Source organism: Archocentrus centrarchus, chromosome 18, assembly GCF_007364275.1.
Source record: "Archocentrus centrarchus isolate MPI-CPG fArcCen1 chromosome 18, fArcCen1, whole genome shotgun sequence".
Lineage (NCBI taxonomy): Eukaryota > Metazoa > Chordata > Actinopteri > Cichliformes > Cichlidae > Archocentrus > Archocentrus centrarchus.
Window position 1 is genome coordinate 20638178 of NC_044363.1, and position 269670 is coordinate 20907847.

At 41.6% G+C, this 269670-nt stretch overlaps 8 protein-coding genes across 12 annotated transcripts; 5 read left to right on the forward strand and 3 right to left on the reverse strand.

The window, feature by feature from the left end:
• The first annotated feature begins 2286 nt into the window (after positions 1-2286).
• On the forward strand, positions 2287-6293 carry LOC115797565 (low density lipoprotein receptor adapter protein 1). Its single transcript, XM_030754164.1, has 3 exons — positions 2287-2509; positions 4130-4846; positions 5124-6293. Exons 1-3 carry the CDS (start codon positions 2494-2496, stop codon positions 5207-5209), a joined length of 819 nt encoding a protein of 272 aa, XP_030610024.1. The 5' UTR covers positions 2287-2493; the 3' UTR covers positions 5210-6293.
• A 798-nt stretch (positions 6294-7091) lies between these two features.
• LOC115797507 (uncharacterized) lies at positions 7092-10243 on the reverse strand. The gene is made up of 8 exons (XM_030754092.1): positions 10051-10243; positions 9639-9710; positions 9490-9561; positions 9107-9300; positions 8729-8792; positions 8450-8615; positions 7978-8175; positions 7092-7805 (listed from the first exon to the last, which is right to left on the reverse strand). Exons 1-8 carry the CDS (start codon positions 10063-10065, stop codon positions 7690-7692), a joined length of 897 nt encoding a protein of 298 aa, XP_030609952.1. The 5' UTR covers positions 10066-10243; the 3' UTR covers positions 7092-7689.
• Positions 10244-11103: 860 nt separating this feature from the next.
• man2b2 (mannosidase, alpha, class 2B, member 2) lies at positions 11104-18614 on the reverse strand. The gene is given in 20 exon segments (XM_030753688.1): positions 11104-11414; positions 11523-11640; positions 11739-11851; positions 11952-12098; positions 12324-12516; positions 12598-12708; positions 12788-13031; positions 13176-13367; positions 13474-13727; positions 14262-14398; positions 14656-14827; positions 15039-15229; positions 15355-15553; positions 15799-15911; positions 15914-15975; positions 16082-16197; positions 16284-16456; positions 16546-16651; positions 18135-18281; positions 18376-18614. Coding segments are annotated over 20 exon segments (3024 nt in total). The 5' UTR covers positions 18511-18614; the 3' UTR covers positions 11104-11313.
• Positions 18615-18624: 10 nt separating this feature from the next.
• smim20 (small integral membrane protein 20) lies at positions 18625-21911 on the forward strand. The gene is made up of 3 exons (XM_030753689.1): positions 18625-18840; positions 19641-19697; positions 21435-21911. Exons 1-3 carry the CDS (start codon positions 18732-18734, stop codon positions 21476-21478), a joined length of 210 nt encoding a protein of 69 aa, XP_030609549.1. The 5' UTR covers positions 18625-18731; the 3' UTR covers positions 21479-21911.
• Positions 21912-62722: 40811 nt separating this feature from the next.
• On the forward strand, positions 62723-116580 carry rbpjb (recombination signal binding protein for immunoglobulin kappa J region b). Its single transcript, XM_030754024.1, has 11 exons — positions 62723-62987; positions 92528-92566; positions 100292-100387; positions 105371-105536; positions 105794-105968; positions 109582-109719; positions 110005-110117; positions 112550-112690; positions 112950-113105; positions 113230-113333; positions 114804-116580. The coding sequence occupies exons 1-11, from the start codon at positions 62779-62781 to the stop codon at positions 115126-115128; spliced, it is 1662 nt and encodes a 553-aa protein (XP_030609884.1). The 5' UTR covers positions 62723-62778; the 3' UTR covers positions 115129-116580.
• Positions 116581-121102: 4522 nt separating this feature from the next.
• Positions 121103-129675, reverse strand: cckar (cholecystokinin A receptor). The gene is made up of 5 exons (XM_030753766.1): positions 129549-129675; positions 128770-129021; positions 123804-124065; positions 123226-123353; positions 121103-123048 (listed from the first exon to the last, which is right to left on the reverse strand). The coding sequence occupies exons 1-5, from the start codon at positions 129673-129675 to the stop codon at positions 122447-122449; spliced, it is 1371 nt and encodes a 456-aa protein (XP_030609626.1). The 3' UTR covers positions 121103-122446.
• A 3444-nt stretch (positions 129676-133119) lies between these two features.
• tbc1d19 (TBC1 domain family, member 19) lies at positions 133120-158086 on the forward strand. 3 transcript variants are annotated; one of them, XM_030753706.1, is made up of 21 exons: positions 133120-133310; positions 133416-133488; positions 133590-133635; positions 138434-138509; positions 138631-138705; positions 139065-139128; positions 139945-139991; positions 140086-140196; positions 142894-142966; positions 143561-143599; positions 146315-146427; positions 149547-149621; positions 149713-149775; positions 152910-152994; positions 153381-153425; positions 154773-154805; positions 154909-155018; positions 155114-155205; positions 155867-155982; positions 156090-156160; positions 157082-158086. In XM_030753706.1, exons 1-21 carry the CDS (start codon positions 133215-133217, stop codon positions 157154-157156), a joined length of 1578 nt encoding a protein of 525 aa, XP_030609566.1. In that variant the 5' UTR covers positions 133120-133214; the 3' UTR covers positions 157157-158086. The 3 variants fall into 3 exon arrangements, with proteins under 3 accessions (XP_030609566.1, XP_030609568.1, XP_030609567.1); XM_030753708.1 differs by lacking the exon at positions 157082-158086 and adding an exon at positions 156271-156425; XM_030753707.1 differs by lacking the exon at positions 143561-143599.
• stim2b (stromal interaction molecule 2b) lies at positions 155944-218932 on the forward strand. 3 transcript variants are annotated; one of them, XM_030753704.1, is made up of 13 exons: positions 155944-155982; positions 156090-156160; positions 189161-189291; positions 201836-201947; positions 204919-205030; positions 206746-206861; positions 206995-207172; positions 210094-210271; positions 210933-211094; positions 212574-212674; positions 213589-213827; positions 213933-214122; positions 216727-218932. In XM_030753704.1, the coding sequence occupies exons 3-13, from the start codon at positions 189190-189192 to the stop codon at positions 217334-217336; spliced, it is 2100 nt and encodes a 699-aa protein (XP_030609564.1). In that variant the 5' UTR covers positions 155944-155982; positions 156090-156160; positions 189161-189189; the 3' UTR covers positions 217337-218932. The 3 variants fall into 3 exon arrangements, with proteins under 3 accessions (XP_030609564.1, XP_030609563.1, XP_030609565.1); XM_030753703.1 differs by lacking the exons at positions 155944-155982; positions 156090-156160 and adding an exon at positions 160234-161429; XM_030753705.1 differs by lacking the exons at positions 155944-155982; positions 156090-156160; positions 189161-189291 and having other exon boundaries at positions 201943-201960.
• Positions 218933-269670: the final 50738 nt, after the last annotated feature.

Here is a 269670-nt window from a genome sequence, read left to right on the forward strand (position 1 = left end):
ATGCGACTCACAGATAGCAAACTGGAATGCAGCCTTCATTGTTGACTGCTGCAGATTGGCATCAATAAATGGAATTTGATTTAGAGCACTTAGAAAAAGAGAACTGGCTACAACACACCCCTACCATGAATGGATTTAGGTTTACAGTGTAATTTTACTTCCTTAAATTTTTCTGCTTACTGAGCTTTCAACTATAGGAATGGTGCATCCCTATTTTTTATGAGACTGCATGACAAACACCACAGAGGTTTCAACCCTGTAAATATGAAGGCCACTCTTATGGAAATTCGTCCCCAGTGACCAAATAAACCTGTTCTTTGGAACAAAGCCTCTGATCTCGAGAGTTTCAGGTTCACTGGAACTGGGATGGCCTTCAGGTCTGGGTCACTTATTATCCATTTCTGTAGTTTCTTTTTTCCTTTCTCTGCAACTTGTCTGTCTTGTTGCAAGTGCAAATTCCTGAATCTCATCCCGGCTTAGCTGTGAAGAGCGTTGACTCGGACCATTCAAGGATCTTATCTAAATGGACTGCCCATTCTCCAGAGGTTGCCTTTGTTTGCCAACAATCACTTATAATTACCTCTTCAAAGTGTTGCCAATTTGCTTTAGTCACAAGGAGGAGTTGGAGTGTTTGAAATAATAGGTGCCAATTTGTTTCTGTATAACTGGGTGTGCCTGTATCAGCCAGACCCAAATCTAAAGACTATTTTGCCTTTGACTGCTGGGGATTGACATGCTCTGTGTGGTGCCCCATCCCCTTAATAGTTTAGCCTGAGTCTAGGGGTCTCTTGATGGGCCAGTATCTCCAATGCAACATGCAGCAACATGCAGCAACATGCAGCAACATGCCTTTATGCGCTCAAGGACTGCAGCTGCACCCCTGCTCATGCAACGTCTTGGATGCTGAGGCTGTTCTTGCTGCATGTGGGTGCATCTCAGACATACACCCACCCTTCCCTAACATGTACAGGGAAGGGTGGGTGCATGTCTGAGATGGTCCATTATGTCACCAGAGGCCCAAGAATAGTTTCAGTGTGTCCTGCTAAGGTACTGAGGCAAGTGTGACGTCCAGAACTTAGCTGTTGTTGGGCCAAACCCAGCCGAAACAGAGGCCCTACTGTTTCACCACGTCAGGCACACCCAGCCGCGCACACACACACACACACAAATGCACGGACACATGGAAACATTTAAAGTTTTCCTCTTCCACTGTTCAAAATGCCCCCAGAATAAACACCCGAAGCAGATCTGAACCAGTGAGGCCAATGATCCTCATTAGAGAAAGGCTGTGACGCAATGCGATGGTAATGAAAGGTAGTGGGTTTCAGATGTTTGCTCAGTGTGGTTAAATAAAGAAATGTGAAACTGCTGGAGGAGCATGGTGTCCACAGCTCTTTTAGCATGACAGTTAGCCTGCTTTTGGAGCGTTGCATTGATCAAGTCAATGACAAGAAATAAAGTAAGTCTGAATTTTCCTCTTCTTCTCTCAGTTGCTCCCTTTAGGTGATCATCTGCCTTCATCTCACTACATCCATGAATCTTCTCAGAGTTCTCCAAAATTTCAGGAATTTAAAATAGCAAGAATGGGGGGGGGGGGGGGGGGGTAGATGGATCAAGTTGTGTCAGTACATGTTTTTGTTCAGTTTCTCTCAGTCATATACTACATATTTAAACTGGTGTGAACCAGGAGCAGAGGGGAAATTATGATCAACAAACTAGTCTCCGATGAAAATAATTTAAGCCTCCAGAAACGAGTTATCACTTAATGAGAGGCACTTTCCATATTTAGCTGCTAAATGTGTAGGATTATGATGATAACTTCTCTGAAAAAAATCCAGTCAATGAATCAGGTTGCCTGGTTGAATAATGCTGGTTTTGATCTGTCAGAACTGATTCTGTGAAGCCAATCATGTTTAATATTTTCACTCAGATTCGAACTAAAGTAAAAATTAATATTACTTCTAGTTAAATATGTGCAAAACAAAAACACTTCCCTTTGTGGAACTGACAAAGAAATCACAGGGTACTTAAACGCACTGATACTACAGAGAAAATGTAAATAAGTAATAAATTAAAACAACAGTTCCAGTAAGTGAAACCACGTCCATTGTTGCCCACCCTGCCTTGACTGTAAATCCCTCTTCTCTTGTAAATCATCCCTATTGCCCTCTGCCCTCCCACCAACCATCACGCCCTCGCTGCTCGGACGCAAAAGCTCGTCCGCGTGTGACGTGATCGCGCCTGCGCCGTTTAAATACGGGCGTCCCACGGGCTCTGGTTTCATCCAAGCACAGAGCACAGAGCACAGAGGAGAGAGGCGTGCGTCAGTCAGTCTGTTCGTAAACCGCACGGAGTTCAGAAGCAGAGTAATCTTTAGAGTTGTGTTGCGGTCACTGACAGCCGCACAGTTTTGTGCAGGATAGCGGATTTCCACCTGCCCGCGATCACGGGACCCTAAACGGTTCACCTGAGGAGCGCCAGAACATCGTTTGCATGAAACTGACGCTGGGTAAGATTCACGTCTTAAGAAGTGATATGAGCTCATTTGTATGTCTGGTGGTACTCCAGGAGAAAAAAAAAAAAAAAAACCTTTCAACTGCTGAAACTATTGGCAATAGCCACTGAGGAAATCTCAGAGGGTTTTCTCACAGCGTTTAGCGGTTTTTAGCGCAGGTTTAGAGACACTTCGGGTCTGACTTGAACCCCGCTGAAAAATCTGTCATTTTTAAGGTTCTCTCGGTTTTTTTTTCGGGGAACATACACTTCACTCGATAACTTTGGGTTGTTCTCAGTTATCTTTAGATTTTGGTTGTTGTTTCTGCTTGAATGTAATGAGCGCGTAACTGAAGTAACCGGCTTTTCTGCAAAATTAGGGGAAATGCAGCATTATATACGTACCTCTTGTTTTGAATGGAAGCTTAATCTGTGAAATTTATCAATATGGTTTTAAAAAAAATCAAACACACACACACACATTCGGGGTAAATATAAACAAAATGTTCTGTCCACTTCCAGAGATTGTACATATTTGCATGAGAGGGCCTGTTGACGCGCGCTAGAAAACAGTGGGATCAGTCTATTTAAATTCCCTGATGTTCTCTGATGCACGTGAAGAGCGACCTGGATGCAAAACTTTGTCCTGTGGGTGTTAAATTTATGTTTGTAGGTGAACGCTGCTTTTTCTGTACCTGTGCATGTGTGATGATCCGCACGTGTAACTCTACTCGGTGTATGTGTGCAGGTTTTGCCTCAGCTCGGGCTGCACCTTAGGCCGAACCTGCAGCTCTTTCATAAGATGACACACCCGCATAAGCATGTCATTGTTTTGCAGGAGAAATGTTTAGGTGGAGGGGGGGACGGGGGAGGGTGCAAAGATGTTTCCTGCACAGGGGTTTGAGTAACAATGGGCACCAGCTTAGGAACAGTCGGTGGTTCTCTGTGCGACTCACTTCTGAGGAGGGAGTGAGGATGTTGAAAGAATGGCCAAGAGAGGGGAGAGGAAAAAATATAGGGAGTAACACAATAGAGAGCAGGCAGCTCTATGGATTTGGAGGATAGGGAGACAATGGGTGGCCAGATGTGGTTGCATAAGACCTAATTTAATTAAAAAAAAAAAATTAGCAAGGTCACAGAAGCCTTTAAGCCCTCCAGAAGTAGTGAAATGAAGTTTGTAATGTGTGGAGTTCAGTTTATTTACCTTCGTGTCACTTTTTTTTTTTTTTTTTTGGTTGCAGTAACATTCCTTTTGTCACACTTCCAGTTCTCAGTTCATTGTTTGTTTCTTAAGGGTACACTGACAGCAATAGTTAAGACAAACCTCTGTAAATATTTAATGGGTGCTGCCTGTCTGCAGGGACTGAATATTTCACACTGGCTGCGTCACATCTGTAACCAGTTTGGTGACCTTGCACTTTTCCACCCTGCACGCAAGTTGTGATGACTTGCTCTTTTTGTGCACCATAAGTGTATCCCAGTTATTGTTACTTAATTTCTTAGAAAGTACTCTGCCTTTCTTGTTTCATTGTTTTTGTTTTTTGGGTTTTTTTTTTTTTTTTGCCTTACCCTGATTTGGGTTAAACAGCTGTCCCTGGATCTGCTAACGTCACCGTCTTCCTCTGCCTCATTTCAGATAAAAGCAGTGGATGCAGCCACGCTCCATTTAAAGAAGGAAGGTGGAAGATTGGGAGAGGCTCTGAAGAGAACCAGCTTGCAGCTAACAGTTCCTCCAAACCCAGCCTGAAACGCATCATGTCCCTCAGCACCTTCCACCTCATGCAGACCCTGAAGAACTCTCCTGCCGAGTTGCGACGCCGCTTCCGCCGCGACCGGACGGAGTCGCTGTCCCACGGCGACCCTCTATTTAAAGTGCACTACCTGGGCACGGAGAAGATCTTCTCTCTGGATCGAGAGCAGGCCGAGGAGGCCATTTCTCACTTGCTCGAAGGTATTGCAAATGGGAAGAAGCTGAGGAAGGATCACGCCCTTGTCGTGCGTCCCAGATATGTCGAGGTCAAGGAGCTGAGCACGGGTCGGCAGCTCACTAAGACCTACCTGCAGGACATTGCGTACTGCGCCGCAGACACCAACCGACCCAACGTCTTCTTGTACATCTGCAAACATCGCGGGCAGCAGCTGCAGTGTCGGGTGTTTTGGTGCAGCCGGGCGGAACGGGCACGGGACATGACTACCTGTTTGGGTCTTTCCTTCCAGCGGGCGCTCAGCGACTGGCAGCAGGCTGGCTCGGCCACGCTGGCGTCGGGAGAGGTGAAAGGAAAACTTGCAGAGGAGTCGTCCACTTCTCCAGCCAAAGCAAAGAGCTCCACACTGCCGGCTGGTCTGGGAAAAGGTGAGAATTCATTGCCTTTTTATAAATAAAGTCGAGGCAAGAAGACTTTAGGGTTAAAGGTCAAACTACATGATGTCCTCAGCTAGCCTGTCTTGGTGTTATTTTCCCCCAACAATCACACAATGTACTGTTCTCAAGTAATGACAACCTAGAACTGTCCTACGTGGTAGTGAATAAATAGCCTCTCTAGGACTCGAGGTTGGCTTTCAGGGTTAATAATTCAGCTGCGACGGCTAAGCCAACATCCCTGACTCTCTCCTTTTCCTTTTCTTTACAGTTCACTGGAAGAAGCGAGGCTCCGTATCCCGCAGCCCCCTGAGAGTCATCACCAGGAGAGGATCTTCCTCTGACAGCTTGAACTGAGCTGTTTTTAGCAGGTCAGATGTGGGACCACATTATTAACCTGGTGACGGCCTTTGTTCAAGGGAAGAGACTGATTACAAGACATGAGAGGCCACGGTGGATGTTAATGAGAAGTGAGAAGGTCCGTATTTGGATATAAGGACTGCTCATGAGTGGATGCTGCCATAATCAGTGAGGACTTGGAGTGGGGGGAGTGGTGGCAGCAGGGTTGTCTTTGGATTTTCGCAAGAGACAGCACAAGATGCTCTTGACAGCTTCTGTTCAGCTTTCAATAAATGTATGAGGAACTGTGACTGGCTGTGAGGCCGTTTGGGGACTGGACTGGGTCATGCCCGTGTCATATTTTTTTTTTTCTTTTTTAAATATATATATATATTTTGGCTTGTTTGCAGTACTGTTAAGACGGTTAAACCGACCAAGTACCTGCTGTGGGCCAAACAATCCACGGGCAAAACTGGATAAACACCACGAGAGTCTGGATGTTGTTTTTAAAGATTTATTTATATTTAACTTGCATATGTGACAGGTCATGATGTAGTGTTATATGTTTTTTTTCCTTCAGCCTGTGCCATTGGTGAGCTTGTTTGTTTTCTGCTTTTGGATGGACAAATTTAAGATGACAGGGGCAGTGTAGGCATGTCATACCAAAGTAAGTCTGTAATATGCATAATTAGTCTGAGCACATTCTAGTCCTTTTTTTTTTTTTTTTTCTTTTTAAAACTTACTCAGGAAATTATAAGTTTTAGTGATTATATGATGTCAGCTTTCAGTGAAATGCATGACAGGCCCTGCCGCTGCATCAGAAAGGAGGAGGGTGGGGTGGGGTGGGGGGGTGGAGATGGATATTATCTATAGAATAGGGGTCTTCAAAAAAAATAAAAAATCTCTGGTTGCATACAAAAAACAGCTCCTAACTCTCCTCAGCAATAATTTGCATTTATATGGGGGAAAAGAAAAAACCCAGCAGTGAGTTGTTTGTGTCAAACACTGGGAACACTGTGTTCCTGTGAAGCCTCTGAGGAATGCCAGGACATGCACCTGCATTCCAAATGGGGGAAATTTGAGATGGGGACTTTCTTTCTCCACCCCCACCCCCCCCCCCCCCCCCCCCCCACCCCCCCCCCAAAAAAAATCTTCACCTCCATCCATGACTTTGCATATTGACCAGCCTCGTCAGTTAATGCCACAGCAGGTTTTTAATCTCTGTGCCACTTTTACACATGAAAGGTGCCCGGAGTCCATTTAAAGTGAGCGTTCCGATCACAGGTATGTGCAGTGTTTCATAACTTGATCCTGCGATGGTAATTTCTATCTTTAGGTTTACAAAATGAAAGGCCCAAGGATTAATGGTAAAGCCTGCGGCTACTGTTAACTCCTTTTGTATTTTCTGACCAAAACTAAGCTACAAATGTCTTTTCTTTTTAAACAGGGAAGGTGTTTTTTTTTTGTTTTGTTTTTTTTAAACTGATGTGCCACCAGGTAATCGGTCGATTTTTAACATTATGTACCTGACTTTCTTTTAATTACAAACGGCACAAGTCTCATCTCAGAAAAGGCGTTGATGTGCCCGCTTCAAGATGTATTTAACAAGTGTTCTGTTTCATGTCGTTGTACATATTTAAATATGTATTTTATGAAATATTAAAACGTTTTTATACAACATTTGTTTGTCTGTACTTGTTCTCATACTGATGCAAACTTGGGCCGTGATTAATCGGTCTGTTTCCATTTTTTTAAAATGCTATATTTGGCCTGAAAACCAAAGTGTGCGTGTGCGTGTGCGTGTGCGTGTGTGTGGGTGAAGAGGAAGAGATTGAAGGGTTTAGGGGTGACAGGGCAGCACATTCACAGAGGTCCTGGGATTTCTATTTATTCATTCAGATCTCAGTCATGTTACTCATTTCCCAGGGTTATTTCTCCAGTGTTTGCACATTTTTAAAGTCTGACACGTGAGCAAAGATGACGCAGCTCCAGCTGGATGGGTTACTGCCACACACAGGTGATGTCAGGAACTCTATTCACACAAGCCTGGTTTTACTATAACAAAACACAAATGATTGGAACCCTAGAGTAAGTCTTCCTGGTCATTTCAGGCTCCCTATTTTCTTGGCGTACCTACATGATTCACAGCTTGGCGCAGTCCCTCAGCTCATCCTCTATATGAAACAAGCAGCTCTTCCCTCTTTAAGCCTTCTGATTGGCTGCCCCTTGCAAATAGAAGCGCCAAGCACTTTGAGGCAAAAGCTCAGAGTGCTCACTGGGATTACTTGTCCATAAACTGGTGTCCTCTGAAACGTTGGCCATGATTGGCCAACATGAGGAACCACCACTGTAACAGCGTATGAGTAAATATAAGCATCAAAGGTTCCCTTTAGACCTATTTGCTGTTTCTTTTTTTCCCCCTACAGTAGTAAAAGGTCACCTTGGGGATTTTATCTTGATGTGGCTCACAGTGTATACAAACAATTATAATCAATTAGTCACTCCTCTGCAGAAGAGCCCTGCACTGCTGCGCTGCTGGAGCTCTCTCTAAGCCGCTGCAACTCGAGCAGGGATTCGACGTGAAGGCGCCTCAGAGGCTTCACCTCCTCCACCACTAAAAGGAGAAAAAGAAAAAAAAAAAAAAGATCATCAATGCTCTAAAATGATCATGTATTGAAGCTAAGCATGCTGGGAGAAACGCTTTAGGTTTCATGCTGTCATCAAACAACTAAACAGCACCACCTGCTGGATTAGTAAATACAAAGCAACACTGCAAAGTTTCACACCTTTATCATAGTGCAACTCATCCCGGTTGCCATAAACCACGTACATCTCCAGGAAGTTAAGGAGAGCTCCCGTGACGAGAAAGCGATCAGCGAGAGGAAGGCTTTTGATGTAACGCATGTCCAGGGCAAATGGGTTGGATGGAGAGGGAACGGTGCACAGACACACAAGCTCACTAACAACATCCCACACACGAATTGCTGACAAAAGAAAAAAGAGAAAAGTTTTCTGTTTTTATTGTCTTGCACTGTGTATATATATATATATATATATATGTGTGTGTACACATTCACTAAAGCACCAGCAGTCTTTTTCCACAACCCTAATCCACCGTAAACACCAATCTCTGCGAGGGTCAAACTGCAGCAAAGACATCTGCATCTGATTTAGCTCATGGAAAATGGTGTAATTATTGAATCAGTGCACTGAAACAATAACTTTCTCCTGTTAGGATTCCACACATTGTTTCCATACCTCGCGTCTGCCAGTCTGCAATGGACTTGAGTTTCATGGGCGTGTCTTTGACCATCGAATCTGTGCCGCCGATGTTGACCAGGCGCTCGTGATTGGAGCGTATCCACGCGTAGGGGCGTCCGTATTTGACGTAACCGGCCAATAAAAACAGAGTGCAGTTCACCTCCTGTTGGGGGACAAAGTGAAGGCTGAGTGAGCAAGTTAATAACAGAAGATGAACAGAAAAGCTTGAACTGGCTTTTGCCCCCGTCCTCCTTGCAGGCACATGTAGGTACTTACAGGTACTGCTATCTCTCTTTCACTGGGAGAAGCTGGGAGAAGATGCTCCTCAATGCAGGGCTCCCTGTGAATACAGAAAAGAGGTCAACCAGTGCGTGCAGGCAGTTATATTTATCCGTTTCACACAGACTAGGAGGGCTGTAGAGTCGGTAGGAGGTTTTTCCAAGTATTTTTACACCTAAATCCTCATAAATGCATCACTTTATCCAACAAGGAGATCAATTTTCAGCTCAGGAACATGGGAAATCGACACAGATTTCCATCACAAACACAGGCAAACGCTGCAAATTTTAAAACGCCTCAAACATCCCAAGCTCCCCTCTGAAACTAAACACATACATGTCACTATACACACATGCATAAACTCGCATCAGTTACCTGGCAGTCTGTGGTTGAGTCTTGGTATGCGACTGGGAGACTCGTGGGCCCAGAGGCTCCCCAGGCAGGGGGGAGCTGCTACGGCTGGCCAGACTGGGAGAGCTGCTGCTGGGAGAGACATCACTGCTGTTACAGCTGCTGGCGGAAGAGTAGGAGGAGGCTCTGGACACCATAAAGCCTGGGGAACGCAAACCCTACGAGGCAGAACATAAAATTTAAAAAAAAAAAAAAAGGGGGGGGGGGGGGGGTAGGCTACTTTATCAGTCATAGATGTGTCCTAGATAAAACAGTGACACTGGAGAGTCATATGAAGCTACAGCACTGTACATACATGTGTGTGTTTGACATATATAATGCCCCATCTTCTCTACAAAAAAACTCACCAGATCCTCATTAACAACTGTCAGCAGCAACTCCTCTTTCCCTCTGAGCCATGGCTGGAAGTATTTAAAACCCTGTAAAGGAAGCAACACAATTTTTCAAGAGATATTTGGATGAGCCGAGTGTGCGCGCACCGTTTGTGCGGCCAAACCTGTAAGGATCCAAGCAGAGCCAGGTCACTCAGGAAGTGATGCAGTTTCCTCTTCTGCTCCCTCTCTCTTTTCTGTTCACACATACACAAAGAGAGAGGGCGGTGGATTAAACATAAAGAGAGAAATTACTGCACCTAACGCTATGCTGGACCTCAGGGAGCATCAGCGCCCTCCCTGTCTAGTATCATAGCAACACTCGCAACGCCTCCTCATCCTGCATCCCCATCAATAATAGTGGCAAAAAAAACCTCCATTTGTAACATGAAATGACTCAAAGCACAGGGAGATACTGACAGTAAAGGGGAAAATGGCATTGCATGCAGCAAAATGGATCCGGGCTCCTCTAAAATCACACTCCTCTATCCCAAAATTCACAAATTCTGCGCTCATTATGAGACAATCGGTACTCACACTGGAGCTGCTCATCTTTGACCAAATTGCGGACAGCGTCGTCTTCCTCACAGGCGGTCATGGTGCGTTATAAACTGCTGCATGTCAACACTAAAGCCGCGTATTCTGCTGTTTATTATTATGGTGTAAAAGCATACAGGTTTTACACAAAGAGCTTTGGCTTTCATCGGGTGTTGCCTTTTCGGTTTGTCAGTAGCATCAAGTTGGGGGGAAATGAAGGAACTGAAGCCTCTAGCGGCCGTGTCGGTGTACTGCAATTAAATGCAAAAGCGCTAATGTATGGAAGACCATTTAGGTCAATATTTAAAATAAATAAATAAATAAGTATGCATATGAAGTAAATCTTGAAATTAAACAAGGAAGCAATAAAATACATTTAAATACATTCACTGGCCAGTTCATTAGGCACACCCATTCCAACTGCTTGTTAATGCAAGTATCTAATCAGCCAGTCACTCAATGCATTCAGGCATATAGACATGGCACAGATGGCCTGCTGAAGTTCAAATTAAGCATCAGAATAGGAGGAAAAAGGTGATTTAACCTTTGTTGGGCACTCACTGAAATATTTTAAATTAAAAAATTTCAACCTTAGAGTGTTATTGGAGGACACAAGACTTAATTATTTTTGTGACATTTTTCAAAATGTTTCATTTTCATGTCCTCCACAATTTTCAGAGGTCAATCCAATAGAGCACCTTTGGGATTTGGTGGAACAGGAGATTCACATCATGAATGTGCAGCTGACAAATCTGCAGCAGCTGTGTGATGCTGTCATGTAAATATGAACCAAAATCTCTGAGGAATGTTTCCAGCACCTTGCTGAATCTGTGCCGTGAAGAATTAAATCACTTCTGGAGGTAAAAAGCGGGTCCTATACTCAATGCTCAGAAAACACATTTGTTTCACATACTGTCATTCCCCTGGAAAATAATTAAACTGACCATGAAAAGCACCTTTTCTTTCCAGTCTATTCTAAAATTTGGCACACCAGTCATGCAAGCGGACTGCAGGCTTTTCACCCTGTGCAGATGAAAATGAAATAACCTTATATGATGGAAAAAAACAATCACTTTATTCTGCAAGCTTAAAGGACAAGAATTTCACACCGTATAAACATCTCTGTGCCATTTTAACAAATCAACGCATGTGCAAAAAGAGCATTAATGAACAGTGCAGCAAAGGATAAAACCTTTAAACTGTGCTTAGTGGGTTTTTGTCTAAAGCTTGGTAATCTTCACAGAAGACAAAGAACGGCTCAGCCTAAAAGTTCCTGGAGCCAAAGTGAACAAAGAAGGTCCTGATCTCTTTGGGGGAGATGGTTACAGTGAAAGCATCGTCCTGTCTCTGCTGCTGTTTGTTGTCTAAAAGAAGAGAGAAAGCAAAAAAGAGCAGGTAAAAGGATCATTTATTTTTTAAACAGATGCAGTAAATCAGTCCAGATATTCTTTTTTTCCCCCCTTTTTCCTCACTTTTATCCAAGTTATCTGCAGTTTTCCACTTCCACCTCTGCAGACTGGCGATATCCCAGGTCCCTGTGAGAGAACGCTCCTCCACACCTTTCACATCACCTACACCCTGCAGAGCGTCCTGTTAAACATCATAATAGTTAAAAACATAGAAAGAAAAAAAAAAATCAAAATTTCCTCTATTAATTTATCAATATTATGTTTTCTTTTAATCTGTACCTTTAAGTTTATTGTGACTGGCTTGGAAAGCTCGGGGTCCTCTCCCTCTTCGAAGAGATGCGCGATTCTCAGCAGGACGCGATCGTAGTCTGTCTGCGAGTGCAAATCCTTACCTGGATGGATGGCACAGAAATCAAACAGCGGAAGCCCATAAACAAATCGTTAAAACTGTTAAAAAAATAAATAAATAGCCCACTGTTTCTCACAGCTGACCTGAGTGTATGTGGTTGAGGTGAACGTCATGATTGGAGGAGTAGTTCCATCCGGGGATACTAAAGCTGAGCAGGTGGAGGCTGGGCGGCAGAACGACCGAACGCAAAGAAGAGCTACGCCTGTGCTCCTTCACATGCCAGGTCTTCTCTGGGTGAAGGAGAGTTTGAGAAGTGGTGTCAGCTACATGGAGCTGCTTTTATATGAACTTGTACTGAGGTCGCAATGAAAGCCACAGCTCAAGATGGTGACTCGCGGGGTTATACAGTATCAGGCACTACAAAATGAATGTGTTGCCTATTATAATCTGCTGCTTTGTCATGCTTTTGCCAGAGCTGATTCATCACATTTCTAAACAGCTGAAAGAGCACTTACGAGGCTGGTCTATGGGCATGACGACAGGTCTGTGCTGCAGCTGCACCGCCTCCCTTTGGTACAGCTTCGAGGTGGCACTCACGGAGCCCAGCATCATCCACAAGGTGGGCCTCACAACCGAGCTGTCATTTAGGGTCAGGTTGTACCCGAGGTTCCAGGGCAAGTTGTTCCAAAGCCGGCGATGGAGCATGACCTGGGGCAAAAAGACGAGCAGTTAAGATGTTTTCTGTGCGAGGGGAATGCCGAGTTTGTTTGCGTGGCTTCTTTTCTGCACCTCTAGTTGCCCGTTGGTTTGGCTCGACACACCGTGAGCTCTGTCGCTGACGAGCACCAATCTGCTGAGGTCATCCTCAATGTAAGCTGTGCGCACCATAGGGAAGTAGTTCTGCAAAACGAGTGTCACATACAGATTACTCTACATGTTGCACTAAAGCCTCAAGAACCCCGTTAATGAAAGGACCTACTCTCGCTAAAATGTTATTTGTGAATTTCCTGTAGGTCCTCTTCATCATCTGATAGCCATTATCATCCGAGTACAGCGTCCTGTTGTTCTTCACGGAGGTGCTGGTCCTGAGTACAACCTCTGTGTTCAGGCTGATGGGGCCCAGGGAGTAGGTCTGCTCCAGCCTGTGACATGGCAGCTTGGTCCCAAAGCATTCTGGGACACGGGTGGTGATTGAGTAGGCGTAGTCTTTATCGCTTTCTTCTCTAGGACATTGAAAGATGTCAAAATGTGAGTATGTTGAACACAGCTAGTGGTGATTTTATCACTAAGAGAACAGTGAGATGACTTTCATAACAACTCCCATAACCTGAATAAATAAAAAGAAAATCCTGGTCACTTTTGGTTACCTGTAGAAGTACTGCCTGATCTCAGTGACAATCTTCCCTGGGATGATCTCCATTTCTACAGCCTCGTAGGCCCGCACGGCTGAACCATTAGCGCTGAAGATGTAGTTATCAGAGATGGGTCCCACTTTTATGTCTCCATTGGCATCATATTCCCAGAAATCCTGCGTGATCATTACTCTTCTTTTCTCCTCACTGCCAAGGATGAAACAAGTTGCAGAGACATATGAAAATAACTTCAGTTCATTATCGTATGACAGCTCAACAAAAGGAATTCCCAGATGGAGGCTTAAATCCTTACAGATAGGTGATGCTGTGCAGTAGATTGGTGTCCTGGTCAAACATGAGTTCGTAGCATTCGCTTAGAACAGGCAGGAGCCGCCTCCCTGCTTTTCCCCAGTCCTTCACGCTGCGTCTCTCGAACGAAACGCCCTTAGCTTGGTAAGCCCTGGCTTTCTCAGAGAACCTAATCGAGTATTTCCTGTACTGAAGGCCTCCAAGCTCCACCACAATGAAAAGGTCGTAGGTCGCATTGGAGTGTGCTGACGTCTGGATCTGTAACAGAGAGGAAGAATTTAGTAAAGCTTATATCATACAGATTGTTTGTGGCATGCAACACAAGCTAATTTACACAAGGCAGGATGAGGATTACATACAAATGCAAATAAACTGCTACTTCAGTAAACAGGAATCACTTGGCTCTTAGACTCTTAGCTGGTCCGATCAATCCAAAAAAGACTTAATGGCTAACGGTGCCGACTTTAGCTCTGCAGATGCTTTTACACTTGCCAATAAACTGTGTTTTGGCATTGTTCACTAACCATATATGGTACTATGCAAAAGTCTTGAGCCACCTCTCATTTCCTTACATTTTTCTTCCAAGCAGACAAACTCTCTTGTAATTTTTTTAAAGTGAAATTGAGTAAAAGTTCTCCAGGATTTCTGAAGGTTTTTCTTTGGACACTGGCTGCTTTTTCCACTCATTTTCATTTGGACCTGACCATTTTCAGAGGGATATTTTTTTTTTGGTTGTTAAGCCACTTAACCCTGACATATGAAGCATGCAAACATAAAAGGGCACAACACTACCTGTGCGGGGACGGGCTGTCCATCATCATCAAATACAGCTGCGCTCGGGAGCGTGACGGTTACGTTGACGATCGTGGTGATGTTCCACGCTAAAGGGTTAAAAATGATGACATGCTGCTCCAATGCCTGATGAACATCTGCTAGGGAGGGAAGTGATGAGTAGGTTAGTTAAAAGGAAAGCTTCTCACTGGTGCTAGTGTCAGCATTTAATGCAAGTGCAAGAATTGCTTTATACGAGGAAACGCACTCATCCACTTCCTTCTTGGCATGTGAAGCTGTGCACATCTGAACATGCTCTTATTAGTTCATTTAATAAATACACAAACAGACAGAAAAATAATAATCTGTGCTTTAAGTGGTACCACTGCAGCATTATTAGGATGACAATTGAAACCTTTTGCGGGGTAGCGTCCGCCGAGGATGTCGAGACCGTCGGCGTTATGGGGCAGCAGAAAGAGCGCAGCGAGAAGCTCCTCCGCTCCCATCATGGCCTGCAAGAGATGCTGCAGGTACATGTCAGCCACTTTGGGAGACTCAGTGCCAGTGATGCCATCATGGTGCTGCACCTAAAATACAAAACCAATAACATACTGATTATGATTTACTCATGAAATAAAAATACAACAGATTTAATTGAATTACAAAGAAGTCTTTAATGTGATGTTTCTTTCTTTGGGATGTTTTGCCTTCTATTCTCTATATATGTAAAAACTGGACCTTGAACGTTAAGCCGCATGCATCATTTCACTACTTTTCAGTAATCTCTCAACCAGCTACCTCAGAGACAGCCCAGCGCAGAGCTCTGAGTTTGTCCATGGCCCAGTCTTTAGCCACAGGTCCATCTGGGAAGCTGATTCGGTACAGAGTGAAGAGGGTCTCTGCAGCATACAGCTGGGAGCTGGCCTGTCGTGCCACTCCTTTCAGGACGTTTCTGGAGGCGTAAAACCCCGTCCATGCCTGGTAAGGCTCTAGGAAGTGTAACACATTTGCAGTTGCAAATTGCATGACACACTGTTTCCCTTTTCAAAAATATAGAACGCTCCATATGAAGAGCTCATCTTCATTTTTTCGTGTTAGGACATCAGCTTCTTACCAGTTGAATATGGCAGAAAGTCTTCGCTCCCACGGACCTCCCAGACAAGATTTGATTGGTAGATGGCCTGGAAGTACTCACTCAGAGTAGCGTACTGGACTGTTACCCCAAACTCTTTGCTGTTCTGGTTGATGTATTTCATTAGAGGGTCCATGTTGTTGAACTGCACTGATGAGTTGTAGAACTGTTTGTCACAGCCCTGAGACACAAGGATCACACACGTGAGTAGGCTGTTCCACAACCCCCCCACCCCACCCTCCAGGTACATTTGCCATAGACTGTATATAAAAGATGGACACAGCCACTGTAAACTCCCACTCAGAAACTTGTTTTGAAGACACAGCCACCGTGTTCCAGCATCAAGTGGTCACTACATTTTTGAGTCGCCAATGTTGCCACTTGGATTTGATACAACATGAAAGGTTTACAGTTCTCTTGACTTACCCATGGCCAAAGCACATGATTAGTCTTAAACCATGCTGCTCTCTGCTTGATGTTCTCCACCATGGTCTTGGCGTAGGCATGGACTGTGTCCTTGGTCACAGGTAGGCTCATGTTGGGTAAACTCCATCTTTAGGGGGGTCTGGGAACAAGGCAACTCCATTCCAATAGAAACCAGAACTGAGACATAAGACCATCAACAAAAAAAAGTGTTATTGACGACATACTGTATTAGTGATGAACATGAATGCAGCAAAAAGCAGCAGAGAAAGTAAAAATGAACTACCGGTTGGAGAATGGCAGGTGGGATGGAGCGCAATAGCTGTACTGGTCCATGGTGTGTGTGAAGATCTCTTGCTGTGCTTTCAAAGAGGGAGAGCCACGCCATACAAACTGCAGCTTCTGTATCAGACAATTAGATTAACTATAAATATTAAAATTAGGATCAAGAATTAAAATGATTACGTGGAGGTTTTACACTGCATTACCTTGTTTTTCTGCATGGTATCTTTAAGGTCATAGTCAATGCGAGAGATGAGATGTGCATTAAATCCAGCCAGGGCAAACAGGACAGGGGTGGTGGAGGATGCCCCAAATGGATCCACGTGCCACGAGAACTGAGGGCGCACCCCAAACGTCTCATACAGGAAGCCGTGACCCTCTGAAACAGCAGGGAGGCTCTCGATTACTACATGCAGCAAGATGTTGCTGCAACTGTTGACTGAAGGAGAAGGAAATGTGTCGCGTTACCGGTCATCTGCAAGATCTCGTCCTCCAGGTCAGTTACAGCCTCATCGTGCATCACTTGGCCTCCGATGATGAACTCGAGTCGACCTTCCTTGACAAGCTGTCGTACCTGGAGAGGCATTTGCACAAAAAGCGCAACACAGCAGTGTTAGTGTAAGAATATGCACTATATTGCCAAAAGTATTCGCTTGTCTGTCTTCACACATATAGGAACTTCAGATACATCCCATTCTTAATCCATAGGGTTCAATAAGATGTCGGCCCACCCTTTGCAGCTATAACAGCTTCAACTCTTCTGGGAAGGTTTTCCACAAAGTTTAAGAGTGTTTATGGGAATTTTTGACCATTCTTCCGGAAGCTTTGTGAGGTCACACATTGATGTTGGATGAGAAGGCCTGGCTCACAGTCTCCACTCTAATTCATCCTAGAGGTGTTTTTTCAGGTTGAGGTCAGGACTCTGTGCAGACCAGTCAAAATCTTACACGCCAAACTCACTCATCCATGTCTGGGTGGTTCGTTCAGCTGAACGGACCAACAGAACCACCCTCCCCAACCTGCAGGACATTTACACCAAGCAGTGCAGGCTGAGGGCCATGAAGATCCTAAAACAGCCCAGCCACCCCGGACACTCTCTCTTCTCCCTGCTCCCATCAGGCCGGCGTTACCGCTGCCTGAGGACTAAGACTGAAAGGTTGAAGAAGGGTTTTTACCCACAAGCCATCCGTCTGCTCAACTCTGAGCCCTAACTGGACCATTATTGCACAATGTAAATATTATAATTTAAAAGTGTGTATAGTGTATAGTATATAGAGTATAGTGTATAGTGTGAATTACTTTTTTTTTTTTTTTTTTTTTAATTTTTATTCTTCTTATTTATATGTGTGTGTATATAAGGTTGCAGGTACAAATACATTTCACTGTGCATTGTACTGTGTATAACTGTGCATGTGACAATAAACACTATCTTATCTTATCTATCTTATCTTATCTTTAAGGTCCTTGCTTTGTGCACTGGTGTGCAGTCATGTTGGAACAGGAAGGGGTCATCCCCAAACTGTTCCCACAAAGTTGGGAGCATCAAATTGTCCATTCCAGATGGAGAAGTGTGATTCGTCACTCCAGAGTCTCTAGAGTCCAGTGGTGGTGTGCTTTACACCACTGCATCCGATACTTTGCATTGTGCTTGGTGATCTAAGGCTTGGATGCAGCTGCTCAGCTATGGAAACCCATTTCATGAAGCTCTCTACACACTCTTCTTTGGCTAATCTGAAGGCCACCTGAAGTTTGGAGGCCTATAGCGATTGAATCTGTCCTTCTGTGTGGCCTCCGACTTTTGTGGCTGAGTTGATGTCATTCCCAATCGCTTCCACTCCTGAGAGCGACCCATTCTTTCACAAATGTTTGTAGAAGCAGTCTACATGCCTAGGTGCTTGGTTGATACACCTGTGGCCATGGAAGTGATTGGAACACCGGAATTCAATTATTTGGATGGTTGAGAGAAAACCTTTGGAAATATAGTGTCGCTTGAATGTGACTTCGTTTGTAGGATTACATACATACGCAGTCATGTAACCGTGACTATGCATCCTTACCTGTTTCTTGTGTGTGTCCGAGGCCACAGTGTCCCACCAGAGGCGGAAGAACTCCTGCTCCACAGCGATGAACCTGCGCTCTTTGACCTTTGACAGCTCCTCGGTCACACTGCTGTACACATTAGCTGCATAGGCGTGCATACTCTCCTGTATTCATATGTATAAATATATTTCCCAAGATCAGAGCCCAGCCTGTGTGATATATGCTTCTCAAGTTTAAAGCCGGGTTAAAGACACCCACCTGGATGGTGTACACCCAGCCAACATCCATGTGGCTGTGAGGAATCACAAATGTTTGGATCGGCTCATCTTCGCCTGTCACCCCATATGAGTAACAGCAGAAAACAAAAAACGCGGCAGCGGCTAGAAATCCCATCTTTGAATCCCATAAACGAGGAGAAAGAAGCGTTTGATATCTTCCTTATTTTTGTTGTGCTGTGGCATGTGACTCTGCCGACGGAAGCCCACACAGACCAAAACACCGTCTTGACGTCTCACGTTTTTCTTTCAAAGGGTGACCTTTTCACCGGAAGCAGTCACTGTAAACAGTATGCCCGTTTGGTGGTGAAGGCGATATCTGCCTGCACAACCGAGAAAATGTCCAAAAATACGAGAATAATGTTGGTGTTTGGGGGGTTTGTAACGGCTGTTGCCGCTGCGTGTTACCCCATATTTGTTTACCCTCTGACGCACAAAGAAGAGTACAGTAAGTAGCCTTTCTCTGCTCTCACTTTCTTACACAATTAGTTTACAATGTCCGGCCTAATGACGTTTATAATTGTCCCTAAATAAGGCTGAGTTAAATGCCAGTTTACTCCACTAATACTAAGCAGTCCGTGTAGGTTTATGTAGCATAAACAGTGTCCTTCATACTGAAATTACTTTCACTAACTCATTTCATTTAACCCCGACATTCAGTTGGAGCGCCCGTGAAAGTCAAGGTGATCATAAAAATTCATTTACGTGAATAAATCCAGCAACTATATTTACTTTTTTCACTGTTTTAAAAAAATATTTGTGCGAGCTGAGACAAAGAAAGTGTGAGACCAGGAACATTTGTAAGTCCCTCAGCCACTGCACCTACTGATCAGCGTTTATGTCACCCACTGATCGGAAGGTCGGTGGTTCGATTCCTGGCTGCTCCGGGCTACATGCCAAAGTATCCTTGGGCAACATACTGAACCCCAAGTTGCTCTCCGACGCAAGCGTTGGAGTGTGAATGTGTGTGAATGTTAGATAATAAGCACTTAGCTTAGTTACTGATGGAAGTACTTGTACGAATGGGTGTGAATGGGCAAATGTAAACGTGTTGTATAAGTGCTTTGAGTGCTCTGACAGAGTAGAAAAGCGCTTTATAAGAACTAGTCCATGCTGACTGATAGTAGAGACTGATAGTAACCAGCTGCAGTGTTTGAAAGGAAAACTTGTTTATGATAGTGTTTTTAGCTGCAGGATTTTTCACAGATTGACCAAAATTGCTCTGCTCTGCTCTTCTGTCCTTTCTAGGAGAAGTCCAAAAGGTGAACCGAGCAGGAATCAACCAGGCAGATGTACAGCCCGCGGGTAAGAATGATTTGAGCAGAGTGCTAGTTTGGTTAATAAAAAATATAGAGTATGATATGCTTACTGTATAAACAAGCTAAAGAGTTATACCACAGGATCACAGTAAATCTTAAGAATAAAGGGGATCTTTGTTGTAGTCTCTGCCATATACAAGCCACCCCTCATTTCTTTATATTTTGCTAGGAAAATGAGAAATAGGTGCAGCAATTTATTGGAACATCTGAAAACATGGAAATAGAGCATATATGGCAAGAACTGTTTTTAACAAGCTTGAAGATCAATATTTGGTGTGACCACCTTTATTCTTCAACACAGCCTGAACTGTCTGAGGCAGCTTTTTGTCATTTCTTTAGTCTTCAGGAATAGTTCTCCAGGCTTCTTGAAGCACATTCAAAGCTCTTCTTTGGATGTTGGCTGCCTTTTGTTCTGTTCTCTGTCAGGATGATACCACACTGCTTCAAAGATGTTGAGGTCCAGGCTCTGGGGATGCCAGTCCATGACTGATAGTGTTCCACTGTGTGTTTTTCTATCCAGGTGCTCTGGCAGTGTGTTTAGGATCATTGTCATGCTGAAAAAGAAATCCATTGCCAATTAGACTCTTTCCAGATGATATTACATGGTGGATCAAAATCTGATGGTACTTTTTTTGTGTTCAAATTTCCATCAATTTTGACAAGCTCTCCAGCCCCCCAAAAAATTGATGATGATTTGGACCAAAAATGTCAAATTTGGATTCATTGCTCCAGCAGACCTGTTGCCACTGGTTTTCAGTCCAGTTCTTGTGTAACTTGGCAAATCTCTGTGTTTTCCTCCATTAAGAAGACAGTCCTTCCACTGAGACCATTTCTGATGAGGTTTCAGTGAACAGTAGATTGATCAACCAAAGGGTCACATGCATCTCTCAGGTCGTGTGTCAGGATTTTTTTTCCCCCGTTTCTTAAGAAGAGGACTTTCAGATACTGTTTATCTGCCACTTTTGTTGTCCTCCACTTGTCCAGTGTCCTCAATTTTTTAAGGACACACTGCACACCATGCTGAGATATGTCAAATTTTCAAATAATAGCGCTTTGGGAATCACCTTGTTGGTTTAAAAATGCTATTTTATGGCTGTCAAACTGTGTTATCTTTGTTATTTTTCATAGATTCAAATAAAGAAATGGGAACAAAAGATATGTTTTTGTGACAGGCTGTGCTTAAAGACAATTTAAAATTGGCTCTTTGCTAAGTTGTCTGTTATATGTAGACACAACACTGGTTCATCCCTTGAGTTAGGTGCATTTTTTATGCTTTAATGATTTATGGGTCAGTGTTAGGTGGCTTAATCAAACAAACATACATTCCTCTGAAAATGATCAGGTACAAGGGCTGAAAATGAGTGAAAATGTGGCCAAAGAGAAACAGAAAGCCTGAAGAACTATTGCTCAAGACCACTTTATAAAAATTACAAGAAGGTCTGACTCCTTGGAAGCAAAATTATGAAGAAATGAAGGGTGGCTCCTGACTCATGCATAGCACTGTAAAAATAAGCCAAATATAATATTTAATATAATTGCTGCACCCTCCAAAATACACATTTATTAATAAATACATTTCAGCTTGTATGAGCCATACTCAGCTAGTATTTAAATGTAAACCCGTGAGAACAGTAATGTATATTTTTATGGCAGCTTGTTAACATGACACTGCAGATACATGCGCATGCTGACAATATGTATCCTTTACTTTGTTTGTCTGAAGGTCTGAAGATATGGTCTGATCCATTCAAGCCTGCCAGCAAATGATGACCACCGGGACCCCTTCACTGATTCCAGACACTGATGCCGGTGCAGACTCTGAGTACAGAGCGTCTTTTTGATATGTGCTTGGTGGTGTGTGTGTGTGTGTGTGTGTGTGTGTGTGTGTGTGTGTGTGTGAGTGAATGACTGTTGAGCGATAACTTACCCTTTAAATAAATTATAAAGATTTACAAAATCAAGCATTGCTTTCTTTTTAATATACTGCATTTAGAGGCAGAAAAACTAACTACACAGCTGGGATAGATATAAAACAAGGACTGTGTTGTCTGCCTGCTGGTCTTCTGTTGCCCACATGAGGGCGCACCATTCCTGTGTGTTCTTACCAAAGGCAGTGGACTGTATAATGTCTTGTTTGTGCATCTTAGATATTTTGGAAAAACCATTGTATTTCCAAAAAGCTTTGCTCTGGTATGCAGCCTGTAGGAAATTATAATAAAACGCAGTGGTTTGTTTACCCATCTCGCTCACAGGAATCCCTTTTGACATTTTATTTTGATTTAGTTGATGTGCGAGTCATTAAATTGGTTCAGCAGATGAGGGACAATGTCCAGCAATGTGTGGTATCATCTTCCAAAATGGAAACAGTAGAGACAGAGTTATTCCAGGACACATCACTCTGTATTATCATTTCCCTGTCACGCAGGCAGGGTTTAACTGTTGCTGTTTAAATGACATGTGACTGGCTGTGTTTTGCCCATAGGCTGAAAGGACACGGCACGGCTCCACGATCGTCTTGTTCAAATCCTACTTGATGTGATTCAGACTCCCTTTATGAGTCCACGGGTGCTGTAAAAGCAGAGAATTCCAAAACTACCATTTTTTTTTTTTTTTTCCCCTGTACTTTTGTGGTTTCCTGACATTGACCAGCATCCCCTTTCAGAGTTTGGTCCATCAAAGTCCTTCTGGAAGAAAGATAGATTAAGAAAGAACTAAAGCATGTGTTTATGGTCCTTCAGAGATGGTGCATATTTAAAGTTGCCCTTAATCTTTCACAGTCCTCGATGTAGCCTGTACTTTCGAGCTTTTAGGACCATTCGTGAGGCCCGCTGCCAGCAAAACTGACAGCACAGGCCAGCAACGGCCACTCTCCTTCACAACCCCCAAATCAACAAGCCCCATTGTTTATGAGAGGTTGTTATTGTTGGGCTGCATTCAGAAACAAGAGAAAACTCAAGAGCCCGGCTGTGCAGAGGCGTCCAAAGTAAAGAGAGCAAAGGAGTGAGGGGGTGGTTAAGGAAAAACGAAAAGCAGAAATTCCTCTCATTCCCCGCTGGTGTTTTCCAGATTCCTCAAGCGACAGCTCCTCGGCTGTGCGAGTGAAGTAAGCAGTCAGAGGGGAAATTGAAACGAGCGGCGAGAGGAAGAGAACCACATTCTTGAGGGGACGCGTCACCTACACACAGAATAGAAAGACACTCAATCTCTGTTTTCTTGCCTGGCAGTGTGTAACAGGTTGTGCAGCATGGCCCTCAGCTCTTCAGTCTTGCCTTTCCATGAATTGGATTTCATTTCAAACTTGCTCCTGAGGTCTCTTTTCTGTAGAGGCCCTCAAAGTCCTTACCAGGCTTTTACGGTTCCTTGTTGTGCAGTCCTCTTTATGCTACCCTTATCCCATGATAGACACACTTCTCTATAAACCTTCAACGGGGTCACAGCGCACCATAAACCAACGTGAACTCAACAATGTCGCCTCTGCAGCACTTTTACTATCCTGCTATTAACCCATCACACAAATCTCTCTCAGCTATTGAGGAGGTTTAGGGAAGTGGTGGCACATCGTCAGCCGCTCTGAGCACTTTGTTAAGCCTGACTCCGAGAGCAGCCGATAATTGGCCAAGGTTTCTAACTAATTGCCATGGGAACAAGGGTCGACAGACAGGTCACAGGGTTGCAGAAGCAGCAGCATTCGGGAAGGGGTGGAGAAGTATGTAAAATACGAGCAGCGCGAGCGCCTCACTCGTACTATGCCAAGTGTGGAAAACCAAAACAAGAACATTAGAGAGTTCTCAAAGCTGTTTGGTGACACATATGAAGACACAACTGCGGTATTTGTTTCTCTTTCAGGAAGTGTTACAGTTTGGGAGGATAGCTCCTTTTAAATGTTTGTCAGTTTATGCAGCACACGTGCAAATGAACACACTTATGGCTCAGTCACACTAGAATAAAAATAGGACAGCAACCTCCTTGCAACTAGGAAAACTAGATGGTTGCTTGGGGATTGCATTAAATTTTCTTTGCATTCTGTGACCAGTTGGTTGCCCAGGGGTTGTGCATGCAGTGCCCTCAACCTCTGGATGACCACTTTTGATTGAAAGGCGATTTCACAGGTCACCTGGCAGGAGGCAAACTGTCTCCAAACAATTGTGGTCCATCTTGGAGTGACTGCGATCACTCTCAGACAGATTGGTGAAGACGATTGCAAATAATCATCATCTAATTATAAACCAATGCCTTGTGATCAATCTGCATCAGACTGAACCAAGGAGTGCAATTCACATCTCTTTGCAATAGGGGACTTGACTCAACTGGTTGTGTTCTCGTTATAGTCCTATATAAAAACAAGTTTGCTGAGCCTCTATGCTGTTAAATTGCTGTCCTGCAGCAACTCTGTCACTGCTTGTGGAGAAAGTGTTGAATTTCTATTATCAGAAACAGATTGCATGTAATTGCCAGCTTGACTCCAATCAGTCTCAGACTGGTAGCAGACTGACTTCATCTTATTGCTGTTTTATTGCCGTTTTGATGCACCAAAGTCACTTTGAAGATGACAGCTTACTGCAAGTGGTCGCAGACCTAGTCACCATCTTCACAGCAACAATTTCAAAGTCAGCGAGATGTCCAGTTCACTGTGCATGGTCACAGTAATTTTGATTGCACCGTATTCTCCAACCCCTGGTTTACCTGGTGTGACTGTAGCATTATGCACCTGTCCACTAAAGGAAAATAAATGTTTACTACAAATCACAGTCCAGCTGCTGACATCAGAAATGATTGTAAATTATTGCTTGTTGGGATAAGAATCTACTTGACAAATTTCATGGAAAAAAATTCAGCCCATTTAGACATAACTTAAAGGTTTGATCTGAATATACTTCAAGAGGACAGTGTCACCATAATGTCCTCATTGGACTAAAGACATTCAAACTTGTTCTAGATTGATATTTACTGTGCACCACAGCATGTTTTGTCTTTTGTTGATTCTGCTCAAACGTCACAGGGAATTTGAAATCAAAGGAATTAACTGTATGGGGACAATGAATATCTACGCTTCTGAAGGACCAACCTATGTTATTGTTGTCAGGCCTAAAATTATGATTTAGAGTTCTGGATGCATGCAGCAAATATGGTCAGTTCCTCCCTCCATCCATGAATGACATCACAGTGTCTATGTCCATTATTTATTTTAGTCTAGGCGCCATATAAAACCTGTAAAGAAAACAGACTTAAGATCTGTGGAGTTTTTCCTTTATTACCCAAATCCCTCCAAACCCAATGCAGAAATGAGGCACTTTCCATATGAAGGAGTACAGGTAATGGTAGTGTACACTGCATGCAGATCACTTAAGCAGTTACTACATTTCACCAAAGATGTCGCCAAAAGTGAAAGGACAAGTCTCCCAGATTATCACTTAAAGATAAATTTAACACACACTAGTGCAAACATACACTCACAGTTGGCTTTCTCTCACAAATAAGCAGCGTCTACGTTTCATATCTCAAATACACTGCTGAGTCTCATAAACAACGTACCCAAGTGCTGTGCACATTCTTGGGTCAGCAGGCACACGGCTGTGGAAACAGATAGTAAGTCTGAAGCAACGTCTAGGAAAAAAGACACAGGCCCGGCTCACAGCAGGCCGGCAGTGCAAACTGTCCCGTGGACACCATGGGTTGTGAGCTAGTGTTACTTTTACTGTGTGTAGGAGTGAGAGAGTGTGTGTGAGAGAGTGTGTGGTGTTGTGGGTTGTGTGTGTGTGTGTGTGTATATATTTTTGCATGCATCATTCAGGAAACAAAGCAAAGAAGTTCAGCTAAGAGGAACCCAGAATCCCCCCGAGACTAAGCTGTGGTTGTGGAACTTACTGGAACTCCAAGCATCGTGTGTGTGCTTTTGTATTATGTTCTTTTTGCCCCAAGCAGGACCACAATAGATAATTATGGTTTGTTTAGGTTGCATCCCCGTTGCCCAGTCGTGAAGGCATTGCAGTTCATTGCTGTGGTGTGTCAGTTCTTAGTTAAAAGGGGTTGTGCACAGAGAGCCAATGGTAAAGCACGGATGATGCAAAGATGCACTGTCTTTGCATCATCCGTGCTTCTTGTTTTGCTGCTGTAATCTTACAGGAATGGTTATAAACAGCCTGCACGGCCGTTTGGCCACCCAGCAGCGCACGTGTGAAAACATGTTCTGTGGTTTTTTGCCACTTAAAGTCTGTTATTAGACAAACTCATTACAAACATTCATGTAGCATTTAGCAAGAGTTACATTTGTAGCACAGTAATTTTCACATTATTCAGAGTAGTCATTAGCACAATTCCTGTTTTCGACTTAAATGGCACTAAACTCATCCTGAGCTTTTTTTGTGTTACCATAATGACAAGTTTTAGCCATGTTTAAAAACAGCATCTCCAACCTGACTCCACCTTAGAATCAGCTGATTTTTGTAACGTTAGCAATGTAATGTGTTAAGTATGGGAGTGAGCTGACAGTTTCTCAGGTCTGCTACAAACTGCAACCAAATCAATTTGACATCCATTCCAAATGTTTTTTCTATGACCACTCTGAGCATCAGTATCATTTGACATAGTTTCGGTGTCAAAACCCGCACCAATTTAATGCTAATACAGCGTAACAGAAAAAAAAACTAGAATTCACTTGTGAAAACTTCAAAAAGCATTTTGGAGTAAAGCTTTAAGAGTCTTATCACCATGTGAGATAGTTGACCTGTCCAAACAAGTTATAGCATATTAAATGTCTCATTAGCTACATTATCTTTTGATCCCAGGCCGAGGTAGCTGTGATTCTTTCTGTGTGAAAATAATTTTTGGGTGGGAACTTTTTTCAGCAGATTTGACTGATTTAAATGGAATGACCCTACAAAACTTGGCTCAAAGGAGAAGTCGTCCCCGTATTAGTTCAGAATAGCTGCATGAAAGTTTGTGTAAACATTAATGCCCCCTAGAGGATTAATCCTTGTAAACCTGTGATCGATCCATCCATCCATCCATTTTCTTAACTGCTTATCCTGTTTAGGGTTGCTGAGGAATTTGCAGTCATAATATGACAGCCCTGTGAATTATACTCATTCCACTATTATACCACATGATGTTTTACATTAAGTGATAGTAGTAAAGTAGCCTGAAACAGATGAAACAGGATGGGTACACTGTGGTCATAAAGGCTATTTTAATATTGTGACTTGGTCATCAAAAATACTCTGGGAGGCTGTGGTGTTTAAATGATGCTCAGTTGGTACTAACGGGCCCAAAATATGGCAGGAAAACATTACACCACCAGCAGCAGCCTGAACTGTTGACACGAAGCGGGATGGATCCATGCTTTCATCGTGTTTGCACCAAATTCTGACCCTACCACCTGAATGTAGCAGCAGGAATCGTGACTCATCAGACCAGGCAACATTTTTCCAATCTTCTGTTTTCAGTCTGAGTGAACTGTAAGCTCCAGTTTCTTGTTCTTCTGACAGGAGTGGGACCCGGTGGGGTCGTCTGCTGCTGGAAACCATCAGCTTTAAGATTCCATGTGTTGTGAATTCAGAGATGCTCTTCTGCACATTGGTTGTAACAAGTGGTCATCTGAGTTACTGTTGCCTTCCTATCAGCTCAAGGCAGTCTGGCTATTCTCCTCCGGCCCAGAGAACTGACGTTCACTGGATATTTTCTCTTCTTCAGACCATCCTCTGTAAGCCTGAGAGATGGTTGCGTGGGAAAATCCCAGCAGATCAGCAGTTTCTGAACACTCAGACCAGCCCGTCTGGTACCAACAACGAGCCTCATTCAAAATCACTTAAATCTCCTTTCTTCCCAATTCTATGCTCAGTTTTAACTTCAGCAGGTCCCAATGAACTGACCGGTGAGTGTATCATTCTGTTTTATTGGCTAATATCCTTTGTTAAAGTGTATCTAAGTCCTGACATGTACAGTTGGCTGATGTTTTACTTGTGCTGGGAAGTGTAAAGCTGTAAAAATGACAAAACTTATTGTGGGTCTCAGAGGGTTAAAGAAACACCAGTTGAACTTAGTAATCCTCATAGTTTAATTCATTTGGGTCTTCTTTCTTCATGGTTCCTCAGGCAGCCAGTGAATGTGATTAAGCAACACCTCAGAAATGAGGTAAGTAGGAAATTCTCAAACGTGGCTCAGAGTGCCAAAAGCCGTCGCTTGGCTTCTGTTCGCATAAGGATCTGTGCAGGAAATGTTAAGCAATTAATTATAGTATAAGGTTGGAAAAAAGGAGTTAATTTCTTCTGTAACATCTTTTTTTTTCTTCAGAGGAGAGGAAAGTCTTTCTTATGGACAGACTTCATCATTGCAGACCATCTTTTCCTCTTTTGTAGCCTCGTGTTCCATTTGTCTCTGTGGAAGCAAAATGTTGAAAACCACAATTACATTTAAGTCAGTCAAATTGTCTGATTAACAGAAAACCACACACACGCACACACCGATTGAAATGTTACTGTCACCCATCCTAAACACACCATTACAGCATCGCTGTCTGAGCTCGTGTGAGGCTCGGCCGTCAATCAAGGTATATAGCAGGTTTCCGTCTTATAGTCCCAATATAATCTTCAGAATTTCTTATGCAGTAAAGCAGCGGGGCCACTGTTGACTTAGGCAAGGTTACTGACAGAGAGGGCCAGAGCTGTAAGCAATCACGCTGTTCTTCCAAACCTCTCAGAAAGGCTAGGAAAAGAGAAGAGGGAGGGTGATTTATAAGGTACCTCAATATTTGACACATTCATTTGTGAAAATAAGTCTGCAGCATATCAAAGCCATCACTTACATTTAAAAAAAAAACATGGAAAGCTCTTTTGAAACTACTTTTTTTTTACTCCGCAGGCCAGTTTTCATTCATATTTCCTGCACAGCACTTCACTCCCCCTCTGTCTGAGGGACTATAACAAAATAAACAGCTTAACCCCGAGACGGCATTTAAAAATTATATTGTGAACAATACAGAAGGTATGCCGTTTCACAGAGCCGCTTAACAGCATGTAATGCAATAAGCTCGATTAAAAATGTGTAATATTATGATCTAATATAACATACTGATTCTTGTTTTAGTTGGAGACGGCGTGCAACAGGACTGAATGACTCACAGTGCTGAAAATATTCACAATACCCTGCTTTTTTTGTTTTTTGATTCAGCTACAGGAACTGTGTCTTATTATTAGTGGTTTAAAACACAGTGCTAATTAATTCAAGGAGTCAAACTTCTCTGCACACGAGTCGCTGTCTTAAAGTGAATTAAATGGTTTAATAGATATTAAGTAACCGCAGTGGTGTGGCGGTGAGTCATATTTTGGAGTGTATTTTCCTTTTAGTGTAATGGCGTGTGGGTGAGCAGACAAGATCTGCCTCTGTGTTCCCCGTGGGTTTTCATTAGGGGCCTTGTGGATGACAACAGAATATATGACTTGGCTCCGTCCGGGAATTCTGGGAAAGTCATGGAATTTTGGACGCCTTGACGGAACACAGGCCGTCTGGTCTTGGCCGATTCCCCATGGAGACGGAGGGAGGTGGAATCCTTCTGCAGTGTGTGTTTGTGTCCTTGTGAGTATATGGTGGCCCTTAAGGAGATCCTCATGGAGCTGACCCAGAATAGTGACAGCTTTACAGCACCAGGCAGGCAGGCTCACATGTGGCTAATATCAAACAAAGAGCAGGATCGCTCTGACGCAACACGATCATCCCGATAATGATTAGAAAGGCTGGTAATCTGTATTTCTATCCAGGCAGAGGATCTACGCTATCTGTTCAATGCATTTACCTTCCTAGGGTAGGCCAAAGAATCTGCAAGCCTCTTAAAAAGAAAATCTTCAGTCTCTGAGGAATCACTCAGTCTTTTGTATTTTGGAACAACCGTGATTTAGATTTTTAACTCCTCTGGGGCGGAAGCTGACCCAAAGTGCTTTACAAGCACATTCATTTGTAATCCAGGACTCCAAGAACCCAATTACAAACACTGGACTCACATAAACGGAAGTCAGAAAATGAGAATAAAAGCATAACTAAATTCTATCAATGGTAACATGGTAATGGTAACAGTCAAAATAAAAGTGAAGTAGAAAACATTTACAGAGAGACTGATCAAACCATGAAGGACCTCAGACTTAAAACAGGTAGGTCTTACAAGTATCAGATGTGATTCAAAATCATCAGTCCATTGAGAGTGTATGTCAGCAAATAGGTTTATATAGGTTATTGTTGCAGACTTTGCCATGTGGTAACATGCGCGCTTCTGCAGCGCCTCTTTTTTCATTTGTTTCACTTCACAACTTAAAATAAACTCTGACTTTAAGTTTCACATCCGCACTTATAGAGGTTCAGACCTGAAAGTTCATCTGAGGAGTCAAACTGAAGTCACAAAAATAAGAACACATCAGTTGACTTTGACTTAACTCCTGTTCTCCTTAAAGCCCAAAGACTGGAGATTTTGTATTGCATTAATACGGCTTTCCCAGTGACTCTGTGCCTTAAGAACCAGCCAGCATTTTGGCAGGTTTGGATACCTAATTGTTGCGTATCAATCCCTTACATGAGTTATTGGTGTGATATTGTGTGTCATAATCACAATGGACAGAATCTGTGGGCTGCATCTGCGATTACTCTCTGATTGTCCTGTGGTAGCTCCTCCCGCAGCCACTGATGTCATTGGTTTCCAGCAAATTTGCGGCGTGTGCTGGCTTTTTGGCACCAGTGTTTTCCGTGGAAAGGCATTTAACAGCTTTCAGATTGACAGCGGCGCCACTTGTGTAGAAAAGAGGAAGATGAGACTCATCACGGACCTGTCTTGAATTGTGGTGACTTGATGTGAATGCATCTGTAAGGACCTGAAAGACTTGAAACCTGACTTGAGTGTTGCTGTTGCAAGAGTTGCGACTTGACTGATTTTGTCATCCAGGACTCACAATGTAAAGTCAGACAGATTATTACAAGACTTGACACTTGGCTCAGACTCTTCTTGGGTAACTTTAGCTTCAGCTTGTTTGAAATAATTCCTAAATTGAGTAAGACTTGCTCTTGGCCGTCACTACCTATCACTTGATGCGGTTCATAAGCATTGTAACACAGATATGACTTGCCTTGGACTTCGACATTGTCTCCAATGATCGGAGGCTCTACTGAAGACTGACGTCACAAAACTAGAGACTTCACTTGGACTTATATCAGATGATTTGAGACATAACTTTTAGACTTTTTAAATAAGGACTTAACTTAGAACTTGCTATTAGAAGAGACTGTCATAAAGACTCTGCATGTTATGTTTTCCTGATATTCTAGCCACCAAGGACAGGTTCATAAATTTAATTCAAGACTGTGGAAATCCTATTATTGTACCCTTTCAAATCACTTTAAAGCCTTGGAAAGGATTTACTTTCCACAACTGCTGAAGAACTTCATTATTTCCTTCATTTGTTCGCCTGTACGTGCAACGGCGGGTCAAAAATAAACCATGGTCATGTCATGTGCATAACCCTAAACCCAACCACAGGATTAAATAGCACCCATATGTCCTGATGTCAGTAGGAAATTTGCAAAAACGATTGAATTGCATGCGTAAACCTCATCCTCATATTCTGTCCAAAGGGTATACTTCTGCTATTTAATGCCATCCACAGAAGAAAGCCACCCTGACATGAAAGCAGAATCATATCCCACCTGAGCTACAAATGATCTCTCCCTTTGGGCTATGAGCTTACTTTGTGGTCTCCCATTTCCCTGCTCCCTGCTCTCTTCATCCATCCATGCCTCCGTCTGAGCTCCATTCAGAGAGAGAAGCAAACCACATGTTTCAGGGAGGAATCCTCAACGGGCAGCATCCCAGGCCAAAGTACCTCCAGTTCTCCTGCCCCCCTGGCATCACTTAGTTCTACCCTGTCATTAAAGACAAGGCTGGATGATTTGTGTTGGAACGCAGCCCTTTATTAGAGCAGGATGAGTGCAGAGAGGGGGAACAGAGGAATGATGTCATCTCAGGTCGGGGCTGGAAGTGGGTCGGGACCTGCGGCGGCAGGATTGGTGTTGTCTTTGGGCTTTATTGCAGGAAAAGATGCCGCATGTGTCTGCGTGGATGGAGATGGAATGATGTGGAATATGGTGAACAAGACTGTGTAATTTGATATGTGTGTATTTGATCTGTATCTGGACGAGTAAATGTGCGTCTTTTTTTGTATTGCGGGCATGCAAGTGGGTGCATGAAACTTGCTGTGTGCGTGTGTGTGAGTTTGCTAGTCTGTGTGTGCGAAAGCATGCGGTTGGAAAAGTATAGGCTGTTTTATGTTGCGTTCGTTCTTTGTTTCAGTGTTTCTTTAGTGGGTGGATGGTTGAATGAATCATTTGGACAGAGGCTGAAGTATCAGAAAGTGTGGTTTGGCTCAGGGGGAGAAAGGGGGAGACAAGAGAGAAGGAAAACCAACTTGTACTTGTGGCTTCTGGATTCCTAATGTGCACTACTGCACAGTGATGTGTGTCTGCCTCCCGCTACCTACTGCATGTCGTGTGGAACATATCACACAAACCACAGACAGCAAAGACTGAAACTAATTATCCAAAGCATTTCTGTGCAAGTCTAATGCTTAGCAGTGTTGGCCGGTGTTAACTTTATGAGTAACTTGTAACATTTCAAGATTTCTGATTTTAAAAAGCTATCTGTTACATTGTTGTGTTACCTACTGGGAAAAGTGACTAGTTAGAGTTTTGAATTAGCAAAAATGAATGTCACCTTTCCAGTTATCCAGCACATGTTAGTTATATTGTCCAGATTGTGTGTAGCTTACTGTGCATCTACTACAGTTCATAGCCAGCTTGTAGTATCTTTTAAATCATTTAATGTGCAAGAAGTCAGTGACAGACTTAGGCCTCAGTCACACAGGCCTAGAGACCGGTTAGCAATCACCTAGCAACCACTGGTTGTGAGGGATAAATATGCATTCTGTGACTGGTTGGAGGGTGGTTTCTGAAGGTTTCTGAAGGTTGCTGACGTGAAATCAGTCACAAATACGGTGGTGCACCAAAAATTATCTTCTGGTTACTTTGGTCGCCAACAGGTTGCTGCAGTCACCCACAGTTTGCATGGAAGATCTTGACTTAGCTGCAATTTCTTGTCAAGCCACAGTGAAAAACTGTGAAAAGTGCAACGCAAACCAGAAAGGGAGACTGCTTCAAAGTAAAAGCACCGCTTTTTGAAATATGTTGGCTGTAATGGTAAGGCACAACTTTTTGTTTGAAAGCGAATGTTCTCCATTTCTGGTTTGCTTCGCTCTTTTTCAAGTTTCACGACAGCTTAGAAAGTAAAACGGCGAGCGTTTATAGATAAGTCGGCGTCTTCCGTGTACACTGGCAATCTGCTAGTGACCAGAGCAATCACAAGGAGGTTTTTGATACAGCACCATGTTTGCCAACAATTCCCCAGTGTCAGCCTAAGACCACTCACAACTGGTTTGGGAAAAACACATTTTTCCCTCATGACCAGTGGTTGCCAGATAGTTGCTAACCAAGCCCATGTGACTGAGGGCCTCAACAGAACTGAAAGCTAGCCACTGATGTTTTTGGAGCTGTAGCTCCGGCATCAGTCTCCTTTTCAATGGGCATCACCACCAGTGTCGTGGAACTGTGATTAGCTTGTCTTCAGATTCACCTGACAAACACTTACAGGCACTTGACGTCACCTTGAATAATACAGATGTTTCCAGGCTAAAAATCTACCATCTCTGCCTTCTTTTTAGCTCAGCATGCACAAAGACACAGCCAGAGGATTGGACACCTTCTATTTCAGTTTATTTTTTGCACCAATGTCACCAAAGTATTTTCATTAATATAAAACATGAACTCTCTCTCTCTTTCTGCAAAATGTGAGTTTAACCAGTCTGTTGCAGGGCTAACATGAGTGAATTTTGTCACAATTACTTTAAAGGCATATTCAAATAAAATGCCACAGGGAATTTCATCTGTAGGGCACGCAACACTTTTAGCTCTGAAGGCTAATCGGAAGCACCACAGCTGACAAGTTAATGCTTGTCAGCCTCAACATTTCTCAACCTTTAATTGACATCAAGGGAAAATGTTTTAGAAAATAGGGGAGTAAGTCTTTGGGCTACCACAACCCTGAATATATTAGCCTGTCCACTAAAAAATGCCAAGACACATTTTATCTCTGTGGGTCTCCTCCAACCGTTTCGCACAATTTTTTAGTCTTTCTATTATCAGTTTTGAATTCACCTTTTGCCAAGCCTAGAAGGGGCAGTTTAATTTTTTTTTAAAGTAAAGGCTGTGGGCCAAAATCGCTTTTGGCTCATGCGCCAGGAAAGCGTTTCATTCAAGTGAGCGGGTGCCGTTGCAACATCCATGCACCCAACAGCTCAATCAGCCTCTTTATGTTTTGTCTGAATATGGCCGTTTACTCCCCACTGGCAGACTGTTCGTGCGATTGCAACCTATTTAATTCATGAACAATCTAATCACAAACACATTCGCCGGGCAGCCTGCTTGCTCACAATGTCTGTAGGTGCTAGTCACCGTCAGTTTACGGTTGCGTATGGCATGTCACTGCTACTCTGTGATAGTTGTGCAGATACTCCAGGAGATCAGCGCTCTGAAGCGATTGCGCTGGAATTTGAATCTGAATTGGTTTTCCTGTGGCCGGGGTCATGTGATGATATGCAAATTAGGAATTAGGAAAACATCTAAATGTTTCATTCTGCTGTATAGAATTATAGCAATATCATGCAATAAGTTGGAAAAAAAATTGTTGTAACCTATTTCCTACAGCCTGGTTGATATTATAAATTGTAAGACCGATACCAATATTGATGTTTGGTGATTTAAAACTCTAATATTCTGATATATCGACAAAAAAAAAGAAAAAAAAACTTTTTCCAGTGGTGGAAACAAGCTTTCATATACGGATAGATCAGCAAATAGCAAATATTGGTTCATGGATAAATCTGTCGGGCTCCGCTATTTATACATATTACTCTGTTATTTCTGCAACATACCACTCCTATATAACATGACATTTTCCTGCATTCTCCTATAAAACAAATTAAAGTAACATCCTATTTTCCGCAGCAGTAGCCTTATCTCTTTACCTTTAGTGTCTCTGCAGTTGTCAGCTGCTTTTGCAGGGAAACCGCGTCACTGCTGCATAAAGATGATGCATCTTTTGACTCTGAGCCATCTTCCAGAGTGAGCAATCAGATCAACCGTAAATGGAGCACAGACAATTTAACGTGAAGGCCGACTTGATGGTTCTTTTAATGGCCTGGAGATGAAACACATCCTCACTCTGTAGCACACTTTCATTGGCCAGTTTTACCGTTAGTCACAGCCAACTGTGGCTTTTGAATCAAGAACTTCACCGTCACGCATGCATTTTTTTAAGCCCTTCCACCGAGCCAGCGGTTGCATATGCGCCCCTCTCGTATTAACACATTCATTTCAAATGTAAACTGCTGAGGAAGTGGACATGCTGTGCGCTCCCAATGTTATTTCACATATTTATTGCAACTTTTTATTATCTCTGCCTCCAATAATATTTAGATGGAAGGGGACTGATAGGAGCAGAGTTCCAATAACAGAGATTAAGTGCTCTGGGGGTGATTGTGCAGTGTTTTTGAGGAGAGAGGCGTCTGCCTAAGTAAACTCAGCCCAACACTGAGGAACTGCGCTCTGGAACGTGGTGGTGTAACCGGAGCGCTGGTTTGGGAATAGCCCAAGGGGACTAGGCTCACTTTTCCGAAAGCCTCTATCTCCTGCGATATGTAGCGTGATTTGAAGAGAAGCGAGCACTGTGTGTGTGTGTGTGTGTGTGTGTGTGTGTGTGTAACAGGGGAGGTGGATGGAGGGCTTACAGAACGGCTAAGTCAGGAAAACAAGTCTCAGGAAACCTTATACTTCACTCTGGCACCAACACAGACGTTCTTTCTTTCTCTCTCTCTCTCTCTCTTTGTCTCTGTCTCACGCTTTCTTTCTGTCTCTCTGTCGGCCCACCCGTCTTGCTGAACCTCACTCTCTCGCTCCCCTCTCTGCCATTTTCTGCAGTGCAAAAAAGCAGGGTGAGAGCAACAGCAGAGCAGCAACAAATGCTTGACAGCCGGCGCTGTTAAAATCTTTGTCGTATGTCAGCTTTCTCTTTTGCTTTCTATTTTGCCTTACATCAATACAGAGTCTTCAGGAAGAAGAAAATTAAAAGTACAGTCAAAGCAAAAGCTAATTCCCAACGAAGCGTGAGGTGGGGATTATTACACAGATGGATGAGAGGTCATTCTTGTGCGTTATTCAACTTCACTTGAAGAATGCACGAGTAGTAGGGCCACGTGGTCACAAAAAAGAAGCACGGACGTCCAAAGAGCCTTGCGTTCGTGGCTGATGCTCACATTAATGTGAGATACTGTAGAAGCTAAAGCTACAGTATGCAAACACAGGAAGGGGTGGTGGGGTTAGGGGTTTTGGAGATGGGGCTGTGAGCAAAAAAAAACAAAAAACAAAACCCTACAATTTAAAAATAGACAGCCCTCATCCTGCAGCTCTCCCCTCAGTGTGCTATGACCCTCCCACCAAATGAAGACAGGCATATGCATGTACTCAATGGGCCTAAACGTAAAGCTAAAATCTATTCTGCCATGTGATTTTTCTCATTGTGACAGCTATCCAATTTACCACGCAGACCTTTCTTCTCTTTATATTACACAACCCACCTGGATTTAACTAAGCAAATAGGTAAGTGCTGGCCTGCATCAAGCAATGAAAATGCCTAAGGAGACGGCTGAAGCTACTAAAACTGGGTTAAGATACAACACATTGTTAAAAAAAAACTGGAAGGATAACGGTGAACTAAAATCTTCAAGGAAGAAATGTGAGAAAAAATCTTGGATCATTGTGATCAGACATCACTTAAATGTTTTGTGAAATCAAATCTTTCAAAAATCAACAGTAGAACTCCCAGCTGCGTTTATTACTGAAAGTCTGAGCATTTCCACACACGCACGAAGCAAAAAGAACACAAGAAGAAAAACACGTATCAGTGAGGTTAATCGCAAAAACGGCTTCAGTTTGCTAATGAGCACAAAGACTGGACTGTGGAGCGATGGAAGAAGTTCGTGTGGTCTGATGAGTCCAGTTTTATCCTGTGAGCATGTGGAGGCAGCTTTATGATCTGGTTTAGCTTCAGTTGGTCAGATTGAGGTTCAGCAGTGCCCAAGTACTGAGATCAGCTGACTATGTGAATATACTGACCAGGTTTTTCCAGTAATGGATTTTTAAAAAATTCCCTGAAAGCACGGGCATATTCCAAGATGACAACACCAGGATTCCTTGGGCTCAAACTGTGAAAGAGTGGTTCAGAGGGGGCGTGAAACATTATTTTCACACATGCATTGGCCACCACAGAGTCCAGCTCTTAACCCCACTGAGAATCTTTGGGATGTGCTGGAGAAGACTTAACGCAGCACTCTGACTCTTTCCACCATCAACACAAGATCTTGGTGAAAAATTAGTGCAAGTGTGGATGGAAATAAATGTTGTGACATCGCATCAGCATTGAAACAGTGCCACAGCAAATCTGCCTCACCCAGTCTGGTATGTGATTGGGTGAGGTACATGAGCTCTCAGACTAATTTAATTACAATATGGTTCATTTTTTTTTTCTTTTTGTGTATTGGTGTAAAAGAAATGTTGTCTACCCCAGATATAAGTTCATCACTCTTATTGTTCCCCAGAGAAATGTAAAAAAAAAAAAAAACACGTAGTTTTCATCTTTATTTTCAAGGTTGTTGTTGTTGGGTTTTTTTGGGGGGGGGGGGGAGGGGGGGGGGTGGATCTTTTACAGTCATCTGGTGAATTTATTTGTAAACATTTATGCATTTTATAACTTCAGGATTCACAGAATACTAGAATCAGGCATTTTGGAGGCATGTATCTGGTATCTGTGTCTTGACACAAAGCATGGTACGTGTGCCATTTTTTGGGTGGGGCAGAATAGGACTGCACGCTAGTTTTGTAGGGCTTTTTGGCAGTAAACTAAAACAGAGAAAAAAACACTAAAACCCAATCCTTAAAAGTACTGCAGGCTTGGTTGATTGATCAGTTTGTTATTTTTGTGCTTATCTTTTCCCAGCCCTTTGTCCTTCTCAAATTTCCTGCTTTTCTCTCTGTGTCCCTCCTATCATCGCTCTATTGGCTCAATTAAAAAATACTTTGTATGTTATCAAACCTCTAATGTAAACCACATTAGCTACCTCTCTTTTCCTCTCTCTGCCTCTCAAGCACACGTGCACACTTCTCCTTCCTGCACTCCTTTATCTTATCCCTTTTCCACTATGCTTAAAGCACTTGTCTGTGTCTGTCACCCCACCACCCCCTACCTCTCCTTCCTCTTTCCACTGCTTTTCCATTCCTTTCGCTATCTTTTCCCTCTATTCCTCCCCTTTCTCTATCTGTGCACCCCTCACTCCACCTCCCACAAGCACACCAATGTATAACCCACCTGCACCTCCCCTTTTCTTTCTTTCTGTGTTTGCTGCCATCTTTTTTCTTTACCCCAGACCTCCTTTTTTCTCTCGACACCTCATTCTCCCCGTCTTTCTGTTTACCCCATCATTATCAGCCTCTGTTTTTCCATGTCTCTCTCCGTCTCCACCTTATCAGCTTGTCCTCTCTGTGCTCTATACAGCTCTTCCCTCTGCCCCCCCCTCCCTTTTTTTTTTTATCCTTCCCTCTCCGGCTCTCTCAGTGTTTTCCTCAGTGTGTCTGCGGGGGCAGCGAGTGGTCAGGCCTGCCCGCAGGCATCAACAGCACAGGGCCACAGCCTCGAGCTTTGTGTGTGTGTGTGTGTGTCTGCGAGGCTGATTGGCACTGTGCCCGGACCCACCTCCTGTGGTGAAACTCACTCTTTTTCTTCTTTGCAGTCTGGACTGCTGCCCAGACTGACCCTCACAAACTGACGCACACATACAGACATGCAAACACTTTCACAGATAAGCTGAGTGGCACACAGATGTGGGTCCTTTATTACACACACAGATACACTCACGCATGCATCTATTGAATGCTCAGCAGGCAGAAAATCACCTAAAGAACTACAAAAACTGATGGGTCGTATTTTATAAGTAAGAAAACCTCAGTCTGACATTTTTTAACATTTTACAGTAGAAACAAGAGTACTGTGTAAACGTCTTGAGCCATTTTTATCATTTTGCTAGGAAAATAGGAAATGGGTGCAGAGATTTATTAAAACATGCAAAAATATGTGGAAATACAGTTTATAAAGCAAAAACAGAGTTTGTAAAATTCTATCAAGCTTGAAAATCAATATTTGGTGTGACACCTTTATTCTTCAACACAGGCTGAACGCTCTGAGGCACTTTCTTGTAGTTTCTTTAAGTAGCCTTCAGGAATAGTTCTCCAGGCTTCCTGAAGGACATTCAAAGCTCTTCTTTGGATGTTGGCTGCCTTTGGCTCTGTCCTCTGTCAAGATAATCTCACATCGCAACAATAAGGGTGAGGCCCAGGCTCTGGGGAGGCCAATCCATGACTGATAGTGTTCTGTTGTGTTTTTCTATCCAGATATGCTTTTACTGCACTGGCAGTGTGTTTGGGATCATTGTTATGGTGAAAAATGAATCTGTTGCCAATCAGACACTTTCCAGATGGTACTGCATGGTAGATCAAAATCATCAGTTTTGGCAAAATCTCCTACACCACTGGCTGAAATGCAGCCCCAAATCATGACAGTGTCCACCGTGTTTTACAGATGGCTGTAGACACTGACTGTTGATGATGATTTAAACAAAACTTTCAGATTTGGATTCATTGCTCCATCACACCTGTTCCCACTGATTCTCTGTCCAGTTCTTGTGTAATGTGGCATACCTCAGCCTTTTCTACCTGTTTCCCTTCCTTAAGAATGACTTCTTGACCCTTCCACTGAGACCATTTCTGATGAGACTTCAGTGAACAGTAGATGGATCAACTGAAGGGCCAGATGCATCTCTCAGCTAGTTTTTTTTTTTTTTTGTATTTGTTAAGGACACTTTCAGATACTGTTCATCTGCTGGAGATTAGTTCATCCCTTGAGTTTGGTGTTTTTTTATATGCTTGAATATGTCAGTGTTAGAAAGTAACAAAAAACAAGGATACAAAGACTAGACTGAAAATTAGTGAAAAAGCAACCAGTGTCCAAAGAAAAGATTTTAAAGGCATTCAGAAGGCCTGGAGAACTACTTCTCAAGACCAGGTACCAGAAAGTCTGGCTGCTTGGAAGCAAAATATAAATAAAGTAGGGGTAGCTCAAGACTTTTGCACAGTACTGTAAAACTGCAGCCTTTGAACAGAGATTTCCTCAAAGGTAGGAAGTGTGGCTTTCTTTATATGTTCAGACAGGGCGTGCTTCTTATGTTGTGGTTCAGCATTTCTGTTTTTAGCTGTCTTTAATGAACACTATTTCCTTAGAAACAGCCTTAGATGTGAAAGGGACATGAAATCATGACTTTAGCTCTCTGTTGGCACTGCTACACACTATACACGCATGTGGATAGATGTCTACAGATAAGCAGTGTGCCTAAAATATGTATTTGTGTGTTTGAGGGTTTTCTTAGCAGCTAATGTTTGTGTGCATGCACTATACAAGGTGCAGTCAAAAAGTTGTCAAAATCCACACCTGATTTGAATCTGGCCACAATCCCCTGCACCTGTGAATTTCTGATGCATGCGTGATCCCTGCCAGAGTCTCAGGTTGACAACTCTTCAAACTGATTTTCACTTTGGGGAAAATAACCAAGTCACTTCCAGGAGCCAAGTCCTGCCTTTTCAGTGACACACACCACTGTTTAACTTGTTTGTCATGAATGTTTAGGCAAAGGTTACAGCAGAACTCAGCATTTACAGACCCTGGTTTGGTGTTGCACAACCCAGCAATGTCACCCCCCCCAAAAAAAACCAAAAACAAAAACAAAAAAAAAAAACAATAGGTATGCTCATTAACGCTAAATAATTTGGGGTGTTTGCATTAAAGTAAGTTACTCGCTGTATTACCAAAAGTATTCACTCATCCATCCAAATCACTGATTCAGGTGGTCCAATTACTTCTATGGCCACAGGTGTATAAACCAAGCAGCTAGGCATTCAGACTACTTCTACAAACAGTTGTGAAAGAATGGGTCGCTCTCAGGATCTCAGTGAATTCCAGCGTGGTACCCTGATAGGATGCCACCTGTGCAACAAGTCCAGTCATGAAATTTCCTCACTACTAAATATTCCACAATCAACTGTTAGTGGTATTATAACAAAGTGGAAGTGATTGGGAACAACTGCAACTCGGCCACAAAGTGGTATGCCGTGTAAAATGACAGAGTGGGCTCAGTGGATGCTAAGGTACATAGTTCACAGAGGTCACCAACTTTCTGCAGAGTCAATCGCTACAGATCTCCAAATTTCATGTGTCTTTCAGATTAGCTCAGTGCATAGACAGTTTCATGGAATGGGTTTCCATGGCTGCGAGGCAGCATCCAAGCATTACATCACCAAGCTCAATGCAAAACGTCAGAGGCAGTGGTGCAAAGCAAGCCACCACTGGACTCCAGGGCAGTTGAGATGTGGTCTCTGGAATGATGAATCACGCTTCTCCATCTGGCAATCCAGTGGACAAGTCTGGATTTGGTGGTTACCAGGAGAATGATACTCGTCTGACTATATTGTGCCAAGTGTAAAGTTTGGTGGAGGAAGGATTACTCTACAGGCCTCAGTTAACATAGTAATTGATAAAGTTCATGAGAGTACAATTAGAAAAAGACTGAACAAGTATGGGTTGGTTGGAAGGAGAAAGCCTCTTCTCTCTTAAAAGAACACAGCAGCACAGCTTAGGTTTACAGAGTTGCATCTGAACAAACCACAAAACTTCTAGAACAATGTGCTTTGGACAGATAAAACCAAAGTGGAGATATTTGACCATAAAGCTCAGTTCCACATTTGGTGAAAGCCAAACACCTAATACTAACGCATCAGCACAGTGGTGGAGGGGTGATGATTTGGGCTTGTTTTGCAGCCACAGGACCTAGACACCTTGCAGTCATTGAGTCGACTGTGAATTCCTCTGTTAGCCAAATTATTCTAGAGTGAAATGTGAGGCCATCTGTCTGACAATTAAAGCTTAGCTGAAACTGGGTCATGCAACAGGACAATGATCCCAAGCACAGCAGCAAATCTACAACAGAATGACTGAAAAAGAAAAGAATCAAAGGGCTGCAAAGTCCAGACCTCACCCTGACTGAAATGCTGTGGTGGGACCAGTAGTTTGTATACTATAAAAAAATTTGTGTCTGCTATCAGCCCTCATCACGATACATTCTGTACAATTCGTGAATATTTACCCTTTACTGAAAAAAAGATTTTCTGTCAAACTTCAAACTAACTAAACTTGAACTACTGTGATGTGACACTGATGTCCTCTGTGCAAACAGGAAATTCACTAAACCGCACTACAATATCAGTGTTTCTATATTCTTCTAAATGTGTCACAGTTGATTTTTTTTTTCTTCAGCATAAAAGTTAACAGAGCAGTGCCTCCAAGCAGAAATCATACAAGGAGAAGTTTGGATTTTATCAGTCCTCTGGCACATGTTGCACAGCTGTGTCACTCTTTCCGTGTCATGGTCAGCTAGCATGTGGCTCCTGGCCTCCTCTTTCCTGTAGCTGCTCCTTGAGGCCTTTCGAGGCAGGCTCTGAAAAGTGAAAAGCAGTTCTGTTTAGTCTTGCTGTCTGTTGCGGCCTTGGTGGCATTTTCTATTTTGTCCCAATCTCTCTCTCAAAAAAAAAAAAATGGCTGCTCTCTCTTCATCGCTCCCTATTCGTTTGCATGAGTTAATACTCATTACACTTGTTTATAGATCGACAGCAAGATGGAGAGATAGACTGAGAGCTCCTGCAACTTATCCCAGATGCTTTCCCCAGCTGTAGCGAGAATAAAGGCCGGCGTCGGGCCACTAGCAACCTCGGCTGCTTGTTCCCTGACACTTGGATGCCAGTTCCTCTGTGGTTTCAGCCAATGAGCTCACCCGTCTTGAAAATAACAACAGTGACATCATCGTTTTGGCTCATCACAGCTCCCACCCAGTGAGGAGTCCAAGGTAACCCGCAGTGGAAGGAGCAAGAGACTAAAAAAGAATGGAAAGAAAAAAGAGAGGGGAAAAGAGGGGGAAATGTTTCTTTTATTTAAAGGTAATAAGGTTGGTTTTATAGGCAGAAGAAAGGGAAGGAAAAGGGAGAGGCCAGACTGAGGACAGACTACGGAGACATATAAATAGATACACATTTTTTTGATTACCTAAAATTATGTTTTGGTTCACTCCTTGTCTACTTGTATTAACATTAAATTTTTCTTGGAGTGGGTTTATTTCCACATCATCTAGACTTTTACTTGCCTGTTATTCTGTCTCTTTTTTTTATTTTTTATTGCAAGCTTATGTATACACAGCAGCTGCTGTTCATGACTATGTCTGAAGCTGATCTTCTGACCTTTTAACATTGACCTCTGCTGGAGTTCCCCCCCTTCCCCGCACACACACACACACACACACACACACACACACTTTCAGTGTTACAGCAGTAAACCTCATTCGGCCCACCTGACCCACATTTAAAAGGACATAGATCCCATGTGCACAAGAAAGGTTACATTGTGCAAATTAAAGATAAACATAGAATGGTGACTGAGGCCTAATGCTTAATTTGTGCTACCACATTTGTGTCCATTTGCGGAGATATTTGCCTGCACAGAGGAGTTTTCAACCATTACAAACATGCTCCTGTGCACTCCTCCAAAATCCCAACTGATGTGGATGTGCTCAATGTGGTTGATGCTATGTGTCACTTGAATGCTGATTGGTTGCCAAGTGGTTTGGATAGGGAAACACGTTCAGACAGTAGTTGCCGATGACACTTTTCATTGTTTTTAACACTCGCGTTCACTTCAGCTCTAGATTGTAACTTTGTCCTTTTCAGTGTCTGGTTGTTGGACCAAGAGTAGCCCACAGACCACTTGCACCATAGATTTTTGACACTGCCCCCATCTGAGAACAGACGCTCTCTTGCAGGTGGACGGGCAGTCCGAACCTGCCCACGGACTGCCAACATAGCGCTCAGGAAGAGCTTTACAGATTCAGCCTGAGGAATGAGTAGGAGACAATATCAAAGAACAGTAATAGAAAAGTCTACAGGGGGAAGGAGGTCTGAGCGAATGGATGAATCAACCAAAACATTGGACTTTGACATAAGAGACCACTGTTTGTTTCTTGTCTCAAACCAACAGTCGGTGTTCATTATGGAAACTGAACATGACCATACATTACCGTAAACCTAACGTGCTTGTTTAAATACAGGACAAAATCTTTCCCTTTCCCATGTCTTTTTTTGTGGCTAAACCAATCTGAACCATATAAAAAATATAAAAGTCTCATCTTTCAACAGCCATTTGCAATGGTTTTAGAGTTCACAAGCAAATGTTGTGGCTGGTCAGAAAACACAGTATATACACTAGTATTCGCTCGTCTCTCTTCACATGCATGTGAACTTGAGTGACATCCCATTCTTAATCCACAGGGTTTAATATGATGTTGGCCCACCCTTTGCAGCTATAACAGCTTCAACTCTTCTGGGAAAGTTTTCCACAAGGTTTAGGAGTGTGTTTATGGGAATTTTTGATCATTCTTCCAGAAGCGCATTTGTGAGGTCAGACACTGATGTTGGACAAGAAGGCCTGACTCACAGTCGCTGCTCTAATTCATCCCAAAGGTGTTCTATCAGGTTGAGGTCAGGACTCTGTGCAGGCCAGTCAAGTTCTTCCATCCATGTCTTTGGCCCTTTTTCCACCAATGGGGTTCCGGTGCCAGTATTTGAACTGTTCAGTGGTTTTCCTAACATAAACGCACTCGGCGCTCAGCCAAAAAACGGGATCAACTCGGGCCCCACAAGCTAGCTGGTCTTGAACCAAGAACGCGTGATGAAAGCAGCAGAAGGGCGTGATTCTGCCATCTCAATGTAAAGTTTTCTACAGCTATTTCACTGCATGGTGTGTATTTTTTTTTAGGTTATGTGTTTTTACACTAACAGCTACCACATGTAAAAAACACATACATCAAAACAGAGGGTCTCAGCTTGCTGGGGAAGTGTGTGCGGATATATTTGATTATTTTCTGGGCTTCACAAAGTAAGTCAAGAGGGACCATATTCGATCTTGGTAAAGCTTGAGGATTTCTCCAAGATGTCCGCCAGCGTGATTTGAATCACCAATCTTGCAGTCACAACCTCACTTCATTAACCTTGAGACGGTTAATGTCACCCTCTCCACGCAGTGATGTCATGTTCGGTGAGGGGGGTGTGAGAGGGGGCCTCAAGAGGGGGATCTGTGTGTGTGTGTGTGTTTGAACTTAGTAGTAGAGGAAAGGAGGAGGAGGGGGATCCTATTTGTTTGTTTTGCCCTCCAGACGTGTCCGAGAGCAGATTAAAGGATTTAGCTTTGGGGGGTGGCACAGGAGGGTTTTAAACTCTTCACCATCTACATGCATTGGCTGATGAACACTCACGCACCCCGAGGAGGTCAAAGAAATCAGGAAGTTTTCTTTTGTTTGAGATAAAAGCAACAGAGGCCAGAGATAGATAGCTAGATAGATGGATGGTTAGGTTAGATGAACACGGTTAGGAGGTGGTGAGAGAGAAAAGCAGACAGAACATTTGTGTTGTAGAAGTGATACAGCTTCATAGCCACCTGATTTTCTCTTGTTTAGTGCTAATCCCAACCTTAACCACCAACCAAATTAGGAACCCGAAGTTTTGTAGTTTTGCACGTTCTTGCACGCAATGGCTTTGTTGATGAATGGGAACTCCTGTGATAGCAGGTAAAAACAGTCTTCTTATTACTGCATATATTTGAATTTGACTTTAATAGTGCCTATAAACTACTTTTCAAAGGACTATAATTTGTTAAGCTCACTGTACATCCTTCTGAGAGCTGTGGTTACACATCAGAGTTGTTTAACTGTGTAAAACCAACTGATTAATTGACTAATAACTGCCACTACACATATGTTGTGGACTTTGTTTTGTCCTTACTGTAAAATGAATGCAAAGCACTTCATCACCGCCACCTCCAAGCAGCGCCAGCCTGACACGCGCACATGCAGACTGTGTATGTCATTTTGGTGGGGTTCAGAGGAAGGAGGTGTGGTTGGGAAGGCAGAGGCGGCAGCGGCGGGGGGCGCAAAGTGCAAACAAACGAATGAACGCCAAGCTCAAATTCAACCGCAGGTTGGCGAGGCTCAGCCCGGGGACTACCGTGGTGTGGTTCTTTTGTAATGTATATCAAGTTCACCAAGGGCCTTTTCATCTGACAGGCCATTGTTAAGGAAAGCTAGCCAGCGTTCCACTCCCCTCTTAACCCCACCCACCCGACACGGGAGCAGGTTGGCTTGCAATTGTTTTATGGAAATGCACGCGGGCCTGGCCGGGTGTCTGTCAGGCGAGGACGAAAGGGGTGGGGGGGATTCTGTGTCTGTGGATGTGCGTGTGTATGTGTGTGAGTAGGTGGGTGGGTTAGTGAGGGGCAGTGGGGGTGGATGTGACGCCGACCCCAGCGAATGCCCCTGACCCTGAGCAGTTGGCGAGGCAGGGTCTCTCCGCTGAGCCAGAATTAATAGCGTGTGCCATGTCACATTGTCTGAGACAGGCCTGACTAAAACTCCCTCCCCCGTCTCCCCCTCCACTCCCCACTTCCATCCTGATTTTTGCACCCCCAGCGCACACACACACACACACACACACACACACACCCTATCTTCCTTTTATATCTGCTTCACCATTTCTCTCTGCTTGTCCCCCCTTCCTTAAATTACCCCCCCCCCCCCTTTTCTCCTTCTGGGTCTTTTTACCTCCAACACATCAACTCCCCCCACCCCACCCCTATCCACAGTCTTCTCCAGCTTCCCCACAGAGTGCTTGCTCTTCCAGCAACTCGTTTGCTTGCTCATTCACTCATTCATTTATTCACGTGCACCTCATTCATCCCTCTTTTTAACAGACACTCATTCACAGGTTTGCCCACTCGCCGAGGCTTTATTGGAGGACAATTAAGGCACCTGCGTTTCCAAAGCTCCCCCACTGAATGCCTGCCACCCCATTTCCTCACCCGTCTGTTCACACTACTACTACTGTTCACTCACTCGCTTGTTCTAATATCCGGCCTCACTCGCTCGCTGATGTACAGTGTCGCTGGCTAAGCCCAATCATTCGCTGTCATTTAGTCACGCCATATAAATGCAGGGAGAGGATCACTTCTGGGCTTCCATTTACGCTAAGGCCACTGAAAGCTTTTCAATGATGCATCCCAAAGTGAATTCATCTGAAAATGTTGGTATCAAATTGCTGTGCAGATGGGAGAAGTGGTGATTTATGACTGCCATGTGATGGATTTATGAGAATCTTGATTTGCTGGTGCATCAATGAAGATTCACTTGCAGGTGTTGCATGAAGTGGCCTTCACAGGGCCAAAATGGGGATTGGCAATTTCAATATGTGAATTTGAAAACATTAGTAAAAGAATAACTCTGTCATGGTCCTGGGTCTTTGATCCAGCATTTCTAGGTTTGGACTTTTGAATTCTGGGTTTTGTATGTTCTGAGGCCAGGGGTTGGCAAACCGTGGCTCCGGTGCCACATGCGGCTCTTTCATCCTCTTGCTGCGGCTCTGTGCTGCTTGGCCCTATTTTTGTTGGTTCGTTTTTTGTTGTATTTCTAAATTGGAACATTACTGTGATCTTGAATTATTAAAATAAAATTATTTTATTATTATTTTATTATTATTTTACTATTATAATATTTTATTTTCTGTGGAAACCGGGTCCAAATGGCTCTTTGAGTGTTAAAGGTTGCCAACTCCTGTCATAATCGGTGTCAGGAGACCTATCCATGTTTATGACTGGTCATATGCTGAGCCTTGTTTTTGCCTCAAACTTGAAGATAGTCTAAAAGCTCCATTACAGGACTCGAACCCATGACCCTGAGATTAAGAGTCTCATGCTCTGCCAACTGAGCTATCTGGGCCTCAGCTATGTGCTTTTGGCAGTTGAGGTCTTAGCCCCTGCTAACCCATCGGCAGGACCGGTATCTGCAAGGAGGAACTGGATGAGCACTGCCAGAGCCCTAAAAAAAAGACCTCCAGCAGTCCGCTGGTGTGAATATCTCCAACCAAACAATCAGAAACAGACAGGCAGGTTGAGGGCCCGACATTCTCTAGTGGGCCCTGTGCTCACTGCCTGAGAACATGGAGCCCAGCTGACATTTGCCATAGAACACCAGAATTGGATCAGGATTAAATCCTTGGACCCACTGGCAGACCCTTTGCTGGTTTAGTGGCTCTTGGGTTCCCTTTTTGACGTCGGGCTTTCCACACCATACTTGGCACAGAAGTTCCACTATTCTATGCCAGCCACTTGGTCATGTATGTTCCATGTAGTTAGTGTTTAAACTACTGAGATTTGTCTGTTCTCTGAGCCATATGCAACTCTTTTATCCTTATGCTCCTCACTGCCCCAAGTGTTCTGATTACCATAAGGACCACTGTAACCTTCACCTTCCACGTCCTCTCTATCTCATCTGTCCTATTTATCGAGCTTCTTGTGTTCCTTCTTCCCGATGATGCTATCACTCGGTATTGCTACAAACTGTTAGTGACCAAAGCAATCGCAAAGGTCTTTGGCCCAGCATTGTATGCCTCTTTGCAACTAATTTCATGCTAGGAACTGTCAGTAACCACTTGCTAACCAGTCACAGAATACACATTTTTTCCTCGCAACCAGTGGTTGCTAGGTTCCCTAGAGACCAGTGGTTATAAGTGGGTCAGTGATTGGTCTCCAGGTCTGTGTGAATGGGGCTTAAGGAATCAATTTCACAATGTCTGCCAGCAACCACTCGCAACCAGCTGAGGAATACACATTTTTCGTATAACCTGAGGTTTCTATGTGGTTGCCAACTAGTCTCTAGACATGTGTGACTGAGGGCTTAGTTGGTGAAAGCAATGATGACTGCCCTGTTGTTTCCCAAGACAAGACTGAACTGATATACTTAAACTTGTTTATGTGATTTTAATGAATGAAAATCTCATAATTAGGTAAATACTTTTACTAAAAAGAAGAAAGAGAAAATGAAGAACAAACAACAAAGTACAAACTAAGAAACAAAGAGGAAAAGAAAGGAAAAGGAAATACAGATTGGAAATATAGACTGACAATCAGCATTGAGACTGGCAGGACTAGAAGCAGAAGTCTATACGAATGCAGGTGAAACTAATAAGCAAGGAGCAAAACAGTAAAAAGGAAGGAAAAAAACAGAGACAGGATACTAAAACAACAAGAAACAAGGAAAGTAACTTTCAAAATAAGCTGAGAAGCTATTTAGAGAGATTTGGAACAGACACACTGAGAAGCAGCCACATACGACATAGAGAAAAAGAAAAGAAAGGAATAAGTGCGAAATTAACAAAAGGACACAACCTAGATCCTGACAATGGTTCATCAGAAGTAAAAAATTAATCAAAGATAAAACAAGGCTTAGTCTTCTTCTTTCTTCTTCTGCTCCTTTTAGTGGTCACCACAGTGAATCATCTCCCTCCATCTCATCCTACCATCCTCCTCAGTCACACCAACCCTCTGCATAGCCTCCTTCAGTACACCTATGAACAGGGGCGGGGTGGCCATAGGGAGGTTCGGGAGGTTTCCCGAACGGCCGGTCGTTTCCAGGCCGGATCGGCCGGTGATCAGAATTTTTTTTTTTTTTTAACCCAATTAAGCACAGCAGCGCTCGCGCGGCAGTGATGGTCGGTCGCGAACGTTTCGGCTCCAAGAGCTCTTTTTTCATCAGGAGGGGCTACAAACACAACAGCCCAGCAGAGTTAATTTTGTTGATGAAATATTTTCGTCATAGTTTTCGTCAACGGCCCTTTTTTCATGACGAAAACGAGATAACTAAATAAAAACTACCTAAAAGGATAACAACGACAACGAAATTAACTGACACTTTCGTCAATGAATGAAAACGAGATGAAAATGCTTGGCAGGGACGAAATCCAATCAGAACTGATTTAATTTTGTGACAGGACGGGACAAGTTAGGAAAACATCCAATCAAACGCACAGTTGCGCAAATTTGCTCTAAACCCAAGTTGTGGCAAAAAGTGATCGTCTGCCAAAAAGTGATTGCCAGAAAATGATTGCCTGTACTTAAACAGTTGTAAATTACTTGCTGATCTATAATCTGTGGGAAATATGTCAAACATATCTCTCGTGAATGATATCAAGTCATTTTGAGAGAGAAACAGCATTTCTGTTACACGGTAGAAGCTGCAATCAGTTTTTGGCAGTGACTTTTATATAGTCTTTATTTATCAGGGTAAAAACTGTAATTTATCTTAAAAATGTCTTAATAAAGTGAAATCTGGCCAAGAGGGCAGCAGAAAACCCAACAAATATAACATTACACTCTATAAAGATATTTTAAGTGACCAAAGAGGACTGGATTTATTATAATGTATAATAATGAGTCATAAACGTACTTGAAAAACAGGTAATTTCTTAATTTTATATATAAGCCCTTCATAAATCATACTGACTGCACCCTATTCACCAATATAAGCAAAGACATTATACATAAAAGCACATAGAAACATCGGAAATCACTTTATGGCAGACGATCACTTTTTGGCACAACACCGGGAAGGACAAACTATCCTGTGATTTGTCTTTACTTCCGATAGAACTAAGTTATGTAAACAATGTCTATTCAGGGAGAAAGAGAAGAGCCGATGTATGGACACATTTGTCCTTTGATACCGTGACAAACAAAACGATGTGTAAACCACGTGGGGCGACTATCTCGGGTAAAAACACGACAAATCTTAAACGACATCTGCAAACCAGTCACCCAGATCTCCATGCAAAGGTCAGCATTTTAATGCCATGCAGGGTAAAGTGTTTTTCCCAGTTTAGCGTTTGTGTTTAGAGAAAATCTCCACACCGTGGTGGATTAGCCTTTCCTAATCTTAGTCCTGAACACTGCCCTTTACCTTTCAGAGCGTGTCCTGCTGTAAAACGCTCCTATTATCTCAGTAAGGTGGTGTTAATGATCAGGTGTGTGGGAAGCAGGTGAAACACTAATGTTAATATTAATAATATTCCATAACTTTTAATAAATGTTTAATTTTGTGTAAGTGTGTATAATGAGTAATTCAAGGGAACTGAAGAAAAAGCATTTACATTTTACACTCTTTATATTTTAGTCGACTAAATCAACTGTAGATTTAGTCCACTGTATTCTTAAGATAATTTTGTCGACTTAAACTTAGACTAAAACTAAAACTATTCAGATGACTAAATTATGACTAAAACTAAATCAAAATTTGTTGTCAAAATTAACACTGCAGCCCAGCCAGCACACCATTAGGAGAGGTGAAGGGCGAGACACCAGCTAGGGGGGGGTTGACGATCTTTTTCCCCTTTTTGCTGCTCCGTTGTACGATCAGATAAAAGGCCTCTCCAAACCAAGCTCCCGGGCTGAATTTCAACCCCAGCCCGCCCCTGCCTATGAACCTCCCCAGTGGTCTTCCTCTTTTCCACCTGCCCTACAGCTCCATCTTCAACATCCGTTGTCCGATATATCCACTCTCCCTCCTCTACACATGTCCAAATCATCTCTTCCTTGCCTCTCTAACTTTGTCTCCAAACAGTTCAACCTGAGCTGTCACTACCCCTAAACCTAAAACAAGACTTAGTCTTGTTTTAGGTTTAGACTTAGTCTTGTTTTCATTAAAAACAAAACAAAAACAAGTGTATTGAAGTCAGCATGCTAACATGCTCATCGTGAAAATTGTAATAATCTCCTTGGTTTAGCATGCAAAAAAAACCAAAAAAAAAACTCAATATATTAAACACAAAGTACAGTTGGTGTTGCTGGAATCTCAAAGGTTTTGAAGGTATTGGTCAAGGTGGTGGCAGTCCATCCAGCAGCTGTTAAAACAGAGTCAAAGCTGCTCAACTTACAGACTGACTGATTGGCACTGCCATCAGAGGAGTCGTGCCATTAGCTTGGCTAAAATCCACACCCATGTCGTGCTGTTTGTCAGAATGCGGATGTTCACTATCTAGTCTGTGGGTGTGGAACTATCACAAATATTTGCAGGGTCTCCTCTCTCTGCCTCCTCTCCTGGAGCAGCAGGGTGGCTGCCAGGAATTGGACAGAGGGTCAGAGGTATGATCCCCCCCGCCCCCTGTTCCTAAACACCAGTCCTCTTCCTGCCCCTCTGCTGCTCTCCAACCCCTGCCTCCATTCTCTCTATTGGCTCACAGACTGGGAGATGGAGGAGGGAGGGAGAAGGGAGCACGGGGTCACGGCCTCAGCGGTGCAGCCACTTGGCCGGAGACTGTGTGTGCGTTTAGATGTTCCGTGTGTGGGCGTGTGTGTGTGTGTGTGTGTGTGTGTATTTTGCACTATATCACCTCTTCCTCTTTGTGTGTCAAGGACTTTTTTTTTTTTTTGCTTAATTTTTGTGGACAAGGCAGGCGCTGCAAAATGTTTTCTGGTGTGTGAATATATTTGTATGAGTGTCCATGTGGAGACAGAGAAGGAGAGAAAGAGAGTGTGGGCGTCAAAGAGGCAAAGGTCAAGGTTTGAGAGGTTCACTTGGCTGAGGTTTGTTCCCTTCAAACCCCCACCAGCCAAATATGCTGCAGTTAACAAAGTAAAGCTGTCTATCTAAACACAATCTCCTAAACAACTGCGATGGTAGCCCAGGTTTTTTTTTTAAAGTCATGTAAATATACAATATATCACATTTTACAAGTTCACGAGTGCACGAGGAAGAGGAAACTGGGAGAAAATGTACACGGATATTAGTTTAAGGATCACTGGAGCAACTGATATTTTTCATCTTGCAGAAACAATTTATTTGAGATGTCCTCAAGAAACAAAAATGCATTTCTTTGAGGTTTGGGCAGAGCTGAGCAAAGTACTTTGTGCCCACTAATAACTGTCTATCAATCTTTTTGTCATGATATAATACTGCCTGTCACTTCCTCTTGTTGAAAAAACATTAATATTGTGTATTGTAACATTATCAGGCTGCTTCTGCTATGAGCCTTCACCACGCTTTGGCCTTAGAAGTCTTAACTGACAGGGGCGGCAGGCCAAGCTAAACGAGTTATGCTCTTAGTTTACTGAATGTGAATATATCCCAAGAGTTTTTTGCACAAATTGGAGAGCTTTACTTTTGTTGGAAGCTTCTATTGTTATGACATTTTTGACCCTGTTCCTGATTAGTCTCTTAAGGGTTTGCATTTTGGAGACGTTTTGGCTCTTTTTCTGGCAAAGAACATCACTGGCTTTCGGCCTAGCCGACCGTGATACCGAATCCGTAGGCCCAGAAGATGGTGTTTCAGCCACATCCTGACAACAAACAAAATAACTTGTGTTGAGGTTAGAGGATTTTTGCAGCATACATTCCTTACATCTTCCATAAATCATACTTTGGATCCATGCAAGGGGTCAAGAAGAGATTCATTTCAGGGCTGCATGCATCGATTCAGATTTTCCGAGGTGGAACACGACTGTCACTCACATCCAAAGAGGTTCTGCATCACAGCTGAGGCACCAAAGAGTGCCGATTGAGAGAAAAGCAAAAACAACTGTGACTGTGTTCTTTGGATGTTTATGACAAACATGATGTGTTTGTATCGCTCATACTGACGTTTGAAACAATTCATTTTGACTATTTGAGATTTCAGACTCCTGTTTTTAATTATAATTCATTCATCAGGGGTTTTCATGACTTATTACAACACAAATTAAAAAAAAAAAAGTCACATTTTTGAATTCTTGGCTGGCTTCTCTTTATTTAACAGCTTCTCTTGAGAAACAAGGATTTATGCTTAATAAAACGGCTTATGGGGGTCTCAGCTGTACTTGTTGAGGGGTTGGAAAGCAGTACACATTTACTTTCCTCAGTAACAGTCCCCTAGCTGGATTGAAAACTGGAACCAGCGACATTAAGGAAGCCTGTTTGGCTGCCCTTGTAGGTTCCTGTACTTGACTCAAGAACAGTTTCTTCGCCAGAGCAATCACCACCCTGAACTCACACACTCACCCACCGTAACTGTGCAACACCCACATCTCTGTGCAATATTATATTATTCATACTGAACAATATCTATCACTCCTATATTGTGTAAAATCCAGTATTCATTCACTAGTGCAATATTCATTCACCAAGTGCAATATTCATCATCTTCATTATTATATGTATACACGCATTTACTTTCTTACAATGTACAGATGCACCAATGTAGGTATGTATGTATATATTTTTATACATTCTATTTTTTGTATATTTTACACATTGTTTATTTTCTGTATATCTCTTGATCATATTGATTATACTAGATTATAATATTTTTATAATATTTTTATTTTCATTTTAGAGAGTTTGATTTTCTGTTACATGGCACTGAACAGGAGTGGCCCTCCAATCTCATTGTACATCCTGTATAATGACAATAAAGGCATTCTATTCTATTATAATCCCTAAAAGAGCAACTAAAATATCAGCTTAATATATTTCTTTCCAAGAATGATATGATAAAGTAAATATTAGTCTTAAGGATAGAGGTGGAAATTGGATATGCTTAGCTGAGCTTAGCATGACCAGTAGGGGAAGCAGCTAGCCTAGCCACTTTGTCCAAAGTAAACAACATAATGTAGATTTACCTTTTCCAGCTATAGTTGGGGAACATGACCTGAGTTTATAAGGAGTGGTTCTGCATTTCTGTGAATATGTTTTTCACCTTTCTTTTATTTGCTGGTGAGTAAAATTAACTTCATGCATAGGTACATGTACAAATGACTAAATGATAAATCAGCCACATTTTATGTTGAACTTAGCCTATAGTTGTGAAGAATTTAATTAGCCACTAATTAGCAGACTCAAATGCAGGACCCAAAATAAGACCACAAAGAATGAAAGTTCAAGCACTTTTATTCAACACCAGGAGAATCAGAAGCCGCAAGGGAACTCGGGCCAGGGGTAACTGCACAGGTCTCAGGACGGCAATCTGGGAGAGAAGAGATGAGTTAGTCCAGGTGAAAATTTCCAAAATGGATCACAGAGGAGGCAGAGACTATTGATCTTGAGTACATACTTGTTCCAGGAATTGTCCTGCTGGTGAGTCGAAGTGGAGAATGGAGGAGCCATCGGAGGTTGAGAGGGCAGGTGAGTGGGTGAGGTGAGTGAATGAGACAGGTAAGTTTGAAATGATAAGTTTCCAGTTTTTCCTAGAGGGGTGATGACCAGCCCTGTATGGAAGCAGGGTGTCTTTGAAGATAGAGACTCCACTCTTGCAGCCAGCAAGGGAATATTGAGAATACGGGGAGAGGAGAGGTGAGCACACACTGGGGGGAAAAGGAACTGGTCCTCTTTTACAGCAGTTGATGAGATGCAGGTGGCCTGAATGAGGAGAAGAAAGCTTCTAGACTCCACCTAAAGGGGTAGAAAATGCCTGCTCAGCCATTCCTGGGCTTGGAGAGAGGAAGAAACACACAAACCAGTGGCAAACTATGACAACAGTAGACTTACGGTCCCCATTATGTCTTATTTAGGCTGCTGCAGAACTCCATCTGCCTTATTCTCAGTAGCAATAATATGTCATTATAAAATGTGTTTCATATACAGAAAAAGCAAAATATATGTTTGGATGCCCTCAGCTGTGGGATTTGACTTTGATTAAACCCACTGGCATGTATCAATTCCAAGTGTTTCCCTCTCACATTGTCACGTTCTCCAGGGAACAGTTTTGACTTTCCATAGCATAATGCGTCCTGCATGTTTTCAGAGCTCACAGTCAGCTCTGCTTTTTTAATCAAAGTACAATACCCCGAGGCAAATGCTGATTTAAAAAGATGGCGACAAGAAACAAAGCCAAGCCAGCCCAGAGCGAGGCTCATATGACTTTTTTTTTTTTTTTTTTATGAAGAAGCTTTCCCTCTGGCAAAAACAAGAATGGAATCTGCTGTGCGCGATCCACAACAAGATGATCTGAAAAGTGCGATGGCTGCAATTGCTGATGTAACTCCTCAGGTAACGGAGAAAGAAATGCTTTTTTGGTATCTATCTGGGTTTGTTGTTACTGCTGATAACCATCACACTAATGGATTTATGGGTCCTTGTGATTGTATCATGCTCATGAAAGCCTGTAATCCAGCTCTATTACAGCAGTGCGAGAGGCTGTGTAAAAAAAAAAAAGATCCAGGCTGTGGATTGATTGCTCTTCATTATAAATTTTGAGTGTGATCAGTTATCAGACAAACAATAGATCATAAAGGCTCTCATTAAAACCATAAGCCATGGATTGTGTTTCTTAAGGCAGATGATGTGGTGTAATTTATCCATATTATGTTACTTTTTTCTCCTTTTTTTTTTTTTTCCTATGTCATATCCAAGCTGTGGGTTAAGGAAGTGTCAGAGCTGCCAGATAGCGTGCCTGTGCAGTTCTCGCCCCACATACATTTGGCAGCTTGAACTCACTGTGAACCGTTTGGAGTCCAGGAAAGGGGAAACGTCTCTTTCCTCACGCCTCTCATTCTCCTCTCTCTTTCAAAAGAGCAGGCTTGCAAAACAGGCCCTTCAGCTCCCTTGACAGTCTGCAAACTTATCACCCTGTCATTTTCTGCAAAAAGCAGTCCGGCTCTGTGATGTCTTTGGGACCCAATTGTAATGACAGTCATGTGATAAAAGTGGGAGGCTTTGAATGGAAGGGCGGGGGCGGAGGGGGAGAAGGCGCGCCCCTCTCGGACATGTCGTCCTTCCCATTTGTCAAACTGTCTGCCCTTGTCCACCCCTGGGTTTTCCCGTGAGGCCTCGGAGTGAGACAGATGGACGTAACGGACGGGCGGATAGACAGGGGAGCCCCGTTCTGCCGTGAACTCAGACTCACACGGAGCAAGAGTTGATCAGTTTGTAATTTTTATCCTTGTGATAACGTACTGTGATGTGAACAAGTGGCTCTTGTTGTTGCTTGGCTCAAAAAAAGATGAGTTTGTTTACAGCAATAAATGAACTTCTGCGGTCTGACAACTTCTGATTTCCTGTCTCCATCTCGCACCGGGTCCATCCTTCACGTCCCCATCCATCAGCTTGCATGTCTGCTCGCAAAAGTCTTACATCTGACCCAGTGTCTCTCGACCCACCTTCCTCTGTCTGTCACCGCTTTGCACTTTGCGCTTTGTGCTGTAGCGTGTTTGACTGCGTGTCAGGAAGTTTCACCACCCCGGCTGTATCGAATGACTAAGTCAAAGAGTTGCTCGTCAGGAAGCTCGAACTGCACTTCCCTAATTGGTTCACTTTCTCTCTCGCTTTGTTTGGCTCCTCAGATCTGCTGATAAAAATCATTTCCCTCTTTTATGTCTTCTTTTTTTTTTCTAATAATACGTGTTAGCAGGGCTTCAGCTTAGCAGGATAAGCTGGATGTGAAAATTGCCTGAACCAAAGAACAAAACACATTAATTTTGCAATTTCAGCTCAGTACTCAAAGGAAGAGGAATTATGAGACTGTACTGTCGATTGGTGCAACACCACCCTTCGCCTCAATCTGTCCAGGCGCAGTGCTGATGGGATGATGTACTAGTTAGTGGCGTTTCCGCAGAGGACAAGGATTTTTCTCTTGCTCTCTATCTCAATCTGTCTTTCATTCTGAGCCACGGGCTTAAGCAGTCAAGTGAGGGGATTTATAGACCTGAGGCTTACAGCTTAGTCATGATTGCCTGAATTGGCCCCAGCTCTGGTAAAATAAATGGTTTTTCACTCCTAATGAGAGAACGGGACATGGGAGGGGGATTGACACGATGAAGAAAAATTATCAAAAGTCCGAAGTGCGGAGTCGAATAGAAACGTGAAAATCACAGGAAAAGCCTCACGGAGAGCCTTAAATTGTGTTTACGAGTGACCTTTTAATCGAGCCAAGAAGAACCAAGAAAGGTCAAAGTTCAGACCTGGAAGTTTTGAAACTGCTAATGCCACTGAATATAAAAAGTGAAGTACCTCTTCTCTTTTTCTATTTGACTCCTATTTTCTCTGAAAACTGTAGTTTCTCTTTTTTTTTTCTCTTTTTTTCCCCGCTTTTTTACTGTGTTCAGCTGTAAAACATTTGAGGAAACTTTATGCTTCCCCATTCAGCTCCGAGTGTAACTGGAGGTTCTCGGCTGACTATAAAAAGAGAAGGAAAGGAAAAAATGGTTGAGGGCAGGATGAGGTCCTCGTCTCTGAGGTCTCTGCGTCTTCATAGAGCGGGCTCCAGTCCAGGCGCACTCTAAGCAACTCTTTACTCGCCCTCCTTTTTTCCCCCCTCTGTCTCTCTTTTTCTATCTGGCAGAACAGTGAAGCTCCGTAAAAAATGAATTATGCATCTGAAAGATATGAAATGGGTAGATTTATACAGTGTACACTGGGGGATATCACATCTGCTACTTTACACAGAGAATCTGTTTGGTGGTGGTGAGCACTGACACTGATAGGTTATCTGTCATGGATAGAGGTGAGCAAAAACTGTTGTTTCATGCGTTTGAATTTGTTTGATTTCTTCTTGATTCATATCATATCTGAAAGTGAGCAGAATAGTTTGATATTTCGGAAACCATTCGCTTAGTTCATTGAAAAGATATCATACTCATGCGCCTATGCTACCTCTGTAGCTGGAGCCAGCAGCCTGTTGGCTTAGTGCAGAATAAAAACTGGCTAAGGGACACACAACGAATGTAGTGAAGACTTTTGATAGGCAGTGTCACCGTGCTAGTGTCTGAGCAAAAACCTGTTTTGTAATGTCACAGTGGCCTTTGACTGACAGACTGTATATAAAAGATGGCCAACACTATTTCACTCACTGATAGGGAAGCTTCATTCTGAAGCCTCACTATTAGCATTTTTGCCATCATGTTATCTTTTTTGGAGCCAGACATGACCATATTTGAACACGAATGTGGTGCACTAGCGCTACCTAGCTTGGTCAGCAGTCTGTTTTCATAGACTGTATGAATACAAAGTACAGATACCTGCTAATTAGTAGGCAAACGTAACTAAAATAACTAAAATTAAAAAAAAAAAAAAAATCACTCAAAAAGCTCTTGGATGGTCTATTGGTAAAATTAACCACACAACAAGCTGTATTATTTGTCAGATAATTACCATACAAAAGGCTTTAAAAATCAACAGCCTTATTAGCGTTAACAAAAGCGAATGAAATAACGAAAACTGAAATTGAAAAAACATTTTCGTTAACTGAAATAAATAAAAACGATATTTAAAAGGAAAAAATGATAACTGACTCATGATCGTGTGTGTCCTTAATATTACACACATGTAGCACATAATGCTGCTATCTTGTGAACAGTTGGTTGTTGAATATAATTTCTTTTTAATGGCATAATTTGAGGTCTTATTACACAATAGTCACTCTTGAATCTTGTACCTGACAAATTAAGTATGAAAAATTAAAATTAATACTAAAACTAATGAAAACTAAACTAAAACTAAGCATTAAATCAAAAATAAAAACAAGCAAAACCACTCTGAAAATTAATTAAAACTAAGTGAATTAGAGGGAAAAAAGTTAAAATGAAATAACACTAAACTATAATGTAAAATCCAAAACTATTATAACCCTGGCAGGCAGATGTATGTAATATGTCGAGCCTTAACAAAATTTAAAAGGGTGAGTGGTTTGGTAGTTAGCACTGTTCCCTCACAGCAAGAAGCTCCTGGGCTTAAATGCACTGGCTGTTTTCGCCGTTCTCGTGTAAACGGGAGGCCGAAAATTTCATCATTGAATGGTGAGCGCAAGGGTCTGTATGGAAGTCCATGTGCCTGCCAGTCTTTTATGACTACCTGGACTGCTTCGTGGAAAATGTATGTTATGATGCACCAAGTACACATGTGCCCCAAGCGGCGGACTACAAAGAATACAAAAGTATAACAGGAATGACTACTCGGCTGTCATGTCTCCAGCTGTCTGCGTCCGTAACAGAGTAATCAATGTTTCAGCCCGGCAGTGGACCGGCACCCTATCCAGGGTGTTAGACTCCAGCCCCCTCACAGGATGGAGAACATGGATGGCGTTATTATAATAAATAAATAATCTTTATACTTTTGATAAGATAGGTTATCCCTTTATTGATCCCCAGAGGGAAAATTCAGGTGTCACAGCAGCTCAAGCATGGGGCAACATGCAGGAAAAATATTAAGATGCAACTGTATATAAAATAAAACTATGTATAATAAGTAAAAGATAATAACTGTTCTCAAAGAACAAGTACACAGTGCATTTATTAATAGTGGCTCTACAAGTAATAAACAGATGTACAAAGTGACAAGTGGATTAAAAGGTGACAAAAGCATACACAGTAGTGCAATATTTGCAAGAAAAACTGTTATGAGTTTCTTACTTTAACAGCATGTAGCCTATATGTGTACATATAATGATGCAGTAATTTTAAAGGTGTAAATTAGCTACAAAGGCCAGAAGTGTTTTCATACCGGGCTGTAAATATGTTTATTTCTACTGCTGTTTGACATTTTAACATAGGAGTCTAGAAGGATTAACTCATTCTTGGAGCCTGCCTCAAGTTGCCATTTAAGGAACTGCACTTGTTTGCAATTCCATGTCTTTATTTCAAAACAACTGGAAAAAAAAAAGAGAAAAAAGCCTCACAAGATAACAAATCCCTTTATCAGCCCCACAATGGATAAATTCTATAAAGCAGCGGCAAAGGTATAATGCAGAGCAAAAACAATTAACTATGATACAATAAAAATAAAAATAGAAAGTATAAGAATAAATTTTGATCTATACTCATATAAATTAAAAATAAGCAGCTGAGCATATTTCCCAATATGTTAACCTACTTCTATTTTAAGAAAAAGATCTAAGCTTATAGACTGGTGACCTGTCCAGGGTGTACCCCGCCTCTTGCCCTAATGCAGCTGGGATAGGCTCCAGCCCCCCTGCGACCCTAAATTGGATAAGCGGAAGAAAATAGATGGATGGATCTAAGCTTATATTTAAACTAGTTTAAAATAGGGGTGGGACTTGATTAAAAAAATAAATAAAAAATAAAATAAATAAAATAAAAAATAATAATAATTAATTAATCGAAATTAATCGCATTTTAATCACATTTAAATATTTAACATGAGAAATATTAATTTAAGTTTGGTTGATGAATGAATCAATATACATAAGGTTAAACTTCAAAATTTTGTTTATTTTCCCACCAGTCTACTACACAGACCAATGAAGGGTGGAAGTGCTCCTGTGATAAACAAACTCCTGAAATTAAAGTTAAGCATCATAACCATAATCATTCTCTCAGCTGTATTCCTTGATGTTGTCATGCTTGTTTTAACAGCTTATTTTGAATAAAAGAATTAAAATCAAATCACAAAAAGGAGAAAAAGTTCGTTCTCCGTTTAACCAGCTGCTTTTACACAGCTGTGCGTCGCACTCACGGTTGTTAGGCGACATGAGCTACGCAGAGGTGACGGCAGGCGACGCTGATATGAAGGCTAGCCGCTCATTTCCGGCCTTTGCAGTCTTCGTGGGCTGCGAAGGATCCGCGTGGGCCGGGTCCTTAGAAGGATGCGGCCCCTGAATTTTTGACATCGTGCGTCGACATAATCTGTATGCCGGGAACTCGTGCACTGAGAAACGTTCCACGGTGCAAAGTGCGATTAAAATGCGTTAAAATTTTTAATTTGTTAATTTCTCCATAATTAATTAATCGAAATTAACGCGTTAAAGTCCGACCCCTAGTTTAAAAATATCCTCTGCATTTACATGTAACAGCAAATCTACCAAATATTCCTTTTTGTGCATTTATTTTTTTTTTTTTTTTTAAATCTTCTTCATCCAGCCAACAGCCACTTTTTCCACACAAAACAGCCAGAGGCAGATCACTCACACAACATCTAACAAATGAAAGCATTGACTTGCCATCGGTGTGGTCTCAAGCCTTCGTTTCCTCTTTGAAGTTGGAAAAATTCCCAACAGAAGTCACTTGTTTGCTGAACAAAGATCCCAAACAAATTTAAATGAAGGCTGTACAGGCACAAACACACATGCGGATGGAGACCTACATGAAGGTTTATGGCTCTTAGACCCCCCTTGATAAACATGAATGGCCAGACCTTTTTGTTGTGGGGATGGTATGACACACAAACTGTTAGAAATGCACTCTGGTTGAGGGAGGTGGGAGGGCAGACTAAAACAGAAAGGCTAATAAAGCTTATGCCACATTTGCAAGCATGATCATTCTAAATAATAGCCTCCCTTGTACTTTGGGCTGAGGTTTGGTGTGGAGGGTGGTCATGGGACTCCCCAGTGTGATAGCAATGCACTAATCTTCTCTGTATGGCCCATTCACATGTGTTCACACCATTGTTTCCACATTCTAAACAGGGACTGTAATGTTACCCAAGGGAATTGTAAATTTGGGGTATATAAACCCTCCATTAATTTCTGCTCCCATTTAAGGTGAGGTTATCCTTGCAGGCTTGTCACTTCTCATGCTTGTTGTCTGTTGTGGGCTGGGGAGCATATATGAATATTTTGGCTGTAATTGCATACAGCTGTTAATGCTGAAAACTGCTCCACGTGGAGACAGTATACCTACAACAAAATGCGCGTGAGCCTGGGGAAAAACCCAGGGTTTCCTCACCACTAACGTTTTTTCTTCCCCCTATCAAACCAATCGGCGCTGTAATTTATTACCCGGTAAACACGTGGGAATAGCATTTCAGCGCCACAAGATAAACAACTGCTCGATTTCACGTATATCTCGCGATAAGGGACGCTCCCTCTGTGCTCGCCTATTGTGAGAGTTTTCCAATTCTCGCGTGAACTCGGAAGTTTCCCACGCCTGTTGTTGTGGCGTCTGCCCTTTTCGCTCGCTCACTCTCTCTCTTTTTTGTGTATGTGTGTGTATGTGTGTGTATGTGTGTGTTACCCGCCGCCTCCCCTTTTTCTCTCGGTCTTCCTCACCCACCCCCTTTCTCTCCGTTTCCCTCGTCCATACACCTCCAGTCCTGCTTCTGTTGTCTCGGCGGATTGTTGGGCTGTGGGAGAGGAAAGGATATCGCGAGTATTGGAGTTTTGGTGAGAGTTTGTGGAAGATGGCGCCTGTTGTGACAGGGTGAGTCTGAGATTCGGGGCGGTGGGGAGTGGAGTTGAAGAGAATATAAGTTATTGCTATGAAATAGCTCACTTTTAACCCACGCGTTGTAAGCCTGGGCACGGTGCATGTCTTCTGGCCACTGGTTTAGTTGCCAGAAGCCATTTTTTGGCGTCAGTGTGCTTGCGTGCGAGTGTTTTTCCCCCCTCTTTGACCAGTTACTTGCCTGAGCTGACTGTTGCTGCAGTGTTTTGTGAGCTAGCCCCTCCGCTAAAGCGATACTTCACCCCCGGTGGTCTTTTTCTCTCAGACAACGGCGAACTGTTAGCTCGGCCGGCTAACCAGCTAGACATGTTTTGGGTCTAATTTAACGCCTATGTGTAGTTTCATTTACCCACAGACGGGGCTCATACTGAACCCCCCCCAAAAGAACTGTCGTTTAATTCCCCGTCCGGTATTTGTTTTCGAAACGTGCTCAGCAGCTCCAGCTAGCCGGGCAGCACGCTTACGAATTGGGTCTCACGACTTAACGCGGTTAGCTGTCCGATAATGGACGCTAGCTAGCGGTGTTCGACTGAAACACGTTGCGGCTTTGTGGCCAAAGTGTCCTTTTACCAATAGGTTTAAAGCCTTGGCTGCATTTGTTGACACCGTGGTATAGTTTTCGCTTAACACGGCGTGCTAGCCGTCAGTATTTAAACTACCACACACACACACACACACACACACACACACACACATATATATATATATATATATATATATATATATATATATATATATATATATATATATATATATATATAAACACAGAGTGAATAGCATGTACTTTTATAACTTCAGCTCGCTCCAAGTAGTGTAGTCGTGTTGAATTTACTACATAAACAGTGACGTGGCTCCTATGAAAACCTGGTTCTCAAATGTGGAGTGCATTTAAGGACAAAATGCACAGCTAATCGCTCACGGCCATGTGATCCATATTCCTTCAATTAACCCGAGCCATCCGTCAGCGTTGTCTTATTTATGATCTTTGTATTATAACTGCGACTTTCGCTGTGCTAAAGGTCGAAAAAGAAATCTGCACTGAGAAGTCTAAACGTTAGACAGCCGTCTCCTTTTACTTCCAAGTCATAAAGCGCTTTGTGCATGAGTCAAATTTAATGTTTTTATCTAGAAAATTGTTAAATTTCTAAGATTTGTGGCTTCAATATATTTGGTGACTGTTGAGTAATTGATTGTAGATCCCACATCTGACACATCTATCATCATCCCATGCTTTTAAGAGGAAACGTGACTTGTTTCACATTTTCAAACTGTCCAGTGAACTCATAATATCAAGACTATGTGAGAATGAACCTGCTTGTTTTGTTTGTCATCACTCATTGGCAGCATGACCATATTATTCAGCATAAATAGGGTGTAGTCCGTACCCGGGGGGGGAGGGAGGGGGGGAGTGCTGTATATAAATGAGCCGATTGGCTTTTCTGTTCTGGTCAGACTTTGGAATAAACCCTGATTAAAATTATTTGGCTTCACATTAGCTAGACACAACCGTATTTTTTTTTTTTCTTCTTCTTTGCACTGTGCAGGCAGTAATCCCCACAGACTAGGCACAGTGGGTGACAGACATTTGCAGACCTTGCTGGAGGTGTGTGTGTGTGTGTGTGTGTGTGTGTGGTGTTAGGAGTGGGGGGGTTGGCTTGCTGTGCATGTTCATTTGGGGCTTTCCAGCAGAAGTGAACTGATTTTAGTTGGGGCGGGGGCAGAGGGAGGGAGCAGGCGAGAGGGCAGGCAGGTCAGGTCTGGGTGGCTGGCCACCTGTCCAAATGATATCTCCAGATTCATGTGTGTTTTTCTGTGAGTGGGGGTGAGAAGGATGGGGCGGGTGCGTGAGAGGTTTAACAGAAAATTAAAGTGCCATAAGGCCATTATTTTTTTCAAATTTTTTTTTTTTCCACTTAGTGGCATACCTTGTTCGCTGTAACGGTTGGAGGGGCATCAGTGAGCCTAAACACACCCTGTTGCCCTCGTATACTGCTTGAGTGGTTCTGGTTTTACACTGGGAGGGGCTCTGTAACCACACACTTGTTAAAGAGTGTCGTGACTCCTCTGCTGCGTTGTAGAAAGGCTGCGGATGAAAATTTTTTTCTGTACTGTATGTTTGACTTTGCTGTCTCTAAAGGCGTCTGCTGAATTGTTGGGGAGCGGGCCAAATGTGCTCTGCCACTGGAAATCGGTGTGCCAGAAAACAAGAGTTTGTGTTCTGCCTCTAGATATCATCCTCATTGTGTTTGATGCTGGATATGCAGTACTGGATATGTTAGTCACTTATTAATTTGACAGTTGGCATTACGAATCAGGCTTTTAGCGCATACTTTGTTCAGCCCTAATGATTATCAGATACATTGGAAAAGACATGATAACTCATTCACTATTTCTATATCAGATCTCAAGCAGGCCTTAAAAATGTCTGAGTTTGTAGCTTCTTTCTTTCTTGAAGAAGAGGAGCTGCTGTTAGCTTGAATTTGTGTCAGTTACAGCCTATTCAGTTACTGATAATAAAGAGGTCTTTTGAAGTTTCCAGCAACATGTTCTTTACCTTAGTTCCCATGGGTGTATTTTCTAAGATAAACATGCAGCATTAAAAACTATGAATAGTCTTTTTATGTAAATGCACATTTTGCGGCCACATATTAACTAGGCTTGTACATCGAATTACTGAGTAGGAATAAGATAGCAGAGGCTAGGGCTGCAACTGAGAGTTATTTTCATTGTTGATTAATTTACCAATTAATCATCTTTTTGTCTCTGAACAGGGTTCTTCCTGCTTGTATTTAAAACAAACAAACAAAAATAGACTGCACAGACTTCTGTTCACTCAGGTAACACAGACCTTCAGCCTTAACTATATGTGCTTACTTGCATTGTTGGTGCCCCAAAAGTTGATTTTTGAGCCAGTTAAAAAGCCCTGTATGAAGTCTAAGAATATACACAAATATGTAAGTCATGAGTTCTTTAAATGCCAAAGCAAAAATATATATATGTCTGCAAATATATAAAATTATTAGCAGAATCGGCAGCTTGATCCTGTTAAGGGCCTGGGGGTGGGGTGGGGGGGTGTTTTTGGAGGCAGGTACAAGCAGCAACCTCACTCTGTTTTTACAGTACACACAATCTTCTCCCCTGGCTTAACACATTTATATGTGGCAACCAAAACACAAATTAGCTTAAAAAAAAAAGAGGACTGGCCTTTCTATGTACATGAAAAGCAAAAACCCAAAAAATGGACATAAATGGTGGTGTTTTTTTGTAAAATTTTTGCCCCTCCCGCCCTGCCAGAGAAACTGATTGTAATGGCTGAAAGAGCAGCACTGTTCACCTGGGATGATAAAAGCATGAATCACTTATTTCAACACTGCTCTGCCTTTGCTGTGCCCCAGGGGGACGAGATTCCATTTAGCTACCCCCCCCAATCCCTTTGCCAAAAAAAAAAAAAAAGAAGAAAAAAAAGAAGTCTTTCAGGCCAAAAGCCAAGCGTTTCTATGTTGGTGTAATGATACTGAGCCTGTCTTTGAGACACAAACTTGTATTTGTTTGGATGAGCGTGTGGTTTGAGATCTAGAGCTCTGTTCATCCAGTCAAGTGTGCACGTTTGAAGGAAAGTGCAGATGTACCTAGACATTAGTGTTGATCTGTGTGTGTGTTTGTGTGTGCGTGTGTGTGTGTGTGCGTGTGCGCGTGCACGCATACACACGTACGTGCATACACTCCCCAGGGTCCTCTCCTCTTCCCTGCTTCCTTTCATAAAAGGACAGATTCAGAGAGAGCAGCAGATGTCGAAGCGCTGACCTTTATGGTGGCAAAGGCTCGGGCTAGAGTTAAAAGACATGCCGAATTACTCCCACCCCCCAAAAGCAGCAGCGGCAGCCCCAGCCCCATGTCCACCTGCGCGCACACACACAGACACACAGGCATACTCTGCTACCTTAGCTGCAGCGCTCCTGGATAGGTTAACACTGGAGAGGATACAAGCTACCTGATCTGTGTGCCACCTCCAGATCCTGCTGCCTCCGCGGCTGCCTTCTATCCAGCCAGAGCTGTGAAAATCTTCAAAGTGTGTGGCATTAGGGGCTTACGAGCCAGGGGGGAAGCTGCACAGAAGTCACAGGCCAAAGCACCAAAGCAAATGTGCCACAGCCAGACATCTTTAGGGGGATTTATTTCTTGTGCACAGTAGCCTATTGTTTTGGAAGTTCATACATATCCATTACCTCACATGATTGAAATATTCCCCGAAGCCTATACTTTCTTTGAGAGTTCAGATTCAGCTTGTTTGTTTGAGTGACGATGTGCCTCTTAAAAGCCCCACACGCCCTGCTTGACTCAGTGTCTTGATTCTCTTGTTTCCTTATTCAGGCTGTTTGTGTGCGTCTGTCTCAGGGGAACAACCACAGGAGACACCCAGGGGGATAGAAATGCACATTTTTTTGTAATTTGGCCTGGATCACCGCCAGCTCAGCACTCCTCGGTCTTGGTCCTCAGCTACCAGAATAAGTGTGTGCAAACTACCCCGCACACACACTACACACATTTCCCTTCTGCTTATTATAAATGACTCTGTGTGTTTGACCTTTTTTAACCTAGGTGGAAGGCTGGGGGGGAAAAAAAGCCCAGGGCCTGAAAACAGGGTTGGATTCCTCATACAAAACCACAACAAGTGGGGCATTTATTTACTTGTACATTAGTCTGAGCTCTTTTTTTTCTTTCTTTCTTTTTTTTTTTTTTAATTGAAATCTCTGGCTTTTCCAAAAATTCTCACTGCAAGGATGAGATGGAACATTCTGATGTAAGTCTGAAGTCATTGTGGCTTTGAAAACAGTCCTGCCATCATATTTGATAGAGGCCCAACTCTTCTTGGTGGTGGTGGTGTTGTTAGCTAAGAAGTGAAGCAGAGGCCAAGAGTTGCAAGCAAACCAATAGCCAACACGAGGCGAATGCGACAGGCATCGGTACGTACCCCTCTGCTGATTCTTGTTTTGGAGAGGCTCTTTTTCACTTCCAGGAGAGCTTCCTCAGACCCGCAGTTTGCCTTTCCCTGCCCTTATTCCTTTGCTATTTGTAGTGATTACAGGCACGCCAAGGGAACGGTGGTTTCTACTGTGTCAGCACTTTTTGCCCCTGCTGTCCATCCACATTCAGGATGTTTCATTCAGAAAACATGAGCTGATTCCCCCTGTTTAACTCCTGTTTGCATTCACTCTGATTCAGTCAGCAAACTCCTACCTACTTCCTAAGCAGGAGCAGCTGAAACAGAGAGGAAAAATATTAGACTGAAAACTATGTCTTGTGTATTTGTTTCTCTCTCCCTTTTTGTTTTTCTTCCATAAAAGGGAAAAAAAAGGCAATAGGGAAGTTATCAAATTGGCTTTTGATTCTCAGCTGTAGTTTGAGGTGCTCAGAAACATTGTTTGTCTCGGTTTTGTCAGAGCGTTCTGCCTGCTCTCAGACAGCCGCACTTATCCATTCAGAGGAAGGGTAGAAATATACACAGGATCTCCCGCGTTGGGAAAGCCCCCCCCAGTGAAGCCACCTCCCACAGCTGTAAGCAACTGCCACTATTTCTGTATTAGATAAGAAGGGAGTGTCAAGCAGCAAGTCAGCCTGTAGTAAACCTTTCACAAACAAATGTTAGCATATTCATGGGTTTATGATGCAAGGTCTGTTGATAGCTGCATAGCAGCATCTCACTCCTGTTTGTGGTGGATGATTAATCTTTGCAAATCTTTTGAATGAACAATTCAAAAGACACATCAGTTTGCTTTTGTACTGTCAGTGATGCAGTTTGTATGTATAGTTAAGCCATCAAGCTTTTTTTCTTTCTCTTTTTTTTTTTTTTTTTTTGAAGAACTATGCTCAAAACATTGTATTGCATGATTTGTAGCATGTGTTTAGCATGCGTTATGGGGCTACCTGATTATTTAATGAGATGATTAAGGGTTGCTTCTCGCAAGCTGGCAACAAAATGTAGGTTGGGTCAGGGCAAACGGATATACAAATGCTCGACTGAAATAATGTGTAATAGGGCTGCAAATGGGCATTATACATTTGATTATAAATTGAGCATTTATAAAAATTAGACATTCAAATGTGAAAATGAATAACTTTTGGGGAGGGGGTATGTCATACCCCATGCTCGAGAGACAGGGGTGAATGATAGAGCCTACTGTAATTAGTGAATATTAGTGTGTGGATATCAGCTGAGCAGCTGAAGCAAGTTATAACATTTGTGTGGTTCTTGTTTTTATAGTTCTTTGTTCTTTAATGTGTAAATAACAGTAAGCTAATTACATGCATGAGCTGGGTTAGTGGTTATAGCTTGTATCCAAAAAGCCACCTTAATAATGCAAAACTCTCCAGTGCTTAGACCCATTGGGGAGAGGAGGACAATGTGTGCATAATGGGTTTGATTTTGTGTGGGGTATTTGAACAAATCATTCAGTGTGATTTGGTTGGGAAGGGTCTGGAACATATTGTACACTCTACTGGAAATGGTCTTCGTGACTTAGGCTCGGAAGCTACCTGGTTAGGCCCGTTGTTAGCAGTGAATGTCCAATCTTCCTGCGCTGCGACATTTGCGTTCTCATATGTACATCTGTTGGATTGGTCCAGGAAAGTTTAGGGCTTTGATGCCTAATTTCAGCAACATTAAAAATATAATTTAATCATTGAAACCTCTGATTGAAGTGAACTGTTTCAAATGGCTCTTAAAGACACTCAGTATTTATAATCTGCAGTGTTTAACTCTATCCATTAGGTTGTGCTCCATTTTGACTTGTCAGTGTGTTTTTTACTGTTACACTAGCAAGCAAGTCTGACTTTTTTGTTTGTCTCCCAGCTAATCAGCTAGTATATTGGTCTCCAGGAGCATCTCTAATATTTTTCATGTTTTTGAACCCAAGTTGGCATTCAGAGATGCCACTGCTGGCATTCGCATGAGGCAAGTGATGGCAAGAGAGCGTGTAGGGAGAGTAATCAAGTGTCAGGAAAATAGCAGAGATTGGAGATCTGGGATTCCAGGAAAGGCAAACTGTTATCTACTTGTTTTTTTTTTTTTTGCACTGTCTGATTGTTTAACTGAGGCTGCTGGAGAGTTTTACTGAAGAATCTGCCTGGTGGCATTCCTGTGGCCATTGACGTCAGGAGGTTTTGGCCTTTGCTTAGAATCACAATGAAGTAATGGACATGTGTATCGTATTCTGGAACGGTATATTGATTGTGGTTTAGGAAACAATGCTTCCCCCCCTCCTTTTTTCCTGGTTCATGTTGTGGTCGATCATCTTGCGCTTGTGGCTGCATTTTGAAGTCCTCCACCATTGCCATCATAATGGAAGCACTGCTGAAGAAAGTATGTGAGGTTTCCCATGAGCTCATGGAAGGAAACAAACTTGCTTTTTTTTTTTTTTTTAATTCTTTCAAATCGACAGGTTTTAAAAAGTCAACGTTTCTCCATTTTTCACTACTGGATTTTTTTGGGAATTGGATCTCAGTGATCCCAATCTGAACACTTGCCTCTAAGTGTCAGACAAATGAGCCAGACTTTGCTTTATCATGCACCGCTCTGTACGAGTAACTAATGAATTCCACATTATTACTTTTTTAATCATAAAATCGTAAAAGAGAATAATTTTTTCCTTTGTGTGTGTGCATGGCGTAGATTCTTGTGTCACATGTTTTTAATGACAGTGCAGCCTGTTTTGGAAAGATGTTTTGAAGAGGAACAAGTAGCAGGAACAACGTCCCCTTTCCCCAACACGACAACAACAGTGAAACCAGACGGCAGACTGGAGCTGACAAAAAGTCATTGCTGAACTGCAAGCGTACACACAGGCACACTGAGCTTTCTCCATTTAGTTCAGTTTGCAGCAGATCATCTCGCAGCCTGTGAGCTAAAGGTCATTTCTCGCTCTCCCTCGCTCTCTGGTTCTGCCAGGAATTCTATTTTTTCCTCTTGTTGCAGCGCAGCAAAGTCCTTTGGGTGGTTTTTGAGGCAAGGGCAGGGCAAGAAGACAGTGGTTAGTTTGCCTGAGCTGATAAATGCCCAGAAACTGAGCTTAATTTTGGACAGCCCCAATTTAAAAGGCAGACATGTACACTGGAGAGATGCAGTCACATACATCATATTGGTTTTACATCACCAATTAGTCATTTAAATCATCTTACAAACAGGCAACTAAAGGGCGTTTGGAGTGCAATGGATTATTATTTGACAATGGGGAAAAGGGAGTGATAAGTTCTTTTAAAACAAATAATTGCCCAAGCAGTTTTGTCGTACATTAGCGTGGCTTAATTAGCTTGAGGTGTTGGCTGGATATTTACAGACAGCATCTAGCATTGTAGTTTTCCCATGGTTTTTATAAAATCAGTCAGACAGTGACTTGGGAAACTAATTTACTGATTTAATGATAATGGGGTGGAAAAAAGTTAGTCACAGGCTGACTGGCAGCCTTTTTCTGGTTGCAGCAACTCCAGTGTCAGGACAATGTTGGCACTGGAGAAAATAAGTGTCGGCTGGGTGCAGTCTTTATCATGGCATCAACAACTAATTTATAAATTGGGATTTATTCAGCAGGTTTGATAGGTAAATGCACCGTTGCTTTCAGAGATGGTAGCTGGTCATTTTGTGCTACTGTTTACATTACATGCTGTGTGTGTGTGTGTGTGTGTGTGTGTGTGTGTGTGTGTGTGTGTGTGTGTGTGTGTGTGTGTGTGTGTGTGTGTGTGTGCAGTTCTACGTCTTTTTATTCCTGTGCAAACTCCTGTAGTGCAAGTCAAGCCTGAGATGTTTTGGCAAATGTTAGTCACAAGGCCACTAGACCTGTTTTTATGGTGAGGCCATAGGGTGCGCGCTCAGGAAAACAAAATTATATAGCATTCAGTTGGCTGGATGTTATGAAATGCCTGGCTCTGTTGGGGGTTTCATATGCTTCAGGGTGAAATGCAAAATATATAAAGGTTGTTCTGTGTGATCATTGCCTGGTTAAGATAAATGAGATTGAATTTCAGTAAGGAGGCAACAGGGTGCTGTAGTTGTAAAAGCAGATCTGTGACGGCAAGCATCTGCAGAAGCCTTTAAGATCCAGCCTAGTCGATTTTGTGCTCTGAGCTTTGTGGAATACTATAAGTAATCATCCAAAATATTCATTATGCTTGAGGAGTTTTCAGTCATTTTTAAAAGGTTCAGGAGAACCAAAGGATGAATTCAAGCTTCCATCATATTCTTCAGCATATATTTTCTTGATTACTTGATTGTTTTGTTTATTGAAAAGCTGCTTTCAGCTGCCCCTTTATTCACACGGAGTTGCCACTGTGGGTAGCTTCACATATTTGATTTGTTGCAACCCCAAAGGGATTTGTGTCATCTTCTGGTCTTCAACCAGAGGCCTTTGGTGTGTTAGGCGAATGTGTAAACAACTACATTATGGAGCCACTATTGTTATGTCTCTGTAATGAGAGCAAATGTCCAGGTGTATCCATTGTTGTTTTCATGGTGTAGTCGTCAACACATTTGCCTAATGGTTGAGTTTATTTGCCCACGTGTTAACTTTAAAAATAATGGAACTCTTAAGGGTTTGAAACTATCACGCTTGAGTATAAGCTGGTCTGTTTGTACCTCCCAGCTTCAAGCAGCAATGCAGGTAAAAGTGTGACCTTTGCAGAGCAGTACTGTGTCAACACATGTTTTTTTTCTTTTTCTTTCTTTAAAAAAAAAAAAAAAAAAAAAAAGTCACAGTTCACACATGTAAAAGACTTCTCACAGCAACCAGTGTGGTTAATGTTCTTCACCAGATCAGCTACCTGCTCCCTCGCTAAAGCCTGCACATACAGTAGTGCTGCTGTGGTTGATCTCCACTCCTCAGAATACCTCCTCCCTGGGTTCCCATTCGTTCCAGCAGTGAGTCAACTCAGCGGAGAAGGAGAAGGGAGCGGGAAAGGGTGGTTCATTCAAGGTTCAAGTATCCCTTGCCTCGTCCCCTCTCTTCTCATTCCTGACAGTCTCCCCCAAGCGCATGACCCGTCTCAACCCCAAACCCCAGCCGTTCTTTGTGGTTTCGCTTGGCTATAGTCACACTTGTCGCTGCTGTGGATTTTCTGTTTATTTATTTTTTATCATGAACGTCTAATTCTGTAAGATCAGATTGTTGTTTGTCTTTGCATTTGGCCTGATTTATTTATTTATTTATCTTCCTTGTGTTGTATGTGGTATTTCCATTTCCCTCCATTCGTTTCAGTTAACCTAAAACTAAATGCTGGTGTGGTTTGATTGTGACGTGATTGGGTACTTTCTTTGCTGTGAACTTTCCCCTTTTATTTTAGCGTGTAGAGAAATGCTTTAATTCCAGCCACACAGAACTGGATAGTGAAAAATCCTGTCAAAATGATCACACTCTTATTAGGATTGTGCAAGCAGAATGCACAATGTTATCTGCTCTTGGTTTGCTTCACAATGGCAGCGACATTTTACTACCAAGCTAGATTAAGAGTTCAAAGACGTTGGTTTCTTTGAATTTCATTCACACATTAACCAGGCGTCTTAAAGCTCTGACATCTTTGCAGTACTTCACAGTTTTTGACTCGCGTTTCCTGCCCCGTCTGTCTTCCTGAATAGAGGTCACTGTTGACTTTTGGTCTTAAAATGTGCATTAAATCTCTACACTGTTGTCCCTACTTCCCTTCTTCTTCATGCAAACTGCTGTTAACAACCATAAATGGCGTACTCTTCAGTTTATCACAGCTCACGTCTCTTTTGCACGCTGTTGAAAAAGGCCCCTGCAGAGCACAGTGAGGATTATGATTTTAAGATTTTGTGTCTTAATTGGGGCACCCCCCCCCCCCCCCCCCCCCCCCTTTGGAAAGCTGTCGCATTATGTTCTCGCACATGGCTCATAGAATTGTTAATTGTTTAGCACAGAGATTTTCATTAAGGCAGCTAATATTGAGGAAGCACTGGAGATTTGTACTTATTTGGCACATATCCACAGTATTCCTGACTTCGCGCATAATACCCATAATTCATAGCGGAAGCCGGTATTTTACTTCCACTTGTGCTGTTGTTTACGGTTGCGGGCTTACACGCTTGCCGTTCATTTAAACATTTTGACACTGCAGTTTCTTTTACCTGGCGTAAATGGTACCACATCAGAGGTGGATACATTGCAAGGATGTTTTAAAAAGCAGCGAGGACAATTCTTTAACAGTGCCTCACCCGTCACTTCTCACTGACTGGGTGGATGACATGGAATTATGGCCTGAAGTCAGCTACATCGACATTATCAAATACCTTGTTTTTTCCGAAGGTGTTGATGGCGAGGAATCACATAATTATAAGAACACCAGATTACCTTCAAAGCAATAAAATCAATAAAGTAATGCTGAACAAACAAGGCAACGTTATTTTCTTTAAAGCAGCTGTAGAGCCGAGCCAGAGCATCGGCCAAGTTAAGCACTTAGCATGGGTCATGCTAAGGGAAAGTGGAGTGGTGGAGACAGCCAGCTGTTCCTGTATTGCCGATTAGGGAAATCATGTAGTGTTGCGGCAGCTATTCTGTGGAAGGTATATCACTTATCTGGATATCAGAGTGTTCAGATCACTGAAACAGAAACACTGGACTGGCTGAAGGCTGTGATTGGGGAGACACGCAGCTGTCATCTTGCTAACTGCTACGTGTTTACATGTGGAAGCCAGTGTTGATGCTTTGTGTAGGCTGTATACTGTAGTGTCACACTATAAGTAAAATATAAATAAGTAAAAAGTAAAATATAAGAGGCTGTACATTAAAGGAAAACTTAAAACATAAGTAAAAATACTGTAATAGGATGCGCAACTGGGTAATATAATTTTGGGGAAAAAGAACAAATTTACAAAATAAAATAATTTGAAAAAATGTACAAACTGATGTAGTGACAACCAACAACAGCACAAGTTGAACCCGAGCTCATGTTCCAACTAATAAAGCTGCCCGTTACAGCACAAAGTAACCGAATTTTCTCATTAATTCTGGCTCTGAGTTTGGGTGACCGGAATTATAAAACTGTACAGCGTAAGTAGCAGTCTGTCATGGCAGCCTACGTGTGCTCTTATAGGAACCAGTGGATAGCGGTCAGACTACCTGCTGAGTTTGCCAGAATCCGGCCCTGCTTCTTCAAGAGGGTCATGGCGCAGAACACAGCAATCGCACTAGCCAAATGAACTGCGCTGGGGTGTGGGGTCAAATTTGCTCTGGCACAGTATGGATTGCCAAGCATTTTTTTAAGATGCAAGCTTAAAACCGTTAACTGCATCTTGGTACCCTACTGTTCTTGTAAAAACAAGATTAAAAAAAAAGTTTAAAAGAGAAAAAAAGAATCAGTACCTGTTTCACCTTGGGCTGTCTGGGGGATATCTGTCCACTTTTGTTTCCTTGTAGGCATTCATTGTTATATGTGAAGGAGGTTTACCATGATTCAGTGCCTGTACTCTGGTATAGCCTACGTGACTTTCCCCTCATGCTGGAAGTAAGGTTTTCTCCCGTTCCCTGGTGTCCCTCTATCCATCTCTCTCTCTGTACGCAACAGTGTGTCTGCATGGAAGAAGTAGCAAGAGCTGCACCTATGCTCTGCTGTTCACCTGTATTGTGTTATGAGGGATGGATAGTGCTTTGTTGACAAAGTAACACCCACCGGGTGGTCGAATAACCTTTCATGCAGAAACCCTGCTGTTTCCTTAATGGGCCACAGCTCCAGCTCTTTCACATCTGACCTAAGATATTTAACCCTCTGCTCAGCAGCACTGTGTTTCCTATTGAATTTTTAAACTGAGGCAAATCAGTTTGGTGATGAATTTCTTGTAGATCCACTGTGACTGGTCCGGAGTGTCGGGTTCAGTTAAGGACGCATGGTTATTTGAGGATGGGGTGAAGACAGGTGGCAGGCAGTATAGAGGAGTCAAAGGAGAATTCATTAAAGATAGCATGAACATTAAGGGTTTTTTTTGTGTGTGTGTGAGTGAGTACAGGTTGGCTCTGCAGCACACACTGGAAATTTCATTATTTCGTTTTCAGGCCTTTATTATTTATATGTAAAGTAATGGAGTATGTATTTTCTGAGTATGTTCCAGCCTCTGTGCCAGATTACCCTCATAAAAACTGTACAGTTGGTGTGCAAGTAAGTGTACGTCTGGATGTCTTATTGATTGTGTGCCAGGCCAAGAGTTTAAAAAAAAAAAAAGTCTGTCCATATGGAGCATTGATGTTGGAGAGTGCGGTCAAGAAGGAGAGAGATGTAGGGAAGGAAAATGAAGGGAGGGAGGAAACGAGAGACACGACGAGAAGGCCTTTTCTTTGGCTTTTCTGCCTCTGTCATTAAGCTCTCCCATGTCAGAGACAGATGGAGCTGGTGCCTTGTGTGTAAATGTGCATGCAAGCACATGCAAGTGCAGGCTGATGTGACCCACCCAACTACACGCACACACACACACACACAAACACACACACACCACTGAGCCCTGCCCTTGATTCTGCCCCCAGCGGGGCGTCTCGGGGCAGCTACCAGACTTCTGCCATCTGCAGCAAGTCAGCCTTGAGGGTCGGACAGCTCATCAGCAGTCGGTTAACTTAGTCAGGTCTCTGATTCTTCTTGCATCTGCTCAAGCAACATAAAAGTTTTTGCTCATTTATTTTTTTGTGATTTTTGAGCACACTGTAATTTTCACTGATTTGATGAAGTGATGTTTGACTAATTTTAGTTTGGGGTTTGCCGCACCACCTCTGTCAGCATCACGTTGTGGGGCCTATTAAGGACCACCACTGAGGTGTCTATAATGTAGCTTAAGATTTAAATGCTTTGGCACAGATGACCAAACGTGTACTCAGAATCTGACTGAGCAATGCTTGAAATGCTGTTTTGCATCAGTGTGAGAATATCTACAGGGAATGGTCGATAGTGAGGGGACGTCATATGTGCTGCCTCCTGCGTACTCTACCCAGGCAGCACCCTCTGCCAAACCAGATGGAGTATTTCCAGTAAGTGAGAATGAGACTGAAGCAGAATATCTCCTGTGCTACACGTCAGGAAGCCATCCTCTGACACTCCTCTGACCAAATCTCCTGGCAATGCCTGAAGTTGCAAGTTTGAATTATCAGTGTAGTGCCTCGCCTTGACTGCCTTCACAGTAACAATTTATTTATTTTTTGCGTTGATTAAATATGTGCATGTGTGTTATAGAAGGATTAATGTTTACACTCAGTGATTGTTAGAACTGTGCAACAGTGTATGTCGGGGCTGTGACATTGGCACGCAGGCATTATTATTTTTTTTTTTTTAAAGTAGGCTGTGAGGACTAATGCAGCCGGCGGGCTTAAATTTCCACATTTCTCACTTAACTTTAGTGCCCTCCACACCTTTGTGCACATCCACTTGCTTGGTGAGACTTGTTATTTCCAGCTATTTTTCATCTCTGTCTGGTCTTGAAGTTTTTGAAAACGTGTCATACACAGGTAACGAGGAGCTCAGTTTCTCAATCGCAGTCTGCTCTTGTCTTTCAGATGGTGCTGAGTTTTGGCTGAGCTTCACTAAGTTCACTAACTTCAGGGCATGTTTGAACTCCTCAGAAGTCTTTTAATAGTCTAGCCTGGTAACTGTAGCTCATAATTTTGCTTTAGCTATTGTGTCTGGCATGTGTCAGTGCATTTGTTGGCAGGTGATAACTTATGTAGGTTTGGGAAATTGATCTTATGTTTTGGACACTCTTAATTTGGCATATCAGCCGCGTTTCAGGAGAACTGTAGAGACTGTGCTTGTTTTTAAATGTGTTTTGTTTTAAAACCCTACACCACCTCAAACCCAAGGCCAATTAAGTGCACAATTGATTATGGATTCAACTAAAATATAAGGAGAGAATTGTGATTCAGATCTACCTCAGAAGATCCTCATATGTTTTGGCCAGCTCAGACTGATATAGGTGTTTGTTTACTCCATTCAGTTGGACTGATGCTTTATTTATTTACTTTTTTAAATGTTTTTGACACCGTAGCCCTATTTATGCGTGATTTGTATTGGCACCCAGCACCTTGTGAAACATGGTGCAATCTAGGGGCTTTAATGGTTCTGTAGGTGTGTGCACAGCCTTGAAGTGTGGTACAAAATGTCTTTGGGAACCAAACTGAAAGTTAAAGAGAGAAAGCTCCACTTGTAACATTTTGGCAATACATCAAGTGTTGTTTCACCTGCAGCATGGTGGCAGGGAGTAAACGGCATAGCCATTTCATACTGTCACTATGTAGCATTTGACTGTAGCCCTTCCATGCATTAGACATTTTAAAACAAGATATAACAGGGCATTTAAATTGTGCTGGTGCCAGGCGCATTTTCTACCCACTCCATCACTCTGCGCCAAACTTTTTAATTTTCCTAAAAAAAATTTTTGCGCCGTCCGCCGTCTCCATTTCCAGCCATGTGGATGCACGTGGCAATATTTACGTTCTTTCAATCTGAGCCATTTGATTGGTTCACGACTGCTATGTGACTATTCATATCGTCTGCTGCCGTCATGGCTTCGGTCTCGGTCATAAGGTGCCTGCTACTTTGGCATGCCCCCCACTACTCCAAAACAATTTGAAAGCCCTGGATATAGTTTTTTTTTTTTTTTTTTTTTTTTTATAAATTTGGTGAAAACCTTATAGATCAGCTACTGCTAGTAATATTGTTTAGAGAACAGTTACAAGTATATAGTAACTTGCTGTATTCCAGGAACTAATATTTAAAAGCACACGAGTCTTGGAATTAAAGTGTCTTGAAAAAATAAAGAAGTGAAAGCATCTGCAAGCAGTTCAGTGAATCTGTTTATAGAACTGCTGATGTTTCTCGTCTTGCTCTTTTTTCCAGTCCAGTCCATCTTTAACTTTGTGTTTGAGCTTTTGGTTAAAAACAGAAGTTATTGTGGCCAACTTAGGACAGAGATACATTTTTTTTTTTTTTTTTCTCTATAGGGGTGTCCTTAAAAATCAGTTAAGCTTGGAGAAAGCTGAATTTATCAGTTCTTGCATCAGTGCAGACATGTTTTTCTGACAGTTGCATATTGCAAAATGATGACACCAAACTTGTGGTGCACCACAGTCACATGCATGCCTTTCTACCACTGTTTCTCCATTATGTTCAGACTTACGTGAGTGTACATTTGCACTGATGATGAGAACCTGTGTAATACTACACACTGATAATCAAAGCAATAAGAGAGTCTATAAAGAATAAAACATTTAAGTGTAATTGCTAAAGCACTTTTCCTACATAGCCTGGAGACTTGCCTGCTAGGTTTGTGTTGCATTTAATTGTGAGCGCCTTAATAATTGTTTTAAACTTATGGTATAATTGTATGCAGATTTGTGCACAACAAATGTGTAAGAAAGAGAAATATGTTTTGTGTGTGGACCTTGTTTTTAGCTTTGGTTAGATCAGGGTTCATATATTTGGTGTCACTGAGATGGCCTGTGGCTACAGAGGCCGGTGGAAGCTGTGAGGTAGAGTGTTGTTGATAATGAGGTGTACAACCACTCTGTGGAGTTGTGATATCTGCTATCAACCCTCAGGCAGGGAAACGAGGCGCCTTTTTATAGGCCTAATCCCTCATCCCATTTCTCCTCTTTCCTTCACACTACTGTTTGTGTTCTCAGTGTTTGCATATAGTGGCTGAAAAGTGTAAATGCAAGTACATATATTCAGACATGTGGTTTCATATTCACACATGGCCTCTATCAGGGTGCACTTGGCCACAAGTGTGGCAGATGTGTGAAAAACAGTTTAATTAGGTGCATATTGAAATGTGTGCTTGCAAAGTACTGGATGGCTTAGTTATAAAAAATGCTTGAAAATGCTGTAATCAGAGCACCTTTGTAATTATTGTTGCAGTCTGTAGTTGACATGAGGAGCCTTTTTTTTTTTTTTTTTCTTCTGCTTGGAAAGTGGAAAGCAGTTTGAGGGCAGACCCATCATTGTTTGGTAGTATAATCTGGATCAGGCCACATCCACACGCACCAGTGCACAAACACTCTGCCTTCTAGTTGACCCCAGAGGCTACGCCCTAACCTTTGACCTCGATCATATGAATGATGATGTCTGGCGTCTGTATGTTGTGTTTTGGTCCCCCGGGAAGCAAGTAGGTCTACAAAAGACAGATGTGTGTGCTTGTATCTGCGTATGATTCTCCCTAAAATCTAGACAAAATATGGAAGTTCTCAACTAAAGACGTCTCCCATCATTTCCACAGCATCACAAGTTGAAGTTAAAATGACGCCAAAGTGATTTGTATTGTAAATTTTTGGAGATTTTTGTGAGACAAATGTTTAATAATTTACATTTCAGTAGATTCTTATCAGCCGGTAGCTGTTGTTTTCTGATTCCTGTCAGCACAGGAGTTTTCATGATTTACATTTAACTCTAACCCCCCCAAAATCTCACTCCTAAGACAGGATCAGATAAATTGTACAGATTGGTTTATTCAGTTTACTGGGCCTTCATTAGCAGTCACATACGCGTGAGCAGCGCAGAAACCCCCATCACTGTTGATTGTTTTGTAAAAGTGCGTCAGCTACTGTAAATGCATTCATTCATATGCATTGCAAATTGCTAAGGCTTGTCTATCATCCGGCAGTGTCACCTGTACAGTCATTTTATACCTACTTGATGCTCTCTTCTTACTCATCTACTAAACTTGTGGTAAGGAAATGGAAGAAAATGTCCTATATCTGATGTTGCAGTCAGAGGTGATGCTTTCTCTGCTTATTTGACAATTTTGCTTCAGAAAACAGCAACATGGTCCGCTGTCAGTGGGCTTATTTTTTCAGTAGTGGTGGGGCTCTTTTTCTTTAGTGTCTCTGGAGATAAGGTGGCTCCTCCTCCACTAGGATACTGTGTCGTGATCATAAGGAGGTATATCTTTGTTATATTTACAGTTACTCGATCTTCTCTTTGTTGTGCTGAAAAGCTTAAAAAAAATCACATTAATCAGCTTTGGATTTGTGTTTTGTTTTGTTCTGTTCTGTTCTGTTGCTTGCTGTGCGTTTTGCAACACTTCTAATCATGTTATCTAGAAATGCTGTTCTCAGTGCTTTTCCTCACCACAGATATCGCTCTCCATCAGTATTATGTGAGAAGCTTTAGCTCTCGTATGTTTAGCGTGGTGACATACAGCTCAGTGAGATGCACCACCTTCGTCCTGTGTTGCAGTACTTCTCTGAAAGGAGCAACTTCTTCTTCTGCTGAACTTTGTCACTTCCTTCTACAGATGCATAATTAAAGGAGGTTCTGAATTGTCAGAAATGCCAACAAGCAGCAAAATATTGGCATCGCGGTTTATGTGGCCTGCAGAATATTGGTTCCTGAAGAGCATATAGCCTGAAAAATGCTTTTTTAAAAATAGAGCACATGAAATTGCTATATAGACACAGTTGCCTTTAGTATACATGCGCTTCCAAGGAGTGGAAAAGTTTGAGGAACAGAAAATGTAACTTTCCTTTCGCTTGATTTGTTGTATCAGATACATGCCTGAGCAACAGAGCAAAAAGCGTATGTGTTTTTATACTTGTGCATTCATGTATGTGTGTTTTCAGTCTAGCACACAACACTGAGGCCATGTCAGGGTGTGTATTTTGTGCCTCTTCTGAGCCTTCGGGTGTTGATGTGTTTTTTATTTATTTTTTTCCCTCAGCACTGTTTGGACTGTCAGTCACAGCTGTCAAACACATCCCCGTCTGAACGGCGGGCGGAGTTCACACTCTCTCAATCAACCCCCCGTTGTGCGCGCATGTGTTGATGTGTGTTAACGCGCTCGCGTGTTAGCATGTGGAGGTGGGTGGTCGATCCTCTATTCATAGTAACTGCCATCCCTCTCTGTCACCAATACCTCATATGTCATGTTACCTGTCAGAGAAGGATGGGAGACAACCGCCCTGTTTCCCCCACCATGCTCCACCCAGAGGTTAATTTTATTCTGGTGGAGTTACAGATGTGTACTTCAGAGTAGTGATTCATCAAGAAAATCTGATTTTTATTTATTTATTTTTGCTCTTAGGATTAATATGTTGATGGTTGCCAAACAGGGGGATGTTTAGTAATTTGTTTATTTATTTTTTTGGGAAGCTGTAACCAGTCATTACAGTGTTTGATCAATCAACCTATTGGCTCTAAATTTACATTACAGATTAATTTAGTGAAAGTAGAGCATTTTGATTTACATCAAGTAAAAAGTGCCTCAAATATTTCATTGCAAACAGGAGAGTTTAATAACTTATAACTAATAATGACTTATATGCATGCGTTACGTGGAAGAGGCCTGAGGGGAGGCTTAGCGAGGAGTTTTGCTGTGCGTCTTAGGTCATTTCTGCTGTTGGTTAGAGGTGCTGAGTTTTAATCAGCTACTACAAAAATATGGTCCGCCACCCTCTGGCTGCTCGTGTTTACCCTCTGAGAAATTAAAGTATCAGTTTCTGAATATTTGTGGCCATCTGTGTGTATTTCAGAGCAGCCAGAATGATAGAAAGAGATGCTTTTGGGAATTAGTAATATAAATAAATGATATTGGCGGTATTGGGGGAAAAAGCTTACTTTTGGATTGGAAATGCTTTGTATTTGTTTAGTCAAACATAGGCGTCTTACTCTTCTCTCACAATATTATTGTTGGCAGAACAGAGGAGCATTTGTCTTTTTTTTCCCCTTTCTTTCTCATTGCTCTTTGGGTACAATTTTATTCGAAACACTATTGAGAACAATTCGTTTGGTGAACCTAATTCAGCTACACCTTTCCAGGTGTAGCTGAATTAGGTTAGCTGACAGTCTTGGTTTGTGAAGCTGCATGAGATTGGAAATACCCAAACTTTTCCGCTGTGTTCCCTTCACCATCCCAGATTAATGCATGTTAGTTCGAGCAGACAAACAGGTGACACGACAAAACGAGTGTTACTTTAACTTTGTGCTGCTCAGAATTTCTCTAACCTTTCAACCAGTAGCTGTCTGCTGTGCTGTCAGGACCCTCATACTGTCACTCAAAAGCCGGTGAAGCCAACAGACGGAGCAAAGCAGGGTGCTTCTGTTAGTCATAGTCTGGAGAATGCAACGGAAAATAAATGCTGATATCAGGCTTGTTGTTAAAACATCCTTTTGTTACTGAGTATGTGGGGTTGTATCAAGTCGGGCCTTATCTTGAGAATAAACCACAATTGTGGTAAAGTACCCATTATCTGTACGCATAGTGGTAGGTGAAATGTGGGTATACATTAACATACATAGAGAGAGGGGATTTCTTTCTAGCAAAGTAAGAGGAAGAAGTGAGGGGAAAACCTGTCTGACTTTTTTTTTTTTTTGGGGGGTCCCACTGATGACTCCTATAAACTCCAGGATCATAAAAAGTACTACCCATTTAACTTGATTACAATAATAAATAGATTTCTTTTCTTCTAAAAATGGTGGTGTTAACTCTGTGCTACAATTTTGAAACCAGGGCTGAGGTTAATATACATCATTTTTGACTCATCTGCCTATTATTTCCACTTAAAGTGATTTATACTGCAAAAAAATCTGGTAGTCCAATGAGATGCATTGATACTGCCCTGTGTTTTCAAACAGCAGTACAAATATATTCATTTAACTCAGGGGTTCTCAAACTTTTTCCATCATGCCTCGCATCCCCTTGACGGCGAAGCGAGGTTCAGGTACAGGGGCAGTAATTTCAAATCACTGACATCATGGTGGCAGTTTATTTAAAAAAACTTATATTTTCTTGAGAGGACCCAGACTGAAATATTAGGATGCTGAATACCCTACTAACATTACTACAAGGTAAATGTTCTTCCACATGTAGTTTTTCCTGTGATTGGACATCCTTCTTCTTTTTTTTTTTTTTTTTATTTTATTTTTTTTTACCTTTTACAGCTTTGATTGCAGAGGAGAGACGAGGAAGACGTGCGGTGAATGGTGACAGGTCGGAACTCGAACCTACACTGTCCGCACCGCCAAATGGCGTATATGGTCACGTGCTCAAACTCTGAGCCACCCCGGCTCAGAGTTTGACTCAGTTCTTCTTCAGCATGTAAAACTAGACAGGAACACTTGTAGGCATATGCTGCCCCCATCAGTTATGGAAAAACTGTAACCTCAGTATACACACTGCCTACAGTACCTAAAAGAAAAACCAAGTACCATCATGTTTTCTGGAGCTGCAACTAATAATTATTTTGGTAGTCGAATAATCTGTCAATTTTTTTATCGATTAGTCGATTAGACAACGATTATTTCAATCTTACCTCACCTGTCCAAGCTTGCCCACCTGTTAATATCACCTTGTTGTCTCTTATCACAGTTAAAATCATCCATTCACTTCTGCTTATCCTGCTCTGTTTTGCACAGTCTGCATTCAACATTATTTTTGTTTTCTGTGAAATGCTCCCACACCTTTGACCTCTGTCTCCATTTTCTTTCATTTTCTCCACCCTCCTCTCTGTTCCACCATCATTATGTTCACTTTACGTTCTTCTTCATTGGTATTGTTGTTTTTGGCAGACAATGGAGGCAATACTGCCCCCATATCTTTCTGTAGTGCATTGCAGTTATAAAATCCCACAATAAGCAGAACAAAATAGATGAATGGGTTTAAAAGTACAACACTTCGATGATGAAATTCCACATCCACAAATTTTTGTAGTCGCTTCCATTACATCGATGAATCGTTGCAGCCCAGATGTTTTCACAATTTTGGTATTAAGTGCCCTCCTTACTGCCCATGTGCCCTGCCTTCCTTATCTTGGCTTTAAAAACATTCTCTTATTGCACTTATCCTCAATTGATTATTACTTAATTGCATGTTTAAATAAAACTTTATTAGAACTGCTTATAGCTCAAGTGCTACTGCTTTGGTCCATGACATAAAGGTACCATTAGTACACTTTTGTAACCCAACAGAGACATCACTCTTGCTTTCCATGCACACCTGTAAATGGACCCACTGTCTCATATCTATTCCCTGCCCTTGGCACACTAACCCATAAGTAACCATGCCAAGGTAAACTACCAGCAAGTTGGCGTAGCATTTTAATGGGCCTATCAGGTTCCTAATAGGATATGGCCAAAGTACAAAGGGCTGTTACAAGGTTTATAAACAGGCATGTAAAAGAGAAGAGGGGGAAAAAAAAGAAAAGTATTGGTGCTTGCAGCAATGGGGGTGGCAAACATTTCAGGAGGTTAAAAGTTTGCCTTTAACAAGTGTTTTAAGAGGAAAGGAGGAAGAAGCCGCATCTAGAAGCAAAGGTGACATCAAAACATGAAACAGTTGCTGAGCGATGATCTGTTTGTGGGTTTGTAGCACATTTACACTGGCTATAACAGATGAATAGGTTTTGAAAATTATCTGATGGGGCCGGGCAACTTAATCAGATTTGCTTCCAACATTTAAGAAAGCACGATGAGAGGACAACTTTTTTTCACTCTAGCTTTGAACCTCTCGGATTGTCTTGTTATGATTCACGTGCAGCCCTTTTTCTTACAGAGCTGCACTTCTGTCACTTCCTAAAAGCCAAATTTCAGGTTATTTCTGCTGGAGTAGAGATGATGAAAAACGAGTCTTGGGTCACAAAATCTGTCTAGAAATGTTAAAAGTTGGAAAAAGGTTCACTTTCAGCAGCACACGACCAAAGTGTTGGTTGGCTTTTTTGGACCTCACTCCCTACTGGACAACGGCATCTCCCTGACCACCTCTACCTCCAGCAGCTGCCAAATGATTTATATTTTAGGGCTACCAGCCTGCCAGTCAGCAGCTAACTGTTAAAACCCTCAGTGTCTTTCACCATCATTGTATTCATAGGAAACAGAAGGAGGGAGGAGGAGGAGGAGAAAAAGCAAAGCAGACAAAATTGTTACTCATCCTGGGTCACAAAGTTCAAAATAAAAAATGAGAGATTTTATCTTTAGTAGCTTCTTGTCTAGCACCCTGATATACAAATACATACATATACAAACTGGATTAAAATGCAGAAGCAAAGTTGGGCAAACCAGCTGAACAAGGGTGGGGAACACAGTTAAACTGGATCCATCCGTCCACCCTCCCTCCCTCTTCCTCTCATCCAACTCATAGTCACAGGGGGACTGGAGCCTATCCCAGCTGCCGTAGGGCGAGAGGCGGGGTACACCCTGGACAAGTCACTTGTCTGTCACATGGCTAATACACAGAGACAGACAACCATTCACACTTAGTTCACCTAAACCCACGTTAAAAAGGGATTTTGTTTGGTCTAAAAAAAATTTTTTTTTTTTTATTAAATACAAAAAGTCTGAATGAAAACCTATTAAAGGAAGGCTTAAGCGTAGTTAGAAATATCATCTCTATGCACACTGACTATTCACAATTGTTAGGGTTCAGGTTACTTTTGTGCTAATCTTCATGGTTTGAGTCACCAAACTGGTGACTGAACTTTGATGAACTTTGGCACGAAAGTAGACATTTTGCCGTAGGCAAACCTACCTGAACAACTGCAGTTGCAACAGTCAGCGTGCCTCTCTTTTGCCTTTGCAGCTCTACCTTTTGTGGTTTCCTGTGCTAGGTCTTTTCTTGTTGGTGTTTTGTGTCTCGAGTGAGTGAGGAGGTGAATGGAAATGTGGACTGTGGTTTTTCACAGAACTTGCTAAGCTAACTCTTTAACCATTGACCGCCTTCATCTCTCTGCTCTACTTTGTAGCAAAATCAGTCTTCTAAAATCAGTAAAAATCAGTTAAAATGTTTTCATTTAACCCCAGTGAAGAACCTGAGTATGGTAGATGAATTTTTATCTGAATTTTTATCTGTACATGATATATGGTATGAATTTTACAGGCTTTTACTTTCATCTAACAACAGGAAATTAAAAAAAAAATACACTAAGTGCAACCGTAGCAAATAAAGATGGTTTCCTCTCCTTTCTCCCTCCATCCTCCTCCAAATCCTTAAATTTGATCTCCTCATAGATCCCATTCTCCATCTTTAAACAGTGCACCATCCTCTTCTTGCTTGCCTCGCCTGTAATCTCCCCTACACTTTCCTTGCATTGTTTCTTCCTCGTTTGCTCCCTGCTTGCAGTGGTTTGGGTGAGGTTTGGAAGCGGGAGGAAGAGGTGGTGGTGGTGGTGGGGGGGGGGGCCGTCTGGAATCCATTAGCTTGTTGAGGCATCAGTGTTTCACTGTGGGAACCTTATTGATTGCCCTCCTTTATAATTATTCCACCTCCTTTCCCACCGTCTGTCTCTGGCACCGACCATGCTTTCAGTTTCTCTCTTTCCTCTTCATCCCTCCCTTCTGCCTCTTTCCCTTATCTTTTTTTTGTTATTTTTATTCATCGTTTTGTGGTGTCAGGACTTCAAAAACCTGAGCCCCGTGCTTGCATGCTAACCCTCCTAACCAGTTGAGAGACACATTGTGTTTACTGATGCTATCTTCAGTGTAGTGACATACTTACAAGCAGCATGCAAAGCTACCACATCCTACACAAGCATAAACTCCCAATCATCCTCTTTTTGATTAGACACACTGGGCACCTCTCTCGATGTTACTCTGGTGACTAATAGCTAGACCTGCAGACCTGAGCACTTAAACCCAACCTGTTTTGTGGTAGCTGATATGCATGTTTGAATACTTGGGAATCTATCTCACATTTTGACTTACAGTAGGTAATACTCAGTTAATTGTTTAGTCTTCTGCACATTTGGTTGCCTTTTTAGGGTTGTCAGATGTGCTGCTTTTCAGTGGTGAACTGATTCTTTTTCTTTTTCTTTTCCTTTTCTTTTTTTTTTTTTTTTTTTTTTTTTTTTTTTTTTTTTTTTTTTGGCTTACGGGGAAAAAAAAGGGATATTTTAATGAGGTGTCCTTGGTCTATGGGAAATTAGTTGCTCCCCCAGATTTGCAGATTCAGATTCTTGGGGTTAAAAATTTAAATAAAATTTCAGTCTTGAGTCAATAAATAGAAAATGGACACTGTTTTCTAGCTCTTATTTCACTGAGCTGTGCACTAAACTTGGACGCTTCCAAACCACTGGATCACAATATAACTGTAGAGCTTACCGGCCTCCATAGAGACCAGTTAATTCGGTGGTAATTAAGTCACACATTATAAAGAGTGTGTGCAGTGTTTCATTTGAGAAAATGTTCAGGGCATATTTAAAGTCTTTCGTGCAGAAGAAAACAACAAAAGTAATTTCCTGACCACCAACACCCGCTCTTGTAAAACAGAAGGTGGTCTGAATGTTGGATTCTTATTTAATCGTATTTTCTTATTTTATTTTTTTGCCACCCACTAACTCTTGATTTAGCACTCGTAATTCTGATTGTTTCACACTGCTTCACATCCAGTCCTTTATTATGATCATTTCCTGAGGCTTCACCAAGGCCTCATACACAGCATCTAAATTGTAATGGTCAGTCTTAGACAAATGCCTTTTCTTTCCTCCCTATAAGGATGCTACCTGTAGGTTAAGGTGTAACCAAGAATATTTTTCTTTTCAATACATATTCAGGTGGGATGTTTAAAATTGCTTTTACAGTACTTTGCAAAAGTCTCAAGCCACCCCTTTGTATTTTGCTTCCAATGAGCCAGACTGTCCAGTAATTTATTTATTTTTTTCTAAAAGTGATCTTGAGCAATAGTTCTCCAGGCCTTCTGGATGTCTTTCAAAGGTTTTCTTTGGACATCGGGCTGCTTTATCACTCATTTTTAGTCCAGTCCTTGTACCTCACCATTTAGTTTTTTGTGGAAACTACTTCACACTGACCTATAAATTATTAAGCATAAAAAGGCATCTCACTCAAGGAAACAGTGTTGTCTGCACATAACAAACAACTTAGCAAAGAACCAATTTTAAATAGGATCTTTAGCCACTTTATTACTTGCAGCCTGTTGGAATCCTTCATCTGCTGCTGTCTTCAGCAGATGAAGGTCAGGAGAGGGGAACTACAGTGAGTGTCTACAGCCCAAACTGTAAAACACAGTTGAGGCTCTGTCGTGGTTTGGAGCTGCATTTCAGCCAGTGGTGATCTTGTCAAAACTGATTAAAATTAGGAACACAGAAAAGTACCATCACATTTTGTCCCCCTCATGTAATACCATCTGGAAAGAGTCTGATTACCAATGGCTTCATTTTTTATCATGACAGTGATCCCAAACACACTACCAATGCAGTAAAAGCATACCTGAATAGAAAAAAACACAATGAAACACTCAGTCATGAATTGGCCTCCTCAGAGCCTGGATCTCAACATTATTGAAGCAGTGTGGGATCATCTTGACAGAGAATAAAGCAAAAGGCAGCCGACATCCAAAGAAGAGCTTTGAATGTCCTTCAAGAAGCCTGGAGAACTATTCCTGAAGACTACTTAAAGAAATGACAAGAAACCTTGCCTCAGAGAGTTCAGGCTTTTTAGTCCACCTCTTTAGCCTTTAGGTTCGTCCATTTAAATATTGCTGGTGCAGTCTTGGTGATTTACAACCCAAGAAATGTATGACTATAAGTGACTTAATAATTAACAAAATTTTGTGACTTTTGTTCTTTTCTGCTCACTATAAGGATGCCAGTAGATTTGTTTCTCTTTTAGTGCTGAGTAGACTGCTAACACCTTTTTTTTTGTTTGTTTTTCTTTTGACTGTGTTGCATGTAAAAGGTTCAAATGTGTTTCTTTACCAGCAAAAAAGAAAGAAGTTGACCATAAAACCATCGTGCTCAGCTGAGATATGTTGTAACTTTACACCCTTCGCCGTACATGTGGTTGTTTGCAGTGGTTTCCTTGTTACAGCTATTACTAAGAGTTTGGGTATGACTCAGTCACAGTATATTGATTCATCAGTTTTCCAGCAGGCTGAATTTGACTTCAAATCAGCATTCAACATTTGGGACAGTCTTTACAGTGACTGGTGGTATACGAGGCTGTCATAATCACTGAAATTAAAGATTGAATGAAGAAAGTATCATGAAGTTAAAATGTCAACATTAAACTGAGAGCAAAAATAGTTTCCTGACATGTATGATCCTGTAATCATCTTCTTTGTGGTGTTAGGGTTTAAACTTTAAACTGTTGGGAGCCTCAGAGCAGCCCTTTATTGAATGATCTCTTGGGTGGAATAACGCTCCATCATCTCAGTCCTGATTCACCTCGCAGTTTTAGTTAAACTCAGGTCTTGTGTCCAGGCGGACGTGTGCACAATCACATGTCACCTCACCTCAAAAATAATATACACTTCTCAAATGCTTCCTGTTTTCTCAGATTAGTTCTCAGCGCTGCCATTTTGAAAATTTTTATAGCATGTTGGTGCGCTTCCTCCTTCATCCACCATGCTGTCTTCTATTCACGGGCTGTGCCGTAAACACCCACGCCTGTGAAAACTCGGACTGTGCTGGTAGTTTATTTATGAAGAGACGTATGTATTTTAATTAGCGAGTTCAGCCGGCGCTAACCAGCAGTCCCCAGCCAGGTTCTCAAAGAGCCAGTTATATGGTTCTCCTGTTATTCTAGCAGAGGACCTGCTGACGAACTCCAACCACAATGTCTTAGACTGCTGCTAGCCTTGGTGGTCCCCAATCTGCAGCAGAATAGGATGTTGTAAATGGAGCAGCATAAAAACACAATCTTTTGACAAAGGATTGTGTGACTGACTCTTGCCTAATGTTCCAAAATGTTCTTACAAAACAGGTAATGATTACTCTTGCTTTTGACTTGGAAGTTATGCATTTCCTCCATGTATGGTCTGTTTGTGTTTTTTTTTTTTTTTCCCTCCTTGTTGCATTTTTGTTGCGGTTGTTTGAGTCAGTGTGTAATTGAATGATGTCTCTGTACATGAAAAATCATCTGGTTTTACTGTCAACCAAACAAGCCATTTTGGAGGTTCAGTTTGCCTAGCTCTTGTTTCACTGCAGCTCTTGGGTGACTCATTAACTAAGCATGTGTTACTTTCTTGGCTCGTTTGTACCATTTCCCTGAACCACTATGCGTGGGCCTAAAACAGGTCATTATAGCAGAGACCTTTTAACCTGAGCAGTGCCCTGTTCTGGTGAGGTTTGTTCTTTATGAAATTATGTGCATAATGTCAGTATGATACCTTCTGTGTTCAGTTGAACTGCTTTTAATAATCAAACATTTCGGTTTTGTGTTGTTGCTCACAATACTGTGTATTCACAGGATAAATTAAACTGATGAGTCTTCTTGTTGAAATTTATACCCTGGGCTACTAATTTATAAATAACAATGAAGGAATTGAATTGGTGCAGTATCTTAAATTTTAAAATGCCCAATAATTTCTATCCCAGTGCATTTGTGGGGTTGAGCAGCAGAGTTGTGTGTGGGCTGCCCCCCCCCCCCCCAGAAAAACTTCTTCTCTACCAGTGCCAAACACAAAACCGTGTTTTCACGGCAAACAAGGAGTGCCGTTTGGCACTTCCACTGTTTGAAGACAATGCCATTACATGCAGTCAAGGCCACACTGTTTTCTGTGCATGTATACGTGCACTGTTTTTGTCATGCGGTGCCTACTTTGCGTGTGTTTGTGGTTGATAACCAACCCACTCATGTTTTCTTCTCGGTGCCAAGCAGCGAATTCTGCTATTGACTCTTTCTGAGCTTCTGTTACCCCAGCTGCTGATAATCAGGCTCGTCATCATTGGAGGCAATCTCCAATGAGATTCTGCAACCGGTGGCAATCCCATATCTCCACAGTCTGCTCATAGGGGGTCTTCTTGGGTTTTGTCTGTATTATTGAAGGGTCTTTACCTTACAATTCAGTATAAAGTGCCTCGAGACAACTGTTGTTGTGACTTGGAGTGATATAAATTGAATTGAATTGAATTGCTGCTCAACCCACAAATACATTTTCCTTACAAATGGGGCTAAACAGGCTTTCCAGTGGTGTGAGATTCATTGCCAAGAAGAATTGATAAAACAAAGAAATAATCGACCAAACATAAATTTCCTTACTTTCTGTGCTGAGTTGAGTTTTCAAAATGCTGCACTTCTCCTCAGACCAAGTCCAGCTTGCCTTTAGCACAATTGGATTGGAAGCACTGCCAGGAAATTATCAAGTCAGATGTACTTGTTCAGTTTTTAAAATTGCAATTCCAGAAAGCTGATATTGTAGTATCTGTTGCATGTTTTGGTGTGGTTCTGCATGACCACACCCATGTTATTTTAAAGTACAGGTTGTAGTGCCCAGATAGTAGAGTATGTTAGATGTTCTCAGAACACCATTTAAAATCTCTCTGCTCTTGAGCCGTCCACACGACAGCATTTAGTCTGAACAAAGTTAATTTGCTTTAACCTGCCGGCTGCAGTGAAAACACAAAAACGTGTTCTCACGGCAAACAAGTTGTGTGTCGTTTGGCACATCCTCTGTTTGAACACACTACTATTACATGCTGTCAAAGCCAGGTAATGGCGTGTATACATGCACCGTTTTTGTCATGCGGTGTGTACTCTGCGTGCGCTTGTGGTTGATAACCAGCCCACTCATGTTTTCTTCTCACCTTGTGTGTTTGCAGGAAGTTCGGGGAGCGCCCTCAGCCACAACGCCTAACAAGGTGAGTGTCCACGCACTCGCGGTCGCTTTAGAGCTCATTTTGGTGTCATAGTGCTGGTAGTGTTGTGAAAATCTATTCTAGGAGCATGCCCCGCCCAAAGGTATTTGTAATTTAACTTTTTGTTTTTTGGTTTGTTTGTTTGTTTTTTAAACAACCCAGCAAAAAATAAAAAAATCCTCCTTTTCTTTTCTATGATAGATGCATGTAGCACACACACTTTCTCTCTCTCTCACTCTCTCACACACACACACAAAACAGAAACTTGAAAGCGTGCCAAAGTCTGGGCAGAAACTGGCTCTGTTTAATGTGGATCGCAGCACAATGACAGTGTTAATGTATCATTGGGGAAATTGGTTAAAAACCTCCTTGATTGACAAGCTGTCGCCATTAACTTTGACCTTTGTCGATGTCTGACGTCATCATTCATGGGAACAACCCTGACATCGCAGTGTCTCATAAATACAGTTTTTGCCCTTTGCTGTTACCTCTATGATTTCAACCCCTAATTTTAATAAGTGGTTTTATTATTTTACATTAGCCAGAAGATTCATCACGTAAAACGTGTTGGGCCAGCGAGGAGCTCATTTCTGGTTGTGATTTCCAGAAGTGGTGATGCAGAGTTAGAAATGTGTATCTAACCACTGCTGCTGCTTAACTGCAATGTTGTTGTTGAGACAACAATAACATAACATATGCAGTTTTACTGTGCAGTCTTGCACAGCTGCTTTCTGTTGACCCCTGCTTGCTGTATTACCTAATTTCTGTTCTGCTATTGATTGCTTGTTACTTAGCTCTCTGCAAACTCACCTCCTTTGGGACTGTTTTAATGTGCTTGTGTTGAAATGAACCGTATCTTTTTTTTTTTTTTTTTTTTGCAGTTGTTTGTGGAGAAACAAGCTAGAAAAGCAATAAATAACCCTTTCTGAGGCCTCGCGGTCCAAATGTGCGCGCTCTGCGCTGTACTGTTCTTACTGTGTATAGCTTTGACGAGCCGCACTGTAAGTTTTTGATTATTCTGCTCCTCTAAAGTTTGCTCCAAGTCACTTTGAGTAACATTTGGGTGAATACAGACGATTGATGGATGATGCGGTTTGCTTTTTGGTGAGTGTGTATGCATGTGCACTTGTTTGCTTGTTGGTGTTTGTCTTTGTTATTCAGAACAGCTGTGTGTGTGTGTGTGTGTGTGTGTGTGTGTGTGTGTGTGTGTGTGTGTGTGTGTGTGTGTGTGTGTGTGTGTGTGTGTGTGTGTGTGCTGCTCAGGCTCTCCGCGTGGCACTCAGCGGGGAAAATGAGGGGGTTGCATGTTGCCTGGAACAACCGAACTTGGTTTTGGAAAAAGGGGCCCAGCACCTTTTGATGTGTCCCCCTCTTTATTCATGTGCTGCCAGTCCGCTGGCTCACACTGGCCCTTCGATTCGTCTGTTGGTTTTTGATGGCCAGAAATATGACTGACAGAAAACAGTCTTTACCAAACAGCTGAAAGGCACAGCAGAGCTCATTCAGTTTATGTTAAGAGTCCTCATGTCCACAGGTTTTCTTTGGGTGCTGCTCTAAAATAGTGCAGCATCCTGCAGGAGCTTTTTATGGCAGCCACAGATCCAGGTCCTGGAGAGCCACACCGTCAGGAAGGCTACTCAGCTGGAAATGAACGCACATACAATTCTAGGGTTCAGACACGTCCACTTGCACAAATTTATACAAACATACACAACATGAGAATACAGGCTGGGATCTGCCCCTGCCAGAAGCTGGTTATCATGTGTAAAAGAGGAAAGACCTGCTTTGCAGAGTCTGAAGTTCCTGGCAAGTAATTTACTGGTCATTTGAAAAAATAAAAGGAAAAAATAATCACTTAACATGATTTGTTTGTAAAAGTAAGAAAACATCTGGAAAATGAGCACAGTCTACTGAGCAAGAATTATCATTGCCTCTGCAAATAGAGCCTCAGTGAAATAGTGATATGGGACTGTATACCAATACTTGATAAAAATCTGATATATCAACCGATATGTTTTATTTTTCTTTCAGACACACAACCAGATTTCCCTAACATTTATGTTTAGTTAGTTACTCATTTATACTCTGACTGTATCCAGATCAGCTTGTTGTTTGTGGCATTCCAAACCCACACAGTGCCCTGTGGTGATCAAACTAGGGAGGTATTTAATGTTTTTGTTCTCTGGGTGTTTTTTTGTATTATTTTTTATAATAAGGGTTTTGTGTTCGATTCACATGGGCGCTTCACGTGTATTCACAAAATCAGCTTAATGTACAGTTTAACTTTCATTATATATAAACAGAAACTTTTGGCTGCTCTCTTATTCACAAGGGGTTTGCCACAGCAGGTACCAGCACGTGTTTTGATTTAGCTGATTTTAACCACCATACCATTTTGTACTGGTCCAAAAACCCCTGATGCAATCCCCAAGGGAACTGCATCTCCTCCCTTGATCAAACTGGGGATCTTTAGTGTGATAGGTGAATGTGTAATCCACTACACTATGGAGCTATTGTATCCAAATCATAAATACATGGTTCAATTCACCTGATTTTTGTTGTTGATCCCTCTGGCTATGTGACAACTCCCCTAAATGTCACAGTGACAGCATTTAGTAGTCTGTTTACCAGGTAGTAAATTATCAGAGCTGTGATCAGTGCAAGCTGTAGCAAGATCCCGCTGTTTCCAACAATTCTCCATTTTTTTTTTTTTTTGGTGGGTGTTTTAGGGGCTTACATGGCTGTTCTGGAGGTCAGATATCAAACAGTGAGGTGGGCGTTTGTGTGAAGGCCAAATCTCCTAGCTTCTTAAAAGGAGCTTAAAGTGGCTGATGTTTTAACCCAAATCCTGACACGACAAATGTGTGTAATCTACCTTTTGTGATGCACAAGACACAAACTAATTAGTGTCTGATCATCTTAATTGAGCTATTTCTCTCTCTCTCTCTGTGTGCGTGTGTGCGTGTGTGTGTGTGTGTGTGTGCGCGGGTGTGTGTGTGTGTGTGTGTGGGTTCACAGGGGGTCTTGTGACAATGCTGCTCTGCTGTAGACGCTGTGGCAGATGTACAGGACAGATGCCTGTCTGCTCTGCTGCATCTGTAGCCTGGCTTAACCTCACCCCTCCTCTCTCTCACTCACACACACACACACATGTGCACGCACACACCCCGTAACGCCTGCTGTTAAATATACGCCTCTTTCTTCTTTTTTTTTTTTTTTTTTTTTTTTAAATTCTGTCTGGCACATTTTTGTCTCACTGCTCAAGCACATCTTTTTTTAGTTTTATATGTTCTGATTTTTCTCTTGCTCGATCTCCCCCCTGTGTTTCATTTCTGATGCTGCTTTTTTTTTACTCTGTGTGGCTGGCTGCCTTTTAGCACATTTTCTGGAAAAAATTTAACAAAAATGAAACCTGCCGCTCCGACGCTGTTCCTGGGTTACGTTTCTGTCTAAGCGTGTGTTGTCATTGCTCGTCTGTGGTTAATGGTTTTATTACATGTGGGTGTGCTTGTTTTAATTGACATGACCCTCATTTCCTGTCTTTGGAGTGTTGGTTTTCCCAGTTTTTTCTTTTTTTTTTTTTTTTTTTTTTTTTTTTTGTCCCTCAAATATAAATATACAAACTGTAATGTTTTTAATTTTTATATATATAATTTATTTATTTATTTTGTTGTTGCTCATGTATATTAATCTGCACAAAAATTTTGTACTTGTGTTGCATGCTAGCCTGACACAGGAAGTTGAGCCAACTCTGGTCACTGTCTCTCTCACTTCTCCTTCCCTCTCCTGCGCTCATGAAGAGACCGAGGCTCTGTGGCGTGTGGGCTTGTTTCACTATGTGTAATCCACGAGCGATTGCGCAGCCGTAATGTAATGTCAGGATGGATGTGTTGGATCATAGCCTCGTCTTTTATCGATAGCAAACAGTCATCGGTAAGACAGCTTTTTCAGCAACAGGAACCTCATTATTCTCCTGGTGACTCTTACATTTCAAAATGCGAATTGTCTGAAAAGATTTTGAAACCATATCCTGTTTCCATTTTCCTTTTCATTAATGCATACGTGGGCATAGGCGGTTTGGGTATAAAAGGCTGGGGTGACTGTCGAGTAAGTCATGTGTCTGGCCCCTACATGTACGACTACTTCAGCTCAGTGGATGAATGTGCTGTGTTTACCAGTGTGGGACAAAATACCTGGTTGCTTCCTCTTGTGGCAGTTATTTATATTTGTTAAATCTGTTTTATGCTTCAGTAAATTAAACACTACTTAATTTTTTTTTTTTTTTTTTATCACGCTCCTATTCCTTTGGGGGAAGTCCAAACATTTTTGGGCGGGTGGCAGGAAAAACCCTATTGACACATTACTGAAAACTGAATAATAATGGTAATACGCCATGTAACAACGCAACATGGAGAGCAAACGCATAAATGCCGCTTTTATCTGTTTTGAGGGATTTTCCCCTCACTTACACAGCTGCTGTGCAAATTACTGATGATTCGGTTGAGCAGAACCATGATTTCATGATTAGAGAGTCATCTGTCATCTTTTAAATGTTTTTAATAAGTATTCAAACCCCATATGCCAGCATATATTGGATGGGAATATTTTTGATTTCTTATGCATCATTTTATACTCGTCTCCCCCCAAATCCATAAAGACATATTTGGTATCTTTTTATAATGTTTCTGTTCCCCACTAGATTTTCATGTAAAATTCTGTGGGTTTGAACAATGCTTGGCTACACAGCACAAGTTTTGTATAGATGGACCCACTGCTTGGGGATTTTTTTTATTTTATTTATTTCTTTTTTATTTGATCGTAGGCTATTCAGTTTCATATGATTGCTGCCACATGTGGTGCATCTTTGTTATCTATTCAGCGGTTATTACGAGGAGCTCTGAAGTGAAAATCAGCGCATACACGAAGATCCGCTGTGAGTCAGAGCATAATCGTACGCCAAAGCATTTCTGTCTTGATGGAGAATGGTCTCTCCCCAACTCAGCCACAGTGGTCTGGAAGGGTTTAGTGAGCACTGAAACAGTGTCAACCACAAGCTGAGGCTGTCGCACGACACTTAACAAACACTAGCATTACATTCTGTGGTCATGCAGTAACTATGTGCCATTGTATTTTAAATATTTGATCAAACTGTTTTTTCCTTTTTATGAGTGTGACCCTGACTCTATAAGACTGGCTGATTATAAAGTTTCTTTTTTTTTTTTTTTTTTTTTTTTTTTTGTGGTGTTTTATTTCCTTTTGTCAGGGGGGTGAGAAGTGATTCCAAAGCGTTGGCAACATAAGTTTAAAAATGACTGACAAAGCACAAAGGTCTCTTACTACTGAATGTATCCTCTGAGTGGACTGTTACAGTGGTGGATGCTCATATCAAACATGGCCACAGTTTCAGATAAGGTCAGAATATGTTTTTTTGTAAGTCCAAAGCATAGGCTTCAGATAAATTTATTTTTCCCTCCTCCCCCTACTTGTGACTCTGTATGATGTCAGTGAGAGTGGATATCCCTATGATGGTCACCTCGGATGCACTGGTTTCTGTGTGCAAGGTGCAGAAAGCTCGTTTAGGAGGAGGAAGGGAGATAAAACTGCTTGATCCACACAGGGGGTGCACTCAGACCATGAATAAGATAAGCAAGGATTATCTTATTTTAACTGTGAATCATATAAAGCTTCGTGATTAGAGTTCAGGATTAAAAAAATATATATATAGAGCTGTCTATGCTTTTTGTTTGTGTTCCACTTTTCACAGTTTCACTACGACTCAAACTGTTGAGAAACTATGGGCAACCGTGACAAACGAGTAACCAAAGCACACACTGAGGTTTTTGCCAACTGGTCAGCAAATACCCCCCCCCCCCCCCCAAAAACAAACAAACAAACAAACAAACAAAACAAAAACAAAAACTCCCCCGACTCCCCCACTCTCCACTCCCAAAAACCAGTATTTGCCAGGTGGTTGCAGACGGGTCTCTGAACTTTATTCAGTTGACCCTACGTTGTCATGTCAGAAATGTTAATACAGTTAGGGATCAAACCTCAACTGGTTTCACCTGTCTTTCTAAATGATGTATTTTGATAGTTTTTATTAGTGGAAGTTGCCTCTTAAGAGAGCTTTTTTCCATTTAAATTGATCTAAAGGTTTTTTATTTAGGGTGTTTGTAAAGTAATAAGTAGAGTTTTGCAGCCAGTGTCAGAAGGTAAAGTAGCAAAAAAACATTCAGAAGTTGCTTCTTAGCGTACTGATAGTCACCCTAACCCTATGTAAATGGAATAAGAGAAATGTGATTAATACGATTGTGTGCAAAATGTGTGTGTGCTTTGTGAGTCATCCTTCCTGTGAGAGCAGCAGGTCACAGGCAGCATCAGAAGTGTGACATGTGCCCTGCAGGTCTGACATCAGCAGGCCTGGACTGCGTTTTCTCTCCATAATCAATCAGAGCTGTGAGCACAGGAGTCCCCCCTGGGGTTAGCGAGTGACTGTGTGTCTGCGTGTGACACCAGTGATGGTTTCACTCACTTCCCGGTGAAGATTTTCACTTAATCACATCTTAAATGCATCCATGCAGACAAGTCCAGGATTTTAATGAAACCACTGTTTTCCACAGTGTTTAACTAGAGACGTATGTTACCCCCCCCCCCCCCCCCCCCCCCCCCCAGCTTGATATCATTTTCCCCATGTGGTGTTTAAATGATATCAGGCTGCTTCAAATCAGTTAAATGGCCTAATCTGTGTGGAATTCAGGGATTGTACCTCTATTAGTTTCATTTATAGCTCCTGATGTTCAGTAATTTAGAAAATACAGATTTTTAATTTTGCTATGAGACTGAAATAATCAGAAAAATAATTGTCCTATCATACTTTCTCCTCCTCTTCTGCACCCTCCCCTCCCGCACTCACACCAAGGGGCCCCTTTTGCTTTTCATAACAAAGGGCCTGTCTAAGCCGAGCGTGCAGCCCAGTATAGCGTGGCAGAGTGAAAAGCCGTGGGTGTGTGTGTTTGAGTGGGAAGCCCTCTGAGCACCCCGGCGTGTCAGGTGTCACTGACATCTGTGCATGTGTGGCGATTGGGTCAAAGTATGTTGCTCTCCATGCGTATGATGTGCTTTAATTGTGCATCTAAGCCTGATCTTTCACCTCCGTGCCTCTCCAACATAAACAGTCTCCTAAATATTAAAATAAGTTTCAGGCTTGTGTCTGTGGAGAAGGTGGTGGGGGTTGTAGTTGGGAGGTTTTGGCAGAGTTGACAGAAGTAATTGGAGTGCCGACCTTGCAACATTTTGACATGATATGAGGAATCTTTGCTGGTGAGCTCAGCTGTTTTTGTTTTTTTGGCCCTGGTGTTTTCTTTCTCTCTTTTTTTTTTTTTCTTTCCCTCGGCATCTTCATCTTCCCTTCTCCCTTTTCTTCTCCCCCTCATTCCTCCCCCTTTTTTCTGTCCCCCCAAGCTGGTCGTTAGTGATTCAGCCCACCCCCACCTCAGATGGACCCGGGGAGAACACAGCTTCTTGGCTAGCAGATTGTGCAGGCTCTGTGGCTTTTCAGAGGTCATTGCGAGTGTACTGCACTGTGTTTTTTATACACCAGAGAATTGCCTCTTAAGAACTTGATGACAATCTTCAGTGAAGTTGCGCTCATATCCACCTCTTCTCAGTTTAGAAAACAGCCAGTTAATTTATCTCTCTTGTTTCTCCCCTCCTTTTCTTTCCTTGCAGAGAAGCGATGAGGAATTACCTGAAGGAGCGAGGTGACCAAACTGTCATGATCCTACATGCAAAAGTTGCACAGAAATCCTATGGCAATGAGAAAAGGTGAGTTGGATATGAAACGGCTCCATTTGATGCTAGAGCCTGCAGTCGTTTAGACGATTAGGACTTTGTGAGGGGAGACTTGTGTTTTTATTCTGTTAAATTAGTGCTCCGCCTCCTTGAACACTTCACTAAATGATCGATTTGTACAACACAATTGCTGGATAATACAACAAGTTGGTTCCTGTTTGGTTTTTGTTGTGTTGATGTGGAGCTGAGTGTGGTCTAGAGAATCTCATCAGTGTGATCACTGAATGCAAAGGCAGACCTGGCATTGTGTGCCAAATACTGCAGAACAGAAATATTTCAGTGTGTGACATAATTGTGGGCCTACAAGAAGTCATCCCTCATCTGATTCTATATTTAAGTGGTCAGCTTGCTGGTTTTGTTTGGTTTCAAACAAGAGAATATGTCCATAGCTGCTGGTTGTTGGTTAGTTGGTTTCAAAATTCCCAGTGTTTATCTTAACTTTACTGTCTGCCGACGTCTCTAAAAACCATGTCCAAAAAAATACGTTTTTAATGAATAAACTGCAGATGAACAATTCAGTTGTCTCTTCGTCCAGCTGTGAGGGTGGAGTCCCCCTGCTCAGCACAACCGGTCACGCCTGTGATTGAGATCTGGTTGGTCAGCCAGCTAAATTAGCTTCCTTAGTGATGCTGGTGGCTTTTCTGTCTTTAGATTGAGATTGTTCGACAGTTTCTCGTAAACCCAGTGAAGTTTTTATCAGATGTTTAATCATTTATGAATGTGCTGCAAGTGCACGTCTATCTAGTTGCATCACAATAATTCAAAGAACAGACCGGTTTGACATCAAGTTAACAAATTCAGAGAAAATAAGCAATGATAGATAAATGAAATCTGTTTTGCATGTTAAGTCAAGGAGTTTTAAAATTTTAGAAAACATAAAACTCTATAAAAAAAAAGTGGCAATTTTGGATAGTATGGGCTTTTAAAAAAAAAAAAGCCTGCAGCTGACCAGTGGTTTCTAGTCTTTGTTAAATTCAACATTTCCTTTCAATTAAAAACACAAAGCTTTTTATATCCCCAGGTTTGCAAACACCTGTGCCCTAGAGGCAGTCATTTGTATTAAGAACTTGGTCTTTCCCTCTAATCTTTATCCAGCCTTTATGGCAAATATATACACGCAGGTAGTGTACATTACTCAAGAGGGTCAGGCTAAAGAGTGGATGAGCAAACTCTCATTCCAACCTGCTTCTGTGCTAAGTGGTTATCTTGACCCCTCTGACCTCCGATACCTACCAGAGGTCAAAGGAAGAAACGAGAGGTGACCTTTTCCACATAAAGGCTGCAGAGAGTCAAAGAAAAGGGAGCACAAACAGAGAGCTATGAGAATAAAGGTGGGGGGGTGGGGGGGGCATCCCACAAAACCAGGAAGCATTCAAGTCTAGAGTTTCACAGGTGAGCGCACACATGACAACCTAACGCTGTCACTTTGACGCTGCAGTTTAAATGCAGGGTGAATTCTGACCATCACATGTACTTTTTTTTTTTTTTTTTGATCTCTTCCACTCTCTTAGCTCATCTTCCTCAAGCTCTTCCTGTAACTCTGCACTCACCTTTTTATCTCTCACTTTCAAGCATATTTTTGTAGCTCTTTCCTCTCCCCGCCACCCCTCAGCACGCACACGCACACACACAGACACACACACATGCACATGCACCTCATGCTCATTTTGCAACTCTCTTTAGCTCCCCATCCTCCCCTCGGTTTCTTGGCCAAGCTGCAGCGCTGCTTGCGATCTCATCAGGGCCTATCTCTTGGTAAATCGGCTGTTGTGCGCCAACTCCCAGACACCTCTGAGAGTTGGAGCGCAACAGCAGAGAGAGAGATAGGAAAAGAGCATGAGATGAATTCTTCAGATAATTTTTTTTAGCTGTCTCATCCAGTTAAAGTGACAGCGAAGAGGAACATTAAAACACTCCTATCACATATATTTAGTCGTCGGCATTGCTCTTTTGTGTGTTGCCAGTGCAGGGCGTGAAGTTTTTCGGTTAAAATCGCAACCTTTTATAAGCAACTCCCAAAGGGATTTCTTTGCCGCCATGTTCAGATATAGTGGCAGGTATGTGTTTAAAGATCCTTTGGCCTGCGAAGCCTGTGTTCATGTTCTGCGTCAGCCCTCTGATTCCTTCTTTCTGTTTTGTAACAAGAGAGCCCAGAAAACCCCCGAAAGTGGACGCACAGAGAATGTTAATGTGCTGTCTCCCTCTTTCTAGCTGCCTCTTGCTGTCTGAGCTTTTTATAGGAGGTGAAAGTAGACAAACACCCACAGAGACAGACACTGGCGTTGCGAAATGGGTCGCTTTCCAGTTCCACACTGACGCACATGAATTTATTTGAAGTGCGTGCTCGTTTCGTAATGAGTGGATTTAACTTTTTAACAAAGCTGAAGTTATGAGTTATTTAAAGGGAGTTTTTATCTTCACAGTAGAAATGGTGTTTCAAAGGAGAAGAGAACTAAAATGAGGGGCTTCTAAAATCAGGGGAAAGAGTTACTTTTCATTTAAAATGCCACATTTTATTTCTTGACAGATCATTTAAGTGCTGAGTCATTCATGGTAACATCTGCACAAAGAAGCATGATGACCTTAACATAGACGTTTTACTTTAGTTGTACGTAACACCTCATTGACCCAGGTTTTTGACTCTGGCTGTAGCTTAGTACAAGTGTGCCCTCTACTGGTTTAAATTAAGAGGTGCACATTATTCAGTTCTTACTGATCTTTCTCTCATTCCTCTTCTTCCTTTTATTTCCCCATATTTAAACTAAATTGCCTGTCCTGAAATCTTCAGATTTTCAAAAATATTATATATCTGTCAATATTTACATTTTTGGGCATTGTAATTTTTTTTTTAAGCAGGAACTATAATCATTTGTGCAGTGAAGTGCTAGAGGAGTTGTTACAGAAATGCGTTTTAAAAAAAGCCACCTCATGTCTTTATGGTTTTGCTTCCAAGGAGCCAGACTTTCTGATAATTTTTAAAGTGGTGTTGAGCAATAGTTCTCCAGGCTTTCTGAAGGTCTTTCAGAGTTTTTCTTTGGCTGCTTTTTCCACTCAATTTTAGTCCTTGTACCTGACCATATTCAGAGGAATGTTTTTTGTTTGTTAAATAACACTGACCTATGAATTATTCAAGCATAAAAAGGCACCTAATTCAAGGGATGAACCTGCGTTGTCTACACATTATAGGCAACTTGGCAAAGAACCAGTGAACAGTGTCTGAAAGTCATGTCCTTAAGAAATAGGAAAAATCCAGCAAAGACCTGACATCTCGTCCCCTTAGAATAGGTTCTGTCTGCATTCTGACCAGTTTTGAGATATTAAGCTTTAAAGTTTTTGCACTCTGTATAGCAAAAATTACACATGAAATAAGTCTTGTTCACACATGATTATGACACTATATGTGTTCTAAATCAAATGGGCAAATGTTTTTTTGAACAAGTGAAATGCAGATGGAACTTTATAATTCTAAAAACGTGTATTTTGTTTGGAATTATAAGGTTCGATCTGCAAAATGTGACAACTACTACTGATTTTCAAGGAAAGAAAAAAATAGTAAACTTACAGTAAGTTTTAAACCATAACATTATAGATGTAACAGAGTGTCCACAAGTATGCTTAAATCAAATTTAATGAATTCTGTGACATTTTTAAAAATTCTTCTTTCATGGCAAACTGTTTTTACGTACACATTTCCCTTTAAAAGAACTAAAAGAAGACTATGCTTAACAAAGTTTCATCTTTTAATGTTTCAATGCTACAACATCTATTACACAATTTTAAAATTGTACAAAAAATCAAACATTTCATTAAACTCGTGTTGGCAGACTGAGCCCTCTTTTTTTTTTTTTTTTTTTTTTTTTTTTTTCTCATCCTTTATTTTTCCCAAGTTTTCTTAACATAACTCAAAATAGAATTATATGAAAACAAACAAGTAAAAATAAAGTTTAAAATTAAAAAAAAAAAAAGTGAAATAAAATAAACATTTGAAAAAATTTAAGAGGGGTATACTTTGACATATAAATAAGCTCAAATTTCAATAAAATTTGTACAGAGAGTCAAATTCTGGATATTTTGACACAGTGATTTTTTTTTTTTTTTTTCCCTTTAGCCCAGATCTTTTTACAAGCTGCAATCTACCTGAAAAAAGTAATTCTTTTCATCCTATATATATATATATATAATATAAAATATAATATAAAATATAATATGAATGATCTGGTGCCAATCATCCAGGAATGGGACTTTTATCCTTAACCATTTCTTTGTGTTTCTTTCTTTCGGGCTGCCAAACTTAAAATACCAAATAAATATTTGGACTCTGAGTCCATGCCCACTGAGTACAAAAATCCAAATAAAAACTCAACCCACTTAAAAGGTAGATTTTATAAAGTTGGATCTTCAATCAATCACAAATAGAACCTTATAATACCAAGTTAAGGCTTGATTTTGCAGATAGAACCTATTTGTTTTGTGAATAAAATGGCCAAAGTTGTATATAATTGAAAAAAAATCTATTACATATTGTTGATAAGCGGTCAGAATAAGAATATGACAATAAGTCAATTTTGTAAAAATGTCAGAACCTTATAATTCTAAAGGGACGATCTGTCAATGATCCCAAACACACTGCTTTGCAGTAAAAGCATGCCTGGATAGGAAAACACACAATGGAACACTATCAGTCAGATAGTGTTCCCCAGAGCTTGGACCTCAACATTATTGAAGCAGTGTGGGATCATCTTGACCGAGAACCGAACAAAAGGCAGCCAACATACAAAGAAGGTAGTTCAGGAATTTTGCACAGTACTGCATTTCATTCTAAACATCTCTCAAGAGATCTCTCTCTCTCTCTCTCTCTCTCTCCAAAAACCAAAGCTACCTTCACAGGGTGTCCTTCGTGATCTCTAGAGATTTAAATGTCAGAAATTATAGCTACGTGTGTGTCACATGTTCCAGGTTCTTCTGCCCTCCTCCCTGTGTGTATCTGATGGGCAGCGGCTGGAAGAAAAAGAAGGACCAGATGGAACGAGACGGCTGCTCTGACCAGGAGTCGCAGCCTTGTGCCTTCATCGGCATCGGCAACAGCGACCAAGAAATGCAACAGCTCAACTTAGAGGGAAAGGTGCAACACCCACCCACCCACCCACACACTGTCACTCTGTCATTTACCTTTGCACAGGAACATGAAGTTACTCAGTAGAAGCTGCCATAGTGGCACATATTGCTTCTTGATGCATTGCAGTATAAATACAGGAAGTCTGTCACATGCCTTCAGTGCGTTTGAAGTTCATTTTTTTGCTGTAGCGCTGGTTAATATGAATTAACAGAAATTAATCTAATTGTTTGTCTTTGTGTTTCTTCTTCTGCCTCATCATTCAGAATTATTGCACAGCCAAAACCTTGTACATATCTGACTCCGACAAGAGAAAGCACTTCATGTTGTCTGTCAAGATGTTCTACGGCAACAGCGCAGACATCGGCGTCTTCCTCAGCAAGAGGATCAAAGTCATCTCCAAGCCCTCCAAAAAGAAGCAGTCCCTTAAAAATGCTGACTGTGAGTCATTTTGTATATGCTTAGCGGTTTGGTGTTAGCATTTACCTTTTAGTTTCACCCTTCATGTCAAATAAAGTGTTCAGCTCAGTCTGCTAGAGCTGTAAATTTAGGCTGTGACAGCAGTGTTAACACACTAGCATGCACTTAACACACCATCATGATTTACTGCCTAGCCAGCCAGAGTTTTTCATGGGTCTTGCGTTTTGGTCGGCACACTCGAGCCACAAAATCATTCAAGTTATTCGATGCAGCCGCGCTGCAGCGGGGCCGACCACAGCCAGGACATGCCGGCCTTGTACCCTGACATCTGTTTGTAAACTTGCTCTCTGTGATGCTTTCAGTACGTTTGCAGTTTATTTTATGGTTTGTTTTCAGCTGTGTCTGCGTTGCTGATGTAAACTGAAAATATTCTGCTGTTGCTGCTTCATACTCAGAGCCGTGTACCGGCTAATCAGCAGGATGCTTTTATTGTGAAGACTTGATTGCTTTTACCACGGGGTTAGCAGAGCTTCATTAGCAGGACAGGGAAACTACTTTGGCTCTGACTGCACTTGAACACATTTGACTGGTTGCATCTCTTCTAAGCCGCACATATCCTAAAAATGTGTGGATCAGCAGTAGGTGAAGACGCCTTTATTGACAGATGGGTTTAGGTGTGAGCTTTTAAAATGTTTGGTTAAAGACAGCTTTGATATAAATATACTGTATCATAAAAGAATAGAAGCAAAGACAGAACAAAGGTTAAAAACCAGGGATAAACCTTAAACAAAAAGGAGGCATATAGAAGGCAGAATTTTTGTTTTTGCAAAATTTAAAGCACCGATGGATGTCTCCCTGAATCCTGCACCACTGTCAGCAAGACCAGATTTTAGAGCATTTCTATGTGACTTTTTTTTTTTTTTTTTTTTACTTCTCCAAAAACCGCCTAGCAACAACTTCAGCAACCTTTTCCGGTGTCATGAGGGACTTCTGGAGAGTTTTGGAGAAATGTCAGTGTTGTGCCAAAAGTGATTGTCTGCGAAAGAAGTGATTTCCGGTATTGAGGAAGGGGGGGGTGCTTGGTTGTATTTAAATTGCTGTAGATTAATTTTTGGCCTAAAATCTGAAACATGTCAAACATATCTCTCATGAATGATATTACATCATTTCGAGCAAGGTAGAAGTTGCAATCACTTCTTGGCAAACTGACTTTTATATGTTCTTTATTAATGAGTGACATTAAAATGTCTTTTTTTCAGAGAGATCTGCCAAGAGGGCTGCAGTAATTGCAACAAATATAACATTACAGTTCTATAAAGAGTAGTCCAAAAGGACTGGATTGATTATAATGTAGATACAATAATGCAGAGTCATTAATAGATTTGCAAATCAAGTAATGTTTTCATTTTATATATAAGCCCTTCATAAATCCTGTGCACCACAGTCTGTTTACCAATATAAGCAAAACTCCGCTGTTGCCGTGTTTTGTGTACATAAAGCACTCGTACTGCGTCCCTTCGTACTTTATGGCATAGTCTGGACCTCGCTTCAGCACCGAGGGGGACACCCCACCCCCCCAGACCTCGATTTGTCCTTTAGCGACTTCTAGCGACTTTTGAGACAGCCAACAGCGAGTTTTCTCTCACAAAGGTTGGCATCAGTGCCAGCTGCCAATCACCAGATTACACATAAATATCCGGGCCAGCATAGATGAAAACATGCCAGGAACATGTAGAATTAATGTACATACCTTCTGAATAGAATCCATCATAATTTTCTGTGGTTTCCATTTTTGATTCGGCTTTTTGGAACAATGCTTCCACTTGTGGAATTTATCTCCGGCGGCTTTGGCTGCTTTCTACACCTGCTGCACGGCACTCACAGCTTGCTCTTGACTAATATCGTCAGTAGAGTCTTTTTGTGAATTGATGGCCTATTATCGAGAATTCAATGAGGCCTTTGAACTGATCCGCTAGACCGGAGGCCATATTGCTGCAGACCACGCAATAGTGCAGTGGTGTACAAGTGAACGAGAGTGGATGCCTCGGGCATTGGCGGTCAGGCGGCAGTGCTCAATTTACATAGTTCTGACCGACATTTTCTAACTATTTGAAAAGCGTATGCTGGGTGTTAACCCCCTCCCTTATTCGGGTTTAGTTTCGTCAGTTATGTGCTATTTGTTTCTTGAAGTCACTACAACTTTAATTTTTTTACAGCCATTTCTAGGCTTTATTTTTTTTACTCAACTAGTTGTTTATTTAATTAAATTTTATGTGATTCTAAAGCATTTTTTTTTAATTCAAACAAAATAAAGCTCCTTTTTTTTTTTTTTTTTTTTTTTTTTTGAACAATGCTGTACAGGTTATCAGAGCTACATTATGTTGCCAAAAGTATTCGGTCGTCTGCCTTCACACCCATTTGAACTTGAGTGACATCCCACTCTTAATCCACAGGGTTTAATATGATGTCAGCCCACCCTTTGCAGCTATAACAGCTTCAGCTCCTCTGGGAGGGCTTTCCACAAGGTTTTGGAGTGTGTTTATGGGAATTTTTGACCGTTCTTCCAGAATCACATTTGTGAGTTCAGACATTGATGTTGGACTAGAAGGCCTGGCTAATTCATCCCATAGGCGTTCTATCAGGTTGAGGTCAGGACTCTGTGCAGGCCAGTCAAGTTCTTAAACTTACTCATCTGTGTCTTTATGGACCTTTTGTGCACTGGTTGTGGAACAGGAAGGGGCCGTCTCCAAACTGTTCCCACAATGTTGGGAGGTTAAAATTGTCCAAAATGTCTTGGTATGCTGAAGCAGTAAGAGTTCCTTTCACTCTCACTTTTCATTCTTCACTGCTTTAGAGTCCAGTGGTGGCGTGGTTTACACCACTGCATCTGATGCTTTGCATTGCGCTTGGTGATGCAAGGCTTGGATGCAGCTGCTCGGCCATGGAAACAACCCATTCCTTGAAACTCTACACACTGTTCTAGAGTTAATCTGAAGGCCACATGAAGTTTGGAGGTCTGTAGCGAATGACTCTGTAGAAAGTTGGCGACCTCAGTATCCACTGACACCACCAGCACTACCACCACCACACCCCTCTGTGATATTTATTTATTTTTTTAAATGTGGCCTAACACTTTGTGGCTGAGTGGCTGTCGTTCCCAATCACTTACACTTTGTTATAATACCACTAACTGGACTTGTTGCACAGGTGGCGTCCTATCACAGAGCTTCTGGGAGCGACCCATTCTTTCACAAATGTTTGTAAAAGAATGTTAGTGTTCATGCCTAGGTGCTTGATTTTTTTTTTTTTTTTTTTTTTTTTTTTTTTTATAAATATATACACCTGTGGAAGTGATTACAACACCTAAATTCAATCATTTGGATGGGTGAGTGAATACTTCTGGCAATATAGTGTACTTTTAACCACCAGAGGGCAGTGTAATGAAAATGAATTGCTCAGTAACCCAGTTATGTCACATGCAGCACACCTGTGCCGCACATAGGACCTGTCCTGTCTTCTTCCACACATCTTATCATGCTGTTATCACAGCTGACCTCTAAGCACCATGTCGTTTTTGGGTCATTATGTAACCGGCTGTGTCTGTGCAATTTTTTTTTTTTGTCTCTGCTCACAGTGTGCATTGCATCAGGGACCAAGGTGGCACTGTTCAACCGACTGCGCTCCCAAACAGTCAGCACGCGGTATCTACACGTGGAGGGTGGCAACTTTCACGCCAGCTCCCAACAGTGGGGCGCTTTCTACATCCACCTGTGTGAGTCTCCATGAAGTTTTATATCTGTTACACAAGCTTACGATCATGCGGAGGTTCAGCACGAGAGAAGCGATGCAGTTTGACAGCTTGTCACCTTGTCTACGTGTCACACTCTCTCTGTTGTAAATGTAACCTCGTGCTGTGTTGTAGTAATTACACAGCTAATTTGTCACAGACAGAGAACATGATGGGTTGATTGAACATTGATTTTACTGTATATACAGTTATGTATGTGGGTGGTTGGTTACAACACTGACTGTCTGTTCTTGTGCTTCATGGTTGCAGTGGATGATGAGGAGTCAGAAGGAGAAGAGTTCACTGTGAGAGACGGTTATATCCATTACGGCCAGACAGTAAAGCTGGTTTGCTCCGTCACCGGCATGGCCCTGCCCAGACTGGTAACAATCTCACTGTTTCAGATAGGAAAAATAACACACAAAGAAACTGTAATATAGGAATGGCCCGATGAGCTTTCTCTGGTTCCAATCTGATACCGATACTTTGCCTGTGAATATCTGCTGATATTGAGTAATGACTAGGGTTTAATATTTTTCCCGAAAATGACATGAATCAAATCCCGGAAAATGACGAGCAATTTCCCGGGAATCCCGGGAAAAAGTTTATTTATTTTTTTATTTTAATTAGGCCTTCTGTAGCCTGTGTCGGCCTTAACCTATTCTGATATTGTAGAGGTAGCTTTCCAGCTATGTACTGTTATGCCCAGTTGGGGGTTACGTCGGCTTTATTAACGCAATAAAACCTACATCTCGACATTCGAGTGCTCGAGCTATGCGGTGTTGTATCGTTCCTCAACACTCCCTTAACAAATATAATTCGAATATTCCTCCATTGTACATGGAATTATACCAAGATATTTTACAACTGCTGGTGCAAAACAATACGGTTCATCTCCACAGCATTGATAAAGGCTCAGCCACGCTGTCGTGGCGACATCTGTTGCGCTATATCTCCACCAGTGGAACGCTGTAATAGTCATTGAAAAGTTAACTACCGTACTACACTATAATATGACATAACACAGGGCCTTGAGTAATGCACTACGACTTGGTCATTGCCATTCTGACAACAGCAAATTTATAACACCGTGTCTGAGGGTTAAAGTAGGTTCGCTGTGAATCGTCTTTTGAAAAACTGGCCGATCCTTATAGCCTAAAAAATATACATTTTACTCAACTCCATTTTAAAAGCGAAATATGTTAAAGCAATCTATTTCATGATAATTTCTTCACACATTAGGCCCGTATCCTAATTCATGGTTGTTAGTAAGCGGCTGCAAACGAGGAAAAGAAACACTCGAAGTTAAACAGATATTTCTTTATTGTTCAGGGCAGGCATATTTTATAGGCTATATAATGCAATATAACAATATATAATAATATAAAATTATATAATACAAAATACCTTAGGGTAAACACATTGCCTACGATTTCAACAAATTAAAGAGGAAAAAAGCACAACTGTGTAATACCTCTATTAAAACGCTTGAGATGAAGGCTGAAGCCTTAAACGGAGGCTGAACGTGCCTGAAATGAAGAGTAATGCTTTTCGCATTAAACGAACCCTTCTCTCAATATTTCCTTAAATTTAACATTCTGAAGCTTTCTTTTCTTTCTGAAAGTCAAATCGACGCGCGCGACTTTTTTCCCGGTTTCCCGGTTCCCGGGAAACGGGAAATGGTTCTGATCGCATTTCCCGGGAATCCCGGATCCCGGGATTAAACCCTAGTAATGACCCAGTACCAGTGTATCCCTCACTATGAGGAAGAGACACTTGTGCAAGACATCAGGCTCAACTTAAACAGCTTTCCAAACTTTGTAACATAAATGTAACAAGTGAGTACATCGAGTGTAAAGTAACTGAAATATCGGTATTTATTAGTTAAATAATAAATGAAAACAGTCCCAAGGATAAATACGGTGAAAAAAATAAATGTGGTAGAGTTATTCATCTTCTATACAGGGGTGTCAAGTGGTCGGAGCGCTACTTACCCGTGGGCCATTAATAATAGATAAATGAAATCACATCGCGGGCCATATAAAATTAGATCGCGTGCCAGATGTGACTCACGGGCCTGGAGTCTGACATGTGTTCTATACTAATGTAATAAAATGAGGGCCATTAGGCTGCAAACTGCTGACATTTAAAGTCGAAGTTTCTTATTTTTTCTTCCTCGCGCACAGGTGTGGAGCTGAGAGGCGACAGCTGGAGGGAAATAATTTTTAATCACATTGACAACGTGTTATGTTACCATGTATAATAAAAGTTTACCAGCAAGTGTTAGACACATGTCTTTCTAGCTTTTAAATATGTTCTCTGACTGAATATAATGAATGAAAGAGAGCGCGCGTGAGAGGAAAGCATCACCTTTTTATCTTTTCAGCAAAGTCACCTCAACACATCTTGTCTACCATGAACTTGGCAAATGTTCAACATGAAATAACTGAAAACCCTTTTTTTTTTTTTTCTGTTTTTTGTTTTTATACAAAGAGCTGTTTCTGAAAAGACTGGCCCGATGTTTACAGTGTATTACTCATGTTTTGACTGAATATCTAGTGGCATGTTTTTCTTTTCTTCTGTCTTTTCTGCTTTTCTTTCACCTTTTTTCCCTCCCTTTGTCTCCCTGCCTGTTCTGACCTTCATTTCACTCCTACTTGCTTCCAGGTCTCTGTAATTTTATTCTTTTATTTAGTTTCTTTCATGTTTTATACACTTAATTTTCTCTAACTCTCAGTGTGCTCTTTGCCTTTTCCCTAATCTTCCACTTTCCACCGTCAGTTGGCTAATCCTTTACCCTCTCCTCTCTTTTCAGATCATCCGGAAGGTGGACAAGCAGACGGCGCTGCTGGACGCCGATGACCCCGTCTCCCAGCTCCACAAGTGTGCCTTCTACCTGAAGGACACAGAACGCATGTACCTGTGCCTTTCCCAAGAAAGGATCATCCAGTTTCAAGTCAGTGTCACTCTTGCATCTCTACGTATCATTTCAGGGTCGCGGTCATGTCACCCTCAGATTAAGTCAATCATACTATTCACAGATGACTGAGGATGATTGTTGTAGCGTTCTGAACACTGCTCCAAGCAGCCTGACTTGACATTGAATTTGAGTTTCGACTCCTGCTTCTATGCTTGGCTTATTTGTCTGTGGGTTGATGTTTTCGTCGGATTGTCTCAGGTCTCACCATCTCCCTCCCCCCCACCTCCCACTATAGGCCACTCCATGCCCAAAGGAACCAAACAAGGAGATGATCAACGATGGCGCCTCCTGGACAATCATCAGCACAGATAAGGCCGAATACACTTTCTACGAGGGCATGGGCCCCGTCCACTCGCCTGTCACCCCGGTGCCTGTGGTGGAGAGCTTACAGGTACACAGAAGAGAGCTATTTTTTTTAATATCCCCCCCCCTAACAGAAACTTTCAGCTGCTCTATACCCCTGGTTTTGTCCTGCCAGTGCACTCAGGTCACCTGAGTATCTTGTTTGCCTGCAGCTAAACGGTGGCGGGGATGTCGCCATGCTGGAGCTGACAGGACAGAACTTCACTCCAAATCTGCGGGTCTGGTTCGGAGACGTTGAGGCCGAGACCATGTACAGGTAGGCCTTTGCTTTGGTTTCATTTTCAATCAATTGGGTGTGCTGTGTGTTTTTGTTTTTTTTTTTGTTTTTTTTCCTTTTTCTAACGCTCTGCTGCTTTTCATACATGCTTCAGTTTTTGAAGGAAAACAAACTGTTGTGGTTAGAATTAGTTTTTTCCACGTGTTTGTTGTCTAAGACTAATTTGAGGAGTTTTTATATTCTAGTTATTAAAAGTTTGGATAATTTTCACCTACATATTTATATTCCTTTATTTCATTAGTTTCTTTGCGTGATTCACAGCTCCTCTAATCCCTTCGGTCACCGCGCACACAGTTGTGTTCATCACTTTCTATATTTATATATTGTACTGTAATCTTCAGTTTCTGACATCTCCTGCCTAAAAAGATTATGTAGGCAAATTTTCGTGACCGAAGGGGTTATTCTACACCTGACCTTGGTGCAGCCAGTTTTCTTCTGATTGGCTGCCCCCCTGTAAACCACAGGAGGTGGGTGGGGCTTCTGTGCTCATAGCCAGAGCTGTGTGCCTGAGATTAAACTATCGGGAATATCCCAGCTCACTGATTTCATACAGAGAAATAAGAGTAGAAAAAACTGAAGCTGAGTGTTTAGTGCAGTCTTAAGGATTTCTTGTAAATACACTGTCCTCATTATTTGAACCTCGTATGAGCTCCACAACTGCAGAGCTACACATACGATGGAAAGTTTGTCCATAACACATTCACTCTAAAAGCTTTCAAGATGGTCTCAGTCTTAAGACTTCAGATGCTGTGAAACTGTCAAAAATTAACCTGATGGTTTTTATTAGTGCTAACCTGAGACTAATTCTATAATCCGCCCATCCTTGTTCATTGAGCCTGCAGTGCTTTTAACACAGTAAACCACACGTTTGCACGCTTGTAAAATCCCACTTTCTTAACTTTTCCTCTGTCATGTTGAGTTTAACCGAGCGACTGAGCTTTGTGTGTTTCGTGTGTTTCGTTGCCACCCACGAAGCATGAAGTTACTCACACACACACGCACAATCTCATGCACACACTCTATAGGAACATCAAAGTCCACAGTGAGTACCTACCTACCTCAGTGCAGGACTACAAAAGCTCTGACATGTACCCGTACACTGTGTAGATGTGTCTAAACATATACTGTGATTCCTGCACTGCTTGGGTATATGTTTAGACTTATGGGTGATAAACCTGAGGCTAGGCAGCAGGAAATTTGTCAGCTGATATATTACTGTATTGTTATTTGTAATCATCTCCAATGACACTGTGCAGCACACGGTTTTAGTCATTTTAACATACGTGGATTGTTACAAGCAGCTGCTGCAACACTACACTTTCACTATAATCAATCAAGAGGCTACACCAGTTATAATTATTTATTTTTTTTTTTTATTACAACCCTAAACTGTGCAAAGACAAAGTCTCTTTCTTACAGCATTATTCCATATATCGTGCCTCCCTGCAGGTGTGCAGAGAGCATGCTGTGCGTGGTGCCTGACATCTCCGCCTTCCGTGAGGGCTGGCGCTGGGTGCGGCAGCCCGTCCAGGTGCCCGTCACGTTGGTGAGGAACGACGGGATCATCTATTCCACCACACTGACCTTCACCTACACGCCAGAGCCCGGGCCGAGGCCACACTGCAGCGCCGCCGGGGCCATCCTGCGGGCCGGCAACTCGAGCCTGCTCAGCAACAGCAGCCAGGAGGCCGGCTCGAGCGTCTACGGCTCCAACAGCACTTCCAGCGCAGGGGTCACATCCTCTTCCTCCACCGCTGCAGCTGTGGTCTCCTAACGCACACAGGGGGGGAGGGCACTCATACAAATATGCCTTGAGAGCAAATATACCCTAAGGTATATAAAGACTATAGGAAATAAACAAAAACTGACTCACTCTAAAGTGCTGCGTTCATTTTGGATACAAAGAAGCTGCAAAGGAAAAATCCGTGGGACAAAGGAGCAGATGCAGGGGAAATCTGAAGGAGTGACATCACAACTTTGTCAGCTGATGGAAATAAACAAAGTGCTCCTTGACACGCCTTCCCCTCACCCTCCCCTCTTCGCCTGTGGTTACTTTAGGGACCTGCCTGTCCAGTTCTGGTGTTTTGGAATGAGTGAGTTCCTGCAGGCTCAGAGCACCAGCACCTTTCTACAGCTGTGAGAATGGAAACCACAACAACAATACATCCGCCACGTCCTGAAAGACGAGTATGTCTTTGCCCTTCTCCCCCCCCCCCATTATCCGCCCTGCCTCCCACTCTTTCTTTAGTAATTTTTGTTTCTTACATTCAGTTCTGAAAACCTTGGAGGGGGTCGGATGTATTGTTGTTGGAGGGAGTGCAAGGATGCAGAGGGACACATAAAACGTGACGATAACATAGTTTTTATGGACCAAGGATCTTGTATAAGCTTTAGTAAAGGTACATTTTTCTCCATACCTTTTTTGTATTAAACATATAGTACACTTTTGTTACCAAATAGTTTCTATTCTTCCTCTGAGCTTGGGCTTTGTTAACCCCCCACCCCCTTTCGAGGTCCAAAATCCCAACCTGTATGTTATTGTGACCTTACTTCAAACGCCTGCTTTTTCAGTCTTTGGATTGAGGTTTTTGTGTGTGTGTTTTTATTTTGATATATTTGCTTCTTCTTTTGGGGAAAAGTCTGAAGTCTTGGGTTGTTTATTTTACATAAGCGAAGGTTACTTTGTCTTTTTTTTTTTTTTTTTAATTGGGGACAGACCTCAGAGGGCCTATTTTTTATCATTGGTTTTTATGAAGTCTTTAAAAAGAAAAGCTTTAAGCAACGCCTCTGCCTTGCCTGCAATACTCTGTGTGTGTGCGCTGTGTCTCCTGGAAAGTATACACATCAGTACATGTCACATGGAGCCATAGCAACATCTGCAGAACACGTCATGAAACCAGTCTTCTATGAAAGCAGATCCGTTCGCCATTTTCAAACTAATGTAACGAGCGTAGACTTTGACTTCAAAGGATAGCCTTAGTACTGTATATTCTTACTGTGTACACAGGTAAGCCAGTCACATATCTAATAATATTCTCTATCTGTTGCTCTATCAGTCACTGCTAACGTATCCAGTAATGTAGTGTCTCAAAACTACACCTGGCAAAGGTGTCTTCCAGTTGTGTGCTGTAGTTCTGGTGGCATTTATCTCCAAAAAAAAAAAGGAAAGAAAGGAAAAAAAAAAAGACACTTTTCAATTTGATGTGGCCTTACTGAAAACTTCAAATAGAAGAAGAAGAAAAAAAACTTCGCCGTTTTCTTATCTGCTGTTTACTCACCTTGGGAGAACCTGTGCATAGCACAAAAGCAAGCTAACGCCTCGCTTCTTATCACAGGAGCTCTGCGGTTTCGAGCTCATCGCAGCGGCTCTTTGAACCACCTTCCCGTACAGAGCAGCCTTCTGAAGGAGCCTTCATTCCCGCTGTACCAGTACAATAACCCACTGTTTTATACTCTCATGCTGGTGCCCGGCACCTTCTCACTTTTGGTACAATGTCTCACGAGCGCTGTAAGCTCTTTTCAGCCGCCGCCTTCTTTTGTTTTTCTTGATGTTGTTTTTTTTCCTTTTTTCTTTCTCAAAAAAAGAAAAAAAAAAGTCCTGTGGTTTAATGTTTTGGCAGAACAAAAGCGTGTGTACATTGTGAACTTCACTGTCCGAGTAGTTGCACTCATACATGTTCGATGGCGACCTGTAGGAGTATAAAGGCCTTCTAAATGTGTATTACTGAAAATGTGCATTTCCAAAACATAACAGCAATATTGTACAGGTCATCTCATCTTGTTTTTTGGTTTCTTTTTGGTTCTTGGTTTGGTTTTTTTTTGGGGGGGGTAGGGGTTTGTCCGCCTGAGCACTAGTTCACCAGCCAGCAAATATATATGTGTATGTGTGCGTGTGTGTGACTTTCACGTATAGTCGCTGTCACGGTGTATTGAGTCAGACTCGCTCCGCGTCCTCTCAGAGAAAAAGGAAAAAAAAAAAAACGACTTTCATGTTTTTGTTTTTTTTCTGTCTTCCACCAGGATCTAAATATCTTATAAATGTGGATAAACATTCAAAGGCAATACTCGTGACCACAGTATTACAGTACAACTGTATACAAAGAACAATACTGTAACTTGAATGTCTGCTTAATGAAGTATTTCAGATTTCTCTTACTCAGACCATTGAAACAGGAACAAAAACGGATTTGCTTCCCCTGCTTTAATGTTTAAAAAGAGAGTGAAAACTTTAAATTATGGCCCCATTTTTGCCATTCTTGCCCACCTGTGTGTCATTAATGTTAAATGTTTTATATTGTAAATTGATATTTTTTAAATTATTGGTACAAAGTCTCCCCTTGTCTTATGTCCAAAAAAAAAAGAAAAGGAAAAAAAAAAAAATAGAAAAGTGCATTATTGGCCGTGCTGCCTGAGTTGGGCCGCTTCCCGTCTGTCCTGGAATCGTGGAGGAAGTCGAAGAAGGTGCTGCGGCGGCCGTGTAGCATCAAAAACCGAATATTTGGCGCTTCTTCACACCGTGTCGAGCTGTGGGTCGACCCCCCCCCCCCCCCCCCCCCCCCAAACCCTTTACTCTGCAGGATGGAGGTCACGAAATCTGAACTGTAGATTTTTAAACTTGAGAGCTTTTTTCTATGTCTGCTAGCTCTAAATTCAACCTCTGCATAGCATCACCCCCCCACCCCCCCCTCTCTCCGGCCTCTGCTTGGTTAAATAAAATATTTCAGTTTACACGTGGAGCTGCCGCTGTGGGCTAAACCCCCTCCACCTCCCCACTTTTGGCTACAGAGCAGCTTTGCCGCTTTGGTTCAGACTAACACAAAGGGGTGATGCATGCTTTTTGTGAAAATGTGTCGCCTTGACAATCTGAGCTGGTTTACAGTTTCTTTTTTTTTGTTTTTGTTTTGTTTTTTCCTCTTAAAACATTTGGAGTTTTAAGGGATAAGGGAGCATACAGCATCACTTGATAAGAGGGGGTCAAAAGGGGTCATTAAAAAAAAAAAAATGTTACATGCCTTCTTAAAACCACGCTGTATTAACCTGGCGATAAAGCTTTCAACGAGGAAAAAAAAAAAACACCATCTCTTTTTTTTTTTTTTTTTTTTTAACAGATTATCTTTTTCACTTTGTGTGTCTGGTCATGTTTGTTTTACACCTCCAAAAGCAGCTGTTCTTGTTTTTCTCTTTTTTTTTTTAAATAATGAGCTCTGAACAATGTATGTATCCTCTAATATGCCAAATGTCTTTTATAATGTAGTTTTCATGCACTGCTAAACAAAACAGGGCAGAGTGAGAGGCAGCTTTAAACATATTTTTTTTTTTCTTTTTTAAAAAAAAAAAAAAAAAAGGAGTGTGGAGCCCTTCTCTGTCGCACTCAGCCTTACTTCTCCTCAAGACTATTTGGCTGTTTGCACTACAGAGCGCTAACTTTTCTATTTCTCTCACATTTCATCCTCACTCACATTCATCTGTGTACATTCACTCACCCTCCTCCTTTGTTATGCTTAGCTTGCAGATCACTCTTTATTTGTCATTTCCTCCTCTTCTTCCTCACATCCCTCCACTCTCTTCCACTTCTCTCACTGTATCTGTGTATTATTCTAGTAAATGGTAAGCAGAGGTGTCATTGTGGTAGTATACTCAGTGCTCAAAGGGTTGCTGATGGTAGAAACCTGTGCCGTTTGTAACATTTAGCAATAACGTCAAAAACAAAGGGGACGGTTCTTTTTTTTTTTTTTTTTTGATAACATAACGTTAGTTTGTGTTTTGTACATATTGCAGCTCCAGATCATGCTCAAATCTGTATGTCATTAAAAGAAGAAAAAAAAAATGATTAAAAAAAAAAAACTTGCAATATTGGCATAAAAATGAGAAATAAAAAAAGTGATGTAAAATCTCACTTTGTGTTTTTAATTGTGTAAAGCTTGAGCACATTTTACACCTTTATTCCAAATAATTGATTGTAGCTGAAGAGTATAAATGAATAATCGATTTTTATGTGAAAATTTTTGCCACTTCCAGCACCTGCTGATTAACCATCTCCTGGTGACTGCGGGGTGGCGGCAGGTGGGGATTTAGGCATTTACCGAGCCCAGATAGAGCTCTTATCCCTCGTAAGAACTCCCCAGCAGATCGTCTTTACTTTAAATCCAGTTATAAAAGCTGTTAAAAGCTCCAGGTTGCTCCGCTGAAGTGTGCGCACTCAGTGTCTTTACATGGTCGGTGATTGGCAGATTTGCAGATCACAGCATTTCCCGCCAAAGCCAAACTTGGGTGTTCATTACAAAGCAGTAAAATCACTGGAATTAATTTTGCAGATTTGGCCCATTATATCACATTCAAACAAACTGGTGACAAAGCCAACTTTGCCACTGTGCATAAAAGTAAGAATTTACAGAGGAACATTAGGGTCATATTAATAGTGATAAAAAGACACACAGGAATAAGTTGCTACATCAGTGCTGCTATATTTAAAGTTATGAGAATCTGATGGATAATGCCGGGAATTCACCCTTTGAAGAAGAGTTGCAGGTGTTTAAAGTCCCAGAGAAAGATAAGGTCTCTCCAGGCGCACGCAGTGGGTCAAGGACGAGAGCAGAACCATTTGTGCCGAGAGGGATTTTGTTTTCAGGCTGCTGAGTTACGGCCGATCTGCAGCGTGGAAAGCAGACTGCAAAGTGTTTTCAAAAGCGGGTTTGCACAGCTATGTGTTTAAAATTCCTCAATATTGATATTATAGCTCATTTTGAGCCTGTTTACACTTGGTTTGAAAATGCATCTTGGGCAATCGGGTCACAAGTGGACAGCTCTATATACAAGTGTAAACAAGCACCAAGATCACTCAAATCTCTTGCCTAGGTGGTCCGGGACACATTTGGCCACATGTCTTTTGTGGTGTAAATGCTAATGTGTCCTGATGTGTGCCCAGTAAGGACATCACTGGTGCAGGATGTGGAGGTAGCACATGACCTTATCCTGCCAGTATCAGCTGCCGGAACAGCCCGTACATGCATATTGTTTGTAGAAAAAAAAACAAGTTTCTGGTGCTTTGACCTTCTAGATGAGGGGTGGGCAATTAATTTGACATGACAAGCTGGGACTGCTGTGGACGGCTGCACCAATAAGCTTATAAAGAGACCGAATTAATATTGAGTAATAAATATGTGGCCCCTCGGGAAAATTAATTTCACACCACTGATCTAGTTTAACTATTGAGTCAGTAACAAGATGTGAACTGAAGTGGTTAGCCGAAACATGCATCACTGGTGTAACAGTGTGTCTACAACAAACAAAGCTGTCTACTTGTGTTTGAGTCACTGAAACATATCACAAAACCAAATAGTTATCATCTTTCTTTGTCAACCCAGGCCTTCTGCTTCAGGCTCTGAAAAGGGGGCGCCTACTTCAATCAGACATCAAGTGATGATGAAAGAAATGGTGATAAAATCTATGCAGAGCATAGAAAACACTAAAAAAGTTTTTTTTTTTTAAAGTCAAGTGATTAATTTGGCGATTTGATCATCACAAGCATACAGAGTGTTAAAATAAATATGTTACTGCTCAGTGCACTCATACAGCTGGTTTCCCAGTCATGGGTTAAGCATGGTCCTAGACTAAAAGGAAAAAGTATTTAGTCCAGGATTAGACATAATCCCTGTACGGGAAACTGGGCCTTGGTGTTCAGCTCTGACTGCCTAATAAAGGAGACGGATCAAAGTGAAATAATTTTTATTGATTGAACAGGTATTTTTGAGCAGAAATAGCCTGCAAACAAATGATCAGTTTTATGTGTTCTAATAGCTGAAGTCTCAGTAGTGGGAAAAAAAATAAATAGCAGATTAAGATTTATACATTTCCTGCACCACTATCTGCATATGAATGTGTGCCAATTCAATGCACAGTTTGTGCTGCTGGGTTTCAGTGGTTTTAAACTCTACAGGTTACACATGTGAAACGTATTCCTTCAGCAGAGAATCTCTGTCACACTTACAGGACACAGTAAATAAACGAATCGGCAAAAACATGACACTTCCAGCCAATTTTTAATCTAAACCCTGAACACAACCAGGTTATGTGTTCAGCATAAATTACCACGGTGATGTGGTTACTTCAGGGACATCAGCTTTAGGTGAGGAGTATGAATTTTCCCACCAGCTGGGCGCGTAGTGCGAGGCGAAGGCCAGGGCTCTGGCTGAGGCTGACCAGCCACCTCTGTGAAGCTCTTTCCCTGCCTCTTTTATGCTTTAATGCTTCGAGAGCCGATTGTGTTGTCCACCTTCCAGGTCAAAAACATGTCTAGCTTAACTGTATTACAGTTCACCCGCTTATCCGCAGGATCCATTAGAAATTGACATTTATCCGATAGGCCGCTGGTGATTGGTTGAAGCAGATAACTATGTCGCAGAACGGCCAATTGGTTATAATATTTTCCTTAAGTCTGCAATTACTTGTTTTTGAAACCTTGCTATTATACAACCACAGTAATAATACAAAGAAATAGCAGAAATTAAGAATATCAGAAGTCTGAAAGCACATTTTTATATATATTACAAAAGACATTAGAAATCAATGTCTGTCTCCATTGAAGGGAATTTACAAAAAAAAGCCAGAGCAGAGCTGTTTAGTACCTCAATTGCCATTTTATAAAAGATGTTTAGATTTTTTTTCTCTGGTGCTTTAAGGTTATGTTGGCTTAAACTTTGCAATTCCCTTGGGCCAATTTCATCGAGTCCTCAGATCAGCTATGAAAAATCAGTGAAATAAGAGTTTTAGTAAGTATTGTTATTTTTCCCTTTGTTGAACCATCAAACGCATCAAAATTATAAAACTGTACCTCCCTTTGGCACTGTTTACTCTTTAAAAAGTTGCTCACCTGATGCACATGGATCAAATGAAGTGTATACAAATACTGTTTGGTCACTGCACAGTTCTTAAGCAGTATGAGGCGTGTATAAAACGAAAGCGGGTACACTGAAAACTGATTCTCTGCTTCATCATATTTGGTCGTGATGATTGGCTGTGACTTTACTGAGAGCACACCACGTCTGCTCCACAGTCACCGACTGCTGGACCCATTTCAGACAGATCAGTCTAGTTTAAGTCAGCTCACTCCAGGCTGATGCACGGATGCCGGTATAGGTGAAGCGTGTGCTGGCCCCGCTTGGAGAGGTGTGACCATTCTGCTCAGGGCTCTTTGGCCTCGCTCTCAATCTGCTCACTTCCCCTTTAGTTGTCCTGCTTCCACCTGACTTCCCCAAACTGCTGCTCCCTCCGCCGCCCCTCCCGAAGCAGGTGCAGCATGTGAAGGTGGCCAGCATACCTTGGCGGAAGCGCTTGTTCATAAAACAGTAAATGATGGGATTGACGCAGGCTGAGGTGTAGGAGAGCAGATGGATGAAGGAGATTGGCGCCCCGGTGAGACGGTAGGCCGACCGCCGGTCAAAAGCCTGCCACGCGTTGACCACGAAGATGGGAGTCCAGCACACAAAGAAGAGAAACACAATGACCAGCAGCATCCGGATCACACGTTTCTTAGCCATCAGGTTGGACGTGGAGCTGCCGCTGCTGCACACACGGCCCACCGTGGACTTACTGCTGGCGATGCAGGTATTAACTGTCAAACTCTTCTTTTTGGATGGCTGCAGGTAGCAGCCATCACTGTCACCTGGCTTGATGCTGCTGGTGCTGGATTGTCTGTCTGTAAGGGAAGATAATTACAAATAGATTTATCAGTAGCATAAAAAATAGACGTTCAAAGCCTTCATTATAATCAGTACACAGTAAGATGAGTTACATGAAGGCAGTTCCAAATAAAAGTGCTGGTTTACAGAAACCTGACTAGACTGCAGTGCCCAGCCGAACCAGAAATGCTTACCTCTGCCACACTTCCTGTTGGACACCTCAAACTTGATGCCCCGGTAGAGCTCTAGTGAGATCAGTCCATATGCTGTCATCATGACAATCCCAGGGATGAGGAAGAGCAGCAACAACAGTGATACGTACCTGGCAGGTAAAAAATTTAAATCCATGGACATCATACACCCAAAATGTCTGGTTTCTTTAATGTGCTCAGCGAATATTGGGAACAATTTTATAAATTTTTTAGTGTCTTCCTTTATCTTTTTTATGGCTTATTTGTTTATCATTCAAATTTTAAACCTGCCTGTGAAGGCATTTGATGTGACTGACTAATCACATCAGCAGCAACTGAAAAATGTGGACTTTTACTTTGAAGGGTCAGATCTGTGTCTTGCATAAAGATCCTCCCAAAAGGTTGTCTCTCACCAGCAGCGCCAAGCTGAGAAAATCAATAAAGTGCCCATCTGAAATTAGCAAAGGGCTATTTTTGCCTCCTCTCTGCCTGAGTACATCCGAGTGTGAAGATGCCTCAGCAGGACAGTTCAGAGATGATGCTCCTTAAATGCACCTTTTTTTTTTTTTTTTTCAGCTCACCAGGACTGCTGGATGATGTCGTTGGGCCACACCAGGCGGCACATGTGCCCGGTGCTGTTGTTGAGGCGGGTGAAGGGCTTGAGGGTGCTAAAAATGGGGTAGGGCAGCATCAGTATGAAGGACCCCACCCAGGTGGCTGTGATGACCTTGGCGGCGTGGGATTTTGTCTGCCATGCCCTGGAAGTGAGGGGGTTGCAAATGGCACTGTAGCGCTCCAGGGAGATGGCCACCAGGTTAAAGGTGGAGACGCTCACAGAGACACCTGCAGAGATCAGAAAATCCTAACTCTGGTACTGTCACTGCTGATGCCTGATTGGCTGAAACTTATCATTAAAGACTGCTTTTATTTTAATGTTCAACATTTCTTTTCAAACAAAATTACATGGTGACATACACTCACTGGTCACTTCATTAGGTACACCTGTTCAACTGCTCATTAACACAAATATCTAATCAGCCAGTCACATGGAGCAGCTCAATGCATTTAGGAACAGAGACATGGTTGAGATGACCTGCTGAAGTTCAAATTAAGCATCAGGTGATTTAAGTGACTTTGAGTATGGCATGGTTGTTGGTGCCAGACGGGCTGAGTCTAAGTATTTCAGAAACTGCTGATCTGCTGCTGGGATTTTCTCACACAACCATCTCTAAGGTTTACAGAGAATGATCTGAAAAAGAGAAAATATCCAGTAAGCAAAGGAGAATGGCCAGATTGCTACGATATGATAAGAAGGTGGTGTAATGATGTAGGGGATATTTTTTTGGCACACTTAACCACCACAGCCTACCTGAGTATTGTTCCTGATCATGTCCATCCCTTTATGTCCACAGTGTACCCATCTTCTGACAGCTGCTTCCAGCAGGATAACGCTCCATGTCACAAAGCTCAGTTAATCTCAAACCGGTTTCTTGAATGTGACACTGAATTCACTGCACTTAAATGGCCTCCACAGTCACCAGATCTCAATCCAATAGAGCACCTTTGGGATGTGGTTTAGCAGGAAATTCTCATCATGGATGTCCATCCATCCATCCACTCATCCTGTTCAGGGTCGTGGGGGGTTGGAGCTTATCCCAGCTGACATAGGACAAGAGGCAGGGTACACCCTGTACAGGTTCGCCAGCCACAGGACTAACTCAGAGAGACAGACACTCATTCACACTCACACTATGGACAATGTAGAGTAACCAATTAACCTAAGCCCAGTAACTGCATGTCCTTGGACTGTGGGAGTGAACCGGAGTAAACCCACGCTAACACAAGGAGAACATGAAAGGCCCTGGCCAAGGGGGAATCGAACCTTGAGGCAGCAGTGCTAACCGCCATGCCACCATCCTGCCCCATCATGGATGTGTAGCCGACAAATGTGCAGCAACTGTGTGAAGCTATCATATGAAGATGAACCAAAATCTCTGAGGAATGTTTCCAGCACCTTGCTGAATCTGTGCCACAAAGAATTAAGGCAGCTCTGAAGGATAAAACAGGTTCAACCACGTGTACCTGAAAGTGACCAGTGAGTGTATAATTTTAGCTATACTGGAGCAAAAACAATTGAAAGTGTGTGTGTGTGTGTGTATTTTACAGAATAGTTAATGGAAACTGTTGCTTTGCCACCACATTTAAAACCACATTAAGCACATTCACTCATGTCTGTACATTAAAAATAAAATTAAAACCAAAAGATCATTAGTCTAGCTTATATAAAAAGTAAAAAATAAAGAGGATTGATCAATCTTGTTCAAAGGTGGCAAAAAAACATTCTCTAAAACCTTATCGGTATTCATTAAGTCTGCAATTTAGAACACTATCCATGAAAAAACATGCCTCAAAATGGCCCATATGAAAATTTACGCTGTGAATATGCATATTAAATCCTGCCTTATCCGTCTAGCAGCTGTTTTCCTCTGCTTCTATGACCCAGTGCTTACGTGTGGGGTTAGGGAAGAGAAAAAGTCATGAGAAACATCCAAAAAAATTAAAAAAAATCCACAGTGACTTGAATACATTACCAATCCAGCAAAAATTTCACAAATTGTTGGAAAACTTGGGATTGCACTGAAAATAATGAATACTCTGTGGATGGCTCAAGCAACCTTATCTTCTCTTTGCTTATCTCTCTTCTCCTCTTTCTGTTTCACCAGGACACACAGAGGCGAGCAGACAAAAACCAGAGGAGACACATGCAGACACGGTGAAACAGAGAGCAGAGGAGAGTGGCTGCCTTAGACCTGCACTCTTTTCAATAGGACTCTGGTTAAGCTCAGTTTTGTCCAAATGAAACAAATACATGTTAATTAGGGAATGTCAAGCATTTTGACTGTCCACTCTTACTTTACTACAGAGTTGTTGTGCAGCTTTATCTTTATTAGAAAGATGCCAGTGCAGTACTAATCGTCTGTTATTAGGTGTTAATCTTCATCTTTCTGTCCTCCCACATGTACCGCAGCTCCCAGAATAACATCCTCACAACATGTCACTGAGTTTACTGTAATGTTTGTGACGGTGCAGCACATTAAATTTAACTGCTGAGCTGCAACAGAGCACATCCTGCACTGTCTGCAACCAGATCAGCCTTAAACACACTCACAATCAAAAGGAATACCAGGATCCACAAATAAACTTAAAATAGCTGCGTCATACAATCCAAGAGGAGCCGCACACAATCAGACAAATGATGCAACAATCCTGGGAGAGCTTTCTGATTTGAGCACAGAGCTGAATGAAAAATTGAAATCACATTTCCTAGCAGACCTGTAATTGGATGAAAATGAAATATTAGCAGCAGGTACAGCATCGTAACGAATGCACCTTATTATAGAGCTTGCAGCAAGAAAACGTGATTTACATCCCTGATGGGACTGGCTCATCTCCTTTGAAGCTGTCAGTATGGAAGTTTTCAAATGCCTAAATAAAGATAAATGAAACCCTGAAATGAAGTGACATACAGGACAAGCTGTAACGAGTCTTAAAAGGTGAAAGAATGATTTATGTTGGTTTTGTTGTAAGTAATGGAAATAGTTTTGATTGTGACTTTTAAATAATTTATTTTTATTAAGCATTTTAAATCTTTAAAGATTGTGGCTCCTGCTGTTGGCTTTCTATTATATCTCTCACACACACACACACACACACACACACACACACACACACACACACACACACACACACACACACACACACACACACACACACACACACACTGTTGGGTTTTCTCTGTAATTATTGTAGGGTCTTCACCTTACAATATAAAGCACCTTGAGGTGACTGTTATGATTTGGTGCTATCTAAATAAATTGAATTGAATTTTATAACATGGAAATGCTTTAAATTATTAAATTAAACAATTTGTGCCACTCCACCACAAGACAGAGTGGCCCGTCACAGGCCTGACACTTCCAGGTGTGTCTCTCTTCCTGTTGTACACCTGGAAACAGTGTTTGAGTGTACGTTTTTGGTTAGCACCTGCCTCGTTCACGACTACACAACACTCTAAAGACACTAACTATACACTCCAAACATGCTAAAATCTGTCATATCGCTTAAATTTCAAAACTCGCTATCAAAATTGTTGTCTGTCTTTTGCCACCATCGATCCCACAACTTTCACCTGTTCCTCAGCAACCAAACGCCACTGTGTGGTGCATTTTTCCACCAATAGGAAAGGGGATGCCCTGATTATTTATTTATTTAATTTTGATTGCTTACAAGCACTTTCTGTTTTTATCATTTCTTCTTGGTCCAAAAGAAAATGCATGGCATAAATTATTGATCACAACTCTGGTTTTACTTGGTCTATCAACACTATTTAAAAACTGGTACACGGTTTGAAGTCCGCACTTTGGACACGAGTTAAAAAGAAGGCTCACCAAGGCTGTCTCCTCTTAATAAGTCATCTTAAATCTACAATGTTACTTGGACCCACTGGCCCATTGACTCCAGAGGTCCAAAGATAGGGATTTCAGATTCAGGAATCATCCTCTGTAACAGAACTCAAGTCTCCATAACAGACCTCAAGTCTCCATAGCAGAGACCTAAAGTCTGCTAATGGTGCAAACAGAACTAATTTACTGGCAGCAGATGCACCGTGGTCTTCAGCTGCACAGCTGGTATATTTCGAGGCTCTGCAGTCCAGAGGGGGGGGGTCAACTTCTGATTTGATTTCACTGGTCCACTCTGACTCATCCTGGCTGTTTGGATTTTGCCTACATTTCAGATACAGTGGTTCCACAATACTAAATAAGAATGCGTGCGGTGCTGTTTATGCTTTTCATTAGAAATCATTTCTTTCTCTTCCTCCTCATTCAAAAATCCACGTGATTATGCAAAGCTGCAAGTTTCTTTTTTGCACCACATCCTGCGACGATATCCTCAAAATCCTGCAGGTACACACATGTATAACAAACTCATATTTGAGCTGTCCCAGCTGGGTTTGTTCATCATGGTATAGAGATTCATTTTTGGTTCAGCCCATTCATTTTTTTTTCTTTATTCATCTTATTTTAATATTATTGTTATTATTGTTAAAGGCTAATATTGATAGATCAGGGGGAAAAAAGCAAACTACATTATCATGTTCAACGAGTTTGAACATCTCCAAGCCAGACTGTTTTTAGCTCAAGCTCATTAAAGCTCCAGGAGGATTTGAAAATGCAGGGAAATGAACCTTGCTCTGGACATGCCCGCAGATTACTTTAATTAGCGTCTCTCTGACACATAATGATGTTACCAACACAATTCAAAACACAATCATAATTCACCATAGACCTGGGGAATTAAGTCATTTTGTGTGCCATGTTAGGAAGGCTTGAACTGGAGGCCAAATGTGCATTGGTGTGATTAGGACGCATTTTAACGCATTTTTAACTCAGTGCGTCAGCTAAAATAGTTATATAATAATAATATAATAAATGGCCTGAACCGTGGATTGATATGAAAAATCGACTTGAAAGAGCCTCGGACACGTACCCATGAAGTACATGACCAGCTTGCATATGCCAATGCCGAAGACGAAGTCCCTCATGAGGTTGGGGATGAGGGTGAAAGGGATGCAGACCAGGGAGACCATCAGGTCGCTGACGGCCAGAGAGAGCAGGAACAGGTTGGTGACGGTCCTCATGCGTCGGTTCCTGACCAGGACGGCGATGATGAGGCTGTTTCCCAGGACGCTGAGGAGGAAGATGAGGCTGTAGAGGACGATCCGCACTGTCTGGTTGATGTCTGCCAAAGTGGAACACAATACGAGGTTATGCAAATGTGAATGTCAGTTTCTACATTTATTTGAATTAATGAAGAGCCCATAAGCAAAAAATTGCTCTAATGTTTATAAAATAGTCACACAAGCACATGGTCACAATAAGACTTGGAATTTCCTCGGCATTTGTAGCCATCTTGGGTTTTTATGTATCTGCTGATGCTGCTTTGGTCTCTATTTAAGTCCATAAAGTGCATAAAGATAGTTCAGTTCACTTGACATATGCGGGCTTAGTGTGCAGTGACAGCATTATGTGTCACTACTTACATCCAGCAGACTGCATTAGCTTTGAGAAGGACCTGAGCCATATGCGTAATGCGCACTGACGCAGGAAAATTGCCCAAAGCAGTCGCTCTTACGGTACAAGCCCGAGTACAATCGATGTGTCTGGACCAAAAATGAACATCGGATTTTTGAATAAAGCGGTCTAAAATCGGACAGGATGCTCCGCGACATTTCGCTGTGATATAAAAGCAGATAAAACTCACTGTACCTTTAGGTTCTGGTGCGAGGTCCTGCTCGCTCTCGCACTCGGAAATATTTTTGATCCCAAAACTACACAAGATCTTATTCAGATCCGTTGAATTTATGAGCATGTCATGGACTGTAAACGTCTCCATTTTGCCGTTTCTCCTATAGCTTCAAGTAAAAATCAGTCACACGAACAGCAACCAGCATGCTCTTTCAAGAAAAAAAAATGCTCCAAAGGATGGGTGAGTAAAAATATTAAGTATCCATAACGTTTTTTTTGTTTTTTCTAAATGAGGCAATAGAAAGCGAAGAGAACACTAATAACAGCAGGAGTGCTCTCTACAAGTTCCCGTGCGCTCTCGGCGTGGCGCGCTGCGCTCCGGTGCTCCACGTTTCCAGCTCCTGACAGCATGTGAAGGAAGGGTCGCGTTCTTGGGAGCTCAGCCCGCCTCTAGGACCCCCCCCCCCCCCCCCCCCCCCCCCCCCTTTCTTTAAATCACCACGTGTTAAATCGTGGCACTGATAGAGAGAGAGAGAGAGAGAGAGAGAGAGAGAGAAAGAAGGGCTGAATATCTGCTGGCATCACCTACATATATTATATTCCGGATCACTTACAGGATGACTGAAACCAAATATTCAAATGTATTAAGTTGTAGTCCTGCACCTGCAGTAGGCTACCCATACCCAAGGCTCTCAGCCTGAATTCCACCATAATACTGCTATGCAAACATGCCTGCAAACGCATAGAAGCTCAGTGACTCCAGCTCGACTTGCTCTGATGGGTGGAGGGACAGGCTGTCATTATCGCCAGCTCCAATATTGAGGAGTCAGTTACAGTGAATGCTGTTTTACTCTCCACAAGAGAGCCAAGTCATAACTATAGTCTTGAATACTGTTTGATGAACTCCTTAAAAAGAAAAGAAAGGGAAAGGAAAGAAAAAGCCTCTCGGGAATAAAGCTGTTCACAGTTCACAGAAACAGTTGGTGGTGTTTGAGGTTCTGCTGTAATCTGTTATTATTTAAAGCTGCTCAGACACAAGAGGTGCGAGGCCTTTTGTGCCAAAAATAAACTCACAGCACTTGCAAAATGAGCCCCATTTAGTCTGGTTACAGCAGCCTCACCTTTAGGGCACCTGTAAGAAAACACTTACCACATAACCCAAAGAACATGACGAGCAAAGCAGATACATTTGGCCAGAGGCAGGACACTGGGAACAGCTAATAAAATGAAGAGGGGCATTTCCTCTCCTTCTATTTCACCTTAAGTAATCTTACAGAATCATGTGCCTTATTAGATTAGATTCAACTCATTGTCATTGTGCGCACAAGGCACACAACGAAATGATTGTTTCAGGTCACTGAAATTGAATTGACGGCGCTACCGTTAAGGAATGTGGTTTAGGTGTCTTGCTCAAGGACACAACGCAGCGGCGCAGGGCTTGAACCTAGAACCTTCTGGCTGCAAGGCTAGCACCTACCCACTGCACCACTGCCACTCTTCTGTCAAATGAAGGCAGTTTATTAATAGAGCGCACTTCAAAACATCACATGTAAACCAGATTTCCTCAGCCTAGAGAGATAGAGCGATATGCTCATTACATTACAAAGTGAAACACATCTTTAGTTGAAATAAAGCAGGTGTAATGGCTTTATTTAATGTTTGGCAGTTTAATATATAGAAATCATTATCAGCAAAGTATTTGGTAAGTTTAAATGTGGAGTAGAAATATAAAGAAGAACAAAGCTGCGCTTAAACGCAGTACTTGTACTTCCACGTTCAGCGTTGTGAGTCCGACTGACTTTCATTTCATTTTTTTTGTTTGAGTTTTGTGTTTAATTCAGTTTAGTTTCTGGACTGGATTTGTTTGTTTCACTTTTGTGCTCATTGTTTAAAAATGTTTAGCTTTAGTTTATTTTTTATTAGTTTTAATAATAGTGACAGTTTATATAAAATGCATGGTTTTTCTCACTGGCGAGATTTCAGAACTTCACAAAGTGCAAACACTTCACTCACAGATATGTGTGTTTAAACAAAAGCACCAGCGCCTTGAGAAAACCGACAAAGACTCAAACAGTCATTCATGTACACAAGACAGTTTATGTGCATTCCTGTTTATAGTTAAGGTTTTTTTGAGGGAGGTTTATTTTGTTCCTAAGAAAAACTGGCGACGTGTCTCAACTGGAATATTCAAAAAAGAAAACTTGGATGAGAACACAATGTCACACAATAATATTTCATTCTTTTGTGTTGTTGTTGTTTTCAGACACAGAATTAACCAGAATTAAGAAGAAATGCTCTGTTTTCCCAATTAGTTTAGTTTAAGTCAACAAGCCTATAATGACACTGGTGCCCATGTGAAACGGTGCTCCACACTAGATAAACACCATAGAGCGGTATTATGATAGCTGTGTATTGTCAATTTCACACACACACACACACACACACACAGCCAGAGTATGGCTGAATGGTCACAAAGAGAGGGAAGGTGATCTGGAGCTCCCAGAAGGCAGAACAGCAGAGATACAGGACAGCTACAGGTATCTAGTTATCCCACAGAACAAGGGGAGCCATGATAAAGATGAAGGTCAGCCACAGCCAAATACCTCCAGAAGGTAAGACAGGTGCTGAGAAGCCAGCTGAACAGTAGGAATAAGATCCAAGTCAATGTCACTGATATCAAGACATGAAAACGCCTCTCAATGCACAGAGGTCTCCACCTGAAGTCCAGCACCCTGAGACCCTGAGCAACAGAAAGAGAGAGGGGGAGGATTAGAGAGTGTCAGAGCCACAGTCCAGGATAAAACATGGAGCAGAAGATGAGCTGCTCTAAGAATACCTCAGGCAGCTGAAGACAGGTGGTGATGAGGAACAGGAAGAGGAGGAACTGCTTGGACAACCCAGACAATTCATAGGATATATCGATGACAGATGAAGTGGCTGACATCAAGAAATCCTGGCGAGAAAAGGCCGTCTTAACAGACAGCACAGATGCTCTGATCATGGCAACACCAGAATAGGCCCTAAGCACCAGATCCATCAAGACAGGAGTCTACCACAGCCAACAGGACCCAAGCTGCAGACTGTGCAAAGGTGGACCGCAGACAGTCTAACACATAATGGCACGATTTAAGATCCAAGTTGGGACCACATTACCCTGAGAGGCACACAACCAAGTAGCTGGAAGAGGGTACAGGAACATCTGTGCCACATGTGGTCTAGGAGTCCCCAAGTCCTGATGGGCAACACCACCAAAGATGGTTGAGAACAGCAGGGTTGAGGTCCTGTTGGACATCAAGTTACAGACAGAAAAGCAGCTGTAAACATAAAGGGGATGATCAGGCTGTACTTATTTTTGATAAGGCCCTATTAAAAATATAAAATAAAAAGAATAACAGCAGTAGCAGAAAAAGCTGTTATAGAATATTGTTTCTGTCACTAATTTTTAAGTTAACTTTTTTTGTGTGCCGTCGATACGTCAAATTTCGTGTTCCTACCTCAAAATCGGAACTATTTGTAAGGTCGGAACTAAAATGTGTGGTTCTTGTTTCTCATGCACACATGCAGCCCGTCCTCAGTTGCTAAGTAACCTCTGCAGGGGGCGGCTGCTGGATGCGGACAGATTAGCTGCAGCGAAGCGAGCCGCGCGTCTTCAGACGGCAAACTGACCGGACTTTGAGAAGAAGTAGGATGGACGAGGGCACCGAGCTGTCTCTGACCATCGCTCAGATCGTCCAGCGGCTCAGAGGAAGCCATCTACACTCTCAGATAGAGAGACAAGCCAAAGTGAGTGACCTAGCATGTGGCTAACGATGCGCAGCAACACCCAGGTCACATCATTTCTAACAATGTGGAGCATTTATTTCTCCCTGACCCAAGTGTTTTTTTTAGGAGTGTTTACATCAACCTGACATAAAACTGGAGTCTCTGAAAGAGGACGTCCGCAGTTTTCTCAAAACATCAGGTAGCCAAGTGCAAGAAGTCTCTCCTATTATAGGCACACAGAATGAAGCTATGCTTTTCTGTCTGTTTAGTGCTAATAACATATTTTTACATATTTTCCAGGCTGGGAAAAAAAGCTGCAGAATGCAGTGTACAGAGAGCTGCACATGTAAGTGACCTTTGATGTGAAGCTGTCCATGCATGAAGAAGCGCAGGCCATCACTTGTTTGCACACACCCAGGGTTTTCTTGCATGCATGAAATTATGACAACTAACAAAGAGGTTTTGGCCTTCCGCATCTGTTGTGCAAATAAGTGATTTCTGATGTTTCTGATGTTTTTGATGTGCAGTGTATTTGTTTATATTGGGAAATAGATTTTAGCTGACAGGATTTATGAAGGGCTTATATATAAGATGAAGAAATGACCAGTTTTTCAAGTATCTTTAGGACTGTGTTATTGTATCTACATTATCATCAGTCCAGTCCTTTTTGGCCACTTCAAATATCTGCCTTCCTGGCCAGATCGCTCTTAACAAAGACATTTTCAATGTCAGTGACAGTTTTTACCCTGATAAATAAAGAATACATCAACCTCCAATCACTTTGCCACAAAGTGATTGGAGCTTCTACCTGTGACAGGAATGGTGTTTCTTACTCAAAATGACTTGATATTATTCACAAGAGATATGATGATATATGTTTCACAGATTATGGGCCAAAAAGTCATTTAAAACCGTTTAAATACAGCAAGTCATTTTTTGGCAAATACTGGAAATCACTTTTTGGCAGGTGATCACTTTTTGGCACAACACCCCCAAAAGGAAATCACCAGGATTGTAATTAACAAAAGTTTTTTTTTTTTTTTTTTTAGTTGGGTTTAATTTGCTCAAGCATGAAATTATTTTTGTTTAGGATGTTTCGAAGTCATTCAAAGTAAATTTTATGTCATGTATGATTTAAGTATTGTGCTGTAAAAGCTCACCATCTTCACAGGAATTCTGTCCCTGTGTAATGTTCACATTTAATTTAACCATTTCTATATAAAATTTTGGCTTTTCCCACAAAGAAAAATTACCAGGATGATAAGATCATTAAAAAAAATTTTTTTGAGATGTTTCTAATTTGCTTCAGCATAAAACTGTTATTTTTTTTTAAATCAATTAGCCCAAAATAAGAGGAAAATGCATATACCGCTATTAAGTAAGCAATTTTTTTTCTTGCCCTCCGAAGACATTCTGGCCTGTCTGTAGTGGAAAATCATCCAGGCCTGTGACAGAATTAGTTTAACCATTGTTTTTAAAAGTGTGTTTCACTTCCTCAAGCTTCAAATGAATTTTAAGATGGTAAGAAACAAACTTCTGTAACGTCAGGTAACACAAACTCCATGCGGGGCAGTCATGCTTATGCGTGTACTCACTCATCAAAGGCTCACTGTGAGCCAGGAAAAGCTCTGCTTTCATAAGTTAAATAATGATAAGCTCTCAAAAAAGACACTTGGATGTATGAAAACCCTCTGGGAGGATCTCTGTGCATTTCAGCAACTGTTTAGAGGGAAACTGAATGCTTACATATGAGGCAATTTATAAACCTCCCCTCATGATTAGTTTATTCGATATTGTGGAAATTCAAATTTGTTTTGCCTCATAGTAAATTAGGGATGCACCGCCTGTTGTGCGCATCGGTTTTTGTGCTGGTTAAATGTTCAGCGGTGCTCAGAGCAGTTCTTATTCCCCGTCACAAAAGTAGGAATATATAAAAACAAACAAAATAAACAAAATTATTGGTATGCGCTGTTTCCCAAATTCTATATTTCAACGTTGGTATCTCTGATAGCAAGCAGTACGTGTGATGCACGACACTCTGTCTTCATCATCCATACACTCATCATGGGCGTGAATATCATGGTAATTTTGGGCTTTTAATGATTTCTTTGAACTGTTTTTTCCAGGGTGGAATGATTGTACAGTATATATCTTTAATGGCTTTAAAAAAAAAGAATCTGGCACACAAGTTTGAATTATTATTATTTTTTTGGGATTGTTCCTAATCCACACAGGGTCAAAATTATACTTACTGTGTCTTTTAACTTGGCAAGGCCATTGATGTCATTAGTGATCATGATTGACTACAACTGGTAGTTTCTCTTTGCAGCATGAAAGTGATTTGTTTGACAGCACTCACTGGATTGACTAATACTCAGAACAATGGGAAAGTCCAGGGAACTCTGTGAAGATCTAAGAAGGAAAATTGTAGATTTAAACAAGTTGGGAAGGTCTCTTGGAGCCATTTCTAAACAACTGCAGATTCCAGATCATCAGTTCAAAGAATTGTACGTAAGGATAAGTTATTCAAATATGTCACCACTTTGCCAAAATCTGAAAAAAAGACCCAAACTGTCACCCTCAGAGGGAGAGGGAACAACTCAGGACCCACCAAGGCTCGAGCCTGCTGTGAACTGAATACTCTTGGAGCACCACCATCACTCTCCAGTGAGTTTTACATCGACACGGACTGAGAGGGTGCGGACCAAGAAAGAAGCTTGACTGAAATTTGCAGCCGCCCGCATGGACAAGCCAAATGTTGTCTGGAGAAAAGTTTTATGGTCAGACTGAGCTATTTGTCCACAATGACTATGTATGTTTGGAGGAGTAAAGCTGAGGCTTTCAAACCTAAGAACACTGTACCAGCTGTCAAACACTGTGCTGGTAGCATCATGCTCTTGGGGCTGTTTTGCTGTCATAGGTACTGGTACACTACCTTTCCAAAGCCCCAACCCTATTGAAAATTTGTGGACTATGCTTAAAAGCCAGGTCTGTGCCAGGAAACTGACCAATTTAAATGAACCCTACCAATTCTGCCAAGATGAGTGATCAAATATCCAGCCAGAATTATGCCAGAAGCTTATTGATGGCTGCCAAAAGCATCTGGTTGAGGTGCAACTTTCTGAGGGACATTTAACCAAATATTATTGGCGGTGCATGTATATATTTGAGCCTGTATGAATAATTTTCACCCTGTGTCGATTAGACAAAATACCCCAAAAATTGAAACTTGAGCTCCCAGTTCTTGTTTTTTAAAAGCCTAACATTGCCATGATGAGCATTCATGCTCACGATGAGTGTATGTAAACCTCTGACCACAACTGTAGCTAGCATGACGTCTTGTGCTTGTTACCATATCTATTATGTAACTGCATCTTATATACCTTCTGCCAAATGTCAGTAGGTGCCATTTTAATACAGCTAGATTTCCAGTGGTTTTCTGGCCATGAAACGTGCATTAAATGACGACTGAAAATTGGTCTGCTAAGACTTCATTTTTAACCAGGAACAATTTTGGAGCTGCTAAAACCGTGATTTTTTTTTTTTTTTAATGCAGCTGCCATCTCATTTGACAGCATCACTGTATACCCGTGCTGTCATATCAGCAATATTTGCAAGTGGAATGACTTTGTGAGGCTCTTGAAGAAGAGCGTTCATGTCTATGTCAGCTGCCTGCCTGTAAACTCAGTGTGCTGCTGCCACTGCCTGAGCCAGAGTGAACACAGAGGAAGATGTGCTTGCGGGGCAATAATGGCGACTCTTATCTGTGAAGTGTAACAAAGGTTGTTAAGAATAATGCTGGAGAGAGGACCCAAACACAGAATGCTGAGGCAGGCAAAGTCAACAGCAAGTCTGTATATTGTAGAAGGAGACACGGGTGGGTGCAATTAAGGTGAGGCCAACAGTCACAAAGGAAGGAACTCAATCAGGGAGTCACAGGGAATGCAAACACAAGACATCAAGTCAAGGCAGAGAAAGACACACAAGAAGAAACATTTACTGATATGGAAAGAAACAACAGTTAATGCTACACAGGTGCAAAAACTCACTAAAACCCAACAGTACAACAAGAAAAATAAGTTGCTGCTTTGTTGGCCTTCTTTTTTGTATAGAAAAGGTTGCCAGATAAGTTGGAAACGATGAAAACTTGTGAGTGAGTGGAGGCAGTTTTACTTGCAGAAGCAGAGGGAGAATGGGGTCAGGCCTGTGAATGATGTTATGTAATTCAACATCACTACAACTATGTTGACGTTACAGATTTGTCTCCTTGTTTATATATAAATAAAAACACACAATATAATAACACAATGTAATGGAGGTTTTACATCGTCCAGCCCGATTTTAAGGTATTACAGGCCATTTTCATGTGTTTGCAGAAGTAACTGCAGTCACATACCCCCGTCCCCCCCGTCCCCGCAGCATTATTGGCTTCATATGTTTGCTTTTTTTTAAACACCTAAATTGTAGCTAAAAGAGATTATTACATGCACTTTACAGACTAACAATCCCTCTGCTGTAATCCACATTTATGCACTTTTAAAAATTTTTTTGTAGTTGAAATCTTGATTTCGCTGGAAGCCTTTTTGCTTTTTCAGTAAAAAGCTTTGAAACGTGTGCTGCACTCACTTATCTTTAAGGGCACCGTACTCTCTTTGCTCTCCTTAGGCTCAGTCTGAAACAAGGACTTAATGCTTTTGTTTTAAAGGATGACATGTAACAGTGACTAATGCCTACTTCTCCTGGCCCTATGTGCTCTTGTAGGTGTTTAGATTAGGGTGAATGTTGTTTAACGCTCTGTGCCCTTGAATCATTCAGCATGCCCTGAGCAGGCTTAGCGGGAGGAAAAAGATGCGAGAGCATTGTGCATTTGGAGATGTGTTCTGACTCATCTGATCTCTATTAGTGGGGCTGTAATGATGACTGACTGCTTGCCTTTTAAAGGCAAACCTTGATATTTTCCTTTTGTTTGACACTTTCCTTCTTTTAACTGTGTTTCTCTTCAAAATAACACGCTGTTTGTGTCGTTATTGGCTTCATTTTCTCAAAGCTGTCAGTTTTTTGTTAAAAACAGTGGCTTTTGTTGTGTGTCAGCTCTTCCATCATCTTATTGCAGTGCCCCCCCCCCCCACATTTGCTTATTCCAGCCAGCTGCCCCCGAGGCATCCTCCGACTCCCCCAGAGCATCTCAAAGAGCCACTGGCCTACATGCGCAAGGCACAGGTCAGTCTGTCTGCTTTTCTCTCCTCACTTTCTCTGCTTCCCTCTGACGCTTAGTGTTTTTCTCTGTCAAATTCACTTTTAAATCACTAAAGGTGTGTGTGTGTGTTTCTCTGTTACACAGGCCAGCTGGGAGAACCGTGTCCTCAAAAGCCTGAACAGCATGAGTACAGAGCTTGGAGTGCCTCTGGCTCGCATGGTAGCTAAAACAGTGTCAATCCCAGCCAGCTTGACAGATTTTAGTTCACGCTTTCCTGCAGCATCTTTTCTAGAGGAAAGCTCTTCCAAAATAAATAAATAAATGAAACTGTTCACATAATGCTGCATCGTTTTAACCCTGAGCTCACTGAGCTCTGGGCTGTGGCTAGGCCTGGCATGCAGCTCTTAAACTGATGATGACCAGACTGTGTTGTTTGGAGTGTGTGTATCGGTTTTACTGTTTGCTTCTGCGCTTGTATTTATGACTTATTATTTTGAATGCAGTTCTGATGTGACATTTTTAAGACGGGATGTGCGGCATTTGTTTGTTGAAATCTTCTCCTTCCGCCCGCTCCACAGAGGCCCGCAGCGGAGCAGAAGGAGCTCACCAACAAATGGAACGAGATGGGCACAGATGAACCAGGTCTGAAGACGTTACCCAGGAGATATGGCCCCTTTTATGATAGATTAGTGTTGATGCGTCCGTGCGCTGGTGTATTTATCACCAGCTTAACACATCTCAGAACCAGACCTACCACTTCCATGTTTGCTTTCTAAGCCGTGTTAATGCACCGAAGGCTTCCTTAGGCACCGGGCTCGATTCTGTAACATCTGAGTAGCGCACGGTGTGATTTTTGCAGCACACACGCTGTGATTGTGCTGCCAAGATTCCCCATATAGAACTGAGAATGTGCTATGACTGAAATTTAGTTTAGTGCCCTCTGACTATTGTCAGAGGGCTCATACCTTTTAGTGAACTAACCGCTTTGACTTCAGTGCCAGTGTGCTTACAAAGAACATGCTAATCTTGTGTCCTAACAGCGCTTTTAGTGCTCAGTGGTGTATAATAACATTTAGGATGTGCTGTCCTTCAGCTGTAAACATTTTGGATTGTGACTCCAGAAACTGTCCAGACCCCTTGGTCAGAGCTGCGATAACAAGCACCCCCCCCAAATCCAAAACCTTAATGCAGCCTTGATCTCAGGATGACACGGCATTTGAATTTACTGTCGTGCTCTGAAGACGGTGGACGGAAGTTCCACTTAAAGCTAGGCTCAGCTGCCATGCAGGTTTCCTTTGACTTGCACAGATGTGTTTTCAAGTTGAAGTTGATGAAATGAACTTCACGACTGAATGCGTCTGTTCAGAAATTGCATTTTTTTCACCCCATGTGCGTGTCTCGAGTAGCGCTATTACGTAATCTATTCTAAAGATTGTTTATGTGTTTCTGTCGCTGCAGATTTAAGTCGCTTCAGGCCTGTCTATGCACCGAAAGACTTTCTGGAGGTAAGCACATTCCTTGCTGCTCAGGTTTGTTTGTTAATGAATTTTCAGGACTGAACTTTATATTATATTATAGTTATAAGTGCTGTCTAAACAGGTCTTAATCGGTTTGCGGAACCCCAACCACGATAGCAGCGAGGACATCAGTGCCAGGAGTCACTGGGGGCTCATCCAGGTTCCCCTCAATGTCAGGGACATCCCACAGCTGGTAGGGATCTGTTTTCCTCCCTCGTTTGCTGGGATCATTCACATTTGTGTGTCATAGGGATTTGGGGAAAAAAAGTTCATGTTTATAGCTTAAGAAAAACTGCTGTGATTCAACTAAAACATAGGGGATAGCTGACATCACTCTAATTCTTATGTCTCTAGTTGCCAGTTTAAAGTCTTATTACCCGTGTTCAAACCTCTACACAGAGGTGGAGCTGAATATTACTGATATTCTACATCAGTATCACCCAGAGAGACCTCTTAGGTCAGTGGGGAATGGAGCGCTAATGGTGCACAGAGCAAACTCAGAACAAGGAGAAATAGCTGTTTGTCATTAGCAGTGCAATTCCCCTGACTTCTGAAGTAATTAAATCAAGACTAAAAACCATATTGTTCATCACCTATTTTTTAAGCTTATTAAAATTAAGTTAATAATTAGTTTAAATGTTATTTGTTATTCTTCCACTATTTTATCTATAGACTGTATATATAAAAAAAAAGCAATAAATGTAACCTGTGGGTATAAAATCTGAAGCCAGTGAAGAAGTGCTTTAACCCTGAATTGTTTTTAATGACCAGCAGGGGGCGACTCCTCTGGTTGCAAAAAGAGAGAAATTACGATTCTATAAGAAAATGGCCTTACCGCTAACTTGATTCATTACTTTAGTTAACACTTTTCTGTTAAGTTTGTGGTCTCAACCATTACTTTCAATCTTTATTTAGTACAACAGAATATTGATGCTGTAAATTTTTGTACCACTAAGAGTAAAATACATGAAAAAGCAGGGCATACTTTAGGGCATGGATATTTTGTGATAAATTGATGTTGTATGAACATGCAGGTTCCTGGGTTTCTTAGTCAGATTATCATTCTCATCAAATCTGGTTTGAAAAAACTAAGATCCTGAACTCGAGACCACAGTCCACCTTGGTATGTTATAGTGGCTATGTCCATCTTTCATATACAGTCTGTGGTTTTATAATACTGTGCTAAAGTTTTTAGCTGCCTCCAGTTTCTTTATATTTTGCTTCCAATGAGCCAGTCTTTCTTGTCATTTTTTTAAGTGGTTCTCCAGGCTTTCTGAAGGTGATTCAAAGTTTTTCTTTGGACATTGAGGGATCTTTTCAAACTTGATGGAACTATGAATGCAGAAAACTACCATCAGATTTTTGATCTACAATGCAATACCATCTGGAAAGCATCTGATCGGCAACGGGTTTATTTTTCTTCATGACAATGATCCCAAACACACTGCCAGTGCAGTAAAAACATACCTGAATAGAAAAACACACAGTGGAACACTATCAATCATGGATTGGCCTCCCCAGAGCCTGGATCTCAACATTATTGAAGCAGTGTGGGATCATGTTGACAGAGACCAGAACAAAAGGCAGCCAACATCCAAAGAAGAGCTTTGAATGTCCTTCAAGAAGCCTGGAGAACTATTCCTGAAGACTTCTTAAAGAAATGACAACAAAGCTGCCTCAGAGAGTTCAGACTGTGCTGAAAATAAAGATGGTCACACTGAATATTGACTTTCAACCTTGCTAGAATTGTACAAACTCAGTTTTTGCCTTATATGCTGTATTTCCATGTATGTTTGGACACATTTCAGTAAATCGCTGCACCAAATATATATATATATATATATATATATATATATAATATGTGTGTGTGTATATATATGTGTATATATATATATATATAATAATATGTATATATATTAAAAAAATTAATCAAATTCATTAGAAGCTTTGTAATTAATTAATCGAAATTAATCACATTTTAATATGTAACATGAGAAATATTAATTTAAGTTTAGTTGATGAATGAATCAATATACATAAGCTTAAACTTCAAAATTTAGTTTATTTTCCCACCAGTCTACTACACAGACCAATGAAGGGTGGAAGTGCTCCTGTGATAAGCAAACTCCTGAAATTAAAGTTAAGCATCATAACTGGATAGTTTTATTCAACATTAATGTCTCACTTGTTATAGTTGGAAATTAATCATTCTCTCAGCTGTATTCCTTGATGTTGAAATGTGTTATGCTTGTTTTAACAGCTTATTTTGAATTAAAGACTTAAAATTAAATCACAAAAAGGAGAAAAAGTTCGTTCTCCGTTTAACCAGCTGCTTTTCCACAGCTGTGCTTCACACTCACGGTTGCTAGGCGACATGAGCTACACAGAGATGAGGGCAGGCGACGCTGATATGAAGGCTAGCCGCTCACTTCCAGCCTTTGCAGTCTTCCTGGGCTGCGAAGGACGTGGGCCGGCTCCTTCGAAAGATGCGGCGCCTGAATTTGGACATTGTGCGTCGATATAATCTGTATGCTGGGAACTCGTGCACTGAGAAACGTTCCACGGTGCAAAGTGCGATTAAAATGTGTTAAAATTTTTAATTCGTTAATTTTCTTGTAATTAATTAATCGGAATTAACGCGTTAAAGTCCCACCCCTAATATATATATATATATATATACACACACACACACACACACACACACACACACACACACACACACACACACACACACACACACACACACACACACACACAGATAGATGTCTTAAATTTTTGTATTTATGAATAAAACCATCTTTCCTTGCTTTGAATTAACTTGCATTCTTTGAGTTGAAAGAGGAATAGATTTTAAATCTATTTTGTCTATTCTTTTGTGTTAAACTGTCAGAGGGCAGCCTACACAGAGCTGAACCTGACCAGTGGGCAAATGGGGATTGATGACCATGCACTCATCCATCCAGGTATTACTTCTTTCTTCAAAGCAGAAAAATGAGAAAATTGATATCAGATATTTAACTTGGTAGTTGCCGTGTCCTGAGGGAGATGTTGATACTATGAACATAAACTGTGTTATTCAAAGTATAACAATAACATACTGGTTGGTTGTGTAGTAGTTTCATTTTATGGTATACATATGTGAGAGTGCCATCAATCTTTTCATGTAACACTCAGAAAAAGACCTTTTGTCCTATAAAATACATGATTTGTAGGTGAGCTTGGATCTGAATAATTACAATTATCAGCAGCTTTTTAATACCAGACCTAAACACATTTCTGGTTGTGATAAAGAAAGAATACGCTGCAATAAATGTGTTTACCTAATGAACAGAAGGCTTTAGTGGTCTATAAACTCCAGAGGCCTCATATCAGTCTGTGTTCCTTGCTTGTGCCACACGGGCTGTCTGGGATTTCTCAAATATCCCCACGAAGGCCAGTTATTGACATTGTTACATTTTGGTGTTCAGGCTTTAAATAGAATCCACCATGTCTGTGTTTGTAAATGGAATAGCGAGCGCTGCTGATGGATCTGTTATCTCTTTCTCGTTCCTGTGCAGACTTGTTTGAAAACGAGTATGTTCAGATTGGGAAAAAAGGTCAGTGTTGCGTTCTTGTTTTTATCTTTTTTGTGAAAATGGTTTGTTGTGTTCTGTTTTTTCACTGAGGTATCGCACATAAATCCACATCCTTTTACTCAAGAATCATTTTGAAATGCACCATTTTTTTTTTGTTTTTTGTTTTTTTGAAGGGAAAGAAAATTATTTTCATTGAATATAACAGGAGAGTTTGCATGTTCTCCTTGTGTCTGTGTGGGATTCCTCCCACAGTCCAAAGACATGCAGTAACTGGGGTTAGGTTAATTGGTCATTCTAAATTTGCCCATAGGTGTGAATGAGAGTGTGAAAGGTTGTCTGTCTCTCTGTGTTGGCCCTGCAACAGGCTGGCGACCTGTACAGGGTGTACCCTGCCTCTCGCCCCATGACAGCTGGGATAGGCTCCAGCCCCCCTGAACAGGACAAGTGGAAGAGGATGGATGGATGGATGGATGAATATAACATGAATAAAACAACAACAAAACAAGGAAATTAGCTGCAAATGCCAGGCTGTGTCTATACATTCCTCTACATTAAGTACAAATACAAGATGTAGCACCTTGTGTCCAATCAGAGGAAACCAGGAATGTCATTACTTCATCATTATCTAAGACTTCCGAAGGATAACTTCAAAAAAGAGACAGAAACGTAAGGCTGCGGCCGCAGCCTTGATGAGCAGTCAGTCTTGTTTCTAATTTTTGTATTTAAGAGTCTTTTTCTAGAAATCTTTTTCAAAAATAATCTAATTATATCCTCTGTGACCTATTTATAAAAACCCAAAATAGGCACAGGTGTAACAAGTCAGCATTTGCGGTGCAGAGAAAGTACTGGGAAGTATTTGTGTGACTCAGTGAATGACCGCCGCCTCTAGACAGAAGCAGGAGCATTCATCATTAACAGAAATTGACGTCAGTGTCGGTCATTAACGAATGCTCCTCTTAACCCTCTTAGGTGGTGTGATTGGTGAGACGGATTCTTTAACTGTTAACTCGTTGCTCCGTGTAAACACCACCTATATTATGGGTGAAATCGGACATCAGTCGACAAGAGTCTGACAAACACAGGCTGTATTTTATTTACACAGGCGTATAGCCTCTGTCCACTATTTTACCCTTTTGTGTTGGTGCCTCAGCTGTAACTTGTGTTCCAGACAAAGTAATAAGTGCGCTCAGACAGGAAATTTAGGAGGTAAGGAGCGTGTTCGTTTATGTTATGACTGGCCAGCACCTTAAGTTAAGGGCTGTGTGTTTTTGGCTCCTGTCACAACAGAGATTTAGGGCAGAACGGGGAAGTTGAAGAGATTGTTTCCAGCATGTGCCTGAGTGATTTTCTTGGAAAGTTTTGCAATAATTATGGGAGCATCTTTGTTATGATTTTTATCGATGTTTATAATTTACATTTTTAGAGGGAAAAACAACTCTCCACACTCATTTTTTTTAAATTGACATTTTTGTACTGCTTATCATCAATAAATCAATAAATGTTGAATGTTTGAACGCCTCGTCTCTCTGAAAAGAACACGGCAGCACAGCTTAGGTTTGCAAAGTTGGATCTGAGCAAACCACAGGACTTCTGGAATGATGCCCGTTGGACAGTCAGGACCATAGTAGAGATGTTTGGCTGTAATGCACAGCACTACGTTTGGAGGAAACCAAACAGCACATCAGCACAAACACCTTGTACTAACTGTCAAGCCCCGTGGTAAACGGGTGATGATTTGGGCTTGTTTTGCAGCCACAGGACCTGGTCACCGTGTAGTTATTGAGTTGACCACAAACTCCTCTGTATACCAAAGTATTCTAGAGTCAAATGTGAAGCCATCTGTCCAAAATTGCAAGAGGGCAATGATCCCAAGCATAGCAGCAAATCTATAACAGAAAAAAGAAGAATGAAAGTGCTGCAGTTGCCCGGTCTAAGTCCAGACTTTAGCTCGATTGAAATGCTGTGGTTGGTCTTTAAGAGAGCCGTGCATAAACAAAGAGTCGGCCAAAATCCCTCCACAGCGATGTGGGAGACTGACAGAGATACACAGAAAACAATTACTTCAAATTATTACTGCTAAAAGTAAAAGTGGTTCTACAAGCTACTGAATCATGGGGTGTATATAGTTTTTCACACACTGCTTCTGTATTTTGGCTCAGTTTTTGTTAAATAAATAACAGCATGGTGTAATTTTTCATGTGTTGTTGATCAGAAGTTGTATTTAAACTATTTTAGAACCTGGTAAAGACCAGATGATTCTTTAAATTATATCCTGGTGTGTTAAACGTCAGGATATTACTCTAACTGTTATCACAAAGACTGACTGGGTGCACTGATTTGAATATTGGTCTGTTTTATTAAAGATCCAACTCCTGTGTAAAAGAAGAATATGCCACTTAAAATTCTTGCTTGGTGGATATCACTATTAGTTATTATTTCTTGTCTTCATCTGTCATTTAGTCTATCAAATGTTAAAAACGTGGAGAAAAAAAAAACTGACACATGAACAAAGCAGATTTTGTAATATTGTCTGTTTAATGGTCCCCCAAACATTTCATTTGAATAATTAATCTGGGGAAAAATCATCAGGGTTTAGAAGCAGATCTTTTTCACTTCATGAGTTAGTTAGAGAAGTCCCACATTTTTTGAAATAGACTCTTTGAGTGAAAAGAATGGCCAACAGATGTGCTGCGCACCTCTTCCATTCTCTGTTTTGTCTCCATCTCTCTTGTGCAGTGGTTATGGAGCACGATAGTGCAGCAGCACAGCAGTACAGCAGGCAGGGCTGCCCCACCGGGCTCCGGGCAGACCTGTGGGCCCTCATTCTTAATGCCACAAACCAGCCACAGGTATAGTATGCTGTACACACACACACACACACACACACACACACACACACACACACACACACACACACACACACACACACACACACACACACACACACACGTGGCTGAGTTGCACTCTGGTGGCCACCGTCAGCTGTCAGTGTTTGTTGTAAACCAGCCGTGCACACACAGCTGCACTGATTCCCAAAGGGCATGTTTACTGCAAGATGAATGTTTCAGCTGCATCCATATTCACACTTAGTGGTTTGGAAGTGTGTGTGTGTGTGTGTGTGGGGGGGGTGCTGGGCCTCAGGTGTATTCGTTTCCCTGGAGAATCACGCCTGGATTAAAGATTTTGTGTCCTTTGAGCTACACTGCGTGGTAAAAAAAAAAAAAAAACATATGACACACCAGCGGAACTCTAATTTCTACAGTACATAATGTGTGTTTTTGCTACAGTGCTATTTATCAGCTCACTGTGGCTGTTTTGCACAAATGTTGGCATAATCAGATGCTGGCGATGTAGCACAGTTAGCCCAAACAGTGTGACTGCCTGTCTGTGTGGCAGAGGCCTGTGTAAACGCTGGAATCCAGTCTTGTGTTGCAGCCAAGTTGAAAAAAACAATGCTTGTGATTAGGAGATTGATTGGTTAGGTAGAGCTATGTGGGCAAGCCTGCTGACGTCTGGAGAGTGTTAGCGTGGCTCTGGATACCACAAGGGCAAACACATTAAACAGTCACAGTTGGCCAGTGACAGACAGAATTAATGTGGCTGGTGCAAAATTGTCTGCATTGTGTATATCATGAATAAGATTTACCTTTCAGTACTTCTAATATGAAATGGTAATCTCTAGAGTCAAATGACCTTGGGTAATACTTTAATAAATGTTAAATACTCAGCTGGCCACAACCTCATTTTGAAAACATTTGGGATGCTGTGTAAATAAATGTGAAGAATAATGCTACGTGCAAAATCATTTAAAACCTATATTTAACTGAAAAAGGATACAAATTAACATTTTAGCTTATTGTTAATGTAAAAACAATGCTGATTTTGAGTTTGGTAACAGCAGCACGTTTCAATAAAGTTGGGGAAAAAAAACCCTGGAAAAAAACTGGAAAAGTTTATTACTGAAAAAAAAAAACAAAAAAAAAAAACACCCCCTGCAGATCATCTTCCCACCTAATTAGGTTTATTGGCAGCCAGCCAGTCTGTGAGAAATAAAGTTCAAGACTCAACAATTAAGTGTGAAGAATTTGGGAATTTTATTGTCTGTGTACACAAGGGACAACACCACATCCACAAATGCAAATTAAAACTCAAGCTAAGTAGAGTTATGTAGTAGCTATGTCTCCTGTGGACCCAAGTTCACTTACGGCCCTGTTTACATGACAACGTTTCCAGTGGAAACTGTGTCATTTTGAAAAGTGAGTTTACACAGAGACGTTTCAGAAACTCCACTCTGGAGCCCGTTTCCAAAAGGTATCATTTTCACGCCGTTCTTGGGTAAACGGGAGGCTAAAATGCATCAAAACGGTGCCGTTTTTATTTTGAAACAGTGTCGCGTAAACGGGGCCTAAGGTGGACTGAAGATGGTGAAGGTAAATTGGAACGCCGTAGTAGAAGTAGTGGTCCGACCAATCAAAATCCTTATTGGAAATCATGGATGGTGTGTTCTCCAGGCAAAGGGAAAATGGGCACCACCATCAGCACAGTTCAAAAAACTAACATCTGTGATGGCATGGAGGGGCATTAGTGAACATGGCATGGGTAACTTGCACGGATGTGAAGGTACCATTAATGCTGAGATAGGCACAGGCCACTTCATTAGGCACACCTCTTCAACTGCTCTGTAATGCAAGTATCTAATCAGCCAAGCACATGGCAGTACCTCAGTGCATTTAGGCGTGTAGGCATAGTCAAGACGACGTTCTGAGGTTCAAACTGAGCATCAGAATGGGGAAGAAAGGCAATTTAAGTGACTTTGAACGTGGCATGGTTGTTGGTGGCAGACTGGGTGGTCTGTTTCAGAAACTGCTGATCTACTGGGATTATCCCACAGAACCATCTCTAGGGTTTTACAGGGAATGGTCTGAAGAAGAGAAAATATCCAGTGAGCGGCATTTCTCTTGGTGAAAATGTTCTGCTGATGCCAGAGGTCAGAGGAGACTGGCCAGAAGACAACATTAACTCCACAGTCGCCAGATCTCAGTCCAGTAAGAGCACCTTTGGGATGTGCAGCTGACGAATCTGCAGCAACTGTGTGATGCTGTCGTGTCAATACGGACCAAAACCTTTGAGGAATGTTTCCAGCACCTTGTTGAATCTGTGCCATGAAGAATTATGGTAGATATTATAAAGTGTGTTGCGTCACACAGTTTGCCATTTTACACACCATCAAACCTGTTTTAACAGGGCAGTATGCTTATATAGTGGAATTTCTTTTCTTTTTTTTTTTTAATCTTTCATTTCTAAACTTTTGCCAGTCAGTGCATTCGTACACTGTATGGAGTACCGTCTGAGTTCAGATCTATTTTACTCTAAGACACTAACTTGGAAAGTGAACTGCCGTGATACCAGTGAGATATATACAAACTTGAAGTGTTTCAGCAGAACTTTTTTGAGCTCACTTTCACTGATGCTGTCCATATTACCACAGTGGTTTCGCTGTCCTCCCTCAGCTGTCAAAATGACAGAAACGTCTGTTTTTGCTCTCACATCCACAGTGCTGATCGTTCCTTATGTGTCTCAGCTGTCTCAGAGGACATTTCCATCATCCCGTCCGCCCTGTAGCTCCTTCTTTGGTTCATTTATGATGAGCTGTCTCAAACCGGAGGCGCATTTGATTTTAACCATGTGGTCGGAAACACGACACCCCTCCATGAAGCCTGCTGTCGTCACAGGCAGTGAAAATACATAGTTCATTTAGCAGGATCTGTTAAGAGAGTGATGTATGTTTTAAATAATAAATGGAAGTAAAACCTTCCCATTGCATACTATATTTATTAACAAAAAGATTTTAAAAAATGCATAAGGAGATTAACCCTAACAAACCAAACCTTATGTCAGTAGTGTGATTTATGTATTCTGGATGTTAAAGATCGCTGTCATAAAGCATGTTGGCTCTCTGCTGTTTCAGGATGCGATGTATTATGAACAGTTAAAAGCAGGAGTCATACAATATGACCTGCTGGTGGACAATCTCATCTATAAGGTAAGCTGTCACTGTGCTCATCAGTTTTCTCTAACATTATTATTTTACTTATTTTGAAATCATTTCAATTTCAAAACGTCCCGTTCGACAGGATGTGAAGCTCACCGCCAGTAATGACGACTACTACTTTGTGTTTGAAGATTTCCTCTATCAGGTGAGTTTCTCTTCTCTTGGTTTACTCACCACACCGGGAGTTTGTTTCAATAAATGGCGTGACCCCGGCTCAAATATTGATCGAGCGTTTGTTTGGAACTTGTTATCGTTCAGCATTTCAACATGGTTAAAACTTTTGTATCTATTGACATACTTCTTACTTCTATCAACAAAGAGAAAGTTATGCAAACTGCTTATCAATTTAGTACACTTATTTTGTTGTACAGTTCATTTGTTTAAATGGTTTCAGATTAAACAAAGTCACTGTTGTGTCTTCTAAATTCCTGTGAGATAAGAGCTTCTACGTCACTCGGGAACTGATTGCCCTCAATGTTTAAACTCGTGTTAACTCACTGTCACTTAATAGCAACGGTCATCTTTATCTGCCTTACTTATTCAGCCCAGATGCAGATATGACCTCTTATTAATAGCTACTCTGGCACTCACTGCTCTGTTTCCCTTTAGCGCTCAGCTGATAAATACTTCGATATACTCAGCAACCGGTTTATTCAGCGGCTGTTTGCCTGTCATGCTACTTCATGGCGAAACGATGAGCACACAGGTGTAACAATAGCAAGGCTGCGGTATTCTTGTCAATGTTGACTAATGGTAAACTCACTAGGCACTGAAAGAATCCACATATTATTCTTGAACAGCTACGCAAGCAGAAAGCAGTCATTGAAAACACACGAGTACAATTTCCCAGAAATGTTATGCCATATTATGGTTGCTTGGGGTTTGTTTAATAAAGGAGTCAAATATATTTAAAGAATAGAAATGTAGAAAAGTGGCGAGGTGTACATCTCATTGCTCCCCACTACAAAACGGCATACAGCGCAGTACAAACGTTTTGAGCCACCCTTCATTTCTTTAGATTTTGGAAACAATTTTTTAAAGTGGTCTTGAGCAACAGTTTTCCAGGCTTTCTGAAAGTCTTTCAAAGTTTTCCTTTGGACATTGGCTACTTTTTCACTTATTTCCAGTCTAGTCCTTGTACCTGACCATTTTCAGAGGACTGTTTGTTTGTTAAACCACTTAACACTTAGCTTAAAAAAGGCACCTATCTCTGTTGTGTCTACAAATAACAGACAACATGGCAAAGAAGCAAATTTAAATTGTATTTTTGTATCTAATTTGTTACTAGCAGCGCGTCGCAAAAACGCAATTTATTCCCATTTCTGTAGTTGAATCTGCAAAAAATGTCAAAGATAACACAGTTTTACGGGCACAAAATGGTATTTTTATACCGTCAAGGTGATTCCCAAAGAGATATTAGTCAAAAATGTGGTCATATCTCCCAGAGCATGGTGTGCAGTGTGTCCTTAAAAATTTTAGGAAACCGGACAAGTGAAGAAGTGTCAAGCCTAAAAGACTAGAGTGGCTGTCAAGAAGCCATTCTTAAAGAAAATTTCCAATTTCTGGTTCAAATCACTATCGGTGTGTACCGAGGTGATCCGGAGAGAGGTACAACAGTGAGTATACATCCAGTAACATCAGATTTTGATCTACCGTGCAATACCATCTGGAAAGCATCTAATTGGCATTGAGTTTATTTTTCACCATGACAATGATCCCAAACACACTGCCAATCCATTAAAAGCATACCTGGATAGAAAAACACACAATGGAACACTATCTGTCATGGATAGGCCTCCCCAGAGCCTGGAACTCCACATTATTGAAGCATTTTTAAAGAGAACAGAACAAAAGGCAGCCAACATCCAAAGAAGGGCTTTGAATGTCCTTCAAGAAGCCTGGAGATCTATTCCTGAAGACTTCTTAAAGACATGACAGGAAGCTGCCTCAGAGAGTTCAGACTGTGCTGAAGAGTAAAGGTGGTCACACCAAATATGGACGCTCAAGCTCGTTAAAATTGTACAAACTCGTTGCACCTATTTCCCATTTTCTTGACAAAATATAAAGAAGTGACATGCGGTTCAAGACTTTTGCACAGTACCCAGTGACTTTTAAGCTTGTTAGAATTGTACAAACAGCCTTATAGGTTGTATTTCCATGAATGTCTGCACACGTTTCAATAAATCGCTGCTCCAAATTTCCCATTTTCCAAGCAAAGTATACAGAAGTGAGACTTTTGCACAACTATATGTCCAGAAGAATGCACCTCTGGTCTTTTGGATAAATATATATTCAGATGTGATGTGATATCCTAAAAGTAATTAAATTAACATTTAATATAAAAATCTCATTGTGTTAAACTCAGTTTGGGTGCTTTCTTTCTTTCTTTTTTTTAAAAAATGTTTTAGTCCCAGAATTTCCACCACATCATTACTTTAACGCTCTCATGTTAGCCAAACTCTTGTTTGGGATGCAACAGGTCTGTGTTGAGCAGAATGGAGTTTAAGATACAAAAAAATGTCCCCATATGAGGACGTAGGGTCTCAGGAGGTTAAATTGAATTTGCTTATACTTCTAGACATGTTGTCAGGTCAGCGTAGCCTACTTTCTTGTGATTTTTAACGATGGATAAAATGCATTTGGATTAGATCTGGGAAATTGTCTCACATCATATCTGACATCCCATCAACTAATCTTAAAGGTCAAGTTGAAGACAACCCATGATTTGCTGTAAGTCCTCGTGTGCCATCAGTCTCGAGTTAATTGTGTGAATTGCTGGTGGTTTCATCTTTTCTGTACAGATGATTATTCCCACCCTGATGCAATTCAGCTTAAGTGGCCAGGGGAAATTAAATCTGTTCTCAGAAATATACAGAAGTTAGACTGTAATGGAAAGATTTCCCACTTATCTGGTGCTTTTGTGAAACAAGCAGCCACTTAAGGCTCAGTGACTGCCTGCTTCAGTACATCCTGAAACCCTGACTCCAGATGCGCTGCTTTAATACATTTCTTTCCCAAGAGGAATCAGGGCCACTCAAGGCCATCACCAGCACAGAGCAGATAAGAGTATTAACTGCTGTCTGTTTTATCCCCTGTTGACAGGCAGGGATACTGTTACATATTAGGAATATATCACATATACATCCCTCATGAAATTTAAGCATTGCAAACCTTAAATCCACTATCTGTTACCCTCATTTTTTAATCAGTTTGTGAAAATGTGCATGACTGTGTGTGCGTGCAGACGCAGTGTTTAACTCCAACACTGTGGTCTCCCAGGTGTTGTTGTGTTTCTCCCGGGACACGGCTGTCTTGGAGCACTTCAAATACAACAGTGCCACGCCCCCCAAGTCATACATCCATGGTGAGATTACGTGCCGAGGACAAATACACTCAGACACGCATCACATCATCGCACGAGGCCAGAGGAGTGCCTCTTCACACGTAGAACATGGGTTCACGTGGGTTTTTCCTGGCTCAAGATGGGTCTTGGGACAGGGGGTGAACACACCTGCTCAGTAAACACAATTAGTACAGATAAAGTTAAGAGTCTGTGTCATTGTATTTAACAAAAGTCTGTGTTTTCCAAAAAATTATACCCCACTGAAAAACAACTAGTTTAAAACTTTTTTTTTTTAATAATCCTGGTGATTTTCCTTTTCTGGAAAGTCAGAATCTCTTTGGTAGGCACAAAAAAATTGAAATGAGAGGTCAGCCAGATATCAACGTTATTGCTTCTCTGTCTTACAGGGAAAGCAGGAGATGAGGAGTGTGCTGTTGTTTATCCACCCAATGGTGAGCCTTAATATTGTTTTTATATGTTCTGATAGTGTTATTTCTCTGCTGAGCACTATTTCATGTAGCAGGCCAAACATTTATTAAGTGCTTAACTGAATGAATAAAAAGTGAGGAACTGAAGACAGGGATTCAAAGATGTACTTGTAGTAAAGATAACTGTGATAATTAAAAGTGAAAATTTGATGTCATGCTAAAAATGCACATATGAGTCACTGCAGCCTCAGCTTATCTACATGTTAAGTTTGTGTAAAGTTAGATGACTTTGCTAATGGGATTCACTTTCCTGTGGCTATGACTGCTGCTCTCACACACTGGGAGAGACTGCAAACCTGCCAACTTAGACCGAGTAACATACACACATGCAGTTGAGGGAATTTAATTTCAATTCAGTTTTATTTATATAACGCCAAATTACAACAAACAGCCGTCTCAAGGCGCTTTGTGTTGTGGGTAAAGACCCTACAATAATACAGAGAGGCACTGGAGAACAGATGAACTATTGAGGACTGTTGGAAATGATTGTCTGCCCCTGCTGCTGCTGGGGTTAGGTTAATTGGCTACTCTAAATTGCCCATAGGTGTGACTGAGAGCGTGAATGTCAGTGTGGATGTTGTCTGTCTCTCTGTGTTGGCCCTGCGACAGGCTGGCGACCTGTACAGGGTGTACCCTGCCTCTCGCTCTATGTCAGCTGGGATAGGCTCCAGCTGTGTCCAGTGGTCGCCAGATTGTTGCTGCCTCTTACTGTGACTGAGGCCTAGGGTGAATGTGTTAACCACTACACCATGGAGCCACTACCTGCAGTTTACTGCTGTATGTAGCTTTGTGACATGCGTGTACAAACTGAGTACTGTGTTTAGGAGTTTAGCAATGATGTGATCATGCTGATTTAGCCAAGTTTTTGTTTTTTACTGTTTGTTTTATTAGGGACTGTAGTGAAATGCAAGTACTTTTGGATGCGTAAATGTCCTTAAATACTTTGTCAGTGTTATACATTCTGGTAATGGTGTGTATTCTTATTCATATGCCGGCTGTAATCACCCTGCACCTTCCTGGCTCACATTACCCCCGTGTCTAACCTCTCAATCCATGAAAGTAAAGATTGACTGGAGGCATTTGTTTATAATATTATTGTCACTGTGAATTATTTTATCCACGTTTAATCGTAGATTATAACTCTTATATTGTGACAGCCCTAACAGAAGACAGCAGTATAGAATTTAAAATAGTTCTTCACACATTCAGACAAGTTAAAGTTTTACCTGGACTCTAAAGTAAATATCGCTTATTACACAACAGATGTTTATATGTGAGAAATGCACTGACTTGCATATCTCTTTTGAACAGGTGTGATTCCTTTTCATGGGTTTTCAATGTATGGTGAGTATGTTTGTGATAATGAGTGGCACTCTTGCTGCTTTTCTAGAAGCATCCAGACCAAGCAGGATGTGACAGGGAGTGTGTATTTGAATTTGTCCCACAGTTGCACCGTTGTGTTTCTTGTACAATGAGCCTTCTAAACTGTACAACGTATTCAGGGAAATGTACATCCGATACTTCTTCAGACTGCACTCCATCTCTTCCCATCCCTCGGTAAGATTTTGTGTTTGCTAAATGTCAACATCCGAATGTTCTCTTCTTCTGCCTTAATGTGTGTACTTGATATGGTTTCTCATGTGCTCCTGCAGGGTATACTGTCTTTGTGCCTGCAGTTCGAGCGGCTGCTTCAGACCCACCTGCCTCAGCTCTTCTACCATCTGCGAGAGATTGGGGTGCAGCCGTGAGTAGCCTGCACACTGCACACTGTGGTCTGTGTATCTCACCAGGAAGGTGTGGTACCAATGCAACTGAGTGATTAGCTTAGCCAGAGATAATGTGACAGAGGTACACATTCTGCTACTTGTATTACTTGTCTGTAATCTGCACATCTTTCCTTAAAGAACCCCCCCCCCCCCCCCAAAAAAAAAGAAACAAAACCAAACACACTAAAATGTATATGTCTATGGTTTATAAATTTCTGAGCACAGCTACAGGTGCAAAAATGCCTTTTGTTCATAAAGATAAACCTCCGGCATTTATAAGCTTTATTAAAGTGTTTCCCCTTAATCATACATTCAGTGTCAGTTCCTTTATGTAGCATCACAAGCGGCCATAAAAGATGGGGCTTCACATTTATTCACTTCGTGGTCTAGTGTTGCTATCCTTTCCCGTTTGGGTCATTCAGTTGTTTGGCTGTTCATGTGGTGTAAAGGCTTATAGCTATCAGCTGCTGCCATCTAGTGTTGAAATCTGAAATCACAGTTTTATTACAGATTCAGGGATCCTTTGAAAAACTTTGATTATTATAGTACAGAATCTTAGGTGGGGTTGCATTTTAATATGTCGGATTTGTAGAATTGTAGTCATAAAATCGCTTTACAGACACACGTTTTTGTGTCCAGGTTGCGTATAGCCTTTAAGTGGATGGTACGAGCCTTTTCTGGCTACCTTTCCACTGATCAGCTGCTTCTTCTTTGGGACCGAATCCTTGGATATGATTCACTGGAGGTAGTTGCAGGTAAACAACGATTATATGCTTGTCTCATCTTTGTTTTTCTATTGTAATCTCCTCCCTGTGTGCCTCTGATTATTTCTTCCTAACCAACTCTTGCCCTCCTCTTCCAGTTCTAGCAGCTGCCGTATTTGCCTTCCGGGCTGAGAACCTGATGGAAGTGACGTCGCTGGCTTCAGCGGAGGTACATGTGTCTGCTATATTAGACTTCTGCTTGTGTGTGTGTGTGTGTGTGTGTGTATGCATTTGAAACTTTTGACTCCTGTACCTGTCCTCCTCACATACTCCTGGAAGGCTGTAAATAGCCTCCGATGACCAGTCAGAACCCTCGCCCCCTTACCCCACCCACAAGCCCACCAACTTCTACCTCCATATCCCAGCAGCACTTGAAAGGAGACTCTGTCATTAATTCTAGTTACTGTTGGAGGTGTCCCGATGAAGGTCAGCTGCAGAATCATCCTCATGGCTTTGAATTTAGTGATGCTGATTTGTCAAATAAACTGCTAAAAGACTGATTCGTGCAGCCTGTGGTGGCTCCTGCGCTGTCACTCGTGTTGTACTGTTACTCTAAATGCAATTCTTGTGCATGTCTGTACTGTACACTCCGTCCACTCCCTGAAACCAGGAGTAGACTACAGTGACTTCCATCCTTCTACCTCCCCCCTCTTGAGGGTGAGGGTGGGCTTCAACTATAATATGATGCATGAGACCGGAACTATTTGCTTGCTCATTTACCACCTGCCCCAGCAGAGACAAGATATCATAACACACTGCTCCTTATCTTATATTTAGAACCTCAGGCCCTGCATTGAAATAGTAAACCACCTCTCTAAACATGATAGGGTCCCTAAATTTAATCTTCCACCGATTCCCAAAAGGACAGGGTGGGGAACGGTGTTCTCTTAAGCATGGATTGTCGCTTCCCAAGGATCCTGCATCATCATTATTATGTGTGTTAGATCTGTTATTATTTTTTTTCAAAACTCCAAATGTGTCTCTCGAGAAGGGGTTGGAGGTGTGTGTGTGTATGCTTTACACAGGTGAGATTAGGAATGAGGTCAGGAATCTGACTGTACTTGTGTTTTCTTTGACAAACTCACTGCAGGCTGTCCTCGCTGACCTTTCAACTCTGAAGGTCATGCCACTCATCCAGATTTTTCTATTTGCCACCGCCGTGTGAGGAACGCTGAGACGACAGCGTGGGCCGTGGTACGTGCACACCAACGGGAGGATAAAGTGCCACTTTGCTATGCCACAACCACTCTAACGTGACTAATCATCCAATTAACAAACAGTTACAGTCCACACTACATCTTGCACTTCATCCCGAGGACGAGGTCAAAGCCACCTTTAGCATGTATGCGCCGTAAAATGTAAATATGATATTATTAGATGCTATACAGTGTGTAAGCATAGATTACCAACCAGTAAAGGCTAAGCTCGCCTCCTTAAGCCATATGCTCTGCAGGGAAGAAGGCGTACACGGGCAGCAGTGGTTGGATCAGCTCATTAGGAGACGTGTTGCACGAAGCAGCGATTGTATTGCGAGCGCGAATAACAGAGATTTCTCCAAGCTTGGCTAATGAAACGTTAATTAGCGCATGCAATTTATTCTGCTCTGTGGCTCCTGCTTGTTATGACGCTATTAAACAATGCTGTTGCAGATGAATGATGAGACTGGGAAGCCCCAGTCTGCACTTGCATGTTGAAAGAAAGCCACAAAGTGAGTTACACTGTTGCTCATACACAGTAATTAGAAGCTGCCGTGTACATACACGGTTTATGGTATAAGGAAGGAAATGCAAATCACTGCACCCTTAAGAGACGTTTAGCACCTTCAGTGCCAGTATTTAATTTACATCAATCATTTTATGATCATTTTATTATTGTATTTAAATTTTAAATAATATATTTAATTACTGGATGTATTCTCTTAATGTATTCACTTGATTAATTCAGTCAAATCCAAAACCGGATTTGACTGAATTTTACTTTTACCAAATACGTTTACATCTTTGGTAAAAGTATGTTCTGCCAGTCAGTGTCGAGGTCATGTTTTTGGTGTTGCTCTGCATCCCCAAAATAACACAGTTTTCAAATAAAATCACATTTTGGTGAGCTGCTTCCTCTGTTATTCTATAAAATCATGAATCACATCAACCTCAGTGGGGCTTAGGGTTAGAGCTTTCCTGCTCATTAATAGAGCATTCCTCTGGGTTTTGTGCCGAGTTAAATATTTGGACATGCCGTACTGTCACATGGAAGCTCACCATAAGTCATTTTCAAAAGGGGGCAGAATGGGAAAGTGACCAGGAAGCAGCACCGAGGGACTCGGCCTCCCTCCTCCTACACGTAGCATCTGCTCTCTCTCTCTCTTTGGTTGTTGGCTGCTTTCCTCCCCGCTGCCCCCCCCTCCCTCCACGGGCTCGTATCGAATTATGCTGTTCTTCTCTTTCGTCTCTCGCTCTCCTGGCTTCTGCTGCATCTACCACCTGTTTACTAGGACTCCCACGGCTGGTTCTCTTATCAGTCGTTACACTTCCTTTGGCCCCCACAAGTCTTGTTTCTCCTGACAAGGATTACCTGCTGGTGTAGTTCGCTCACACAGCAGTTCCTCCTGGCTGATGTGCTGCATCGCAGGGCAGCGTGCCTCATGTCCGTCAGCACCGAGGCTGGACATCGCTAAAAGATTTCTTATTGAGAGCTGTATCAAGTACAGTGGGTTTAATAAGTGTTTGGACAGCAGCATGATTTGGCTGCACGCTCTTGTTACTGCTGATATAAAATGACTCAACATTTATGGGTTTAGATTTTTAGTCCACGGCCACTAAAGCAGCCTGCTTCATATTCCACTGTGCTGGACTGGTTAGATTACAAATACCACACAATAAAATGCTCATTTACCTGTGCCCGAAGGCTTATTAAATGTATGTAATAGTTTTTTTTACAAAACAACTTGAAATATACCCAATTTAAAAAAAAAAAAAGTATGAGTAAAATAAACCAGGAATCATGACACAAACTGAAGGAGTATGATATGCAGAAGTATGTTATTCTCAGTAGATATGAAAATGGTATATCAGAAAAAATAAGATGGAATAAATAAGAATTTTTTTTTAATGATCCATCTTTTGGAATAGATAAAGTTTTATTAGTACTTGTGTTGCACTCAATCTCAACAGGCAGGTTTTTAGGGTGAAAATACTCATGAAAATGATGATTTTTAACCAATCCAGCTGTAAACAGCTGAGGCAGTGAGGTGAGGCTTTGACTTTAACAGCATCTGTGCTTGAATGCAGTTTCTCAGCACATCTGTACCCATAGAATAATTATTGTCTAAACTATCTGGGGCTGTATTTTAACACTATGGAGCGTATATCCTGAAAATGAACCTTTACTTTTTAATCTTAAACTCATGCATGGGATTATCGAGATGCTTTCAAATGCTCTCTATGGGAAAAGCACATTAAAAAACAAATACAAGCCCAGCTTAAACCAGCTTTTATTTTGAAACGTGAGTAATTAGACTTGAGTATTTTTTTTCCCCAGTGGAGCGTTTCCAACCAATAAAAAATAAATAAATGAAATGGTCCTGTTATGTATTTACTGTACATGTTTCTGGATATGAGTGCTGTTTTTAGGCTATTTTTCATATTTTTTAAAAACCGTATTTCTAGTTGCAAGTGATAAAATGCCCAAAACTAAAAAAAAAAAAAAAATAGCAGCCACTGTCCTCCCAGTAAAGCCTGAGTTTAATGGTAACAAAGCCCGCATAATCTCTTAACGTCACTCTATTTCCCGCGCTAAGCATCTTCAAAAGAGACAAAAGGTAGCCAATCAGATTCTGCCATGTTGGGACAGGGCAACCAATGAGAGCGGTCAGCAGGGAGGCAAACTTGGATGGGGCTGGAGGACAATGAAGCGGGTATCACCCTCACCCCTCCCCGTGACGGCGACGGGAAAGACCCCAAAGTGTCGTCGGAGGGCTCCTCTGTGGCCGGAGGTGGTGAGTTTAAAGCGCAGGTACATCTGCGTGAAACTCCGGGGCGGAGCAGCCGGGAGGCGGTGCCTGCTTGAGCCCGACAAGCGCCACTGAATTTCTCTAAAAACAAAAACAAATCTGTTCGGTGGTGTCCTGCACGCGGCAGCACTCGGGGCCAAATTAAAACCCCGTAACCGCCCCCGCCCCCACCCCCAACTCCCGGCACTGCTCCTCCTCCTCCGGCTCCTGATGTCAAACCATTTTACATATCGACTTCCGCCCCGCTCGGCTTCCCTTCCCTTACTGGTCCGCATCAGCCGGCGAGCAGCTGATGTGACGGGAGGGAGATACAGTATCGCGCCGAGCCATGAAAAGCTGACTTAAAAACTTAATTTGGAAAGTAGGCGGATGTCGTTTGCGGCCGATACCGGTCGGAGAAGGACTAAGGGGACGGGAAACGGAGGAAGAAGAGGCGAATATATATTTATATAAAAATATATGTTTATTTTCTTGATGCAGTGGGATTTGCTGCTTTCGTGTGAAGAGGCGGACCTATGAGACGCTGCAAGTTCAATATGCTGAAGCTGTCCCCGGTGTTTGTGTACTATACGTGGAAGTACAGAGACTATTTTCTTCCAGCTCGCTGCTACATCTAAGGATTTAATAGAGCACTTGGTATTAACTGTAGCTCCCGGATATCCTCGGCTATCATTTTTTTAAAGTCTGGTTTTGTTTTGGATAGGGAATTCCTCCACACAGGCTGCATGTGCTTCCCTCTAATTCACCGCCTGGTCGTGTTTGGTAGCTCATATATATATATTTTTTGAATGCATAAATTTAGATATGGGGTTCTCGTTTGTCCTACCTCGCAGCAGTCACCCATCAGAAACGGCCAGTAAAGCCATTAGAGGCTATTAAAGTGATTTTTATTTTTAAAGAAGGGCTTCTTTCAGAGTAGTTGGCTCGTCGTTGACAAACAATGAACTATTATTTTGTGGGCTTTTTTCACGCTCCTGTTAGGTTTTGTGCCGGCAGACAGTGACTGGCTCCTGTTTTAGCTGTTAGCCGGTAGGTTTGCAAACAAGTCTACTGCAGGATTATTACTATTATTATTTTTAAGTTGGTGCATTTTCCAGGTGTATCTTTTTTGTCGTGACACTACATTTTCTGCTCAAAAAGACTGAATTTTTCAGTATTATTATTATTATTATATATTTTTGGCTGTGTATACCAGTCTTTTTTTTTTTTTCGGGGTACCCCCCCTCCTTCACCTGTGCTTTAAATCTCCATCTCCGCTGTCAGTCCCACGGATTACTAGATTTTCACCTAATTTCCACAATGAGTTACATCCACAGGGTAGTGAATGTATTGCTACGTGGACTCGTCATCTATGCGGTACTGGGCTTGGAGTGCACTTACTCGAATGATCTACCCAGCCAGTCGTCTGATGCTCAAAACGTAGCCACCACAGGTAAGCGCAGCTCATGTCGGATACAAGTGTCTCTCATTTATTTACGCATGTACACTGCCCCCCCCCCCCCTTCCCCTTTCATGTTCCCTTTGGGAAAGCCGAGGAATGCCCTGCGCAGTAGCCTAATGGAAAGGTGATGCATCTTATGTCGACAGCCCCCCCCCCCTCTGTTTTATTTCATTTTATTTTTTTAAACCCCCCCCCCCCCGTACATTGCTGAGGGAATGCATGACATGACAGGAATGCAGGCTGCATTCCTGTCATGTCATTAAGTCTGCCGTGATGCCACGACAGGTCCCTTCATAGCGTTATAATGCACAGCATATGATGTTGATCATTTCCAGAAGGCCACAGGTGTCTAACCCTCCCCTTCTGCCCTCCCCAGCTAAACTGCACTGTTGACATAACCTTATTAGAGGAGGATTTCCATCTATTTGCATCCAGGCAATATTTGGAGCCAGGCTTTTTGTAGGCTGCACGTGCCTGAACTGACATCATTAAATTAAGCCACGTACCCTTCTTCTCTGTTTGACAGGGTTACCTTGACGCAAGGACTGAAAGGGATGCTGAAGTTAATAAGCAGCACCTGGCAGCACCCTTTTAAGGCCTTTATAGTCAGGTTTAAAAGGATACACTCACTGGCTCGACCTTGTGCCTATGTAATGACATTGCTCTCTGTGTGTGTAGAGGTTGTACTTGAGAGTATTTTGCATGTTTACCTATATTTTAACTGACATATGCACGGGTATAGGTGCGCATGGATCTGTTAAGTAGTTATATAATTATGTTTGAGCAAATATACATTTCCAGGTTATGTAACCTACCTGACTGAATCTGAAGTTGTCTGGGACATCTGAAAATCCTCATGATGGAGAGAAAATTAGTAAACTACAGTTTAGCTCTTTAGTGGTGGTTAGTGTTGGATTACTAAGGAGGTGGATCGCTTCTTTTCTTCTTTGTGTAGTGCTTTTATTGGGGAAGCACTTGGAAACTAATGTCAACTGTGTAACTGACTGCAACCACAGACTATACTATAGTACAATATAATACTTACGCCATCTGTAATAACTGGTAAATTATAACTAGATACATTCATATAAATACGTTCATCATTATATCCATGCTAAAGTATTGGGACAGCCCTGCATATATTTGTTTATGATTGTGCACTGAGCATTGACTGTATGTTGTAAGTGTGCTGTCTGTGTTTGGAGCTCAGTTAACACAAACTAGCATTTAATAAAGGAATATTTAAACATTTTGGGTAGCATGCTTTTTCACTCTCTTGAGTGGGACCTGTTGCCAGGTAATCGCTGGAAAGTCCAATAAGTTACTGTTTGCGTCCATGAAATAGTTGGGTGCTTTTACACTCCACTTTTTTATACACTTAATTGGGGAGCTTTGAAGGTGCTGGTGGATGGATTAATGTCATCTTTGGTATCAGACTCAGTTTGTTTGTTTCTATTTCCAAGTGTCATGTTAAGCTATAAGCTAACAGTCTGTGGGCTGACAGATGAGTGGGATAACTCTTTATTTCTAGTTTCAGCAGAAAAGACTACTATCTGGTTAGGTGCACAAGCTCAAGGGTTTGGCTAAAAACAACTATGTTATACTATATCAAAGAAAAAAGTATGTTTATTAGGAAACTTCTGGAGCATGTAGATGGTTAAGGTGACCATATACAATTAGAGAAAGCAGCTACTGTTCCTGCAGCCTGGGACCCCATCACCTAGGGACTTGGTGTAACCAGGATATCCTGATCGTGGGTGATATCAGTGTCTGCTTCAAGACTCGCTGTTCTATGTGGTGTCATTTTTTACCACTGCACGTAAATAGGAAAAAATAAAAAAGAATTAAAAGCAATTATAATTTGAAATTATTAATCAACATTTTTTGTTCACGTGGACAGGTGTCCTAAGCCTACCTGCGGTTAGTCATCAGAACTTAGACAAGTGGCAACCAGAAAACTTCTGGTAGTGCAAAGGTCTTCAAATCAAATACAGATATCTGTTTATAGGAAATGGCTTTGGAAAGACTCAGTTTACCTGTTTATCCCTGTTTCCAGCATTCATGCTAAACTATGAGCTAATGGTCAGTGGTCTGGCAGAAAAGAAACAGTCTTTCATCCTAACTCATGGCAAGAAAAAACATACAGGCATTTCCAAAAATGTCCAACTATTCCTGAAACCTAGTCTGGTAACATGAACATCCAAACGCGTCAATAATGGATCTGACTAAAAAATAAACCCAGTAATATCTCTGTTGAGGTTTTGCAGTCATGTCACTGCTAACCATGTGATGGTGAGTTATCCGGCATTTTGGACACGTGACTATATAGGATCAAGTGAATAAGGTCCCAGTCGCACAGGTCAGAGACCAGTCTGCGACCATCTGGCAGCCACCGGTCATGAGGGAAAAATGTGAATCTCCTAACCGGTTGGCAAGTGGTTGCTGGAGGTTGCTGGCAGTCATAGTGAAACTGACTGCTAAAGCTTTAGTCATGCAGACCTAGAGACCATGGTTCACTTGGGAAAAGTGTATATTCCTCAACTGGTTGGAGAAAACCACCTTGCGATTGCTTTAGTCGCAAGCAGATTACTGTGGTTGCCAGTAGAAGATGAGGACATGTCTGCAAACACTCACCAGTTATTCTCTGATTGCTAATGAAACTGTGTGACACAAACCAGAAATATAGACCGTTTACATTCAAAGTAAAAGTTAGGCCTTTTGAAACTTGTTGACTGCAGTTTATGGGTTGTGTCACTTTTTTTTTTTTTTCAAGTTTTATTACCACTTGGCTAGAAGTTTATTTGCAGACAAGTTGGCATCTTCCATGTAAACTACAGGCAACTGTGGCAAATTGCTAGCAGCCAAAACAACCAAAGCAATCACAAGAAGTTTTTTGGTCTTTGCAACCAATTTCACACAGCAACCTCCAAGAACCACTTGATATAACCATGATACACATTGTTCTGTCCTGGCCAGTGGTTGTATCATGTACCATATGGTAGGTAATTCTCTGTGATGCTCCATGAAACTTCAATACAAAGAGATCCAAACAAGGTTGTACTTACTCAAGATACAGGGGTTAGGATTTCTGCCTTACGTGTCTGATCTTATTTTACCAAATAATAAACTTATGCACGCAATTTTACGACTAATATTTGATGTTTTGTCAGGCTGATAATTGAAGCTTTAAGCTCAAATCCCATTATAGTTTTTTAATTTGTAAATGTTTTGGTTATATATCACTTGCTTCTCCTGACATACCCTGACAGGCAGATTTTAAAGTGAAAAGGTGCCAGTGATCCAAATATTGCCATCAATTATTTGTGCAGTTCCAACTTTAATCACATGAAGCTTAATTTCAAATGTTAATTTTAGGTGTTTGTATTCTGACTTTTTGCACTTAGGGGTGTTTGCACAAATTCAAAATGAGCTCTGTGCTATGTTAACAGAACAGTTAGGGACTCCTATTCAAGAGACAAAAAGCCTTGTAAATGAAGGCCCATGGACTCATTTTATATCTTTATTTTATCCAGTGTATCCATGCATGTCTGTTAAAGCTGCTGGAGGATGTAATAAGCCTCGCCCCAGACAGCTGTTAAGCATTCATGACCGTTTACAAGTGTTGAGCTGCTACTGAAAATCAATCAGGGGTTTTACAGTATATTGATTAATAAGGAAAAAGCACAATGGTCCTATTCCACAACAGCATGACAGCGTAAATACAAACCTAGGGATATCAGCCCCCTCTTCCCATGAACAGAAAACTGTAATGAATGGAGAGATAGCAGTGACAGTAAACATGACCATACTGCTAGCCATTTCCCACTCAGCTCAACTCAGGGAAAACATGTTATGTAGTACAGCACCTTTTAACCTTACCAGTTGTACAGTGTGATTGATAATGCCTTTGTCATTCACACACACACACACACACACACCAACAGTGACAAAGCTACCATGCACACTGCTTGCCTGTCATTGGAAGTATCTTTGACTTCAGTGTCTTTCACAAGGATACTTTAGCATGTGGAGGGGCTGGGGATCAAACTGCTAGGTTGGTAATTACTAGGCAACCTGCTATTCTCCCTGAGCCACAGCTGTCTCACTTTCTGTTTGTGCTTTCATAAAGGCCCTCAAATGTTCTCATCTTTTTATTTTTAATGAATTTTTCATAAATCTTTATTTAAACTGTTTTAGATGCAAAACAAAACTGTATAACTTTTGAAAGAAGAAATGACAGGTTATTGCAGGCAAAACTAAAAAGCTGAAAAAAAGTGCATTGTTACTCAGTTTAATACACTGAGGGGTTATGCTGCTGTAGAGGTTTCTCGTGTGATGTTCTGTGCACATTGCTTGAGAGTTGTGTGCCATACAGGACGTGACACTGCGGTTGTTAGGTTGCTAGGGAAAATGTGTATTTCCCAACTGGTTGCAGAGTGGTTTCTGGAGGTTGCTGGCTGGCATTAGGTGAAATTGTTCACAGAGATAGTAATCGCAAAGAGATTTTTGGCAACCAGCTGGGGAATGCTCTTTTTTTTTTTTTTTCACCTCATGGCCAGTGGTTTTCAGGTGGTCACTGACTGTCTCTAGGTCTGTGTGACTGGGGCTTTATTCACTTGACCCTACATTGTCACGATGATTGTGACACATTAAAAATTGTGGACAAGTTAACCTCACATGGTTAGTGGCCATGTGTTTGCAAAACCTCAATAGTCTTGAGGTTTGAGCCTTTGACTTCTAGCTAGCTTTAAATACATTTTACTACTGGGTTAGTTACCCAACTATGGCTTTTTTATATTATTGTTACTGTAAGCTGTTTAGCGAAGTATTAAGCAATAGTATAGCCAAATAGTTTAGTTTAAGCATGTAGAATTACTATGAACTAAAAGTCTCAGGATGTACAGTATTTGTGGTAGTAAAACAATAACTGTAGTTTAGCATGTATCATTACCACACACCAAAAGTTTCTTCAAGGTTGCATGTTATCACATTAAAATATTGTTTTTAGTGCTTCTATTTCTTGCTGCACATCTAAAAACCTCAGTTTTTGCCTTTACTTGTTTTAAACACTCAGCAGTAATAAAAGAGATTCTTGCCCTTTTAATTAAGGTTAGAAATGAGGCTGCTGTTTTTGAAGCAGTTGCCGAGAGCAGTTAGTAGTCGAACTTATTGGCTTGGGTTTAACTTTTGTGGGTCTTTTGTCAGTTCCTTGGAGAATTGGGATGTTCAAAGACAAACTCAGAGGTCCACAGAGGGTAGAAATGGATTTGACAAACGAGGGGAGGGTGGTTACTTAGTGTGCATATATGATAAACTGCACACAACATTGTAAAGTGTTTAATAGCTTGTAAGCATTTGTGTACCAGCAGCCTGTTTTCATACTGAGCATCACCATTTTTGTTAAAGTATGCAACTTACGATTTTAAAATTACTAATAAACTTGGCTTTTGAGATCTTGCATCTAAGAAAATAGGAGATGAAACTGCACCTGAACAAGTAATAAAAAAATACTGGTGTTGCATCCAACCAAGGGTACACCATCTGAATTGAAGGTCATAGTGAACAATGGTTTTTGTGATGCATTTGTCTTCAAAATGAGTTAAAGTAGAACAACTTCCTGCAGTGCTTTGTTTTTGCAACAACACCTTTTCCTCATTGTTGGCCTTTTCAGCTTTGAGGAAAACCTGGTGTATTATGAATCTACCTACATCCAATATCAGCATGTTTTCCTAACACGGGCCAAATCCACATCAGGTCCAAACAATAGGAGTCATAAATCATAACTGGAAGCAAACTGGGTACAAATTTTTTTTTTTGGAAAGTCAGCAGAAGATGCAGTAAAAATGAAAGAGGTGTTTGTGAGCAGAGGCTGTAATGTTGCAGAGCATGAACGTGGTCTACCCGTGTTTTAATAGTTTTGTGTATTTAGCGTGTTGGCGTTTCAACAAACAAAGCCCTTCCCTGTGCCTGGAAGGAGACATCCAGTTTTGAAGTAATGTGCCTGCCTGGTGATTGCCGACTCTGATACAGGAATCCCATTCAGCGCAGACTTCATGCAACTTATAGATGCAGAAACTGACTGCTGGAGGTTAATTACTGACTTGGATTTATTAAAGCGATCGTGATTTGATCTCTCACACCCAAAGCCTAGCCAAGTTTGGAGAAAGTTCTCTCAGTATTACTTTGTTCATATGGCCAAATCAGAGGTGACATTGGTTATCTTAGAGCTCGGTGGCTGCATTATTAAAGAGATTTATTTGGAAAGGAGATTCAGGATTTGCCTATCATGCCAGTGCTTTTGCTCAAGCACGACAGTTTGCATTTTATAGCGCTTCCACCGCTGCTGGCTGGCCCCTGCTCTATCAAACTAACACACACGCACACTCGACGAAAGACTACCTTTCTTACACTAGTGTTGTAGCCACGGAGAGAATTGGGGTTTGCACAGAGGGTTTATAATGACAGAATGTCAGTGTTAATGTGAAGCAAGTCATAATGTTCTTCTGTAGAGTACAGCTCAACATGCAAAGCCATTTCCATTTTTTGACGAGAACAGACTGTTCTGGTGGATTCCTCGTGGGCAAGAAATTAAAGGAAAAAAAAAAAAAGCTTAAGCAGGACTCTAACAGCCCACATAGTGCACCAATACATTTCTACCAAAACGATCATTTCAAAAATTCACATTTCCATACTGTACTAATCAAAACCTTTGTGACAAAAATGGATGAAATGTAAAAGTTTATGAACTATTAACTCACTCAAGCAAATAGGTAAGAGGCTTCCACTGAAAATTACTGCAGTTATTGACATGCTTCAGCTGGCAACAGGTTATTTAACCCTAACTGTTGCAGTGAGTGGCTTCTCACTTCTTAAACAACCATGTTGGAAGACATATTCTGTGGTCATGGAAAATATGTTAACTCCATTTCAGAAGACTCAAATTACTGGCTTGCATCAAGCACAGAAAACACCTAAGGAGCATACTGAAGCTGCTAAAACTGGGCTAAGAACTATCCAACACATTATTAAAACCTGGAAGAATAGTTTTGAACCGTCATCTTCAAGGAAGAAATGCGGTTCAGTGTTCATGATTAGAGATCACTTACATGTTTCATGAAATAAAAATCCAGTAGATGGTTCACAGTTAGGCTTAAAGGTGAAACTAAGAGCCTTTCTCCACACACAGTGAAAAGAACTCCAGGGGCTGGGACTAAACAGCTGTGTAGCCTTCAGAAAACCAAATATTGGTGAGGCTAATTGGAAAAAAGAGAGCATAAGGATTGGACTCTAAAGCGATGGAAAATAGTCAAACAACAAAAACAAAACAAGTGGTGGTCTGATTAATCTAAATTTACCCTGTTCTAGACAGGTGGAGGCATCAGGGTAAGAAGAGAGGTGGATGAAGTGATGCACCCATCATGCTCAGTGCCTATCCTGTGAGCATGTGGAGACAGTGTTATGATCTGGTTTAGCTTCAGCTGGTCAGATCGAGGTTCAGCAGTGTCCAAGTAATGAGGCCAGCTAACTATCTGAATATAATGAATGACCAGGGTTTTCCATTTATGGATTTTTTAAATTCCCTGGTGGCACAGTTATATTCCAGGATGACCACACCAGGATTTATTGGGCTTAGACTGAGATAGAGTGGTTCAGGCAAAATGAATGCATAATTTTCACACGTGGATTGGCCACTACACACTTCAGATCTTAACTCTATTGAGAATTTTTGGGATGTGCTGGAGAAGACTTAACACAGCAGTCTGACTCTTTCCTTCATCAACACAAGATCTTGGTGAAAAATTAGTGCAACTGCGGACGGAAATAAATGTTGTGACATCACATCAGCTCATCAAAACAATGACACGGCAAATACACGTCAGCATCAAAGCTATGTTTGTGCCAAGTTGTTGCGTACCAAATTGCAACCAAAGTTAGCTACTAGCTCATGTTTGCATAGCACAATGTGTTTGCAAACCAGGCATGACTAAATAAGCTTTGTGCCAGTGACAAGGGCAATTTGCACATCTGTAACAGAATCATTAATGTTGACAAGATATACCAATTTTGGAGAGAATGTTCTAATAACAGCAATATGTTTGCAGCATGTTGTGCTGTTCACAGGTAGCCCAAAAAAAAAAAAAAAAAAAAAAAAATCCCTTTGGCAAAAACCAGCACGGGCCTAGCCGCAGAGAATGAGTCATCTCAATCAAAAAGCCACAATTGCATTGCTGCACTGACACCAGTTGCCTCTTTGGCTTCTCCCAAAAGTGGACAGCTGCTGCCCGTCTCAGTCAGGGGCTTTAGGGTGGTGATCCAACCTAATGAGGCCTGCCACCAAACAAACAGACCCCTTGAGTGTATTTAAAGCTTTGCTTGTGCATTCTCCACCGTGCTTCCTGTTGTGGTTGCGGCTGGTCCAGTACTGATATTGAAGAGGGATTTTAAAGTTTACCGTTTATTACTGCGCCCTGTCACTGCATTATCTCAGAAGTCTGACTTTGAGCTGAGCTCACCAGTAAGAAAAGTGGGTTTTATTTAACGATGTTCTCTAATGCGCCCGCTGTCACCAGCAAAAGTGGAGAGCAGAGACTGGATTTGACTGCAGAAACAATCAATGACCTGATTCATTGGAATGTGGGCACTGTTAAAATGCTAATTCCTTTACTACCTATTGTTTGTTTTTCCTTAGATTTCTATGTCTAACTCATTTATTAAAATTCCTCTTATTGCATGCTAATTCCCCTCCACTGCTTTTCACCTAACTTACAGATGAGGCTGAAACAAGCCCTTGTTTTACAGTCTCAGCTCTCTAATGCACACACCAATATGTTAGATAATTCATTCATAAGCAGACAACACTGGCCTCCTGTAAGCTGATTCACTCATGCAGAAAGTGCCTTGGTGGGAGATGAGATGTAGGTCACTGTACTCAGCTGTACAGTGTTTCCTGTTGCAAGTGGCCTACAGTAGCAGAACTGTCTGCCCTCTCCCATCCCAGAGGGGACTATTGTTGTCCCCCGGCACCACACTGTAAGGTGTTGATCCCCGAGCTGGCAATTCACGAGCTGCTGACTGGGTGACCCCTTGATGTCAGATGCAACAAGCAACACTACAAGCCAATAGGCAGAAAAAAGTACAAACACTGATGTGCGTAGGTAAACGCATGTAGAAAAAAAAGTTCTAGGTTCCCTTTTTATGTCTCACTTCCTGTTTTGTTTTGGTTGTCATTTATATGTAGTGAGCCTCAAACTGTAGTGAAATGGTTAATGGGTTTACAGGCAAAAGTAAAACATCTGTTTGAACCTTTTTAAAAAAATTTTTTTTTAATTGAATTGCCAGAAATTTGCTTGTTCAGACTACTGAATTTCTTTTATTGGGCTTTGGTTCAACTTTACCTTAAAAATCCTTGTTAGCTTCCCTGAAACAGAATGAAAGGCACAGTTTCACTGCTACGCATTCAAGAGTAAAAGCCCGAGAGCCTCGTTCTATTATGAGTGGGACTGTGCTGTGACAGGAAGAAGTCAGTGCTGTGCCCTTCACAGATGCCTAAAATTGTCACTGTGACCATTTTTGGGGTGGCAGTAGTTTTCTTAGTATTGCAAGTTTTTCATGCAAATTTTATATTTTGCATGAAGACTTCTTTCAGTGAAAAGCTACTTGTGGGAGTTACTTTTAGTTACTTCCCTTTTAGACCTTAAGAACAGTTTTTACCCATTAGCGGCATAGCAATAAGCCAAGATTTTAAATTTAAATCCTGGTATGTATATATATATATATATATATATATATATATATATATATATATATATATATAAAGAGATATTTTAAGTTAGATATTGGACGTCAGGAGCAGTCCCCTCTGATTTCAGGGACTTTCCCTTGGTGCAGGGCACGTCATGTGGTGGTGGTCTGGGCATGAGGGGCAATGAGCGGTGTATATTTCTTTGGCATGTTGCCCCCTCGCAAGTCTGTCTCCACCGACATTCGTGCTTTGACCTGTGCTCATAGCAAAAATAATTCACAAGTAGAAACCAAGCGTAACGGGTAGACTTAGATGCAAGTCATGATAAACAACATTCGGGTGCTTATCTGTGCACCTTTCAGCTTTCATTTCTGTTTTCTCTTGCTTTCTTTGGGAACATTATTTTACCCCAACACCTACAGGTGTATATTGTGTATATTGTGTAGGCCAAAACCGTTCTCACCTATCGATGCATGGGCTTGTCCTTTGTCGTATAGCTGGAACCTTGGCCAGATCCACACACGACCCATCTCACTGGATCTGGCTTTTTCCAGCGTGTTGCATGGATGCTCAGCTGGATTGGAAAAGAGGAAATTTAGAGGCTGGGTCAATGTCTTGAGATTGTTCTGTGCATGTTTTGCACTTTGGCAGATACATTGTCATGCTGGTAGAGGCTGCCACCGGGGAGTGCTGTGTGGGAGTGTGCTCATAGCAAAGTTACAGTGGATGAGGTGTCAAAGTAAGCTCCGAATGAATTCCAGGAGCAAAGGTTTCCCAGCAGAACTTTGCATTGTAACAAGATGATATTTGTTATAAACTTGACCTGATAGTGGCCTTTAGGTCCTGTCTGATATTAATTTAAGCAGGTCAGCCTGAAATTGCTGTCTTTAGTAGTGGCCAGTTGACTTCATATAGTGTGAAAGGGCTCCTTCATAAAAATAAATGTAGCTGAACTGCCCCCCCTCCCACAAAATGTCTTGGTTGGGCTGTGCTAAGCTGACTGCTAATCTGTCTTGGCCTTACAAACGGTAGCATGTCCGGACTAACAGGTGGCTTCTTCGGAGTCCATCTGGATTTCCTTTGATGTCGTCCAAGATGGCCCCAGTTTGTATTACACACCAAAGGGCTTGGTAACAACTAAATCACATCCATGTGGTTGCCTCTTCTGGATCTCCAGTAGCAAATGGGTCAGTGGTCAGCTACAGGTTTAGGCTTCTGTCAGTACATTATTTGTCTCTGCTTTGTGCCGCATCTGAGACTGTAGCTTTTCTTTTGTTCTAAGATGCACAGAGTTTGTAGTAGCCTTTGCAGCAGAAAAAGAAGTGGGACAAAACAATGAGTAATAAGTGGTTATGTTAGTGCAGAACAACGCGGCTAACTTGCCTAGCATGATCTCTGTAATTGCCTTTTAGCTCTCTAATTGTTGATGGCTGACATGTCTGTTCAGTTGCTGACCCTAATGCATAACTCTGGTACATAAACTACAGACAGTGTTTTGCATTTAAAGCAGTGAAATCGCCTGGACAAACCATAATACCGTGTATGCTATGTACCTTACCGGCTACAAATGTAAATTATAATTTGATATCTGTATATAGTGTTTTGATGTGTGTGTATATGTGTGTATATGTAAATGTGTGTATTGACATTGATATATATATTTATGTATATAGTGCTTATGTATATGTGTATAGTTTTTTGCTATTTTATTCTATTCTATTTTATTCTATTCTATTTTAGTTTTAGTTTAGTTATTTGTTCTTACTCATCCTTTTCATTTTTTCTCTGTACTGAGCTGCTGTAATGCGCAAATTTCCCCGTCGTGGGATCATTAAAGTTTTATCTTATCTTATCTTATCTTAAAAATCTTTTATAAATTATTCCAAAGTTTCTTTTTCTGCCTTATATACTATCCATTGTACACTGATATCATTCTTTCCCGCGCATAGTTGAGACATAGAGTTTATATTTGTGACAGACCAGTATCATTAGAACCACTTTACTGCCAGCTACAAATGTATCATGTAAGGCAACGTCGGGCTTGATGTAAACATTGCTTTCCTGTTCGCTCATGGCAGTGGCCCATGTTTATCTGATCTGTTCTGTGGAGTTTGAGGTTTTTGTGTTTTTGACCCAGTTATTTAGTATGATTTCATATTCAGAGATGGTGTGATAATAAAAGGAATACTCCTTTCTTTTCCTGGAACAAATGCGGTAATAGCTATCCAGCTACCTGGATCAGTACTGGACTCATATCCTGTATTGAATCTGTACATTCTTGTACTGGCAAGAAGTGCTAAATTGCTTTGCTGTTGTCTGCGGTGTCTCTCTTTATTTTTGGCTTCGATACTTGTATCTGTATTTAGAAATGTCATGTTGACCAAAAAAAAGGAAAGAAAGAAAGGAAAACAATCAGAGTCCCGTCAAACAGGAAGGCAGAGGACATACACAGGATGCTGGCAGAGAGCCAAACCTGATGTCTGCTGTCAGACACAGATCTTCCAACCGAGACATGGCCATGTTACAGTGGTAATCTCCCAATTTTCATAATGAAACTAAAAGGGTGTGTCATTGCTCGCCAATTGCACAAAACCTACAGGGTTAATCAAAACAAACCAGGGGCTAATGTGGCTGTAAACCTTTGAACACGATGTTCTCAGTGTTCCTTTCAGTCACATAAATGTCATGTAGAGTCTGCTTCCTCCAAGCGTGTGCAGAGGCCAAAGCTGTGGATTTTGAAGGTCATGTTATTCAGAATTGGAATAATGCTGTGGGAATGTGAGATGCATCAGGATGTAAACATCACTGAGGAAGAGTTGCACAGGATTGTTTTTATTTCCACTGCTGCATGTTACATATTCTCTTTCAAAGTTGCCACACCTTTATTGCGCTCAGACTTTCTTTACAAACAGTTACAGTATTTTGAACCTTCTTATTCTGAGTAAAAAATATTAAGATTTATTTGGTTATGACTGCAGTCAGAAGTGATTTACAGTACATTCACTGATGTAAATAAATGCTTTAATTTGAAGCTGAGCGCATAATTACGAAATAAAGCCACCAATGAATGCTTAATGTCAGAATTTACATTCTACACAATTGCTAGTATTGAAATATTTTACTCACTTGTGTACATCTAACTGAGACATGACCATGTGCCCATGAGGCAACATGGTGGAGGTGGAGGTGGAGCAAGAAGGTTCTGTAGCCTTTCTGTGTGGAGTATACATGTCCTCCCTGTGATAGGCGTGCCTGTTAGGTTAATTGGTGATTCTGAATTGGTTGTAGGTGTGAGGAGAAGGTTGCCAAGGAGTACTCTGCCTCCTGCTCTTTGACTGCTGGGAGGGGCTTCAGGCCCCGTGACCTTAAAGTTGGATAAGCAGTTAAAAAAATAAATGGATGGGTGGATGGATGTAATGACACCGTGCCTTTTTAAAAATGTTTATTAATTAAGAAGATGACTAGTATCCAGTATTTTAAATTTGCTTTAAAACCGCAGGTCATTTAGAGATTCAAATCACATCATATGTTGTCTTTTTATAGCAGCTTGGCTTCATGAAGTGTCATTTGTAGGCTGTAAGGTCTCATCTGGAAACCGCCTTTAACACCCATCTTATTTTTGCTGACACAATTGGGCAAGAGCACTTTGGATTACCGTAATTACACGGCAGTTTGTCCCCTTGGAATAATCCAAATGGTTTCTGAAAGCTGAGAAGTTGGGCTCCCCAGCCAGCATAGGGTTATTATGGTAATTTCACTCGCGATGTTGTAAGACGTCTGCGAATGGCGGGACATTTGAAGCTCACAGGCCCCAACAGGGTTAAATTTTCCAACCTGGTGTTTTTTGGTTATTTTATTCTGGCAGGTCTTAAATTCCTAATTTGTAGTTTGACATTTACCACATTTTTTTTAATGTAGAGTTCCTACATTTTCACTCTCTCTGAATCTTTGTGAGCTCAGTATCTAAATTCCTCAGTTCATTGCTCAGTTGATGAAAAGATTCTGCACGTGTTTACTTCTGTGCACAGCTAGTTCTTTCTTGGTTATTTTGCTAGATTTACGTTCTTTCTGTGATCAGGGTAGAGAACATGCTGTACCATACCTAAATAGAGTGCTTCTCCAAAGTCCACTGAGAAAGCCTAAATCTTAGTTTTCCATCCTTGAGGCCATGTCACAGATGAGGAACACTTAATCCCTACTGGGATTATCCAGGATGCATCTTCTGCACGCTTGTATGGATGACTTGGATTTTTTTTTTTTTTGATTGGTCACCTTATGTACACATGCCATGCATGCTTCATATGGGCAAGCAATCTGTTGACACTATATTGTGTCTGAATCTGTGCCAGCTAATTAGGCCTGTACTCGGCCTTTTGTCTTTTCTGTCTCTTTCTTTTCTTCCTCAGACCGGTCACATACATCACGCGTCTTGTGTTTGGGGCTGTTATTCAAACATTCCACGGAGGCCGGGGCGCAATAGTGTCTCCTTTTCTGGAAGTTTTCCTCTAGTTTTCTTCCCCCCTTTATCTGCCCTTTTCTTCTTCTTCTTCTTCTTTTTTTTTTATTAAGCTGTGGCCTAAGCAGAGGATTACTGATGCCCATTAAGGTGGTTTATGTGGGTAGGGTCATTCCCAAATATAAACGGAAATGACTGGGTTCAGAAGGTTGAAGACAAAAGGGTTCCTCATTTGTCTCACTGAATCAAATATAGAAAAGTGAAAGACTATTTTTTTTTTCCAGAAGTGCAGAATTAAAGTTGCCTAATGTACAGTGCTGTGCAGATGTTCCTCATTACTTTATATTTTGCTTCCAAGTGGCCAGACTTTCTTCTAATTTTTTTAAAGTGGTGTTGAACAGTAGAAGTGGCAGACCTAAAAAAAATTTCTACAGTTCATGAACAGTATCTGAAAGGGAAAAAAAATCCAGCAAGAACCTGACGCAGGACCTGAGAACTACATCTGGTCCTTCAGTCAATCCATCAACTGTCTCAGTTGAAGGGTGGCTGTCAGTAAGCCATTCTTCAGGAATGGAAACATGGAGAAAAGGCAGATATATACCAAATTACACAAGAACTGGACTGAAAATTGATGGCAGGAGTTTTAATGTACCAAAAACATAAACTTTATATAAAAGATGAACATGTCCACTGAGTCTAGAGTGAAGCCTGCATTATTTCTAGTGAACCAACAGGGGGCAACTCCTCTGGTTGCAAACAAGCTTGATTTTATAGAAGTCTATGAGGTACCAATGCTACTGGTCACTTGGCTGCTGGCTGCCTTGTGATTGATAAGCCTCGTGGTTTCTCAGTCAAATTCACCTCTTACTGATGTCTGAACCAAGAGGGTGATGGCCAAAACCCTCAAAATGGAGCTCAGTATACAGACTAGTATGCTCAAAACTCTCTCTGACTGCAAATGCATGTGTTGGATATTCACGCCTGCAGTTACCTGTGCTTATACACCTCCACCTATGTTATTGCACGATCTTTTGTTCCCATTGCTTCATGCATTCACCAAATTGTGACAAAGGTAATCCAGGTCAGGGTGGATCGAGGTTTAGTTCAGACATGTTAAACGCCCATAGCCGGGACAACATGTAACTTGCTGTGTCATTTTCCAAGAATGTGTCAAGCCTACATGTGTAACTCTGTCTCTGTGCAAGTGGCTCATGAATAACCTGAATCATGTTTAAAAAACACTTCCACTCCCTCCTGGGAAATTTTTTAATTATGCATTTGCATATGGCACATTGCTCTGTGTCTGTTTATCGGTGGTTTTGCAGCCACGCATTCTTCTGCCATGCCCTTAGGCACCCACATGAACTTGAAAGTTCACCTGTCAGCATAGCATCAGCACAAACATCACAAAAGTCTCAGAGCCTGAGAAATAAATAATCCCTTTATTTTGCAAATGCAGACTTGGGTAATTATGGTATCTAGTTTCAGTAAAAAAAAAAAAAAATGCTTCTTGAGTAAGAGAGGTCAGTTTTTAAGTGTGTGTCTGTGATGCGTTCGTTTTAACAGCTTGTGCAAAGTGAGAGTAACACACAAATACTTTCTGTATCTTGTTTCTTCCTCTTAACTAACCACCTCTCTTCCTCTATCTGGACTAGTGGGTGGTATTTGTAGGCAGCTAATGATATTTGTGTCTTATTAATGGCTGCTGATGAGCTGAAATGGTAGACTCTCCAGAAGCTTTATTTACTTGCCTTTAATACTGACCCGTCAGGTTGACTTATGACACTGCCATATGGGCAGTGGTTACAGGGGACACGCCTGGTAAGCACTGACATCACATTCCTCCCTTTGCTTTTATAAAATCTGGAGCACCTTATAGGTGTGTTTAGTGCATTTTTATCTATTCACAAAGTGCACAATAGTGAGAATGTTTACAGGGCGGGATCAGACATAAGGTGGTGTCGCCTGCAGCAATGAGTTGTCTGCAGAAGTTCATGGCTGCACAAGGCATCAGTATAATAGAGGAACTTATGAGAATATTCTTAACATGTAATTTATCATCCACATGGTCAAGGCGTGCATCGTAAATGTGCGAAAGCTGATAAGAGTTTGGTGCGTTGCCAGTGGATCTGCTGAAATGGCCGTGGGTAAGTTTCTGTATGGAGGAAGGTGCATGCATGCACTTAACAGCATGGCCGGAGAGCCGTGTGACACCCAAGCAGGAGGTCACCTGAACTCGTTTTGTAACTGGTGTTAACAACACTGGAGCAACAGGGTCATGTACATGTAGCGAAATATGAGAGCAGAAAGAAACTGGTTGAGCAAGACCGAGGGCCTGCAATGCTGAAGTGTCCATGAGCAAGATAAGTGTCCACGCAGGCTCTGGGGAAACTGGTTCTCAGCTGGAAACCTGGATTTCCTTTCAGCATTCTCCAGTCTATCTGGGATCTTTTGGGTCAGAATAACAACAAAAAAAAAAAAGCAATAACAAAACAAAAGAAAAACAGGTTTCCCAGGAAGAAAAGTGAAATCAAATCTCCCAACAGTGGCCCCCATCCTGATATTCTGCAAACTAACACTGGCTTATCTACAGAAGCTCCAGTAAATGTTATCTCCATCTGAATTTATTGACTTCAAGTTGCACATTGGAGCTATCTTACAAACAAACGTTACGTTTACATTCAGTGTTTCCCACCAAATGCTGTTTGTATTCTTGAGGCTTTACAGACACGTTGTATGTTTTTTTCTCCCTCATAATTTTCTAAAGCAGTTTTTTTTTTGTTAATGTTAAATTTTGTTGTTTTACATCCATATTTGCAGTGTGTTATTCTCTCCTCAGTTCCCTCTGTTGTAAAAGTGTTTATACTTTATTGAAGTAGTTCAAATATTTTATTGAACAATAGTTTCTACTTTTGGAAAATGATCGTAGTTTGTGCATCATCACTGACAGCTGTAATGTCAAACAATTTTAATTTTTAGCTCCACTGTTGACCAATACTGAGCCGCCCGGCGTCCATCCGTCAACTTTCTGCTAAATTTGCTGTTCTTCTGTCTTTTGTATTTAAAATTTTCTGAAACTTGGCACAAATACTCTTTGGATAAAGCTCTAGAAAACAGTGAGGATGGATTTTCAATTTTTTACTTCTTTGACTTTAAAAAATTTTTAATTTATTTTTAATGACTTTTCCCAGAAATACTGTACATTGATGTTTTCCTTTAATCCCTAATCCTCTATTATTCCCAGGCTCACTCTTTTAAAAATTGGTGTAAGTGTTCAATGTGCAAAGCCCTACAAAATGCTTCAGACAAATTTCTTATTTTAAATTTTTGCAAACTTGAAATTTTTAAGATAATCAGTATATTCAGTGACTGCTTCTCTTTTATTTATTGTTTGAATCTTTTGAAAACTTGCTACAAGTATTCATTGGGCAAATCTATAGAAAATGCTGCAGATACATTTCTGATTTTTTGACTTTTTTTTTTCTTTACAAATACAAAAAATTTTTAAAAAAAAAAAAAAAAAAAAAAAAGTATCAGCTCAGTGATGGTTGACCTACAGCCAAATTAGTTTCTATACCAATATATCACATTTGACAGCAGAGCGCTGATTAAGTGGATTCCTCATGCCAGTTTCATACCAGAATCACAGTTTTATTACTAGACTCTGACCAATTTAAGATTTTTAACACTGATACCAATATTTGGGGATTTTTAAAAAAATATATATACAAATTATTGGCCAATATTTACTTATTTTTCTTTCAGACACATGAAACATAAACAGCTTTCCCCAACATATATGTTGTTATTCAATATTATTAATATCACAATACAAATAATCTTGTTTCACTGTCACAAGAAGTCTCAGATTACTCGGTTATGTCAGACTCTGCTTGAATCAGCTGGCCAACTGGGAAGTTCCAGTGTGCCCTCTGGTGGACAAACTATGCAACTTTAAGGCTCATAACATGGCTGAAGGGTGTTTCTCTCGTCTCTACCTTTTAAATTTTCATTTATCGGCCATTGTAAATGCCAGTACCGCTGTATTGACAAATAGCCAATATCAACCACTATATCAGGCTCTATTTATCAGTTCTAGTGGTGACGCTGATCAGCTAAATTAACATCAAGTGCACAAAAGTTTAACTAAGTCACAGCAAAGAAGAAACTCATAGGGGTAAAATGTGAGGATGGCGAGGGGGGAAAGCATCTTGAGAGCAAATATATGACTTGGAAGTAATGAAACTGAACAATAATGACAACACTGAAGTGAATAAATATGTCATTTGTGCTTTTCTCCTTTTGTGCCAGTCTTTTATCTTCAGTTACACAGTTACTGTGACATGTTGTAAATGATTGCTGTATTGTGGTACAGTTATTGTGGGCAATGTATCCTGAGAGTCTCATATTGTTAGTTACCTTGTGATTCCCGTGTTTACCATATAGTAAGCAGGAGTTGCAATAGTGCTCTTTTTCAGCTGTGCTTGACACAGCATATGCTTCACATGGCTGTTGGTTAGGGGAGCAGTATACTTTGGTTGGGTTAATGTTAATTTAGATTTTGCCAAGCTATTAGTCACAGAAGTATCTGATGTAGGGTTAGGTGGTTAGGGAGTCATATTAAATGGCTTATCATTCACCCTTAGCAGCTGCATACCATGCAAAGTGTTGGCCTAGCCATAAGGAGCAGTTTGGGGTCTTTTGCCAAAGAACACAAAGCAAACATTTTAACTAAATGTGTCTCAGTTAGGTTTCGACAGTAGAGTTTCCTCAGCCTTTGTCTGAGCATCTGAGATCTAGTCACTGACAGGAGGCTGGAACGCGAAGAGACGCACAAGTGAGCTCGCTCGCGTCTGTTTTAGCATCTGGCATGTTTGCTCTCAAGTCTCTTTCCTCATTACTTGATTGCACCATTCAGACACATCGCTGTCTGTATGAATAAGTGTTGGACGAGGTGTGTGTCTGTACTCCAGAGAGAAAGGGAGACGTCAGTGTGTGAGAGCAGGACATGGCTGAGGACACTGAGAAATCTCAAGCAGTTTGTGGGAAAGAAGAGGCCGCTTCAGCCCCCTTTGGCTCCCCAGAGTCAAATGTCAAACCCATCATATCCTGCTATCTTAATTCCCTGTAGCCTTAGCCCACACCTAACCATCTCCCAGATACTCTTACGCTGAATCTGGCTTCCTGCTCCAAGACCGGGCTTGAACTGTCTCTCAGGTGGAGATCTCACTCAGTGGGCTACAAGGTGCTGACGTGACGCACCGTTGGTGCTCTGAGCCCAGTTGTCAGCCTGTTCTACCCTCCCCTCCAAAAGTACTGGAACAGTGAGGCCAATCGCTTTATTTTTTTGCTGTAGACTGAAAACATTTGGATTTGCATTAAAAAAAAATCAATATGAGACAAAAGATCAACACATCAGCTTTTATTTCCAGGCATTTACATCTGGATCTGATACACAGAGATGGTAGCAGCTTTTGTCTGATGCCCCCCATTTTTCTTGTGAGCAAAAGTATTGGAACATGTGACCGACAGGTGTGTTTGGTTGCCCAGGTGTGTCCTGTTTGATTATTCAAGCAATAAATAACACTGAATGTCTACACTCAGTTTCTGATTTGGAGTTTGCCTGTGCAGACTGTGCATGGGTAGTTAGAGGAGTAACCAACATGAAAACTTTTCTATGGGTGAAAAACAAGCAATCGTGAAGCTGAGGGAAGATGGAAAATCAATCAGAGCTGTTGCACAAACATTGGCCACAGCCAGTCCAGCCGTTTGGAACATCCTGAACTAGGAAGTTGTCACCGGTGTACTAAGTAACAGGTGTGGAACAGGAACAAGGCCAGGCTGGAATTTGCCAAGAAGTACAGAGACAAGCCTCAGAAAGTCAGTTCAGTTTTATGGATGGATGAGACAAAGATGAACCTTTACCAAGGTGATGGAAAGTTTGGGGAAAGAATGGATCTCTTCACAATCCCAGACATACAAGCTCATCTGCAAAACACGGTGGAGTTAATTTCATGGCTTGGGCTTGTATGGCATCTTCAGGACGGCCTCATTAATCTTCATCGATGATGTCACGCATGACGGCAGCAGTACAATTAAGTCAGAAATCTACAGAAACATTTTGTCTGTCAATTTGAAGAAAGATGCAACCAAACTGATTGGAAGAGCCTTCATCATGCAGCAGGATACTGACCTGAAACACAAAGGAGCTCAGCAGGGGCAGGAAGTGGAAGGTTTTTGATTGGCCTAGTCAATCTCCAGAATTAAACCCTATAGAACATCCATTTTCCTGTTAAAGAGGAGGCTGAAGGAGTTCTGGAAAAGCACCACAAAAGAAGAATGCAAAGGTTTAGTGATGTAAATGGGTCACAGGCTTGATGGCATTATTGCAAGCAAAGGATGTGTAACTAACTATGAAGTCTTATTCACTTTAATCTATTTTAGGTCGATCTGTTCCAATACTTTTGCTCACAAGAATGGATGGGTTCAAACAAAGGTGCTATCTTCTGAACTGTGTATCAGATCCAGATGTAAATACCTGGAAATTAAGGCTGAGATGTTGATCTTTAGTCTCATATTGATTTTTTTAATTTTTATTTTTTTTTATGTCAAACTCAAATGTTTTCAGTCTACAGCAAAAATAAAGAGATTGGCTTCACCGCTCCATTGCTTTTGCAGGGGTGTGTGTTTAACAGAACCAAAGTCCTGCCTACAGAAATGAAAAGTATAAGAAGTCTGCTTCATACTTTGATTGTGATCTAAATATTGATTATTATGTATTTTACATGTCTTTAGTGTAATCCTTGGGTAAAGGGATTGGCTGTATTGTGCTATGCAGTCTGGTAAAATATTCCCTTTATAAGCACACAGAGGAAAACAGAAACTATCATTTCCTCTCTTTACATCAGCCTCTCGTCCTTGTTTATTTGTCAAGAAATCTGTCAGTAGCTCTCTGCCAGCCATTTTAAAAGAATCACAGCTTCAGTAAAAACAAATGTGTTTAGAGATAAAAAATATCTTAAGACAGCCAGGCAATTTTTTTTTTGGCAAATGCATCTTAAACAGTGCATTTGTGGGCGACTATTTTTAGCTGTGGAATCAAACACAATATGACAGCTACACAAAGATGTATGTGGGATTGACTCACATAATGTGGTGCAGCACTGTGACTCAGATTTTTTGTGCAACGATAGAGGTCAATAGGAAAGATGAGTAATATTTTTATCCACTGTAGCCAAGACATTACTTGCAGGAGCTGTATGTGAGGATGCAGAGTGGTCTGAATCGGACAGATCGGGAATTGAGCAGAAGAATCAGGGTGCTGTCTGAGCCAGTGTGAGAGTAGCTCAGGCGTTACTGGAAAACTCACAGCAAGTAAGTGAGTGCCACATGTCCTGCCTACTATAGACTCCACTTGGGTCGACTAAACTGAAGGAAGTGTTTCCAATAGGAAGAAAATAGGAAGAATTTTATGTTACCTGGACCTTATTCTCCCCAATTTCTTCCAAAGTTGGCAGGTGAAAATTGCTTCTGTTAAGCCACTGCTATTCAGACAGTGCTTTTAGGATATAAAAGTGGCAATCTCGATGGATCACGCGCATTAATAGAGAACACGCTCCTGTCTCTGCACTGATCTGACATGAATAAAAGCATAGGAGAATAGAAAGGGTTGTCAGATCTCTCATATTAGCACATCAAACCAGTACAGGAGCCAAAGACCAGCGAGTAAAGCTACATGAATTTTTTTTTTTTTCTGTTGGACACTTGCCTTTCTATCACCTGAACAGATCGCACACACAGAATTCAGCGCGATCAGGTCGGACGTATCGATTCGATGGCCAAATGTCACAGCGATCAAGTTCAAGGAAGTCCCCAAAGAGTCACAGTAAACACATCGAACTCACTCCTCGCTGTCTGCTTCTCCTGCCACCGACTTCACAGCCTTTTGTCAACATGAAACAACACCCTCTTAATGACATGCATATAGTGTTCAAAAAAAATAAATAAAAAAGCAGTGCTGGAATTCACTTTAAAGCGAGCAGCTGACAGATAAATGCTTTTGCTATCAAGCGCTTTTGAAGCAAACCCACCAGCCCCCCCACACCTCCCGTGACAGCTTCCACACGTTTTGTGAGTTATAGCAAAGCAAATTACTGTACAACCACTTTCCTGCTCGTGTTTGCCTGCTGTGTGTGTGTGTGTGTGTGTGTGTGTGTGTGTGTGTGTGTGTGTGTGTGTGTGTGTATGTGTGTGTGTGTGTGTGTGTTAACATCCGCATGTTTGAGCAAGGGAGACCTCTGCCATTGTTGAGCTTTTACATCCTGACAGCCGTGAGCCTGATAGGTTAAAAATAAGCCAGTGCTTTCCAATTTTGTCGTCTTTTGGGACTGCTTGTCCCGGCTGTTTTTGATTTTATTTTTATTTTTTATATATATATATTTTTGCGAGCGTTCCCCTGGAATGCTTGAGGGTCACCGACGGCCACTTCTCGTCACATGGTTTCCCATTGTAGTGCTAACAACTATCCCTAAATGTACTCAGACGTGAGACACCTGGGAAGGAAAGGCCTGCGCTGTCACATTTCTGAATATCACGGCAGGTGGCTGAGCTTAAATCCTGTGTGTGAATGACAGCTTTTTTTTTTTCCTTCTCTCTTTCTTTTTTTTTTTTTTGTTCTCTCTTGGAATAATGTTTTTACTCTGCAAACTTCAGAAGATGAGTCGGTTCATGTAGGGGACAGAATTAGGCCAGTAGTACTGTATAGGGAGAAAAAAAAAATCAACATCACAGACAGTGAAAGTATGCTGCTGTCAGTTCTGACATTCCTGCAAAACAAAGAATTTCAGTTAAACCGCGGCTCACGTTTAACTTGTGCAGATCTCTTTCTGTGCGTGTAAAAGTCAAGTCGTTTTGGGCTCCTTTAAATAACCAAACAGCAAAGTAGATGTGGATGCTATGCAAACAACAGACTATGTAAAGTTCTCTGGGAAGCTAAGCAAATGCATTATGTAACTTGTTCTCAATCATCAGATAGGTTTTGACCGAACACTGAAACGCTGAAATGAAGCTTATCTAAAAAGCCTTGTGTTGATATGACTTCCTGTCACTGACAGATACACTTTTTCATTTACTTTCTTCATCTTGTGGACGGAAGTGGTTTGGAGTGTTTTGTGGTTCTCTTTGTGCCTGACCCCCCTCTTGTCCAGTGCACAGCCTTCAGAGGAATCATGGTATGTCAGACAGTTTGGTAGAGGTCACGCAGGTCAATTCCTGATTGGTTCACACCGTGTTTTCAGAAAGAAAGCGGCAAGTGATATCCTATTTGCAGCAGCTCAGTCAAAACACAAGTTCAGTTCAGTTTAGCTCGGCCTCGTCAGTGTATCATGTTGAGAGGTGGAGATTTTAAAGCCTCCATGGTTTCACGCGCCCCAACCGGTCTGCTGTATCCATTTGCACAAGAACAAATGATCACAGTGTTATCTAACCTCTGGCGGCGTATCACTCATTTCTGCCAATCGTGAGGCCACTCGCAGCCCTTTGCCAGTGCTGGTTCTTTTCGCTCGACACGTTCATCCCTACCCAGTGTCCTCTCATCCAAACTTAGCCCGGGCATTCGTCCAATCAGATGCCTTCTTTTGCTTCTTCTGTAGATTGCCAAGTGGCAGTTCTATAACTAACGTGTCAAGTCTGGCTTTAGTAAACAGATCTGACATCAAAAACCCACAGAAAATATCACATGGTTGCCTGCAAGATGTACATGTTCATCAGGGTGCTTTAAAAAAAATGGAGCCTACAATTCTAACGGTGAGAGTTCACTCAGAAATGAAACATACAAGCTTTTCCTCTGGTCTGACTAGTACGTCTGAAGCAAGATCAGTGTCTTAGTGAGGTAATTTAAGCTCAAAGCCAGAGTTTCTTTTAACCTGGCTTGACTGTGATTGTAACGTATGCTGAACATACAGCCTGCTCCAGGACAGGTTATGTAATTAGTCAGAAGCTGCATTTCCAGGAGTTCACAGATTTTTCAGCTGAGAGACATTTTAGATATGCAACCTTTTGAGTCCAGTGTTAGTAACACCACAAATGAAGCCACTCACTGGACACAACATTAGGTACACCTTGCTAACACTGGGTTGGACCTCCTTCTCTGTTCAGAGATGTCTTCACTCTTTATGGCACAGATTCAGCATGGTGATGGGAAACATTCCTCAGAGATTTTGGTCCATATTGACACGACAGCATCATGCAGTTGCTGCAGATTTGTCAGCTGCACATCCATAATGAGAATCTCCTGTTCCACAACATCCCTAAGGTGCTCTATTGGATTGAGATCTGGTGACTGTGGAGGCCGTTTGAGTGCAGTGAACTCACCGTTATGTTCATGAAACCAGTTTGAGATGATTTGAGCTTTGTGACATGTTTTGTTATCCTGCTGGATATACTGTGGTCATAAAGGGATGGACACAGTCAGCAACAATACTCAGGTAGACTGTGGTGTTTAAATGATGCCTTTCATACTAGAGGGCCCAAAGCAGGTCAAGGAAATGTCCTCCATTACACCACCATCACCAGCCTGAACTGTTGCTACCGGGCAGGTTGAATCCATGCTTTTCAGAATCAGAATCAGAATCAGAAGGTTTTTATTGCCATATGGGTGAACAGGTTCACAGCATTAGGAAATTGCTGCGGTACTTCGTGCTTACAGAAAAAAACAAATAAGTATAAAAACTATAAGACAATATACAAGTATACAAATTGCAAATATAATTTTGTGTTGTTTACTCCATTTTCTGACCCTACCATTCGAATGTTGCAGTGGAAATCAAGACCATGTGAATTGTAGCGTCAGTTTCCTGTTCTTAGCTGACAGGAGTGGCACCTGGTGTGGTCTTCTGCTGTAGCCCATCTACTTCAAGTCTCGACGTGCTGTCACTATGTTAGGTATCCTGACAGATGCTCTTCTGCACACCTTGGTTGTAACGAGTGGTTATTTGTCCCCTTCCTATGTGTGGGGAAAAGCCTGGCACCGACAAACACGCCACATTTAAAGTCACCTAAATCACCTTTCTTCCCCATTCTGATGCTCAGTTTGAAATTCAGCAGATCATCTTGACCATGGCTACATGTCTGCCATGTGATTGGCAGATTATGTGTATGTGTTAATTATCAGTTAAACAGGTGTATAATTTGCATGGGTACTGCAGTGTCAGTCCTAAATTTACTTGTTGAGCTTTATGTTTAAATGGATCCAGTTCAACAGCTCTACTGTGCAGCAGCATTAAGCGTGCTTTTAGTGGTAAAAAATATAAACTTGTGAATTCACAACATTACTGAATTTCCCCTCATCTTTTATTTGCAGGATCACACTTGCATTTTTTTTGTCTTCTTCATATAATGAAGAATATGAGCCATTCTTCTGACTGTAGGCGGCACTCAGTCGGCCCATTTTGTGCAGAAGAAGAGTCAAATGATGCATCAAACACCCCCTTTTATATGAGCGTGCATACAGCCTGAAGGGTTAACTAAGAAAGTTGATAACCATGTCATGATACTCATTATCCCTGACTGGCACTGTCAAACATTCTTTGCAGTTGACTCTGCAGTAGTGCCTTTCACCTTTCGCTGTAGACTGATTTGGTGTGAGTTGCACAGCTGCAGAGCTTTCTGTCTACCCTTGAATATAATGGAACCAGATGGCACCTGTGGTTCTCAATAAATACATTTGAAAAGCTCAGCAGCAATTTCTCCTGAGAAATCATGACCCTTGTTAAAAAATCGGTTAAAATTCAAAAACCTCATGAGTGTTTTCAGGTACAGCAGACACGTTTTTTTTTGCAGGACATGTGCGTCTACCCACGATGAGAAGCTCATGTTTGTAACAGTGTGACAGGATTTAATGTTTTTCTCTTTTTTTTAATACACATTGAAAATTTGTCTTAGTAAGTGTTGGCTGAAATGTTTTCACATGTGGATTGATTTCAATCTTGATGCTAAAATTAAAGAATGAACTTCCCAAACTATCAGAGTTTTGAACTTTTCCTTTGTCACACAGAATGATTAAATGTTTAAAATAAATCACTTTTGAATCTATGCCATTGTGTGAGTTGCCCAGTTGTGCACCTAAAAGCTGCGTGTCTACTGGATCACACAGATCAGCTGTTTTTAGCCATATAATATGATTTCTAACCATCTCTCGTTTGCATTCTGTGAAGCCGTCTTCTGTACAGGCACTCGGAAACACTACTTGTTGCCAAGAACACTTAAAACCCTGATGCATGTGTTTGGGTGTGCATGCGTGCGTGTCTGTCTGTCTAGTTGTTATTTGGTGGTGTTGTGTTATTGGCCTTCAGTGCTGTGTGGTTCTCCGTTTGAGTGAAAGGGTTGCCAGCAGGGAGCATCATTATTTGTTAGACCTGGACAAAGGGACCTTGGGACAACTTGGACTCAGTTTTTACAATCTAATGTTAAACAAAAGTGTTCTGTCCTTGTGGTTTATGGAGGGATGTCTTTACACTTGTGCCGTATGCTTTTATCTCTCTGTGCGTGTGTTTGTACAAGAGCCACTGTTTCTGTGGTTGTACAAATCTGGCTCTGAGGGGTGTGTGTGTGTGTGTGTGTGTGTGTGTGTGTGTGTGTGTGTGTGTGTGTGTGTGTGTGTGTGTGTGTGTGTGTGAGGTTTTGCGGCTCCACTGAGACAGTTTGGCTCCTGGCCAGCTCAAACTGTCCATCGCTTGGACGGCTGGAAGTAATGGGCTCATTTCCCCCAGTGGGACAGGAACGGGGGCTGAATAAAAACAAGGGTGAGGGGGAATGTCTGGGGACGCTGCAGGAATGACAACAGCACACGACAGAGACCAGCAGGAGTGCCGATTTGTCCGTGTGCTGCTGTGACAAGACCGAGGTGCTTTAGACCTTACCGTCACCTCGGCTTTTGGAATAATTGAGATATCAGGCTCTTTAATTAAACAAAACCTAAAGAGCATATGAAGGACTGTAAATCACCAATTTGCTGCTCCTTTAGTGCTCTTTCAAATTGTGCATTTTATGCATTCTTATTTCATTTCAGACAAGAAAGTAGAGCTCATTTTAATAAATACCTGGAGTGTGGGTGTGGTCAGGACTGCGAGGGCAGGTGAAACCATGTAAACACAAACTCTCATGGGAAAACCCTCACTGTCATACGAAGACTATTATTACGTGAGGTACATCTTTGCTAATAAAGTCCAGTAAGGGACTTTATTATCACAAGCCTATGTTCACACATCACCACATTACAATCCAGCCGAATCACAAGCTTCTTTGTATCACTGTGTATTGCTGGCACTGTAACTTACATTTTGTTGCATGTGCTGTCTCCCATGTGCCAAGTATGCAGCGAATGAATAACATCGCAGAAATTCCTTGAAGGCCAGCGTATCATTCAGTAGATCTGGTTTTAAGGCTAGCACAAATACTGCAGGTGCAGCCCTCACCTGGAAACACACGTTCAGACAGGAGTACTGATATTTTTTGTTTGTTCTGCAGACCCCTGTCTCATAGTGATACCGCCATGCATGGGCGAGGCCGACCGCTTCAGTCTGGAGGCGTTGCGACACATCCACAAACAGCTGGACGATGACAACGACGGAGGTATAGAGGTCAACGAGAGCGTGGAGGTGAGCTTTGTGCATACACATTTATGGTTTGGGCTGTTAGGCCGACTCTCAGAGGATCAGTAAGGAGAAAGTGAGTTATGATAACATACCTGTGGCGGAGGCAAGGAGGGAGGGCAGTGGACTTTTTGACCAGATTATTTAACACAGTTTTGGAGAGCGAGACGATGCCTGAGGAATCTAGAGGTGTTCTGGTACTGATTTTCAATAACAAGGGAGATGTGCAGAGCTGTAGTAACTACAGAAGGAGAAAGCTGATGAAGTGAAGCTGCAAGGAGCAGGGGTAGTGAAGGTGCATGAGTTTAAATACTTGGGGCCAACCATCAAATTAACAGACAGGGCACAAGAGAGGTGAATACGAGAGTGCAGGCAGGGCAGTGTCGGGTGATTTGTGGCAAAAGGTTAGCAGCAAAAGGGAAGGTTTACAAGATGGTAGTGAGACCTGCTATGATGTAGGGTTTGGAGACGGTGGCACTGAGGAAAAAGACAAGAGGCTGAGCTGAAGATATTAAGATTTTCATTGGGAGTGACCAGAATGGATTCTGATGTAGAAGATGGAGCTGCCAGGTAGGAGGGAATGAGAAAGACCTCAGACAAGGATGGAGGACATGCATGCAGAGGGTTGGTGTGACACAAGAGGATGCTGGAGATAGGGTGAGATGGAGGCAGATGATCCACTGTGGATCCACAAGCCTAAAGAAGAAGAAGAAGCTGTTAAGCTGACAGTGTTACCATGTTGAGCAGGTGTACCTAACAAAGTTGCCTGTGAGTGTAGGTGAGCTGTTACATACAGTCACATTTAAATCGTTTGGTCTACAGCAGGTGTCCTCAACTTGAGTCCTAATCTCCATCACAAATGTCGGGACTTCTTTTTTATTTTACTCTCAGTATGGCTCCTTTACTAAGTAATGAAGTAATAAGAAAAAATAATGCCAGTTGTATTATGTACGTAGTTTGCTTCTTCAATTCAAAGTCAGTTTTTACAGGATTTTTTTTTTTTCCCCATTATTGTGGATGTTTTTGTAACTACTGTGACCTCTCTTGCTATAAAGAAACTGAATATGGCAGCAGTTAGCCAAATAACAATGAAAACACATTTCACAGTACCATAAATTGCTGTGGTTACACATAAATTGCATTTCTGTGAAGTGTATTTTACCCCCTGAAATACACCAGGCCATTTAACAGGCCACCCAAATCGTTAATGTTGACCCCCTTCTAAAAACCCTCTTTCTATGCACCTGCCCTCCAAAGCCATCAAACCAATTTTGCCCCAACTGATGGCTCAAAGCTGGAAGTCCTGAATAAACATTCAGTTTGCAAAGCTAGTGGTGAATATAAGCTTGTTGCAATCAAAGGCAATAAGTCATCAGGAGATACAGCCAAATCAGGATACCTAACATAGTGACACATCATCAAAGACAAATCTTTACTTCCATGTGCATCGGAGTTGTAGTGTAATTTATAGCTAAACATGTTGAAATAGTTAATATTTATACTTTTATAGTGTGTGTGAAGACTCTTTTTGCCTTTTTAAGTGAAACTAAAAGCATTTACGCGTCCATAAAGTAGTTTGGAAAAGTTGTGCTTCTGAGAAAATAAGATGATGCTCGGGATCGTTGAAGGGGTGAAAAGATCACTGGTACTGTAGAGTGTGTGTGTGTGTGTGTGTGTGTGTGTGTGTGTGTGTGTGTGTGTGTGTGTGTGTGTGTGTGTGTGTGTGTGTGTGTGTGTGAGAGTGAATGAGTGAAGGCACAGGTTTCTGTGAGTGAGCAGAAGGGTACGACTGACATCTGAGATCATGCTGACCTGCCGTGCCCTGTACGTCTCTTGGTAATCACCCGCCTCTTACATTCAAAAGAAACCACTTGGGACTGCAGTCACATTTTCTGTGCGTGCGTGTGTGTGTGTGTGTGTGTGTGTGTTGGCAGAGACATTTTTAACTGGCTGAGAAGAGCCGGTGTGAGAAACAGTTTATACCCCACAGCCCTGCGGTGGCGCCTTGGTAAAGGGCCGGATACTGTGTGAATCCCGTCTAAAGAACCCCGAGGGCTGGGGGGTCTGAACTGGACCTCAGCCCACATAAAGGAGATGTGTGTCTGTCTGTGCGTGGATTACAGATGCATGTGTGTACAGTATAGGAGACTTGTCTGTTATCAGCCTTTGCCTTAATAAGGGCAGCGACTCATCGTTTCTGTTTCTTTCATGTTGTTTTTGGCTGTTCGTTCACTACCTATGAACAGCCTGTGGTCTCCCGAGGCGGGCGGAGCCGGGTTTCATAGCACGGCGGATTTTTATTTCAGCAAATTAGTGGCTGTCTATCTGTTGACTTTATGAAACACGAAAGACGATCATGTTCTGACCTTTATGACCAAAGAGAAAATAACAAGTGAGGCTTAAAGATTTCATACCGGTGTCAGAATTTAGGAGAGAAACCTGCTCCTTGGCTTTCTCCTGGACTGCACCGTGAAGTTTTCATCTTGCGTTAGTGATTAGATTAGTGTTTTCACACAAATAATTATGGCTACAAGGACTGCTACTTATACCAGACTTCTGTTGTCCACTTTTGGTGAGCCTGTGTGAATTGTAGCCCCAGTTTCCTGCTGTTAGCTGACAGGAGTGGCGCCTGCTGTGGTCTTCTGCTGCTGTAGCCCATCTGCTTCAAGGTTGGACATGTTGTGCGACCATTCTCTGTAACCCTTAGAGATGAACTCAGACCAGCCCATCTGGCATCAACAGCCACCCCCTATTGAAAGTCACTTAAATCTCCTTTCTCCCCCATCCTGATGGTCAGTTTGAACTTCGGCAGGTCATCTCAACAATGTCTACATGTCTAAATGCACAGACTTGCTGCCGTGTGATTGGCTGATTAGATATATTTGCGTTAATGAGCAGTTTAACACTTTAGCTAATAAAGTGGCCAGTGAGTGTAGTGTACTTCATGAATATGCACTCAAGGAACAAACTGAATTTGAGACACAGTGATTGTGTTTTTAAAGCCGTCGTGAAGAAACAGCTGATTTTTCTGATCTCTGGCAGGTTCTCTGCAGACAGGGCCGATCCCGAGCCTTTAGCCTCAGTCTCAGAACCACACAAAAACACAGGCTGCACTCAGGCTTATCTAGGCTTAGTAGGCAAGGATGTAGTGATATTAGTCAGAAGGCATCTGTGACGCACGGTGTTAAGGTTAAGGTTTACTCAACTGACTACATAATAGGAGAAAAGGATCGGTGGCTTTTAAATATGCATAAAAATATATTTAACCTGGTTAAATATTTAACTCTGACATTCAGTTTGGTTTGATTTGCTCCATCACACAAATAGAGGATACTGGAGCTAACAGGGCTTCAGAGATGTATGACATTCTGGTAACTACATGTTATTATATTTCCCAAGAAGGAGGGCAACCCTATGTGTGCCCAGGTGATCACACAAAACCTTTAAAATCTAGTCTAAATTGTATTTATTCATTTTGGATCTTGTGGGTAGTTTTGCTCGAGTATTCAGGATGAACTGAAGCCTGTGGAAAGGTTGTATTCATGTAACTAGTACAACTGCATTTGTGGTGAACGTGTGGTTTAGAGCTTGTGGAGCAGGGCTGGCCATTCAATCTCCTATTGTGGTGTCAGTTTGATTACAATGTCAGGCTCATCTAAGCAGTGATGAGTTGAAAGGAGTGACGCAGTTATGAGGCAGACTGACATGTGGGGTCACTTCATATCACCCTCCTGCCCCTTTGCCACCTGGCTGAAACCCGACACTCTCTTAAACTGTCTGTAGCAATTCCTGCTTTCCCTTTGTCCCAGTAAGGTGACATTTGTTATGTCATGGTCACAGTATTTGTTTTTCGTGACAAGGATTTCAAGGAAGATGAAGTCCTGTTGTCACAGAGCTGGTGATATATGCAACAGTGATGCAAGTGGCTTTGTGGTAACGTTTTCCTGCTTGTAGTGGTGAAGAGAATAATGTCTGCATAATTTTTACAAAACATGAGAAAACCTGTCTTTAAGGCAGATATGATAGAGGACGACTTTTTGAAGCGGCATCTGTGTTAAACCCATGCATTTTGCACACATAATTCTATATTCAGGCTCTAGAATTTGTATAAATATGTTCTTTGCATACTTTAAAGAAAGCAAACAAGCAAAATGCTTAGCAAGGCAATACAGTGTTTTTCTTAGACTCTGTTCAGGTGGTCTTCAGATAGATCTGCTGTTTTTCTGCTTTGCACAAAGTCCTGAGGCCTTACAAGCACTTAAACTAACTTGAGGATTTTGGTTCACTTATATATGATACACTATATGGACAAAAGTGTTGGGCCCTGTGACTAAATCTTTATTGGATAGAGGAGCAGTGAAGATAGTTAGGAAAGTAGGGAGAGAGAGAGAGAGAGGGGGAAGACATGCAGCAAAGGGCCGCTGGTCGGACTCGAACCCAGGCAGCTGCACTCCGGCCATCTAACCGTGCAGCCTTCCTTTACAAACTCAGGATGCTGCCATTGCATTGAAAATTCTTCCCTCTTAGGGACCACAGCAGCTCAGCCATGAGGTGGCAAATCATGGAAAGTGGCAGATCGGGGTCACCAAGTGTTGAGGGATCTTGTCAAAATTGATGGAATTATAAATGCAGAAAAGTACTGTTGATCCACCATCCAGCGTCATTTGGAAAGCATCTGATTGGCAGAGACTTTCTGTTTCAGCATGACAATGATCCCAAACACACTGCCAATGCAGTAAAAGCAAACCTGGATAGAAAAACACACCATCAGTCATAAATTGGTCTCCTCAGAAAGCAAAGATCCAAAGAGGAGCTTTGAATGCCCTTCAAGAAGCCTGAGAGCTGTTCCTGAAGACTACTTAAAGAAAGTTGACTTCCAGGCTCATTAGAATTGTACAAACTCTGTTTTTGCCTTATATGGTATATTTCCATTTATGTTTGAACATGTAATCAGGCAAGTGGTAGCACAGCTGGATTTGATCTAGAAAATGAGACAAGGGAGGAAATAAAACTAAAAGTAAGTAAAAATAACTAAAACAAAGAAATGGAGACATGAATGAAGTTAACAGAGGAGGGATAGCACAGAGGGACATACTGAGGGAACCTAAATAAAAAAAAAAACCTGGTTTTAGTAAATTGCTGCATCTACTTCCCACTTCCCTAGCAAAACAAAGAAATGGAGGGGTGGTGCAAGACTTCTGCACACTTTAGTATTTTTTAGGTAGTTTGGCTTGTCGTGCTATCATCATGTCCCTTTTTCCACGCATTGCCTGGAAGACCTGAACATTATTTGCACACGTTTTTTTCCATGTCACGGTAAAGCTTTGCTTAGCTTTGGCCAACACGGTCAGAATGTCATTACAACATAATTCCTATAATTCTCCTCCCTGTCTCATTATCCTAAATATATATAGTACCATTAACATATAGAAACCTATAAGTGTCACAGCAATAACTTTTTTATAGTCTTCTAAAAGCATTTGAAATTTGATGAGGAATCCGCCCGAGTTAAACATACTCCTGTATCTTATTACTCTGTGAGTCTGGGTCTTGTCGGTGGGGAGGGGGGTTTGAGTGACGTTTCGGGGTCTGCTCCTGAGCTCAGTCACTGGGGACGGCAGGTGCACGTCTTTGCCCTCAGGGTGCTGAGCCGGGTGCTGCTCGACTGCCAAGGAGACGTTTGGCTGGATCGTGTTGCATCACTTGAAATCACATGGACCCAACCCAGATCGCAGCAAGGGGCGATGCGGTGGTGCTACGGTGTGTGTACTTTATTAGTTCTTGACAGGCCATGCATAATAACTTAGTGGAAAAATTAGGCACGCATGTGAGTGGCCTACACCCATGCAAGCATACTTTATATATGTCTTGTGATGAGGTTGGTATAAAGAGAAGATACTTAAGGAGGAGCCATGTAGGTTATGGTATATCTATAAAAAGAAAGTTTTTGAAGGTTTGTTGACCTGTCTGGGCTGTAGAGGGAACTTTGAAAAGAGATACAGAGTCTGTGCATCAAGGTGTTGGTTGAAGCAAAAACACTTAAATATTAAATCTGTAAATATTTAATTGCTGTGTGAATCTGCCTCTTTAGTGCACTAATTAACATGTATCCCTTCTAATTATCTCTTGGTGCAACAACATTGCCAGAAGTGTTAGTACTTGGCAACCAATGATTGCACACACTCTTTGTCTTTCAGATACAGCAGGTTAATTACTGAGTGTTGCAGGTGTGAGGATGTATATTTTTTTTACTTTGGCCAGATTCAGGCTAACAGTTTGCCTTTACTTCTGGGAATTATGCTAAGCAAAGCTAATTAGCACTGGTTCTAGCTCCATGTTTAATACATAATAAAAGGTAATGTTCTCTCTGTAAGTGATTAAGCTTGTTTGTTTCTTACAACCTTTCCTTAGATAAGATATCTCCACCTGTAGGCAAACTCATTTTCAGATCTCCAGATGTAAGCCAGTGCATTGACCAGGGGCACAGTAACAGCACAATTACCAAAGCATGTTTTTGATGGTGGGATGAATCGGAGCTCCAGGACAAAACCATGGAATAAACGTGAAAATGTACACAGCCACCATGATGTCACTCACTGGTTTCTGCTCTCCCCCTTTGACGCCCCAATTTTAGCATTTTTCTGTGCTGCCATCTTGGTTGCTTGGAGCAAAGACGGAGTCAACTAATGTTGTAGAGAATGATAAGGAAGCAATTAAAATTGTCCAAGGTCAAAATAAGTAAAGCCAGCAGGAGGAGGAATTCATGATCCGTGAGGATGGCAGTGCTAATGCTAAGCAGATTTTGATCAGCTGTCAATATTACATGTGTTGTGGCATTTTTTGATGTTTATGGATCCTAACTTGTCATCTTCATGGTGGTCAGAGGCTTGACAAGACTGTAAATGTTTGGAAATTGTGGAAGCTGGTGAGTCAGTCGTGATCAGATGCTGCATTTGCCATTTCCGATGAATGCACAACTTGCTGCCTTTCTATTTGAGATAACACCAACTTGTTATCTGTGCTGTGTACCAGTAAATACGAATGAACAGTGCACTACACCAAAGTGTACTAACAGGAGTATCTGAATTGAGACTCCATTTCCATTGCGCTTTCTCAAGTTTCATTACTTCTCAGCAAGTAGTTGCGAGTGTTTGCAAACAAGTTGGTGTCTTCCATGCAAACTGTAGGAGACTGTTGGAATTTGCTAGCAAACCAAAGCAATCAGGTGGAGGTATCTGGTGCAGCGCCCTCTATGTGACTGATTTTAGGTGGCGACAGCCGGCGACCTTCAGGAATCACTCAGCAACTGGATGGGAAAAAAAAAAAGACAAAAAAACAAAAACCCTTTCCTTAGTGACCGAAGGTTCCCGGGCGGGTCATTGACCGGTCTCTAGGCCTGTGTGACGGAGACCTTAGTTGAATGTTCTACTAAAACAGGTTTACTGATTTCTGGCCTCTTAAAAGAGTGCTGCCACAAATCGCTGTGAAGTCAAAGTGATTTGTGTAGCACATTTGAAAACAGCACGAGGTGACAGATTTTTATAAAGAAATTTTACACATGGTTAAATAATTGAATTTGCATCATTACTGATGTAGTGTATCTATGTATGTAGATGTATGTAGAGATCCCTGATTTCTCCCTCGAGGGTTGCATCAAGAAGGACGTGTAAAAAATGTGCGAACTTAAACACGTGGAGCTACCTGCTGTGGTGACCCCTTGCGAATAAAGACACAGTGTATCTTTTAGTCTGGTGATCAATGGAGATATTTGCACTGAAGGGCAAATTGTTCTACAGTCTGGAGGCATTAATGGAAAAAAAAATGTTTTGCAGCAGAAAACAATATGAAGTTTTAAAAAAATAGCCTGAATGAGGAGATTGGAGATGCTAGATGGAGGGGGCCAGTACACAGAAGGTATGGTCTACCCTCTTAGTACCACTGAGGCAAGACAAAAAGGACTGCCTGACTCCCACATAAAGGGAGGTGCAGGAATAGAGGCAGTAGGTACAGTAATTGAAGCTGGTAAAAGGCCTTCTGATCTCCCAAAGTAAGGTTTTAATTTTGCTGTTGACCTTATGTGAACAAAAAGGGAGAAAAAAAAAACTACTGCTAATGACAGTACAGAAAGTTCAGTTCTTGGCTGCTCTAAGAATAACTTGATAAAACCCAGAGAGCATGTGACAAGGTCTCTGAAAACATGTTTAAAAACTGTCACAACTGGTTTGCTAAAGACACTCACTTTAATCTCGAGCAAAGTAACAAGCCTGACTGCACCAAAAAAAAAAGGATGAGAAAGATCATATCATGGAAGCAATGGTTTCACAAAAGACTGCCCAGCTGTCATATGAGATAAATCAGGTGTACCTCCTGGTATTCCACATTATAATAAATTATAGCCAAGTGCACCTTACCCTTTGTTCCAAATCTGCAAAATATTAATAATAATTAATCAACTTAATTATCCTCCTTTCACAGTGTCATAAACTAATGACTTTCATTAATACTGAGATATGTTGTTGATTAAAAATATCATCACTCCAGGTTATGATGATAGATAAGCGATGGATGTAATAACTTCCAGTAATATTAGATAAAGAGATGAGGACAGATGGATTGATACAGTAGATATTGGGTGGGGTGAATAGAGTCTAGACTGTTAGAGAAAGCAAAGACTCATGGGAAGAATTTTGCCAACTCCCCCCAATCTGGTATCTGATATGAACAAATCTGTCTTTGTTTGCTACTCTGTGTGTGTGTGTGTGTGTGTGTGTGTGTGTGTGTGTGTGTGTGTGTGTGTGTGTGTGTGTGTGTGTGTGTGTGTGTGTGTGTGTGTGTCCCGATCTGACCACGTGCCACTCTCTGTCTGTGTATGTTGACGTGTTTTTGTCTTTCAGGACTGAGGCTCTCGATCTCTGGAAACCTCAAGATCATTTAATCGTTTTGCAGGAATTTCTTCTGCAAGCTAAACTCTGTCTGTAACCTTCACAGCTATCAGGCAATTAAACTGTTAACCACAGAAGCCACAAAGGCCTATCTTTGTATTTGTGTCTCTCTGCTTACTTTGTATGGCACCATAAACCTTTGCAAAGCTGCCTTTCACCATATGCAAAGAGGCTCTGCCAGTCTGCCCGCATGTAGTTTCATGCTGCAGCAATCAAATGCTGTTACTTTTAATACGGCGTTTGAGCAGCTAATATATTAAATGTAGCATGTTAATGTTATCTGCTTGTTGCTGAACAAATGTGACCATCTAGATGTCTCTCAAGGCCTGTAAGACAAAGATTATCTCCCTATTCGCCATCCTTTGTCTTATCTGTACTGAATGTCCTTGAAGTTCACATCTTTGCCAACACGGCTTCATATTTTTCTTTTCATGAAGTGCAATGAGTGTTAAAGGCTTTGCAAGTTTAGACAATTATTGCACACACTGGGGTCCCTCGAGTGACTCAGCAGGCAGTCGGTTCCTTTAGCTGGTGCCCGGAGTTACGTCAGTGAGAAGACAAATTTGCATTTCTATTGTGAAAGAAGAACGTGGCAAAGTTTTAAGGCTTCTCAAAGGATTTTTGTTCACAAGTGATGTGGTGAAACTGCCTTTCAGAACCAAATGAGAATCCTTTGATACGCTCGAACACGGGCTGCAACACGTAAACTACCGTGATTTTAGCTCCAGTGTAAACTGCAGTTTGTAGAGTTGTTACCCTCGTTGAAGTGGAGCTCCCCCTCAGAATTAAATTCCACCGGTTTTAGTTTTAATACAGTCTATACTGTTGCAGGATCCTTTCATAATGAGATCAAATAATTCTCAATTTTTTTTTAAGCCATGCCAGTAGTGCTAGTAATACCTTCCTGATCATTCCACCTTTCATCACATCAAAATTTGAATGTGCCTGATAATTTGTGTCATGACCGAATACACGCAAAACTAATGAGCAATGTGCACCACAGCAGCTACCAATGAGAGCAAAGGATGTCATTTATTTGGCACGTGACAGTTTGGTTAAAACCGTGTGTTACCTGGTCAACAGGTGGCTACAAAGCGATACACGATCAAGCAAATCAGAACATTTTAACCATTATAAAAGACAACGTTGCAGCTAAGCAGCCGAATTTGGTTGCATTACTGGTACATAAGTGGCCACGTTCCACTGCTTAGCTGAAAGAAGCGCAGGCACGGATCCTGATTCACATCTCAGTTCATATGCCGAGTCACACACCAGGCTTGTGTGTGAAGGTGGGATCAAGCTTCTGATAAACACACTTTGGGTCACCAGTTGGCACACCTTAATCTTATACTCTGTGTTGACACAGTAAAATGCAGGAAGAGGCCATAAACATGCTGAAGGCTTTTTAATTTTTTTTATTAGCATCTTGTTTCGCTCCTTTTGTGCCAGTTATCCATTGTGTGTTAAGAGATGCATGACTTTGTGCTCACAAAGAAATGTGGTCACTTAACTCAAGTTAGTGGATTAGAATACGTGTGTAAGACTCAGACATGAATCACACAGAGGGGCATTCAGAAAGACTTAAAAATGATTTTTCTCCTGTGAGAGCAGGAATGCTGGAAACATTTGTTAACAGACAACCTCTCAACAGCAGACTGCTATTGTGTCAAACTCGCAGCACTCCTTCAGACTCTCTGAGCACGTTACAGAGACGTGTGAAAGTGCTGGCTGATTTTTGGTGATGGATTCCCGTGTGCACCTATGTGTCCGTGTCACACATGCAGTCGTTCAAAATGTATCATTAAATGCTTTTAGGACTGCTTGAAAGGAATGTGCAGTCAAGCGGTAATGATAACATCTGTCTTGGTGCAAGCATGTGATATTTTTCAAGTTGTTTTAGAGCCCGGGTGTGCGGTTTTATCCCTATCAAGTCAGATGTGAAGCTCATTGATCTGAAATTATAATTCATAACTGTGTGAAATGTCAAAACACCCTCAGCTGCTGCTCGAGCATTCAGTCTCACACGATTAAAAGTGCTATTGTCTGCTGCTGCTGCTGCTGCTGGTGAGTTTTCTCTTCTAACAGCAGTTTTGGGCTTTTTGCTCCACAGTCTGAGTTTGCAGAAGCTTTTATTTGCCTCAGACATGTACAGACAGTATTTCTAGCACTGCAAACAGTACATTGAGCTCCTTCCTGATTACACCTAAACTGAACACTCAGGAACTTTTAATTCCTCAGCTTGGGCATCTTTACTAATAATTCCATGAACTAAGCTTCTCTTTATCTGTTCCTTAACCGCAATTAACTGCATGTAGGTGCAGACACGTCTGTTTCTGCTATTCTTAATCTAAATTTGATTGCGTGCATGACCAAAAAAATCCTTTAGGTATGTTTGTGTAACTCATAGTTACATGGCATTTTAATTAATTTCTCTGGTTTTGAACCAGCAGTAAATTTATGCTTCCAAAGATTTTTTTGCAAAGAGTTATGTGGAGACCACTTTATCTGTATCTGTACATACTTCACAGTCACATTAGGCCTTTCTAGGATAGCTACTTCTATGTGGAAAGTTACACGAATATTAACGTGTGGTGAGGTGAACTTAAACAAGAGCACACATTGGCATAAAAACAGGTACAAATCATTGCAAAATATAAACTGGAGTTAAAATAAGCCAAAGAATGCGCTGCATTTTTGAGAAGTCTGTTTTTGCAGTCATTTAAAAATGAAAATGAATCTATTCGGGTCCCAAATATAATGCCGTGTGGAACGTCTGGACTAAAGGTTTTACACACATACAAATAGCCTGCAAATGTGCTGCTGTGGTTCTTTGTATCCCCTTCAGTCTACACAAATGAAAAATTCATCTTATTAAAATGATTCCAGAAAACACTCACTAGATGGCAATTTTTAAACATCATGCTTGCAGTTAAGCATGCTGCAATGGTCCTGTGCTTTGCTGTGTGATATAAAAGGCTAATCAGCTATGAAAAACAGGAAGGATGTTTGAATTAGATGGGAAATCAGGTTTTTCCATCAATGCCAAGGCCACACACGCATACAAATATTGTTCCAAGATGAATGTTTTGAGGTGTTTTTGTAGTCAGCCATGATCTTTGTTAATGCTACCGGTGTTCTTGCAATTCTTTGTGGGTTTGTTTGCTATGGCTTACTCTGCAGGGGCATTTTAGTTCTAGGCTACCAAAGGAGGACAGCTGGAAGCTGAAAGCACACACAGGTGGAAGCGGTGCCTTTGCCATGGGTCTATTTCTCTTTTCAAAGTCCTTAAAAGGGAAGAAAGCTGAGCAAAAAGAAAGTATGGGTGTGTGTGTGTGTGTGTGTATGTGTGTGTGTGTGTGTGTGTGTGTGTGTGTGATCTAAATCCAGACTTTTAGGCAAAGCCAACTCTCTGCGGCTCCCTCTGTCAAAACCACACATGGACATACACAGACGAGCACAGCCATCTGCATCTCCCCTGGAGATCTTCGTGAAAAACACTTGTTTTAAAATGTTCTCTGCAAAACAACAAATATATCTATCGGGATGATTTTTTTGAAAAGCTGTTGAAACTCAGTTCTGTTTCTATTTTTTTTTTTTTTTTTTACTAGTTCATAATAGAAGATATGAAGCAGCAGCAAACCAACAAACACAGCAACCTGCACCGTGAAGACCAGCACATCACTGTGGAGGAGCTGTGGAGGGGCTGGAAAACCTCTGAAGGTACAACAAAGAGGTGGATTGTCTCTGTATCAATGTCATCAAAAATACAAATGTCCACAAAACCTGTCCCATATAAGGTTGTCATAAAAAGAGCTGTCCAGACACAGACAGCTCATCATAATGGAGATAACAGGCAGTTAGCAGTTAAACAAGGAAGCATTTCAAAAAAACAAATGTATGGATCAGGAAGAAGATACACCATTTTCCTGCAGTGCAACTGGAGGTCACTCATGGGGAGATCCCTAAACAGCTCAGCAGTGATCTTCCAGTCCTAGAACTTCCAGTTCCAGAAGTGAATTTCCATTTTCTCCAATGATGTTCCAGAAAATCTTTATGTAAAAAGTTTTTAGCCTTGAAGCCAGCCGTCCAGCTACGAGGTGACTCACGACCATAACAGATTTGATTTGGATTAAAAAAAAATGTGTACATGGGGGAAAAAAATGCAAAAGTACAAGAATGTGTACTTAATTAGTTTTAACTGTGAAGGAACTGCTCATCCCATCCCATTCAATTCAGTTTTATTTATTATAGCATCAAGTCACAACTACAGTTGCCTCAAGGTGTTTTCTACTGTACAATAATAGAGGGAAAAACCACAACAATCAGATGACCCTCAATAAGCAAGCACCTGGCAACAGTGGGAAGGAAAAACTCCCTTTAAACAGGAAGAAACCTCCAGAAGAAACCAGCCTCAGAGGGGCAGCCCTCTGCCATGACCAGTTAGGGAGACAGGACAAAAGACACAGAGGAAGAGAGCCAAAGATTAATATTAACTAATAATTAAATACAGAGAGAAAAGAGGTGAATGAAGAAGAAACACTCAGTGCATCATGGGAAGCTCCCAGCAGCCTAGGCCCATTGCAGTGTAATTACGAGAGGGTTCAGGGTCATCTCATCCAGCCCTAACTATAAGCTTTATCATAAAGGAAAGTTTTAAGTTTAAAAACAGAGAGGGTGTCTGTGTTCTGAATCCAAGCTGGGAGCTGGTTCCACAGAAGAGGGGCCTGAAAGCTGAAGGCTCTGCCTCCCATTCTTATCCTAGGAACCACACGTAAGCCAGCAGTCTGAGAGTGAAGTGCTCTATTGGGGTGATACGGGACTATAAGGTCTTTGAGATAATATGGGACCTGATCATTTAGGACCTTTTACGTGAGGAGAAGTGTTTTAAATTTGATAATGCAAAGCAAATCCCAGATTCCACAGCAGACGACGTCCAACCTTCTCGAATTTAATCGTTCTCATTACTGTAGTGCTGTATAATAATAGTTTTGAATATTGAATGTTGTAGTTTGTGTTGTGTGTTTTCGTGGCTTCATCAGTTTCACGCTCACTAAGCGATCTGACATCCGTGGGTTTAGATAACAGCGACTTCCACCAATCAGAGAAGCCGCTGTTTCAGTTTGGGATTTTTTTCCACAACATCAAGAATAAAACATGTTTTTGTTAAAACAACAGGAGCCCATCGCATTGTTTCACAATGTCGTAGCTCATAGTATGCCTATTTTGGGTGGCTAAAACGTTATGGCTCATAAACAAAACCCCTATGGAGAATATGAATGGGACTTTTACTTCCTGAACCTCACTGTTTTTAGCTTTACATGACATCGCAGTGCTTTGTTAAAACCTCCGTCTTGTGAGGTGACTGTGCTTACACTTCACCAAACACTCAATTACTTTAAATAACTTTCAAAAGCTCTGAAAACCTGAGTGAACATTTCCTGACATTTACTCAACGAAAACAAAGCTTTTATTTACTCTGCAGAATGTGATGAAAGTGAAATTAGAATTTAAGTAAACACACTTTATTCAAGAAACCATCTGAAATTTGGAGTAGCTTCATTATATATATTTGTAATATTGTAATTATCAGGCTTCTCAGGGGCAAGTTGAAGGGGAAAAAAAAAGCAATGATTTGCCTTTTAAAACGTCCTTGTAAATGACAAAGTGAAGCTGTGTTTACACCACTCTGCCTCATCTTTTAATGCCTTTTTGGACCCGTGAATTATGCTGTTTATCTTCAAACACAAACCCCAAATCTGTCTTTCTCAGGCTTGATTGTGCCCGTGTTTGTTTATCACACTGATATATCTGTGGAGCTAAGTGGGGCTTTTTAGAACAAATTTTTGACATGCACTCGTGCTTCCGTAGCGCAGAATAAACAGCCTAGTTTCTTGTTCAGGTGCTTCGTGGCTCCTGGTGAAACAAATGTGGGTAAACTCCACCTCGGCTGTTTTTTTTGTTTTGGTTTTTTTTTAGCTGTGATGATGAAAAGATGCACCCAGCAGCCTCTATTTAAAAATGTTGAATTGAACACACACTACATTATGTGATTACAGATTTGGTGGTGATTTTCCTGCAGGTTTCAGTCTCATGCGTTGATGTACATGTTACACCTGAAGCTCTGTGCCCGCCTGGATCCTGGGCTGTCTCTGAATCATTTTCCCTCACTGTTGCACCCTGATTTTTTCTCTCCATTTCTCCTCATCTCTTCATTTACTCTGTGGATTATCACTGGACTTAATAATGTATTAAAATTAGTCCTAACATGCCTTTTGGGGCTGGCTGTGGCCCAGGAGGTAGAGCTCCTCCAGCCTGCATTTTGAAGGGAAAGATACTAAACCCCAAAACAAGTGCTCAATAAGAGTGGCAAGCTATGCATTATAAATGCCAGTCTGTTTGGCGTAACAGCAAAAATGATGCATCAACAATTAATCACAGCTTAGTAATGAAATATATGATCTGTCACACAGAGAGAGGGCTTCTGTGTAACAACTGCTTTTTTCACTTTAATACTTAAACCTGACTGAGAGTACTTTCCTGCTTTGAGGAAGTTTGGAGGAATGCAGCAGAGCAGATAATGAGCAGTAAATCACCTTAAATCATTCTCCTCCTCTTGTTTAGTTACTGTTCTGTGTGTGCTTTCAAAGATAACAACAACATCCCCTTTGCCCCCCCCCCCTTCCTTTCTCAGTCCACAACTGGACCATGGAGGACACGGTGCAGTGGCTGAAGGAGTCGGTGGAGCTGCCGCAGTACGAGAAAAACTTCCGGGACTTTCGGGTCACAGGGAACACTTTGCCTCGGTGAGTACAGCTCACATCAGACAGCATCTCGGCTGTCTGCTGTTTTCTTTTACAGGAACACTGTTATAACAATATAATAACAATAATACATGTGTGTAAATTTGCAGTGCATCCCTGTTCTGAGTCACATGTAAATTTTGGTCTTGTGTTTTGTCATTTGCTTCTGTGTAACACAGTATTTTGGCTACAGCATCTGAAAGTGCCTTTAGCTTTTATTACTTTGTTCAATGCTGCCCACTGCTGGTTGTAAAAGGCAACACAGGCAATAATGGTACAATTCAAGCGCCCTTCTTCTGATCTTGTATTAGAAAACTTTCTAAGGCTCGGAGGTTTTTTTAAAGCCAGATCATCAGTCAAACATTCAGCAGTATTTCAAATCTATGAAAATTTTTTTAAAGTGATGTTTTAGAGTGACGTGCCTGACTTCTCATGATCTGCTGTGAATTTAATCATAGGTTGATAATTCAGTCTTTTAAAAGCACTCCCAGGATATTAAAAATTCCTGCACGCAGCACAGTGAAGATGAAATTTAATGAGTGCCGACATTACAGAAAAAAACTCAGATGGACTGTGACTCACTGCAGTCTGTATTTACGGCATGAGTAGACCGGAGGATGGTGGGTGGCAGGCTATTGAAGAGCTTCATGTTACGCCACAGAGCTTATTGGAGCTGACTCATGAAGTGACGTCACAGCGCGAGGGGGTACAGTTTCCTCAGGCTGCCATGTTGTCTGCACCGTTTAAGATGGTGGTGGTGGTATGCAGAAGGCGCACTGTGTTGGAAGCAAAAACTGGGAGACCTCGGTGTCACAAAGGTCGAACTGAGCAGAGAAGGATTTAAAGCCTCACTCTTCTTCCTTCACTGGGTCGAGTGTGTGTCACTAACTTTGTCATACCCACATACTGCATAAAAGATGGACCTGACATCACAAACTGGTTTCAGGCTCAGCATTTTGGCTGTAGGCATGTTGGGTTTTTGGAGCCAGAAGTGAGCATATTTGGATGAGAGGGTGAAGTGCTAAGTTATCAGCTAAGGCTAGCTAGCTTTGTTAGTTAGCTATGTACATAAAGTCTAGATTCAATGTAACAGGGTAGTAAAATACACCATAAAATGAGTCACATGAATAAATGAAATACTCTCCCCATCCTCAGCCAGTCGCAGATAGCTGCCCCTCCCTGAGCGTGGTTCGGCTGGAGGTTTCTTCCTGTTAAAGGGAGTTTTTCCTTCCTGCTGTCACCAAGTGATTGCTCACAGGAGGTTGTCTGAATTGAATTGAATCCTAAAGGCACCGGTAGCACCAACACACCGGTCTAGCAGATTCTGGTCGGCTACAGCTGCCTGTGTCAGCACACCTGTCAGTCAAAGCTGCCTCTACTCCAGTATCTCTACATTATTTAAAGGTTTAGTTTGTATGTGCAAACTAAACCTTTGCAATACAAATTGCAATACAAGCACAGCTCTTTGTAAATGCATGAGTCACACTCGTAAACACCCCAGTCTCAATAAACGTGCACCGGTCCTCCTCATGTTCGGTTAATTTTGTGCAATCAACAAATTGACAAAGACTAAAACAACATTTCTTGTATTTTCTCGTGTGTTGTTTAAAATATTTGTTTTTTTTTTTTCCACATTGAGTTTCAGCTGAGTTTTAGTTAGCTTTAATAACCTTTATTAGTATTCAGGCTTGATTTTTCTTCTTTCCTCCCTCTTGTAGAATAGCGGCAAATGAACCGTCGTTTATGTCGATGCAGCTGAAGATATTAGACCAGCGGCATAAACAAAAACTAAACCTAAAGGCACTTGACGCAGTGCTGTTCGGCCCCCCGCTTCGTAAGTATAAAGCCATGTGGCATCACAGTTCATGAATATCAGTGGCCAAAAAACAAACAAAGAAAGAAAGAAGAAAAAAAAAACATGAAATGTATAAAACCTTCACCACTCTTTCTCCTGCTTCCATGTTCAGGTCCACAGCATAACTGGATGAAAGACTTCGTCCTGATGGTCTCCATTGTGATCGGTGTCGGGGGCTGCTGGTTTGCTTATGTGCAGAACAAGTCCAGCAAGGTGCACATCTCTCAGATGATGAAGGATCTGGAGAGTCTGCAACATGCTGAGCAAAGCCTCTTAGACCTGCAGAGTCGGTAAGAGAAGGACATGTATGAGATTTAGATAAAATACCGATTTATTGGTCATGTGCCGCTGCTCCCCTTTCACAGAGAACAGAGGCATGGTGGTGCAGCGGTTAGCAATGTCACCTCAATTGGCTGAGGCCTTTTGATGCATAATTTGCATGTTCTCCTGTCTGTTCTGGCTTTCAACCACAGCTCAAAGAGCACATTTGACTGACTGGCAAATTGCTCTCAGGTGATGAACGAGGGATTCGTGACTTCTTTTCAGCATTTTACTTTATCTGTCCATCCATTTTCTTAATGCTTTTATCAGTTCAGGGCTGCAGACTGGCTCCAGCCACAATGTTTAAAAGACATCACGTCAGACTCATTATCAGCTCAGCTGTTCTGAAGAAAAAGTCGAGCTTTCGTGGCCTTGGATGCCAAGGTTGACGTCGGTGTCTGTGCCACAGAAACTTTAATGTTGGCCATAACTTGAGAACGATGTGAATCTCTGCAACCTTGACCTGAAGGTAAAGGTCAGAGGTCAAGTTTTCTGAAAAATCTTGTGAATGCGATAACTCCATAATGATGTCATCTCGGTTTTTCAAATTCATCACGCAGGGCAGGAGAAATGCTCCATGCTTTATTCAGCTTTCAGGAGTTCATATGTTACATAATGATGTTTGTAACCACTGTTTCCTCATTTCAAAGGTGCTCTTAGAGGCTGGATTATGGAGTCCTTATGGATTAATTTGTATAATTTTTTTCAGTCTTTTTTTTTTTTTTTTACATTGCTAATATTAAAAAAGTGTGGAGTCCTGCCATCATTTGCAAATTTCTATACATGTGGATTTTTACAACTATGCTAGCACTGATTTGCATTTTACAGAACGTATACAACCTTCAGTAATCTTTCTTCTTTAATTAGCTGTCCATTTGTGCCTGTTTAATCACACCTTTTGTTCATATGATTGTTTACTTCTGACAATTTAAATGTACTGCACATATAAACCCACAGCTGCCAAACTGTTTACTACATTTTATCTTTATTTTTTTGCTGTGGAAGCAAAACTTATTAAGTCGTGTACACTTTTGATGATAGTTTATTAACCCTGGCTGTTTCTCAGTACTACTTGCTAATTCATACTTGGCAAGGGACGGGAGGACGTAGAGATCATTCTATAATTGGAACACCAGCGTAGCTGATAACGTCACACCTGAGCTCAGCTCCAGTGTGTTTTTACCGCCTTTCCTCCTTAATTTCACTGTGATTAATATTTACAATGGAAATTGCCCATGATATGCTTAATTGTTACAGATCTTAGATTTTTAGTTTTTTAAGCACTTTGGCAAAATGCACGGCTGTGAAAAGACCAGAAATGTGAAATAATTTGTTCAGCAATTTACATTGGAGTGATGGTAGAAGGTGGTAAAGAACTGTACGCCACTGTGCTGAAATAAACACTGAATAATCAACAGACCTCCTGTAACATTTGAGTAGCATACATGTGCCACATAAACTGCAGTATTATAAATCGAGAGGTGCTGATCACTGTTATAATAATCTTGCTACTTATTTATCCCTTTTTGATTTTGAACTTCCACAAAAAAACTTTAACATTGGCCGTAACTTTCCCCCCGAATCCAAAACAGCCGAGCGTTGGCACCCACTCAGCGGTGCTCTTGTGTTATCATGATGCAGCGATGCTAAGATGACGTTGTTGTATTGAACTTAAAGTCTTTCTGGTAAGCTGCATTTAAAATTTAGAGAGAAACGTGGTGTTGTACTTCACTACTTTTTGTCATTCACGGTGACATACAGCCAGGAAATGCAAACTTTTTTTTTATACATAGTTTCAAACTGGCAGCATGTTGGCGCTGTGGTTAGCACTGTTGCCTCACAGTTAGAATAACATCTGAAAGGCCTGGGTTTGATTCCACCTTGGCCCAGGCCCCTCCCTCCCTCCTTCTCTGTGTGGAGTTTGCATGTTCTCCCTGTGTCTGCGTGGGTTTCCTCCCACAGTCCAAAGACATGCACTTACTGGGGTTAGGTTAATTGGCTACTCTAAACTGTCCACAGGTGTGAATGTAAGTGTGGATGGTTGTTTGTCTTTCTGTGTTGGCCCTGCGACAGGCTGGTGACCTGTACAGGGTGTACCCTGCTTCATGCCCCATGTCAGCTGGGACCCTGAACAGGATAAGCAGAAGTGAATGAATGAATGGATAGTTTCAAACTTTTACCCCTGCAGTACTTACAAAGTACTTCTAAGCATACAAATACCCCCAATTTCTTCTTTTTTTGCCTGCTACCACTAGAGGTCGCCACAGCAGATCATCTGCCTGCATCTCACTCTATTCCTAGCATCTTCCTCTGTCACACCAACCCTCTGCATGTCCTCCTTCACTACATCCATGAACCTCCTCTGTGGTCTTTTTTCCTCCTGCCGGCACCTCCATCATCAACATCCTTTGTCCAATAAATCCGCTGTCCCTCTACTGCATATGTCTTAGCCTTGCCTCCCAACCTGAGCCGTCCCTCAGATGTACTCATTTCTAATCTTGTCCATTCTGGTCACTCCCAGTGAAAATCTCATCTTCAGCTCAGCCTCTTGTCTTTTTCCTCAGTGCCACGGTCTCCAAACCCTACATCATAGCAGTTCTCACTACCATCTTGTAAACCTTCCCTTTCACTCTTGCTGCTATCTTTCCATCACAGATCACCCCTGACACTTGTCTCCACCCCTTCCACCCTGCCTGCACTCTCGTCTTCACCTCTCTTGGGCACTGTCTGTTGCTTTGGATGGTTGCCCCCAAGTGTTTAACCTCCACTTTCACTACCTTTACTGCTTGCATCTTTAACTTTCCACCCGTTCTCTTCCTCTCACTTAAGAAATACTAATCTGTTCCAGCGTGTTTCAGCCTCATCTTGCATCCTTCCCGTTCTCTTCCAGGCTCGAAAAGGCTCAGGAAGAGAACCGGACAGTTGCTGTGGAGAAGCAGAACCTCGAGCTGAAGATGAGGGATGAAATCGATGGGGCCAAAAAGGAGGCTCACAGGCTTCGAGAGCTGCGGGAGGGCGCTGAATGTGAGCTCAGCCGGCTCAAATATGCTGAGGAGGAGCTGGTACAGGTACAGCTTGTTGTTGCTCACAAACAGATTTATTGTTAGTCAAAATGGGGGGAATACACACTCATAAGCCTGTTACTCTTGGCTGTTGCCTGGGATGTAATTTCAGTTTTCATGAAGCTAAAAGGAATATTCATTGTATTCATATGTACAATATAGTCACATTTATTATCATTATGTAAATATATAATTATACATTCTATTCAGAGCTTGAAATAAAGGATAGAGGCAAATATCTGGGACACACAATATATGGGTGTAAATGCATTCATTACTGTGGCTCAAACACCTTGAAATGAAAGGATTAATTTCATATTTTCTGCATTAAATTTTCATTTCTTCCATAAAATACCTACTTTGCATATCCTCAAGATTGCCTCATTTCCCTTCACATAAAAATACGGCGCCGATATATCTCTCTGTAATGAGTTCTCTCCGTGCAGGCGAGCCGGGATTGGACTCATTTTTCCACAGCAAATGCAGAATTTAAACAGTAAACGCAGTCCATTTGAAATTCACTGAACACTAACCTTCACTTACTGCTGGTGTTTGATCAATATCCTGGTGGCAAAGGGTGTGTTTTTTTTTTTTTGTTTTTTTGTTTTTTTAAGTATTTGGCAGTGAATCTGATTCGACCCTTACGTATCACGCTCCTCCCGCGCAGGTGCGGAAAGCTCTGAAGCGAGCGGAGAAGGAGATGCAGTCGGAGCGCTCGGTGCCCGAAGCTCTTCAGAAGTGGCTGCAGCTCACACACGAAGTGGAAGTTCAATACTACAACATCAAGAAACAGAACGCTGAGTTTCAGCTGTGCGTCGCCAAAGACGAGGTAACCGACTTCCTTTTGATGGGTTACCGCTGATGCTCACCAGGTCAGAGAGTCTGCTGCTGTGAGGATTCAGCCTAGGATGGGTTTTTTTTTTTTGTTTTTTGTTTATATGTAACCACTAAGCTCTCCAAAGGTTGTGTGCTGTGATTTCACACATCATGCAAAGGCATTTATATTTTCTAACTGCAGATTTGACTTCATAAGACACACTTCCACTGCCACCATACAGCGGCAGACTTTTATTCCCTGGGTGTTGAGGGACAGCAGGGTACCAAATCAAAAGGAATGTACTGTTCCTTGCACATCTCTTTCTAACCCTTTCCTTCTGGCTGGTAAAAGAGCAGCAAATCACAAATAGTGCTCTTAGAGAGAAAGCTCTTCGACCTGCTCGTGTCGTGTGATGTGTTGCATCCTAGCAGGCCTGTAACTACTCTGTAATCTTTTGCCTGGTAAATATCAGGAAATGGGGCCAAATTGTTCAGCACATTTTTTTCTTTGTCACTTGCATCCAGCAGAAATCCACAATGGACTTAAGCTCAAGATCCTCTCCATTAGATGCAAATATTCATCAGTGAATGAGTTTACATCAGCTAGATTAATCTGGCTTACAGTAGAGAAAAATTTAGTCCTGTGATGAGACTGTTTAGGTAAATGTGCCAGTGTTTTTCTTTTTTCCACCCAGTTTAACAAGGACTTGAGAGGGAGTTTATATTCTACCATATTAGCTTCTCTTCATGGGCTTCCTGCTCTTCTTTCACCTGCTCCCTTTAGGGAATCATCTGCCTTCATTTCACCCTCTCCCTAGTATTGTCCTCTATCACAGCAGCCCTCTGCATGTCCTCCTTCACTACATCCATGAATCTTCTCTGTGGTCTTCCTCTTTTCCTCCTGCCTGGCAGCTCAAGCTTCAACATCCTTTGTCCAGTATATTCACTCCCCTGCACATGTCCTTTTTCTATGGAATTTGCTCCCATTCAGACATGGTCCTGTTTGGTAAATCTCATGGGTGGGGCTGGATCAGGTGAACCTGAACCATCCCATAGTTATACAGCTATAGGCTCAGGATGTTCAGGGACTTCCCTCTACTCTCTTTTCCACTTCCTGTGTGTTTACATGCCATTATCCACATCATTACTTTTTGTCTACTCATTTCTCTAGTTATATCCTTGTTGTCCTCTTTTCTGTCATCCCTTACCCTGTCGCCCCCAACCCGTCACAGCAGATGGCTGCCCCTCACCGAGCCTGGCTCTGACAGAGGTCTCTTCCTTTTAAGTTCTTCCTCATTACCGTCACCAAGTGCTTCCTCATAGGGGGATCTTTAATCTACAATGTAAAGCACCTTTAGGTGGCTGTTGTTGGGAACTGGCAATATAGTAATAAAACATAATTAAGTAGGATTCTGTATAAAGGAAAAAAACTGGATAATGTGAAGTCAAAATTCCAGTGAAAATAACTTTTATTTATTGTTTTACATTTCAGGCAGAGAAAATAAAAAAGAAGAGAGGTTCTGTGTTTGGAACTCTTCACGTAGCCCACAGTTCATCACTGGATGAGGTGGACCACAAGATACTAGAGGCAAAGTAAGAAAAGCTCATGTACAGCGGGCACTTCTATCTGCAAGTGCTTAATCTGTGAAATTTATCAGCCACACATGTTTAGCCGTGCCTGTAGATTTGTATTTCATGAACAAATCAGAGTACTGCTGAATGCATACAGATTTATACAATCACTTTTCAATTTACTGGGAGGTATTTCACTGTCCTGTCATTTTACATGGTGGATGATGTAGCTCCAGTTAGATCAGCTAAGGGTTTATAACAGAAATGGCTCCCTGTAGTTTGCAGTGCTGCTGAATTGTATTGCATTCTTCATAAAGTGATCATAAAGTTTATTCAACATCTCCCTAAAACTGTTTAATCAAAAAGTAAATGCAGGAAGGATGGATTTGTTTCAGCCAGGTGTAAACTGGCATTGAGGCGTACAGATACTATTCAGGATGTCAGTCAGGCTTTTTGTGCCTTTTTACACCAGCAATGACTTTATCCTTGGCTGCTTTGCTTGAAATACTTTGCTTGAGCCAACTGAATGTTCAATGCATTTCAAAAAAAGCTGTACAATGTCAAGTTCTTGCTTATTATTTTTTTTTTTTTTTCCACATAATGCTATTACATTTAGAGGTAGGTAAACACAATTGAATATATTCAGAGCTCTTGGATGATCTAGGTACTGCCACTGAGGTAAATCATTCATCTGTGTTCAAAGGATTAAGATCAAGAAAATCACATAAGAGTGAGAACAGAGTAAAATGCTAGGCACAGGTCCAAATCTAACCAGGACGCCGGTGTGTTTAAACCCTGACAGATCAAAGCAAACATGGCTTCTTACTAAGTTTGGCTAGATAATGTTGATCAGTAACATGAAGCAGGATAACCTTAATTTCTGCACCCTCTTCTAATTGAACTGAGCTTTATTTATTTATTTGTTTTCACTTAAGGAAAGCCCTGTCAGAGGTAACGGCATGCCTGAGAGAGCGGCTCCACCGCTGGCAGCAGATCGAGAAGCTCTGCGGCTTCCCTGTTGTCAATAATTCGGGTCTGCCGAGCCTGACCGCCAGCCTCTACTCCGACCACAGCTGGGTGGTCATGCCGCGAGTCTCGGTTCCTCCCTACCCCATCGCAGGAGGAGTGGATGACCTGGACGAGGACACGCCTCCCATCATTCCACAGTTCACAAGTGAGCAAGGCGGCCGAGGACGTTGATACCCTGTAGTCAGAATGCGCTGTGACATAAAATGTAATGCCTCCACCCCCCCACCCCCCCTCCTCTTTCCACCCCCAGCGACTACGTTGATTCGGCCCCCGCTGACGCGCAGCAGCAGCCTGTGTCGTTCCCGCCGGAGCCTGATGAGCTCTCCGCAGTCCTCGCTGATGTCCGCAGACCCAGACCTGCTGTCCATGGCGAGCTCGTCCCTCTCCTATCGCCCCGAGGCAGACGACGACATCATCATGTTCAACTCGGATCGGAGGGGGTATGTAGTTTGGACTCGCAGGTGTTTAGAAATTCAGTGTCCTCCAATCAAATGTGCACAGGATACAAGATCACTGACTAACACGTGTCATATCTCCACTTAAAATTCTTCCACAGTTCACTCTTACTTGCATCATTTATTTTTTTACTGTTACATTAGTGAGGCATAGTCAGTAATAACACAACAAAAAACATGCAGAACAAGCAGAAACACGTCAGTTTGGCTTCTACGAACAGGTTTACATGCTGTAATGTTTAAATACACAAATCTCCTTCTACTATCAGGTGCTGCGGCACCTCTTTCCGACCTCTGTTTCCCATCCTTTTGTAAACTACCAGGCTGCTGTGATCAGTCAGCTGGTATAGCAAAAACTGGTTATTGGTTATGTAACATCACATCATTCAACCTTTTGTCTGAACTATAACCAGACCCAGAGCAAAGGAGAGACTCGGCCTGGCTGAAGGATTCAGTGCAGCTAGAGTCAGTTTTCAGGGCCATTTGTCTGTCTGTCAGCAAAATAACTCAAAACCTACCCAGCTGAATTTAGGGAATTGGCGTACAGCACTAAGATGTAAAAAACTGACCACAAGACCACAACAAAGAGTAGAGACCCAGAAGGGAAAAAAAAGCCCCAGTGAGTTTGTTTCTATCATGTCTGGCACCACATAAAACACGCCATAAGGCAGTTTACACCACGCACAAGAACAAATGCAGGCAACGGCATTGGCAACCTATGTAGGTTACGTCGTAGGCTCTGCAAAGATTGACTGCAGAAGTGTAAATGAGCCGTTGAATGTAGGCGGGATACAGATAACTTTCTGTAAAACTGCAGAATACGAAAGCTGTCAAAGCTCTCAGATTCTCCTTCTAGCCTTTCAGACACGTACTGTTGAGGCATGCTAACAAAAAAGTCATCTCAGTGAAGGTTGCACTCTAGCACAGAAGGCAACACAGGAAACAAAGTAACAGAGAGTCCTTTTTTCGGTTCCAAATAGTGTTTAAAATCTCAACAGTTACTGTTGTTTTTCTTCCTCTGCCATAGCTCTCCTGTGGGTGTACAAGCCACATTAGCTGTGCAACATGCGAGCAACAATGATTTTAGTAATGGATTTGGAGGGCAGCCAAAAACAGAACATTTGCAATGCGTTCTTCAAGGCAGATACAAACTTAGCAGTAGGGGCTCTAAAGAGCAAGTAACTATGGCAGACTGCGAGGCATCAGCTGATTTTATGCTACGAGGGCGTGCCAGGCAGATGTGTTACATAGTGATGTCAGTAGGTCACAGGACAAAAGCCTTTCAGGGGAGTTCAAGCTCAGTGTTTTCTGTGAAAGAGAAAATTTCCCTTTGGGTTTGTGACATTACAAAACATTTAACTTTCCCCATAAAGACGACATTTGACGACCTCCCCTTTACCCTTAATGGCAAGTTTTGACACCTTGGTATATATCAGTAAAGTTGTGGTTTAATGACGGTTAGAATAGGTTCTGGATTTTTTCCAAGGTCATCCCTAGCAAGTGGTATAGGCAGAGATCACCTTCACTAACTTCTAATGCACACCCAGCCACTTTGTTCTGTAAGCAGGCCTGAAATATGACAGAAACAAGAGTTAAGAGGACACAAACAATAAAGGAAAGGAAAAAAAAACACCAGCATGAAATATCCCAGCAAACATTTTAACGCTCAGTAACCATCAGCTGACGGTCTTTTCTTGACGGCTCGTCACGGTTGAAAAATAGTTCCAAAATAAAAGTTGATCTGACGTCGCTGACGTCATCACAGCGTCGGTTCGAGGCACTTCTGTCCTAGATAGTTTCTCACAGGAGAAAGAGTGTGCTCAAGAATTTTTATCGATTAGGATAAAATTAAATTCAACTAAAAGTTTCTCGATTTAAAAAGAACGAGTCACAATCATGTGACACTTTTGTGTCATACTGAGCTAACGTACTTCACCCTTGAATAGAAGCGCTCCTGAGTTTATGCGGCTGACATCATGGACAGAGGAGATAATTGTAAGTTTAACTTGTAGTTTTGTTTAAACAGCCTCCAGTAATATTAGTTTGTGTACATGGGGAAGACATGCGGGCAAACAGATTAGTTGTTTTTTAAAAAAAAAAGGAAGACAAAGACAGATGCATTTACTTCCTTCACTGCAATAATCTGATTTATATTTCTCAGTCTAACCCAACCTCTGTTCTGCGTGGAAACAACATCGACATCCGTCCGTCTACGGTTCAGTTCTTAGCATCTGAAACCCAAACATTATCTCCCAGAAATGAGCGCACTGACTGCCATCCTCACATGGCTTTAGCATCACTGGAAGACTTGAGAGTTAATACTGAAGGCAATTCAGTGCAATATTTTCCACTCTTAGAGCAGAGACAAAAACAATGAATCCATCAGCTGATCAAGCAACAGCAAGGGGAAGTGACTCACTTTAATCTCAAATTTCAGGCATTAAAATTGCATGTGTACATCTACAGAAATTGTAACTTCAATGGTACAGATGAAAGAAATTTCCTTCCATAGGGATACATTTTTTAGTATTCGCCTGTCTTGGCCTGTTTATCAGTCTGTGACCAGCTGCATCTGCTCTCCTTTATTAGGGAGGCGTCTCAGGAGGGGAGCTCCGACACAGACTCTCTCAGCTCAGTGGGCCGCAAGCCATTGCACAACCCCTGCTCAGCGGGCTCGGAGACCCCCTACCGCAAGATCTCCCGCGAGGAGCTGCTGCTGTTCACCCAGACTGCAGAGCGTCCTGCATCCACCACCCATAGCAGTAGCAGCAGCAGCAGTCTCAGGGACTCCACGCCTCCTCCTCTGCCTCCCACTCCGGCCACCACACCCTCCGGCCCACCCTCCACCTCGCCTTCCCCGGCCTTGGAGCACCACCCATTTGCACAAACAGGCTCGCCCGACCTCACCCGCATCATACCCGAGCCCCAAAGCGGACCGCAGGGCAACGTCACCTCTCCGACAGGCAAGGGCATGTACAACGGCATCCTGGAGAAGTCCTACAGCTTCGGCCAGCTCCCGGCGAGCATGCTGCCCAACGTGGGGCGCCACCCGTCTCTCACCTCCCTGGACTCGGAGGGCCGGAGCGTGGGAAGGGATTACAAGCTCCAGAGCACGTCCTCCCAGGACTCCTGCGATAATGGAGAGAAAACCAAGCGCTCCTCCTCTAAAATCAAAAACCTATTTAAGAAGAAAAAATAAAACTTGCAGAGTTTGTGTGTGTGTGTGTGTGAGAGAGAAAAATCACATCTAAAGAGCTGTTTTAGCCCTAATATTAAAACAATGGACGTCACTGTAAGCTAAAACACTTCATTTTCTCTCTTAATTTCTTCTTTTTGTCATCAAAGATGGAATGTAGCTCAGTCTGGGGGCCTTTAAACACTCCCCGGACTGATAGCCTTATTTTTCAAAAATGCCTTTTTATTTAGTTCACTCACAGGGAAACTTGCAAAAGGTTCAAGTCAATGAAAGGTCAAAGGTCATACTTGTTCACTGTCTCCTCTTCATTTTTATCCTGAGTTTGAACCAAAAAAAGGTGCAGTCTGTATATGTGAAGCCCACCATGTTTAGTGTTTCACTGCTGATGTTCAGCACAGAGGGGGTGCTCGCTGTTCCTACTGGACGCTTTCAGTCATGACAGCAGCATCAGGAAAAAAAACAAAAAAAAACAACACAACAAACGCCCAGAAAAAACAAAAAAAACAAAAAAAAAAAAAGATTTTGGCTGATTCTTTTCTCAGATGTCCTAACTTCCTTCTTCCTGATCAAATGATGGATTGCATCTTGCGAAGTGTTGAACAAGTATACTTGATTATTTTCCTTTCCTGCTAAAAGTTTGTTGCACTACTGCTGCTTTCCTGGTATTTCGAGAAAGCGCCGCTGCTCGCGGAGGACATTTTGAATCAAGATATAGAAATGACAGGAATGCACGAGCAGCTGCACTGAGGATGCAACACATGATGCCAGAGCCAAAATTATGTGATTTGTCCTCGGTGCCACTGTTTATGCTTGACTATATATATATATATATATAAATATATATAGTTTTCACATTATCATGTTCTTACAGATGTTTTTAAATCGATTAACTAAATCATTAACAGTGGGAACTGCGATGATTTGATCTTAATGAATATGCAGATTTAACTCACGCCAGTCACTTTCCCCGTATTCTAGCCTCCTCTTCATTACGTGATTAACTGCTTCCTGTAACCACAAATGAACTAAACATAAATTTTCCAGATATTGGTCAAATTTGCATTACATATTCCTGCTGTATTTAAGGATGCACAAGAGTCAGACAGTGATCAGCGTTCATAGACACTACACACTGAGGATAATCTGCTCAGAACAAAGAAAAAAAAAACTGATCTGGATCTGATTGGTACACCAATACCCCCACCCCCCCAACCACCACCACCACCACACTAAGCTCGAAGCTGACCCATGCAATATGGTCCTGCTCCTCACCTCTGGGCCTGCACCGAGCACACTGATGTCAAGAGCTCCTGCTTCACACTGTGATTTCTGGCTTTGTTCCCTTCATCCTGGACCCGGCTGTCACTGCTGCAACCTCGGTGTCAGGCTATCAGCACGACACGGTGAAGTGAGGGTCTGAGTGGCCTCTGTTTTTAAATAAATATATATTTGGAAGATTGTGGACAATGCAGCACACGATGAAGGAAGACAGACCTGCGAGACGAGAAGGACACGAATGTTTACGAGACATTAGGGTTTTTTTGGAGAACATTTTGTGTGTGAATATTTGTATACTGTAGAAGAATTAATAAAAAAAAAATGGAGGCATCGGAGATGTTTCAGTGTCATGTTTGCAGCAGCAACAATTCGTTTTTTGTTTTGTCTATACTTAATAAAGGCCATTGAAGAAGGTACCATGAAATGATTCATTTTCTATAACCGCAACCAAAATTGTGGACAGATCAAACAAAAATATTAAACTGCAATCAGCTCACCTGATACAAAGAGTATTATATCATTGCTTTCTTTGCTTTATCATTGCTTTGATACTGCAGATATTTTAATAAAAAGGTGTAAATAAAAAATAAGCAGTTTTGCAGAACTGGACATAAACGCTTAAATTAAACTAGAGCAGGAACCAACAACCACGCCACGATCATATAAATCACCTTTCTCCCCCACTCTGATGCATAGCTTGAACTTCAGCAGGTCATCTTGACCATGTCTACATGCCTAACTGCATGTAGTTGCTGCCATGTGATTGGCTGATTAGACATTTGCCTCAACAAGCAGTTGAACAGGTGTGCCTAATAAAGTGGCTGATGGGTGCATGGGTCTGGCTCTTCCTCCTGGAGTTTACATTTTGTCCTGTCTCCCTCACCTCACCCTCAACCGGTGACAGCAGTTGCCTGATCTTCAATTCACACAGATGATGAAGGTCAGGAAGGATGGCACCAGTGTCATTAGTGTCTACATTAATGCTGCAAATCCGCACATCTGATAACCCAGAACTGGAGTGTTTTTCTTGATCAACCGATGGCTTAAATGATAAATGATCCCCAAAACTTTGCTGAAACAAATCACACCAACATTTTGAAAGTGCTCAGCATATTTCTAACCCATCCAGCTGAGCTGAAAGTTTTGACTCGTGACTTTCTTTCCCACAGAAAACAGCCCCGATCCAGCTTTTGGAGCCCACATCCTCCTCACAGCAGTACACAGAAGTGTGGGGGAAAAAATATCATTCTGACACCCCCATTTGTCTTGCGAGTCGGGAAACGGTGAAACACAGAAGAAAAGCATGCATGATTGCTTTATCAATATAAAGTGAACGTAATGAAACTTGCGTTGATGGTTCATCAATTTGGCACACCAGGAGAGGAGCGGGGACGTCTGCTGGTGATGAATGTGTTGTTTGGGTGCTACTGTACACAGCAACAAATCCCAGCCTTTCACACAGAACCTGCCTTTTTGGCCCCCGCCTGGAGGGTGCAGTTACTGCTTCGGCCACATGGTGTGAGCAGAGCACCAGAAGAGAAAAGCCTTGCGAGCCACTCCCTAACGGTGAAGTCTGCTGAGTGTCAGTGCGTGATGGTGAATGCTGTGAGGGACCAGAGTCAGGCTCGTTTCTTTTGTCAGCGAGAGCATGCACAGAGACGTACTGGAGCTCCAGACCCCGTGAATGTGTTTTGATCCAACAGCTAATCTGATCATCTTTTAGTTCACTGTAATTTGGTATAGAAGATTGATTCTGCACTCACTCTGGGAAAATTGGCTTCCTATACGGATATAGTGCCAAATTACATTTCTTGTAATAAGTGTAGAAGCTAGATGCAGTTCAGAAGCTTCAAATTGCATGTTTGCAGTAAAGTATTACCCTTGCTCCAAAGGTGCACTGATTCTTGACTAGCTGCCAAGCAACAGAACAGGAACAAACCAGGAACTAACTGCTTATTAATGAGAAGATGGACAATCATTTCCTCATAAGATCTGTGCGTTGCTATATCTCTGGCTGGGCAGTTTATCAAAAATCTCAAAACACTGGTGTTATGCAAATGAACGTGCACAATAGTTATGCATGTGCATGCTATTGCACTTTGCTTGGAATGCCATGCTCAACTCATTCGCATATGGGCTTGGTGTAGTGGCTGGGATACTACATAATACTTGCAAGTCTGTCTACATATTTCTGAACACGCACATTTATGTACCTCCACAATATTCAAAGTGGTGCATGACTCAGCTGTAGTTATTTTTGTTTCTTCCTCCTTAAATAATGTTGCAGAAGTATTAAACAGCTGCAACAAATGTCTTCACAGTGATCTGGTTCTGGAGCAGTGCGTTTAAAGCAGGATTCAACTGCTTCTTTGTCCCATATTGTCTTCCTACTTTCCTTCCTCTCTGCTTCCTCTCTATCCTCGCAGGAGCACTGCAGGTTGGGGACACATTGCGGATATTTATGGCCCCCAAGAATGGCACTGCAGTGTTGTAATTGGCCCCACAATGACGCTAATGCTCAGGAAGAGGAGTTGTGTATGGGAGCAGAAAGTGATGCAATGCTCTGGCAGAAGATGGCAGATCCTCCCTTTAATGAATGCTGTTAGAAAAGGTAATGAATAGACGGAGGGCTCAAAGGCACACATACGTAAAGGGAATGCGTATCAGCGAGGCTTTTACCCAACCTGCCACTGTGCTATATCTCTCCCTCCTCAGCCTACCATTCCTCTCTGCCAAAATCAGCCTCTCTCCTTTCTTTATCCCCATCACTCACCTCTCTCTCCCTCTCTCGTTTGGATCCCATTCCATCGTGGTGTAATGGGTTTATTAGTGTGGTTAATGCACTGTGACCTACTGGGGCTTGCCGTCTACCTTTTTCCGTCCACAAAAAAAAAAAAAAAGAGGGTTGAATGTTTTTTAAAAGGGAAGCAGAACAGAAATGAGCTATAAAGGGGCAGCATTAAAGAAAGAAATGGGGGGGGGGGGGGGGACCATTTTAGGAACAAACTCATAGTAAAGAATGAAGTAAATGAAGACAAACTAACAGAAATTGTTCATCACCTTGCCAAATCCAGAAAAAATAAAACAGAAACTGTGAATGCCGGGCGCCAGTGCAGCTTCACACACTCAACAATTATAATCGACAGCAGCAGCAGAGAGTCGTCCTAAACAGCCTGGGATAGTCAAAAGTGATAGCTGCCTTGTTTACTCAGACTGAGACAGACAAAGTCAGCTTTGGAACCAGACGTGTTCACCGGAAATGAATGTTTCTGCTCTGAAACTCTGCTAGAGAGTCCTGCAGCCAGTTTGTGGTATAATGAAGCCATTTTAGGTGGGACTGTGGTGTTCTTCTGTGAGCAACAGCAGAGCCAAAACAGACATGTAGAGAGCGGAGGCTTCACCTTCAAACAATTACAGCGATTGGAGCACATCTTTAGGATTGGAGACTGAAAAGATTCGACTGGAGCAATCTAATATCTTATATTCTGACCTAAATCTGCACCAAGAAATATTTTTGCACTAACAATCAATAAATGTGTTATTTTTAATTTGAAAAGGGTCGTTAGCAGTGACAAAAACCCACAGAGAGCTTTCAACCATATGTGCAGTTTGGACTGTCTTTTAGCTTATTGTTTTAGTTTTACCGCCTTCAACTTTACTATTTTGATGGCCTCTCTCTCCACTGTAATCAACATTATTTCCAGCACATTCTCTGCATGAAAACACAGCCACAATTTAAGTCACCCAAAGGTTTGTGGACTATTTTGGACCCAAAAGTTTGGACTTTTTGCTGTCATCTTCTTGGTGGATTTGAATTAATACCTGGGGACATGCATAGGCTCACAAAATCACAATTAAGGTGGCCCCATCTAAACTGTACCCATAGTTTTAGTCTAATTAGGACCATAACTGTCAAAAAGAACATCCTGATGAATTAAAGAAGACTTGAAACTAGCGATTGAAGCCATAAGGTTGTTTCATGCTTATGCTATAGTCACAATAGGGGAAACGCTCGTTGGAGACTCCTGTGTGACCGAAATTACTTCAACTGTGTGAAATGAACTTGAGATTTTGTTGTCTTTGAAATAGTGGCCACAAAGACAGGGACCACATCTGTGAGCACTCACAGGAAGTTGCAGTTTTCAAAGTGCTCACAGTGCATCAAGACGGCGGTAAAACAGCCACAAGGCAGAGTCAGTCGGCTATTAGTCTGCTAACAATCTGCAATTGAATGTAATCTGTTTGTGATAACCCTTCCTGGTGTAGTGAATTCCCTATCTGATATCCTGGCTGTCTGTAGCTGCAGTGTTCTGGTCCAGATGGTCTGGGTTTAATTCAGAATTATTACCCTAATCATGATTTGTTTAGAACTGAAGAAGCCTCTTGGAAACATCTTCACAAGCCTAAAGCAGTCCAGTTGCCTTCTTTTCAAGCTCTCAGACTGAGAACCTATGCAGACAATGCAGGTTTAAGGCACTGCCACACAGAAAGTGGCCGCAAACCTGCCTTGCTCAGGGGCCTTGCTCATCTGTTGCCATTGCTGTTTAGCTCTCTTCTCTTTCCCCTCACCCCCAACCAATGGCAGCGGATGGCTGTCATTTTGATCTTTGGCGTTCCTTTCTAATATTGTAGGCGACTGTTGTTGTGAATTAGATAAATTAAATAAATTAAATAAAACTGAATTGAATAAATGCTTTGTTTCCTCAGGCCTCTCCTCTGTTGCTCATATGGAACCAGGCCCCTCTACAGACAATATTCTCTCCTTATTCCACTGCTTTCTATGGCATTGGTACATCAGCTCCTCCACCTATCAGCATTACTCCTGTTTTATGTGGCATTCGCCATCCTTTTAAGAAATACACCAAGGACAAAATTTACTCAAGTAGCTTAATCAATATTCATATCACTGCTCAGAGTCACTCAGATACCATGTCCAAACTCAGATTTGGGTTATTAAATATAATATCCCTCTCAAATGAGAAATCTCATCACTGAAAAGGAATTAGATTTAATGTTTCTTGTTGAAAACTGGCTTAAAGAGGATAGTGTGGCAGTTATAAATGAAACCTGTCCCCCAAATTTTTGTGCTTTCCAAGCTGCGAGACAAGATCAGAAAGGTGGTGGCATTGCAATTCTCCACTCAAACCAACTTGTATGAAAAATGATGAACACTTGTACTTTAAGTTCCTTAGAATACTTAGCCGTCAATTTGTAAATTAAACCAAGGATCCTCATTATCACAATTTATGGACCACCAAAGCAAAATATTAATTTCCTTCCACAATTTTCAGAATTAATGGCACTCATTACAACTCATTATGACAGAATCCTTTTGAACGGCGGTTCTAACATTCATGCAAACAACAGTAATGACCCAAAAGTCAACACATTTTCGAACATAATTGAAAATCCTGACTTTGCACAGTGTCTTATTGAACCTACTCATAACCTTGGCAGCACACTCGATCTGGTCATTACCCACTATCACTAATGTTTCAGTCTCTGCTACTGTTGTGTCTGACCATGATGCTGTGGTTTTTTGATGCTGTTTTGTCTGTAACAAAAAAAGCACAAGACAGCTTAGTGTCAAGAAATGAGCCTTAGACAGCACAGCTGAGCTTACCTTTGTTAATCTCAGTAGTTAAGATGGTTAACAGACTAAACAGCACCTTGACTAATGTACAAGTACACTGTTAAATCATCCTCATGGCTGAACAATACTGTTCGCAACCTCAAAAGGGTGTGCAGAGCCGCTACCAGCTACCAGGAAAGCAAGAGGACACTGAAAGAAACCCCAGAGTATTGGTCACTACAATCAAATGATTTCTAAATCCTTCTTCTAGATGAGGCACATCAGACCGCTGATAAATGTGAGGAATTTGCCATATTTTTCGACAAAAAGATCACAGATATTAGACAAAAATGATTCACAGGTTGCCGTTTGATGAACCACCAGCTTTAAGTAATGTTTCCTCCCGTCTCTGTCTCAGAACTCTGTGCAAACCCTCCACCTCACAGCTAGATCCGGTCCTCCCTCCTCTCCTGAAATACATTTTTATACATTTTATCTCTGAGCCTGTCACAGTGATCATTAACACATCACTTGAGACTTTTTAAACAGCCATAATTAAATCACTTTTAAAGAAATCAAACTTGGACACAAATATATTGATTAATTACAGACCAAACCTTTTTTTTTTTTTTTAAAGTAAAGCATTAGAAAAACCTGTATTTACGCAAATCAATGCTTTCTTAAAGGAAAATGACACCCTTGATGGGTTTCAGTCTGGTCATGGAACAAATCACGATGCAGAGACTGCCTTCATCAAGATAGTTAGCGGGATTATTACAGTTTTGTATTTTCTAATTAGTTTTATTTCCATTTGACTTTTTGTTTTTAATTCAGTTGAATTTCAGTTAATTTTCAGAGTGGATTTTCTTGTTTCAGTTTAGTTTTATTGTTTGCAAATATTTAGCTTTAGTTTGGTTTTTATTAGTTTCAGTGTTACTGTATGTAGAGCAGAGGCAAGATTTAGGAAAACCAGTACAGGTATTACAATAAAAACAGAACTTTTTGACTCACAATCTTGTTGACATCCAGAGTCTCAGTAAACATGTCCATCAGTACCTCATCAGGCATTTTTTTAAAAACCAAACTAACAACTACTAAAACTGAGGATATTTCCTCTATATTTTTATTTTATTTCAGTATTTAGTTTTTATTTTTTTCAGTCTAGTTTTTATTTTTATTTTATTTAAGTATAATGTTTTTTCACATCTAGTTTTAGTTTTCATTTTACTTGACTTAAATGCAGCTTTTCATACGGTAGACCTCAACATCCCCATTCACCGTCTGGAGCAACAGGATGGTTTTTCTAATAATGTTCTTAAATGGTTTAGATCATATAACACTGACAGGAAGTTCTTCATCACCCTACAATCAAATGTGATCTGTTCATTCATAAGTGAGGGACATTAGCTAAAAGAGTAAAACACAAGTTAAAAGCTTTGGGATTATTTTAGATTTAGATTGGAGCTTTAAAGCCCACATTGATTTTATCACAAACGCAGCCCTCTTCCATCTCAGGAATAATCACCAAAATACAATCCTTTCTGAAAACTTGTTCATGCATTCATTTTCAGCAGACTGGATTACTGCAGTGCTCTTTTTGCTGCACTTACCAAAAAAATTATCAGTAGGCTCTTACTTATCCAGAAGTCTGCCACAAAGTTATTAACTAAAATGAATAACGGAGAGCACATCAGTCCAGTCTTAGAGTTATACTGGTTTCCAATATCCTTTAGAACTGAATTTAAAATACTCTTACTTGTACATAAAATCCCAAATGGTGGCTCTCCCTGAATCACCCCCTTATTGTGGTGGAGGGGTTTGTGTGTCCCAGTGATCCCAGGAGCTATGCTGTCTGGGGGCCTGCCCCCCTGGTAGGGTCTCCCATGGCAAATTGGTTCTGGGTGAGGGGCCAGACAAAGAGCGATTCAGAAGACCCCCTATTTAAAAGTCAGCAAGGGAACTGTTTACCCTGCCCAGGATAGGGTTACCGGGGCCCTACCCTGGAGCCAGGCCTGGGAAGGGAGCTTGAGGGAGAGCGTCTGGGGGCTGGGCATTAGCCCGTGGTGCCCGGCCGGACGCAGCCCGAAGACACGACATGGGTCTCCTCTCCTGTAAGCCCACCACCCGCAGGAGTGGTCGTAGGGGTCGGGTGCAGTGTGTGTCGGGTGGTGGCCACGAGCGGAGGCCCTGGTGTACTGATCCCCGGCTATTGAGACTGGCTATTGGGACATGGAATGTCACCTCTCTGGTGGGGAAGGAGCCTGAGCTAGTGTGTGAGGTTGAGAGATACTGGCTAGATATAGTCGAGCTCACCTCAACACATGGCCTGGGCTCTGGAACCAGTCTCCTGGAGAGGGGCTGGCCTCAGTTCCAGTCTGGAGTTGCCCTTGGTGAGAGACGGCGAGCTGGGGTGGATATTCTTGTATCCTCCTGGCTTGCTGCCTGAACATCAGAGTTTTCACCGCTAGAGGAGAGGGTTGCTTCCTTGCGCCTTTGAGCTAGAAAACAGGTCCTGACTGTTGTTTGTGCTTATGTGCCAAATGACAGTTCAGAGTACCCACCCTTCTTGGAGTTGCTGGGTGAGGTGCTTGAGGGTGCTTCATCCAGTGACTCCATCATCCAGCTGGGAGACTTCAATGCTCACTTGGGCAATGACAGTGAGACGTGGAGGGGTGTGATTGGGAGGAACGGCCTGGCCGATCTGAACACGAATGGTGTTTTGTTGTTGGACTTCTGTGCAAACCACAGTTTGTCCATAACAAACACCATGTTCCAACATAAGGATGTCCATAAGTGCATGTGGCACCAGGACAACATAGGTCGCAGATTGATGATCGATTTTATATTCGTATCACCAGATCTGCGGCTGTATGTTCTGGACACTCGGATGAAGAGAGGAGCTGAGCTGTCAAATGATCACCACTTGGTGGTGAGTTGGATCAGGTGGAGGGGGGGGATGCTGGACAGACCTGGCGCACCTAAACGTATCGTGAGGGTGCGCTCGGAACGCCTGGCAGACGCCTCAGTCCGCGAGATCTTCAACTCCCCTCTGGCAGAACTTTGACAGCATTCCGAGGGAGGCTGAGGACATTGAGTCCAAATGGACAATGTTCCGCACTTCCATTGTTGAGGCTGCTGCTCAGAGCTGTGGCTGCAAGGTGGTTGGTGCCTGTCATGGTGCCAGATGGTGGTCACAGGCGGTGAAGGGAGCCATCAAACTGAAGAAGGAGTCCTATTGGGCTTGGTTAGCCTGTGGGACTCCGGGGGCAGCTGACAGGTACCGGCAGGCCAAGTGGAACGCAGCTTGAGCGGTGGCTGAAGCAAAAACTTGGGTGTGGGAGGAGTTTGGTAAGGCCATGGAAAAAGACTTTTGGACGGCCTCAAAATGATTCTACCGTCAGGCAACTCAGGAGGGGAAAGCGGTACTCTACTCACATGGTTTATAGTGCGGGTGGAGTGCTCCTGACTTCAACTGAGGCTATAGTCAGGCGGTGGAAGGAATACCTCAAGGACCTCCTTAATCCCACTGACATGCCTTCTGTAGTGGAAGCAGAGCCTGGGGACGAGGGGGATGACTTGCACATCACTGGGGATGAGGTCACTGAGGTGGTTAAACAACTCCTTGGTGGCAGGGCCCCTGGGGTGGACAAGAGTCACCCTGAGTTCCTTAAGGATCTGGATGTTGTAGGGCTGTCTTGGTTGACATGCCTCTGCAACATTGCATGGAGATCTGGGGCCACTGGATTGACAGACTGGGGTGGTGGTTCCCATCTGTAAGAAGGGAGACCGGAGGGTGTGCTCCAACTTTTGGGGGATCACACTCCTCAGCCTCCCTGGCAAGTTCTATGCCCGGGTGCTAGAAAGGAGGGTCTGCTTGAACCATGGATTCAAGAGGAACAATGCGGTTTTCGTCCTGGTCGCGGAATGCTGGACCAGATCTTTATCCTCTCGAGGATATTCGAGTGTGCGTGGGAGTTTGCCTATCCAGTCCACTTGTGCTTTGTGGACTTGAAGAAGCCATTCAACCGCGTCCCTCAAGGCATCCTGTGGGAGGTCCTGCAGAAGTATGGGGTCTTTTGTCCCGTTGTTGCAGGCCATTCAGTCCCTGTGCAACTGCAGCGAGAGCTTGGTCAGTATAGCCGGTAATAAGTCGGACTCTTTTCCTGTGGGTGTTGAACTTCGCCAGGGTTGCTCTTTGTCACCGATTCTGTTCATAATTTTTATGGACAGAATTTCTAGGCGTAGCCATGTGGCGGAAGGCTTCTGCCTCGGTGGCCTCAGAATCTCGCCTCTGCTCTTTGCGGATGATGTGGTCCTGTTGGCTTCATTAGGTGGTGGCCTCCAGCTTGCAGTGGAATGGTTCGCAGACGAGTGTGAAGCGGCGGGCATGAGAATCAACATCTCTAAGTCTGAGGCCATGGTCCTCAGTCAGAAAATGGTGGAGTTCCCACTCCGGCTCAGGGATGAGTTGCTGCCCCAGGTGGAGGAGTTTAAGTATCTTGGAGTGTTGTTCACGAGTGACGGGAGAAGGGAGCGGGAGATCGACAGAGGGATCGGGGCTGCGTCAGCAGTGATGCGGACACTGCACTGGTCTGTTGTGGTGAAGAGGGAGCTGAGTGTAAAAGTGAAGCTGTTGATTTACCGGTCAATCTACATCTACGTCCCTACCCTCACCTATGGTCACAAGCTTTGGGTAGTGACCGAAAGAATAAGATCGCGAATACTGGCTGGCCTCTCCTTTAGAGATAGGGTGAGGAGTGCAGCCATTCGGGAGGGACTCAAAGTAGAGTCACTGCTCCTCCACATCTAAAGGAGCCAGTTGAGGTGGCTTGGGCATCTGACTAGGATGCCTCCTGGGCGCCTCTTGGGTGAGGTGTTCCGGACATGTCCTACCGGGAGGAGGCCTCAGGGCAGACCCAGGACACGCTGGAGAGATTATATCTCTTGGCTGGCCTGGGAACGCCTTGAGGTCCCTCCGGATGAGCTGGTGGAGGCGGCTGGGGAGAGGGAAGTCTGGGCTTCTCTGTTTAGGTTGCTGCCCCCGCGACCTGGCCCCGGATAAGCTGAAGAAAATGGATGGATGGATGGATGGATGGATGGATGGATGGATGGATGGATGGATGGATGGTCTTGGACCTTCTTATATTTCTGAAACTCCATCCATCCATCCATCTTCTTCAATTAATGGTCGTGGGGGTACTGGAACCTATTACAGCTGCCATAGGGCGACAGGAAGGGTACACCTTGGTAGAGGTCCCCAGTTTGTCACAGAGAGACAGATTCACACACCATATCTTTGGACTTTGGGAGGAAGCTGGAATACAGGAGAGAACCCTCACAGTTATGGGGAGAACATGCAAACTCGATGCAGAAAAGCCCCAGCCAGATGGCAGATTCAAATCCAGGACCTTCTTGTCTTGAGGCAACCGTGCTAATCACGATGCCACTGTGCTGCCCACAGCATATCCACAAATGGAGAAAACTTCCAACAGTAGTGAATATTCCCAGGGATGGCCAGTCCACCAAAATTACTCAAGCATGGATAACTCATCCAAGAGATGACAAAAGAACCCAGAACGACAGCTAAAGAACTGCAGACCTCACTTGGCTCAGTTACATAAGGTTAAGGTTAGAGTTCAATAAGAAGGAGGCTGGGCAACAATGGCATCCAGGGAGAGTTCCAAGGAGAAAACCACAGCTGACCCAAGAGAACACAAAGGCTTGTCTCACATTTGCCAAAAAACATCTTGATGATCCCCAAAACGTTTGGGAAAATATTCTGTGGACTGATGAGACAAAAGTCAAACTTTTTGGAAGGTTTGAGTCCTGCTACATCTGGCATAAAACTAACACAGCATTTCATAAAAAGAAAAACACGCCAACAGTCAAACATGGTGGTGGTAGTATGATAGTCTGGGGCTGCTCTGCTGCTTTGGGATCTGGCCTACGTGATTGATGGAACCATGAATTCTGCTCTCTACCAGAAAATCCTGAAGAAGATTGCCCAGCCATTAGTTCATGTCCTGAAGCTCAAGAGCACTTGGGTTATGCAGCAGGATGATCCAAAACACAACAGCAAGTCCACTTCTGAATGGCTCAAAAAAGCAAAATTAAGGTTCTGGAGTGGCCCAGTCAAAGTCTGGAGTTAAATCTGACTGAGATGCTTTGGCATGACCTTAAACAGGCCGTTCATGCTGGAAAACCCTCCACTGTGGCTGAATTAAAACAATTCTGCAAAGAAGGGTGGGTGAAAATTCCTCCAAAGTGATGTGAAAGACTCACTGCCATTTATCACAAATGCTTGATTACAGTTCTTGCTGTCAAGGGTGGCACAACCAATTATTAGGTTTAGGGGCAATTACTTTTTCACACAAGGCCAGGTGGGTTTGGATAGTTTTTCCTTAATAAATGAAAACCTGCATTTTGTATTCACTTGGGTTAACTATGTCTAATATTAACATTTGTTTGATGGTCTGAAACATGTAAGTGTGACAAACATGCAAAAAAATAAGAAATCAGGAAGGGGGCAAATACTTTATCATGGCACTATATAACACAACTGCAGCATTGCTGTGTATCTACTAATATGGGTTTGGTGAAATGCAAGTAAAAAATGATTTCACATAGAACTCAGCTAAATTTGACTGTAAGGTCAGATAAGTCTCAACATATATAACAACCTTCACACTAAAGGAGAACATTTCAGTACAATGCTGTAGCTACATGTTAAAATGTAAGTAATTTTAAATTCTGTTAAAATAACAATAACACAACTCAGATTAAACCAACTGCATCATGCTCACTGGGATAGGACAGTGACTAAATAAACAGTGGTTTCCCCATAATACCACAGACAAAATTGTTGCACTACAAGAAGTTACCAGATGCTATAAATGTCTACTTAGTATAAAAAAAATTCTAATATCTGAACAAATGAGATGCTTTATCACTCCACACTCCACTCAATTCTGAACACGTGTCATTCACATACAACAGTGAGATCCCATGAAACAAATATTCAGGTTGAATTTCATCTTTAATTTCTAGCAAAGGTAGGTCTGATTAAAATGCTTCTAAAAATAATCTTGCTACACTTGAGCGCTGCACGCATCTTTTTTATTAAGCAATTATAGAGTTTAATTTGTTGGCCCTAAAGCAGCTGAAAGAGATCAAAGACCTCATTAATAAACATGAACAAATTGTAAAAAATGTTTGTTGGAACCGGAGTAGTCTGAATGTCTTTTGACATGAATGACACTGCTCTGATTGATTTGGTGTGATTAAGCAGGGCTTAATCAGATTTGCATAGGCGATCACAGCAGTCACATCAGCTGAATATTAGTCCTCCACACCTATCAGCTGACACAAATAAGCAGCGTGACTTCATCGTGCAGGATAACCCTGCAAGGCCCAGTGCTCTCTCCCCCGTTATTTCTAATTAACCATGTGCACATGCTTTGGCTCTAAAGTAGCCTGATTTATGCAGTGCTCCAGTTCCCGAAGCACTGGTGAGGACAAAGGTGGGTGAGTTTTATCCAAAACTGCTTTCAGAATCAGTAGTTCGTCCATACTTGATGCGAATTAAGATTCTATACTCATGTTCTGCCTGTCACGCTATACACATCTGCAAAAAAATATACCATTTATTTGCTGGAGGATTCAGCGTTAATGAATTAATGGTGGTGAATAGAGTGCATACCATGAAATAAACTGTTTTAGGATTGGAGCAAAAGATAATGCAGCTGCTTATAACTGCATGAAAACCTTACAAAGCTTACTGGTGACCAGGCAACTTTAAGTGCATGAAGGCCATTAAAACTCTTTAAAAATAAATACATAAATCAAACAAAAGGCAATATAAACAGACACATTATAATACAATTTAAAAAGGCAAATAGAGCTTAAGATAGCATTAAGGCACACAAAGAGGATTAGAAGTTATTTAGCCCCAGAAATAATTTAATAAAATGCAGTGGCAAAGAGCAGTTCATGTATCCATCCATGTATAACAGGTGGCAGTGAAGTGCAGTTAATTCTAATCAGCCAATAGTTCAGGCTTCAGACTGCTCCAATGCTATATTTGATTTGAAGTGGGAAGTCCTGACTTCTGAGTTGGAATTTTCAACTGGAACACCCCTCAAGGTGGCTTTCCATCTTGGAAAGTCGGAGAAGCTCTGCCAACACTGACCTAACAACCAAGATGGTGGCAGTACGCGTAACCATTAGCAAAACTGTAAAACTTGTAATCTGTGTTGCCACTGTTGTATATTTGTGACTTGTTAAATCAGCCATGCACAGAGCACTGACCATACTCTATCCATGCTAAGGACTAAACAAATCCTGTTTTATTTGCTACTACTGAAACGAATTTGTCAGCCCAGAAGCCCCACCTACCTACTGTTAAAACCTCCTGTTTGTGAGGGGCAACCAATCAAAGGAAAGCAGACTTCAGGGGTTGTTTCAGGCAGCGGCTGAACTGAGGAACTTCACCAAGGCCCTTGACAAGATAAATAAGATTAATCTTGAACTATGAACGATGCAAATGAGCATAATAGGTCATCTTTAATGTTGTTTCTCATGACGATTTAGTGCTTGCTGCTCTGATTCTGCTCCTATGTCCCTCCAGCTAGACCAACTGTAGCATTTCAGCTGATGCCTAAACATAGTCTTTTTGCCTGTCACCTAAAATTACATTTGATGGTTACAGTCAAGCTCTTTAAGTGACACTGCAACTTACAGAGTAAGCCCCAAGCAAGTATCAAAAAACCAGCTGCTAGCAAGGAAGTATGGGTATTCTAATAGGTGTCAAGATCTTTTCCGGCGCAATTACCTTGTTGTTATCGTCAACACTGTGTCAGACGACATGAAGTCCAAACAGAGTTAGTGTTGAGTCATGGTGAGGTCTAACAGATGTGACATCCAGTACCACTGACTGACTGCAGCACCTATTAGATTAACAAGGCAAATTCCACTTAGACAGAAGCTCAGCATCTCCCAGTGTGGGTTTGAAAAAATGCCAGAGGATGTTTCCTTGACAGGCCAGTTGCTCGCCTGAAAGGAGTTTTATTCTTCACTGCCACTTTGCTTAATTGATATATTCTGGGCACTTAGCGGGACATTTTTCAGGTTGACCTGTGGTTAAAAACAAGCTGAAATGCCCATTACTCAGTTTGAAAAAACGATTCAGGTCTGTTAAGCTCTTTTTGGCGTGCCTAATCACATATTTTAAATATTCATTTCTCACCATTTTTGTCATTTGTATTTAATAAAATTAAAATATTATAAATAAATACAAAAACACATTCTTTTGCACTGCAGCCTTATTTTACATTTACATTTTGAAGCTTCAGCTAGGGATGTTCTTGGCGACTAATTTATTAGTCAAGTAAACAAGGAAAAAAAAAATTAAACTAACCGACTAGTCTAAAACTAAGAAACAGATATGAAATAAAATATTATGCCTGTTTAATGGACAATGTCAAAAACTGTCTAAACAAAGGTAATTGAAACCATTAATTGCATTCTTCAATAATGAATCGCACTTTAAATGCCGTTTAACTGTGCAGCACCGTGCATTATGAACACCTCACATTATGATGTTAAACGCGTTACTGCAAACAATGTTTACGCATCACTAAATATGAGAAATTAACATCCGAAAAATGAATAAATTGCGACTTAAAAGTGTGACGCATTGTGCCACGCATTATGATTGATGCTCGTTGCTCTACAGTTTGTGACATACATCAATACAATACAAATATGTATCCATTTTCTTCTGCTTATCCGGGGCCGGGCATCCTGAGAAGTGAAGACCTCCCTCTTCCCCAGCCTCCTCCTCCAGCTTACCCCAATTCCGACTTCAGCGCTAAGTCTTTGTAGAGCTACGGTAACCTATGTAAGTGGCCAATGTTGTTGCCGGAGTTTATACCTGTGCAGGTGTATTATGTGTGTTAATTATTTTTTGGTCGTGTCCTGGTGTTTTACATGCGGTGCTGGCCAATGGAAACAATTTTTTTTTTCCGTCCTGGGTTCTACTCTTTGCTGTGGTCATTTTTTTTAAGGTGCAAACACATTTGTCACTCTAGCATTTTCGCTTCTTTGTACAAACTTGGGGGAAGTAGCCAGAAATGCAGGGAAGGAAGGGTGTTTCTCCAGAGGTGCGCTTCAAGTTATGTTGTAAAACTTCAAAAATAACTAACAATATTAGACCTAATATAAAATTCAGCCCTAGATTAACAGAGTTATGGCATTTTTCTATAATGATGTCAGGGTTGCAGCTCTATCTGAATGTAGCTATCGTTTCTACCGTTACCATCTTGGCTGCAAAAAGTTGGTCGTGAGGAGGAGGGGTGAGGCTGACTGTGAAACTGCACACTCATTAGATAATGACTTGTGATAAGTTGTTAGCCAATGACTTTGCAGTTTTATACCACAGATAATTCTTCAATTGGAATACAGCTTGACCAAGATGTATAAAATAGACAAACTTTTATTCAGTATGATCCAAAAAGAGTGATTGAATCCATAAACTCAGCAGGAAAGTGTTTAGAGGTCAAGTCAGAAAGCTGTTTTCCCATTGACCTCTGCAGGACTGAAAGTCTTTCTGCAACTGCAGATATCGCCATCTGGTGGCCTTCAGATAGAATGCAGTTTTAAGACACTTCTGCGTTGGCTTCATTTTTCTGGCTACGTCTATGTCTTATGCTATCTGTGGGTTGGTTAGCAAGCTGCGTACATAAACTGTACCGGTGCAATGCAGGGACACAAATGTCTGCCAATTAGTGCTAAAACACTAGAATTTCACTCACCGTAACCGATGCACTAACTTCTGGGATGGTATGTATCACACAGCCTGCCACAATGTTAGTCAAATAATCCACTAAAAATACTCCAAAAAACACCACACACATTTAAAAGGTCCAGTTTAATGACTCCTAGTAGTAGATGAGGTTTCGCAGACACAGATGGCTCCAGCTGTCTGGAGTCTGCTGGGGCCTTGGGCGAAACGGGGGGCCCCTCTAACCAGCATTTATCACCATTATGCTACAAATAATTTGACACCAATAATTTTTTTTCACACTCTGTGACTTGGACATGTTACTGCCTGCAGAGCTGTACACAACAGCTTGCTCTGCTAGCTAAGTTAACTAATGTCTAAGTTGACTAATGTCAAAGTAAACAAAAGAAATTATGTGATGTGTCTCCCCAACTAAATCTAATACCAGACTAGCAGCATTTAGTTAATTACATTATATTTAATTTTTATTTTCTGTTCTGCTCACTGCCACCTTGCTTCCATTGGCTGTGACTTTGGTGACGTTTACTGTTGTCACTAAGTTTGTTTAGAAAGAATCATGCACGCCACTTGCAACAGCTGGAGCCATCTGGGGTCCCCCTAGGGAGGCCAGGTCTTTCCTGCTATCACTGGAAACTCTGCACATGGCCACTAAGTGCCACTAAGGCCCCTAAGTGGCTTCCCGCCTTGCCTGGTGGGAAGCAGCACCTCTGGGCACACCTGTGAATCAGTATGGCCACACTGATTCAACTATCCAAGTGGATGAGTTATTAAAAAAAAAAAAATCACCCCAGACAGAGTTGTTATCCACAGAAGTAACACTATATTTTGCACCAGGCTCTAAACATGCTATTGGATGCTCTAAAGTAGAACATTTTGACATGGGAGTCTATGGGGGAGTGACTCCCTTCTGGAGCTCTGGAAGCTGCCCCTTGGGTAGAACCAATTATGTGGTCAGAGTAATAAGAGTAATCATAACTCACAGAAGTGGATTTACATCCAGTAACATCTACTGTTCGTACAGCTGCTGTTACCACATTGTCACATTTTGAACAGCACTCTGAATTGTAATTATCTCATGACCTTTATCAGCAATTAAAAAAAGAATGACTTTAGCAACTATTCAAGTTTTAATCAACTGAGAATTGTATTAAAAAAAAACCAAGTCCTGATGAGTCTAAATGGCAGTCATGCCTGCATAAACAAATGATAAGAGTGAGCGACTATAAAAATGTATATTTGGCAGCGGTTTGCTGTGCAGAAAAAAAAAAATTAACAAGACATCAGTTGCTGTGACATTCCAATATAAGTAAATGAGTCTGACCACCCTTTCAAACATTGTCTTGCTCTATCACTGCGGATAACAAATTGCTTTTTTTCCCCCTCCATTGTTTACACTGTGAGAATACCTCCCCGTGTGAAACGAAACAAGAAGACTTTTCTTTTAGCGTGCTGTGTGTGGGCGTGGGTGTCAGAATTATAACTTATGTGTTTTATGTTTTTCTTGCTTTGTGTTATGACTGAGAAGCTATAAATAAAATGCTCAAACGGGCATGCTGTGAAAATGTGCCGTGCTTTGCCAGCTCTCACTAAGAAATAAGGATTCCTTGTTAATACTACTGTCTGTAAGTATCATGCATGTTGTTACAGTAACTGCTGAGCTGGAGTTGTGTGGCTTAAACCTTGTGTAGGAGGACACTTGAGAACTCAGCGGCACTTTAACTATGTGACATTGCTACAGTGACCTGGATCTCATTATGAGCCCGGCTGACACTCAAAGTCCCTCCTGGTACATGGAGTGAGTCTGTGGGGTTTAGTTTAATTTACTTAAGTTGATGAAACACGCTGAAACGAGTCAAAAGATAAAACGAGAACAAAAGAGAGAACAAAAAAAAAAAAAAAAAAAGGGGGGAGAAAATTTGAGCAGATGAGATAAAGAGCCAAACGTGCTTAATAAAAATTCACTCTTAATGATTTTTAAAATTCCTGCGGGGCTCCACTCGGGTTTATTGGCGCACTTATCACAAGACGAGACCCTTCTGGCAGTTACAGCGCTGCCCAATCTGATCCTAAAACAAATTCAACATTTTTTGCAAATCTCATCTGACCTCGGTGTTCGCTACTCAAAAAAAAAAAAAAAAAAGAAAGTATTTGAATTTCTTTGACAGCAGGAGATCAGAGTGGGAGAGAGGAAGGATAGAAAAATGAAATGTGAAAAGGAGAGCGCCGTGAGAGAGAAACACACGGGATGAAAGAATTGCAACAAAACAAGTGAACCAGCAGGGTGCCAAGGTCACCTGAATTTGAGAGCGGCTGACTTTTTTTTTTTTTTTTGAGACGGCACTGGAGTGGCTCGTGTGCAGAAGTGAAACAGAACCAGATAAAATACACCATGCAAAAATTTTGGCCAGTAAATGTTTTCAAAGGAAGTCATACATTTGTGAAAACAAGCTGCTTTTAAGTCATTCTTACATTATTTTAAAAAAAAGAAACAACACATTTTCATCAAACTTCCCCTCTCTCTCCTTTTCTCTCCTCTTCATAACTTTTCCACCCCCCCCCCCCCTTTTTTTTCAATTTTTTATTTAATTTTATTTAATTTTATTTTTATAACTCTAAGAAAATCCAATCATTTCTATGAGTGTCAAACCTCGAGCTTGATCTCTCAAACAAAGGCGGGCGAATTTGATTTGAGTGAATTCAGGAGCTTTGCGCGGATGAATAAAACATTTCTTCTCCTTGATGTTACCCGGACTTATCAAGTCACAGATTCCCCCTTTGAGCTCGGCGGTGACACAGTATAGGAACCCCTGTGCAGGATGAAACAGAAAAGATGAAGTTTCTTACTGTATATCTTCAGCGCTGGCTACGAGGAGAGATAACCGCACAATGTGAAGATATACAGGTAGGGGCAACACATGAAGGCGGGTGCCTTTAGATCAGTTTTTTGATGAATGATGCATTGCACAGGGGAGAAAGAAAAACAGAAAGAAATAAAGAGAAAGAAAGCCAATCTTAGATTTCATCTGCCATGTACAACTTCAATTGTGCAAAAATTGGATGTGTGTGGATTGAGGTGACTGTGTGGGAGTTTTTCCTCATAGCCACAGTTCCACAGGCTTGTGATTAGTGACCCTATGTGGGACATTCATATTTAAGTTTGCTGGAGGCAGCTCTGGAGTCATATTAGTAACTGCAATGAGATTTACTTTTTAAAGTAATCAATCAGAAATGTAGTTAACAGCTTTGGATGCAGGAATTCAAAGTACGCCCACATGTGATTACTCAAACAATTTTTTTTTTGTTGTTTTTTTTAAAAAATCCTCACTATAGCACATTTGTCAGCAATCCGGTACTGTAGGTGGTCAAATTGCTGCTAAGTCGTTTAACAACTGATGGAAACTGCTGAGAAATAATATTTTCACTGGATCTCACCCATTTCACACCCATCTTTCCAAAAGTCTCGAAAACCAAAAGGAAACTGCTTTTATTTTGAAGCTTTTTAGATTTTAGGAGTTGGGAGAAAATAGATGAAATAGAAATTGTTAGATGTAATACAACAAGTACAAAAACTAATTAACACGTCCACTCAGAAAGTGTTAAAGATCAGTGTCTGGAGTGATTTAATGTATTCAATATTTTAATAGTAATTACTGTCTCTTTGTGTTTTTAATTTCAGCAGAGCCCAGAGTTCATTTGTTGCCAGCCGGTCAGTCCACCACTTCGGTCTACGTGATGCATTTTCATGCAAGTGCTATGTACAGACCTCCGTGCTCCCGAGAGGATAAATTCTACTGGTTTGTATGATAACCTACTTTTTTCGCTACCACCGTCATAACGGTTGTGATTGCAGGGTTTTCAGCTCTCACAGTTTTGGCACGAGACACTCACTCACTTCCAGTCTCTGTATCATGCTCTCACGATGCCCAAATAAACCTCACGCCTCATAAAAGTGATGCCTCGAGGCCCTTCTTTCATGGAAAAATATAAGAGTTACACAGACTGTTTCTGGCACACACTCTGCAAACAAAACTCCTTTCATGTATGTTGAGTTTTGCTCCAAGATACAATTTTATAATAGGATCACAATGAAAATTGAGTCTGTTACAGGTTAATGAGGTTTATTAATAAATGATCTTTTTTTTTTTTTTTCTGGGTTGTTGCTTAAAGCTGTTTGCAGGAGTTTATTGTTTCTGAGTTTATTACATACCCACAGCTTTCACAGTCTACCGCAGAAGGATCCATATGAGCACAAGCACCTGAGAGGAAAGTTAGAGTTTTGTTATTACACTTTTTTTTAAAATCTTTTTTAATTTAAATATTTATACAATCCATACATTCATGGTGTTCACTTATATTTAGACAGCCTATTGATGATAATCTTGCTGATCATTTCCCCATGACATGCTTTGGCCAATCATAGTCTGACAGGCCACACCAAAAGTCTGATTGTTTACAAAGATGATTTACCTTAACTTAACAAAGAAAAAAAAAATTAATAAAGGATAGGCTAGCCTGTGTAGAAGGAACCAGCTGGGTCTGGCCAAACAATCTAAATAAGACTGTACTGTTGCAGAAATGCCAGATTGACTTGGGTTAATAAAACTTTGATGCATAATTCTAGTTTATAATTCTTTACAGCAAGAAAGAGTTGGCAGCATATGTTTTCATGCTTATGGCTTCAACGTATCTAGAGTATATAAAAAAAAAAGTGTACTATTAACTAGAGACGCACACTGAAAATGGTTTGAGATTACAGAAGGATAAAGTTGCATTCAAATACAATACCAATATGCACAGGCTGAGGTGTAAAATACCTCCACTCTCTTTTTCAGTAGATGGCAGACTTGTCCTGTGCAGGTTTCCAGGCTGAGACTGCACTAAACCAGTTCTACCCTCAAATTATTAACACAGCTACCACATCCACACCAGCTATGTGTGTGCGTTAGAGAGAGAATATAGGCAAAGAAGGGAGGACCAGAGAAAGAGTTTAACATGGTTTACTCACACAATGAATTTATTTTTTTGTGGTCAGACACACCAGAAAAACATTGTGAGTTTCATAAATCATGCAGCTTGAAAATTGTCCTTGTCCCAAATTTCTGCCTCAGGAGATCATTGAAATTTAATTTATCCACATTATCTCACAACAGCTCAAATCTAACAAGTGTCAAAGTGTCAAAACGTGAATATTTGTTCACTTTCATAAAAGGGTTTTCCTGCATTTGTGAATCATCTTTCTGTTTATACAAAGGAGTATCTACACACCATAGCTAGGTTGTCTAGATAAGCAGGAACACAGACATCAGATTGACTTTGCTGCTCAGCCTTACTGATTAAGACAACATCATCAAATCAAGTCAGGATAGGCGCTTGGCACAAATCAAATCATCTCGGTGATTAGTTGACCGAACTAAGTGCCAGAGGTGCAATGAGGAGCAAACAAAGAAGCTTCAACTGATTCTGTGAGACAGAGTTTAATTTAAACAGTGCCCCAAAGGTAAAGGAATGGATAACACTCAGTAGTACAGGCAATGCAGGATACAGTGTTAAGTGGTAGTTACTGTAGGGACTTAAATACTTGCAACTGCACAACCAAAGCTACATTTACAGTAGTTCAGTCAGGGCCACTATAGTCAAAAGATTTATATGTTCATCCGCAGTTAATTTATATTTGGCACCATGACTCACACCTCCCTGCTCCTCCAGGCGCATACGTAGAAAGCTGGAACCGGGGCGAACAGCAGCAAGACCCCCCAACACAGAACAATGGCAACAGATGTCACACCAATTAAGGCAAAAATGTCATGAAAGAAAGAGTTGGGGTGTATGTGGGTTGCAAAGCAGTTTGCAGATACACCGAAAATGCAAGCAGGCTAAAACAGCTTAAATTAAATTAGATGAAATAAGTTACAATCTGCATGCATCATACACACGTGTGAAAAACAGAGATAGCATTGGTAAGTAATCAAGGAAATGAGGCTGTGATTTATCAAGAGAGGTTCTCTCATAATAATAATAATAATAATCACCTTGGCCAAAATGTGTGATGTAGAGGAGTTAGAATGCAGTGTGAAGAAACTTTTAATAACTCCGTTAGCACATTAGCAATAAAACCCCTCACAGAGACGCCTCAGACAATAAAAGGTGTCAGCGGCTCATACGATGCTGGTTTTATGAGTCACTAATAAGTGACAGCACATTGCCTATCTATTTATATATAATATCAATGTTTCTGACACAGTTATAAAGCTTTGGAAAGATTACATTGTGCAGTTTGTTTAGGCTGAAGTTCTCCTGTTGACAACTTATCTAAATATGATGCATGAAATTGGTGAAGTTTGCCTTTAAAGTTAAAAAATACTGCTTGAATAACAGCTGTAACTCTAATTCTACAAACAGAGGCACTCCCCGGTAGCTTTCAAGTGTTTATTATTCAAAACTATGTTTTGGCAGTACATTTTTTCATCTGTATGTGTTTTTGCATGTGTGTGTGTGTGTGTGTGTGTGTGTGTGTGTGTGTGTGTGTGTGTGTGTGTGTGAGTGCGTGTGTGTGGTACACAGTGTATTTTTCACGGTGCACACCTGAAAATTATCGCTGCTCACACAAATCAGGACTTGTTACTGTAGTGTATGAAGTGAAAAATGTTCTGCTGAAATTGTACCACTCCTGACCAGTCGTAGTGTTTAGCATTTCCTTTGACTGAGCTGTGATTGGGTGCTGGTTGCACCAAAAGACTGCACCACACTTGAAGCCTGTGTGCTTTTCATGAACTCGTGAACTAGTAAGGCAGTCAAGGAATTCATGTTAGCATTGGGTCCAATGCTGCTGAATATTTTTGAATAATCCAATGCAAGTAGAAAGCTTTCTGTGTAGCTGAGTTGGTAAAGCATGACAGTAAGGCTAGTAGGGGTAGTGGTTTGATTCCCCCTGTGGTCAGGCATGATAAAACTGTACATGTGCATGCATGGCAGCAAGAGGCGATAAAAGCAGCTACCAAATGATATGTGAAGTGAAAGCTAATCTTCACCAGAACAGCAGCAACACATCTAAGATTTTCACAGTTTGGTGTCAGTGTCTCTTGACTGGCACAGGAAACTGTAGATCAATGTAGTTATAATGCAGCCTTGGCCCTTATTCAAGGTAAAATATCAGTGTTATTAGTCCTGTCAAAAATACAGCTGCTACATGGTCCATTCATGTACCCTTTGGTGAAGACAGAGAATGAGAGGAGGACAAAAGAAGAGAAGAATGGTTTTTAAAAAAAAAAAAAGGAAAAGTGCAAGTGGAGAAAAATTACAGTGCCGATGAGGTTGAGTGGCCGTGTTTCAGAAAAGTAACGTGTTAAGGAAGAAAAGAAGAAAAAAACTTGACTGTGAGTTTTGTGGTATAGGAGTGAGGACGGAAAGAAGGTGTGAATGAGTGATGAGAAACAAGATGAACAATGGTCCTTTGAAAAAGTAAGACATTAATGGAAACCATTGTAAATGTCAAATTGCCTTTCTGGAGTTAAGAGCCTATTTCAAAAATTTAAGCTCAAAGAGTATGAACTGTAAAAGGTGAATAGCGAGGAAGAATGGGCCTAAGATCAGACTGACTTCGAGTTAATGACAGGAAATCGTAACAGGAACAAAGAGGTCGAGAGGCCTTATATTGCTTCAAGTATCTCCAAAGGGCTTGGCATACTTATATTTAACAACCTTCTGTGTGAGCAGTCATGTTTGTACCATGCCCTCTCTAATAGGAGCAGAGGGGAAAGCAGGGGTTGGCACCATCATCAAAACTTTTCTAGTTGGCATAATGGCACAGTGTAACCTTATGAGCCAAGGAGATGGTTTACGGCCTGAGTCACACAGGCCAGGAAACTGGCCAGCAACCCCCTGGCAGCCTCTGATCTCTAGGGAAAAAATGTGCATTCCCTGACCACTTGGTGAGTGGTTGCTGGAGGTTGCGGGCTGTCCGGCTGTGAAAGATGGTACCGTGCCAAAACTCTCCTCACGGTTGCTTTGGTCTCCAGCAGATTTCCGTGATTGCCCATAATTTGCACAGCAGACACCAACTTGCCTGCCAAAACTCACCATTTTCTCTCCAAGCTGTAGTGAAACTGGTAAAAGTGTGAAGCAAAAACAGGGAATGTTCGGCATCAAAGTGAAAGTTGTGCCTCGCCGCTCAGCCACAGTCTCACAGCAGTTCATGAAACCATTGTGAAAAATGAATCATTTTTTTCAGTCAGTGAACAAGAATTTGTAAGTAATGCATTTCAGCAGGAAATATACTTCGTGTCAGAAGTATGTATTTATTGTAGAGGAAGCAGGGAGGTGTCACCATGGCAACCAAAGTTTTAAAATACATGGCCAGCCTTGTATTTTAACCCAAACCATGAAATTTTTCTAAACCTGATTAGCTTTTAGTGTCTGAACCTAACCAAATGACATGTTTGTAACATCTTTTAGTGATGAATTAAAAAATCATATACAGTAAATGATGCATAAAAACATGTGAAACTCAGACCCTGGCATGAAAGTCGAGATAACTTACACCCCCATCATCCCTCCAAATGCAGGTTAATTATCAAATTACTTTAGTATCTTACTTGCTGTTAATCAGTACATATGAGAGCAGACTGATGAAAAGTTGTCTTTATGGACTCTAAATTAATGTGAATTGTTTCAGGAACTCCAAACATTTTTTTATCATTTGTGTTCAGCAATATGGATCAATAGATTAAAGGTCATAACTATTCAATCTTCATAAACTGCCATGAAACCAGGCTGTATCGGCATCTTTTCTGCAAATTACTGCAACCAAGGTTTTCCGTGCAGCACTGTATACAAATTTGTGACCAGTTTCATGCTGCTGGCAACCTCCAGCAACCACTCTCTAACTGGTCATGCAATACACACTTTTCACTCACAACCGGTTGTTTCCAGATGTTCACTGACAGGGCTCTAGATCCATGTGACATGTGAGGTCTAACATGACATAGATCAGCCACACCACCTCATACCCGCAAGTCTTGAGAGAACTATAGAATGAAAAGTTGAACATTTTTGTGATAAAAACCTCTTTTCCCAAACAGGTAGGTAGAGGCAGAGAATTCTCCTGGCTTTGACTTGCATGTTTCCTTGATGAACACTGCCATATTTCTGTCGCCCTCAGCTGTCCTTAAAGTGGCCCTCATCGTTGTTTTATATGTAGAATAAGTTACTAAACAGAAAATGGATGGATAGATGGAAGTTACTAAGCGCTTTTCCACTCATTTTTGTGGTTACTGGACCTGCCAATTAGAGATTCCAATCCCAGCACCAAACAACAGGGAGAAAATGCTAGTTGAGCATTTAGGAGCTAAAGAAACAGATATTTATCAGGTGGCTGGAATCACATCAAAATCAATAGTAACACCTTTGGTTGTGACCTCTACATATGCTAACAGGCAGCCGCTTGCACCATTAAATCTCTTTATAATGGTATAAACTGTCATAGTTGAATTTTACATAAAAATTCATATCAAATTAATATCTAAGTACACCTTGCCAATCCAGTTCTTGATCGCTAGCATGAAAAACTGCCTAGCATGAAAGCACTTTTGCTCCTTAAGTCATATGAGATGGTATTTAGGACATATGTTTACATCTTCATGGATTTGAATCCACTGGCTGGCTGGAGCTTTTTTTAAGTGGAGTTTGTATATTCTTGTGTCTGCCTGGGATCTCCACAAATAATACAGCTTCCTCCCACAGTCCAAAGACATGCACGATAGATTAATTGGTGATTCTAAATTGGCCACAAGTGTGAATGTGAGTGGTTGCCTTGGTTGTGGTTGCCTGTCTCTGTGTTAGTTCTGCAACAAATTGGCGACCTGTCCAGAGTGTACCCTGCCTCTAACCCTGTGACAGCTGGGATAGATGGAACTGTTTCATTCAAAACAACAATTTAAAAATCCAATATGAAACTGATGCTGATTTCTTAATTAGGATTAACTGCACTTAAACTAACTTCACAGCCACCTTTTAAATACAGATGGATGGATCTTTACTCCTACCTGACAAATATCAGATATTGCTTGAAACATTACTAGGAGGATATCTGAGTGATGGTTGGGTCAAAAAAAGTTTACTGCTGCTCATACATGCTCTCTGCTCATGTATAGCATCTTAGGCATGATGGCATATTTTTTCTTCAAGTTTTAGCTGACTTAACCAAACCTGAATCATAGCAGAGGCAAATTAGGAAAATTAAATAGGGTGCATCATTTTTGTAAAGGTTACTTGTAACAGTGTTGGAAAGGAGTGACAACCAGTGTTATTCTGACAAAGGTAAGTGCTCACATATGTCAGAGTGGAATATAATGACAGTGTATTTTTAGTTTAGGCAACTTGTCAGGTCACAGCTCAGCTCCCAACTGAAATGCATGCTTTCCAGTTTAAGAAACGCTGACATAGTAAAGGAAAAGTGAGCAGAGCCTGGAGCAGTGTTCAGTGCAGTGATATCATGCTGATTACAATATAAGCTTTGAATAAATACAATACAAATGCAAAACTCTCTATAGGTGCGTGGACATCCATTCATAAAATAAAGCATGCACTTTACTCCACACATAAAAACAATGCACTCAGCTTTGTGTCTATTCAAATGTCTTTTGTGCTGTATCCATTTGGAAGTTATGCTATTACATTTTTTTTGTGTGCCTATTTATTGTCTGGAGCTTGTTACCGTGTGCGCACTGTGTTACTGCACTTGCTCTCCATTATTCCCATAAAGCTGGCCTTTAAATCATTCAGGAAGCCTATTCAATTTCAAAAGTGAGTACCACGAAGGTAATTTAGAGGTTCCTGTATTGACCGACTGAGGATTTCCACGTCCTCCTGCTTCCTGTGCTTCACATCTCCGATCTGATCAGCTGAAGATTTTAAACATAACACTCAGCAGGCTGAAGTCCCAAATGGTTGCGATTTGGTAATAGCTTTATCATCTATTTTACTCTAAAGGGCCAAAAGGATGCCATGCTGTAATAAAGAGTTGACACAAGCAACAGAGACCAGCAAATTTATCAGGTCAGTTTTTACAGAGGCCTTATATCTAATTAGCAGTAGGGTTATTTTCTCATAAAGTCTACTGAGGTTTTGCAGTCATCTGACAGCTAACCACATGACATTACCTTATCCACCATTTTGGATGTGTCAAGTGAAAAAGGCACTAGTCACAAAGGCCTAGAGCAGGGCTCTTCAACTCCAGGCCTCGAGAGCCCCTGTCCTGCAGGTTTTAGATGTGTCTCTGCTTCAACACACCTGAGTCAAATATAGAAGTCATTAGCAGGACCCTGGAGAACTTGACTGCATACTGAGGAGGTAATTCAGCCATTTGATTCAGGTGTGTTGGATCAGGGAGATATCTAAAACCTGCAGGACAGGGGCTCTTGAGGCCTGGAGTTGAAGAGCCCTGGCCTAGAGACTGGGCTACAACCATCAGTCATGAAGAAAAATAAGTATTCCCTTTCTGGTTGGCAAGCGGTTCCTGGAGGTTGACGGCAGTCTCTGTGAAACTGATTGCTAAACTCCTATTTATGCAGACCAAGCGACCGGTCAGTGATCCCCTGCCAATCACAGGTTGAAAACCTCCTTGCAGTTGCTTTGGTTGCTAGCAGGTTGCCACTGACTCATTACCAAACACTACTCTCCTAGTGGCAGGTGAAACTGTGAAAAGTGCAACACAAACTGGAAACAGAGGACATTCGCCTTTAAGGTAAACATTGTACCTCAGCGCTGCAGCCAACATAAGCCTCGGCACATATTGTCCCATCACTACTGTTCGGACAGTAGTAACCAAGAATTTGCAGACAGGTCAGCGTCTTCCATGCAAGCTGCAGGCGATCACGACAATATGCTAGTGACCAAAGCAATCACAAGGAGATTTTTTTGTGCAGCACCCTCTTCACCCTCTCCCCAGTTTCACCGAGCAACAGCCATCAGCCCCCAGAAACCACTCACCAAACAGTCAAGAACAATTCTCGGCCAAAGTATGCACGGCGTCCGTGCGAGAAACCTCTTTAAGGTAAGTTTAAGGCACTTCTGCACTAGCGTCACACGTGAAAGCTGTGTTCATATTTTATATCTATTTGCTAAGAATAATCCGCACTGAAGTGGTGAGGCTCTTTAAAGCCAACTCCACAGTCAAGTGGATAGTTTCATAACTACCTGAGACCACATAGTCTGCAAGGGTGGAGAGATGAAAATACACATCCTATTCAACTAGATGTGCTGTTCCACCTCTGTCTGTGCAGTGAATTGTGATTACTGACATCTGAGCGCCTCAGTGTATATGTATCCCACTGCTTTGATAAAAGACAAGTAATGTAATGCCAACGCTTGAGAAGGATGACATCTTCATAACTCGGACTACTGAATTGTCAAAGAGCATTTGAAATCTGGCAACTCTTAGGAGGTCACCCTTTTGACTTTTCTACACCCAGCAGACATTTCGTCCTGAAATGTTCCATCCTGATTTGTACTGAACTCTGATGATCACTAATGTCAACTGTGAATTTGAACCTGCCTGTGCTGCAGAGTTTGTGCAGAGTCCTTCAGTCCTTTGTGGATATTGCTTTGCAGCAAGCAGAATTTCATGTTATTTTGGACTTTTGCTGCTGTTCTGTTCATCACAACCCCCCTTCTCTGGTGGCATCTGCTTGACTCTCAGTTCTCATCACCTTTGCAACTCTTTTCAGCAGCATATTGCATGTTCAACAATAATGGCTGAACTGTGGACAGTGATAAAATGTTGTTGTCTGTGAAATATTCAACACTGGCATTCAACTCTTTACCCAGTTTGGCAACAATTTTTGTAAATAAACAGGGGTGAATGAGTTATTGGCCTACATACAAGCCTTTTCTGAGGCTGTTCCATAAACAGCTTAGCTCGAGCTAAAAGGAGCTAAACTCCCAATCAACTAATTTTGGTACTCTTTGTTACAAAATGTTAAAATGATGAACAATTATTTACTCTTTCACCAGCAAAACCTGTTACCCTTCAACATTTGTTGAATCTGCTCAATTTAAGAAGTTCTATTTAGTGTGTTTCAACTGGAATTCGTCTACAAGTGCCACATAAACAGCTCTACGATGTATGAAAAGGCCGGGATATAAAAGATGACATATACAAGGTGGATTTATTAGTATGCTAGAACCAGTCTGTTACTTATGCAGTCACACTGGCTGTGTTTAGGTAGTCCTTGACTTGTGATGCATTTAGATAAAATCATATTATCTGGATAAAACCCCATGAACAACTTGCGCTTATTATATAATATTATACTACAGTAGATTTCTAACTAGGCAGCTCATTCTCTTTTTCTTGTACTTTCTTTAATGGTATAACACATTTTGGGGTCACCTTGAAAGAAAGGCAGCTGTGAAATGTGAGATCAGTGGTCAAATTATTTCCTAAATGTTGCCAGTGCAAACAAAGGAAGTTGAATTTTAAGCATAGTTTTAAAGATAAAAAACATTTTATGAAAATTTGACCCTATTTGACCTTGAAGAAGAGGTCAGAGGTCCAAAGTAACATGATATTTAGAATCCTCATATCATTCCCTATATGCCTATATGTTGTCAATACCAACAATGGCAGTAAGAAACATAGTTTTAAATAACTCTATGTGGCATTATTATCACTTTGACCTTCAGATCAATCTATTGACCTTGAAGGAGAGGTTAGAGGTCAAATGTGACATGATATTTTAAATCTTTATATGGTACTTCCTAAATGTTGCAAGTTATAAGGCTTTTTGTCAATTTTGGACCAATGAACCATTAAGTTGGCCTTGAGGACCTTGGTGGATGCAAGCCAATTTTTAATGGATTATTAACATGACCTCACGCTACACCCAACAAAGTTTTATCAGAATTCATTCAAAACTTTTTGAACGATCGTGTTTACAGACAAAATGACACATGAACGCAAACACTACCAAAAGCATAACCTCCTTGGTGAAGGTAACAATGAAAGTGATAAAAGCCACAGCCAACGAAAGCAAGATGTTGGTGAGTAGGGTAAAATATATAAACCATCCATATTCTTTTACGTGCTTATCCTTTTCGAGGTTATGGGGGGGAGCTTATCCCAGCTATCACAGGGTGAGTGGCAGGGTACATCCTGGACAGGTCACCAGCCTGTTGCTGGGCTAACGCAGAGAGACAGACAACCATACAGCCCTACACCTACTGTACAGCCAACTTAGAATCACCAGTTAACCTAACCCCACTAACTGCACGTCTTTGGCCTGTGGGAGGAAGCCGGAGCATCCGCAGAGAGCCCACGTAGACACAGGGAGAAGATGCAAACTCCAGATGGTGGATCCAAACCAACATTTCTTTTATTGGTGTCTGATTATTTACAGCATATTGGTGCAGAATGCTGGTTACAGGTTCCCCCTGTGATTTTTTGACTAGGGGCTCCAGCAGATTCCAGAATTGCCACTGGGTGCGGCGACACAGCTGCAGCTGACTGATGTCTGCTAGTCCTCATCTTTGCTAATTGGAGCCCCTGAACTCCAGTTAGCAGAGTTCAGTGACTCTGCTATCTGTACTTAGCACTGATCAGCAGGGACTGGTGTCAATGTGCTGCACCCATCCAGATTAGGGATGCAGCCTCCTAACCCAGCGTAAGTTTTAGCTCATAACTTGTCCAGATGTGGTTACATTTTGCTTCAGAAAACTAACATGGCTTCTGCCAAATAGCTAATGCTAAGGCTTTGAAGTGGGTGATGTAGCAGTGGCTATGTCCGTGTTTTATACTATCACAATAAAATTTTGGATTAAAGTTTTCCATTTGTTCCAATTCACCTGAGCATGTGTCAGCTTTTACGTCCTTTTTTCTGATACGTCATAATAAATATAAAGAGTTGCATTATGTAAAAGGGAATGGTCACTCTAACCTACAGAAAATAAAATCCAAGAAAATTTCTTTTCTATCAGCAATTTGTCATAATTTATATATTCATTCAGGCTAAAAAATATACTGGAGTTTACAGGTTCCTTTGACCTCAGGATCATGTTAACATCAGTAGCAGTGTGATATATATTAAGCGTGATTAAAATGAAAAATACTGTGATTTCGACAAGACGGACAGCCCAGTGCTGGCTGAAGCAACATGCCCCAACCTTGTTGCATCTGCCCTTTTCTCTACTCTACTGTCAAAATCTCTAATTAAACAGGACGGCATACAGAGTGACTTGGCCCCTGCTTGACTGCTACCTGTGGAATAATCATATAAATATGTATTAAGGTTTACTGCAATGACATCAATAATATACATGTCTAATTATTATTTTTTTAAACTCAGATAAAAAAAAATGCAGCACTGAATGCGGATCCAAAACCCTTTGTGAAAAGCTGCGATTAGAAATCACGCAAATTTGTATGTTTTATGAGTTATAACTGAATATATTTATCATGTTACACTGGTAATAAGAAAATCACTCTACAAGAACACTCTCAAGAAGACAAGGCGGAGAAAATGACAAAACGCAGGTCGCAGCAGCAGGGTACAGTAACTATCTAATGGTACAAGACAGGTCAAGACAGATTACACAGAACATGACACGAGATGATCTATTGCACCCTGGTACTTTTTTGAAAAGTGCCTTTCAAGAGGTATGGCCTTGAAAAACTTCTCTCATCTATACTACAACACAGAGATTAGTTACTGAGATGTGTACTAAAGGGTCTTCTCTTATAGATTGTGGCTCATCATCGTCATTAATTTTCGCAGTGACCGATGGCAAAGACTAATGACGGAGGCCAAACTGGGCCACCTGGAAACAGGTGCTTTCTGTGGATAGCTTCCTGGTGGTTTAAAAGGAAAAAAAAAAAAAAATCAGTCATTCTGAATTCATTCCTCTAGCTGCTTGAGCACTGTTAAAAATAGATAACATTTTTGTTTCTGTCTGCCACAGCAAAATGCGTTTGTGATAAGGAATTATCTTATGCATGAAATCCAGCAGAACAGCAAAATGCCAGTGCTGAACGCTTGTTTTGTAAATCGACTTAGAAGCAAGCTGCTTTATAAGTGAGCTGACTGAGTTAATATCTAATAGCTCTAAATGCTGCTGTTGTCAGAGGGGACATTAATAAGGAGAGGGGCTAGATGAAAACACAGACTGGAGGATTGCAGAGAAGAAAAAAAATGGCTAAAAAATTGAAGTGGAAGAACCAAGAAGCATGAGAAAACGATGGACTCCGTGGTGGATGGAGAGCAGTGAAAAGACAAAGAACAGTGAGACGAAGCGGGGGGGTGGGGGTGGTGGTGGTGGAGTGTCTGGTGACACAGAGGGATTGCAGCAGCAGTGGAAGAACAAAGTTTGTACTCAAGACAGAGAGAGAAGAACGAAGGATGCGACAATGAGGATGCAAGTGTGCACATGCAAGAAATACATATATCATCCTGATAGAGGAGAGGAACACAGTGAAATGGATAGTGAACTATTTAACCCAGCACAATGATGCTTTCCACTCAAGAGGGGTTGACATTTATCAAGCACAATACTGAAAGACCTGAGGACATTAGTGACTGATAATACCGTGTATTTCACCCAGCGAGATCCTTTTAACACGTTGTCTTGTCAGTCTTTGAAGTTTGGAAAAAGCCTGTTGGCATTTGTTCGCTACACTGGCAGGCATGATAATAGAAAGGTTGCGCCATTTTTACAAGCAAAAGGACACAGGACTGTAGCACTTGAGGCCAGATTTAGCCCAAATCACCCAGTTGTTGGTGCATTTCAGGCCTTAACGAGGACTTTCACCCCCTGGAAACACAGTTGCTGTATGTCATAAAAGTGGGCCGTCAGTCTGGTTAGGGTGTAATTTAATTTTCCTACAAATACTTACTGATAGGTACACTAGAATAAAGGTTAACAATTCACATTTTTATAGGAAAGAAGAAAGAAATTATACTCTAAGTAATTTTAAGTAGTCCTAACTTCTGGTTAAAGTATGACCACAACTTCTGTTGAGGTGGACCCATAAAAACGAGAAAGCAGAGCTACTTATTTGAAATCGGACACGCATTCCTCTTTTGAATGCACAAGAATAAAGCTGTAAATACACGTTTTATGACAGAAGTCTGGTGGAAGTCCAACATTTCATTTCACTCTCATGAGGTTAGAATGTTGAATGAACACGAGCTCCAAATGTTTGAGTTTGAAAACCTTTGGAAAGGAAAAACAACAGGAAGGAAAGAGGAGCAGCAAACATTCACACATACGGTCAATTTAGAATCACCAATTAACCCAAGCCCATGTATGTTTTTGGACTGTGGGAGGAAGCCGGGGTACCCGGAGACAACATGCAAACTCCACACAGAGAGGCCAGATGGTGGATTCAAACCCTGGACCTTTTTGCTGTGAGGCAACAGTGCTAAATCACTGCATCACTGTGCTACCCAGGGTCTTATTGTTTTTTTTTGTTTTTAGTCAAAGAATAATCATGAGAGCATCAAGAAGGGTAAAACCATACTCAAGTGACCTACTTTGAAATTTATTCACACCACACTGTTTGGGAAGCTGGAATCTTTATCCTTTTTTTTTTTTTTTTTGTTACCATACAGAACAATTCAATCAGCAGTTTCTACACCGTGTAATCAGTACTTTCTGGGGAGGAAGAAAGGGTCAGCACATGACCTTTCTGTTATGGGATGGCCTCTGATGGTCATACGGGACTCTTATTAAATGCTGAGACAAAATGTAAGTGGGAAATGCTGAGTTCTGTTTTTCTTTCCGCTTGCTGTTTCCATTGTCTCGCTCACTTCAAACATATGACCACAGGGATCTAATTAAGGCAGCCCCAGTGTTTCCTCTGAGTTAAATCTGTAACTTTAAGGTAATCGTCACACATGCAATCAAATGCACTGGCTTTACCTGAAGAGCCTCGACTCCCAAATACGTTTTCCTCATTATCTGTGTACAGTGAGGTACATGTCTACGCTTGGGTCTTATCTCTACTGGGAACTGCTCCCCTCATGTTTGTAGTTTTATATTGAGTTTTCTAGGTAAGTGTAAGTTGCCTTCACTTATTGTAGGCATGGCATAATAAAAATGTACCACTACTACTACTACTAATGTACACACTTTTTACATATCAAGTTACACACGGATGATCTTGTTTTAAAATTAAAGCTAAGCTGACCTTCTGAATAGCATTAAAAGTATGCATTAGCATCAAAAATCAGCTTTAAAGCCTCTGAAGAGCTAAAGTAGTTTTTCTCCCGCAGCTGCCTAAAATTTAATAATTTCACACATTATCATTTTTTATTCATTATTCTTTAAAGCTACAAAATGCACCGTTCTGTGGGAATATTTCATGGATATTATATGCCAATAAATATACAGATAATCATGGTAAATGTCACTGAAGGCTATGTCTTACTGACATTTCAAATATACCATTAAAGGCTAATGCGCATTTCACATACTTACAGAATAAAATCCTTTCAGTGACCTTTGTTGTGGATCTTCCTCCTTCTTGTCTCTCACTGCTATTCTTTTAAAGGCCCGGTAATCTTTTTGTAATTTGTGGCTGCCGTGCACGAGGAGCTGTCCTTTTTCTTCGAAGCGTTCTTGACGTGCCGAAGAAGTCTCAGCCCACTTCCTCTCGAGGAAACCTCTGAGACATATTTTGATGATCTCTGACAACATTTTACTTGTAGCTGACTCCACTAAGAGTTTCTATTCATTAGCCCACTTTCTTGCAACAAAAGTAGAACTTCGACTGACTTTTCCATTGAAGCTTTGATTATATCCTTGCAAATTATGCTGCCAGCAGTTTAAAAAATAAGTGCTGGATTCGACTTCTATTCTAACAATGTGATAAATGTAATTGCAGTCAACCTTGCAATGCTTAAATTTTCAACAGAGATGTGTAGGCTACAAATAATTTTTACTAATTTTGGCATGATTTCAGCTTCCTCATCACTTATTAACATCAAATTAGTTTTTACTGTGTTCATTAAAATGCAGGCTTTCCAAGTCTTTTGAAAGTTGCCAATTAGCCCCCATAGTTCTGCTTCAATAAAGCATTTCAGATTACTTTCATTTGGCTTGTACAGAGCTTCCGACCTATTTTTTTTTTTTAAAGAACAGGTGGAAACTGGTAAATTGGTTTCAAATCTTCCTTTGTGATCTTTGAACCTGAGGAAATTGAAAATCATTTGGCAAGTGGAAACACAGTATATACAACAAGATCACCTTGCCAAGTTGGATCAAGGCTTAAACATTCCTCTTTTTTTTTTTTTAGATTTATATCTCAAATGCCTTTTAATCTTCTCCCCTTTATATGCATCTGTTATTAAAGAGATTAATTGATGCATAAAATAAAGAACACTCGTATGTCTCGCTGGAAATGCATTTTGTGGATTTTGTAATGAAATCCAGCTCGTTTTTTTTTTATTTTACTTTTGCAGCTGCACTAAATAGCATCACAAGTTCAACACAGTGCCCCTAATATACCACAGGATAACAGTTAACACTGTAAGCACTGAAAGTGAGTTCATTTCGCCGAGTGACATTTCCAAAATCTCCTTCAGAGAGCCCCAATTTTCACACCGATAAGTAGACAACTATAACCCAACATGTGGGCCCAGCCTTCCTGAGCAGTAATGAGTTTAAGTCCCTTTCTGGCCAACTGTGCTGTCTCATTGTTTGATAGCAGTGTTATCCACACTCACTTACCCTTTCTCTTAGGCACTACAGGGCCTCAGGGACTCAGCTCGTTCTCTGTGTTTACCAATTCCCACAACCTAGCCAGGACTCTTGGGGCACCTCTTGGAAATTACATTCCATAAGGTCCCCGAGACTATTTGGCTGGGTGGTAATAATTGCAAGGCGGGAAAAAAAACCTCAAGTGCAACTTTCCACATACACACTAAATGAAATGCTGGTGGGTAGATATATGTGATATATACTGTTTTAACTTCAGGTACACCCAGGCTGGACAGGATGTTGTTTTATTCCTGGGCTCACAAAGAGAACATTACACTGAAGGATTCTATTAAACATGCATCTGATTTCTGGAAACGTGTAACCCTCTTTGAAGGTTAATTAATCTAAATGACGGCAGAACAAACAAAGCTGATTTCACACTCACAAGTTCGAGATCAAGCTAAGCAAATACATCTAAAGGATGTTTCTCGAACATCTTTGTCACACAGTGAAAAGGTGTCCCTGTGTTCCACAGCAAGAGCTTAATGTCACAATAGGCAAGCACACAGATGAACTGACATCAACTACTTTTAAATTGATGTGATGCAGTAATTAATCACAGGTTGAATTCTTGCACCTTTCTTGCACATCCACACAGTGTCCTGCACTCTCGGCCAGACAAATGTCAGTCCAAAAAGAGTCACACGTCTGGTTACTGAACTGGATTTGCACAGATGTGGTCCTGGACCACTGCAGCCTATTAATGGAGCCCATCCCCAGCTGTCATAATGGCAGCAGCACTGAAAACTTTTAACATTCAAAAACATCTGTGTTTACCCTTGCAACAGACTGGTGACCTGTACAGGATTTACCCCGCTTTTTTGCCTTTTGACAGCTGGGATAGGCTCCTGTCCTCACATGACCCTGAGTTGGACAAGTGGTAGGAAATGGAAGGATGGAAGAGTTGTGTTTATGACCGCCCTAGCTACTCTAAGTCCAATATTCACTTTCCTTTTACAGTAGCTGAACCCACCAACTGGCTATAAGTATGAGTAACTCCTTTTTTTCCCCCCAGGCAGAGAATAACTATTATGAGCTGTGCTCTGCTCTATTTTGGTCACTACAAGTTCTTGATGGAAATGTCTGACTCTTTACCTACAAAATGATCTATCACTGTATATCAGTTTGAAAACTTCCATTAGTACAAGCCTACATACACTCACCAACCATTTCATTAGGTACACCTCATTAATACTGGGTTGGACCCCCCTTTATCCTACAGAACTGCCTTAATTCTTCATGACAAAAAAGGTGCTGGAAACATTCCTCAGAGATTTTGGTTCATATTCACATGATAGCATCACACAGTTGCTGCAGATTTGTCAGCTGCACAGCATAGGTGAGAATCTCCTGTTCAACCACGTCCCAAAAGTGCTCTATTGGATTGAAATCTGGTGACTGTGGAGGCCATTTGAGTACAGCGAACTCATTGTCATGTTCAAGAAACCAGTTTGAGATGCTTCAAGCTTTATGACATTGTGCGTTATCCTTCTGGAAGCAGCTATCAGAAGACGGGTACACTGTGGTCATAAAGAAGTGGACCTGGTCAGCAACAATACTGTGGTGCTTAAGCGATGCTAAGTTGGTACTAAGGGGCCCAGAATGTGCCAAGAAAATATCCCCCACACAATTACACCACCAACATCTTGAAATGTTGATACAAGGCAAGATGAATCCATGCTTTCATGCTGTTTAAATCAGATTCTGATCCTACCATCTGAATTTTACAGCAGAAACCATCAGACCAGGCAACATTTTTCCAATCGCCTGTGTTCCAGTTTTGGTGAGGTGAACTGTAGCCATCTGCTTCAAAGTTCGACATGCTGTGCATTCAAAGATGCTCTTCAGCATACCTTGGTTGAAGTGAGTGCTTATTTGAGGTTCTGTTGCCTTCCTGTGGAAGCAGTCTGGGCTGTTTTCCTCTGATTTCTGACAAAAAAAGTACATTTTCAACCAGATTTTCAGATTAGTCTCTGTAGGCCCTAGAGATGGTTATGTGGGGAAATCCCAGTAGATCATCAGTTTCTGAAATACTGAAAGACCAGCCTGTCTGACACCAACGACCGTGGGATGTTTAAAGTCAAGTTAATCACTTTTTTCCCCATTCTTATGCTGTTTAAACTTCAGCAGGTTGTCTCGACCATGCATGCATGCCTAAATGCATTGAGCTGCTGCAATGCAATTGACTGATTAGATATTTTCATTAACAAGCAGTTGAAAAGGTGCATCTAATGCAGTAGTGTAGTGTGCTATGCTAACTGCTTGCATTCAGGATACTGTGGTCTCAAGCTTGCGTCTGACCATGCATAAAGCTAAATTCTTCTACACTGCAGACTAGTTTAACAGAGAAACACCAAATGACACCATGACAAGAGAAATGTCAATGCCTTTCAAAGAAGCCTCCCACACTTTGCTCGCCAGCTAGCTAGCAACATCAGCACCGACTACATATTCTCCTCCTGCTGGCTGAAATTTGATTACTGGTCCCTCACTTTTCCACTACATAACCAAGATGGCCACTGAGCGAGATGTGATGGAGCTTTATAACCTTTTGACCGTTATAAGTACACCATCTGGTAATCACAGAGCACTTCATCTAGCCATACTTGCATGCACTGTGAAAACACTTCCGCACTCACGTTGCTAGTTTTGTCTCTATGGCATTTGTTGATGCATCTGATGACACTGAAGAGAGAGGGTAAAGTGAATCAAAGCATATCTGAATGCTGCAAAACTAAATCAGTGGCTTGAAAGATGCAAGAGGAACTGCAGAGTTTGGTGATAACTCTCTGTGTGGACTCATTGCTCTCACATATAAGTAGTCACTGTATGTGACTATTTGTATGTGAGTATGTGAGTTAAAATAGAAAAAAAACCCCCTCTTATTTCAGCTTTAATGTGGACTGTATACATAACCATTTACATAAATCCCCCCAGAATTATAGGAAGCACTGACCTGATACGCTGCATTTGTAAAGCTGAATAAGTTTTTCCACTACTGTAGACAGTTTAATGTCCAACTTACTCCACCACATTTCCTCACATGAAATGCCAAATGTCTGTCTTTTTGACCTATCTCCCCGCTCTGAAGAATACAATGACTGACTGACAACACGAGCCAAAAGGTGTCAGGGGCGGGGGGCGGGTGGAGGGAGAGGCTGATAGAGTGAAAGGCCATTATTAGACTCATTCTGCATTTTTGGTGGGGAGCGGCTCTGGAAATTGGAATTGTGCGACCTGCCAGTGACCGATAGGAGCCCTTTCAGTGAAATAAATAAGCCAAAAATAAATAGATAACTTGGGTTATTTTTAAATTAAAACAATCAATCAAAGGGAGGGTGAGGAAAAAAAAAAAGAAGGCAGAGTGTGCCGAGGCTGCCCATTAAGACAGTGGTGGGGTTGTTATTTCCGCACCTGTGGAAGGACATAACTCAGGCGTGTGAGCAGAGCTGAATATGAATAAAGTCAGACACACTGGACACTAGCCATTATCTGCGACCGACATATGCCCAGTGCATAAGCTGTTGGGAGTGTTTTAATCTCAATGCAGCCAATGTCTCCTCTCACTGTAACATGTTATGGTGATGATATACATCATGAATTATGCACACTGCAGGCTTCTTCATTTCTATCCTTCAGCCAACTGAACTTGAGATTCCCAGTCATATTTAATCATGTATATGGTGCCATTTCCCAATGAGCAAAACAACACGGATACTAGAATCAGTCCTGGATTTTGAATAAAGCTTTCTGGGATACCTTTGTGCTTCCCTCTGTGGAGAATATGTAATATAGAACAAGAAAAGGGTGCTGGGATTAATTTTAGCAGATAAAGCTGCATCTACTTTGCTATAATGGAGTCCCATGTGCGACCTTATCACCTTGTCACACATTCGCCATAACAAGGCGGTTGATGTTATTGTAAACAACTGATATTGTTAGTCCCCTCAGCCTCCTGTCCTCTCCATTCAGCGCGGGCCTAATTAAGGCTGGATTTAGATGGTGGCATTTGGGTTTGTGTGGGCTGAACGATGCTTTCTGGTAAATGACCACATCAACGTGATGATTCCTCACTCTGTCTTACCCCAGCCCCCCCCCCGCATCCTCATCCTCCACCTCTTCCTCCCTTTTCGCTTCCTACACTCTGTCTCCTTCTATTTCCCACCAAAGCTGTGATTCAGCCAGTGATCCATGCAGATGTGAGGGACCCACACGCTGCGGCCTGTCTAATTGTTATCATATTTTGTCATCTGCGGACTGTTATTTTAGCCAGCTGTTAGGGACGCATATAAATACCCGCTGACGTTTATTGAATGTCAAAGGCCACTGGGCAGCTGATTGATTTTGACCCCTTTTCGGTGATGTCAGAATGTGATTTGTTGCCGCATCATGGCAATCTTAAAAAGCTATTTTCTCCGCCAGTGGAAATACTAACTATCACTCTGAGAGGAAAGCGAGACTCGGATAAGTCCAAAATTAAGATTAATGGGCATTTTAGGAAGCCTGCCAGAAACTATGAAGATATTTCTTGGATACATTTAAAATAGAAAAGAGAATGTCACAGACGGCAATAATTAATAGATTTAGGGTAAAACTTTAAAGAAAGGGCAAGGCCTTTGTATTAGAAAAGCTGTGTGTTCAAGCATGTAATAACAGAGAGCTGGAGCTAACAGCACATAAAATAATAGCCCTGTGGATTAGTATCCAGACTTCTCCTGATTTTGCTATATTTCTATAACTTTCTTTATTAACATTTGAATATTATGTAAAGTTAATACAAATATGAGTGGAAAGGCCCATATAAATAAGTGGAGCATAAAAGAAAAATTCGTGTTGCATATTTGATATAAATTGATGGTAAAAAGAAAGCCCACCCTCTGTCAATTCTAAAGTTTTACATACCAAAACATAATAAAAATTATGTAAATGCAACCTGAGATGAACAACCCATGACATATTACACTGTCCTTATTTGTTCAACAAAAATGGAGCCAAAAAGCAGAAGCAGAGTTTGAAAAACTAATTACACCCCATGATTCAATAGCTTGTAGAACCACCTTCATCAGCAATAACTTGAAGTAATGGTTTTCTGTGTGACTTCATCAGTCTGTCATGCCCTTGTGAAGGAATTTTAGCCCACTCTTCTTTACAGTGTTGCTTCAGGTCATTGAGGTTTGTGGGCATCCACTGATGCACTGCTCGCTTGAGGTCCCACCACAACATTTCAGTCGGATTGAGGTCTGGACTTTGACCGAAGCACCTTGATTCTTTTCTTTTTCAGCCAATCTGTTGTAGATTTGCTGTTGTGCTTGGGATCATTGTCCTGTTGCATGACCCGAAATGGATGTTCCAGGAAAACTGGAACATCCAGATTTGGAAAATGAAGGGCCAGTTTAACATAACTCTAACCAGCACGTTAGGTGACGAGCTTTTGACTCTAGAATACTTTAACTGCCAGACCAACGGCCTCACATTTGGCTCTAGAATACTATGCTATGCAGAGGAATACAATGACTGCGAGGTGCAAAGGTCCTGTGGCTGTAAAACAAGCCTAAATCATCACTCCTTCACCACGGTGCTTGACAGTTGCTATGTTGTTTTGTGCTGATATGCTGATTGATGGCATTGTGTTAGCACACACCTGAATGCTCCAGACCAGCAAACTGACAAAACTACTGCTTTTACGGAGGTGCTCACACTGGCTGATGATCAGTTAATATCATGTGTTTTAGCTCATCTCGGACTGTATTTGCTTAATTTTAAGACGTGCTAAAGTCCAGATGATTTTTATTATGACCTGATACGTAAAACCTTAGACTTTAAAGAGGTTGAACTTTCTTTTTGCCATGACTATAAAAACTCTGTGCTCTCATATTCGATATCTGAAAAGCAGATAACTGCATTTATTAGTCATGATTTTGTGAACAATGTACAGTACAGTGTTAGATTGGTCAGCGAGGTCAGCACTGACATCACAATAGGAGACAAGTCTCACTTGTTATTCGCCACTCAATGCAAAACAATTATTTCTGGGCAGACACTGTATGGATAAAACCTATTTTTAACTGCAAACACATTCAGTTTGAGTGGCGTCACAACACCCAATTAATGGTCTGACCTATGTATGCCTGTTCAAACAAACCATTATTTTGTTCTTATACTGAACTTCTCTCTACAATATCAGAGTATTTATGAGATCAGTAGGCTTGACTCTGACTTTTTTGGGCAAAGTTGAACTTCACTCAAAACAGAATACACAACAAAATATGTTGGTCCTAACCCCTTTCTTTTTACCAGTAGAATTGACCCATAATTTCACTCTCTTTTTTGTAACCATGTTGATCGTGCAGTCATCATGTCTGTACAAAACTTTTATTAAACTGTCAAAGGACAAAATCAAGTTTACTGTGAATACCCATTTTGTGTCCGATCGATCTGTACTGTGCGAGGATGGAAACAGAGAGAGCCAAAGTGAGGTCTGACACGCTGATGATGCTTTTGTTCTAATGGACTGAGTAACAGTTGGGAACTGTCCACTAGATGCTTCAAAGTAACCTTTTGCTTTGATAACAGCCCACTCTCGCTTGCTCTCAACAAGCTTCATGAAGTAGTCACCTGGAATGCTTTTCCAACAGTTTTGAAGGAGTTTCCTCATATGCGCACAAGGATGCTTTTCTTTTACCTCATCCCAAACCATTTCAAGTGGGTTTAGGTTGAGTGATTGCGGGGGCCAGGCTGTCTGATGCAGCACTCCATCACTCCCCCCTTTTTTGGCCAGATAGCTCTAACACTGGAGGTGACGTTAATTGCCAATTGCTGAGGATGGTAACTGTAACAAACTCATCCCCTGCAGAAGAGAGAACTTTTGGTCTTCCTTTCATTTGTTAGTCTCCATGAGAGGCAGTTTCATCACCATGCTAGATGGTTAGTTTATTTAAAGACCCACATATCTTTGAATAATGATGGACTGCTGCTTTGCTTTCTTTATGAGTTGAATTTCACTAATTAACACTTGCCAAAAGTTAAATGCTAACCTTGTGCAATCAATGAAAACAGTGAATACATTCTACTAATCTAAAACAGGAAACATATATTGTCTTGTGGCCCTGTGACTGACTGGCAACCTGGGATTTGCCTTGCCTCCAGCCCCCCCAACACTGAATTGGACAAATGGTTATAAAAATGAGTGAAGTGATGGATGGATGGATATTGTCTTGTTTATACATCCATATATCAGATTTGCCAGTTTAACATAACTCTAACCAGCATGTTAGGCAAAGAGATTTTGAAACAACTTGCAGGGTGTTTCTAGTGGGTGCAAGCAGTGGGTGTTTCCACTTTTTAAGAGCAAAAAAGTGATAGTGTGGTAGGAGGTAGTTGAGGACGACCAGGCATAAACACACCTAACTTTTCTGAGAAGGATTTTGGTGTTTGCTTTTTAGCTTTGCTTTAATTTGCTGTGTGGTTCTGATTAAACAGAAAAATACTTCAGGATAGGGTAAGTATTAGAAAAGAACACGTCTGCAACATTAAAGTCTAATTTTCCGGCGCACATTTAACATGCACTTATTTATGCGGCTGCTGGGGTATGGAGGTCCCCCGATTTTAAAACGCAACTGTGGGTCATAATCACAGCATGCACAAATGGCCCATGCAGTCATTTTCTGTGCAGAGACAGTATCCAAGTGGTAGGTGACAAAAAGCAGTGACCACTTTGGCAATTTTTTTTTTCACTTTCTATGTAGTGCCTGACCAGTTCGGTTATTAAAGCTTAAAAGTGTAGGTAGAGCATTTATTTTCTGTTCGAGAGGTGATGGGAAGAAAAAAAAAATTACAGACAGACACTTTACACACAGAACAGTGTTTTATCAGGACTTTGGACAGCTTTGTTTCTTCAACTTCTTGCCCTTGAAAATATCATTAAGGCCAATCAATTGTGCAGCTGGTTGGAAAACATAGGACAACACAAACTCAGGCAAGCTATTACCTGCGCATCCACCCATGTAGTATCTTTTATCACTTCTTCCTACTGCAAGAGGCAATAAAACTGAGAGACCAAATGACATTTTAGAATGCAGATTAATGAGCACAGGAGCGCTGAAAGAAGTGAAGATGTCACAGGGGTCAAGCATGTAATTCCTGATTTTAAATTCAGCGGTATCCAACAGGCAAAACCTTGTGTGCGCTTGAGTGCTTGGTTCATTGTCCCCTCTTTTTTTCAAAAGTGTTCTGATTGTATTTAGCATCTGCCATTTTTCAACTTGATATTGGCTTGTGTCTTAATCTCATATCTTAGTGAGTCAGCATTTTTACATGCCAAACATGATGAATATTAAACGAGTCACGTTTGCTAATGTGACTTTTATTGAAATATAAGATATTAAATGCACACATGAGAGTTTTGCAAAAGTTTTTATGCCATCAAAACATAGAACTTCACTGTTCTGCACCTTCTAGTTAGTTAAAGATACTCTATGCTAGTCAATTAGAGAGAATTGAGTAATAACGTGTGCTAGTAGTAGTACTAAAACCTTCTTTTTGCCTAGCTGACAACATTCAGTCTCAGTCACACAGGCCTAGAGCCCACTCAGTGACCCCATGGTCAACTACTAGCCTAGTGAGAAATGTGTATTCACCAACCAATTGGTGAGCGGTTGCTGGCAGCTGCTAAATGAAATCAGTTCCAAAGTGGTTGCTGCACCAAAAGCCTCCTTGCGATTGCTGTGGTTGCTTGCTTGTTTGCACGGAAGACTTGTCCCCAAACGACGATAGTGAGATGCAGACTGGAACCAGATAGAATTCACCTTCAAAGTAAAACTTGTGGTTTTTGAAAAGTGTTGGTTGCAGTGGTAAGGCACTACTTTTACTTTGAAGGTGAACAGTCTCCATTTCTGATTTGCATCACACTTTTTCAAGTTTAACTACCGGTTGCTGGTAAGTTAGCATGTGTTTGCAGACAAGTTGCAATCTTTTGGAGCAGCAACCTCTCTGCAAATCTTTTCACCTGTTAACTGCCATCAACCTCCAGCAACCACGCAAAACCAGTCAGACAATACTCATTTTTCCCTACCGGTAGTTGCCAGGTGTTCACCAACCAGTATTTAGGCCTGTGTGAAAGAGCCGTTAGATAAATAAGAAGAGACAGAATCTCCATATGTTGAACACTTTAAGTGAAAATAATAGAAGCATGTCTTTAAGATCTGTAAGCCATTTGGCCTCACAGTCAACATTATACCTTCTAAGCTATCAGATGTCTTATTTTGAAATAAGTCTTCTTGGGTTCTGTGACTATCTGTGCAGTTGCTAGTCTGTGAATGCACAGTTAAGTCAGACAGTAATATTCAAACTTTAACATTCTTCTCCAAACTTGTGTGTGACTCATTGTTTGCTCAGAGAGTCAGCTCCAGAGAAAGGTGCTGCCTTTATAGCACCGGAAAAATGGGCCAGTCTTCCAGCTGTACCCAGTGCAGGTACGATGCGAGGGAGACGAGAGGCAGCCCAGTTGTGCTTGGGAGACTTCTCCCTTTTCTAACTGTAATAAGACAGAAGCTTTTATACTCTGTAGAGTAGGATGAAAATAGACACGTGTTAGACAGGAACACTTTAATCTTTTCCTCTCTCCCTCTTCCCTTACTCCTTCTGCCACTGACACACAGCTGAACAATGTCTTGGGATATAGGAGTCTGGGATTTGAAAACCTATATCTGCTCTACGAGACAGAACTGGATCCCGCTCTTCTTTTGTGTTTTGCTGCAGTCATAAATTTTGCATGTAGGAGCACGGGGAGCACTGCTTACTGAGCGAGCCTCGGCAGGCTGTGTGCCGCGCCAAGAGAGGGTGGCTGGGGCTGCTATTAAATAGCACCACAGTGGTTCTCAGGCTGCTCAGGGAGAAGAAGGCATTTCTGTGGGAGGCAATTGGTGTGCAGCGAGGAGAGTGACCACATGCAATCTGTTCAGCACAGCGGCGCTGGAGGTGCAAGCCAAAGCCTTGTTTGGTATTCAAAGCAGCGGGCCTTAATGCATTGATCCGTGAAGGGACGGGCTACACAGACAGAGTCGCACACGAGTATAAATCCACAGCCAGCAAGCTTTTAGGTGGTAATAACACTGACCGAAGAGGTGCATATGCCTACATACAAAGAACCTGAGCAGAGGATGCGTGTTCTTAACCTTAGATGCAGGTGCAAAAAGTGCAGTCTCCATGCATAAACATGCACTGCTGCATGTGTGCTCCATTCTGACTGGACACACACATACACACTGAAGAGCCAAAGGATAAAGGTGTCTCTTGCTGTGATGGTAGGTGGTCTTATTTGTGCAGCTGGAAAAATTAAATGTTTTATTTTGTGTGTTTGTGTTGTTGCCTATCTGTTTGTGTGTGTGTGTGTGTGTGTGTGTGTGTGTGTGTTAAAGATTCATCAGGAAAAACTGCCCTGCACTGCTTTCTCTGCTGGTTGCAACTGACATCCCTCCCACACAAACTCCCTCTTTGCTACTATCTCACACACACTCCCCATAATCAAAGCTTTCTTCTCATATACACATATACACACACAAATACACACACACAAACACACCAATGTTTGCTCCCGTCCACCTTTCAAAATCAGAAGAAAGACGAGCGCGGGAGAGGTGAGAGAAGGAGGTCATAATATTCTGTGTGATCCTGCCTTCACATCTTTGCCCTGCCTTCTTCCACCCTCCCACGGGATTCATGGGAAATAAATGACGGCCTTTCCCTTTGCAATAGCTTAGCCATGATCGAAGGTGATGTCAACCTGTCTGCTGGTGAGGGGAGAGTTTGGTGGTCCATGGATTAGTGTGCCAGGCTGGGTGTCTTAGTTTATGAGCAGCTAGGAAAAATGCTCCATTTTTTTGTCCACAAATTACCTCCTGGCTCTCCTCTCCTCCCGCCCATGCCGGCCTAGCTGGATTTATTGCACCCAGAAAGCACCCAATGCTAAGAATTTACTTAGGAGGGCTCAGTTTCTCTCTTTGGCTGAGTTTTAAAGTAAGTGTTTGTTTTGAAAAAGTGAGAGAAATACAGTAGACGTGCAAGAAGAGTATGCAAAAGTTTGAAAAGGAAAATGTTGATCTTCAAATTCAAGAGATGCTATTAATGTTGGCCAAAAGATACATGGATGTTTTTATATAACCTTCTGCATAGCCTTCTGGATAATCAATCACATTCTTTGTATTTACGTGCACTACTAGCGGTCTTCTGGTATTCTGCCTCCCGCCTATATTGAGCTAATTTTTCAAAATGCACTCTGCAGAGCAAAGAACGGAGGTGGAGACAACAAAAAATAAACATGGTGGGTTGACATGTCATGAAGACGTGCCTCTCAAAATTTTTTCACTCCACTGTAGTTCAGCATCATGTGTAGATCCCATTGTACTTTGCTGGGGTTTGTTGCTATGGACACCCCTCACTGCATTAAATGGAACTTTATTTAAGACACCTCCGCAGACTAACGCAGACTATTCACTCTGGCTCTGGTAGAAACCATCAGATGAATTGTCATATTGAACATCCGAATCAGACTCCATCTATTCTGTTCCACTTATCCTGTTCAGGACTGTGGGGGGGCTGGAGCCTATCCCAGCTGTCATAGGGCGAGAGGCGGGGTACACCCTGTACAGGTTGCCAGCCTGTCACAGGGTCAACTCAGAGAGACAGACAACCACACACACTCACATTCACCCCTATGGGCAAGTTAGAATAACCAGTTAACCTAACCCCACTAACTGCATGTCTTTGGACTGTGGGAGGAAACCGAAGTACCCGGAGGAACCCACGCAGACACGGGGAGAACATGCAAACTCCACACAAAAAGGCCTGGGCCAAGGTGGATTTGAACCCAGACCTTCTTGCTTTGAGGCAACAGTGCTAACCACATGCTGCCCTCCCGAATTAAACTCAAAAGACAAAATTATTTTCACTAAATTCAATTCTTAAGTGCAATGCCCGATAGTAAATGGACTAGTTCTTATATAGCGCTTTCTACTCTGAGCACTCAAAGCGCTTATACAACACGTTTACATTTACCCATTCACGCAAGCACTTCCATGAGTAACTAAGCTAAGTGCTTACTGTCTAACATTCACACGCATTCATACTCCGACGCAAGCGTCAGAGAGCAACTTGGGGTTCGGTATCTTGCCCAAGGATACTTTAGCATGCAGCCCAGAGCAGCCAGTAATTGAACCGCCACCTTCCGATCAGTAGGTGACCTGCTCTACCACCTCAGCTACAGCCACCCCCAGTAACAAGACAAGTCGCACAGTCAAATATTTCGTTGGACCGCCTTTAGCTTTGATGATGGCACACATTCTCAGTGGCATTATTATGATGATGAGCTCATGCAATGTCACATTAATTTGCATCCAGAGCGGCATTCATCTTTTCATTAAGATCTTGATGATGGTTAGAGTTGGACTGCTGTGTCTCATGCTCCCTGAACCACTCTTTCGCAATGAGTCCTGGCATTGTCATCTTGGAATATGCCCGTGCCATCAAAGAACAAAAAAAAATACACTGATGGAAAAACCTCATCATTCAGTATATTCAGGCGGTCAGTTGGCCTTGCTTTTGAGCACATAACATTGCCCAACCTAGACTTGACTGCCTGAAGTGACCACAGATTATACCAGTGTACCCACAGGGTTGTATGGTAGGCATTAGGCAAGATGGGTGCATCACTTCATCCACCTCTCTTCTTACTCTGATGAACCCATCACTTTGAAACAGGGTAAGTCTTCATCAGAGCGCATAACCTTTTTCCATCACTCCAGACTCCACTCTTTATGCTCTCTAACAAATTGAAGCCTTTTTCCCCGATTAGCCTCATTGATAAGTGGTTTTCTAAGGCTACACAGCTGTTTAGCCCCAGTCCCTGAAGTTCTCTTCAGAATGTGTGGAAATGGTTTTACTTTCACTATTAAGCATAACCGTGAGTTGTACTGTTGATTTTTTAAATTTCAGGTTTAATAATCTATTGGACACTTCTTAACCCAGTTTTAGCAGCTTCAGCAATCTCCATAGGTGTTTTCTGTGCTTGATGCAAGCTAGTAATCTGACCCTCCTTAAACAGAGTAACATATTTCCACGACCACAGGACATGTCTTCTGACATGGCTGCTTAAGAAAGGAGAAGCTACTCACTGCATGAGTTAGGGTCAAAACAACCCGATGCCAGCTGAAACATATTGATGACTGCAGTTATAATCAGTGGAAGCCTCTTACCTATTTGCTTAGTTGAATCCAGGTGGTGACTTTTTGGCCGGTAGTGCAATAATTAGCTTTAAGAAGAAGCAATAAATTATCATATAAATGAACATTAGAGACATGCTACCAAACATACATATGCCCCCATACTACCAGCAACAGCAAGGCTAAAGTTTTCCATCCATTCTTGTGAATGCCAAACTCCAGGATAAACTAAACCAAATAAACTTGGAAATAGTGATTACCTCGTCAAGGTCAAAGGTCAGTATAGCCTTGCAAACACATTTTTGGTATAATTTAAGAATTCCTATGCAAACGATAACAAAATTCCACACAAATGTCAAATAGTACAAAATAAAATAACATGACATTTCAATTTCCAAACATCAACTGCTCAAAGATTTAGTTGTCAGAAGCATACAAACACAAGGAGGGACATTTTGTTCCTCCTCAATCTGCTGTTACTGCAAAAAAAAAGAAAAGAAAAAAAAACCCAGTTCAATTTGAATTTAATATATTGCACGAGTTAACATTAGACCATTAATTATATGCTAAAAGGTTATCACGGTGCCAAAACCATGCTGCCTGAGCGAAAACCTGACTCCTGCGCCTCTTGCTGGATCTGTTTTCAGACTTTGGAAAATATAGCCTTTGACGAGAGACTTGGGCCTATCACAGGTTTTTTTTTTCGGACCACATATCAGGTGAGTAATATGAAAAAGTCCATAGAGGTTGCAATTGGTTAAGCACAGGGCACGCGCTTGGCAGTGTGTGGCTTGAGTCCCACGTGAAGTCCAAATAAAGCACCGACTTATTTTCTAGCAGTATGAAGTACATGCACATACCCACACTCTTCCAGTGTCAGAGACTTAGAATAGAGAGGGGAGAGCTGCAGGAGGAAGGCCGTCTATTTTCAAATTCTGGCACTTTTAGTCTTTTCTAGATTCTCTGCATGCTCCTGTGTTAATACACAACTTTCAAACTCTTATTTCATTTTATGAGCAGTTTTAGCATTTTGCGGGACAACAGGGAAAGGAAATTTGCAGTGAACTGAGAGAGAGTGAGAGCACTGTGTGCAACAATCACACTTGTTCTACACCACACAGTCACGCACAAGCGCACACAAATAGTACAAAAAGACATGCGGCCCAATCAACAGGTAAGCTTTCACGTGCTACAGGAAATACTTTTGGAGCTTTTGGAGTATGTTTAACATCAATAAGACTTTTTATTTTTCCTCCACTCTTCAAGCCTGTTTAATACTAGAAGAAACACTTATCCATGTGGAAGTTGTGGAAGAAGTGCTGACAAATGGATAAAAGTCCTAATGGAAAAGAGAGAAAAATAAGAGCTACGCTATCTTCATTGCTTCCAGTATGTTTATTAAAACTTTTCTTTCGCTCTATGAACGCACTGTGAGTAGAGGAGTCTGTGCGACACAGCTGCAGCTGTCTTTCTTTTGGCTCCTGAAACTATGCTGCCTTCAATCAAACAGCACAAAAGCAGACAGTAAAAAGGATAAAGTCAGAGATGGAAATCCATTCTCCATTCACTATGCACAGCCTGTAGACAGGGGAGGTGCTTGACTTCAGTTCAAGGATTCTCTGCAGACAGCTTGTGAGTAGTTGCTCCATTTTTCCATCCATAATTCTCATCTTTATATTAGGAGTCGAACAATTTATTAAGATTAGATGTAACTTTAATGATC

Excerpts from the sequence above, each read along its gene's own strand:
- LOC115797565 (XM_030754164.1), top strand. Across the intron at positions 4,847-5,123 it reads GCCGGCTGGTCTGGGAAAAG|TTCACTGGAAGAAGCGAGGC; the intron begins GTGAGAATTCAT and ends TTTTCTTTACAG.
- LOC115797507 (XM_030754092.1), bottom strand. Across the intron at positions 9,301-9,489 it reads CAGTTGTTAATGAGGATCTG|GGTTTGCGTTCCCCAGGCTT; the intron begins GTGAGTTTTTTT and ends TCTGCCTCGTAG. Across the intron at positions 8,616-8,728 it reads AAAGAGAGATAGCAGTACCT|GAGGTGAACTGCACTCTGTT; the intron begins GTAAGTACCTAC and ends GTCCCCCAACAG.
- smim20 (XM_030753689.1), top strand. The coding sequence starts at position 18,732 with ATGTCCAAAAATACGAGAATAATGTTGGTGTTTGGGGGGTTTGTAACG. Across the intron at positions 18,841-19,640 it reads GACGCACAAAGAAGAGTACA|GAGAAGTCCAAAAGGTGAAC; the intron begins GTAAGTAGCCTT and ends TGTCCTTTCTAG. Across the intron at positions 19,698-21,434 it reads GGCAGATGTACAGCCCGCGG|GTCTGAAGATATGGTCTGAT; the intron begins GTAAGAATGATT and ends GTTTGTCTGAAG.
- rbpjb (XM_030754024.1), top strand. The coding sequence starts at position 62,779 with ATGTGTGTGTATGTGTGTGTTACCCGCCGCCTCCCCTTTTTCTCTCGG. Across the intron at positions 92,567-100,291 it reads CAGCCACAACGCCTAACAAG|AGAAGCGATGAGGAATTACC; the intron begins GTGAGTGTCCAC and ends CTTTCCTTGCAG. Across the intron at positions 110,118-112,549 it reads GCATGGCCCTGCCCAGACTG|ATCATCCGGAAGGTGGACAA; the intron begins GTAACAATCTCA and ends CTCTCTTTTCAG.
- cckar (XM_030753766.1), bottom strand. The coding sequence starts at position 129,675 with ATGGAGACGTTTACAGTCCATGACATGCTCATAAATTCAACGGATCTG. Across the intron at positions 123,354-123,803 it reads GACATCATCCAGCAGTCCTG|GTACGTATCACTGTTGTTGC; the intron begins GTGAGCTGAAAA and ends TTTACCTGCCAG. Across the intron at positions 123,049-123,225 it reads CAACAGGAAGTGTGGCAGAG|ACAGACAATCCAGCACCAGC; the intron begins GTAAGCATTTCT and ends CTTCCCTTACAG.
- tbc1d19 (XM_030753706.1), top strand. The coding sequence starts at position 133,215 with ATGGACGAGGGCACCGAGCTGTCTCTGACCATCGCTCAGATCGTCCAG. Across the intron at positions 133,489-133,589 it reads CAGTTTTCTCAAAACATCAG|GCTGGGAAAAAAAGCTGCAG; the intron begins GTAGCCAAGTGC and ends CATATTTTCCAG. Across the intron at positions 143,600-146,314 it reads TGTTCAGATTGGGAAAAAAG|TGGTTATGGAGCACGATAGT; the intron begins GTCAGTGTTGCG and ends TCTCTTGTGCAG.
- stim2b (XM_030753703.1), top strand. The coding sequence starts at position 161,297 with ATGAGTTACATCCACAGGGTAGTGAATGTATTGCTACGTGGACTCGTC. Across the intron at positions 206,862-206,994 it reads GCTGTTCGGCCCCCCGCTTC|GTCCACAGCATAACTGGATG; the intron begins GTAAGTATAAAG and ends TTCCATGTTCAG. Across the intron at positions 211,095-212,573 it reads TGTGCGTCGCCAAAGACGAG|GCAGAGAAAATAAAAAAGAA; the intron begins GTAACCGACTTC and ends TTTACATTTCAG.